General features: G+C 55.6%; 73 protein-coding genes and 1 non-coding gene across 74 annotated transcripts; 40 read left to right on the top strand and 34 right to left on the bottom strand.

Moving 5' to 3' along the window:
* Positions 1-9743: 9743 nt before the first annotated feature.
* RAM1 (protein farnesyltransferase) lies at positions 9744-11384 on the bottom strand (the record flags this gene model as incomplete). The annotated part of the gene is made up of 5 exons (XM_083191441.1): positions 9744-9996; positions 10051-10347; positions 10421-10538; positions 10599-10726; positions 10807-11384. 5 exons carry the CDS (start codon positions 11382-11384, stop codon positions 9744-9746), a joined length of 1374 nt encoding a protein of 457 aa, XP_083052655.1.
* A 6518-nt stretch (positions 11385-17902) lies between these two features.
* On the top strand, positions 17903-20328 carry ACO1O0_001962 (Zn(II)2Cys6 transcription factor domain-containing protein; the record flags this gene model as incomplete). Its single annotated transcript, XM_083191440.1, has 2 exons — positions 17903-20171; positions 20228-20328. 2 exons carry the CDS (start codon positions 17903-17905, stop codon positions 20326-20328), a joined length of 2370 nt encoding a protein of 789 aa, XP_083052654.1.
* Positions 20329-24267: 3939 nt separating this feature from the next.
* Positions 24268-26438, top strand: ACO1O0_001961 (uncharacterized protein; the record flags this gene model as incomplete). The annotated part of the gene is made up of 2 exons (XM_083191439.1): positions 24268-25173; positions 25242-26438. 2 exons carry the CDS (start codon positions 24268-24270, stop codon positions 26436-26438), a joined length of 2103 nt encoding a protein of 700 aa, XP_083052653.1.
* Positions 26439-26697: 259 nt separating this feature from the next.
* ACO1O0_001960 (uncharacterized protein) lies at positions 26698-28023 on the bottom strand (the record flags this gene model as incomplete). Its single annotated transcript, XM_083191438.1, has 1 exon — positions 26698-28023. The coding sequence occupies one exon, from the start codon at positions 28021-28023 to the stop codon at positions 26698-26700; it is 1326 nt and encodes a 441-aa protein (XP_083052652.1).
* Positions 28024-30101: 2078 nt separating this feature from the next.
* SCT1 (bifunctional glycerol-3-phosphate/glycerone-phosphate O-acyltransferase SCT1) lies at positions 30102-32504 on the top strand (the record flags this gene model as incomplete). The annotated part of the gene is made up of 2 exons (XM_083191437.1): positions 30102-30332; positions 30387-32504. The coding sequence occupies 2 exons, from the start codon at positions 30102-30104 to the stop codon at positions 32502-32504; spliced, it is 2349 nt and encodes a 782-aa protein (XP_083052651.1).
* An 825-nt stretch (positions 32505-33329) lies between these two features.
* ACO1O0_001958 (Sucrase/ferredoxin-like-domain-containing protein) lies at positions 33330-34523 on the top strand (the record flags this gene model as incomplete). The annotated part of the gene is made up of 2 exons (XM_083191436.1): positions 33330-33722; positions 33807-34523. The coding sequence occupies 2 exons, from the start codon at positions 33330-33332 to the stop codon at positions 34521-34523; spliced, it is 1110 nt and encodes a 369-aa protein (XP_083052650.1).
* Positions 34524-39728: 5205 nt separating this feature from the next.
* On the top strand, positions 39729-40223 carry ACO1O0_001957 (uncharacterized protein; the record flags this gene model as incomplete). Its single annotated transcript, XM_083191435.1, has 3 exons — positions 39729-39828; positions 39914-40114; positions 40186-40223. The coding sequence occupies 3 exons, from the start codon at positions 39729-39731 to the stop codon at positions 40221-40223; spliced, it is 339 nt and encodes a 112-aa protein (XP_083052649.1).
* A 1879-nt stretch (positions 40224-42102) lies between these two features.
* On the top strand, positions 42103-43864 carry ACO1O0_001956 (HET domain-containing protein; the record flags this gene model as incomplete). Its single annotated transcript, XM_083191434.1, has 4 exons — positions 42103-42145; positions 42217-42719; positions 42802-43378; positions 43437-43864. The coding sequence occupies 4 exons, from the start codon at positions 42103-42105 to the stop codon at positions 43862-43864; spliced, it is 1551 nt and encodes a 516-aa protein (XP_083052648.1).
* A 2678-nt stretch (positions 43865-46542) lies between these two features.
* On the bottom strand, positions 46543-47575 carry ACO1O0_001955 (uncharacterized protein; the record flags this gene model as incomplete). Its single annotated transcript, XM_083191433.1, has 5 exons — positions 46543-46617; positions 46675-47029; positions 47088-47167; positions 47219-47261; positions 47319-47575. The coding sequence occupies 5 exons, from the start codon at positions 47573-47575 to the stop codon at positions 46543-46545; spliced, it is 810 nt and encodes a 269-aa protein (XP_083052647.1).
* Positions 47576-48762: 1187 nt separating this feature from the next.
* ACO1O0_001954 (uncharacterized protein) lies at positions 48763-51148 on the top strand (the record flags this gene model as incomplete). The annotated part of the gene is made up of 7 exons (XM_083191432.1): positions 48763-48823; positions 48889-49259; positions 49311-49849; positions 49901-49928; positions 50126-50206; positions 50261-50402; positions 50469-51148. The coding sequence occupies 7 exons, from the start codon at positions 48763-48765 to the stop codon at positions 51146-51148; spliced, it is 1902 nt and encodes a 633-aa protein (XP_083052646.1).
* Positions 51149-54412: 3264 nt separating this feature from the next.
* ACO1O0_001953 (uncharacterized protein) lies at positions 54413-56381 on the top strand (the record flags this gene model as incomplete). Its single annotated transcript, XM_083191431.1, has 2 exons — positions 54413-55014; positions 55073-56381. The coding sequence occupies 2 exons, from the start codon at positions 54413-54415 to the stop codon at positions 56379-56381; spliced, it is 1911 nt and encodes a 636-aa protein (XP_083052645.1).
* A 536-nt stretch (positions 56382-56917) lies between these two features.
* COX15 (cytochrome oxidase assembly protein-domain-containing protein) lies at positions 56918-58398 on the bottom strand (the record flags this gene model as incomplete). Its single annotated transcript, XM_083191430.1, has 2 exons — positions 56918-57989; positions 58052-58398. 2 exons carry the CDS (start codon positions 58396-58398, stop codon positions 56918-56920), a joined length of 1419 nt encoding a protein of 472 aa, XP_083052644.1.
* Positions 58399-58723: 325 nt separating this feature from the next.
* ACO1O0_001951 (Utp14 protein-domain-containing protein) lies at positions 58724-61506 on the top strand (the record flags this gene model as incomplete). The annotated part of the gene is made up of 3 exons (XM_083191429.1): positions 58724-59167; positions 59219-61261; positions 61324-61506. 3 exons carry the CDS (start codon positions 58724-58726, stop codon positions 61504-61506), a joined length of 2670 nt encoding a protein of 889 aa, XP_083052643.1.
* Positions 61507-62494: 988 nt separating this feature from the next.
* VCX1 (Sodium/calcium exchanger protein-domain-containing protein) lies at positions 62495-64064 on the bottom strand (the record flags this gene model as incomplete). The annotated part of the gene is made up of 5 exons (XM_083191428.1): positions 62495-62658; positions 62719-63232; positions 63288-63518; positions 63577-63788; positions 63842-64064. 5 exons carry the CDS (start codon positions 64062-64064, stop codon positions 62495-62497), a joined length of 1344 nt encoding a protein of 447 aa, XP_083052642.1.
* Positions 64065-66295: 2231 nt separating this feature from the next.
* On the bottom strand, positions 66296-68363 carry ACF2_1 (endo-1,3(4)-beta-glucanase; the record flags this gene model as incomplete). Its single annotated transcript, XM_083191427.1, has 6 exons — positions 66296-66315; positions 66499-66923; positions 66974-67062; positions 67115-67413; positions 67466-67610; positions 67662-68363. The coding sequence occupies 6 exons, from the start codon at positions 68361-68363 to the stop codon at positions 66296-66298; spliced, it is 1680 nt and encodes a 559-aa protein (XP_083052641.1).
* A 1929-nt stretch (positions 68364-70292) lies between these two features.
* On the bottom strand, positions 70293-71115 carry ACO1O0_001948 (uncharacterized protein; the record flags this gene model as incomplete). Its single annotated transcript, XM_083191426.1, has 2 exons — positions 70293-70933; positions 70998-71115. The coding sequence occupies 2 exons, from the start codon at positions 71113-71115 to the stop codon at positions 70293-70295; spliced, it is 759 nt and encodes a 252-aa protein (XP_083052640.1).
* Positions 71116-71543: 428 nt separating this feature from the next.
* Positions 71544-71624, bottom strand: ACO1O0_001947. The gene has a single exon. It is a non-coding gene; the product is annotated as a tRNA-Ser (tRNA).
* A 674-nt stretch (positions 71625-72298) lies between these two features.
* Positions 72299-73199, bottom strand: ACO1O0_001946 (DnaJ domain-containing protein; the record flags this gene model as incomplete). The annotated part of the gene is made up of 2 exons (XM_083191425.1): positions 72299-73005; positions 73064-73199. The coding sequence occupies 2 exons, from the start codon at positions 73197-73199 to the stop codon at positions 72299-72301; spliced, it is 843 nt and encodes a 280-aa protein (XP_083052639.1).
* A 292-nt stretch (positions 73200-73491) lies between these two features.
* ACO1O0_001945 (cytidine deaminase-like protein) lies at positions 73492-74001 on the top strand (the record flags this gene model as incomplete). Its single annotated transcript, XM_083191424.1, has 1 exon — positions 73492-74001. One exon carries the CDS (start codon positions 73492-73494, stop codon positions 73999-74001), a length of 510 nt encoding a protein of 169 aa, XP_083052638.1.
* Positions 74002-74524: 523 nt separating this feature from the next.
* On the top strand, positions 74525-77641 carry ACO1O0_001944 (uncharacterized protein; the record flags this gene model as incomplete). Its single annotated transcript, XM_083191423.1, has 4 exons — positions 74525-74943; positions 74993-75600; positions 75657-75808; positions 75986-77641. 4 exons carry the CDS (start codon positions 74525-74527, stop codon positions 77639-77641), a joined length of 2835 nt encoding a protein of 944 aa, XP_083052637.1.
* Positions 77642-78063: 422 nt separating this feature from the next.
* Positions 78064-80040, bottom strand: ACO1O0_001943 (arylsulfotransferase family protein; the record flags this gene model as incomplete). Its single annotated transcript, XM_083191422.1, has 3 exons — positions 78064-78549; positions 78619-79251; positions 79312-80040. The coding sequence occupies 3 exons, from the start codon at positions 80038-80040 to the stop codon at positions 78064-78066; spliced, it is 1848 nt and encodes a 615-aa protein (XP_083052636.1).
* An 847-nt stretch (positions 80041-80887) lies between these two features.
* ACO1O0_001942 (HET domain-containing protein) lies at positions 80888-82972 on the top strand (the record flags this gene model as incomplete). The annotated part of the gene is made up of 1 exon (XM_083191421.1): positions 80888-82972. One exon carries the CDS (start codon positions 80888-80890, stop codon positions 82970-82972), a length of 2085 nt encoding a protein of 694 aa, XP_083052635.1.
* Positions 82973-83395: 423 nt separating this feature from the next.
* On the bottom strand, positions 83396-86628 carry ACO1O0_001941 (ribonuclease H-like domain-containing protein; the record flags this gene model as incomplete). Its single annotated transcript, XM_083191420.1, has 2 exons — positions 83396-86220; positions 86307-86628. 2 exons carry the CDS (start codon positions 86626-86628, stop codon positions 83396-83398), a joined length of 3147 nt encoding a protein of 1048 aa, XP_083052634.1.
* Positions 86629-89389: 2761 nt separating this feature from the next.
* Positions 89390-90790, bottom strand: ACO1O0_001940 (Alpha/beta hydrolase family-domain-containing protein; the record flags this gene model as incomplete). Its single annotated transcript, XM_083191419.1, has 3 exons — positions 89390-90342; positions 90401-90539; positions 90599-90790. 3 exons carry the CDS (start codon positions 90788-90790, stop codon positions 89390-89392), a joined length of 1284 nt encoding a protein of 427 aa, XP_083052633.1.
* A 474-nt stretch (positions 90791-91264) lies between these two features.
* On the top strand, positions 91265-92338 carry ACO1O0_001939 (uncharacterized protein; the record flags this gene model as incomplete). Its single annotated transcript, XM_083191418.1, has 1 exon — positions 91265-92338. The coding sequence occupies one exon, from the start codon at positions 91265-91267 to the stop codon at positions 92336-92338; it is 1074 nt and encodes a 357-aa protein (XP_083052632.1).
* Positions 92339-92499: 161 nt separating this feature from the next.
* ACO1O0_001938 (major facilitator superfamily domain-containing protein) lies at positions 92500-94451 on the bottom strand (the record flags this gene model as incomplete). Its single annotated transcript, XM_083191417.1, has 5 exons — positions 92500-93179; positions 93235-93747; positions 93804-93855; positions 93913-94098; positions 94179-94451. The coding sequence occupies 5 exons, from the start codon at positions 94449-94451 to the stop codon at positions 92500-92502; spliced, it is 1704 nt and encodes a 567-aa protein (XP_083052631.1).
* A 1234-nt stretch (positions 94452-95685) lies between these two features.
* On the bottom strand, positions 95686-99499 carry ACO1O0_001937 (putative Gryzun trafficking through golgi-domain-containing protein; the record flags this gene model as incomplete). The annotated part of the gene is made up of 3 exons (XM_083191416.1): positions 95686-97559; positions 97616-99170; positions 99236-99499. The coding sequence occupies 3 exons, from the start codon at positions 99497-99499 to the stop codon at positions 95686-95688; spliced, it is 3693 nt and encodes a 1230-aa protein (XP_083052630.1).
* A 3868-nt stretch (positions 99500-103367) lies between these two features.
* MRPL27 (mitochondrial 54S ribosomal protein mL41) lies at positions 103368-103740 on the top strand (the record flags this gene model as incomplete). Its single annotated transcript, XM_083191415.1, has 2 exons — positions 103368-103559; positions 103618-103740. 2 exons carry the CDS (start codon positions 103368-103370, stop codon positions 103738-103740), a joined length of 315 nt encoding a protein of 104 aa, XP_083052629.1.
* Positions 103741-104076: 336 nt separating this feature from the next.
* ACO1O0_001935 (alpha/beta hydrolase) lies at positions 104077-106765 on the bottom strand (the record flags this gene model as incomplete). The annotated part of the gene is made up of 3 exons (XM_083191414.1): positions 104077-105549; positions 105603-106628; positions 106694-106765. The coding sequence occupies 3 exons, from the start codon at positions 106763-106765 to the stop codon at positions 104077-104079; spliced, it is 2571 nt and encodes an 856-aa protein (XP_083052628.1).
* A 448-nt stretch (positions 106766-107213) lies between these two features.
* On the top strand, positions 107214-107904 carry TSR2 (Pre-rRNA-processing protein TSR2-domain-containing protein; the record flags this gene model as incomplete). Its single annotated transcript, XM_083191413.1, has 2 exons — positions 107214-107250; positions 107306-107904. 2 exons carry the CDS (start codon positions 107214-107216, stop codon positions 107902-107904), a joined length of 636 nt encoding a protein of 211 aa, XP_083052627.1.
* A 614-nt stretch (positions 107905-108518) lies between these two features.
* ACO1O0_001933 (BSD domain-containing protein) lies at positions 108519-109879 on the bottom strand (the record flags this gene model as incomplete). The annotated part of the gene is made up of 3 exons (XM_083191412.1): positions 108519-108808; positions 108859-109585; positions 109637-109879. 3 exons carry the CDS (start codon positions 109877-109879, stop codon positions 108519-108521), a joined length of 1260 nt encoding a protein of 419 aa, XP_083052626.1.
* Positions 109880-110925: 1046 nt separating this feature from the next.
* On the top strand, positions 110926-112650 carry ACO1O0_001932 (uncharacterized protein; the record flags this gene model as incomplete). Its single annotated transcript, XM_083191411.1, has 1 exon — positions 110926-112650. The coding sequence occupies one exon, from the start codon at positions 110926-110928 to the stop codon at positions 112648-112650; it is 1725 nt and encodes a 574-aa protein (XP_083052625.1).
* A 570-nt stretch (positions 112651-113220) lies between these two features.
* ACO1O0_001931 (fungal specific transcription factor domain-containing protein) lies at positions 113221-114507 on the bottom strand (the record flags this gene model as incomplete). Its single annotated transcript, XM_083191410.1, has 1 exon — positions 113221-114507. The coding sequence occupies one exon, from the start codon at positions 114505-114507 to the stop codon at positions 113221-113223; it is 1287 nt and encodes a 428-aa protein (XP_083052624.1).
* A 1895-nt stretch (positions 114508-116402) lies between these two features.
* On the top strand, positions 116403-118379 carry ACO1O0_001930 (general substrate transporter; the record flags this gene model as incomplete). Its single annotated transcript, XM_083191409.1, has 6 exons — positions 116403-116422; positions 116471-116544; positions 116601-116924; positions 117209-117301; positions 117369-118075; positions 118131-118379. 6 exons carry the CDS (start codon positions 116403-116405, stop codon positions 118377-118379), a joined length of 1467 nt encoding a protein of 488 aa, XP_083052623.1.
* Positions 118380-119493: 1114 nt separating this feature from the next.
* On the top strand, positions 119494-119774 carry ACO1O0_001929 (glucose-repressible protein Grg1; the record flags this gene model as incomplete). The annotated part of the gene is made up of 2 exons (XM_083191408.1): positions 119494-119615; positions 119681-119774. 2 exons carry the CDS (start codon positions 119494-119496, stop codon positions 119772-119774), a joined length of 216 nt encoding a protein of 71 aa, XP_083052622.1.
* Positions 119775-121517: 1743 nt separating this feature from the next.
* YAP1 (bZIP transcription factor) lies at positions 121518-123369 on the top strand (the record flags this gene model as incomplete). Its single annotated transcript, XM_083191407.1, has 2 exons — positions 121518-121973; positions 122041-123369. 2 exons carry the CDS (start codon positions 121518-121520, stop codon positions 123367-123369), a joined length of 1785 nt encoding a protein of 594 aa, XP_083052621.1.
* Positions 123370-124652: 1283 nt separating this feature from the next.
* PKC1_1 (kinase-like domain-containing protein) lies at positions 124653-126782 on the bottom strand (the record flags this gene model as incomplete). Its single annotated transcript, XM_083191406.1, has 7 exons — positions 124653-125142; positions 125195-125646; positions 125765-125863; positions 125917-126121; positions 126184-126295; positions 126360-126482; positions 126740-126782. The coding sequence occupies 7 exons, from the start codon at positions 126780-126782 to the stop codon at positions 124653-124655; spliced, it is 1524 nt and encodes a 507-aa protein (XP_083052620.1).
* A 4034-nt stretch (positions 126783-130816) lies between these two features.
* On the top strand, positions 130817-131236 carry ACO1O0_001926 (uncharacterized protein; the record flags this gene model as incomplete). The annotated part of the gene is made up of 1 exon (XM_083191405.1): positions 130817-131236. The coding sequence occupies one exon, from the start codon at positions 130817-130819 to the stop codon at positions 131234-131236; it is 420 nt and encodes a 139-aa protein (XP_083052619.1).
* An 817-nt stretch (positions 131237-132053) lies between these two features.
* LXR4 (SDR family NAD(P)-dependent oxidoreductase) lies at positions 132054-133030 on the top strand (the record flags this gene model as incomplete). The annotated part of the gene is made up of 2 exons (XM_083191404.1): positions 132054-132105; positions 132174-133030. The coding sequence occupies 2 exons, from the start codon at positions 132054-132056 to the stop codon at positions 133028-133030; spliced, it is 909 nt and encodes a 302-aa protein (XP_083052618.1).
* Positions 133031-133529: 499 nt separating this feature from the next.
* On the top strand, positions 133530-134440 carry ACO1O0_001924 (DUF3632 domain-containing protein; the record flags this gene model as incomplete). Its single annotated transcript, XM_083191403.1, has 2 exons — positions 133530-133932; positions 133986-134440. 2 exons carry the CDS (start codon positions 133530-133532, stop codon positions 134438-134440), a joined length of 858 nt encoding a protein of 285 aa, XP_083052617.1.
* A 202-nt stretch (positions 134441-134642) lies between these two features.
* Positions 134643-135295, bottom strand: ACO1O0_001923 (uncharacterized protein; the record flags this gene model as incomplete). Its single annotated transcript, XM_083191402.1, has 2 exons — positions 134643-135214; positions 135277-135295. 2 exons carry the CDS (start codon positions 135293-135295, stop codon positions 134643-134645), a joined length of 591 nt encoding a protein of 196 aa, XP_083052616.1.
* A 1031-nt stretch (positions 135296-136326) lies between these two features.
* FMP52 (uncharacterized protein) lies at positions 136327-137052 on the top strand (the record flags this gene model as incomplete). Its single annotated transcript, XM_083191401.1, has 1 exon — positions 136327-137052. The coding sequence occupies one exon, from the start codon at positions 136327-136329 to the stop codon at positions 137050-137052; it is 726 nt and encodes a 241-aa protein (XP_083052615.1).
* A 1024-nt stretch (positions 137053-138076) lies between these two features.
* On the top strand, positions 138077-138698 carry FMN1 (riboflavin kinase; the record flags this gene model as incomplete). Its single annotated transcript, XM_083191400.1, has 2 exons — positions 138077-138187; positions 138249-138698. The coding sequence occupies 2 exons, from the start codon at positions 138077-138079 to the stop codon at positions 138696-138698; spliced, it is 561 nt and encodes a 186-aa protein (XP_083052614.1).
* A 345-nt stretch (positions 138699-139043) lies between these two features.
* ERT1 (Zn(II)2Cys6 transcription factor domain-containing protein) lies at positions 139044-141262 on the bottom strand (the record flags this gene model as incomplete). Its single annotated transcript, XM_083191399.1, has 3 exons — positions 139044-139094; positions 139157-140874; positions 141043-141262. The coding sequence occupies 3 exons, from the start codon at positions 141260-141262 to the stop codon at positions 139044-139046; spliced, it is 1989 nt and encodes a 662-aa protein (XP_083052613.1).
* Positions 141263-143648: 2386 nt separating this feature from the next.
* On the bottom strand, positions 143649-145777 carry ACO1O0_001919 (major facilitator superfamily domain-containing protein; the record flags this gene model as incomplete). The annotated part of the gene is made up of 5 exons (XM_083191398.1): positions 143649-143809; positions 143894-143979; positions 144223-144751; positions 144811-145313; positions 145362-145777. 5 exons carry the CDS (start codon positions 145775-145777, stop codon positions 143649-143651), a joined length of 1695 nt encoding a protein of 564 aa, XP_083052612.1.
* Positions 145778-146827: 1050 nt separating this feature from the next.
* Positions 146828-148823, bottom strand: ACO1O0_001918 (glycoside hydrolase superfamily; the record flags this gene model as incomplete). The annotated part of the gene is made up of 3 exons (XM_083191397.1): positions 146828-148373; positions 148442-148591; positions 148627-148823. The coding sequence occupies 3 exons, from the start codon at positions 148821-148823 to the stop codon at positions 146828-146830; spliced, it is 1893 nt and encodes a 630-aa protein (XP_083052611.1).
* A 686-nt stretch (positions 148824-149509) lies between these two features.
* On the top strand, positions 149510-150779 carry ACO1O0_001917 (thiamine diphosphate-binding protein; the record flags this gene model as incomplete). The annotated part of the gene is made up of 2 exons (XM_083191396.1): positions 149510-150680; positions 150742-150779. The coding sequence occupies 2 exons, from the start codon at positions 149510-149512 to the stop codon at positions 150777-150779; spliced, it is 1209 nt and encodes a 402-aa protein (XP_083052610.1).
* Positions 150780-151209: 430 nt separating this feature from the next.
* Positions 151210-152396, top strand: CAP1 (F-actin-capping protein subunit alpha; the record flags this gene model as incomplete). Its single annotated transcript, XM_083191395.1, has 7 exons — positions 151210-151263; positions 151338-151356; positions 151420-151535; positions 151595-151684; positions 151745-151797; positions 151853-151990; positions 152048-152396. The coding sequence occupies 7 exons, from the start codon at positions 151210-151212 to the stop codon at positions 152394-152396; spliced, it is 819 nt and encodes a 272-aa protein (XP_083052609.1).
* Positions 152397-153867: 1471 nt separating this feature from the next.
* Positions 153868-154417, top strand: ACO1O0_001915 (cytochrome b5-like heme/steroid binding domain-containing protein; the record flags this gene model as incomplete). The annotated part of the gene is made up of 3 exons (XM_083191394.1): positions 153868-153977; positions 154063-154189; positions 154253-154417. The coding sequence occupies 3 exons, from the start codon at positions 153868-153870 to the stop codon at positions 154415-154417; spliced, it is 402 nt and encodes a 133-aa protein (XP_083052608.1).
* An 815-nt stretch (positions 154418-155232) lies between these two features.
* tfa2 (transcription factor TFIIE subunit TFA2) lies at positions 155233-156135 on the top strand (the record flags this gene model as incomplete). Its single annotated transcript, XM_083191393.1, has 1 exon — positions 155233-156135. One exon carries the CDS (start codon positions 155233-155235, stop codon positions 156133-156135), a length of 903 nt encoding a protein of 300 aa, XP_083052607.1.
* Positions 156136-156597: 462 nt separating this feature from the next.
* Positions 156598-157373, bottom strand: ACO1O0_001913 (thioredoxin-like protein; the record flags this gene model as incomplete). The annotated part of the gene is made up of 2 exons (XM_083191392.1): positions 156598-157091; positions 157184-157373. The coding sequence occupies 2 exons, from the start codon at positions 157371-157373 to the stop codon at positions 156598-156600; spliced, it is 684 nt and encodes a 227-aa protein (XP_083052606.1).
* A 1540-nt stretch (positions 157374-158913) lies between these two features.
* Positions 158914-160106, bottom strand: ACO1O0_001912 (C2H2-type zinc finger protein; the record flags this gene model as incomplete). The annotated part of the gene is made up of 3 exons (XM_083191391.1): positions 158914-159639; positions 159695-159834; positions 159890-160106. 3 exons carry the CDS (start codon positions 160104-160106, stop codon positions 158914-158916), a joined length of 1083 nt encoding a protein of 360 aa, XP_083052605.1.
* Positions 160107-167912: 7806 nt separating this feature from the next.
* ACO1O0_001911 (LSB5 family protein) lies at positions 167913-169501 on the bottom strand (the record flags this gene model as incomplete). The annotated part of the gene is given in 5 exon segments (XM_083191390.1): positions 167913-168181; positions 168236-168425; positions 168443-168898; positions 168949-169344; positions 169490-169501. 5 exon segments carry the CDS (start codon positions 169499-169501, stop codon positions 167913-167915), a joined length of 1323 nt encoding a protein of 440 aa, XP_083052604.1.
* A 1022-nt stretch (positions 169502-170523) lies between these two features.
* OPI3 (bifunctional phosphatidyl-N-methylethanolamine N-methyltransferase/phosphatidyl-N-dimethylethanolamine N-methyltransferase) lies at positions 170524-171350 on the bottom strand (the record flags this gene model as incomplete). The annotated part of the gene is made up of 2 exons (XM_083191389.1): positions 170524-171038; positions 171290-171350. The coding sequence occupies 2 exons, from the start codon at positions 171348-171350 to the stop codon at positions 170524-170526; spliced, it is 576 nt and encodes a 191-aa protein (XP_083052603.1).
* Positions 171351-171924: 574 nt separating this feature from the next.
* Positions 171925-173514, bottom strand: ACO1O0_001909 (RXT2-like protein; the record flags this gene model as incomplete). Its single annotated transcript, XM_083191388.1, has 4 exons — positions 171925-172826; positions 173039-173201; positions 173262-173383; positions 173442-173514. 4 exons carry the CDS (start codon positions 173512-173514, stop codon positions 171925-171927), a joined length of 1260 nt encoding a protein of 419 aa, XP_083052602.1.
* A 594-nt stretch (positions 173515-174108) lies between these two features.
* On the bottom strand, positions 174109-176716 carry ACO1O0_001908 (glycoside hydrolase superfamily; the record flags this gene model as incomplete). Its single annotated transcript, XM_083191387.1, has 6 exons — positions 174109-175116; positions 175171-175512; positions 175567-175875; positions 175923-175995; positions 176081-176324; positions 176380-176716. 6 exons carry the CDS (start codon positions 176714-176716, stop codon positions 174109-174111), a joined length of 2313 nt encoding a protein of 770 aa, XP_083052601.1.
* A 1054-nt stretch (positions 176717-177770) lies between these two features.
* On the top strand, positions 177771-180176 carry ACO1O0_001907 (glycosyl hydrolases family 31-domain-containing protein; the record flags this gene model as incomplete). Its single annotated transcript, XM_083191386.1, has 2 exons — positions 177771-177944; positions 178005-180176. 2 exons carry the CDS (start codon positions 177771-177773, stop codon positions 180174-180176), a joined length of 2346 nt encoding a protein of 781 aa, XP_083052600.1.
* Positions 180177-180468: 292 nt separating this feature from the next.
* Positions 180469-183831, bottom strand: ACO1O0_001906 (glycoside hydrolase superfamily; the record flags this gene model as incomplete). Its single annotated transcript, XM_083191385.1, has 6 exons — positions 180469-180483; positions 180534-180620; positions 180676-181904; positions 181970-183253; positions 183405-183523; positions 183773-183831. The coding sequence occupies 6 exons, from the start codon at positions 183829-183831 to the stop codon at positions 180469-180471; spliced, it is 2793 nt and encodes a 930-aa protein (XP_083052599.1).
* A 1173-nt stretch (positions 183832-185004) lies between these two features.
* NAG2 (N-acetylglucosamine-6-phosphate deacetylase) lies at positions 185005-186551 on the top strand (the record flags this gene model as incomplete). The annotated part of the gene is made up of 3 exons (XM_083191384.1): positions 185005-185385; positions 185460-186142; positions 186296-186551. 3 exons carry the CDS (start codon positions 185005-185007, stop codon positions 186549-186551), a joined length of 1320 nt encoding a protein of 439 aa, XP_083052598.1.
* A 1844-nt stretch (positions 186552-188395) lies between these two features.
* On the top strand, positions 188396-190137 carry ACO1O0_001904 (NDT80/PhoG-like DNA-binding family protein; the record flags this gene model as incomplete). Its single annotated transcript, XM_083191383.1, has 4 exons — positions 188396-188541; positions 188602-189535; positions 189691-189962; positions 190020-190137. 4 exons carry the CDS (start codon positions 188396-188398, stop codon positions 190135-190137), a joined length of 1470 nt encoding a protein of 489 aa, XP_083052597.1.
* Positions 190138-191603: 1466 nt separating this feature from the next.
* Positions 191604-192805, bottom strand: NAG1_1 (glucosamine-6-phosphate deaminase; the record flags this gene model as incomplete). Its single annotated transcript, XM_083191382.1, has 3 exons — positions 191604-191921; positions 191980-192558; positions 192626-192805. 3 exons carry the CDS (start codon positions 192803-192805, stop codon positions 191604-191606), a joined length of 1077 nt encoding a protein of 358 aa, XP_083052596.1.
* A 2615-nt stretch (positions 192806-195420) lies between these two features.
* NAG5 (hexokinase family protein) lies at positions 195421-197160 on the top strand (the record flags this gene model as incomplete). Its single annotated transcript, XM_083191381.1, has 3 exons — positions 195421-196016; positions 196083-196655; positions 196710-197160. 3 exons carry the CDS (start codon positions 195421-195423, stop codon positions 197158-197160), a joined length of 1620 nt encoding a protein of 539 aa, XP_083052595.1.
* A 795-nt stretch (positions 197161-197955) lies between these two features.
* ESC4 (BRCT domain-containing protein) lies at positions 197956-200689 on the top strand (the record flags this gene model as incomplete). The annotated part of the gene is made up of 4 exons (XM_083191380.1): positions 197956-198042; positions 198098-198531; positions 198582-199995; positions 200057-200689. The coding sequence occupies 4 exons, from the start codon at positions 197956-197958 to the stop codon at positions 200687-200689; spliced, it is 2568 nt and encodes an 855-aa protein (XP_083052594.1).
* Positions 200690-200862: 173 nt separating this feature from the next.
* Positions 200863-201435, bottom strand: ACO1O0_001900 (ESCRT-II subunit protein VPS25; the record flags this gene model as incomplete). The annotated part of the gene is made up of 1 exon (XM_083191379.1): positions 200863-201435. One exon carries the CDS (start codon positions 201433-201435, stop codon positions 200863-200865), a length of 573 nt encoding a protein of 190 aa, XP_083052593.1.
* A 1046-nt stretch (positions 201436-202481) lies between these two features.
* NIT6 (nitrite reductase niiA) lies at positions 202482-205661 on the top strand (the record flags this gene model as incomplete). Its single annotated transcript, XM_083191378.1, has 3 exons — positions 202482-202485; positions 202565-204530; positions 204590-205661. 3 exons carry the CDS (start codon positions 202482-202484, stop codon positions 205659-205661), a joined length of 3042 nt encoding a protein of 1013 aa, XP_083052592.1.
* A 2126-nt stretch (positions 205662-207787) lies between these two features.
* Positions 207788-209602, top strand: ACO1O0_001898 (fungal specific transcription factor domain-containing protein; the record flags this gene model as incomplete). Its single annotated transcript, XM_083191377.1, has 3 exons — positions 207788-207792; positions 207827-208331; positions 208403-209602. The coding sequence occupies 3 exons, from the start codon at positions 207788-207790 to the stop codon at positions 209600-209602; spliced, it is 1710 nt and encodes a 569-aa protein (XP_083052591.1).
* A 1205-nt stretch (positions 209603-210807) lies between these two features.
* CPH2 (basic helix-loop-helix domain-containing protein) lies at positions 210808-213740 on the bottom strand (the record flags this gene model as incomplete). Its single annotated transcript, XM_083191376.1, has 2 exons — positions 210808-212889; positions 212940-213740. 2 exons carry the CDS (start codon positions 213738-213740, stop codon positions 210808-210810), a joined length of 2883 nt encoding a protein of 960 aa, XP_083052590.1.
* A 1572-nt stretch (positions 213741-215312) lies between these two features.
* On the bottom strand, positions 215313-216848 carry ACO1O0_001896 (uncharacterized protein; the record flags this gene model as incomplete). Its single annotated transcript, XM_083191375.1, has 1 exon — positions 215313-216848. The coding sequence occupies one exon, from the start codon at positions 216846-216848 to the stop codon at positions 215313-215315; it is 1536 nt and encodes a 511-aa protein (XP_083052589.1).
* Positions 216849-218655: 1807 nt separating this feature from the next.
* On the top strand, positions 218656-222206 carry srs2 (P-loop containing nucleoside triphosphate hydrolase protein; the record flags this gene model as incomplete). Its single annotated transcript, XM_083191374.1, has 2 exons — positions 218656-221575; positions 221920-222206. 2 exons carry the CDS (start codon positions 218656-218658, stop codon positions 222204-222206), a joined length of 3207 nt encoding a protein of 1068 aa, XP_083052588.1.
* Positions 222207-223550: 1344 nt separating this feature from the next.
* On the top strand, positions 223551-225869 carry ACO1O0_001894 (Neutral/alkaline nonlysosomal ceramidase; the record flags this gene model as incomplete). Its single annotated transcript, XM_083191373.1, has 3 exons — positions 223551-224132; positions 224184-224714; positions 224766-225869. 3 exons carry the CDS (start codon positions 223551-223553, stop codon positions 225867-225869), a joined length of 2217 nt encoding a protein of 738 aa, XP_083052587.1.
* Positions 225870-232845: 6976 nt separating this feature from the next.
* On the top strand, positions 232846-233913 carry ACO1O0_001893 (mitochondrial 37S ribosomal protein uS7m; the record flags this gene model as incomplete). Its single annotated transcript, XM_083191372.1, has 2 exons — positions 232846-233391; positions 233458-233913. The coding sequence occupies 2 exons, from the start codon at positions 232846-232848 to the stop codon at positions 233911-233913; spliced, it is 1002 nt and encodes a 333-aa protein (XP_083052586.1).
* Positions 233914-235193: 1280 nt separating this feature from the next.
* Positions 235194-237381, top strand: ACO1O0_001892 (universal stress protein; the record flags this gene model as incomplete). The annotated part of the gene is made up of 3 exons (XM_083191371.1): positions 235194-236250; positions 236311-237151; positions 237210-237381. 3 exons carry the CDS (start codon positions 235194-235196, stop codon positions 237379-237381), a joined length of 2070 nt encoding a protein of 689 aa, XP_083052585.1.
* A 1196-nt stretch (positions 237382-238577) lies between these two features.
* ACO1O0_001891 (uncharacterized protein) lies at positions 238578-240855 on the top strand (the record flags this gene model as incomplete). The annotated part of the gene is made up of 4 exons (XM_083191370.1): positions 238578-238907; positions 238966-239512; positions 239580-240027; positions 240087-240855. 4 exons carry the CDS (start codon positions 238578-238580, stop codon positions 240853-240855), a joined length of 2094 nt encoding a protein of 697 aa, XP_083052584.1.
* Positions 240856-241651: 796 nt separating this feature from the next.
* Positions 241652-243949, bottom strand: PAB1 (polyadenylate-binding protein; the record flags this gene model as incomplete). The annotated part of the gene is made up of 2 exons (XM_083191369.1): positions 241652-241769; positions 241830-243949. The coding sequence occupies 2 exons, from the start codon at positions 243947-243949 to the stop codon at positions 241652-241654; spliced, it is 2238 nt and encodes a 745-aa protein (XP_083052583.1).
* Between the last annotated feature and the right edge of the window lie 799 nt (positions 243950-244748).

Genomic DNA, 244748 nt, shown 5'->3' with positions numbered 1-244748 from the left:
AGGGTCTTAGTCCAAAGATGGAGTGGAGGCTCGGGTATGAGAAGCGAGGTAGTAGCAGCAGACAGAGTTACGTCTACCAGGGCCTTGGTTGCAGACGAGACGAGCCATCAGCAGCGAGACATGTGTGCTTTATTGCAGACCAGGCTTGGTCCTAGCGCGGGGCCGGGGGTGTGCGGTAAGTTGAGAACGAGGGTACGGATACGCAGGTCAACGCGAGCCAAAGCAGACAAATTTAAAAGGGAGGCGCGCGAATGCAAAGCCATGCGGCTCTTGGGAAAAGAGGAATGACCCATTTTGATGTGTTGGCCTACCTGGATGCCAGTTGATCAAAGCCGCCGGGACTAGGCCACCTCCACCACAACAAAAACAAGATGCAGACGCAGCAGCGAGGGCGATCTCTGATAAGTTCTCAAGCTGCCGGCTCAAGGGCGCAACGGTGGGACAGACGGTGGGACGGGGTCGACGCCTGCAGGCCGTTTGCCTCTTGCGTCGACGGAATCTGTCGTTGACGTTATTAAAGAAGGATGTCGATTTGCCTTGGCGGGAACGACGAGCGGCGAGGGTAACTTTCATGTACCAAAGCCTAGAGAGGTCTCGCTGAAAGGAACCTGTGGGCACGTACCAGAGTGGCCGGGACCAGTCGAGTACTCCGTACTTATCCGGACGTATGCACAATGGCGCCAGGTGGTGGCAAACAAGACGGAGAGACGGTGTGTGTTCGTATGCTGTTGTATTCGTAGTGCTGCAATCTCTCTTTCAGGATGACCTTCACTTCGAGATCTTTGTCTTGGCGGCCGCTAATGCACAGAAGAGGTTGAGGAAATGTCAGAGAACGGTGGAGTTATGTCGAGGCCGAGATAGGCCAGGATGGGAACAACAAGTATACTCGCAGTCTCGGTACAGGACCTGGGGAGGCTACGGATACAACAACAACAAGTGACAAGAGTGGAAGCAAAGAAGCGTTGAGATTGGTGAGACCGGGCACGGGAGACGTGTATGGAGACAGACCTAGCGACGATTGAGCTGCAGGACCAAGACGAGGGACGACTGGCTTGCGTGCGTCCGCACAGACGAGGTGCCTGTCATGCTAGGGGCCTAGGGCAGGCCCCTCGAAATGGAAAGTGGAATCTCTGCTACGCAAACCGGGGGTTCTGTGGTGGAGGATGACAGCGACTCGCAAGGGCGCCAAAGGTAGCGGCCGTTTTGCGGAGAGGACCGAGACTCCGAGTGCTCGTGTTAGTACTATCGTCGACGACGGAGATCCAAAACGGCACGACCAGGGGTGGAGGTTGCCAAGATTCAAGGTCTGAAGGGCCCATACGAGAGTAGGTACTCGTAGACAGCCAGACAGCACGGGTACAGGATACCTAGGCAGCCAAGCCAACCGCCGCGGCCATGGCAACAGGCCAGTAGGAGGTGAAGGATTGGTTCTGACGACGGAGTTGAGAGACCTCAACAAGCCGGCCGGGCCACAAACCACAGACCGCAAACACGTCCAACAAGTCTGCGGAGTCAAAACATCCAGAGGCAGGCCGGCCTGAGGCGGTGGCGTTGGTGGGAGCTCGTCGGAGGCTAAAAGTGCAGCTAGCGTGGTGGTCTTGGACTGCCAGTCACTGGAGCGTCGAGTGGGCTCCTAGCAGACGGGCAGATGGGGCGAGGGGCGAGATGCGAGGAATTGTCCAATGTGCAGTGGTTGGGAAAGGGTCGGTGAGGACGGACCGGGGTTGTTGGAGAGGTGCATGAACACGCTAGGTGGTGTAGACGCCAACCACTGGATCCCTGGATACAAGCATCCAAAGGCCAAACGTATCGCGTTCGATTGGGCTGGCCCGGGCTGGGGTAGAAGAGAGTCGCCCGTTGAGATGGGGGAGGCAAGGTGGGTGACAGAGCCGAGAGAATGGAGGAGTGGTGCTGTACCTTACGGTGAAAGAGGCCATATTGATTGGGCGACCCAGTGAGGGGTGGGGTCTGGGAAGGCGCGAGGCAGCTCAGGAGCACTTTCCATCCTCCAGTTAACACCGCACATCATGCACTGATGCGTTGGCAACGCTGATATTAATAAAATCCCGCCGGGGCCAGGCAGGAGCCAGGACAAGGCAGGACCATCCAGGACCACCCAAGGCCAAATCGGAGCAATTTACCAATCCGCCAATGCCGCCGTCGACATCCATGGATACTAACTAGCACCTCCTCATACTACACGATACGGCCGGCTTCTCTGGCCATCGGGACCAACTGACCGAGGTCGCCATAACCACCAAGTCGCTCCCGCGGACCTCACAGGCCGAGATGGAAATTCCAACCTCTTCTAAGCACGGAATGCCCTTCTCAACGACGAATCGACGATTCGCAAACACCTCATCGAGCGCCTCGACCAAGCCCCCTCGTGCCCCTGACGTATTTACCTAAGCACCAGGTAGCTCCAAGCTGACAGGCTCTGGAGGGTTCAGAGCTCCAGACCGACGCCGCACTACGATTCGACAATTGGAAGCCTTCCAGAATCCAACAACTTTTTAGAGGACCACCAGTCATGGTGACGTGACACCGCCGCCAACAGCGCCCACGCCCATGACACATGTGGCCATGGGAGAGCTTGTCGGCTCTTCGTCTCACTCCCACACCCATCCACACGCCATCTGCCGCTCGCATCTGGGAGGCCCCCACCGGCGGCGCCTGCGTGCCAGATGCCCGGTTCCATGGTGCCCATCCCCATCTCCAACTTCCCTAAAAGGACACCAGTTCAGTGCGTCGCCAGTTCTAATCGCAAGGAGGCTAGGGATTACGCCCGGAGCCTGGCATCTCCGGGACTTCACTAACAATCCCGGGCGCTACTTACCTGCAAAGCAGTCGCTCTTTTGGGGGGGACAACAATCCAATACCATGTATATTGACTGCGGGCGGCTAGGGAGCCCTTGCCCGGGCAGATGGACAGCGTATCGCCGCCAACCTCCTGGTACACTGACAAACCATGTATCCGTATCCGTACAATCCGGGGTAGCTAGACGCCCGGCTGACGCAGGAGACGACGACGATGTCCTCGCCAAGGATGGTTAAGGTAGGCCATTCTTTCTTCGACTCGGCCTGTCCTTGTCCGGCGAGAGCGCCGGCTTGATAGATAGGTCTTGTGGACATCCATAACTCCAAGGCATAACCCGGTCTAGTCACTCTAGTGCTATTGCTGCCGTTGTCACACATACATAGCACCGGATACTACCTCACCAAACGACCAACGTGATGTGAGGGGTCGTGGAGGGGTTCATCGATCAACGTGCAGAGTGGCAGGACAAGGGTTGATGACAAGGGTTCGCCTTCTCCACAACCGCTGGTGATCTTTGCTCCTAGTTCCTAACCTCTTGAGTGCCTTGCAGATACTGAGCCCCTGGAGCCAGCCCCGAGACCGAGTGCTAGGGAAGCCGTATAAGGCCAGCGCACCCAGCATCAAGAGCTACACGACATTTCAAATGTCGAGTAGACTTCAATATTTGATCTCAACGGTAGCAAATAATTAGAAGCAGCTTGATGATAGATGTAGCGACGGCTTTTACTTGTTCGAATGGTCTCTATTTTATACGGCCGCTATAGACTAGACTATTATCGAACTGGTATATACTATCTTCCGACTCGGTATATTAGTACTAATTAGATAGGTTAACTAAGGTATCCTTAAAGCTAGGGATAAGCCTTCTATTTCTTAGCGGGTAATATATATAGACTCTAGGATTATAGAATCAAAGGATATGTATTTTTAAATTATTAGCCCTATACAAATAAGGGCTACCTTAGTAAAATTAAGCGGATTAAAAGGAAACGAGCTACTTATTTAGACTAAGAGAATGGAGGTTATTCTTGCGGGAAATACTAGACTTTTAAGAAAGAGTAATAATATTGGTTTCATCTCGATAATAGTGCCTTACGGTTAACGAGTCTTTTCTAATCCTTTAAATTTAATTATTTTATCTATATTTAAAACTCCTTTAAATAAAGGATTAATTCTAGGGAGAGTAACCTAATATTCGAACTTTATAGTATAGAGATAATATAACGGGTAAATGCTAGAGTATATAATCCCTAACCTATAGTATTTTAGACTTATTTATATACCTAGTACTAATATATCTTTTCTATAAAGTAAGCGCGTAGCCTTATATAGCTTACTTAGTAAGCTTTAATATAATAAGGTATTTAAGGCTATAATAATTAGTAAGCTATTTATTTTAGGTATTAGAATTAAGGATCTTAGGGTCAGATATATTTTAGAAAATTAAAATTAATATAAACCTAAAATAAGGCGAAATAAAACCTAGGAAAGTATCTAAGCTAAAATCGACTAAGATAATAATAGCTTTAAATAAATTAGAAATTAACTAAATGATAAATATAATTAAAAAATAACTTACCTCAATATAAAATAAAATAAGATAATATAATAATATAATAATAAAAGAAGGAATTAAAGTATAGGTAACTATAGTATTTTTACTATAGTTATAACGGGTTACTAATATAAGGTTACTAATTATTAGACCTAATTAGGATATTTAATTTTTTTTTGCCTATAAACTAGGGTAGTACTACCTAATAGGAGATTTGCCCCTAGAGTAGATATAACTAATTTTAAATTTTAATATAATCAGCCTATCATCCGCTGTAGTAGGCTCCCCTTTTAAGTATTAAGTAGTGGTTCGGTTTATATATTCCCGAGTTCTATAGCGAAGATATATTTACCTATTAAATATTTCGTAAGAGTCGCGGCAAGGATCTCTGGAAGGAACGGTAGCTTGGGGGTCATTTAGGCCCTTTCCAATGTATCCTCTACTGTCCAGACCGGACGTGCCACGAAAGACTTCAGGTCTGTAGCGTTTTGTCGAAAGCCATCAACATCCTCCATAAGCACCACCGACTTGTCAAGTATATCTACGGTCTGCTTGGTCAGTCGACTAGGTTTCGTTGGGCGGAGCCATACGGTGCTGAGGTCGTCATACAGGCTTGTTCTGTAGGACTAATGACTTGGGAGTCCGCGATGATCCGAGTGAAGGTGGTGGAGTGCATTTTCGAGAGTATACGCCTTGCTCATTCGACAGCTTTTGCATTTTGCTTATTATTTTGTCAAGTATCAATAATTACTCTCTTCATGAGCTTACATCGCGTGCCGCTGACTAGGAAGCTGGAAGCAAAGATTCCACTGCTAATGTAGTCGTCGCAGCTTCGGACTGGCATCCTGGCACCTTGCGATCCCCAGATGCGTCCAGAGCGGATTTGGCGTGACGGAGGGTGCCACAGTGCCGCACATGCCGGTGCCATCAAATTCTTGGGAAGCCCCTGTGTACGGATATATAAGGGCCCTGTGTCGATGCTGTGGCAGAGAAGAAATCCAATTGTGAAATATTTTTGCCATCCAATACATCAAACCAAACAGCATACCTATCCGACTCACATAAGGAACCAACACGCAACCCATCTGCCAAACCCACCATATCTCCAACATCCGTCCACCCCAAACCCCACAAACACTTTTGACACTACACACACCTTGAGACAAACCCACTTCGAATCCCTCCAAAATCCCAAGACCCAAGACTCAAGACCAAATGACCTCGAGAAGCCGTGTGCCATGTCCTCGTCCCAGTAACCTTCCTGCAAAATGTTGGCACAGACCACACTGCAAGGGACACCAACACCAACTGACTGACCTTTGTGTCAAAATAAACAGACCACTGTCCCCCACATCTTGATCAATGCCAGGGATGCTGCAATAATTAAAAGAACAGGAGAACTGTCTCCGGTCCAAGTCGAAGTGCAATGCCAAGGATACGATGATCAACCTGGAAGGTACCAGAGAAGACAGAGAAATCAAAAATTGTGCCGTGGCCTTGCCCAACCAGCCAGGACCTCGAGGGGTTAGTATGCCTCACGCAGGTTCTCGAGGTCAGCCAGCCCCGCCCCGAATTCTTGGACTCGGTACTAGCAGGACGGCTGAACCGGATCTGGAGTGACCGCGGGATTCAAGTACAAGATGGAGAAGAAGAAGAAGGGGGGGGGAAGAACAGAGCCCGACGAAATCGATCAACGTTTTTATGCTCGATGAGCACATGGCTCCTTCCCGGGCAACACTGAGGCAGCGAAGCATCCGGAAGTGTGAGGATGTCGTAGGCGACAATCGAGGAAGGTGCCTGGCTCAACATCGCGTTCGATTCCAGCGACAGGACAGCAACCCGCGCCAAAGAATGGTGAGCACCTGCATGTCAGCCAAGGGAACCAGTTTGCCAGGAAGGGAGCACTAATGCAAACTCAGGTGCACGACTGGGAGAGAAGGAGTGTCTAGGACTCTAGCCTACCTCCCAGAGCAGAGGTTTGTACAGCCGAGAGGTGGGCGATGGATAGCCTGGGGTGGACTTTTGGGGCCGAGAAACGACCTGAAAGAAAGACCATGATGATTTTTTTTCATCTCGGTTGGCAATGAATTCACATCGGGGCGTTGATTGAAGAGATGGACCGGCAGAATTCGGGAGGCAGCACAGGGAGCCGACGGTGGTTGAAGTGGACGAGGCCGATTCGTACAGACATAGGGAAAGGAGCTGAGAACTCAACCGCTATTGGAAGCCATACTCCAGGAACTCATGAGCCATTGCATATTGCCATCGTACATTTTTGCAACCAACACGGTGAACCAAGGCTCAAATGGAGCTCAGCGTCGATGCTTGGTTCGTCATAACTGGTCTGTGGGGGAGTACATCTTTACTGCGTGCATGACCAACCAACTTGAAGTCTGGGAAGTGATGTGGTGACATGATGGGTATTCTTTAGCTGTCATTGCCAGTCGCGTAGCCGCCGAGGTGAGTCACAACCCCATCCTTGGCTGATTCATTCAGATTTCTCAAGGCTGCAATACAAACCTCATTTGCAAAAGCTGCCCTTCATGATAACAGAAGAGATAATCATGAGGCTACGCACTAAGGGCGTCTCGAGACAGTACGTCCACGAGGAGATCCGAGTCCTGAGCCATCAGGCCGGCCGTCGTCAAGGTGTAAGGAAAGCCCAGTAACCTGGTGGAGAGGATAAAGGCCAAACGAGTTCTTTAAGGCGATCTGGGGCGAGCTGGACGGCATGTTGAAGCCAGAGCTATATACCGGACGCAGCAGCCAGATCGTGGACAAGTACTGCGGCCCTGGCGGACCCGTTGAGAGGGCTCTTTCGCCGTACGCCGACTACATCAAGGGCTCCACCACTGCCCAACTCAACGTCTAGACCCTAGGGTACATAGAGGAGGCCGTGAAATACTAGTATTTTGTTGCAGAATACTAGGTAGTCTATAAATGCCATGACGCGCCTCAGTGCCTAGCGGCAGTCAACATACTGATAATCATGTCTCCGCTGGTGAAAATAAGTCTTTATTAGCACGAACTTGAAACTATACCTACTATCACATAGTCGTCTTTTCTTTATCTAAAAACGCAATCCGAGGCTCCCTAATCATATAGGTTCTGAGCTTTACTTTAGTTATGAGGTATATTTAGATATAACTTTAATATAAGAAATCACTAAGCCTCTTAAGGGTAAGAAGAAAATATAAAATAAAATAACTTATAGGTTTACCCTTATATTTTAGCATAGTACTATCTATTATAACGATCTAAATATTATAGTATATTTAGTAAAAACCCCTGGATTTTAATTTAAGACCGCTAATTATAATATTAGGGTTCCGATTATAGGGTAATAGGAAGGGTTTATATCGTTTTATATTCGATAAAGTAAGATAAGGTATTATAGTTATTTATTATATAACTAGCAATAAGGTAGCTAAAATTAGGGAATTAGTATAATAATTTATATAGTTGTTAACTTATAACCTACGTAGATATACTAAGATAATTATTAGCGTAGTCTAGCGATCTTATACCTAATTGCCTAACGATAATCATATTTATAAAGCGATTATAAGTGTAATCGCTTTATCTCTTAAATAATTATATAGTGATTAGGAGAAAAAGTAGGATATACTAACCTAGCATATAAAGGCCGTATAAAGGGTTCTAATACCTAGCAGTTACTCTAAAAGCTTTAAGTTACTATGATAATAATCCGGTTAAATACCTCGAAGAAATTTATATTAGTAGCTTCGGTATATCAAACTTCTAGAGATAGATTAATAGATCTCATCTACGGTGATGCGGCCGCGTCTCGGCCCGGAAGGATGGCGTGAGATCCAGACGGTCAATTGTGCCGTGATGCTAGAAGATGTGCGCACCCTCTTCGGGCCCGTCGTCTGCTACAGAACGCCCCCAAACGGCGCTTCCTCCAATGTTGATCCGGCCTCGGTAATGGCCCCGTTCCCCCAGCCCCCAACTGTGCCGACGACAATCTCCGTTGTGCAGCCTGCTGCATACGCTTGAGCAATAATCATTCAAAACAGACACGCCTCGGAAGGACGCGACGGCGCGCATCAACAAATGATGAAACGCCGCCATGATGCGCTGCCAGTTCACCCGCAGGCGGTCGCCTCTACCGCGGCCGCCCTGATACAGCGTTAGAGCGCTCAGCTATTAGCCCGAATATAAACAAACCCTAGAATGCGACGACGACGACGTCTATGCTTGTATGGGTAGGTACATTGTTCACAAAGGGTGCCATCTTCATGCAGCTGCCGTCTATGAGCATGCGTTCCATTTGTTGAGCGCCGTGAACAGGGCCCATTTGCCACGGGCACCCGTTCGCGCTTGCGTACTCGTACAGATACGGGGTCCGATATTGTTATTGTTGGTGTTGGGGTTGGAGAGTGTCTCGGATCTGGCAGGAAACCAAAAGTACGGCGACATGAGACACTGAGACCCGCAGCACTTCGAGACATGACCGGGCCGTTGCCGCATGGCAATGTTGCTGGATTACGAATGCCCTCGCAGTCTACCACCTCCAAGCCTCGCACACACAACACAAAGGCCAGGCAGGCGAGAACCAATCCCGATTATGAGGGGTGGTTGGGGGGACCAGCCCACTCTGGCTTGGCCCGAGATGATGTGCAGTCGCTAAACATATGCAGTGGTCGGGTCCAAGTACCCCGTACCTCCATTATCAGCAAGTCGATGATGCCACGCCAGGAATCCTAGTGGCGAGAAACCAAACCACGAGGGGGAAGCTCTATGTGCCCTTCACGCGCAATGAGCTGGCCATACGACTTCTCATGTACGTTGACGACATGGCTACTCCAGACAGCCAACGGGCATGGAGGAACATCGTTACCCTCCCACTTTTGCATTGGTGCGAACCGTCCCACGCGTCTTCTTGGCTAGACTAGACGTCGTTTTTTCACTATCCATTGTTGTTGCTTCATTAATGAACCCCCGCTTCTTGTTTTGTTGCTGCTTGCATGCGTGTGTGTTGTCCCACAAGCGATTGACTCAGGCCGATGCAAAGGCACACCCCCTTGGTAACCCCAAGATATCTTCTCGGCCCCAGTATCTGGTTGCTGGTAATATGTTCCCCCAATATATTACCAGTCGCCTTTCGCCTTGTGCTCGGCCGACCCCGATTCATTTTTTGGGGAGGGGGCGGGGGGAGGAGATGGAGTTCTTACATCGGGCGGACTTGGAAGGCCGAGGGGCCAATCGGCTCCGGAACAGCGGTCAATTAACGAACCATGGCAAACATCAATTCGTGATTCGAACTATTGGTAGGCGGTGCTGTAGGATTTCAGTATTTACGAACTACTTATTCCAAACGATATAGGCGCTGGACCTTTCCAACGCTTAGAAACCCGCCTTTGACGCAAAGTGGTCTAAGATGCCCTGTGCTTTATGCTGAGGAATAGCGTATACCGGATGGGTTGTGCAAACCCGGTCGTCCTCGTCAAAAATCTGCTCTCCTCTCATGTACGGCGTGACAAGCCATTGGTCAGCACTCAGTACGCCTGTGTCAGGGCGACCAGCGATGAGCGTCCACTTGTGCTGGACCGAGCTCAGTCCCGAGAGAACATAGCATGTATGGTATGCATCAGAGTACCTATCTCACCGTCAGTCAAAGTTGAAAGTAGTGGTTGACAACAGTGTCTCATACTTGCTAGGCTTATCTCTCAGGCCACCGCGTCTCGAGAGGTCCTGACAACAACACATGATGTACCGGATCAGTCCATCTCGGCTGAAAAGACTTTCTTCTTTCGCCGCCGTGGCCGCAGAAGCGGCCGTGAACCCCTCCTGCGGGCCGCTCAGGCCGGCATCGATTAGGGGCCAGCAACCTCCGACCCAGTGGCTGTAGCACCCATCGACGAGTTTGTTTGTGCGGCCAGAAAACCCGCCTTCGGGTGCATACTGGCGAGCAGATAGCCACGAGATGAGTCGTGGTAAGTCCAGATGCCTTGATCGCCGCGGGCGTGTCAGTCATACGACGTACTTCATGTCACCGGTCCTGAGGCAGCAGTATAACGTACCGTGGGATGCTACGATGTGGGGAATCGATGATGGAGAGACATCCCAGAGCGCAGAAGGCATATGCACCGTGGGCCTCGAATCCTGACTTTGCAGATACACCCCCTTCGTATGTTTGGCCTTTAGGGAGGGTGAGCGATCGGATCAAACCCAGGACGGGGGATCATGACAGTGACTCACATCGGCTTATCCACTCCGATAGGCCACTGAACAGGTCAGTGTGTCCCCCAACACGTGCTGGCGAGTCGGGGGGCAGCTCGAGAGGGATATTGAGCAGCGAGATAATGACAGCTGCACAGTACGCCCCCCTGAGAAATGAGATGATTAGATTTAGAGGTTGTGTCATGGCATGGACGGCAGCAGGAGCGTCCCGGGGCGGGGGGCATACCTGACATCCTCCTCTCCCCCTACGGCCATCTGGAACCCGCCGTCAGGCTGCTTGAGCGAGCCAAGCCACTTCCACATGCTCCTCCTGTCCACCAACTCGTAGGCAGCGTCCCCGCCGACCAACGCCAGCGACAGGACGGTTGCATACGTAGTGGCAAGATGCGATGTCTGGCCGAAGCCACCCGCAAAACCGCCCGTCTCATTCTGCATGGGGCGGACCGTTTCGACGAGCCTGGTGCGATAGGGGGCCACATCTTCACCGAAAAGGCTCAGAGCGTTGAGGCACCAGTAGAAGATCCACGGACGGCTGGGGTCGGCGGCCTTAAAAGCGCCGGGTAGCTTGCCCAGCTGGGTATGCAGAAACCTGATATGCCGTGCCCTGTCCAGGCGCGGGATGCCATTGGGGTTACGCTGGCCCAGGTTCTCCTGGCCGGTCAAGAACGGGAGGCACTCGTCGACAGTCTCATCCTGCAGAACCGAAGTTTCCGTCTGCAAAGCATCACGAATGGATGGCTTGGAGGTGAAGAGTGCGGGAATCGACATCTGAGCTGGGCCTTCGTCCACGACAGTAGCGGCCATGTTGCTGCTAGTTCTGGTCGCGCGGGTGGTGGTGCCTGCGGTGGTGACGGTGGTACGGGCAGTGCGGCGTGGGAAGACGACCCTGCGATGTGATCGATTCTGACGCGCGGGGACTTTCATCACGCGACTGCTGGAAGACCCATTCCTTTAGTAGCGCGCCAAGGTGACCAGATGCCTCTCATTGCCTTGATATTGTTCTGTGAGGCATTGATGACATGGGGGACCGGCCACACGCTATCGGACAATGGATTGGTGCCAAGTCGAAAAGCATTATGCTTTCCTCACCGGTGTTTCCTCGGATATCAAGAATCACCACAAATGACCAGGAAGGAACCTGCACCTTCCCAAGCCCACAACACTCGTCCTTCATGATAAGTGGAAGGTAGGTACCTACCTAACCCAAGGTGATACCTAAACGTAGAATCCGACAGCTCCTAATTGATAGCGACTTTAGTCTATCTATTCACATGCAATGAGCACTCCGAGCACCTTCCGACAAAGGAACCGATCCTGCTGAAACATACCACTTCAACGCTGACTGAGTAACCTACCCTACGTTGCTCCTCAGTCCGTCTGATCTCAAACACCCGAGCTAGGTGGAAATCATCTTGCCCTAACCCATATTCTGACCTGAAGCAGCTGAGGGTATTATGAAATATTCTGGGCAAGGCGCATGGTATTCGTCGCACGCCCTGTCGCCTTGAATGGAAGCGGTTCCCGACTGCGGTGTCTCCCTTACTAGCACCGAAAGCATTAGAAACCATCTCGAACCAGCCAAGAGTAACCATCTGCTCAGAGAAACTCTCCATCGCGCAGCATAGAAGAACCAAGGAGCCAGTTTTTCACCAGAGTCGATCAAGATGACTGTCAGACGGCGTCAGTCAGCGTAATGCGGATTCGAAGTCACAACGCAGCTGCTTCCCGACTACGGCACCAACATGGAGCCAGGATGGGCAATCCCGACTAAATGAGCTGTGGTAGCGGCCTTTCCTGGTCTTGGAAGTATTGAAGAGATATGATTTTCGAGTGCTGGTGTCCACGAGGGTGTCGAAATTCCAGTCTCGTTACTGCCCGCACCCAACGACTAGAATTCTGCGGCGGCTATCTCGAAGAGAATCACAGCTGGAAGCGAGGGCAAGGATGGACCCGTGCTACCTTCACTGGGCTGCTGGTAATGGCTGGCACGATGTCGAGTCATTGCTACCTCATGAGCGCCCCAGACCCGATACCCGAGCTGACTAGTTCTGGGGCTTCGCTCGTATTCCGCGCGGCAGAGTCCTGTGTGTATTGTCTGACCTGTGTTGGATCATGGAGCTAGCATTCAGCCCAAAAACCTTTTGGGCAGGACACCGTCCCGTGTTGCGTTCTATGAGAAGGGTCGGGTATGAAGAGGCGATCTAGCTTCTCCTCGGGGAGGACGCTGCAGAACAGCACAATGTGATATGTCGATCGGACTCGGGCATTTGGCGAGTAGGATCAAGCATATAAGAGGACCTGAATTTGATGAGAGATTCTGTGGAACCAGAATTCGGGCAAGTTACTGAAACCTGAACTCGGGATGCTGGTGATCAATCATAGTATTAGAGACCAAATATTGACTAGTCAAATCCACGACTTTGAAAAGTCCTGGATGAGGTCATTTATTTCTCTCGAGTTTAACGGTGTTGATTCAGCTCTACATGGAAGTTTCCGCCTGGTCAATATTGCTCGGGGAAATTTTAGCAATGCAGATAGTTGAACTAGTCACGATGAAATTGGCAAAACACTCCGTCCAGGCTACAGATATCTATCTTCCTATGTAGATACCTATATCCATTAATGTGTTTATTGTATCATCATTATGCTGGGTGTTTGAGTGAGCTGCTAAGCATATGGCCCTATTGAGAAGGTTAGCTGAGTGACTTGTTTCATACGTAGGTGGTACTCTCGCACCTCAGGTATCAGGACCAACATTATTGTATGGTCCCATAGAAAAACGTTTTGGTTTTGTATATATGTGAATAACTCAATATATTCTCGAGGAGGGCAAGGTAGAGAGCGCCTAGCCGCAGATCTCTGATAGACTAGACGCGAGCAGTCCTCCTCATTGTATTTCGCCATTATCATTAACGATGGGAAAACCAGCGGGGCCCATGGCATCGTGAGCTGGCAACTGCAAGAATGCATGTAACCCTCCTTGGTTTGCCAAGGCACCCAGTCTTTCTCGCATGACACAAGTTTCACCGCATCTTCCGTAAGTAAAACGCACGGCAAAAAATTGCTGCGGCAGCGTGCCGTCTGTTTCCGGCATCTTTCTCGCAACCAACTGCTGTTCTTGACAATCTAGATAGTCTTGACTCCTTTTTTTTTTTTCTTCGCCACGTTTTATCCCGGTGGCGGCGGGACTGTGGGTGTGCTTACACCCGCCTCATGCTTCAACTGTCGACGTCTGTTAGACAGGGCACTGTCGTGGGGTCATCTGTCATTCTGAGATAGTTGTCTAGGGAAGGCTAGGGTGGGCTGGTGACGGAGATCGATGTGTGAGACATGCAGCAAAGCGAGATGTGACATGGACTTGCAACTCAAAATCTGCGCCACTCACGGACTGATCAGAGGATGATCACCTAACAGGCTGGAAAAGAACCACGTTGCGTAGGTCGAGTTCATATGTTCTACAAGGAAGATCAGCCATCTGAGAATACTAATATATGGCCATTATCGTAGCTGTCGAAGCAAGGTCTAAGCAAGGTCGAAGCAATGGCAGATAGGCTGCTTGAGGAATCCCTCGTGGGCTCATATATGGGATGGCCACCTCTTACGGGCTTAGATGCGGCATGCTTTATAGTCGAACGTGGGAGTGTACCCAGAGTCAAAGAGGTGGCGAACTGTGTATCCAGACAACTGAGCAAACAGACTTCAGAAAGGTAAATGGCCCCGTTTGCGTATCCTGCGCTATGGGTTTGAACGATGAGACTTATGCACTGTTTGTTGTTCTTGACCATGCCCCTGGGTAACTGTTGCACAAGCACTTGGAGGCAACCATTATTACCAAGAGATGATTACTCCGTAATATCGGCTGTTCCGAAATATTAGCATGACCTGGTCGCTCCTATGGCTGAAGATGGAAATCCCCTGTGTTCTGGGGTCCTGTAACCAATGATACTGTGGCACTCGTAAACCCAGGATCCCGAGGGCAAAGGATGCTATCTCCGAGACATGGCTGGCACTTTTGAGTAAGCCGACATATACTGACATTTGACAGTGACGGATGGTGACATTGCGGGGATATGATGGGGAGTAAAAAGGCGGCAAATCCTTCATCTGCATTGGACTGTGTGATGCGAAGTATGCTGTCATACCGCTTCTGAGGCACTCGATAAGGACAGGCGCCGGTGATGTTTTGTCAGCCTCGAGGGAAAGTGCCGGTTCCTCCGATTAGGTGGCTGCGCTTTGATCACGCCTGCCTTTTAAGTACCTAAAGCTGGCGACTGAGGATGAGGCTATGAGCCTCGCTCGCTGTGTAGATCTAGTAACTAGTCTGCCTGCCGCGGAGGTCTATCTGATGCCAGGTGTCTATCGACACACGACATAAGAAGAGCGGCCCAGGTCCGTTCACAGCCCGATTCAAGTCGCGCAATGCCCGCTGTGTAGCCTCTAGGAGTCACGGGCCGCGGGCGACTGGGCTCTTCTTGGCTGGCAAGAGTTTAGCGATTTGTTCGGCTGGTACAACAGGCCGTGAAGCTCAAGTTGTCTTTGTCCCCGCAATCAGAACCCTATTGAGGCCTGATCTAATATAGGCTCTCAAACTCTCAAAAGTGCCAGGAGCAGGAGGGGGTACCTCAACCTTGGTGTCGTGGCCCGATATCTATCGCGCGCCAGCTATGAAACTGCAGCGTTCCGCCAGGCGTCCACTTGGACATCTGCGGGGGAATGGATGGGCGATACGATATGGCTCTTGAGAGGCTGCTCGTCGTCGCCACATCATTCTAACCCGCATAATCGGTCTGATTGCGCGCGCGAAGGTGCCGATGACAGGGCATAGGGCAGCCAACCACTTTACGCGCCACGCAGGCCGTGATCAGGGAGTTGTGCCGGTCATCGATACGGGCTGAGTGGGCATTGGCGCCGGGAGAGGCGTTGCGACACGGGTCTGGGAAGGGCGCAACGGGAATGAAATGTGGGATTGGGACCTGGCTGATGCTGGCTGATGCTGGCTGTGGCTGCAGGTTTGTGAATTGGTTGTTTGACGTGGCCATCGACGGGACGTCACTCCAGTCTGCACGTCTGCACGAGCTCCATTAATGGACGTTGGCAAGGTTGGACTGCAGACGGAGATGCGGGGCACGAGCCCTTTTGACACCGTGACACTGTGACACCGCGACACTGTGCGCAGCTCTTCAGCTCCCTGCGAGGAAGCTCGACGCTGTTCTGAACTTCTGAGGTTGTGGAGTGGCTGAGACGGACACAGGTGAGGCGGTGCTCCCGTCAGCAGGAATCCAACGTTACCTGGGGATGGCATGAGATGGGCGTGAGCACTTACCAAATGGGAGTATTACAGTCAGTGTGCAGCCACATGGGCAACTCTACCCGACACCGATTCGGATACAAATACACACAGCACCCGTATTATTATCTGCATTCCAGATCCTACCTATCCAAAACCATGAATGGCTGTGCGGCAGGCCGCCTGGTGGCTTCGTCCGAGAGCCAATGGCGGCCAAGCCACGGGATCTTCGTGCAACGACATTGGAAATGCGGTGGTTGGACAAGACTACGAGTCTGCGACCAGGGCACGCGGGGACAAGAATTGAGGGATCACAAGTCCTCAACAGTGAGGAAGTAGTTGAGGCGAGCTCATAAGGAGTTGGAATGGGCCCAGACAAGGCACGTTTCTCCGTTGCGGCCGAGGCTTGGCTGGTCCTCTGCCACCTCGTGGCCCGGCCGTTGAAGCCGTCCTGCCCCCCGGCAGGTGCACTTTAACATTGCTTCTCCTGTCGGCACGACATCAAACCTGAGTCAAAATACTGGTGCGAACTACGAGTACGAAGTACCACAGTACTAGATTCCGTCGTCACAGTCGCCTCTGGGCCATGGTTTATTAGTTTACGTAGTACTACGGAGTGAGTAGTACTGCTAAGTACGGGGGGGCCGCGGCACAAGAATATTTCGTTGGGCGGGCGCTTGGTTCCTCTTGTTGAACTGAGGGGGTTGGGTTGGATTGAACTCGGGGAGCTTTGGCAGGATCAATTGGGAGAGACCAGTGTTGACGAGCAGAGTGTGGTCTTGATCCAATATTGAGTGACGATTGATGTGAAACCGAGGGAGATATGTGCATCCTTTGCAAATTCGCCTTCCGGGCGGTGCGGTGTCCCCTCGTAATAACATGCTAGGTATGTGTACATTGTTAGAGCGACGCGGACGCCGGACGGCCCCATCCATCTCCTACCCGCTGCATTGCCGCCGAAGCTAAAAGTGCCCTGGCGTTACGCACGTACGTGCGTACGGGCAGTACTCCGTACGCGCATGCTAGGTAGGATATATGTACAAGGCCCAATGCTCGCACTCCGTACTATGTACATTCATATCATAGGACCAGGCGGCGGCGAGGATACGGCAAAGACCGCGATCTATGGCTGGGGCGGTGGGGGTTCGTGTTCATGTGAGGTGGTGTTTCAAAAGGCTGGGACTGTGTTCGGGGTTCCTGGCGAAGCTGACAGAGACCGATACTGGGACTCGATAGTGTCCATGTGGAAAATCGACGCCGTCTATCCGTACCGACTGGTACAATGTGCGAATAGTAGGCGCGTCATCCAGGTATTGACGAACCGAGTCGTGTGTCCCGAGTTTGCCCCTGATCAGATCTTGGGCCGACGTGGACGGACAGGCTGGACTCGCTGGAGGGAAGAGGACGGGAGGGGGACCTTGGGGGGGGACCCTTATCCAAAGTGCGTCGTGCGTATCGACTATCGTCGGCTGGGCTAGGAGAGACGGGGACTCGCACTGTGGGGACCCGGCCACTAGCACACCAGCGGCACCGCTCCACGAGTCCACAAGCGTGCATATCCGTGGCTGCCATTGGCTGTGATTCCCGGCTGGGGCTGGGTGCACCGCTCACCGCTTGTTCCCTCGCCGGCCCCCTCTCCAGACGGTCAACAGGGCCCCAACATCTCTCTTCTCCGGCTCTCCAGCCCTCTGAATCCTCTCTCCTGCTCCCTACACTTCCCCCGAACGGGAGCTTAGGAAAAAGGCGGTGTCTCCCAGTCGCCTCATACAATACTCCAGTACCTCGCATTCCATATCCCAGGAGATCCCCCTTTCTCCTGCCCAGCATGACCCTCGATTTCAATCTTAGCGCCGGGGGCAGCTATCTCAACCTCTCCTACGACCACCAGCACCACCATCAGCAGCAGCATCCTAATCAGGACCCGAGCCCGAACCATAACCAGCTGGCCCAGCATCACCATCACCAGCAGGCGGACCTAACTCAGCCCTACCCTTACTCAACCGCCTCCAACCCTCCTCCCATCCATCCGACCACCATGACCAACACTCGCAACTGGGCCGTTGGCATGGACATGGCCACCGCGGGCAACCCCCAGAGCTCATCGGCCACAGGCTCTCCCGAGGTTCCTCAGGCGAGCTCGCCTCTTTCACACTCCTCCAGTCCGCACAGCCAACCGTCGTCACTCCAGCCGTCGCCGTTCCAATCCACCGTCAACCCGTTGACCGACTGGGCCCTCCACCAGCAGCAACAGCAGCAACAGGCGGCCTTAGCAGCTCAGCAGCAGCAGCATCGGCACCACCAGCACCAGGAACAGCACCATATGCCCGCCGCAGACATGAGCCATTTCATTCAGGACCCTCTCATGAGTTTCAACGCATTCTCGAATCTCCCCGCCACATCCCTCGAGTACTTCCCCCCGACAACGACTCAGACTGCTTTGCAGGCGAATCTGCTGGAATCTGCCTTCACCACTATGCCCACGCTGGAGGAAACGACCCGAGCAATGCAATGGGGAGGGAACACTGGCATGGATAACTGGCACGACTTCCAGAGCACCTTGCAGATGGACGGCTTGCCACGCCTAGGAAGTGTGGGGAGCAACTCGCCCACCAACACCTACCTGGAGGTCCTGTCCCTTCCCTCTTCCTCCGGCGATGGATGGACTATGGTCGACTGGAATCACCCGAACCTGGAACAATTCCAGCAGACTCAAGCCCAGGGCGCGGCCATCTTCAACCCTTCTCAGACGCTGCACTTGAGGACCAACTCGGACTCATCAGAGGGGACCAATTCTATGGATATTGGTAGCTTTGAGGAGATACAGCCTTTTCCCTACTCCCCATTCTCGCCTGAGTCGCCTGGCAACAACGCCGACAACACCCACCGCAACTGCTACTCGGTCGACGGACAGCACCACCATGCCCACGGCAGTGTCAGCCCTGCCTCCGCCGTTGGTCCCATGCCCATCAAGACCGAGCCTGTTTCAACCCGTCACAGCCCTGGAAGTGGTGCCGGTTCAACCTCGCCCCCCTCAACCACCCCCTCCCGCAGAAACTCTGGGCCCCGCAAGAGCCCCATCACCAAGTCCACAACCAAATCAGTCGTCCGTCGCATCTCCAATGGAAAGAAGGATGGATCCATCGAGAAGAAGGTCGGACGGAGAAAGGGACCTCTTTTGCCAGAGCAGCGAAAGCAAGCCAGCGAGATAAGAAAGCTGCGAGCTTGCCTGCGATGCAAATTCCTGAAGAAGACTTGCGATAAGGGAGAGCCTTGTGCAGGATGTCAGCCATCGCATGCCCGTCTGTGGCAGGTTCCTTGCACTCGAATCGATATTAAGGATATCGGCTATTTCATGAAGGACTGGAAGGCCGATTATGACAGGCACATGAACTCGGGCGTGTCCGTCTACAACGTCAAGGGCTTTGCCCAGAAGGAGACGCTCATGTGGATCACCCACGGCTACGGCTTTGCTCTGCCCATCATGGTCCGTCAAGTCTACGTGGCCGACGAGAGTTGCTTCAATGTGGACTGGGTCGAGTCTTACCTGACCGACCAGGAACCCATTGACTTTGAGACACGCACTGAGAAGCTCGACGTGGGCGCTGAGGGTGTCAACCTCCAGGCTCTTGAGGAGTACTTGAACAGCCACATCGAGGGGCCGTTTGAAGACTTCATCGATGACCACTTTGAGGGCACTCCCTTCATCACCGAGATCCTCAAGACAGCCCACCGCTTCTATATGAAGCAGCGCATGCCTGTGATCAAGAAGGCTCTCAAGCTGGTTCTTGCCTACAACCTGACCATGCACATCACTCTGGTCGAGAACCAGGGCTCCGAGGTTGACCTGGATGGTCAGATTGATGACGAGGACTCCAAGTATTATGGCAAGACGGTCGCACCTGTCATGATCAACTTCCAGATCAAGTGTGCCCTCGCCGACATGTGGCGCGAGCTCCAGAAGGACATCCTCGAGGAGCTCTCGTCTCTGTACTCTGGCGTATATAGCGGTGAGAAGATGAAGAACTGGCCAACCATCTTCATGCTTGCCTCGATTCTGCTGGCAGTGTGGGAGGAGATGCAGTTTGACTGCCACTACCGCGTTCCCGACCCCGCGGCGGTGAACAAGTTCTGCACCGATATGGAGACCACCCCTGTCGGAGTCATTGTGGGTCTCTTCCATGCCATCTCGCAGAAGCTCCCGGCCTTCACCGACTGGGACACCCGTAAGCACGGCCATCTGCTTCATAACAATGAGGCCGTGTGCGAGGCTATGACTGAAGTGCGGCAACATGTCCTCAAGCATGGTAAGTTCCACTAGTCCGCCACTGACCTCGTTATCCCGATTCTAACATTGCTACAGAATCATACCTCCGCAGCCGCAAAGAGGCTTCGTTTGACCGCTACGACTTTGACTCGTTGTCGAACAAGTTCGTGTCGAAGCTTGTCATTCGCGCCAACTAACGGAGCGCGTGCTTGTATTATGTTTGACGGTGTCACGTTGTTGTCCATGATACCTTGCCCTCCCCCCCTTGGGGCAGGCATCCTTTCCTTTGTCTGAGCGTTATCCTTACCATCACCTCCCCCCCACCCCGAGCGACGGCGTTGTGAAGATTGATACTTCGAACATCATACCAACGGCGATTCTTGGACCTACACCATTTATCCGGCGGCATTCCATCTTCACTTCTTCCACCCCCCCCCGGGCTGGTCACCGCTTCACGTCACGACACGGAGAAAAGAGACGGTTCATGATCCACGCTTACGACTTCTTCTACGAATGTATGACTGCAAGAAGAGATTAATTTTATATTTTTTTTTTTGGATTTTAGGGTTCTGGTTATCTCGGATGCGAGGAGACGCAGATCTTCACGCCTTGATGGGAAACATGTTATGAAACGCCTTATGGAAACGACGGATTGGCGTGAGCCATTCGAGTTAGACGAAAATGCGCATGGGAATGGCGTTTTTTGGGCTACAAGCTGTGAGCGTATGTTGAGAGGGGATCCCTTGCAGGATAGCCTTTTTAGGTATTTGTTGAATGCCACGATGATACAAGCCCAACCATATCTGTGCCTCCGATTACCTATTGATATTGTTCCCTTTTTTTGTGGCTTGCCTCGGAACGTATCCCATGGGACCGGGATGTTTATGGCAGTTCTATGTGTATCGTCATGATTGCCTTTGGTTCTGAATTCGATGTTGGACACTAGGTAGTATATACTTGTTATTGGAGGTTGCTTTGGAGGATTATCAATAGGATGTGGGAATCTAAGGTTCCTCTAAGCTGGAATCTTGGGACTCGCTCAAATTCGGGACGCTATCGCTCTGGAGACGCCAATACACGTCATGTAACGCTTTCTAGCAGGGCACCTATACGCCGAGGGGTCTTCAAACATATGAGATGTTCATGGGATTCTCCTGGGCTGTGCACACCGCTTCGAGCCGGGGTAGCGGCGCTCGTCTTTGTGTACCAGACCTAGAATAGTTCACTATTACCAAGTGGCTGGTTCTGGACTGCTCAGCTTGCAGGTTGGCCGGTGCAGGAGTCTCGACGCCTCCTTGCGGCGTGCAGGAGGCGCGGGGGATTTGATGACGGCCGCGTTGGAAGGCTAATGTTGGCATAATGCAGTCGTTTTAAATTGGGTGGCTACAAGGTGACATGGAATGAACTGACCCTGGACTCCATCCTCGGATCGAGCGATCAAGTCGGCTAGGTTGGGTATATGGATGGATGACTGAGCAGGCTTTGGGAGAAATGACACCCTACCGGTAGGTATGACGTCCGTCGGTCCAGGGTGCTGCGACTTCGGTGACCCCGCACCCGGCGCTACTGATACGGGGGGCAACGGGGAGCCTGGGACCCGCGACATCAGTAGTATGGGGATAAGGGCAAATAGACAAACACCATGGGCAGAACACACGGAAAGTACAGAATGCCAGGCACGAGAAAAACAACAGTATCGCATCGATCTCTGAGACAGTCCTGTTCCTGAACCAAACCCTCGTGCTGGGGAAAGATCATCCGAAGATGATGGCCAAGACGGTGCACGTTGGGCTGATTATCCGCCACCTAACTCGATGCCGGCCAATCGACGTGATGCTGAGCCACGGCTCCGCTTGGTAGACGACTCGTGTTGCGCCACCCTCGCCTGGCATCGCGTTGAGAGCTTTGGAACCCTCCGGCTGGTTCCCTGTCATTCTGCTGAGTAAAGCCGCCCCTTCCGGAGTGAGTTTTCGTTTCGCTCCGGAAGTCGCGAGCTGCCTAGGTACCTATTCGCCCCCGAACAGTGAAGGGCGAACGGCGAGTGCATCCGTTCACGTCTTGACATCAGGCAGGGGCCCACTGTTAAGCGATAAGACTAAATGTCTTAGGTACATTTAATGTGGACTGATTTCTGCGTACAGACAAGGTACCTTCGACAAGGTGGCCCCCTTCCCCGTTCTGGAGCCTTCTGGGGCCCTCACTGTGATTGGCTGCCCGCCGTGATTCATCGATGCTCAGCACTTGGCAGGCGCAACCGATCACTGCGCCTCCCTTCCTCAGGCGACCACACCTCCGCTTTCCTGCTTGCTCACCTGCCCATCCCTCCTCCTCCTACATAAACGTCGCTCTCCCATCTCTCTCACCTACTCCTCTTTTCTTTTTCATACATATCTCCCCCGCTACGACATCCCATCGCCGGATCCCTCCCACAGTTTCCCAGTACATACACATACCACAGCGAACATCCCAAAGCGAAGTCCGTCATCATGCAGATCTTCGTCAAGACTCGTAAGCCAACCTCACCCATCTTGTCACTATCGCCACTCGAGACTGACTGTGTTTTTCAGTTACCGGAAAGACGATCACCCTCGAGGTCGAGTCTTCTGACACCATCGACAATGTGAAGTCGAAGATCCAGGACAAGGAGGGCATTCCTCCCGACCAGCAGCGCCTGATCTTTGCGGGCAAGCAGCTTGAGGATGGCCGTACCCTGTCCGACTACAACATCCAGAAGGAGTCTACCCTCCATCTTGTTCTCCGACTCCGTGGTGGCATGCAGATCTGTAAGTCTTATGCTCCCAGCTAGCTCAGCATTCGACAGTCACTGACTATATGCGATAACAGTCGTCAAGACCTTGACGGGCAAGACTATTACCCTCGAGGTTGAGTCATCCGATACCATTGACAACGTGAAGTCGAAGATCCAGGACAAGGAGGGCATCCCTCCCGACCAGCAGCGCCTTATCTTTGCCGGAAAGCAGCTTGAGGACGGTCGCACCCTGTCCGACTACAACATTCAGAAGGAGTCGACCCTCCACCTCGTCCTCCGCCTTCGTGGTGGTATGCAGATTTTCGTCAAGACTCTGACCGGCAAGACCATTACGCTGGAAGTGGAGTCGTCTGACACTATCGACAATGTCAAGTCGAAGATTCAAGATAAGGAGGGCATCCCTCCGGACCAGCAGCGACTCATCTTTGCCGGCAAGCAACTTGAGGATGGCCGTACACTCTCTGACTACAACATTCAGAAAGAGAGCACACTGCATCTTGTGCTCCGTCTGCGTGGTGGTATGCAGATCTTCGTGAAGACCCTGACTGGCAAGACAATTACGCTGGAGGTGGAGTCGAGCGACACGATTGACAACGTCAAGTCGAAGATTCAGGATAAGGAGGGCATCCCTCCGGACCAGCAGCGACTCATCTTTGCCGGCAAGCAGCTCGAGGACGGCCGAACGCTCTCGGACTACAACATCCAGAAGGAGAGCACCTTGCATCTTGTCCTCCGTCTGCGTGGTGGCCAGTAAATGGCACAATGGTGTTTACTCACGGCTTTATGACGCTGGGATAACTGGCTGGATGGCGTTCTGGTACTAGGTCTTGGTTCCCTACATTGGACCCCTAGGAATGATTTCGATATCTTCTTAGCTTAGTTTTTGCACCTCCATGGGAGGCGCCACAATTTAAAGACTCTTTTGCAGTCTATACTGATTTGCAACTATTTGAAAGTATGATTGAGTGATTCGCGTCTCATATATGGACCGTAAAATGCGTAAGTACTCTGTAGATCTTCGGGTCAACTCCTGGTTGACGTGGCTGCTGAAGGTGGGGGTGACGTGACGTGTGCTCTTCACGTGGTGGGCGTTTGCGGCGGCCTTGATGTGGATTGCATTTGCCCTTGAACCACAACCAAGGCAAAACTCCAGCGCCTTCCTACCGGGAGCCCGTGGAATCGCCATGCCTCTGCCAAAACTGTCGACCGGACATCGTTTTGTAGATTTTCCTTTGCCCCCTTAATACCTAACTGTTAGGCAGCTGTTCTTTGCCTCTATCCAGCTCCGAGATCGCCTTGACGAACGCCCAGTCCAGAGCGAGGGCAGGGCTCTTGAGGTTTGCGACACCTAGCCAGGACCCATACTATGCCTTCTTACTTTTATCACCTAAAATTTGAACTTTACCCGACACCTTCGCCAGCGACGGACGAAGCCGGCGCGACCGACCGCAGCAAGGATATTTGGCTGCCATCCGGCCCAGCGGACGTCTTTGACGACCTGCCGTTGCACCCCCGGCTAGAGCGACAGACATCCTTTGCAAACACAAGGAGTGAAAATCGCGGGCAAACAGACACAGGACAACGCAAACGGGTACCGAACCCCCGTGAGACTACCGTACCCGACCCCAACGTAATCGACTGCGGAGCGCCGCGAGCACCGATCAAAGAAGACGGACGGACGGTTGAGCAGATATCGGAGAGGCAGTGGCTGGAGCGAACCAAAAGCTACCCGCCTCCGCCCGCCAGTGCGGCTCTGAGACCACAGACGGCCGTTCAAGACTGGCGGTTCGGCCGTGTGAGCATCGAGACGGTAGACCTGAGTATGGCCAGCGAGACCAGCAAGGGCGGCCCGGCCGCAGCACCATGTCTTGGGCCGACGACGTTGGGCGGTGCCGGGGCTCCGAACAAGGCCGAGTGCTCGCCGCTCAGGACCAAGAATACAGAGGTGGGATGGGGCGTTGTTCACTTCTACCGCGAGGGAGAGGAGACGCCATCGCTGAGCGCACGGGAGGAAGACGGGGAAGAGCCTGACCGGAGCGCGGAGACGTCGGCAGACTATACCACGCTGTGTATACCTGCTGTGCCGGCATACATGTCTCCCGGCGACTTCCTGGGCTTTGTGGGCGAGCGGTGGAGAGACGACATTAGTCACTGCCGGCTGGTGATGACGTCCAAGCTGAACAAATATCTGGCACTGCTCAAGTTTCGAGATGGCGACCGGGCCAAGAAGTGGAGGGGGGAGTTTGATGGGAAAGTGTTCAACACGATGGAGGTGAGTGGCCTATTCTTGCCTAGGGGGTTATTCAGTTTGACCATCTACTCACGCATTGTTGCCTCCAGCCTCAAGTTTGCCACGCCGTGTTTGTGAGAAAGATCACGTTCGAAACACCAACACAACCGAGCGTCGACATTACTGCTGCGAGCTCCTCGTCGACTGTCTCCAACAGCTTGAAACCCTTCCCTCCGCCGACACCCAACCTCGTCGAACTACCTACATGCCCTGTCTGCTTGGAACGGATGGACGAGACCAACGGCCTGATGACGATACCCTGCTCTCACGTCTTCCACTGCACGTGTCTGCAGAACTGGAAAGGCGCTGGCTGCCCTGTCTGCCGATTCACCAACACTTCAGAACAGGACAGCTACGACCCTGCGAACCCATACACGCAGCCCTTTGGTTCACCGGTGTCGAACCTCTGCAGCATCTGCGACTGCTCAGACGACCTCTGGATCTGCCTGATATGTGGCCATGTGGGGTGCGGCCGCTACAAGGGTGCCCACGCCAAAGACCACTGGAAGGAGACGGCCCACAGCTTCGCGCTGGAGCTGGAGACGCAGCACGTCTGGGACTATGCGGGCGACATGTGGGTGCATCGCCTCATACGCGACAAGGGAGACGGAAAGGTCGTCGAGCTGCCGAACCGGAGCGACCACCACAACAGGCAGCAGCCCGACGAGGACGTTGTGCCGCGGGCAAAGCTCGAGAGCATCGGTCTGGAGTACACGCACCTCATCACCAGCCAACTCGAGTCTCAGCGCGCCTACTACGAGGAGATGCTCAGCAAGGCGGTGGACAAGGCCTCGAAGGCGTCCGTGGCGGCCGAGTCGGCGGCGAGCCAGGCGTCGACGGCGGTGGAGCGGCTCAACGTGCTGGACGAGCAGTACCGGACGCTCACGAGGGACACGATCCCGCAGCTGGAGCGGGACCTGGAGCGCGAGCGCAGCAAGGCGTCCAAGAGCCAGGACCTAGCGCGCAGCCTGGGGAAGTCGGTGCAGGAGGAGAAGCGGATCAACGAGGGGCTGATGAAGCGCATCGAGCACCTCAATGGGGAGCACGAGGCGGTGCGCAAACAGCTGGAGGAGCTGGGAGTGGAGAATGCCGAGCTCAAGGAGATGAACCGCGACCTGTCCATGTTCATCTCCGGGCAGGAGAAGCTCAAGGAGCTGGAGAGCGAGGGAAAGCTGGAGGAGGGCGAGGTGGAGGGCGGGACGGCGAGTGTGCCGGAGAAGAAGGGGAAGCGGAGGGCAAAGAGGTGATTGCCACTAGCCATCGGTGGTGTTGATGGTATCATTGGTGTGTGGCATTTCAGCGCGTTGGAACAGCGGCGATATCGGGAGGCTCACGAATGTTAATTTAGAGATGAAAGGAATGAGAGCGTTTCATTATTCAAAGCACAATGGCTGGTATTGCTAACTGGAAACTCTTAAGACATCAGACATCACATCAGCCATGCTGCCCACCTATACCAGGTCCACACTAAAGCCTGATACCGGCACGGACTGCTGCGACGGACAGTCACGTCCCCTTTGGTATAGTCGACTCATCGGTCGGGAACGGCTCACACTCGAACCCGCTGGCGTTGTGCACGTTGGCGCACCACCAGTCGGTCAGGGGCTTGCCCGTGCCGCCCTCGGTGACGGAGAAGTCCTCGACGGTGACATTGGTGCAGCCTCCGCCCCCAGCAGCGCAGCGCAGGGAGGCAGCGAGAGTGACCTTGTTGGCCGTGGTGCCCGACACGCGGCGGAAGGCAATGTCGGAGAAGGAGAACTGCGACGAGTCGCAGTCCTTGCCCATGTCGCCCTCGTAGTGCTCGCACTGCCAGATCCAGAAGGGCGCGGTGCGCGCGCCGTGCAGCTCAATGTCCTCGATGACGATGTTCCGGGCGTGGCCCAGCCCGCCGCCTCCGCCGTTGGGGGGGTACCCGTTCTGGTGGCCCGGCCAGGTCTTGAGGTAGATGGCGTAGCGCGTGTTGAGCATGGTGACGTTGCGGGCGTAGAAGCCGTCGACGTACTCGGTGCGGCCGTTGTACTGCCCCAGCGACCCGATGGCGAAGCCCTGGCCGCCGCGGAAGATGCTGTCGTAGACGGAGATGTTGCTCGAGTTGCCCTTGAGGGCGATGCTGTCGTCGCCGCTCGTCAGGTCCCAGCGCCGGAAGGTGATGTTGTCCGAGTAGATGGTGTCGACTCCGTCCGTGTTGAGCGTGCTCCACTTGCTGGCCGAGGTGTTGTTGACGTAGATGTCCTCGAACAGCACGTTGCGCGACCACGTCGTGGCCATGGTCCACATCTGGCTCTGCACGAAGGAGAGCCGACGCACCACCGAGTTGGTCAGCCGGCGCCAGTTGATCATCATGGGCCGGCGAGGGAGGTTGCCCTGGCCCCTGGCCCAGTCGTACCAGACCTGGCCGTTGCCGTCGAGGACGCCGTCGCCGTGCCCGTCCCAGGTGACGCCGTCGCCGCCAAAGTACCACACGGTGCTCTGGTTCTGGAAGCCCACGGGCATGGACACGGACAGCCAGTAGTCGATGTCGGTGCTCCAGAGCAGCCGCCCGAACAGGTGCAGCTGCACGTCGTCGAGGTCCGTCGTCGTGATGTTGGAGTTCATGTGGTACTCGCTGCCGGGGAGCACCACGATGCTGTTGGTCCGGCAGTCTCCGTTGAGGGCCTCCGCGATGGCCGGGGCGTCGTCGCCGCCGTCCCTGTCGGGCACCACGAAGCAGAGCTCGCGGTCCTGGGACCTGGCCAGCCTCTCCCAGTCACGCCTGGAGGACGTCGCGCCCAGCTCCCCCAGGGCCGAGGAGACCAGGGGGAGGAGAGCAACGAGAGCTGTGGACAGAAGCATTTTCATATCCCGACTCCCGAAGTTTGGGTTTGAGGAGGAGGCGAGAAGGGTGGGAGACGGGAAGCTACGGCGACGACGCATCGTCTTGTATCACTACTTATATAGTGCTTGCATACGTGCGTTAACGTCTACGGATACACATACACACACATCCATACTTGTACATGTCTCTAACCCCGCGTTCCACTGGAACGTGGGTGATGCAGGTCGGCCCTTTTGTTCGACATGTCCCGACCATACACAGGCTACATGCGAGCGGCCCAAGCCGTATAGCAAATGAATCAGATGACGAGGGGAGCGATGCGATGGACGCCGGCATCCGCCCGAGGAATGCAACCCATCATGCGTGCTCTGACCATTCCCCCCCGCATGGCGCCGGGAGATGATGAGCGAGGGCGGTTGCCATGTTGGGCGTACTTATGGATGTTGGTCGGTCTCGTGTTGCCGGTTGCAGGTCGCCTTCTGGGTGCCCAAGGCTGGTTGTTGGGCGGTGGCTGAAGTTACGCGGAGCTGGGCACTGGGTCTTGGGTGTACCCGGCATTCACCTTTTGACGGCAGTGACGGTATTAACCCCACAGCGGGGGAAGTCTGGAGGTTGGTCTCACCTGGGACACTAGAAGAGGGTGGTATGGGGGGTAAGGGCCATGTGATGGTGGATGGATCGATGTGTGGATGGTCGATCACTGGGGTTGCGAGCATGGAAATTGGGCGATCGAGAGGGCGACTCATAGCCAAGGCCGTCACACAATTTGGGATTGGAGGGTATTGGTGATGGCTGAGGGAGATATATGACGTGTTGGTTTTGATAGTCTGGCGAGGCGAACAAGTTTTTTCTTCGCACATAGTATCAAGACACTGAAACGTCATGTCGCAGCCAGTAAAGGAGGGGCTTTGGGGTAGTGGTAAAGGGAGAGTGCTACTTGTCGGCTGTAGGTCGAGTGCAGGGCGCCGGGCGCCGACCACCGTCCTTGCAATGTTGGGGAGGGACCTCAAAGCGACACTCTGATACTCCGAACCTCTTGAGACGCAGCCACAGAGTCAGCGGAGGTCAGCAAGTCCACTCCGGCGACGGTCCAGCCGCTCCGGGCCCGGGGGGTGGACAAGTGGGGCATCGGGGCTCTCCAGGCTCCGGATCGCAGCCGATCAGCCGACCAGCCGAGTCGGTGGAGCCTGGATCAGCCCGGATGCGGATGAACCAGTCACCAAAAGTGGCAGTCTGGCAGAGCGCACGCAGCGTTTGAAGCAGTAGTCACAAGCCAGGTTCATTACTACTACGGAGTACATGTGTGGTGCACGCGCACGTGGATGCATCGGCGGCACGCGGGAGCCGGCCAACAAGTGCCTAGGCCCTAGGTTACGGAGTAGGTGCAAGCATGGGCCATGCCGTCTCGGCTCTTCTGTTCCCTTCGTCCGTGCGAGCACTGGCTGTCCGTACGCGGTGGTTGCGACGATAATCAAGGCACGATGCATATGTTCGTATTGAAATCGGAGTCGCCGCAATACAGTGGAAATGGCCGAGCTGGAGGATCCACCTGCGCGCCCAAAGCAGCAGCCCCTGGATCCTGGAAGGATCTGCGACTCGACAATTGTTGAATTAATATTCGTAAAATATTATCCGTATCCGTACGGAGTGCACTGTATTCGTATCTATTAATGGTGGGTCAGCCTAGGTGCTCCAGAACCCGGTCTGGGCCGGCGCTTGGGGGCTGCTGTGGGTGCTGGGGGCTGCTGATTAGGGGCTGCTGGGGGTGCTGGGGGGCGCTGCTTGGGGGTCTGGAGCTCTGACACTCTGGAGCTCTGGGGAGCCTCCTCTGGAGAAACACCAAGATTTAGTAACATTTGACAGCTCTCGCCTCCCTCAAAATCCACTCCTCCCAGCTTCTCCCACCTTCCCACCTCCATAATAGTCCATCCTCCCTCCACCCGCCGACGCCTCCCCCCCCTCCATCGCCATCTCGCCCTGCACGGGCTTGAAGCCATCAGGAAACCTTCGATCAATTCCCGCCCACCACCTTCTCGCCCCCTCCCCTCTGCGCGAAAACCTCCATCTCCACCCCATCTCGTCAAAAACCCCCGCCATGGCCTCCCAGGCCGCCGGAGGCACCGACGAGGATGCCCAGCGTCGCGAACCTCGCAAGTCTTCCCCCAAGAAGGAGCTCTACCCCATGGTCAACTGGAAGTACGATCTCTTCCTCTACGTCATTGGCAACCTCGTCGATGCCTTCTTCCGCGAGGTTGTCCCGAGGGGCTCCTGGAGGGTCCCTCAGTCCGGGCCCGTCCTCTTTGTCGCTGCGCCCCACGCCAACCAGGTGAGTAGCCTTCCTTCAAGCTGCCATGGGATGGTCCCTCTGACGCCCACGTAGTTTGTCGACGCCCTCCTCCTCCAGCGAACCCTCAAGCACGAAGCCAACCGCCGAGTCTCGCTCCTCATCGCCCAAAAGTCGGTCCACGGCTTCATCGGCTGGGGCTCCCGCCAGGTCGGCTCCGTCCCTGTCGGCCGTGCCCAGGACTCGGCCAAGCCCGCCACCGGCGTCGTCTACCTCCCCGACCCCATCAACGACCCGACCCTGATCCGCGGCGTCGGCACAAAGTTTGGCGAGGGCGAGGGCGAGATCCAGGGCATGGTCTTCCTGCCCCCCGGCAAGAAGACCGCGGGTGCCAGCGTCGATATTGCCCAGATCCTTGGGCCCGAGGAGATCCGCGTCAAGCGGCCCTTCAAGGGCAGGCTGGCCATACAGCAGCTGACGGGCCGCGACGACATTGACGAGAATGGCAACTTTACCAACAAAGAGCTCAAGGGGTGCGCGCCCGGGTTCAAGGGCACCAAATTCAAGCTTGCTCCTCACACCGACCAGACCAAGGTCTACGAGGCCGTCTTTGCGCGCCTGCGCAACGGCGGGTGCGTCGGCATCTTCCCCGAGGGCGGCAGCCACGACCGCACCGAGCTGCTGCCGCTCAAGGCCGGTGTCGCCATCATGGCCCTGGGCACCCTCGCCGAGTCGCCCGACTGCGGCCTCAAGATTGTCCCCGTGGGCATGAACTACTTCCATCCCCACAAGTTCCGGTCGCGCGCCGTCATAGAGTTCGGCGCCCCCTTCGAGATCCCCCGCTACGTGGTGGACCAGTACCGCAACAACCAGCGCAGGGAGGCCATCGGCCACGTGCTCGATACGGTCTACCAGGCACTCAACTCGGTCACCGTCTCGGCCCCCGACTACGACACCCTCATGATGATCCAGGCCGCGCGCCGCCTCTACAACCCCACCGGCAAGAAGCTCCCGCTGCCCGTCGTCGTCGAGCTCAACCGCCGACTGTGCAAGGGCTACGAGCGGTACAAGGACGACCCGCGCATCTCGTCCCTGTCCCACGGCGTCAAGGAGTACAACAAGCAGCTGCGCTACCTCAACCTCAAGGACCACCAGGTCCAGTACGCCCGCATGTCCATCTTCAAGGTCATGTTCCTCACCATCTATCGGTTCATCAAGCTTCTCCTCCTGTTCGTGGCTACGGTCCCCGGTCTCCTCCTCTTCGCGCCCGTCTTTGTCGCGACAAAGATCATCAGCAGGCAGAAGGCCAAGACGGCCCTCGCCGGGTCGACGGTCAAGATTCGCGGACGCGACGTCATGGCCACGTGGAAGATCCTCGTGGCCCTCGGGTTCGCGCCGACGCTGTACCACTTCTACTCCACCCTCATCGTCCTCAAGGTGTGGCACGATCGCTGCTGGGGCTACGTCCCCGGCTGGGTCCCGCTGTGGCTCGTGTACTGCGCCGTGTGGCCCGCCATGGTCGCCATCACGTTTGCGGCCCTGCGCTTCGGCGAGGTGGGCATGGACATCTTCAAGTCGCTGCGCCCGCTGGTGCTGTGCCTGTCGCCCACCTCGGGGTACAACATCCACCGGCTGCGGGTGCAGCGCGCGGAGCTGAGCTCGGAGGTGACGGACCTGATTAACACTCTCGGACCCGAAATGTTCCCAGACTTTGACAAGACGCGCCTGGTGCCGGAGCCGTTCAAGGTGGAGGCCGGAGCGGCACACCCCGCGGGCCACCGCCGGCAGGACAGCGACCAGTCGAGCGTCGGGATCGATGTGGAGACGCCGCCGGCGCTGTCGCGGCGCGCCACGACGCAGTCGAGCCGGCAGCTGCCGCGGCACGACTCGTTCAGCAACATTGGGCACGTGGGCATCTTCTCGACGCGGCCGCCGTCGCGGTCGCGCAGCCGGTCACGGTCGAGCAGCAGCGGCGGGGGGTTCGGGTCGGCCGGGTTCCCGATCAGCGGGTTCACGACGCTGGACTCGGCGGCGGGCTTCGACGAGGCGAGCCGCAAGATCCGGGCGGCGATGAAGGACCGGCGGAGGAAGTCGGACAGGGTCAAGATGGAGATGGGGGCGGACGAGGACAGCGAGGAGGATTACGAGGACGACGGGGGCGAGGACAGCGAGGAGGAGGGCTACGACGAGGCGCGACGGAAGAAGAACATGTAATTTGGGGGACGGGGGACGGGGGACGGGGGACGTACGAGCACGAAGAATACGACGGGGCTGATGAGATGTCTGTCTTGATGAATTTTGTGGTATTTCATGGTTGTTATTATTTGTAGCATGGCAACTATTTAGTATATGTGTTGTTTTTCAGGGATATATACCAGGTCACTGCTCGTACCGGATGGGCTGTTTGGAAGAGACGGCAGGGTTCCTGTACGAGTACTTGCTTTTCGGGAGGGAGTGGTGACGTGTCTCCATGTCATTGATTCAGTCTCTGCCTCTCACAATCTTGCCTGACGAATTTAAACACCCGTGTGATCTGGATGCAACGGCACAAGAGGGCCGGGTGCCAAGACTGGGGAAGGGGGGTTCTGGCAGTTGGGGGATCTGATATGATCTGATATGATCTGATGTGATCTGATAGGATCTGATAAGCCCAAAAAGGCCGAACGGGGGGCTCGGAGTCGGAGATAGGCGGGGCGAATTGACCGGCCCAGATTGCGTCAACGTACGCAACATCAGCAGTCTGTGTGTTGGGGCTGCGCAGGGGGACTGGTATAAATTGCGTGATCAAATGAGGGCTGGGCTCTGCTTCTCTGTTTTTACATGTATTAGAGTCTTATCCAAGAGAGCGAGAGCCTGTTTGACCGGCTTTGCATCGTCGAGGCACGGCAGTCTGTACTCCCGAGTCAGGACCTAGAAGTCGGTTGCTGTTATCAATCAGCCCACTCCCCGCCGCCACCCACCATCGGCGCAATCGGCTCTAACGGCCCCCGACTCTTTTTTCCCGTCCCTCTAGTCTCTCCTCCTCTTCCCTCCTCCACCATGACAGTGGCAGACCCGCCGGCGACACTACAGCTGCCGCGAAAACCCCTCAAGCAGCAGATGGCAACGTCCTTCAAGTCCTTTGGCGCATGGGTGCTCGGCGGCGGCAGCAGCCTCGGCGCGGGGGCCGGCCCGGCGCCCATAGGCGACCTGTTCGCCAAGACGGACCCCGCGACCGACGGCGACGACTGCCTGCACGACTGCGACAGCTGCTCCCTCAAGTATCCGCGCGGCTTCAAGGTTGACGAGAGCGACGTCCTGTACGGCCAGGTCAAGGCCTGGAGCACCCACCTGATTGTCGGCACGGGCAAGGCCGACTGGGTGCGCGATGTGAGCGACGAGAAGGGCAGCGTCATGGAGGCTGTCGACAAGGCCGAGTCGCCGTCCAACGGGGTGAGTGCCTCCATATGAAGACAGACAGTACCCTTTGTGTGTGTGTGTGTGTGTGTGTACCTTGAGGCCGCTGACAGACCGCAGAGGATGATGCTCTCGGCCTCCAACATGCCCACCCCCCACGACACCAGCGACTACAGCGAGCCCACCACCGTCCTCCTCCTCCCGGCCTTCACCCTCATCGACAACGTCCGCCCCTCCAACGCCGCCTCCCTCGTCCGCGACATTGTCAACCACGCCCCCACCACCACCTCGCCCCTCCAACAGCCCGCCGGCCTGCCCGCCCAGGTCGGCGACCTCTCCACGCGCCGCTGCCCCCACAGCGCCGTCATCCTCATGTGCAGCCAGCGCACGCGCGACGCCCGCTGCGGCCAGAGCGCGCCCCTGCTGCGCCGCGAGCTGGAGCGCCACCTGCGCCCGCTGGGCCTGTACCGCGACCTGCACGACGAGCGGCCGGGCGGCGTGGGCATCTACTTCATCAGCCACGTCGGCGGGCACAAGTACTCGGCCAACGTGATGGTGTACCGGCGGCCGAATGCCTTTGGGCAGGACGACGTGGCGGCGGCGACGGCGACGGCGGCTGGCGGCGATGGCGAGGGGGAGAAGAAGGAGAAGGAGGGCAAGGCCGAGGCCGATGCTGAGGCCGATGAGGGTGCGGGTCAGTGCATCTGGCTGGCGAGGGTGCGGCCGGAGGACTGCGAGAACCTGGTGCGGTATACGGTGCTCAAGGGGAAGGTGGTCAAGCCGGAGACGCAGCTGCGCGGGGGGTTCGATAGGTCCAAGGGACTGATGAGCTGGTAAAGAGGGCTCTGTCTTGGCTCTCTCTCGTCCGTCGCCGCCATATACCATCCATCATGAGCAGCCTCGGACGGGGGAGATATCCAGGGACGGGAGGGAGGTGGTGGTTGTGCTACAGGCCGGCTGCGACGTCAGGGGCTGAAGTTGGGGGTGATTTTTTATTCTTTCTTTTGGCATGCTACCATCATAGAAGTACGTATGTATGTCGGGGGCGTTTGAAGGGAACATGGGGTCTACTATTTAGAGCGCAAGCGAGGATAGAAGAGAACTTATTATGCGTTCAAACACACGACTCTTGCAAGGCTCGTACAATATACGGGCATGTACGGACAGGGTTTCGCGAGATTGGATGTGACGGCGGAATGGATGGGATTCTGCCAAGGAACATGGCCAAGACGAACGGGGACATGGGGAAGAATGCAAGCAGGCCACCTGGTCAACAATCGAGTCATCTGCTATTGTTACGACCGGGAGTGGCTAGCTGGTCGGCATGGGCTCGACATTGAGCTTGCTCTCTTGGGCATCCCCTCTGCCGCTCTGGTGTGTTGTTTGTTGATGTGAGACTGGAGATTATGAGTACGAGTACGAGTAGTAGTAGTAATAATAGGAGTAATAATAGGAGTAATAATAGGGGTAAGAATAAGCCAGAGGCCCAACGCGGAACGAGACCGAGTCAGTCGGCGGGTATCTGATACTCGTAGCTCTCCGCCACCGAGTACCGACCCTGGTGCCGTCGTCGACGCGCGCGACGTGGGATGGCCAATCGATCTCAGCAGAGATATCTCTTCTTATCTCGTCCATTCCCGATGGTGTGTGAAAAACCAGCGACGAGGATGAGACATTGACAAGCCGCCAAGAGACGGCCCGCAGGCTACGCACTGCATCAGTGTTGTTCGTACTTTGCCCAATGCCGCCATCGATCCCTCATTGAACGTGACGGCGGGAGAGGCTGAGAGAGAGGGACTATTGCACGATATATGCAAGCTCCGGGGGCCCCTCGGGCGCCTCGGCGGCAGCCAACATGGCACTCGGGGGTCGAGATATGCACCATATGGGCGGAAGACGGAGTCTTATACGCTGGCCTGGGGGGGTTGGGTGGGCTCCGACTGCCGGGACCCATGATCTGGGAACCCAACGCGGATCAGCCCTCTGCGCCCATCACCAGGGAATCATCAGGCTCATCCAGCGGTGATCAGGGTTCCAGCACGAGGCAGCAGCCCATCCTGCGCATCGGCAGAGCGTGCCAAAGAGAAAAAAAACCCAATCCTAGGCGGCTGAAAGAGTGGAGTGGCACTCGCCTTCGCCAGCAGGGAAGCAGAAACAAGAAGGTCCGCGACGGCGGAGGCCGGACTTGCAAGTTGTTGTAGGTAGGGATCGGCGGGCTCGTTCATGCCTCTTGACGATAAGACCGTCTGTTAGCCTCTGCTGCCTTGGATGTGGCCTCGTCCGAGCCTCCGAGGCCATGATCGGCGGCACCCGTGGGGCGATTAGAGAGCCTTTGCGTGGTTACGCGCCCGCGACGTGGTCTCCCTTGGCGACTCGTGGCCAGCCTCTAGAAGAAGCTTTTCGGTGTTCACTGCTTGCCAAGTACTAAACCACTGAAGCAGGGGGAGGAGCCGGAGCTTTAAAACGGTGGCTTGGAGGAGTCGACCATGGCGTCCTGGCTGATGGAGGAGGTGAACTTGCAGAATATCCCGGCCAGGAGACAGAACGGGACATGGGACGTGGCTGAAGAACCACGCCAGTAAGCAAGCCTACTACAAGTCGCCGGCATTCGAAACGAGCTGTCACAAAATTGCTTGATCCTTTCCATGGTAATAACACGCGTACAGAATACACCGTGACCGTGTGGTGGCGTTCTCGAGGCGTTCCAGCACAGCGTCTTCTCTTTCCGGGTTGGCCGTCCTACGGGCAGCGCTGCGTGCCTTTTTTGAGACGCGAGTGTCGAGAGCTCTGAGAGACAGGGGACATTGTAGATAATGCTAGTACGAGTACGAGAATGTGGGTATTAGAGATGATCGGCAGCGAGGGGGTGCCGGATAAGCAATGTCCGTCATGGCTCAACCGCGCACAGCAACCCAGAAGGAGTTGGGGAGGGCGATGCAGGCTGTACCGTAGCTGTGTGTACACGGATATTAGGTCGAAAGACTAGGAGATATACTAAATTAGCAACGGAAGCTGGCGGGCAATAAGCGGATGAACTGTCTTGTCTGGTTCCGTTATGATGCAAGAGGGGAGGCCAGCATGGATCATTTCCCCCGAGATGGCAAGATCTGGAATGGAGGACATCTGGACAGAGGCGAAGAAGCAAAGAGGCAAAGAGGCAAAGATGCAAAGAGGAAGATGCTCGGCACGCCACAATTCCCATCATGACGAGCCGCACGCGCAGTCGAATGCCGTGGACTGGAGGGCTTGGCAGAGATAGACGAACCTGGAACCTTGAGACGTCGACACGACAAGCTTTTGGGGGCGTTCGTCAAATGTGGCAGTTGGGAACTTGGCAAGCCACTGCCAAGTGCCAACATGCCGTGACCCACTTCTTGGTGCTTGGGCCCACTGCACGGCCACTGGGCCGGTTTTTTTCTGGAATCGCTGTTTGATGCAAGTCGATGAAGATCGATGCAACGGATCCTAAACGGTGGCCACCAAAAGACCGCCATTGTCGACGCGACGACGACCAAACGAACCGCCAAGATTCTAGCAGAGCACGCAGACGCACATCGCCATCACCCGCAGACTGCATCCAACTCCCGAACCGCATCCTGTCTGAGACAGTCTGTCTATTCCTGGTGTAATTCTTGGTTCATCAGTGGGCAGTGGTCAGTAGGGCGCTTCACACCTCACTCTTCTACCTTCTGTAAAGGAGCTGCCCAGGCGCTAGATTAGGCACGATCCGAGCCATCTTCCGTCCCGGACGTCGAACGGCTGCGAATGCTACCCGCCGCCTATCGTGTATTTACTATAATATGATATCTGGCTGCGAGCTGGCTGCGCCTACGGCGGCATTGCATCGATCGATCACAGCTGCACTCTCTCCCGGCCGAGTTCGTTTCGCGACCACCTCCTGGTCCGTGATTCACTGTTGAATCTATGGCGATGACTTCATCGTGTGCGAACCTGACACAGCAGCCAAGCTAGACTGGCAAAACATCAGCAGTGAGGGCCAACGGAGGCCTCGATTGACAAATCCTGGCTCCTCTTCGCCCAGGAAGACCAGAAAATCCTCCAGACTGGCTGTTCCTGCAACGCTGGTGCGCCGTCGCCACTCTCTCCGTAGCCCGTCGGAGGCCTTCAGACAAGCATGCTGGATGGAGGACGTAACAGACGTCGTCACGCCAGCTGTTTCGCCCGTGGGCCAACCGCACAACCGTCGTGGATACGGAGCAGGTACGTACCTTTCTGGCCCTGGACTCTGGAGGAGGCTCCTGGCCGCCAAGTTTCGGATCCCCTGCCAAGCCGGCTGTTGAGTGACGCCACGGCAAGGCCACCCCTGGCTGAAGCCCCCCACCCCTGGGAGCCCCTGGCACCTTTTGGGCCCCCAGGCACAGCAGCGAGTCGCCAGGAACTGCTGCAGAAGATGCAGAGATGCAGAGACGCAGAGATGCAGATGGATCATGGATGTCACTTCACCTCTACGGGTCCCCCCCCAGCCAGTCGCATCACACTGATCGGCCGTGGGCCCTGAACAATTTTCTTCTTCTTCCCTGATGCCTTGGTGCTTTAGGCCCTCTGGCTGCTGGGGCTAGAGGCGCACAGCAGCATGTACTGCTGCACACCACAGCGGGACGTGGGGATTTTACCTTCGACTCTTGTTTCAGAGTTTATACTCGATGGGAGGTGCTGGCTGGTGGTCTGCGTCCGTGCGGACGCGACCTCGACTGGCATGCTGGTCTTATCGCTCCCTCCCAGTGTCACTGCCCCCGGTGTCACTGCTCCCGGTATTATTGCTGTGTATCCGTATATACATGTACATGCTAGCACTCTTGATGCTGAGAGACGTAGCCCGTACCTTGTGCCTTGAGCGCCCCATTCGTGGGCTGATCCTTCGAGCCTACCTCTGTGGCTGGGATATCGGTCTACGGAGCAAGTGGGCATCACCAACGCCCATCATTCCCCGACTGGCCGGATCAGCCGTAATTGCCTCCGAAGGATCAGGGTCCTCCATGCCTGCGAGTACTCGTCCTGCGTGTCCTGTAAGCACGTTGGCACGCAAGGACCTGGCGCGAGAATGGCGAGACGGATGCCGCCCGGGATCCAGTACATTCATTCGCAGCAGTACGGATAGTACTCGTACTATCCTAAGTTGTTGGGCCAGGGTTGGCTCCTGTTCGGCTGTTCCTACTAGCTGCGAGGGTCTCCAAACCCACTGCTACCCTCCACCAGGGGCCAGTCGCTTTTGGTCGCAGCGGCGACGGCTGTGCGTGCTGAACCCACTCCCCCCAGGATGGATAGTCTGGATAATCGTCCGCCCTTAGCACGCCTCTCCCGCCTCTCAGTGACGCCAGACAGCCGGTGATCAAAGTCCATCATGGCGATCCCGATTTACAGTATCCCTCCGTATCCGGACCACTGCATGGCCGCCGTTCTGGCTGCCCAGAATCGACGCTCTTGCTGCTGGCCTCTTGCGTGGTGCGGTAGCAACGATATGCTGATAGCATATACGTAGTTTCCACATCATCTTTGGCCTCGGACATGCGTCCCATCTTTTTTTTTCCCCCAGCACCGCGTCCCTCAGCCTCTGCAGCCATCCCACGCATACCTCACGCTTCCTGCTCAGTCAAGGTCTTGGCCGATCTATCTCTGTGCCCAAAGTACCCTGCCAGCCCAAGCCGCCTAGCCCTACACACTCCCACACCTCCCACTACCCTCCTCACCTTGCCCTCACCTCGCCGGGTCCCGTTCAGCCCGAGTGGACGGTGAATCACTCCATCCCATTCCCTGCACGTACCCAGTACCCAGTACCCGGTACCCACGTCCCGTTGTTTAAGGCGGCCCCAGCTTGTAGTACGCTCGCATATATTTCATCCATCCCTCGCCCTCCTTCCTCTCTCACCTCTTCAACTTATACCCCAACCGTTCCTTTCATCTTCCACTGTTGTTGTCCGTGCCGGCCACGCAACATCTCTCGCTCAACGCGGATCAAGTAAAGAAAAAGAGAAAAAGAAAAATTTCAAAACCACAAAACATAAAAACCCACCAGCCGTCGCAATGAAGGTCACCGGTGCTCTCGTTGCTCTCGCCGCCGTGGCTCCCATGGCCTCTGCCATCCCCTTCCGCATGGCTGATTTCCTTGCCCCCATGGCCCGTGGTATGTCAACCCTCTTCTCTCTCCATATATATATCACCTTGCTTCCTGAGCACCATTGAAGACCGAGAGCTAAGATTCCACACAGCCCCGGCCCCCGCCGCCGAGCCGGCCCCTGCTCCTATTCCTCCTCCTCCTGCTCCCATCGAGCACCCCGTCTTCCCGCAGATGCCCACCAACCTGACTGCTCGCTCCGTCAACGACACTGAGCCCACCTTCAGCAAGCGCGCCTTCATCCCCCAGGGCTCAGAGGACCACGCCAAGCGCTCTTTCCACAACGGCATCGAGGGTATGTGTCTTCACCAACCTGGCCGGTGGAAGCTTTGTCCACCAAGACTGACTTAAACGCAATATATCTAGGCCTCAACCGCCGCACCAACCTCACCTTCAAGGCCTAAGTTCCGTTCCCCCGGCCCAATTCCAATCCGAGGGAATCCAGACCCACGAAAACCCCAAGGCGCCACCGCCCACCCGTTGTTCGCCTTACCCCTTTTTCTTTGCGAGGTGGGCGCGCGCCTCGAAGGCCTCCTCCCACTCTCTATCTACCAAAGGCAAACAGGAGCTGGATTTCTCGACAGGGCAGGAACGGCAAGATCTAGTAGAGGGTGTGTGTTTTTGTGTCTCCGAGAGCCAGGGGTAAAAAAAAACAGACGGGGAATACATGTTACGGGGTTCTCCTTTGTCTACGCCTGGTTGTTGCGCGCTCCTTTCAACTACCTGCGCTGCGTGCCGTTGAAATTGATGGAGGGGTGAAAGGGGAGGATGTGCTGGTGTGGAATGGCTGCTTTGAATATCGGGGGAAGAAGACCCCGTGTGTGAAGAGAGCCGTTTGAATGATACCGAGGGGGGGGGGTTCTATCCTCGATTAACCCCCGCCGCCCACTTTGCCTGCCTGCTTTCTTGCTTGTTTTCTAGGTTGTGTTTTGCCATTTTACTCTGCTTCTTTGCCCCTTTGAAACAATAATAGAGATAGAGATAGATTGCGACAAAGCCTGCTGCGTCCGCGTCTGTCCCATGTGGAGTAGTGATATTTGTACCCCTTTTCTGACATATTTCGAGTTCTTGCCTAAAGGAAGACGTGAAATTGACTATATCATATTGCCTTTGCGCCGGTGTATCATGGTGACATATCGCGATGGTGTGGTAGTGGCGGGTTTCTGAGTGACATGCAAGCCCGTCCTCAGCAATGGGCAGCGCCATCATGGCGAGAAACTTCCCTCTCTGGAAGACCTCGGGATCCGCCCCTGAAAGATCCCCCGAAGATGGACTGGGCAAAACGAATTGCTCCTCGTCGCTTCTTCTTCTTCTTCTTCTTCTCTTCCGAGCTGTGCATCGGCGCGGCGGAGATTATCATCTGCTGGGTATGTGCTTGGCAGCGCGGAGTCCCGATGACCTTCTGGTTTCAAGCTCATCTGCCGGCAGTGCATCCATGGGCGTTTAATCCCTCCTGCCTCTTTTAATGAATGCTGGTTGGTACGGATAGCGGATAATAAGAATACGGAGGGCTACTTACAGCGTGTAGTAGTATTGCATGTGCTCTGCAGTTAATCCCCCGGCCGAGATTGCCAGCCACGCCCTACCAGGCACGGCACTTCTCTGAGTGGTGGCCCAGGGCTCAATTTGGATCCTTTTGAGGCGCTCCAAGTGCCGGATTGATCAATTGGGTGGATGGTTGGTTGATCGATGGATTTACCCAGAGAACAGGCACATTAATTTCCCCCGATCACAGTACACAGACAACACCAGTGGCTATGAGTACATAGACGGCACAGTCACCATAAAATGGGCGACATATGAGAATATTGAGATACTAATAGTCCCCCCCTTCCCCCCCCCCCCCCCAAAGGGGAGAACGCTTGGTGTGAGGCTGTCTTTCATACATATACTGGGAGTTATCAGGGGTGAATATACTTACACAGTCTACTGGGTATGGGTGGCAAGGTCGGCCACAGCGGCGCATCTCTAAGGGTCATTGAAGCGTAGAAAAAGGTGTCACATTATGCCTGTTATATTAAATTCATCTATTAGGAATACGAGAGGAAGTCCTCTTCTGAGGGACGGTGTTATATCATGGTGAGAGCGTTGATGGTGATGACCAACATCACTGATGTGTGTATCCATATGCGTACATGTTCTCCGTACATGTCAGCCCAACACCATCCCTGTTCCATAACTCGTGATTCGCGAAGCGGCTAGGTTTGCCGCACCAGGGAAGCACCTGCTGCTTCCACTGGCACATCAACTGCACGGACGAGAGAAAGCGCGCAATGACAAAGAATGGTGACCACGCGATCCGAGTTCGCCAAGCGACATGGGGCGAGTGTAGATGAATTACAACTTCACGACAACTCGATGTCTCATCATGGAGCCACCCGAACTCGACCAACTCAGAGTCGCCAACGGGGGCAGCAATCCAGCATGTGCCCGGGACACCCGAATATGAAGCCCTTTCATACACATGGGGATCAGCCCACAGCCGCAGGGCCATCATCGTCGAGGATCCAGCCCTGAACACTCGAACCAAGCTGCTCGTCACCAAGAGCCTGGCCATTGCCTTGCACCATCTACGCTACCGAGACAGGGCCAGGGCACTCTGGGTCGACGCCATCTGCATCAACCAACAGGACATGGCAGAGAGGAACGCACAGGTGCAGCGCATGCCGCATGTATACCGCCTCGCCCACCGCGTCGTGGTCTGGCTCGGCCCGGGTTCTCGCCAGAGCAGACTGGCCATGTCCACCCTGGGCTATCTCGGGGGCCATGTCCAAGTCACGAGGCAGAACCACCTCGTCAGGATGCCCGGGGCCGCCGAGTGGGACTGGTACGGCCCCATGAGCGACCTCCCCTACGACGACGAGACGTGGCGCTCGATCCTCCGCCCTGCTGGGGCTCATGTCCGAGGGCCTGCGCCGGCGCATCCAGGCCGACTACTCGCTGCCCGTGGGGGCGGTCTACCGGCGCATAGCCCTGGCGCAGATCGAGCACTTTGGCCGCCTCGACGCCCTGCGCGGGTGCATCGACACGGGGATGGAGCGCATCACCGCCGCGCCGTCCTGGGTGCCCGATCTCATCCTGCCGCCGCCGAGCTCCGAGAGTATTCGGCAGCAGTTCTCGGCGGGAATGTCCCGGACTGTGGCCCGGTACGCTGACCCTGGCATCCTAGAGGTCGCTGGTGTACGGGCTGGCCCCGTCACTGCCGTCCAGGGGGAAGCATCGCAGAGACTGGGCGATGGGCTGGAGCTCGTGAGGGGGTGGGGGCCTGGCGACCTCCAGCGCCCCTATCCGGGGGGTGGATCGTTGCTCGACGCCCTTGCCATGACGATCTGCGGGATGAAGGTCGTGGAGCGGCTCCCCTGGCTGCCCAGGCTCCCCACGCTGGAAGAATGGAAGACGTACTGCCAAGAGGTCGTGGTGGATGGCGAGGAGCCACCAGGAGAAATGGGCCGAGTCAATGGACTGTATATATCCGCCGTCGAAAGCGTGCTGTACAAAAGGAGGTTTTACTCCACAGCAGAAGGGCACATAGGTTTGGGGCCTGAGGGAATGGAATCCGGTGAGTCGACTGTACCTGGTCTTGAAATAGTCAAAAACGAGCCTTGTTCCGCTAACAGGCACAAACTGGAGGAGACATTGTCGTGGTGCTGTTGGGTACAGCGCCCCCATGGTATTGCGCGAATCCCCCAACGGAACCTATATCGTTATCGGAGAAGGCATGGTATACGGCTTTCATGACGCGACATGCATACTTGGATCCCTCCCCAAACCCTGGATTGCGCAAGTATTCCTCGACTCGACCGGAGTCACGAGTCTATATCGCTTCTTCAACCCGGAAGCGGGCCAGTTGACCGACGAGGACCCTCGCTTGGAACCGCTGCAAGGTTGGGAGCGTCTTGATGCAGACCGGACGGCAGACGACCCGGAAATATTCCAAAAGTTCAGGAATCTCTCTACCGGAGAGGTCATCAACTACGACCCAAGGATGTCGCTGGATGCATTAAAGTCGAGGGGTCTTGTCACGAGCACATTTTGTTTGTCATGAATAGCGCTAGGGTCCCGTAGTAACCACATGTATGGGCTAAGAGCCGTTCTCCCCCCCCTTTTCTTTGGAAAGTACATCGCAATCCCCAGAATACTTTTTCGAGCTATCATCGGTACCTGTATTGCGCCCCGCTTGGGTGGATATATATGGGTTGAGTCGATGTTGGATCTTGCTGACGCAAACCGTGACAAGGCCAGACCTAGCAATAGTAGCCTTGGAGGTGTGCGACAGAGTCACCATCGGTATCATCAAATGGTGTAATTCTATCCGTACTCCGTACTAAAAAGAGTCATTGAGCGGGCCCATAAAACACTTTACACCGTCATCTTTGCCTCCGCCGGCGCCAACGGGCCGGCCGGCCCCACTCTACTCTAGCCGACTAGCACTCGACTCCTTCAACGTCACCAGCTTCCAGCTTTTAGGCACCCGCCATTCCTTCCATGAAATCTGAACGTCCATACTCCTCCTTAGCCACATAATGGCTGGTTTCCATGACGGCATATCCTTACCGATCTGCCAATCGGCCTCCTCCCCTAACGGAAAGGTGGCGGGAATGTGTGGCAAGCCACTCGGCCTTCCGGACTGTTAAGCTCCACATGTACTAGCACTCGAAGTCGCGTAGGATCTGACGATTCCTGTGGGCTCGTGCGAGCGCAGAGCTGGCAAGAAAAAGAGACGATCTAACATACTCTGACACTGCTACGTAGATGCCAGCTGCAGGCCCGTCAGCTCTCAGGGCTGGGTTCTTTTTGCCCCCGCCGCGGTCGATCACTAGTACCTTTATTGAACCGTTTCAATACCGTCAAAGTCAATACGGCAACCCCTTTAGTCATGGATATTGGGGGTCATGGTAGACTGCTCTTTCCGGGACATTTTCTGGGCCATCTTATCGGCTGGCGGTTTACGAGGTGAATGCAGGCCAGTAGACTCTGCGGGTGGTTGAGAGCGCCACATCGTTCGTTGGGGCAATGAGAACAACATGTCAGACGAAAGAGGGGTCATCAGCAAAGGCATAGCTGAGACCTCATTGAGAGGCAGATCAAAGCAGTGGCATCCCTAGTTGGGTGTCATTGTTTGCTATCTATCCTAAATCGTGCTATCCGCTTCTCATACATCAATTCTCAAATACACCACTCCCAGATCCCAGTACAAGTGCGCCTGCTGCAGAATTCCACAAACTTGCTCCCAATAAATCTATGAACCCATTCAATCGTCCCATATGTCCCATGTTGTTGAGATTTGTTTTTCGTAAACCCATATTCCATGATATCAAATGCACACGCCGAAACCCCGTGAAACAGCATCTCCTTTAGATACTGTACATCGGTTCCTGATATGGCAGACAGCGCCATGTGTACATGGCGATAGATGCTCGATGCCTGATGGCTCCGCCGCCGTCACACGCCGTAGGCGTGCGCGCAGCTCCTTCGACAACTCCCCGGGCTGGAACTTGGAGCGCTTTCTTAGCCAGACCACAGCCGGGGCAACCACCGCATCCGGGAACGGCGAGCGCGCCGCAAGGTTGGTTCGTCAGTCCCCATCCGTCAGATGGCTGCTGCTGTTGCTTGATGACGAGGTGACGGACATGTGGGTCCGCACCTTGTGCACCAGGAACCAGATGCCGAACGAGACGAGCGCCAGGAGGAGGAAGATGACGATGACGATGATGGCGATGGTGTCGTTCTTCTTCACCATGGTTGCTGTTGGGCGCCGGTGCTGGCTATGGCGGCTCGGGTGGGGGGCGTGTAGGCAGAGTAGAGGTGCTGGGCCGGCTGACGTTTGAGAGGCTCGGGACGGACGCCGGCGAGGATCCAGAAGATAATGTCCTAGATTGGAATTGTACCCGGGAAGGGGAGGGGGGTCTAAAGTCACACATTAGCTTGACATTCCGGTGGCCAAGATGGACTCGGACATACCAGTGCCTGACGAATTGAGCAGACCAAGGGTGGAGCTCCAGCAGTGTGAGTGACGAGCGAAACCAAAATGTCCACCGCTTGCACAAATAGCGAGTTTGGTGTAGTTAAGGATACAGGCAACTGGCGACAGCAAAGTCTCAAATATCCAGGAGCAGGAATTGAGTTTGGGCCAGGTGGAAGAGGGAGCTGGGGATGCGCCGACAATGGTGACTGCAGCTCTGGGCTGCAGTTATAAGACTGGTTGCCCCGCCACCCGTTTTCCACGTCAATAAAATGGCAAGGCTGGGCCCGCGTGGATTGTGGGTGGGTCCCCGTCTTAGCTGGAGTTTAGCCCGCTGCAAAACCAGAAAACCGCCTCGCAGGGGTATATCGGCGCCTGTGATTGGTCCACAACAGCTTCAAACCGAGCTTGCGCAGGATGAGCTCCGATGCAGCTGACGAGAGCTCGGTAGCTCTAAAAGATTTTGAACTCGACTCCACCGGCAAATCCGATACGACCCCCGACTCTCGAGGTCAGCCAATTCTCAACCCCCCATTTTTCCTACCGAAAGATTCTTATCATACAGCAACCGTGGGGGATATACACGTGGGATGCCCGCGCTTGCTTGCAGTGGTGAATGATGAAGCGGCGGGGAATTCTGCCAGGCATATCCGTAAGCCATTCCTTCGCGCCTGGTCCAAACCTCCGAACACCAAATTTCCCCGAAACGCGAAAAAGTCAAAATTTCATACGCTTCTCCCGACCATTTGGTTCGTCGAAGCTCAATCGTTATTATCGGCCAAGGACCTGTTCTCCTCCCGGATGATTCTCACGTGTTGCTCGTAGAAGCGCAACATCTGCTGCTGTTAGCTCTCTGTTCCTCCCTCCCCGAGATGATGACCGGGAGACCCTACCTTTTGTGGGCATTTCTTATAGATGACTGAGGTGTCGTGCTTCGTCTTCTGTCCGTTCTTCCAGTTAAGGTAGACCACAAGCTTCCCGCTCCCCTCCTCCTCGCACGCGTCGATGTACTCGATATCGTCTTCCCACGAGCCCGACGGCGGGCTCCACTTCTTCGCCGTCGCCGGAGGTGTCGCCGAATCGGGGTGGCTACCAGTCGTACGTGATCGTTTCGTCCCGGCACTCTGAGCTCCCGCCGACTGCCGAGCGCGCTTCTTCCCCCGCGCGGCCTTCTCTGTTTCCTCGAAGATTGCTTCGCGGCCTCCCACCTTTTTAAAGTACTCCTGGAGGATCTCGACGGCTGAGTCTCTGCGGAAGAGTGGTCAGTGGGTGAGCTTGGGTAGAGCAGGCCAAGGTCTGCGCTCACGATAGGTTCTCCTCCGGCTCCCATGTCAGGTCTTTCTTGCTGTCGTACCCCTCCCATTTTACTTGGAATTTCAGGTTGCCCTTTTGCGAAGGTCAGCATGCCAACCCTCCAGGATATGGGGGTGCGCTAACATTCTCGTCCACCATGTGCTTCTTGATCGCCTCCACGACGAACCTGTCCCGCGTTAACCCAGCGTCGAGCGTATGCCATCCGCGATCCTTGGGAGCTCACATGTCCTCCTCCTCCTCGTCCTCCTCATCCTCGTCCTCGTCCTCATCCTCCTCATCGTCTTCGGCGTCGATCTTGTTATCCGCAGCGTCGCCGTTTGGGGCGTCCATCTCATCTTCGTCGTCGCTCGGCGAGGGGGGCCCGATGCGGAGGGGCATGGGGAAGTCGCCCGAGTCGGACTGCTCGTCGTCACTCAGAGCTACCACATTCTTAGCCTTCTGTTTTGGCCTGTCGCGAGGACGTGCGACGGTGCGCGCCATTGCGACCGCGGGGTATTCAATGACGGTGGGTGAAGATTTGGGTAGGTGGTGCAATGGAGGGGCGCGGTGCTGGCAGTGTGGTGGTCGATCGCGAGGACGGCGCAAGGTGCACGGTGCGGGTGCAAGGGAAGAGACGTACCAGGAGGCATTTTGTGTGGAAATTAATAGGGCGATGTGAACAGCTGCTGGTGATTGATGCGACACAGGCTGCGATTTTTTTGCGGCTGCTAGTCGAGGTTTGCGCGCGTGCTGAGCGGCCGGTGACGCCTCGCGAACTTCGCGTCTGAACGGAAAGTGACGAGGCTGGGTGGCGGGCTTCCCGTCGCGCCGCTCTCACGTGACCCCCCATATCCATCACCTACCTCACCACAACTCGGGTGATCTTTCCCCATCTTTCCATCTCGATAACACACAGTGAATTTTCCATCACATATGGGTCAAGCGAACGACGAGGCACTGTGGGGCCTCTATTGATGGAAGCCACTTGTGATCATGCAACCAGAATGACGACACCCACAGCCCATCGAGGAACTACTACGGAGAGCCTAAGCTCTAATGCACTCATTGACGTGGTCAAGGGATTGCACAAATGGACAAAGCATTCAACAGCTCAATCTTTCTCTATCAAAGTACAAATATAAGCCTCGAGACCAATAGCGGAGCTCAGCGTCACCCGTGCCTGGCGGCTTTGGGTTGCTAGTACTCCGTACTACTACTCCGTACTACAAGCTTTAAGTCTCCGTCGCCTCCACGTTCCAACCCCGCAATCTATAGGTACTGCCCCACAACTTCATCCCGACATCTGACACCCCCTCGCGCCCGCCACTGTATTAGCCGGATCAGCAGACCTCCATCTTGTGTGCACACCAAAATATCCGCGGATCGGGTACCAGCATGATGCCAATTACCCCGACCACCGGGCCATGTGCCGTTATTCTGGGGCTCGATCTACTCACTCCCTTGTTATGTCTCTTGTCTTGTTCGCGCCTGCTTCGACTTACTTATGGTGAGAGATGACGTAGAGAGCCCTACCCTCTTGCCCAGGTAGAAGTAACCTCAAGACTTTGCTTTTCGAGACGACGCTGGGGAATAGAACGTGTGAAAGCTAACGCATACCCCGCGAACGTTGCTCAAGCTACGGATACTCTTGGTTATTAAACCCATTTTTCAAAACCACGATATAGAATATGCTAGGCTTACATCTATTTTTCATGTCCTCATTTTTGTCTATGGGCATATCCTCCCAAGGTCTGGACAAGACGCGTGCTTTCCCCGATGACTTAAAACAACACTTTTGCTGACTCCTCGAGCAGACCTCGTCCCCTTCAAATACGAGCGTCTTCCGCTCGGCTCCATCAAGGCCTCCGGATGGCTCCAAGATCAACTTCGCTTGTCTGGCGATGGCCTGGCGGGCCACATGTTTGACTTCTACCGCTATGTCGCCAATTCCACCTGGATGGGCGGTCAGGACGAGTACAGCGACCTAATAGAGTCGGCCACTTACTGGTTCAACTACATCGTTCCTCTCGCATGGACCCTAGATGATGATCGTTTGAAGGAACAGGCGAGGAAGTTTCTCGACCACCAGATTGAGAATCAACACGAGGATGGCTGGCTTGGACCTGGCAAAACAAGGAACGAGCGTGTCATATGGCCCCGCAGCTACCTCCTGCTAGGGATGATGGTGAGCTGTCTATTGCTCCGTGATTGCAAATGGTATAGCTAATGCCCATAGCAATACGCCGAGGCTGATGCATCGCAGACGGAGCGAATTGTTGACTCGATGCACAAATACGTGGACCTAACTCATTCCATGCTCAAGAACAACTTCACTGGCCTGATTCCCAACCCGAATGAGGATGACACTTTTGATAAATACCTATTTGGCGTGGCTCGTGCACATGAGTATATAATGTCTCTCGAGTGGCTTTACGAACATCATCCTCGTGAAAACCGAGATACTATCAAGGAGGTGATTGACCTTATGTTCGAGGGAGCCGTTGTTGGTGGACGCGACTGGAATGAGTATTTTACTGAGGAAAAGTTTCCTAAGGATGGCTTGCCCAGCTATGCTGGGCCCGATGAGGGCTTCTCTCACGGAGTCAACACGGCTGAAGGACTTCGTTATCCTACCGTCTTGTACAGATCGACGAAACAGCAGAGTCTCATCGGAAAGACCCACCAGGCAGTTGAGTTGCTCAGGACATACCATACATCTCTCTCGGGAAGTGTCATTGGCGACGAATATCTCGGCGGACTGCACCCGTACCGAGGGTGAGTTTACAGACTTGAAACCTGGAGGGCTGCTTCTCTGACGGCCTGCAGCTCCGAACTCTGCATGACTGTGGAGTATGTTCTCACATGCTTGGCTCTACCACTTCCATGGGACCAACATCTTCGCAGACCTTACCGAGCGCGCGGCTTTCAACGCCCTCCCCGGCGCTGTGACTGCGGACTGTGAGTTGAGTCCGATCCTCCAGACCGGAGTATAAGAATTAACCACGCCTAGGGTGGGGACACAGCTACATTACCCAGACCAACCAGCCTTAGGCTAAGATGATCGACACGAGTGACAACCCATGGTACAATGTTGGAAACTATGGTCTCGTCTACGGACTGGAGCCGAATTATGTATGTGTGAACTGCGGTTATTACACCTGGAATTTGACTAACTCGTATCTTTAGCCTTGCTGCACTGTCAACCACCCGCAAGGCTATCCCAAGTTCGTCGCCCATGCCTATAGCAGGAATGGAGACGACGGTCTCGTACATGCGCTGCTGAGTCCTGTCGCTGTCCAAACCAAGGTCAAAGACGGTGACGTGCGTGGTATGTGATACATCCGTGTGGATATGACCGAAGCATTCAAGACTTTGAAGTATTAACTGACGACAGTGAGCTGTGATACCAACTACCCTTTCTCTGACCAGCTCAACTATAACATCGAGTCTGATACAGACTTCAACTTCTTCATCCGAGTCCCCGAGTGGGTCGTTGTAGACAAGGCTACCTTCAAGATTGGCGATGACAAGGCCAAGCCACTCTCCCCCAACAATGACAACCTCCAACAAGTCGAGATTGAGCAGGGAACTACCAAGCTCACCGTGATTTTTCCTATGGAGATCAAGACGGTCACCCGGGGCGCATCCGTGGCATTCTATCGCGGCCCGCTCCTCTACACGGCCGATATCAAGCACAACGAGATCAGGTACTCTCCTCTACATTATGGGACTCTAGAGCCTCTGTCCGCAGACCAGATCCACCGTGATTCCTACGACGCCATCTTCGAGCCTGTCTCGGAGTGGCGATTCGCTGTCGACCCATCGACCGTAAAGGTCAACCGGGGGGATGAAACTGCCGAGCTTCGCAACCCCGTCTTCGTAAACGACGGACCGCCGACCAGCCTCGAGGTGGAAGCCTACACCATTGACTGGCCTGTGAAGAACGGCACGGCTGCTAGCCCGCCGACCAGTCCCACGGTGGACCCGTCGCGGAAGAGGACCATCAAGCTCATTCCGTACGGCGCTGCAAAGCTACATATTGCAGAGTTCCCCGTTGCAAAGCTGGTGGCCTAGACCCGGAGACTTGCCAGGCGGGCTGTGTGACATGTGATGCTCGGTACTTTGTACTTGTTGCAATGGATGTCGGCTATACCAGTAGTAGACACCCAGCATCAGCTATTATGTCCCACACGACCGAGTACCACTGGCATGCTTGCCGGGCAAGATGAGGCTGTCAGCGTCTCGGGTCGTCCGCCGAGATGCCTCGCCGTGCCATCGATCGGTGCGAGCGCAACACCGTGCAGCAGCTCGGGTAACGGCTCTGCCAAGGTGATGCCGGCCATGTGCACAGGCAAGTGGTCGAGGATGACCCCTGGGGCCTACGGCACGGCAGGGTCAATCAAGCAACAAGTGGGTAGGTAGTAATAGCAGCAGCGACGGACGGAAAGGGTATCATATGCCGTCGTTGTTATTGTTTTTTTTTCCGTATCATGGTTGGTCGTAAATAAAACCACGCGTCTTCTAGCCGGGATGGTACGTGTATCCGCACATCCTCCAGATACATGTTACCTGCTGTGTGTGTAGTAGTAGACGCCGTGGGCTGAGACTGACTGGAGGCATATTCTGCGAGGGATCTGGGAGTGTGCCAAAGGCAGCCAATGAGGGCGGCGAATTGGGCGATGGAATAGCTGCAAATGGATAGGGGTTTTTATTGGCATGGGAGTTGGGGGTGGGCGGGCGTCAGCGGCTCCGTGTTGGCCGCTGTCTCCCGGACGCATCGTTGATGATCCAGGGAAATGAGCAGTGTTTGGTATGAGAATAGAAACATCTGGCCAAGACTCAATTCTGACGGACACGTGAGGGGGAGAGCGGGCAGCAGATGAAGCATATTCTATAAGTACTCGTAGTGTTATACTATGTACGTATCCGTAGTACGGATGGGATCTGGAGAAATAGGGGGCTTGTCCTCGGAAGTCTGGAAGGCTGGAAGCAGCGGGGATGATGCATGTTGCGGCCTGCCCAGTTGGTCGTAGGCGATCGGGCGGATGGTTCCCTGAGTCCCCTGGTGGTCGGTGCCATCCATGTAAGCAGCATTCACGACTCAATGTGCGTACGAAGTACTCCGTACTCCGTACTAGGTATGTAATACTCGTAATTGCTCGGTAGGGCAGAGGGCAGACTTGCCAGGCTTGTGAGCACAGATCCGGGGGCTGTGGCTGTGGAGGTGCCGGCTTCAAACATGCGAGCCTTGCCAGAGTCAACTCGGTTTCATTCCAGGCCGACCGGTGTACGAGTACGAGATCAGTGTACGGGTACAACTGGGTACAGAGTGCGAGTATTGTGTAGGTACATAGTAGTAACTCTACTACGAATACGGAGTACGCATCGAAGGAACTGCCATGGTTCGATCCCCGGTGTGCAATTGGTTGCCAATGGGCGGAGGATCTCCCGGGAACTGCGCCGATCCATGGTGGTATTAGTTGCAATTTGCAAAAGGGTCGAAACTTTCAAAGGGCCCATGTGCAATGTGCGATAAAAGGGAGGCGCCACGGGTTCAACGCCAGCGTCGAGTGACTCTATCATCTACTAATACGAGTATGTATGTACGTGCTAGGGTTATTTCCTCCGTCTGCACGCCGCGACACCCCAATGCACCTGTTTCTTGTTTTTGCCCCTTTCTGCACAATCCAGCATGCAGGCTGGCCCACAGGCTACTTGCGATTATGGACCATTGGGCCAGACCATCGGCATCACGAGATGACGAGCGTTGAGACCAGGCAGGGTCGGGGGAGGGGCGGCCCCCAAGGCCTGTGTTGGGGCCTGTGGTGATCTCCCGCGGTGGTCCCTGGATCACCTGGATGATGACTCGATGGGAGCCATGGCCAAATGGGAGGAGAGGGCTGGGAGGTCGGGCGGGAGCGGGATTGGGGGCATGAGATGATGAGACCAAGTAACAAGCAAAGGGTCCTAGGAATAACCCAGGTCACCAACAAGATCGCTGAGATCACTGGGATCACTGAGATCGCTGAGATCGCTGAGATTGGCGACCATGCTCAGCCTCCAACGGAATGCTCGCCCGATCCACCAGGTCGCGTCTGCGCCTGAAGCTGCATCCGATTGACCGAGACGAGATTGACGACGGCCCACGGCCGTTTCGAGTCTCGTACGGAGTACCTACTCTCGTGCGAATGCCGTACAGACACTCGCGTCGACAACCTCAGAGGCTCAGACGCAATGAAACCACGGGAGATTGACACAGACGCCATCCGACAAGCACGTTGGCCATACTAGTACTACTAGTACTATGTAGTTAGTATGTACGTACTCTCGTACATGTCAAGCACGCGCCGAGCATGCAGACACGACCATGTGAGTCGATAGGAGTGAGATAGTGCGAAGTATTAGACTGCAGGTGCATCCTCGCCAGTCGACGGCCGATGCGCGTCCCTGCAGCTTGGGGGGGTCTAGCAGAGTTGCAATGAGCAACTGAGACGATCCATGGATGTCCATGGCTTGATGGATGGGCGGACCAGCACGAGCCGTCCACGCGCGGGTGCTGCTCAGGTTCCCCCGCCCGGTAATAACCCACTATAATCACAGCCTGGGGCCCTTGGGCCAGGGCAGAGGCCCCAGCGGGCAGTGGAGTGGAGTCCATGTTTGCTGCAGCGGCCAGAGCTCCAGCGGCCAGAGCTCCATCCCTCCACCCACTCCCAGCGCACCAGCTCCAGGCTCTCCAGGCCTGTGCCTGTAGCCCCAGGGGCTGGCAGGCTGCTTTTGGGGCCCTGGGGCGGGGGGACGGGAGTTTTGGGCGCCGCTGACTGGCCCATGGGCGTCCATCCCGTCTCCTCGTACTGGCTGGCCGACCGGGGTCCCACCCCTGAGTTTGGACCTGAGCTCGGGGGGGGCCCTTTCAGGGACGAGACTTCCAGCACCTGTACGGGCTGAAAAAAATCACGGCTCCTCCTCCTCAACTCTCCCAACTTCTTCCCCATTGTCCTTCTTCTTACATAGTAGTTGCTCAGTCGCAAGCCTGCAGAGGGTCCTTCGACTTGGCTTCCAATCTTTCATCCAATGTCTGACCTCTCCGCCTGAAGACCACCGGTCCCCCCCCTATTGTGCTCTGGGCAGCCCTGTCCTGGCCTCTACACGCTCGTTTTGCAAACCACCCCCCCCTTGGTTGAACCTCCCAGTTTCTCTTCCCAACTCTCCTTATGCGCTCTCGCTCCTAAGGGGATTCGTTGCTCCTCCGCCTTTCCCAATAATCGACTTTAATACACCAGCACGGTCCCCCCACAAAATACAAAAACCCCCCCAAAAAACCCCTTCTCCTTCAAGGCCATGGACGATTCCAGCCAGCATGGAGACGACAAGACGCCCAAGTACAGCGCCCCAAAGGACAAGAACTGCCCATACTGTGGTCAGGCCTTCACCTCTTCCTCCCTAGGCCGTCATCTCGACCTGTACATAAAGGAGAGGAACCCCAAACGACCGGACGGCATTCACGATGTCGACGCTATCAGAAAGATGCGAGGGAGCATTACTCGCCGACAGCCCCGCGGGTCGCTAGGTGCCCCCCGGAGAGGCGTCTCTACCCCGGTCGACACTTCCAAGGGCTCCTCCAGGAAAAGCAGTATGGCTCTCGACAGGGACGTCTTCGGGTCGTCGGGCATACCCAAGGACGGGCAGTACGCTGTGGACTCGACCCTGAGCAAGTTCCCGTACCCTGCACCTCGATGGGAGGTGACGGGCGTAATAAACGACATTGATGCGGAGGGGACCCCCGAACCGGGCAAGCGGCCAGCCTTGTCGAGATCTGTGAGTAGGCAGGTGGCCCAGAAGGCTCAGTTCGATGTGAAGCACAAGTTGGCCGACGCCATGGATACCGCCCGAGCTGCTGAGCTTGCCCTGCGCGAGCTCATCAGCTCCTGGCGTGCTGCCAAGTAGGCCTGCCCCTGCAGTATAATATCAATTTCTACCCTTACTGACAGAAAACAACAGGCAACAAATCGACGCCACCTCTCTACCCTTCGACTTCGATCCTCTCTCCCTCGACTTTCCTGCCCTGACTTTACAATGCCTGGAGCCTCCCCCGACACTCTTCTCCTCCACACAGCATCCCACGTCCACCTCGTGGTCAGTCCAGTCACCGGGGCATCGCGAATACGAAGCGTTACGATCATACTTTGACGAGCACTTCAAGTCGTGGAGGATTACCTGCCTCTCAGCCACCACCGATGCCCTCGACGAGCTCACATACCTGCCTACCAACGGCCCCTCAAGGGACAGACGTGAGCAGATCCGCAAGGCCGAAAAGTCGGCCGAGAACCTGGAGCAGCAGGTCAACGAGCACCTGGAGTCAGCGTACGCCGTGTGGGAGAGCCTCCCGCCGGCACGGCAGAACGAGGTCTGGATCCTGGAGATGGCGCGGAGTGTGGGCAGGAAGCACAAGGAGAGCGAGAAGATGGAGCGGGTGCAGCGCAACCTGCGGCAGGAGAACGCGAGCCTCAAGTCCCAGATCGAGCAGCTCAACCGGTTACAGCAACCAAGGGAATACAAGATGCTGGCGCCGCAGGTCTTCCCCATAGACAAGGATGCCCTGGCGCACGCCTACGAGCAGGGCGTCAAGGGTGCGTCTCTGCTCGGTTTCAGCCTGGACGATCGGGAGCTCGACCTAAGTACCCTGGTGACGCGGTCGATTGAGCGTTGGAAGACGGTGGTGACATCTGCTCGTGGGAGCAACGGGATGAGTGCCCAGAGACCTCTAGGGGAGCAGTCCAGCCATCACGGCAGCGAAGACAGCCTCAATGGGCAAAGACAGGGTCGGAGCCAGTCCAACACTCCGCAGCAGCAGGCGCAGCCTCACCAGCCGCCAAAACGCCAGTCCACAGCCAGCACCAGTGGCGCCGTGAGCGAGGTGACGACATCGGGGAACAACACCGCTCCGCCCTCCGTCGAGGAAACGAGTGATCAGGACGCCGACGCCGAGATGGAGGATGACGACAGTTTTGCCATGATGGACCACCACCCGTCGCCCCAAAAGCAACAGCCTGTGCCAGCGCCGATGCAGCAGCAAGCCCCCCTCGAGGTACCTCGGACCAGAGGGCCCCCCATGCAACCGCAGCGGGGGATCCCCGACCAGCGGTTTATGATGCAGAACGGCACGGGCAGCCCTGTTGGCAGAACGGCCATGAACATGACCCGGTCGATGCCCAACATGAATATGGCTATGCAGAGCAACGGAATGCACGCCGGGGATATGGGCATGGCCATGCAGGGGATGCGTGGCGACCCAATGTACATGGAGTAATATTACGACAGCAAAAACAGGACCCATTTGCTCTTACCGACCAAAAAGGGGCTCATAGTCGCTTTTTCTAGAAAGCGGTTACAGATTTAGAAAACAGGAGCCTTTGCCTTTTCTCCCCCCTTGTCTGTCTTTTTCGTTTCTTCCTTTTTAGCGGCTGCTATTTAGGCATCATCCCTTGGGGGGGCCATACATGTATCTAACGAGCGGCTCAAGATACTGAGCTATCATAACTATCTGCTCATGATGTCTTAATATGAATACCATTCACTGGACTTGTGCAATGTGAGCGAGGGAGAGGATTGCCTTTAATGCTTGGATCTGGGGAAGTTCTTTATTCTTGCTTGACCCGCCACGGGGATAACAGGCTTCTTTGCCCGGCAAAGCGCCAGTGCATGTCTGAGTTGAGACGGCCACATCCCGGTATCTAAATAATATCTTACAACACAGCCCGCCAGATGATTCTTTCTCCCTCTAAAGTTACACAGATATAGCACATGGGTAGTACAGGTATTGGCTCTCCACACAACCTTTCAGCCTCACAGCTGCAGCTGCTTGAGCTTCTTCTGGATGAGTCGGACGGTCGGCTGGGGCACGTGCAGTCGGTGGGCAAGGACGAGTGCGCCCGTCAGGACAGCCAGGCTGCCGGCCTGGTGGGTCGCGGCGAGGTGGATGGGGACCATGTAGATGAGCGTGGAGATGCCAAGGGCGGCCTGGAGGGAGACGAGATGGACAAGACCCGTGGAGCCCTTGCGGGCGTTGCGGGGCAGGACCGCGGCGATGCGTCCGGAGCGGGCGTAGGCGAACAGGGCGAGGACGGCGCAGAATGTGCTGACGGCGAGGATGCGGTGGTCCATCTGGACGGTGCTGGGGTTCTCGAGCATGTTGCGCCACCAGAGGTCGGAGCCGTCCTCCTTGCGGGAGTAAAACTTGTCCCAGAGCTCAGACTTGGGGGGTGTGAGGCCCATGCCCATCTTGGGGAATTCGTTGTAGATGAGACCGGCGTCCAGGCCGGCCACCAGGCCGCCGGACATGGCAGTGATGAAGACCAGGCCGACGAGGCCAAAGGCTGAGCGGCGGAAGGTGTTCAGGGTCGGGTTTTGGATGGCCTTGATGGCACTCATGGCGGCCTTGGGGTCGACCAGCAGGCGATGCGCCCTCAGGATGGACAGGGCGGATAGGAGCATCCAGGAGTAGCAGATGAAGGCGGTGCCGAGGTGGGCCGTCAACCGGTACTGGGAGACGCGGGGGTGAGAACCAGGAGCAAACAGATCATCCTTGAGACCGGACTTAACCATCCACCAGCCGATGAATCCCTGGAAGCCAATCAAGGCCGAGATTCCGAACAGGTTGAGGGCCATCTTGGGGCTGACCTTGCGACGGGCGACGAAGTAGAGTGCGGGTAGGACAAAAGACATGCCGACGAAGCGGCCCCAGACGCGGTGGGTCCATTCCATGAAGTAGATCTTTTTGAACTCGTCGAGGGTCATGTGCGGGTTGAGGAGCTTGAATTCGGGCGAGGCACGGTACTTTTCGAATTCCGAGTCCCAGTCTTCTTGCGACATGGGGGGGAGGGATCCCGTCACAGGCCGCCATTCGGTGATACTCAGTCTAGGGACATGGTCAGAGGATGCGTATGAATGGCTTAGAGTAAGGTAAAGAAATAGGCATACCCCGACTCTGTCAGGCGTGTCAAGCCTCCGAACACGACAATGCCAAAGACGCTGGCGGCGCTGCCCAGCAGCCAGTATGCGACGCCCTTGGAGCTCGTCTTAGGGAACGCCTTCTTCGCTACTACAGTCTCGGGCCGTGTCGGGGGTCGCGAGGACATCTCCTGGGCCAGTTTTCCCAGAGGGGATGTGGATTTTGTCGTCTCGGCGGCGTAGCCTCTGGATCGTACGACATTGAGAATGGACGAGGGAGAGCTACGGGGAGCTTGTCGGAGGCATTGGTTGCAGACAAAGAACCGAGACGAGGCCTGGAAGGCCATACGCCTGATCCCGGGGACGAAGGATGCCATCGCTGCGCAGAATTGGAGCGATTGGGTGAGCCAGACGGAGCAGAGACTGGCCTGCAAAAGACCTGGTGGAAGTCGAGGCGCCGCGGAGTCCGAGGTACCTCATCCTCATTAGAGGAATAAGAGCATTAAGAGGGCCCTGATAGGTGCGTGATGGCTCCAGGGGCCCCCACCCCAAGTCCCCGCCTATCTTGCGCCTCACCGCCAAAATTTTTGGGCACGGCAGAAAACTCGAGAAGTTGAGACACACAAATCCAGTGGAGCCCACCACGCAACTTCTGGTTTTCGAGCAACGACACGACGCCATCGCCAGCGCGCCGCACACAAAATGCCCGGACGACAAGCCCACGGGCGTTCTTTGACGGCGCAGCCCAAAGCCAAGAAGAGCGGCAAGAGCTCCAAGGCCAGGTCCCAGAAGAACGCTCTCAACGCCTTCGGCATTGCCCAGGAAAAGTTCCCCACCAAGGAGAAAAGGACGCCGCGTTTCAGAGAGCTAGATGCCGACCTTGAGCGGAAGCACGGCAGGGAAGATGGCGACGACGATGACGAAGATGAGGAGGACGAACAGCCGCGCCGCAAAAGGGCCAGACGACCCGCCAATGACGACGACGCCGAGTACGGCAGCGACAGCGAGGGAAATGAATGGCGTCTAGGTGGTCTGGCGGAGGACGATGAGGACTCGGAGATTGAGAGTGACGATGCCTTTGGCGACAGCGATGAGGAAAAGTTCACTAGCTACAGTTTCCGTGGGTCCAAGTCCAAACAAAACAAGGTTCGATCCCCCACGGCCCATTTCCCAAGCCAACTGTCTAACAAGGTATAGGATGGCGACTCCGAAGACGATGAAAACGACGACGAGGGTGAGACTCTGGGCGAGGATGCCATCGATCTGGCGACGGCTCTCGACCAATGGGAAGAAGATTCGGAGGATGATGCCGAAGGAGGTTCCAATTCCGGGTCAGACGACTCCGGTTCTGATGGTTCTGACGAGTCTGAGGAGGATGATGAGGATGACGACAGCGATGACGAAGAGGGGGGGGACGAGGTAGACCCGGCACAGCTCGAGACTCTACGCGGGCTAGTCTCGGGCTTTGGCGGCGACGACAAAGACAGCAAAGACAAGGCACCGACGAAACAGAAAATCGCTCTCGGAGACCTTGGTCTCAGCGGACTAGACGACCCCTTCATGAAGAACTCTCTGAAGCTCATGAACAAGGAGCAAAAGGAGAAGCGACCGGGAGCCTCAAAGATGCTGGACGTGCCCCTCTCGAGGAGGGAGCAGGGCCGAGTGGACCGCAGCGCCGCCTACGAAAAGACCAATGAGACCCTCGATCGCTGGAAGGAGACGGTCAAGGAAAACCGCAAGGCAGAGCACCTGGTGTTTCCGCTACCACAAAACGCGGCGAACGCCGGACTCGACACCACCGAGATTCAGCCGCTGAGGGCCACCAATGCTTCCAACGAGCTGGAGTCTACTATCCTATCCATCATGGACCAGAGCGGTCTGTCTATGGAGAAGCCCAAAAAGGAGAAGGAGAAGGTGTACGACGAGGATGGTAACGAGATGACTCGCAAGGAGATTGCCAACAAGAGGCGCTTAGAACGGGAACTCCATGCCAGAGAGGCGAAGCGCGCCGCGCGAGTCAAGAAGATCAAGAGCAAGGCATACCACCGGGTACACCGCAAGGAAAAGGAGCGCGACGAGATGGCTATCCAGCAGGCTAGGGCCGAGGCCGGTGAGATCGACTCCGAGGAGGAGCGCCTCGCCCAGGATCGCCGGAGAGCGCTCGAGCGTGTCGGCCAACGCCACAAGGAGAGCAAATGGGCCAAGATGGGTGCCAGGCACAAGCGCGCCGTCTGGGACGATGACTTCCGGGCCGGGTTGACCGAGATGGCTCGCAAAGACGAGGAGTTGCGTCGCAGGAAAGAAGGCAAGCTGGAGGATTCGGACGACGAGACCTCCAGCTCGGGTAGCGACTCGGAGGATGACGAGGCTATGATCAGCCGGCACTTGGCTGAGCTTGAGGAAGAGGACGACGCACCACAGAAGGGACTCATGGGCATGAAATTTATGCAGAAGGCAGAGGCAGCGAAGAGGCAGGAGCTTGAAGAGCTAAAGAGGCAACTGCGTGGGGAGCTCAATGGGGAGGATGGCGAGGAAGGGAACAGCGATGACGAGGTTGGCCAAATTGGGCGGAGGCAATACGGTGGTGCCGCTACTTCGATGGCGCCCCTCGCTCTGGATACCTCCAAGAGGACGTCGAAGCGCCGCGATGCGGATGACGAAATCCTCATTCCCTCCAACGGCAGCCTGGCCAAGGTGTCCGGCCCATCCAACGCTTTCGGGGAAGCTTGGTCCGGCCCTGTGGAAGCGGCGCAAGCAACTGAAGGCGCTTGGTCCACCGTCGCCGCCCCGCGCAGAAAGAAGGGTTCGTCCAGCACAAAGATGGAGGTCCTAGACACTAGCACCAGCATTCCCATCGTCCCTCGATCCATCAAGTCCAAGTCTCAAAAGCCTTCATCGACAGCGCCAGCAGGGCACGCAGAGGGCGAATCCGACTCCGAGGTCGACCAGCACCTCCCACTCGCCATCCGCGACCAGCAGCTCCTGGACAAGGCGTTTGCAGGCGACGATGTCGTGGCTGAGTTCGAGCTGGAGAAGGAAGAAGTGGCAGAGGCAGACGACGACAAGACCATCGATAATACGTTGCCAGGCTGGGGATCCTGGGTTGGTGAGGGTGTCAGCAACCGCGAGAAGAAGCGGCACCAAGGTCGCTTTATTACCAAGGTTGAGGGTATCAAGAAGAAGGACCGCAAGGATGCCAAGCTAAACAAGGTCATCATCAACGAGAAGCGCATCAAGAAGGTATGACTCCTTTCACTTGTCTCCCCATCACGCCAACAAGACGCTAACCAAATCCATAACAGAACGATATGTATCTCGCCTCCCAGCTCCCTCACCCCTTCGAGTCGAGAGAGCAGTACGAGCGGTCGCTTCGCCTGCCCGTCGGCCCCGAGTGGCAGACCAAGCAGACCTTCCAGGACAGCACCAAGCCTCGCGTGCTGATGAAGCAGGGTATCATCACACCGATCTCGAAGCCTACAAGATAGACGGCGGCATGTTGCGAAATGTAGCGATTTCATCTTTTGATAACCCCGTCGATCCAATACCATCTATGTACCAACTGTGCAAGCCGTGTCAGGTCAGGTGACTGTCCTGTCCTGCACCCAGGCCTCCCCAGGACAAAGGGCTATCAACGAAATAAATCTTTCTCCCCCCAGGGACATGTGGAGGAAATGACATACGGAGTATAACGTAACGGTTAAGACTGCCATTTATTTCCCAAACTGTACACCGCATACTCTGAATCCCACCATATTTACGAAGTATAAGTGCATACCTGGCGAATTACTCAACATATTCAGCACCTTATGAATATACGCGATATTTGAAACTAATATCCCGCCATACTTTTTGCAATTCCCATGAATATATATTTTTGCTAAGGAGCAGAAATCCACATAGTCCTAGAGAACCAAATTCGAACATAAAGAGTGACCTCGATCGATAGGGGCCGGGCGTTTTTAGGTTGGCGCCCACTCTGGGATGCCAGATATGCTCAACATACCAAACTTGATTATATTGAACACTCGCGGGAATAATCCCCTTCTGAACCGATCTATTTATTCGCTTGGGCTATTTCCTTCTTCAGTGCGCTATAGCCCGTCCTGGCGACCAAGCCGCGATGTCCCTAAGAGCAATACAAGATTCAACACGCGTTTCCCCCCATGCCCATAGCACTGGAGGAATTCTCAAAACAGTAAGGTCGAGAACAGTTAACTTCGTTCTCCTAATAATACAAGGAAATTTCGTGTCCCGCTGTACACGGTAGTGACTGAAGTTGGAATGATCTAGGAAATGATGCGGTAGTTTCCGCAGTAGGTACCTGCACCAAGTAATAGTAGCCGCCTGTGCTTGAATAACCTGGTGGATGATTGTGCTCAATTCGATTCCTCGAAGCCCCGGAAACGCATTCCGAGACGAAAAGATATTGTTCTCTCAAAGAAAAATAAACACGAAGAGAAGGTTTGGAGCCGTTTATGGCAAACTCTTATCGAAAGCGTCGCTAGGAACGGCGTAAAAGGCGACGGCGATGATGATGTAGAGACCAAGAAGCATGGCGCCCTCAAGGTAATTCGACTTCCCGTCTTGGACAATGTAGGTCACGACGAGAACCGAGACTGCAAAGGCAACCGTCTCAACTAGATGAAATGTTAGTAGTTTTTCAGGCATAGAGCTCCGCGGATAGGCGATAGACTTACAAATCTCAAAGTGAAGAGACATCGGCTGCCCAATGATCCAGCCAAAGATGACGAGGAAAGGCGTCACGAGAAGCGCGATCTGGATGCTGGAGCCAATGGCAACGCCCATGGCCAGATCCATCTTGTTGCGCACAGCCACTACGACCGCCGTGACGTGCTCCGCAGCGTTTCCGACAATCGGGATCAGAATCAGACCGATGAAGGCCTTGCTGATACCACCGCTTTCCACAATGTCGTCGATGCTTCCGACAAGGTAGTCGGCGCAAATGGCAACCAGGACGGTCGTAACGACAAGAACGGCGCCTGCGGCAATGGGTCCCATGCAAGGCTCTTCCGACCCATGCTCCTCGGCAGATGACTGCACTTCGGCGTCGAACAGGTTGCTGTGGGTGCGGAGCTGGAAAACAAGGTACATGACGTAGAGTATAAGGAGGATGATTGCTGTGCCTCGCGAGAGGAAAAGGATGCTCTCCGTCTTCTCCTTGGCACCGCTCGCGTCCAAAACGGCATAAAGCTACAGGAAAATATTAGCCAAATGGCAACTGAGATTCAGTACCCATAATGCTTACCGCAGCAGGGATAACCAGCGAGGCCGAAGATAAAGTCATCAGCGAGCAGGTTGACTGCGCGACGGCAGAGGAGAAGGTCTGCTCTGCACCGTTGCCACTCTCCCCACGGTGACGAAGTCCACCAAAGAAGAAGCACATTCCCATGACGAGCAAGAGGTTGGACAAGATGGAGCCGAGCATGGACGACTGGACCACCTCAATCTGACCATCCTTGAGAGCTACGATGCTGACCTGGGACCAAATTAGTTTCGATCTTGATGCTCCCGGCGAAAGGACGCTCGAGACGTACAATCAGCTCAACGGCGTTTCCAAACGTCGCGTTCAGGAGTCCGCCCATGGTCTCGCCCAGCTTGATAGATATTTCTTCGGTCGCGAACGAAAGGACGGCAGCGAGAGGAATGATTGCGAAAAAGTTGATGGTGAAGACGGCGGTAGCGCCCCAGCCCATGGCGCCGGCAATGATGCCAATGGGCACCATAGGTAGCAAAAAGTTGACATAGTCTAGTGGGCAGAGTCAGCACTGGGGCGCAATAGGGAGCTGGCGAAGACCGTACTGCTCAGGATGGTGACCTTGGTGATATGCCAGCTGTAGACAATGCTTCGTACGGCAAACCTGTCGTGATTCAGGCCGGGGGTGTGATTCGAGTCGAGGAAGAAGGCGTAGGCCGGGTGGCTGCCATTCTGCTGGGCTAGGTTGTGGTCTGATCCGGACGGCCCAGCGCCGCCATTGACCAGAGGCGTGCGCTCGTCGACATGGTTGGACGGCTTGTTACTCATTGTCCGTCGTAGCTCTCGAGAGAATGGAAGATTGGCTACATTGCGGTGGCACACGTGGTCAGCATCCGGCGTGAGGATATTAATAACGAGCAAAGCAGGCCGGGCAAGACATGCGGAAAGGTGGTGGGGGCACTCGGGATCTGGTGGGAGGTGGGCGCAGGCTGGGATGGGTTGATGGCCAGGCTGAGAGACTGCTCCCAGCTGACGGCAGGGCAACCAATGGAGAGAGGAGCGCTCACAATTGTCACTAGTCGTCTTGAAGTGCAAGCATCGGCCGCGACAAGATGGCTCCCGAAATAATAACAACTGAGCCAAAGGGCATGAATGATGGCCGAACAGCAGCGATGATGGAACAGGAGGGAGGTTAACGGCGGCAATTTCTGGAAAGGGTACGGGTATGGGCGAGTACAAACTAGGCCTCAACAAGGGAAGGGCGGGATAATAGAGCGGATACTATGACGCCAAGGGCCGGGTGGTGAGGCAGTGCACACACAAACAACGCTGCGACTCCTGCGAGGGGTGCTTGGCCAGCTTGGGTCCTCCCTGATGGGCCTGTGGCGCACTGGCGTTCCTTGTTCCCATCGGATGTTCAGGGGTGTATGTGGATATGCACCTGGACTTCCGGTGCACTAGCGCACCGAATGTGGGAGGATCCAGAGAGGACGGGAGGATGAAATGGAATGGAATGCCGTCCAAGCTAGGAAGTATTACTCACAAAATCCCCAGACCATGTTAGAATATCAGGACGAAGAATAGTACTAATCGTATCGCCAGAACGCGGCCGAGGTACAAGCACAAGCGCTTGGTGTGATCTCTGCATCCGAATCGGGTCAGTTACAGCTGCTCACAAGAGACATGCTTGCATTGGCTTGGTTGCTGGGCTCCGGTGTCGACGGTTTGGATGTGGGGGTAGTTCCGCAGGGCGCAGGACCACGACCCAACGATCAGCAACTACTAGTAGTACGTACACGATCGTAGCAGTACTAATACTGGAAGGATTGTCTCCTGGTTGCGTCGCTGACATGTTGATTCATTGACTTCTTGCCTGTTGGTGGCCATCGTCCATCGGTGACATTAGAAACTTGGCATCGCCAAGCAATCAACGTGGCTTGAGGGTCGAGTGGCCTTGGGGTGAGACAACTTGGAGACATTGGGAGGCCTCAAAGTGGCAGTGCGCGCGGGAGGTGCGGAGGAACCTACCTGGCGCCGGGCGTTGATTGACGACCCTGATGATGATGCTGTTGACAAACCGATGGGGCGAGTGCAGGCCGAGGATATAGGTATACGCGAGTAAGATTGTGCGAACAGCTGAGCTGGCAATGCTGGCACAACACACCGAAATCTTCGAGGCTTAAGTTGTCCTGCAGCACATTTGGGGGTATTAACTGATGAGGGATGTTGCCAAATTGCAGTTTATCAGCTCAGCTTCTACGAGTAATAGCTGGCAGCACGAGAGCTCCAGTAGCAGCACGTGGCGAGGCCAGCGACCTCAGGGCCAAGGTCTATTACTACGGGTATGTACCTATCCGTAGGTAGGCTTGCATATAGCCGACGTCATGGACCCATGCCAACCACTTACTACCGGTATGGAAGGCACTCTCCAAGGCACTCACGGAAAAGCGGTCTGTCGACTTGGAACTTTACCCCAACGTATCGCCGACCACCCTTTTCGTTTTAGATACAACGCAGCATGCATCCCATCCATGCAAGCTCCCATGATGCCAGCCTATTGCACCCCTCTGCGCAACCTACTGCAGCATTTTCTAGGCTGTTGACCGTCACCGTCCACCGAGTCCCCAAAGCCCAACAGGCTTGTGTTGCGCGGACTGCGGATCGCCGCGGAAAACCTTATTAGCCAACCCTCTACAGAGTTTCAAGCCATTGTTCCAGCTCTTCTATACAAGGTACTACACAGTGTGCGCTTTACAGAGGGCTTCGTGTCCCGGTGGCTTGGTAACGCAAATAATCATGGAGCATCCGCTTACAGCCAACTTGCGATACTACCCCTATCCAGATCCTTTGCAGACAACAAATTCTGTAGTAAAGAGCTCCCATTCTTTCCAGAAAGATGAACTATTCCGCCTATACGGATACCATGATTATTCCATTAACCCCGAACACCCACCCCAAGCCGATCAAGGACTAAAACTAACTTTGATGCCAACATATCCGTAGCAAGGGAATCCCCGAATAAACGAATCAGCAACATGGTTGACCCAGGACCTACAATTCTACTCACTTGGGGGGCACACTTGGAAGGGTAATTTTAGATCACCCTACAAGTGGACCTCGGGTCAGAATTCCATATAATAGGTATACCGAGGCATCATCCCAGAAGCAACCCAGATATTTGATGCGGTCAAATTCCCCCCAAAGCTAAACAGTTCGGTGTTAGAAACTTGCATAATTCGACATGAGAGCGCGTGACACTTACCAGCCGCGTACGCCATGGACCATGTCAGCGATGCTCCCCCATCAAGCCATTGCGAGTCAAAATCCCTGGACGAGAAGAACTCCCAGGCCTTGCATGGCTCAACTGTCGCATAGCTGGCATAGATGATTCCCTTCCACCCGTTCTGGATGTGGTCGATACGGCCGTTACCAAAGAACGCCTCCCACTCCTCCCTTACAAATGCTGGCACTCGCACGAATGGGGTTGGTGCGAGGATGGGGATCATGTGGATGCCCTGGATTGCTTCTATATCTGGCGAGAAGAAGGTTGTATGGTCGACCTTGTTCTCGAAAAGAATCCCTGCCACCTTGTTACCGATGAATTGTGCCGGTTGCACCTTGTTCTCGTTCTGGTAGAGATAGTAGAGCTGGAAACTCCGTGCCATGATGGAGAGCTGCAAGTTTCCTCTGCGAAGCGGTCAGAATCATCTACCGCGAACAAAATGACATATCCTTACCTCGCCTCCAGATCCCTATCTCGGACAACCTTGCCCCACATCTTGAGAGCATAAGCATGCATCATGTCTTCAGAGCTCGACTCCTGGTTCTATGCAAACAGTAAGCGGCATTCAGGGGGCTAGACGTGCAGAGTAGATTACCTTCCCATCCATAGCTGCATAGAGCCCATGAGCCCAGCTATGTCCGTGGTACCAGTCGAAGTTTCGCCACATTGGGAAATACTTATCCCTTGGACTCGGGTTGGCGACGTCCCGAACCAGAGTATTAACGTATTCTTTGTTCTGATCAAGCCACTCGGGGTCAAGATGCCCGATTATCGCCGCTGCTAGGATGTGGTAACCGTAGTGGAAGTGGTGATCATTGTACAGAGTGTTGCCAAAGTCCGCTCCCGTGTTTCCCGTCGCATACGTCGCTGAGGATACGACGCCTCCCCAGGCGCCTGTTCAAGGTGAGAAATGGTCCGTACGGCATACACTCGGTGGAAGACTCACTTTCGTAGTAGAGGGGGAACTTTTGCTTGTTGGCGCCAAAAATTCCAAAGGCTGCTTTGAGCTGCCCAAGGCCGGTGTGCGCCAACGCCTTATCCTCGAGCATGTCGTTGATGACATACAAGATCAAGGCAAACTTTGTAAGAGCCTAAATTGTTAAGTATGTGGAAATTTGCCTCTGATAATATGAACGACTCACCTTTCCGCCGAAATACATCGAATCTAAATCACACTGGGCAATCATATTCTGGGACACCTCCTTGGCTGCCGCAGCCCGAATGAGGCCCTTGGAGTGATCTGAAAGTTTCTTGGTACTACCTTTATCGGGATGCCAAGGAGAGAAGTCCATATCTATGGGCATATTCGTCTCAATCATGGTCCAGTGGTCTCCCTTCACCAGGTTTGCCATGCCCTTAGTCGGTGATTGCAGCTGTACTTGCTGGATCCGTCTCGTAGTGTCGTAGTCAAACGATTGGACGTGGTGAGGGAGGGCATACATATAGAGGTTTCCTGAACTGTGCCCTTGTTTCTGGAAATCAAAGCGGTACAGCCCCTCTTTCCCATCGGCGGATCCAGATAGGTCCAGAGTAACTGGATATATGCCCGCTCCGTCATCAAGGATGGCTTCGGAACCAGGGGTCATAGGATCTTTGGCAATCTGCAAGACACCAGTGAAGGGCCCCTGGGCTACCGCAGTGCCATTGTTGATGACGCGGATGTCCAGCTCGTATCCTTGGGTTCTCCAGGCATAGAGACGCCAGGTCGATCCATCCTCTAGTGTAAAAGTAAACTTGGAAAGGTTTTGTTTTATATCCCTGGCGGCCTTGGTGACGGACCTGAAAAAGACACCAGATTGGATGAGAGGTGTGGTCCCGTTGTACTCTGCTGTGATATACGGCATGCCTTGAACAAGAGGAAAAGAAATCGCCGGCGGTGACTGATTGTCCCTATTGAGGTGAACCCTAGCGGAGAAAGCAGTCATGCCGTCAATCGAGACAGTGGTGTGATTCCCGAGCTCCGTCGCCGAAAAAATCATGGATTCAATGCCGACCGGGTTAATATAGTAGGATGATGCACCAGAGTATTTCTCCTGTCCAAACACTCGCTGCCTGGCTTCAATGTGGGAGCAAGCCATCCCCCAGCTATGAGTAGGCCCCTTGCCCCCTACCCACCGCACAGAATAGGGGAATGTGTAGGTCGGCGCACACTGATCATCTAGGAAGAAATTGGCGTAGAACTTGTTAGTTTGCAGCGGAGGCCCAGATACAATGCCTTTCCGAGGAACTGGATGGTCTTGTTGGACCTTCATCATCGAAGGCGGATGCCTCGTACCGATAGCAACAGAAAATATGTCGTAGGGACCCATAGTTACGATCGGATATGACGAATTCAAACTCTGGCTTGCGGATAGCCCGTAGGTTGTAGGTGTGTCAGTCGCCGGTATGTCCGTTGCCCAAGTTTGAGGTCTTGAGACGCACAACGGTGTGCTGGAGCTAGAAAAGGAGACTTGAGTGTGTTGGTGCTGCGTGCTTCTGGTCTTAGCGGGCACTGTTGGGCCACTAGATTCTTTGCTGACGGTGACCTCTCCACTTGAAAAGGTGGAAAGTTGACAGGCTCTTGAGGCGAGCGGCGAGAATTTCAGTGCTGGCGAGGTCTGGTTCTCGGCGATGAGTCGATGTTCGGCGTGGAGAAAAGCTTCTTGAGAGTTCCCTTCCGGGCTGGAGGTAAATACGGGGCTTCCCGTGCTGAAATAAGACCCAAAGACAACTAGTAAAGTCAAGGTCAGCAACAAAAGACGCCATATTCCTCGTTGACAAGCCATAGTGTCGCTGTGATGAAGCATTAGACGATCAAGTCTGGCCTGCCCCGGTTACGAGCCCTTGAGGAAGCGAGTGGAAAGATAGCCCAAGAGCTAGTGTCCTGCTTGACGTATGGGGGAGTCCATTTTTACATGGCGATGTATGTTTGGTGGGCATGATTCAATGTCCTTAGTGCGCGTGTGGACACCGGTCATGATGGAGGAGTGCGATGTTTCAGAGAGGGCCTATACCTTCTATGACTGGGTGACAGCGCGCTGTCGTCGGTGACGAAACTCGATAGAAAGCAGATGAGGTACGGGTTGAAGCTGCTATGGAAAATCCAGGTAGACAGACAGGATCGGTAGAAGCCGAACGTTGTCCAAGGATAACTGTTGAGGAGTGTGGGGGGTCGCGGGTTCCAATTCTGCTGATGATCTGGGGTATGTCGAACCACGGTAAAGACTGAGTACAAGCAGAATCAAGTGTTCAATACCACCTAGCCTTCTTGATTTGCGCTATTTGAGGTCCGATGTGGTAGAACAGAGCTCTTGTTACGCTTTTGGGGTGGGTGGTGGTGGGCAGGTGTCGTTCTGAGCGGGGTCTAATTGGGTGGATCGTAGGATGAAGCAAGAACCTGCGTTACGTAGCTCAGTGCTACTCATAGGCACTCTGGACACTTAGGCCAGAGAGGACAGGATTGGAGCCGAAGGTAAATCCAAATCTGCGCGGCTAACACGTGGACATAAAGGTTGAATGTGAATTGGGGAGGGGTGAAGTGGTGAAGTGAGCCCACCAGGAAAGGCGGCCACGCGTCGCTCCTAGGGTTGACGTAGGGCGACGACAGCGGAGTCTATGTCCAACATCCAAACCATCCACCAGTTCCAGCACATGACGCCTCGTGCTTGACAATCAAATTGATCCTTTCAGAACGGAACAACCCAGGAGATTCCCGAGTATCATAGTTGTGAATCACTGTATCTTATCCCCGCCACGCAACGGCCTACCTGTCACTCCTAATATCTCCAATTCCTTTACATGTCCGAGGAACGCAACTTTCTCACCCTCTTCGGTGGTTCCATGGGCTTCTCCGCGTTTCGCGATGCCGCTGCTCTCTCGACCGCTGCTTTAATACGTCTCCTCTTCCGTTCAGTCTCTTCCTCCGATCGCTCTGCCTCCTTCCGACACCTCCGGACATCCTTATCCCGCAGGACCCAAGGCGGGTCAAGGACGTCGCGGCGGAACCTGGCCCTCTTTTCCCAAAGAGTGACCTCCTGTGCTGTGCTCTTCAGACAGACCATCTTCTCGATCTTGATTTGCACCTCGTTTCGGAACGTCGTGAGCTTCCCCTTGACGTCGACTACCGCGCCGACATCAATCTCTTCGTAGGGTAGACTCTGTTGCTTATGCACGGGCTGTTTGTCGCTGACATCCTTCGCCGGTTGGTCGTGCGATTGGCCGGTGGCCTTGACCCTCGCCGCTAGGTCCTTGCTAGCTCCGGCTGCATTTTGGGGTTCGGGCGGAGGCGTATAGGTTGTTATGGTCTTGATGCAGACACCGCTGCTATCATCGATGGTAAAGACGCGTCGTCCCGCGAAATCGTCGATTGCAACGACTATCCCAACGATACGCGTCCATCTAATGGGTAGGTTCTTGTAGAAAAAGAAATCCTGACCTGGTCACAGGTTAGCACAGTTCGTTTCCCTTAACCGTCTTTGCAGGGATCATGCCTTCAAAACCTGAATGCTGTTGCAGGTGTTGAATATCAGCTGCACGGAGCAAGCACCAGACGTTGTAGGTTGGCGAAAGGTGGAAGCAACATCGCGGATAGGTGGTGGGACGCGATGCGCCACTCATGGCATTGTTGTAACGGCGATGAATCGCCTAGATTGACGTCTACGGCGCCTAGACGACATGCTCTTGCGAAGAGACTCAGGGGCTGGCTCGATGGGCGAGGAGCTGCATCTTCACGTTTGCAACGGATTCACGACCGTGAACGTGAGGTTCTCAAGGTGTGAGAGGGCGCGATCCACAGCAATGTCGGTTGGTGACCATGCCGCCCCGCCATCCTTGACCTCCAGTTGGGTCAACCTACATACGGATACCTTAGGTACGAATACGTAACCTCGGCCTAACGAGGGCTACCAGCCACCCCTATGAACTTAGACTTCAGTGTTCGTATGCATGCATAATGCATTATCAAAAATTGATACTCGTACGAGTATCCGTAGAGAGGGGGGCAAAAAGAAAGAAAAAAGAGCGTGAAAAAATCAAAAAGAATATCTCGACGTTGGCCTGATTCGAACAGACGCTCCCGAAGGAATAAGATTTCTAGTCTTACGCGATAACCACTCCGCCACAACGCCTGGAGATGTTAATTTGGGTGGCACATTTAGTACGTGAGGTCTTCTCAAAACAACCATGACGCCGAGTTGTGCATAGCGGGCCTAAAACTATTACCTAGTATGATTATTCTCCGTACGAAAGCGTCTATCGGAATCAAGCTAAAGTCAATATATTCTGGAGGTAAACGCAAGCAAGCAGATTCATGCTGGGCACCATCCCACTCTGTCAATAACATCGTACTACAAAATCGCACAGTTGTCAAGAACAGCAACTAGCAATAGTTTCTAGCATATCAATTTTTCTAAATTGAATAAAGTATTACTCGTCCTTGCGTACTAATCAAGGTCCTGTTTTTGTTTTCATTCACTTAGCGCAGAGAGAGGAAGATCTGCGTAGTAGGCTTACTGGTTCAGGAGCAAGCAGCTACCCTATGTTCCACGTAACACCTGTTATGCCTGACACTCTTTTCCCGAGTTCTAGGATTAAATTTCAGCTTTGATAGATAGGACGCACAATGGAGGCGGATATTCGACAACGATTCCGGTTTGGAATTGTGTGTTGGTCATTTTGTGGTCTGGCATTAAAATGATGTGTTATGGTTATGTCGTAGGCAATAGGTCAACGCCGATAGTATAACGTGAAAATCCGAAGATGTCATGATTGGGATACATTGACAGAGTGCCCCCAGGGCTCCTCAGTCCTCTGCCAATTTCCGTTTCCTGCCCTTCTTGCCCTTGCTCGGCGCAGCATATTTCTCTGCAAGTTTGTCTAGAAAGTTGTCAGAGGCCTTTTCCCTGTCCTGCTGTCTCTTCTGGATCAATGCTGCCAGGCCATCCTCGGAATCCTCTTTATCTTTCCTTCCCTTGTCGCCAAAGAGCTTCCCATGAATGCCCATCTCTTTGGCATAGCTCTCAGCCTCCTTGGCCTCCGCCTCCTTCAGCGCGCGGGCTTTCCTCGCTTTGGCCAGCCGCTGTCTCTTCGTCTGGGTGGAGTACTGTCGAAAATTGGGCACCTCTCCGTTGGCAACCGCCTCATCAATAATCTTACGGAACCTCTCCTCGTCCTCAACCATGTCGCTGAGGATCACATGCTCGTACACGTCGTCCATGTTGCCCTCGTAGAGCTCAAAATATTGGAGAAGATCATCCTTCTCCTCATCGGATCCCTTGTACTGCTGGGCAAATGTCTCGATTGCGTCGGCATTTATCGCATCCTTGAACTGCTCGCGATAGTAATCGCTCCAGTTGAAGCCGTCCGAATCGACGATAGACTCGGACGTGGAGCCTGTCTCATCGTAGCGCTTGCGTCGAGCGGGGTCGGAGAGCACGGCGTATGCGAAGGCGACCTCTTGGAAAGTCTCGTGGGCCTTCTTTTTCTTTTTGGGATCATCTGGTGCCTTGTCTTGAAGAGAAGAAGGTCAGTGGGGGGACATGGGCGGGAGGTCATCTGATGGACTCACCAGGGTGATGCTTGAGGGCAGCCTTGCGATATGCTCGCTTGATCTCGTCAGCTGTGGCGGAGCGCTCGAGATCTAGAACATCGTAAGGGTCGATGGTAGGCGGCTCTGCATCCACGACCTCTTCGAAATCAGACATGGTTACGTTTTGATGGTCGCTGGTGATGATGATGTTGGATGAACAGCATGTGATGCATGGGTGGAGGAACCGCGTCGAGAGACGCGTCGTGCTGGACCAGGGATTAAAGGGCGAGCGGGACTGTGTGGGGCAACTTGCGTTGGCGCCTTTGGCGGGTCAAATTGGACCTGATGGAGGGGTTCAACCCGCGATATCTGAGATTCTCAGTCCTCCAAACCTCTTTTCCTTCATACGACAATTGTGGTTGCTTCCCCCGTGTGCTTTTCCACGGGCATCTGATATAGACGCCAAGATGAGTGTGGGCTCGGAGGACATTCAGACACAGACCATGCGCCATGCGCTGAGCCTTGCTCGCAAGTCGCCTCCGAAACCGACCAACTTCAGGGTCGGGGCTGTTCTGGTCCAGCTCGCCGACAATTCTATATCGGCGGAGGGCTACACTCTGGAGCTCCCCGGGAACACACACGCTGAAGAGTGCTGCCTGCTCAAGCTGGCAGAACAGCATGAGACCTCTGAGGAGGAGCTCGCCCAGATCATGGATGTGCCGCATGCGCTGTACACTACCATGGAGCCCTGCTTCAAGCGTCTAAGCGGCAAACTGCCCTGCGTCGAGCGCGTCCTCCGCCAAAAATCTTGGATCAAGACTGTCTACGTGGGCGTACAGGAGCCAGAGACTTTCGTTGGCCAGAATCCAGGGCGTAGGTTGCTCGAGGACGCCGGTATCGAGGTCGTTCACGTCAAGGGCCTGGAGGATGAGATACTCAGCGTTGCAACTGCAGGTCATACAGGTCAGACATCTTGATGACCTCACAGGCTGCTTCACACAAGGTGGCGGATGACGGCCAACTGGTGATCAAGTCGCCGTTGCATCCACAATGCGGGGTGACCATCGCTCCTCCAACCTTAATTAACAAATCCTCTGCGCGAGCAGCCTCTCTGGGAACTTGGCACTATATTCATTCCTCTGCCTCAAACACCTGACCATCATCCATCATTTTATCTTATACTGCATTCTTCGGAAGCTTCAAAGAACCTTCCCCGTTTGCGTGACCCCCGGAGCCCTTAAGTCAGGAGCGACCATGTACTCTTCCTGGCAACTCCTGATCACTTGGGACACTCTTTGTGTGTCTGGGGCCTTACACACCTCTCCACAGTTTAAAAGAGCTGACACTCTTCAACTGGTGAAACTTTTGCTGATCTTATGAAGCACTCACCCGCAAGTCTAAGTCCTTTGTAATTTGGGGAGGTGAAAGTTTCATGAAGCGCCACCCCGATATCCGGAACTCTCGCTATATTCACCCATATCTATCAAGGACGCTGCCAGGATGTTTGAAGAAACCATCGTCACTTTCGAAGCTGGGGACGGATTCAGTCTTGTCGGCATCGACCTTGTTATCGATGAAGAGGACTTTGCTGGGCTTCACATCGCCGTCGATAACCTCGCTAAAGACTTTTCCAGTGTCACTAAACAAGATGGCAACGTCAAGGTCAGTTCCTTAAAAAAGACAGCCTCAAAGAACTGCATCTTCGTCGGAAGCTTGGCGAAGTCCTCTACCATTCGCCGTCTTAAGGAGGAGGGGAAGCTTGTCACGACTGAAATCGATGGCAAATGGGAATCCTGGATGACGGCATGTGTTAAAAATCCCTTTGGGGACTATGAAAACGCACTTGTCATCGCTGGAAGTGACAAACGAGGCGCTATTTTTGGCACCTACTCACTATCCCAGCAGATTGGAGTCTCGCCGTAAGTCCCATGGACTGTTACGATCCTGTACAGTGCTAACATGTCCTAGGTGGCATTGGTGGGCAGATGTCCCTCCCAAGGTCCACACAGAGATTTATGCTCTCCCTGTGACAACGGTGAACGGGGAGCCAAGTGTGAAATATCGTGGGATTTTTATCAATGATGAAGCTCCCGGCATGGACAGCTGGTTTCACGAGAAATACGGCCCGAAATTCGACGTCAGAATCTATACCCGTGTCCTCGAGCTTCTCCTGCGCCTCAAAGCGAATTTCATGTGGCCAGCCATGTGGAGAGGATATCCCTACCCCGGGCGCTCGTTCTTTGTCGATGATCCGGACAACCAAAAGACAGCGGATGAGTACGGCATTGTTGTTGGAACATCACATCATGAACCAATGCAGAGGGCGATGAATGAGTGGTCTACGAATGAGCCAGAAGGAACATGGAATTGGGTGACCAACAAACAAAAGATCAGAGACTACTTCGAATTTGGAGCCAAAAGAGCTGTGCCGTATGAGTCGTACCTCACCATGGGCATGAGGGGCGAAGGTGACGGCCCTATTAGTGGTGATGATCCCATTGCCACATTGACCGATATTATCCAGAATCAGCGTGATATAATCAAAGACAAATACGGCCATGAAGACGGGGAGATGCGTAAGTGATTTTACCTTCCATCAATGACTATAACTAACGGGTTTCGGTTTGACCAGAGCTCATGGCCCTGTATAAAGAAGTCCAAGTACATTACGAGAACGGGCTGAAGATCCCGGACGACGTGACGCTTCTGTTCGCAGACGACAACTTTGGGACCCTCCGACGACTACCTACAAAGGAAGAGAGGGCCAGGAAGGGAGGTGCTGGCGTATGTTCTTGGGCTTCTATCGATATTCGTTGGTTACGCGCTAATCAGTCTAAGTTCTACTATCACTTCCAATATACCGGTGCCCCAAGAAGCTACAGATGGATGAACAGCAATACCTTGGTAATTTGAAAAACACTATTTATAGGTTGACGAGCTCCATTCTGACACATTGTTTAGGGCAAGGCCTGGCATCAACTCCAGCTGGGACACCGTCTCGGCGCTCGTCAGATCTGGATCTTTAACGTGGGAGACCTTAAGCCCCAAGAACTCCCCATGAGCTTCGCATTTGACCTGGCGTGGGATGTTAAATCGATTGCCGCCGACGGGTTTGTTGACTATTTCCATAAGTTGGCCACGCGCGAGTTTGGAGACACATACGCCCCGAGAATCGCCAAATTGTGGTATGGCTTTGAGCGCCTCGTTGCTTTGCGCAAGCATGAACATATTGAGCCGGAGACATTCTCTATTCTCAAGTACCATGAGGCCGAAAAAATTGTCTCACGGTGGGAAAAACTCACCGAGGAAGCTGAGAGTATATACTCCGAAATCTCAAAGCTGCAGAAGCCTTCCTTCTTCCAGCTTGTGCTTCATCCCATCAAAGCATCCTACATTTACAACCTTCTTCGGGTGACCCAAAGCAAGAACCGCCTATACGCACGGCAGCGACGTAACACAGCCAATGCTCTACTACAGGAGTGCATCCGATTGTTCGATGCCGATCTGGCCTTGACGCAGGAGTATCACAGTCTCCTCGATGGAAAATGGAACCACATGCTTCGACAGCCACATTACGGCTACACCAAACAAGGGCTAGGGCCCTCGAGGGATATGATTGAAGGCCTCTGCTGGGTCAGCAAAAATACCGACTCCAACCCTAGCGTCGGCCACATGGGGATCGCAGTAGAGGGTAACGAAGGAGTCAATCCTGGCATCATCAATGAAGACTCGGATAGAACGCATCCTTCGCGCAAGTGGCTTGAGCCTGGAGTAACCCTCCAGCCTATGAGCCCTTATGGGCCTCAGGAGCGCTATTTTGAGATATTTCATCGAGGAACAGTAGGGTTCACGTGGGAGGCGAAGCCTCAATACGACTGGATTAAACTGTCTCAATACAAGGGTACGCTGAACCCCGATGACGGAGATGTCAAGGTCCGGGTCACTATCGAGTGGAAGAACGTGCCGAAAAGCTTTGACGAAAAGACCCACATTGAGGTCCTTGGCAGTGTCGATGGCTATGAGAAGGTGCACTTGGTGGTTCAGAACCGACGGGCGTCGGATGGATTCAGTGGTTTCGTTGAAACTGATGGCTACATTTCAATACACCCTGGCACTTGGGCCAACTCTCCCTACATTCGTCTACCTGCCCTGGGTCGCCAGGATGCTGGGTCAGTCACGCTTCCTAACGACTTGGACGTGGGCAACCCTGATGGACTGCCGTTCCTGCGCTACGACATATACACGTTCGGGGACCGCAAGGATGTCAACCTGGAGCTGCATTTCAACATGACACTCGAGACCGACCCTGACAAGCGCATAGAATATGATATCCGGTGGGACAATGGGGAGACATGGAAGTATCGCTTAACGGAAGATCCCAGCGACGGGGGCGACCCTGCCGGATGGTCCACTGCTGTTCAAGATTGTGTCTGGAAGAGGAGACACAGCCTCTGTCAGGTCGACTCTGGTAGCCATACCGTCGAGGTCCGGTTCAGGAGCCTCAATATTGCCTTGGAGAAGCTTGTCCTCGACCTGGGTGGGATAGAGATGAAATATCTAGGGCCCCCTGAAAGTGACCATGTCAACTATGCGCGGGCTGGGCAGACCGGTACATAGCTTCTGAATGAGGGCCTGAGGATGCTTAGCTTTGGATTGACCTACAAATTTAGCGAGTATGCTCGTCTAAGCTCCCGAGGATTTGGAGCAAAGTTAATACTACATGTACTTGGGTGAACAGTGGATCTCTCCTGTTCAGAAAAGGGGTTGTCACTTGTAACACTGTGGCCCAACTTGTCTACAAATAATGCCTGAAAAAGAACAGGGACAAGAAAAAGAAAAGAAATTGTTATAAATTACCGTCCAAATTTTATGGAAGGCACACCATTGCTCCATACTGCTGCCCTATGGTTGGACCACTGCCAATAAAATGCAATCCCACCAACTCCGTAGTGGCCATCGCCATGAGAATTTCCCTCGGGTACCAAACCCTCCAACCCTGCATATATACTGGGGCTTTAACAAAATTATGCTAACAAACCTTAGACTCGCCCCTCCGTGTCTAAGGCCTTATACGGGGACTTTCCCTGCGACAGCAGATGGCCCCTTCGGCGGCGCCAGTAGACAAAGGCTGAGACTGCGCTGGCCAGAACGACGACCCCCCCGCCAAAGACAAGGTGGTTACTCTCTGGGGAATCATGGCCATCTGTGCCGGACTGGTCTTCCGTTGGAGGCCCTTGTTGGCTATTCTTGGCCGGATCTTGGTCCTCGCTGCCGCCGCTCACTTCATCCTCCAGGATCTTAAACTCGAAATTTGATATGTCCAGAACGCCCGCCGGCTGCGAGGTCTGCATGTCCAAGATGTGTGTCGCACCAAGTGCCTCACCAGCCTTGTCTATGGCGACGGCTGCAACGTAGCGGGTTTGGTGGGCTACACCCAGGAAAGCTGTCGTCTCAAAGCCGCTGCGATCGAAATAACCGATGGGGTCCTGAGGCCTGTGGAAGTCACTCGGCTCGTCGGAGGAATACTAGAGGAGGTTAGCTGCTTGTGGAAAGGTAGAGGAAGAGGAAGAAGAAGAAGAGAACAAGAGACGCACGATGGCCCAGTAGGCAATGTCAGTCGCCCCGTTCCAGGAAAGATAGAGCGTAGCCCTCTCAACGGTACCGTGGGGCGCATCCGCAGCGACACTGGGGGGCCAGGTTGGGCGGCCAACCCAGGTGCCCTTGGCGATGCGGTAGGCATTCATGCCATTGTTGTGGGACTTGTCAAGATCGATGCGGCTGCGCTGGAAGTCGAGGGCGACGGCACCGTCGGGTGTAAACTCGACGTAGCCGGGGATGTAGCCGAAGCCGAGTAGGGCGTTTCCGTTGGGGAGCATCTGCATGCCTCCCTGGGCAGCCGTGTTGACGTTGCGCGGATGGTAGAACTCGTGGGTGACGCGGGCGGTTTTAGCGCGGGTGTCAATCTCGAGATCGAGGCCACGGGTGACGCATTCGGTGTCGCAGGGGCCGGTGAGGCGGTCGTGGTTGTCGAACATGGTCAAGTGTTGGTTATCGCTGTGGAAGCGGACCTGATGCTGCCAGGCAAAGTTGAGGGCTGTGCCGTTGCTGAGGTCCTCAAACTCGTTTCGTGGTCCACCCATGACCCAGAGGGGACTCCCATCATTTCCATCAACTAGGATGATGGAGGACATATGTCGAGACGACACTAGGTAGTTTCCAGCGCTGGTCTGTTTTGTCAAGGGTTAGCTCTCCCTCTTACAATCAGATAGGGAAGCAAATGGGCTAACCTTTTCGACCGAGTTGATGTGCGCAAAGTCAAAAGACTTGCCATAGAACTCTCTGTAGCTGTCTGTGATGTCAAAGTGGTCTGAGGCATACCACTCAAAGATGAGTTCGTTGGTCTCGAGGTCCACCTCCTGGAAGCCACTGTCCATAATGGAGCCGTGCTCGTTGCCACCGAGAGACGTGGTATCCCAAGATTTCTCCTGATATACTGTAAAGATCACGGTGCCCCCCTCTGTGAGAGCTGCCTCGTGCATATCGGCGCCACTGGCGCCCACCGAGGTCACATTATACCGGAGATGGTACTGCTCGTCGAGGATCAGCACGTCGCCGAGAGCATAGCCAGCCCCGGGAAGACCGTCCCAGAAGACGATATAGCGGCTTCCGTTGATAAACTGAGGCTCTGCAGCAAAGCCTCCTCTGTACTGTTGGCCTGCGTAGACGAGACTGAGGTCGGATGCGTCCAGGATCATGGGCCCCCCGAGGAGATCCTCATATTCGCCGTACCGGGTGCCGATGAAGATGTGTGAAGAGTTATCGGTGAGACTGCGGTCCCAGGTGGCGATGTTGAAGACGGGACCGAGAATGTCGGATGACCGAAAGGTCTGGCGAGGCCTGTGGTGATGGGCCACGACGAGCTGGTCATAATGCTCAACATCGTTGGCGAAGATCATGTCGCCCGAGACGAGATGGCCCGGTCCAGCCAGAGACCAAGCCAGGACAGCCATTGACATTGACCAGGGTGTCATTGTGGGAAATTATCGCCTTCTGCGTCTTCTGTACCTGGAAGAAGAAGCTTCTCAGATCGTCTGCCCGGGAGAGAGGAGAGTAGGGAGCGATGGAACGAGGTGGAACGAGAGACATGGTCTACAAGCCTCGAGCACGGCGTCAGGTACTCATGAGGTGGATCAAGACCAAAAAGGGACAGACATATTACAACCTCCGTATGTCTGTACAGAATATTCCAACCTTCCATGACAGGAAGGGGCCGAAAGGCCATCACCGAGGCGCCGAAGCATGGAGCGAGGGCCCGACTGCCGTAGGAGCCACAGTCAGCTTACATGGCAGGGCAAGACGCCGACGACCCGCTGAACTCGTTGAAGAGATGAAGAGATCAACTTGTATCCCCGCATCGCGCCTTGGCATCCGGGGACTGCTGATGCAATTGGAAGTCCCGGATCCTGATGTGGTCTATAGTGGCCCCTGCGTCCCGAGTAGGAAGCCGGGGGCGCCGGCTCCAGGGACTTTTCAGTTCTCGCCGATAGGCATCAGGAACTGCCGGACTGGACCAAAATTACGGATGTGGGGGGGTCTGGAGATGATGCTGAATTGCATGCTGCAGTCTTGCATACTCTGGATGAACCCTCAGGCTGTCACGATAACAGATTTCGTGGAGATCGTGTTTTTGAAACATGCCGCTTCAGAGTCGCAACTTCCCCTGGCGAAAAGGACCCACCACACATTGAGCATCTAAGAAGGTGCGAACCAGCGCAACCCCTGACTGATCCTGACTGACCCTTACTGACCCCTCACCAAACCGAAACTCTCCATTTTCGTGTCAAGAAGGTCAGATACCAGACCATGGGTTCTGCACTTTATACACACCTCGACCAGAGCAAGGGGGAAATCCGCCTCCTGCGCGTCGCTCCATACCATGGCCAGGATGTCTTGGCCGTCTGCGAGTGCACCATGTTCACCGGGTCCCTCTCCACACAGCTTCCTCCCAAGTACAACGCCTTCTCCTACGAATGGGGCTCCACAGAGCATATGTCCTACGACTACTCCCTTGAGGATGTTGTCATTGTCAACGGCCACCGTGTCTCGGTCACTAAGAATCTAGTAGCCCTGCTGACCCGCTACCGCAACATTGCCGCGGCTGCTCCCGATTGGCAGGCCATGCAATTCCCTATATGGATCGACGCCCTGTGTATTGATCAGGCCAACGTCGAGGAGAGGAATTCCCAGGTCGCCCTGATGGGAGCCATCTATCGCGAGGCTCAGGCCACCTTGTCGTGGCTCGGCGAGGGCGATGACGACAGCGACTATGCCATGGGCCTCATCGCCGACATTGGCAGCAAAATCCTCAATATCCCCAAGGACGACGACGACATGGCTTGGGTCAAACCCGAGAGCCAGCCCGAACTGTGGCAGCGCTCTGGCTATCTAAATCGCTTCTGGTCCAGCGCTGGCGCCCTGATGAAGCGGACGTACTGGCAGAGAGCATGGATTGTGCAGGAGGTCCTGCTCCAGCCAAACGTCATCATCTTCTGCGGCAAACTGGTCTGCCACTATTTTCAACTCGAGGCCATCCAACGCTGGCTGCGCCGTATCCAGGGGAGGCCAACACCCCCGGGAGTCGACGTCGACCTGTGGCAGCTTCTCTCCACCAAGGTGGGATGGTATTCGATGGGCTGGAACAACCTGCACAAACGCATCCGTGTGAAGCCCCTGGAGGACACAGGAGACGGCGCGGTGGATGGCGACGGCCAGAGCCACTTGGCTTGGAAGACGTGGATTACCAACACCCTCTTCAAGCAGGCAACTGATCCTAGGGACAAGCTATACAGTGTCTTGGGCCTCGTCGGCATCGACTCCCTACGTCCAGACTACTCTTCCTCTGCTGAGAAGGTCTTTTATGATTTTGCCACGACAAACATCCGGGTTGAACGCAGCTTGGATATTCTAAGCCACGCTGGTCACTGGGAGCTCCCCCAATCTACGGGCGAGAACCACCATCCACCTGCTGCCAACCTATTTGTCCCATCTTGGGTGCCGAACTGGGACCAAATATCTAAGACGTATGACTTTTCTTGGTTCTTCAACGCACCAGATAGAGCGGACGAGGACTGGCAATCTATTCATGCCACTGATGACGACAAAGTCCCCTGGTCAGTCCAAGGGAACACACTCATCACACCTGGCGTGCTCTTTGACGTCATTGAGGAGACAAGGGTCTGTGATGTTGACGATGGTAGCTGGTCATCTTTTTGCCTCGATTACGTTGATTTGTACTCAGGCCAGTTACACCCAGCGGGCATCCCACCCTTGCAGGCTCTCGCCCATCTGGTCATGCGAGGTCGTGATTTCAGCGGGCGACCTTTGGAGTCACTTCCGGATACAGAAACGCTCCTAAAAAGTATTCTTCCTGGCTTTTGCATGACTCTATATTCAGGAGACAGCAAGGATCCTGCTGAAGATCTAAGAGCAGCCCAGGAAATCTTTGGGATATCCACCCCTGGGGGCGTTATCGAGAACTTTTTAGGCGCAGCTCAGCTTCAGGCATACGTAAGGGATGACGGGAAACCCCAAGTTACAACAACTGATACTGCTGATAAAAAGGACAAAGAGACTGCAGCTACATCCGCTGGTCAGTGGACCAGCTTTGTACCCGATGGTATGAACTTTAGAGATGAAGCTTCCAGAGGCATGGGCCAGCATGTGGCCTTCGTGACGGCTAAGCATTACATCGGCTGGGCCCGCAAGGGATTGCAGAGAGGCGATCATGTTGTCATTCTTCCGAAATGCCGGATGCCAGTTCTCATGCGCAAGGTGGATTCGCGTTATATCCATCTGGGGCCATGTCATGTCCCGGGACTGATGGACGGTGAGGCCATCACGTGTGTGAGGCAGGGCACAGCCCGACTTGAGACTTTTAACATCGTATAGTCCTAAGTGTCGTAGCAACGTTCGACTAAGTAGGACTCCTTCTTCTCTGCATGTGATTTTTGCATGGTAAGTTGTGTGTTCAAAGTCCAACATAGCCATGCGAGCTTGGTAGGCTCATCTTAGGTGTGGGGCGTTGCTGTGAGATATTGAGGAGGACATTAATGAGGAAATTGATCCTGACCCAAATAGACCCTGTATTGGGCATCTGGATTGCTATGATAGCGTGCTAATAATGCTGTGACACAAAACAAATGCCGACTCTCCAACGTTGATGCTTTTCCATAGACTCGTAGGCAAACCCTCATATCCCCTTAGTACCATATATTCAGACCACCTGCTCTTCACCCACTAATATGATTCTCCCATGATGCGAATCTACCTCTGCATCCGTACCTCGCACGGCTTCGCGGCAAGAGCACCAGGCTAAATGTAGTACATTGAGTCCGCCAGATCTGGGTGGACTTTGCGACCCTGGGCTGGGCTGCTGGAAGTGGTCTGGATGGTGGTGATGGTCTCCGCATCGCTGACATCGAACATCTCTGGGCGGTGGACTCTGGCCCGTTCACAAACAATGTCTGCATAGTACGCCGGTGGGCAGATGCTGACGGCCTTGGTGGCCCGCCCAAACAGGTAGCATAGCTCGTGGGTCAGCTTCTCCAGCTCGTCCGCAGCCGCCTGCTTGTATTCAGCCCGGAAGATCTCATCCATGAGGACAGTATAGTGAGCAGGGCGAGCCGTCCCCTTGAGTGCGTGGTGCGCTGTTAGATAAAAGTCCCAGTACCGGGCCTGAGTCACGCCCCGATCGACCACGGTGCCAGCCTCAATGTTGCCCGCTGAACCCTCGGCTCGACCTTCCTGGGCTGGGTAGAACCTGGTCTGGTGACGCTTCACCGATATCACGATGGTGAATCTGGGTTGAGCCTTTGGTCCGTATTTCTGACGGCAAGCTTCCTTAATATATGTGAGCTCTTGCTCAAGGACCTGGGAAAATTGGCCCTCGGAGACACCGTCTCGGAATATGATGATATTAGCCGGCAGATTGCTGTTGTTGCGCTTGCGCCAAATGTCAAGGTGATGCTTGAACTTCTCGACGAGCGTGTCGTCGAGCATCTCCTGCTTTGAAGTCTGCTCCCACGTCGTCGATGGCCACTGGGCGAGATCCGCGCCAGTGCTCGCAACCATGCCAACTAGACTGGGAGGCCCGCTGCCCTTAGTCTCGGGCATGTTGGTTGGGTGGGTGACGTCGTATCCAATCACCATGGTCTTTCCCGCCTTGAGAAGTTTGATATCCTGGGTGAGGATTTGGTTGATGCCCCCCGCCTTGAGATTGAGCTTCAGCACAATGTTGGCGGCGTAGGAGGATCCGCCCTTCGTCATTTTGGTCCCGACCATGCAGCTGGTGTGGATGCCATACTCGCAGTCGCCAAGAACCTTGACTCTACCGTAGAGGCTCGAATCCGCCCTGGCCGAAAAGATCACCAGTAAGAACTTGATCTGGTTCTTCTTGGCCCATTTGAAGATGTTTTCGAGTCGGGAGCCCTCTGCGTCCTGCCTGGAGATGACCGGGGGGTTGCATGGGATGCGCGTTGACGCGACGAGTCCGGACTCCTTCATGAATTTTTCGAACACTTGGAGTTCATCGTCGGTCACCATCTGATAATCCCTACCAAGACTGATCTGGACAACAGACCAGTTACCAATATTGGCGCCGCGAACAACCTTGCAGGCTCTGTAGTTCCAGCTTCCCTTGCTGACAGGAACGGGGCTGGGCTTGTTGTTCTTGAGAAAGGACACGCCAGGAGCTATAAGTTTGCGTCCTTCCACCGTGAGAAGCTTCAGGTCGACAGAGATGCCAAAGCTGGTAAGCAGCGTACTCTCGAGCATGAGAGCTCTCCGTGCGTCCGTCTCAAGCAGGCCAGCGTTGATGTCTGGTTCCTTGCAAGCGTGGTCAAGCATTTTGGTGGTCTCGTCCTGCAACAACTTTGCCTTGACGGCCTGTCCCGGTTGGATTTCCACGGATTCTGCGGGATAGAAACTAGGTCTTGCTGTAGTACCCAGATTGAGGACGGGGTAGCCCCCGACCCTTATGCCATACTTCCGTTCGTAGTGGTCGGCCACGGAGATGTATTGGCCTCTGTCTCCCTCTTTAAGATAGAACTTGATATTTCTAGGGGACGCAAAGAAGATGTCCTTGTCAACTTGCGCGGGGTTTGAGCCGGCCTTGGTGATGTTGAAGGGCGTCACAAGGTCATGTATGGCCTTAGACCTCTTGACAATGGTTCCGTTGGCGATTTTGATCTTGACCCAGACGCGCGCCTTTCTCAGCAACTTGGAAACGCTCAAGATGTGGCTCTTGAGTCTGCCGTCCCTGGGATTTTGGGGGCTGGGAACTCGCTGTATTCCGAGCGACTCAAAGAGCACACTCACATTTCCTGACTGTCTGAACACGCCACAGGTGACGTTGGCGTTCAGAAGCAGCTGTCCAGTGGCAGGACGAGTGGATTGGAAGAAACCCCGAAGAGCCGCCAGGGGCCGCGGGTTAAAGCGCTGGTTCAATGGCGCCTCGGCGGCTAGCCCAGCCGCATAGGGAAAGAATCGTGAAGACCCTAACCCGGTAATCCGATTGATCTGAGACCGTGGGCCATGTCCAAGGATGACATTGAGAGCATCAACAGACTCAGGAAAGCGTGGAAAAACGTGGTCGTCTGCTAGGAGGCGTTGGTCGGTTAGATAGTTCAGCATCTCATCCACGCGAGCCTCAAATGGCCCGTGGATGGTGACATCAAAGACGTCGGCCACGGCTGGATTCGACTCAAACGGGACCTCAACAGTGAAGGGGTTCTCCTCCAGGACAAGCTTCTCTCGAGTGACGAGTTGACTCTTGAACTCAGTGGCAATCAGTACCTTGTCGCCGAAGTAACGAAGCACCTGCTCCATGACAAAGTACAGCTTGCGGCCCTTGACAGGTTTTGGCTGGCCGCCATCCTTTTTCGATCTTTCGCTGATAGTGACAGTGTACTTCCAGAGAACCTCTGCCTTCACTTTAAGTGCAAAGAAGTTTGCCCAGAGCAGGACAGGATCGCCCTTGGTCCCAAAGGCAGGTCGCACCGGGAAGTATTCACTCGAGGCGACCGCTGATTTCGAACCCCCCGTCGCGCCTAGGCTGAGCTTCCCAACCTGCTTGGAGAGATCCCCGGTGTCAGAGGCATGTAGTTGCTTTAGAACGCTGTCCTCAAGTTGGCGAAGTTCTTGGTCAAGCTGCGGCCTGCCGTGCGCACTGGGCAGAGGTGTCAGTGTCTCAGGAGAACTCGCAGAACTACCATTATCCACTTACCTTTGGTATATGGGACGAGGCCCCTCATCACGCCCACGGCCACCACCCCCACGGAAGCTTCCTCTCCCTCGGTCCTGGTCGCCTCGATAACCGCCGCCACGGCCACCGCCTCGATCGCCCCATCCACGGAAGCCTCCTTGATCGCCCCCTCCACGGAAGCCTCCTCGATCGCCCCCTCCACGGAAGCCTCCTCGATCACCTCCTCCACGGAAGCCTCCTCGATCACCTCCTCCACGGAATCCTCCTCGATCGCCTCGTCCACGGAAGCCTCCACGATCACCTCCTCCACGATCGCCGCCTCCGCGACCACCTCGACCGCCATCACCTCGGCCGCCGTCATCACCTCCGCGACCCCCTCGGCCACCACGTCCTCTGCTATCAGACATTTTCAGTTGTGACGGTGAACACGAGTTAGGCCGCCCTTTTCTGGCTACAAGAAGTGCCAAGTGACGTTGTAGTGAGACTGGAGTGACAAAGGAGAGATAGCTACTCGAGAACTGGCCTCGATGTAGACGGGAGATGTGGGAGTTGCAAAGTCGGTGTTTTTGAATGGCGAGAGAGATGATAAGTTGGCCCGTGAATGTGAATGAGAGAGTGACAAGCCCGGGCGTTGTCAACGGTCTCGAACGGTTCCTAACGGTACAAGTTTAGCAATTGTGCCGCTGACGTTGAGTCTGTGTAAGACGCGCCGAATAGGTGTGTCGGTAAACTGATGTATAGGTTGCCAGGTGTGGTCTCTGTTTTAAAGAAAGGAAGCTCGCTCCTATTTGTTTGCAGCCGATTTGTGATCAGGAGCAAGTGAATGTTGGATGGGCAACGATCAGAGGCCAGGCAGGTTCAAGCGGGTGTTTTTCCACATGCCCAAGCCGGGTGCAAATGTTTGTCACGATACATGGGAGGGTGATGGGGCGAGGAGCCTCCTGCTGGACCGGCGAGAGCGGTGCACTGGTGATGCAGTGACAGCTGGCCAAGTAGCTGTGTCCTAAGTAGTGCCTAGTAGGCAAGCAGCAATCGGCTTCCTGCAGCGTAGCTGAGGTATATGGCAAGGATGGGTTTGTGTTTGATAGCTTTGCCAGTTGAAGGTACGAGTACGTATTGGTAGCAAAGTATCCGTAGATCTGGGAAGGTGCAGCAGGGAGGGTTGCACCGATGCAGCGCACCACAAACAGAGGAAGGGATCCCGATTTGAATGAGTCTTGGCCTGCCCCAGCCTCCAGGTGACCAGGAGACAGGCTCGACACACAATAAAATGCCAATGGGTCAGTGAACGGCTCACCGCTTGCCCTTGCCACTCATCAAGCGGGAGCAGTCCACGAGATTGGACGCGTGGGCAGCGTGGCAGGGTGGGATGGACCTGTAATCTGGAATCTGGATGGTTGGAAATTGGAATCAAGCGGCTCCCCGCCAACCGTCAACTCGGTAACCTGTTGCAACGCTTGCACCCAAGTCCCACCCCCAGGTTCCCGAGTTGTAGTGTTGCACCACTAGGTGATAGGACCCAGATTTCGTATTATTTTAGCCGACCCTTGCTATAAGACCCCCGATATTACGGATACCGATAATATAAATACGGTACATCAACTTGTTTGATGTAATTTATCACCCAGATCTCTGTCCAGCATGGTGCAACACCAGCTTGTTGTTGTTGTTGTTGTTGTTGTTGTTCGCATCTTCCTGCCAAAAGTTGCCGGCTCTGTCTTTCAGCATGCTTTGGCATGACAGCCCGTCCTGATGGGCGTGTACGATAAGTGTGCGCACGTCTTTCACGCTGCTACAGCGCATTGTCTACTCACCGCAAAGCGCGGCCGCTAGCTCCAGCTTCTGGGCTTGGAGGCCGCTAGTGGTAAATAAGAGGGAATATTAAAAAAGAAAGCACCCACTGTTTGTCCATGTTCGTGGTAGGCAGGCGCATCGCCATGTCCTCCAGCGTGCAAGCGCACGGATACAAGTTTCCGTGTTACTATGTACGAGTACATATTATTCATACGGAAGATGGGACGCAAACAGTTTGACGATGAATGCAGGTTTGATACCTACCTAGGTAGGCAACGGGCTTTTTATCCGTTATCGACTTCAATTTCTACGCAGTTTTACATCGTGCCTCACTGCCTGGTGCCTTCCCATGTCATATTATGATACGGGAGGCGTCACCTGTCAGGAAATCGGCAAGAATCTCGAGGTCACCAGGGGAGGGCAGGAGCAGCATGCCATGATTAACAAGGTACACCCCAGACTGTTCTCAGAATGTTCCCAAAATCCTCTCAAAACCCTCCTAGATGCTTTGAGATGATGAGCATCTCTGCGCTCATTCATCGCATCATGCCATATAAGACCACCGTGACTGACTTTGACGACCATTAGCCAGACGGCACTCCTAGGTATCAACATTCATAATACTCGGTTGTCAGCCCCTACATGCCATCATGCTTAACGTGATCTGACCTCTAAATCCAGGAAGCCTCAGCTCAACGCCCGAGAATCGAGACCGTCGCTATCATGTGCAACGGGACTAGACATATCTATCTCTGCTCTTGCACCAACCTCTACTGCTCGCGCCGTTCCTCCAATCCCAAGCGACAATGCCACATTGCCCGCGTCGAGCTTGACTTCACCTCCTGGGACTACTGCGACTAGTGGTTCGTCAACGGCCCCTCAGAGCTCGTCCTCGACCGCTTCGCCCAGCCCCAGTGCATTCATCTGCGCTACAATGACGTTGTACACCGGGAACCAATCTGTAATCAATGCAAAAAGGAATCCGATCCGCAACGTACCCCGAGTGGCAACGATAGCGGCAATCCAAAAAAGAGGCATCAGGGAGACCAAGGTGCTGACAAGAACCACGGGGCTCAGAAGCCGGCGCCATTGTTGCCACAGCCAGCCGAGAAGGTCCAATCCTCTAAAGGTAGCAAAAACACCGGTTCTGCCGACTAGTCGCTCACGCGGTGAGCAAAATAGTGCGACAGCATGAGGGCTCAAGACTTACATATGGCCTGCGTCAGGAGACTGTACACCTCCTGCTCTGTGTTTTGAATCCTGGGGCCAGATCTATTTAGGTTTTAGGTTAAAAACTCTAGACAACGTCTCTATATCTTTGCCTTCTCCTTGCCGCCAGACCTGTCGGGACGCCCCGCGTACTTCTTATACTCCTCCGAGATGGTCGACTTCTCCGCCTGCGGTTTTCTCGTCCACTCCTCATACTCCCTCTCCTCCACCCACCACCTGTCAAGCTCGGTCTTGATCCAATGGGCCGCCTCCCGTGCGCAGAAGTGGGGGGACTCAAGAGGAATCAGGTGCCCGTTCTCCGCGCCCTCGACACCCTTGACACGCCCCGCCTTGGCGCCACCGCTGCCACCCACGCCGGCGCCCGTCATCTCCAGCTTCTGTTCAATCAGCTCCGCCGGGGAGAGGTTGCTCTTGAGGCCGAAGACGTAGAGAGTCGGCGGGCGTAGGTTCGGCAGCCGGGCCAGGGTGGACATGGGCTCCGGGCGGTAGAACGGCCAGGTGACGTTGAGGGGCTCACCGGAGGGCGTGTCGTGCATGATGAGGGGGTCAATATCCGGGGCAGCAGCGCGGTTGACGAGTTCCACGCCCTTGGAATCGAAGGCGGCCCAGCTGGGGCGGAGGTAGGTGAAGACCTCCTGGTGCTTGGTGGTGGCAAGGGTAACCTCGCCGTCGGGCTGGTCCTCGTCGGTGGGACGGATACCGTACTCGGTCCACAGCTTGAGGACCCGGTCGTCCCAGGCGCGGTAGAAGGGGCTGCGGTCGAAGGACTTGATGGCGTCGGCGCGGGAGGGCCAGGTGTCACGGCGGTAGACGCTCAGGGCCGCGGGGCTGAGGGAGATGGCGCCCGGGGTGGAGGAGAACTTGGAGATGACGGGGTCGAGGAGTACGAGGGAGGAGAAGAGGCGTGGAGAGGAGAGCGAGAGGTTGACAAGGGCAGCGCCACCGAAGGAGTGGCCGATGCCGACGAGGGGGCGGGGTGGGCGCAGGAGGTTGATCATGTGGCCGATGTCCCGGGTGTAGTCAAGCCAGCTGGCTGTGAGATGATGTCAATAACGAGTCAGGGTAGGCAGAGGTGGTAGAGTGAAACGAACGATCGTTGCCCAGCTTGGAGCGGTTGAGACTGCCGCTCTGGCCCTGCCATGCGCAGTCGGCAATGTAGATGGTGCGGATGCGAAAGCCGAAATTCTTGGCCTCGCGGTAGAGGTCCTCCCAAAGGGGCTCATAGAGTTCCTAGAAAGCATTTGTCAGGAATACATGTCGTCTGAATAATGTAGATAGGAGTGGGTTACCTTGGGGAAGCCATTGGCGTGGGCGCCGATGATGGTGATGTCGCCCTTTTGCGGGTTAGGGTTGTCCTTGGGGGTGTACTGCTTGACGTGCAGGCAGAACTCCTCGTCCTGGGAAAGAGAGGTGGCCCGGGCAAACTCGCGGATATGAGCGGCGGGGAGGACGTGCTCCTTGACGTGGAAGACGGGCGACATGGTGGTGGTGAGAGAGTGGGTGGGAGGTTGGGTGATTGGGTGAGTGAGTTGGTGAGCCCTCGTGAGCGAGTGGGCGAGTGAGCGAGTGAACCAAACCAGCGCAATTGAAGCCTATAACGCTGGCATTTCTCGAAGGCGGGAAGGGAGCAGAGATTCGCTTTGCAAAACACTCTGCGCGTAGGAACAGGCAACCAAGGACAGACGTTGGAGGTTGAGGCGAGGAGATGTCTCCAGACGAAAACGCGGAGGCGGCCCCGGATTGTTACAGCTGTCCCGTCCCACTATCCCCAGCTCACTGAACACTGAGCCCAGTCCAGTTAGTAGTCCAGTGCCCCACCAGCCGTCGTGCCTCGGCAGATTCACGACGCACCTCAGCCTCTCCCAGCCGACAACCGATTGCTACACACCACCACAGCACAACAACTCCACACTCCACCTCATCCATCCCGCTGATCCCGGCCCGGTGATGGCTTCATGGCCCCCAAGGTGATCCTCTTTGCGGGCGCCCCGCCGCCCTCCGCCGTCGACGCCACCTCCTGCACTATCCACCACTTTGAAAAGCCCTTTCGACAGTTCACGGGCGTGCCAGAGCCTCCCAACCGCAAACACCACTCACACCATGCCTCTTTCGCTGCTCCTCATGCCACATGGCGCTCCCTGTCTCTTGTCAGGCAGCCTCTCCACACGGGCTTCTCCCAGGACCACCAGTTCCACGCCACGCCCCTCGAACCCGACACGGGCTTCTTCACCACGGCCGACGTGACCAGCAGGGGCGATCTCACGCGGTCCTTCGAGGACGTCGAGGATCTGCTGACGCAGTTCTGCGAGCAGTCGCTTGCCGTGCACAACCCAGCCCCATCGTCCCAGCTGGACGCCGACAGCACTGCCTTCGACGAGAGCACCACGTCCATCAACGACAGTACCTCCTTCATGACCACCTCCTCCAACAACAGGGGCTCCGCAGCCCCCCCACAGCCCATCATCCCCCCCTGCCACCACCTCTCCGACCTCGAGGACATCCCCCCCGCGCGCCAGGTCCTGAGCCTCGCCCCGCAGACCGTCACCGTCAACCTCATCGTCGGCATCATCTCCATCGCGCAGCCGCGCAGCGTCACCACGCGCTGGGGCCGGACCCTGTCCCTCGTCGAGGTGCTCGTCGGCGACGAGACCAGGTCCGGCTTCGGCGTCACCTTCTGGCTGTCGAGCGGCAGCGTCCCCGGGAGCCAGCTGGGCCAGCTGCGGCGGCAGGACGTGGTGCTGCTGCGAAACGTAGCCCTGCACGTCTTCCGGGACGGGGTGTACGGGCAGAGCCTGCGCGGGGGGCTGACGCAGATCAGCCTGCTCTGGAGGAGGGACGGCGGCGGGCACTACTCGACGCGGGCCTTGGCTGGTGGTAGTAAGGGTCGGGGCGCGCCGGCGGCGCATCCCCAGCTGGAAAAGACGAGGCGCGTCAAGGACTGGGTTCTCAATTTTGTGGGCGGCGACAGGCGTTCGACGAGGAGGGCGCCCCGGAAGTCCTGGGGCCAGCCTCCGGATGACACGCAATGAAATGACGAACAAGTTCTTGAAGAGCTGAGTCCTTTCTATTCTAGTCCCGTTATTACTCCTACTGTTACAACAAGCGGATATACACTATCCGACATGCCGCTCTTGGTCTATAAAAAGCGCGCGAAACGTCATAAATACAGTCAACACCAGCTCGATCCGTTTTAGACGGCCACAGCAGGGACAGCATCCTTCTTTTCCTCACCGTCCGGGCCCTTCTTGACCGACTTCCACTGAAAAGAGGCGGCGCAGACAAAGGCGCACGCGGCACACGCGACAGAAATGTAGTACGTGTGGCGCAGTCCGGTCATGTACGCCTTGAGGACGGAGTCGAGGGCATCCAGTCGGCCCATCTGCTCGAGGACGTGCTTGATCTCGGAGGCGCCGCTGTTGATGAAGATGTTGGGGTCAATGCCGAGGTCGTCGGCCTTGATCTGGTCAATCAGACCGTTCTGGAACAGGGTCTGGGCGACGGCGACGAAGATGGCGCCTCCAAAGGCCTGGAAGAACTGGACGCAGGCCGTGCCGACGGGGACCCAGTCCTGGGGCAGGACGGTCTGAACAACAAGGATGCCGCACTGGAAACCAGAGCCGATTCCGAGACCCGCCAGGACCTGGTACCCGAACCACTCGCGCATGGGCGTGTGGAGGTCGAAGGTGGTGATCATTCCCGTCCCAACGGTGTATAGGATCATGCAAGGGATGATGATGACACTGTAATAGCCAATGGCTGAGATGAGCCCACCGGAGACCACCGAGATCAGCACAGTCGAGAGCAGGAGAGGCAGAATCTTGATGCCGGCCTGGACTGCACTGACACCTTGGATGGCCTGGAAGTAGAGGGCTAGCGGGTCTTGTCAGCAAAGGGGCGTCCCCTGTCTGGGTCCTGGACCACTCACAGAGATAGTAGATGAGAGCGAAGAAGCCGGCGCCAAAGAAGAAGGCGAAGAGCATAGCGGGCAGTACGTTGCGGTTCTTGAAGAGGCGAGGCGGCAGCGTACCCTTGTCACCCTGCCACAGCTGGATGGCGATGAAGATGATGATCATGGCACCGAAGCCGCAGATCAGGCCGATGACCTTGGCGCTGTTCCAGGGGTAGTCGGCGCCTCCCCACTGGAGAGCGAGGAGCAGGCAGACGATGGCGGGGATGAAGATGGCCGTGCCGTAGAGGTCGAGCTGGAGGATCCGCGACATGATGGACTGGTTGACGGTGTCGGCCGAGTTACGGTTGACCTGGACGAACAAGAAGACGAGGACCATGGCGAGACCGCCGATGGGCAGGTTGATGTAAAAGCACCAGCGCCAGGTGACCTTTTCGGTGAAGGCTCCGCCGAGGAGGGGACCGGCGACGGAGGCGATGCCCCACATACCACCGATGAGACCAAAGGCGAGAGGACGTCGCTTCAGGGGCACTAGAGTACGATTAGCAGATGCGTCGAGGCCGGTTGTCTAGTGTGGCTGGACTTACTCGAGAGAGACAGGATGACGATGGAGCCGGAGAAGAGACCTGCCGTGCCAATCTGGGTCGGTTAGCACCTGAGCTACAGTCTAGTGGATGGGCAAAAAGAGCAACTTACTCCTGCAACCGCGCGCCCGACGATGAAGGCAGTAGAGGTGGGGGCTACAGCCGAGACCAGGCTGCCAATCTCGAAGATGAAGACGGCGGCCAGGTAGGCCAGCTTGACGTTGAAGAGCTTGTAGATGGTGCCGTACATGGGCTGGAGAGCGGTGGTGGTGAGGAGGTAGGAGGAGCCATACCAGCCCTAGAGCAGTCAGCTTGCTGGATACTAGTACGAGCAGTAGATACCTTGGGAGGTACCTAGTACCAAGGAGGAGAACCCACAATGTCCTTGACGGACTTGTACTGGGCGGTGATGGCACCGAGGGCGGGGGCAATGATGGTCTGGTCTAGGGCGACGAGGAAGACGGCCATGCACAGTGAGGCGATGATGACAGTGAGTTTGAGGCCCGTGGGGTAGACGATGGTGTCGTTGCTGGTCTCCTCCGTGCCACGAGGGACAACCTCCTGGTCTGACTTCTCCTCCATGACGCTGTTGTCGCGCGGTGTAGCGACCTCTGTGGCGGACCTCTCGTGGGAATGGGTTGAGCCGGCCATGATAGCTGCGGTGCCAGGTTGTGAGGGCTGTGAGTGTTGTGAAGAGAATTCGAGGCCCGTCTCCAATGTGCCACTCCAGATGGTCTAGTGCGCCCTGTGTGGGTGGTGCTTTCCTTTTTTTATATACAACTTTCTGCTGTGGCTCACATGCAGCGGCTGAACACTGCTGGGGATCTGCTGAGAGACCGAGATCTGGCTGAGATCAGGGCGAAATGAGCTGGAACTGCCAGGACCAATTCACGATGCCCAAGTGGCGTCGAGACGGATTTAAGTACTGTTGACCAATACTCGTACGTATCTGTCGTATATACGGCACGGAGAGAATAGCAACGACACCCTATTCCCAAACAGGCGGCTCTGCACTCTGCAGAGGCTGCACATGGGGATCACCCCCGTCATTCCGGTACTCTGGACGGGCCACGGCGCAAGGGCGTCACCGAGCATGCGCACCGGAATCGTTGGTGCCAGTGTGTCGCTTGCTGGGACGTCTCGCACTTCTCGCACATCTCGCACTTGGGTGTTTGCCGACCTCCGAGCTGAGAGCTGCCCTGCGGTGGCGCCCCATTCATGTCCGGCCAGTGATCACCAGTGATCACCCATGCCCCATGTCGTTGCTGACGGGGCCGGTGACTCAGATGGGCCACGCGGACCGGCACAAGATGTATTCATGGGACATTTCGGCCTCCAACCCGTGTGCTTGGATCCGGTCTATGCACACTCGTAGGTGTTATGCCACTGCACGAGTAGTAGCCGAGTCTCGCTGTAAGTGAAATGTGGAGCCTTTCCTGATCGGGCAACTTGGCACCCCAGCCCCGGGAGATTTCAGATTACCTCCTCGGATCTCGCACTTCCTCAGCCTCCTGTTAGACCGATCCCGACCCTCATCAGTCGCAAATCTAAACATCCCTTCTCAGCAAGGCATCAACACAAGGCGACCCCCTCCAGCGCCGGGCCCCTATCTCCGGCCATCGTACCCTGGGTAGTCCACGAATTCTCGGAACTACGCCTAAATCCCGACAGCATGCATACGTACGCCTCCTACGTGTTGTTCTTGTCGTATTCTCGTATACAGAATTGCTTCACATGAGCCAGAGAGCAGACTTGGCTTAGAGGCAGTGTCACTGCCTCTATTTCTATTCGTCACATGTCATCAAACTCTACACTACGTAACCACCACCAGTCATAGTTGTCCACCATTTCGTCAAATCAACAAGCCAGCAAGACAGAGCTCTGGCTATTCCGTGCTCTCCTCGCTCTCGGTGTCTGCCACTTCCACTCCCTCTGAAGGCGGCACCCATACTAGCAACCCGTCCTTATCAACCTTCATCCCCTCTGTCGGTATCACCCTGAGCACCTTCTGGAAATACTTGTCCCGCACCACCAGGCCCGGCCGCACGTACTCGCCCCTCACTAGCGGTAGCAGCCTGTAGGTCGTCGTCCGCCTCGACATGGGGAGTAGGTGCACCGTCGTCTGCTTGGACCCGGAAAAGGCAAACTCGTCACTCGGTTCCATCGTCAGCCCAAATGTCAGGAAGTGGCTCGACGGGTTCTCGAGCGTGACATCAAAGTGCATGAGGCCCTCCGGCTGCTCTGGCGTCCCGGGAGTATCTAACACCGACGCTAGCGCCCGCGGCTCCGTGCTCAGCACGAGGTAGTGCCCGGCCAACATCGTAGTTGTATTGACAGGCTGCTCCTGCTTTCCTCCGACACGTTGCCACTTGATATCCACGGCAAGGTCCACCGACACGGGATGCCGGTCGTCCAGACTCAGCTTCTGAGCCGCTAAGATGAACCGGGCTTCGTGCATCGTCTTGGGCGAAACAACCATACCCTCATCAGGGATATCAGTCTGCTTCGTCACGTTACAGCGCGCATGACGGGCACCCGATAGCACCTTGACCCCCATGCCGACCACCTTGATGTCTTCCAGCGCAAAGGAGGCGTAGTGGCATATGAGGCACCAATTCTGCGCTAGCCCACGGGCCGGCCCGGTCTCTCTTTCTTCATCGTCTGCGCTTAGTACGTTGTCATAGTCGAAGACGCTTGGCCAAGGGTCGGGGTGTAGCCGGGGAACAAGATCATAATTGGCCTCGAACGCGTTGACCACGTTGATGTGCACAGGTAGCACCTGCAAGATCGGAGTTGCCTTGTCTGATTCAAGGTGGTACGAGGCTCGTAGGTCCAGGTTGTATGTTGTCGGCGCGTCTGCCGGGTCTATTCGCAGTGTGATGTCCAGCGTTGAGGAGCTATCGAGGCTTCCGAGAGGAAACGATGTGATCTTCGACTCCTCCTTGGCGCTATCCGCTTTCCGCTCGTCGCCTCCTGCTAGAACCGTCACTGATGGAACTGTCTCGCCAAACAGATGCACATCTAGCTTGATAGTCGCCGACTCATCCTCTGCATTGTGCAACTGAACCTGTAGCTCGATTGGTTCGTTCGCGTAGTATTGTTCCAATGGATCAACCACTTTAATGTCCATCTTTGGTGGCCGCGGTTCAACATGAAGCACATGTGCATCAGATCGAGCATGCCTAGGCTTGCTGGATCCCCCCGTAAACCATCCAATCGCTTGATCTTTTGAATCCAGCTTCATCTTGTACTCCATGTCGAATGCATCTGACTGGTAACATAGCTTGACCGAAGACGCAGAAACCTCTCCTGCTTCTCGTAGAGGAATGGCCATCTCAATTACACGTGTCCGCCCCGGGTGTAGAGTAAGATCGCATTGCCCCTGAAGCATGGAGGGCACGTCATCGTCCGATCCATCCTCTGAGATCTCCTCAAGCGTAATATTTGATATCGAGATCCTACCGTCCTCAGTGTCTGACGAAGAGTGCTCAAGCACAATAGGCTTCAAACTTCCATCAAACCCAATCCGGAGTTGGCTGAAAGTTACAGGTGCAGCATCAGAAAATGCCTTGGACGCGAGTGACAGCTGGGCTGTGCAAATATCGCCGGCTCTGCTCTCCTTGGTGCGAAACACGAATGCCGCATCAACAAAAGACAGGAGCTCATCATCCGACAGACTGATAGAGGGCTTTGACGAGAGCGACATATCATTGAGAGATTTGGCAAGGTCGTAGTGCCATTGTGGTCGCCGCGTGAACTCTGCACGTTGGTTGTTAGCTGAATCAGAACCGAATATATGTGGCTGGAATCCTTACTCTTGTTCATGAGCTCCCAGTCAATGGCTACCACGAAATCCCCACGGCCCTCTTCTACCGCAGCTCGTCTCATCAGCCAACACAGGTCCTCGGACACATCCACCCATCCTTCAGACCGGAAAGACATGTCTTCCCACAACGGCCGAAGAATCGACAGGACGTCCTGCCATGACTCCACACTCGCCATCTCTTTAGCGCAGTCTAGCGACAGCTCTGCAGCAGTTCGCAGCTGTTTTCGGGATTGAAATTGAGTCCTTGCCGCTATGAGGCAGTCGATGATTAGTTGGGCGTGGTTCACCCCGCCCCCGTTCAAAGGGTATTCTTCCCAAGGTTCTGGGCAGAGGTACGTATCGTAGCCGTACGCTTTGCTCACCACCTTAGACGCGGGGGAGGCGTCTGGCGGTATGCGGTCCTCTTCGGGTATATTGTGTGCCAGTCTCCGCCGGGCCGACAGATGGCGTGCAGCTATCCTATACCAGTACCCTTTGTGATGAAGCAGCTCCCAGGGCTGTAGTCGATCACCCAGGACAGCCTTCTCAGGCGGCAAGTAGAGGGCCATTGTCGATGGTGTCAGCCCTTGTAGCTCGACCTTGTCCATCAGATCGGCCATGACCATGGCCCAGCGCGCTTCCCAAGCTTGCCACCCGTAGTTTCCTGTACCGCGGCCGCGACGGTCCACAAATTCGGCAATCCGGTCACGGTGAGCCTGCCATCTCCTGACCGCCAGGGTAGTTTGGCCCATCCAGAAATGCAGGCGCAAGAGGCGGATGGCAATCACATCGGCCAGTAGCCGAGCCTCATTCCACCGAGGACTCCAGCTGGGGATGACATCAAGAACATCCTGGCCGAGAAGAATTTCATATGCCTGCTCATATGACTTCATCGCGGCATCGTATTCTTGGCGAAACTCCCCTAGAACCGCAGACTTAAAGTCGTATCGAAAACTCCAGTCGGGAAGGGAAAGTGTGTGCGAAGTACCCGAGGTTGGCGGCACCGTTGGCGAGGGGGCAATACCGCGCGAGCGCTTCTTCCTTGCATGTCTTCCCAGGTCTCTGTAATATTCCACAGCGGTACCGTATAGCGCCGCTAAGATATTGTCAACCACACCTCTGAGGTCGGCGGGTGTCTCCTGCGGAGGGATGTAGAACAGCGACTTTGGATCGAGGCCGGACCCCTTGCGAATATTCTCCAGCCGGTCCTGTAGGCCTGTAGACAATGTAGCTGGGGTGCTGTCGTCGTCGCTTAACAGTGCCACTGCCAGCTTGGATTTGTAACCAGACTTAGCTAGGGCAGCCTTAAGATCGGCGATATCATTCTTGAGGCGGTTATCTTGAAGAGTCGTCGTCGTGGGATCTGTGGAGATGGTGTGGAAGCTCAGGAAGATGCTAGGAACCAGGTCCTGGTGCTTGTTGATCCATTGCGCATCGATCAGGCCGTCGGGGTATATCGAGGATGCGGGGCTGAGCGGGGAGAAGGGAGAATGAAGCACCGGTGGTGTGTCGAGCGTCTCGTCTGTCTTGGGGAGACGCGCGCGTCGCGGCGGGAGGAGGAAAGACTGCGCGAAGTGTCAGAGATGTTGGACAAGTGGTAGCAGCTCCGCCACGTTGGGGTTTACCATACCCTGCCAATCGTCTTGATTCGGAACCTGTAAGGTTCGTCCCTTTGCACGCCAACCCAAGACTTCCCATTGTCGTCGACTTCTTGGAAATACTCCTCGAGGATTTTTGCCTCCTTAGTCTGCAGCGTCGGCAGCTCCGAGCGGAGCAAGATGGCTTGGTCTTTCAACTCGTCGTCTAGGGGAAGGTGGGGAGCGGCATCGTTGAGGCCGGAGACGACCAGTAGGGGGACGTTATGGTCCAGGCTGCCCGCAGGATACCCGTCCATCGTGAAGGATTCGAGTGGTCGGAGGCATGAGCTTCTGAGGCGGGGTCTGGTGTTGTCGGTAGCCTTTGGGATGCCCCTCGTTAATGGATTGGAGGGCAGCGATGGACGAGGTCTGCGGTTCCGGTGGTTCGGCGCTCAGTAGCGGGGCCTAGATTAAGCTTAGAAAAACAGCTGAAAGGATGAGCGGAGCATCAATGAATGGATTTTGAGAGGGTTTATGTGCCTTCTTCCTCATGCGCCAGACGCGAGGCCATGGTGGCATGGTGCAAGAGGCTCTGGTAGTGGTAACCTGGTCGGCGTGGGAAGCTCCACGGTGGGACCCAGGTACAGAAGCGCCGCCCCGCTCCAGCCAATCGCGCGACGCGGGTGAGCAAGGTAGGTGCGCTCCAGCGAAAGTCATGTGTTTTCTAGGTGCCTACCCAATGCAGTGGGCAGGACCTTCCTCTAAAACCACCAGTGATTTCACTGGAATAAGTATACTGGCCGTATTGACTTCGCACACCACCATTTTTGAGGTCTCTCGTGAGGGAGATATTGCCTACTAAATGTATTCACGCCCACATGGATGATGGAAGTCGTCAACCTTAGACTCTTAGCCACCCGCTACGAATACCCCTCGCACTATTAACCATGGAGAACCTCCGGACCGTAAACCATCCACCAGCCCCACCGGCCTCCCTCCGGGTCGGTCTCCGGGGCCGACTCCGGGACAGACGACCAAGGAATCCTTGGCAGCATATTGGGATCCTTTGATATGGCTATTGGCGTCCTCAAGGGCGAACCTCATATTTATAGGAACGACCTAGAGCCTTTCCTTTACGTTTTCAATGGACAATTATAACGAACCGCGCGGCGGATCCTCTAAAGACGAGCAGGCTTCGACAATGGAGCAATGACGACTTCAACGGACTAGACGTACACAAATCTCTCGATACGAACCACTCTGGCTTTCAGATTATTTTGAAGGAGTTTACGCCTCTGGAATTCCCAACCTGACTTCTTTTCCGGCACATGTTGCTCCATGAAGTTGTGACCCTATGGTCAGCAGGAGAAGGTAAGGTAGGACTCTGCACACTGCCATGCGTAGTACAGCCTGGTTTGCCCAGGGTATCGGACATGAGGGTGGTCCTCTCGGGTGCCGGATTGGCCCAAATCCACAAACAAAATGAGGGACAATCTATGGATACTGCATGCACTGTAACCCCCATTTTATCCAGTGGCTGACAGCCTGGTTTGCCTTCAGATTCTCCTCTCGCGGGGTAATCGAATCCTGTGCATTGACTACCTAGGTATCCAGCAGTTTCTGGCACGCTGATACTACTCATAGAAGTAACTTGAATTTAGGGTTATCAGGTTAATAACTCTCTGACGCTTACTTATCGAACCTTGACTTCCTTGACTTGTATTAGTACCTAGATGATAAACTATCCCAGTTGATGGGAATGGAGACATGGGGTTACTGAATTCATAGCGCTGAAATTACATCCAAGGCACTCATTCACTCGTTTCTGCTGAGAAGTTATGACAGTTGAATCAAACAGGGGTTTGAGTGGACTGTGCCATTGTGATGGGACGGACATTCATGGATGCCACAGACCATTAAGCCTGTCAGATCGGCTTCCTATTCCTCCGACTAATATCTTAAATTCCCAACGTGCCTATGATAGTACTCGTAGAGTATTGAGGTGATGGCATCTTTGTCTTCACTACTGCTCTCGTCTCCTCATATATGGTCAACCCTCAAATTGCACCGACAAAAGTCCAAGCGAGGAGCCATGTCAGAAACAACCAACCCGAGGCCGAGGGTCACCATGCCCGACTTCACGACATCTACAAACCTCGGCCCGTTGACAACAAAGGCGTCCTTTCCAGAGGAGTGTTTCTCGGATCTTTATGATATGCATACCATAGGGTTAGGTTTACCCTGGACATACAACACCGCCGGGTGCGCCGTCAGTTCCTGCTGTCCTTCGAGCCAACCGTATACAGATGACTGGGGGTGGATGACGAGCTACTACTCGCCGGGTGTGTGCCCTTCCGGGTATAGGGGATGCGATCCGCCGGGAGAGCCCACGCAACTGAGCACCAAGCCTGGGGAAACAATCGCATTCTGTTGCCCAAACAGTGAGTTGCCATCGGGGAGACTGCGTTTAGCCACTGTTGCTAACCAACGAAAAAAGACTTTGGGTGTCCAGCGACTGATGACGACTTCTATGGCGTTTGCGGTAGTCTCCTGTCGACCCCGACGCCCATCACCGTGTTGAAGAACATGTTTGATCAAGAGGTCGTGTCTACAAGAACCTTTTCGCTTGCGCCTGACATGGGCGCATCGTGGCAAATTGCAATCCCTATCCAGATTCGCTGGGGGGGCGCAGACGATTCTACGCAGCCACCCCCAACAGCATCGTCAACGGATGACACCGACCCAACGGCTTCATCGGCTACGAATGGGGTGGACAACCCCGGAGAATCTTCGCCAGAAGGGAATGGCAGTGATGGGAGAGGGTCCTCATCACTTTCAACAGGGGGTATTGTTGGCATCGCCGTAGGATTGTTTGCATTTGGACTTCTATGTGCTGGCCTTGGGTTCTTCCTGTTTCGGCGCCATAGGAAGCAGCAACCACCAGCGGGAAGCCATGTGCAGCCAAACCTTCCTCATCCGCACCAATCCATGGCGGCAGGCCCCGGCTATTGGAAGGGCCCTGGATATAATACGGGACCTCCAGAGATGGCAGCTACGGGGTGGAGTGGTGTCAATCAGGGGCATAATAGCTGGAACAACCCTCCAGGCGAGCTTGACCAGCGAAATTACTCGGCCCCTCCTTTGACTGAATTGGAAGGGGGGCGCAATCGCGGGGCCGAGCTTGGAGACCAAAACTATCGCTAGGTATAGTAAATTATAGTATCGGTATTAAACCGGGGGTCAAGGTTTAGGGAATGAACGAGTGTTGCGGTGAGGGTGACCACATGATTCTTGACTTAAAGTACTCCCTACTATGTGGTAGGTGCCCATGGAACGTCTCCAAGGATAATAGCTTTCTGGAAGAATTTCAACAACGCCGGGCCTATTAAATCTGTGTGGGTTGAACTATGTGGATGAATTCAAAGCCGACTTTGAAAGTTGATGTAGAGTACCCGCGATCGCTTCTCAGGGGCGATTTACAGTTTGGAGATACTCAACCCTATCATTTCTTGCTCTCTTTGCGCATCAAGAGGCATTGCTGGATATTAGGGCGACCATTGTGCAGAACCAGAGGTCGCCATTCACAGTTTCGGTAGCATAGCTATAGATCTCTAGTCTCTGGGATGTAACCTGTTCGGAATACGACAGAGAATATGCCAAAGCCTTGAACGAGGATCAATAACTTGCCTCATGTACCTAGTTAAGGTCGTCATGGCGAGATTAAACGGGGCGACGGAGATCAAGTGCAACACAGACGTTTCCATACTGAAGCTCACAGTTCAATAGCGAATAGCTGATCCATGTCCATGAAGAATAGTGTCCTTGTAAGATAATATTTTGCTGAATGTATGTTTAATTGCAGAATTAGGTAAGTATGTATCCGTACGTAGTTGTTAAGAGATGGTCAGCGGGTTTAGGCGGGCACTCAAGGCTCTACGGATAGGAAGGGCCCCTGTTAGGTGGGCAAGTGGGGCATCGCAGCGCTTCCGCACTTACGGAAGGCCTTCTCTTCACCGAGGTTTTCCCGATAGAACCAAAATCTCAGTATTGCGAACCGGAATTGATGCGCGACGACAAACACGAACTTCTTCCCACGATCGAAAGCACCGAAATCCCCCATCCTTCCGGCGGCGCATCAGCGACAGATACCCTATACGGACATGCGCTGACCCCCACGAGCCCACCATGAGACCAACGCAAGCCCTGTCGGTCGGTAAATACCGCCACCTCAAGCTCACAACCAAGGATGTCGGCCGCGGCTTCTACAAGGGCAACCGGACGGGGTCGATGGGTCGCCACACCAAGTACGGAGGATACATCATCGAGTGGGAAAAAGTCCGCACGTTTGCAGTGCCGGAAAACCTCAAGGACTTCAAGGTACGGTGCCTCTGACCAAGGGCGACGAACCCACGGCTGACGTATTGGGGTGGAACAGCTCACGCCATTTGTGAGCCGGGAGGTCAAGGCCCAGCCGGGAGACTACAAGGGCCTCCAGAAGGGTCCCCAGGACCCGTACTTCTACGTTGAGCAGTGGAAGCGATACAACGGCGTCGATTAGAGAGCGCGTCCGACGACACGACCAACCGAACCCCTCTTATCAACACCACAAAAACGAAAGCGACCGTCCGAATACGATTATTGACACCGAGATGGACGGGTTATATCATGGCTGCTGCTTGCCAAAAATTGCGAGCATTCCAATAACGATGTACTATTGTGTATCATATGTTTCTGTACTAAACAAATAGAAAGTTCTGGCTTTGGGTATATAAGCGCGCTCTGTTCCCCTTGCTCCCACCTAAAAACAAATGGTTCTCACTCTAAAAGATGTTTTCCCAACTTCCTGTCGCTCTCCTTCCCTTATCTAATAAATTCTGAGCGACCATGCGAGCTCTCACGCGCTCCCATTCTGTCTGGTCGGCTCATTCACCTTAGGTATGCTACCCTCATCAGCAGTTACAAACGAGTCCAATCCGGGCCGTTGGGCTTGCGCTGCAGCAGTGTCCTTATCTTTAGCCGGTGTTTCGGTACTTCTCAGTGAGAGAATGTCGCTTATGGAGTCGCTTGGGCTCATGGGCCGCGAGGACGGAGCAGGACTCATGGCCGAGTTCAAGGTCATCATGCTTGCGGTATCCGCTTCCTTCTTCAAACTGAACGGCATAGCAATGCCCTCGATGAACACGCGCTTGCCCGTGGTGCCGGTCTCCGGGACATTGAGCAGTGGAGACGACGGCCTCCCCTTCTTGTCTCGCCTGGCAAGCAGCTCAGCCATGGGCGTATTCTCGTCTACATCACCACCGGTCTGATTTTCATCGACAACAAGCCTTCGGCTGGAGTGACTGCGGGCTCCTTCGTTAGGAGTGGCTATCGGAGTTTGATACTCAATTTCCGAGAACGGTCTAGCGCCCTCGCCCTCGTTTGGCGTGACAGCGATGGTCCCGGGCGCCTCGTCAGCTCTACTTGCCTGGCGCTCGCGCTCCATGGTAGCTTCGTCGTGCTTGGAGCCCCAAAGGGACCATAGGGCTAGCCCCAGGCTCTTGACACGCTTCTTCTCCTTAATGTCGTCATCAAGCCGCCGGCGTCCTACCAGCGCACTTGGAGGTGGGTGCTCCCCGGGAAACTCTTGAAACCCAGTGACCATGTCGTTGATTATCTTCTTGTGAACCTTGGCTTTGCTCGTGGCGTACCTCTTATCCCATTGTTGCTTGGCAGTGAGCCACTTCTTGACCCGACCAGCTTTGATGACACCGACTTCCTCTGGCTTCAAGCTGCATCCTGGGAGCTCCTCTGCCTTGGCCAGCGGGTATGTCACTCCATGGCGGTCGACTCTTTGGCGAATCATGTGGTTCCGGAATGGAGGCAGGGGGTCTCCCGCCTTTCCAACTTCTCCAGGTTTGTTTTCTTCCTGTTTGGCCTTCCCCTTCCCTTCTACGGCCTTTGCTTCCCCATCCGTTGCTGACCCAGAGCTGGATATAACTGATATATCTTCGTCATCCATGATCTCAATTCCCGTCTGCTGTGCTCTTGCAAGGCACCATGCTCCGAATTGCGCAATCGACCTATACATATATTTTGCAGGGCGCGTAAAGCTTAGGGTTGGGGCCACATGGCAGAGGTCCTCCCACACCTGGAGTTGAACGTCGGTCGGCTTGTAGCTGGCAAGGAGAGCACGCCCTCTCTCATCCATCTTGCTAGGCGGGGGTGCATATTTCGCAGGGTTTGCGCACTTGTGCGCCAGGTAGATTTGCTCGTCGCGTAAAATCTCGCCGCCGCCGACCATGACAAGGAGTGGCGGGAGTCCTCCGAGGGTGGGCTGCATGATGGGGCTTACCAGCGGGTGGTCGAGTAGTTCGTTCGTCGCGTACATCTGGATTGGTTAGTTTCGGAAAATAACAAAAGTTGACTTGTTGTGCCACTTACTTGTATCTGGTCCTTGATCCTCACCAACTCCCCATCGATAGTGACGGACAGGAACTTTTCAGGATCCGTGACGATTCCGCCGCTTGCCGTCTGAGTGGCCTCAGTTTTCCTATTTCCATTGATCGGGGCCACGGGGCTTTGCTGCTTCTCCTCCAGCTTTCCGGTAGGAGGAGACTTGGCAATTCGCCCTTCTTTCCTCTTTTGCACCTCTCTGTTCAGCATCTCGACGTCATCTTCATTCGGCGGAGGCCATGCCCGCGATGGCTTATGGTGAAAGCCGTATTGAGGGATGTAGTCCATGGGAGCTGGGTCTCCGACGCTCGGAAACGAATGGGTCAGGTCGACCCATGGGCTGATGAGGATCCCACCCGCAGGTAGGGGAATCCCCTGATCTCGAAGAATGCAGAGTAACGACAGAACCATGCCTCCGCCCGCAGAGTCGCCGGCCAAGACGATCTGGCTGGGGTCCTGCTTGGTGAGAAGATACAGATAGGCCGCGACACAGTCTTGCAACCCGCAGGGAAATGGAAACTGCGGCGCCAGCCGGTATTTAGGAGCAAATACCCTCGCCTTGAGCTTGCGGGCATGCCTCTGCATCTGGTAGCGGTGCTCATCCACGCTGCCAAAGTAGTACGCTCCGCCGTGGATGTACATCATCACCCGCTTCCCAGCGTCGTCGCTTTTCTTCCGTTCGTGGGCGTCGGACCGCATTTCAATCCATTCGGCTTCCAACGGAGCCTTGGGTTTCCTCCACTGCCACCATTCGAACCCGCCAACGCGTCGGATTCCATCCTGCCCAAGCTGGTCCTGAAGATGCACGGCTGCCCTCTTCAGGTGCTCCTCCGGAATTGTCACATCCTCAACCTTGATCCATTGCGGGTGCGGAACCCACTGCGCGGTGAAGGCCTGGAGCTCCTCGACTGTGTGGTGCGAGGCGAAGGTAAGAAAAGACCGAATGAGATGTAGGCCCTCGTCGTAAGACAAATGAGCCGTTGGGCGTTCCTTGAGCGGCCCCCGATTGAGGTACTGGGGAATGATGTGAGCCAAGTGCGACAGCAAGACACAGCGCAGGCGAAGCACAGTGCACTTACATGAGAGAAGAGGGTCGAGACGACGGTTGGTGTCACCGCCAGCGACACGGATGTGGTGTTGAGCCTATTCATGGCGGCGTGTTGCTTCCATGAGTATTGACAAAGACCTAGGGAATAAACAATGGATAAAAAGGAAGAGAGAGTTCGATGGCGCCGATGGTTGAGGCAAGCCTCATGATGTCATTCTTTGACCCTTAATTCGGGCAATATGGGATATTAGTACTAGACTCTCCGTACGGAGTACTCGCAGCAGTTCAGCCAGTGATGAGATCATGAGAGGCGACCATCCTTCCTAATATTGCAGACCGCTGGTGGCCCGTGCGCGCTGCGACGTCGTGCCCAGTGTCCACAAACCCACCCAATGATTCAGATCCACCGGTGAGCGCAAGCAATACCGTGGTGGGGCTATGGGGTCCCTCAGCAACCGCCTTCACAAAACACCAAAATTTTTGTGCAGGCCCCTTGGCCATGATCCCGATGCCCCTCCAACACCCCACCATCACCCAATCCAACTTCCACAATGGCGACCCCGGCGCCGACTCAGCTTCCTTCCGCAGGTACGGTGTATTGTATATGGATGCAGTTGTTTCATTTTGCTGACAGAATTCCCAGGAGAGCGCCAATCCCACTTTGAGCAGGCCGTCGCCTACGCCCTCCACCTCTGGCCCGCCCTCACCCTCTCCGTCCAGAACGGCTGGGGAGGGCCCGACTCAGCCGACAAGCGCGACTGGTTCGCCGGTGCCGTCGTCGACCTTTTCCCCGAGTTCACCGACTCGGCCTCCGATCCCGCCGCCGCCAAGAAGAAGGTCGAGGAACCCGATCTCGAGGATGTCGAGACCGTGCTTCTGCAGGTCATGGTTGACGAGTTCGACATCAACGTCGACGACGACTCAGGTGTCGAGGTCGCCGGGCAGATTATCCGGGCTCGCACCCAGTGCGCTACCGGGCAGCTGGATGAGTACAACTCACTAAAGGAGCGGTTCATGAACCGCAAGGGAATGAAGGTCGAGCAAATGTTCAAGAGGATCGAGGACAGCAACCAGGATACCGACTGGGAGACCGACGACTCTGAAGACGATGACGAGGACGACGAATCTGGTGGGGCCGATGTGAATATGGACGAGGCACCGCCTCTAGTGAAGGTGCCTAAGGAGAAGGCGGAGCCGGAGGTGGATGAAGATGGATTCACAAAGGTCACGAGAAAGAGGTAGAGTTCGTTCCAAGACTTTGGAAAAGGTCTCGGGGGTAAAAAGCCGTTCTGCCAAGGTCTGGAGTGTGATCCTCCGTCTTGCATGATGATGCTGAGGAGTTGAACCCAACCAAACCAACACCACCAAAAGAACCACATAAGGCACGATGCGACACGTACTATGTAATCTAGTACAGTGAGTTCTGGTCTTTCTATACGGCCTCTATTAGTATAGGTCCCAACCCGGCGTATCCTACATACGGCGCGCGCCGCGCACCCCAGCACGGGTGGAAGAATAATGATACAATGTCAATCAAACAATTCAATGGCCTCCAGTATGGCCGCAATAAGACAATGACCTATTTATAAGTACCGACGTAAAAAAGCCACCTCCTGATCCTGCTCAAATTCATTGAGTGGCAATTCTCATAACTACAAAAGTTAAACGAGCCATTCGGACTTTGTGCATGAGCTACTCTAAGTCAGTCCTAGGTTATCACCGGAAATAATGTTTCTTTGTTCTTTTTTTTTTATAAAAAAAAAAGAGGATATTATTATGCCTTCCCGTTGTCTCTTCTGGCCCTTGATATGTATAAGAAGAGAAACGCTATGTGTATACTGCTTCTTTCTAGCCGTTTACTCCCAGTCATCATCGCTATCATCCGCTGTCTTGGAATCTTTGGGACTGTTGGGTGCTTGGCTTGTCTTCCCAGACGCTGCGCCGACAACGTCATAACTGGCCTCACTATCGGCTTGGGACTCGTCGTTGGATTTGGGGGAATGGGGGGGTTTAAGGGTGTTCTGGGCTGGTGGCTGGATGGTGGAGGAGGATCTAACCGACGCTGGCTTCTTGGCGGAGTGGGCCGCTGTTGTCTCCTCATCGTCCGAATCGTCGCCCCATCCAACATCATCCTCTTCTGCGGCAGCTAAATGAATGTTAGTCAGTAAAAGATCATATGATCTAGATGGGACCTACCCTTGAGAAGATCACGTCGCCTGGCCTCAGCCGTCTCAATGCCATGCCTCAGATAGTAGTATCTTTTCCAAAAATCGGCGTAGGGGATCTGGTCCGGCACGAGCTTCTCCATGGTCACCCGCAGATCGGGATACTTGTTCAGGTCATCGCTTATGTCTGCCGTCTTCTTCTCCACATCAAAGACCTTGGACCACTCGTCATACTCTGCAATAGATGGGTCCTTGGTGAAGCCCTCGGTCGACGTGTGGATCACATGGAGCTGAGCATCGAACCTCGATGTGTGTATGACGCGCTTCCCCTTGGCGTCCTTGGATTCGAAGAGAACCGCATTTCCTTCGGTGGAGTCTTCAGGCGGTGCAACACTAATTGCATCTCGAAGGAAGTCCCGAACGTTGCCGCCGAACCGGAGGAGGGCTTCATCGGCCGCATCTTCGGCAGCCTGGAGATCTCTCAGGCGTTTAGCAGCCTCTGCACGGAGTCGCGAGAGCATACTTTCGGACGTGGCTTCGTCCGTGGCGCGTTCCTTATCCTTGGATTCGCTGGCCTCTGCTTCGGCGGGCTCGACTTTGGAGACCTCCAGCACATCGTGTAGGGTCAGACCGCGGGTCTGGTTGATGACGGATTCACGCAGACCGTGGAGGCCCTTTGTCGCATCTTCCCTAACTTCTTTAAACTCCTTAGAGGCCTGGACAAAATCTTTGGAGGCCTGTGTGTATACGGATTCGCCCTGCGACAGTTAGGCTCTTGACAAGCGCAATATGGATCGCGACGTATGTACCTGCTTGACCACGTTGCCCCAGAGGCCACCGAGTCGGGCACCCCATGGACTGGCAGAAAAAGCCTTGTAAGCGTCCCTGAATTCGGCGTTTAAAGAGGGCTGGGGCTGTTCCGGCTTGGACTCGTCCTTTGGGGCCTCCTTGGACTCGTCCTTGGCGTCATCCTTGGTGCCGTCCTTGACCGTAGGCTCGTCCTCCTTCTTGGCGTAAGCGTCTTGCTGCATATGGTCGTATGCAAGATCCATATCGGCGACGAGGCTCGAGCTCTGGTTCGAATTGTTCGTGAACAGACAGGTTGCCGACCCGTCGGCTTAGGAGACACGGCAGCGCTGCGCAAGGCTGTTGGGAAAACGGGACGTCGGGTGACAAGGCTGGCGGATCCGGCCGGTGTCATCAGTCTCCTGAGAGGGTCGCGGGGTCCATGTGGAGCCGAGGTGGAGATATCGATAGGGACGGAGGATGCACACGTGACCTGCTTGTAATGACATCAGCAAAGTGGAAGGAGATCGTCACGTCTCTCCCAAATCACTCCGTTTGTCGTTGTCTTTGACCCAAGTGGCCAGTTCGTGTCACGACGTCTAACAAACGTATGAATACATAACCCCAGCTCGTTGGGAGAGACTGGTAAATGTACCGATGATTCTCCCCCTTGTTTCGTGGGACACCGCCCCAGTACTGTTCAATCACTATGCGAACCGGCCAACAGATTGAGCAGGCATCGTGGACCTGGTCATCTGAGAAGCGTCAAAATGTCAGGCCTACACTAATTGTGTTCCCCATGTCCAGATCAATCAGGCCAGACTCATCATTGGTGAGTTTGCCTGCTACTATTGCAAGGTTGAGCACGGACAGCGGAATTCGTGTTCTTTCTCCGCAACCAAGTGCGCCTAATTCAAAGCTGAACTGCCGGCTATCGAATGGGAATGATCCATCTGCAAAGCGTGTTTCGAGAGTACTCGTAGGCTTCTGCTATTCTTCCACTGTTCGGCACAGCCGTTTCTCCACAACAGCTGCAGATCACCATCAGTAATCGCCCTCCATTCAACCCCCGAGAGCTCTCCACGCTTTCGACCAGCAAGAGACTCAGGTAAGCCTTTTTATGTCATGGCTGAGCAGCACTTGCAACAATTCCCCAATCTAGCTTGGGGGGCTGCAGCGGGATTCCAGAGGATACCCACGACCCATGATGACGATCGACACTAATAAGGCAGCATTGCCTCAAGCTTACAACTAGTCTCATCTCAGGCCTACTCCCTTCTCCACGTCACTGACCTTTGTTTTGATAAACTCAATGGTCAAGAAATTTATAATGGTCCCAATTGTATCGTCTTATCATGTTGCACGCTCAGTGGCTTTTCTCTCAGCTCTAGCAGTGCTCAGGGTCAAAGGCCAAGAAGAGAAGATGATAAAAAGCACGCTCTACTACCCGGGCAGCACCTTCTTCTCTACCAGCTATATTTCCTATCACGCTACCCTCAACATTAATGAGGGTCATGGAGACCTCTGGCCAACCACATGGGCAGATGACGACGTCCTTTACACCGCCAACGGTGACGGCCGTGGTTTCTCGCCCAACCCCGAAGACTGGCGTGACACCGTCGTCAACAAGATATTTGGGACTCCCGAGGTTGGTATAACGGGGGAGAGGCTCGCGGCGGGAGACGACTTAGGCCATATATGGGGTGACCCTGATATGTACAATCGCAAGCCCACTGGCATTGTCGCCGTTGACGGCGACGGTGATGGCAATGATGAGCTGTACTTGGTGATCCAGGAACTCAACAAGGTCAATGAAAGAAACAAGGCTTTCAATGATGCCCCCACGGCAAGTATCCTCCGCTCCGCGGATTACGGTGTCACATGGACAGCCACCGAGAGGCCCATGTTCTCCGATTTCATCTTCACCACCGTCTGGTTCCTCGACTACGGCAAAAGCAACCAACATGCATCTATCCTCGGCGAGAAGGGTGCCGACTACGTCTACGCTTACGGTCTGGACAACAACTGGCGCGACTCGGTCAGCGACACGGTCCCCGACCCCCAAGATCTGTGGCTCGCCCGTGCACCCATCCCCTCCATCCAGGACATTGCTACTTGGGAGTGGTTCAGCGGCTCCCCAAACGACCCAGCATGGAGCTCCGATATCAAAAACCGCAAGGCTGTGCTGCACGATGAGCGCAGGGTCTACGCCGGTGGCTTCACCGCGGACGGGTTCTCAGTGCTGTCGCAGGGCAGCGTCGTGTACAACATGCCCCTCGACCGGTACATCTACAGTAGCTGGACAGACTACACCTTTGACCTGTACGAAGCGCCGCAACCCTGGGGCCCGTGGGAGCTCTTTGAGTGGAAGGACTTTGGCGTGACACCGTGGTGGGGGGACGACTACCCGCACCCCAAGAATGGTGGCTACGCAACGGTGATCCCTTCCAAGTGGATATCCGAGGATGGCCTCAAGATGTGGATGCAGTCCAACTGGTTTGTAGGAACAGTGAACGATGGCGACGCGAATAACTACTGCCTCTCGCTGCGAGAGATATGGGTCAACAAGTACACAGCCGGCCAGGCCTCCGATGTCACCCCTGTGGATGCCGAGGGCGCGGTACCGCTCTGTAAGTCGGCGCACTATGGTCATCTTGAGTATCTCTCAGATGGGAAGAACACTAGTGAAGATAGCTGGGATGGGTCGCAGAAGGATGTCGACCGCTGGGGGTATATCTGGCCCCAGGAGCAGAAGATGAACCACGTCACTTACACGACGGGCGACACCTTTGAGGACGGGGGCTGGTTTTCCGCGAATCTCACTGTCCAGGTCCGCCAGAAGTTCGAGTGGAAGGAGGTCATGGGGCTCAAGGTAACGCCCGAGTATCCCTGCGACAAGACAGCGGTGCCGAACAAGGTGTACGACTTTTGGTTTGACGAGGTTGCTGCCGATGGTGTCCAGATCATCGGCCTGCCTGGCGGTACTAGCACTTTCACCTCGATTAGCGAGCTCAAGATCGGTTACGACAAGGAATAAGTGCTAGGCCTTTCAAAGATCTCGCGTGTATTCAGTCGAATCCGGGACAAGTAGAGCAGCACATGTCCTTTGAGGGGACACCTCCCCAGAACCATGTGCCGTTATTATATCATCATACCCGAGATCTCCCAACTTTTGTATGTACTTACACGCCATGTTTTTGATGCTGTTGTCGATAGACCCGAAAAACTTTACCAGAGTACAGCAGACCCAGGACGATGTATCAGCCGCCGCCCCCCCCCCCCCCCCTTTTCTCCTCATTTTCTTTTTCTTTCCATTTTATTCATCCCACTACCATCACCACTATCTCTATTGCACGGTGGAAATTGTGACCCGTATGCTCTCCGCCATTACGCGCAGGGACGGACTGTAGCGGCACTCGTCGCTAAACGAGTCCCGAGCCAGCCTCATTACGTCCCAAGTCTCCCTCGATGCGATGGGAGCAAGCAGCGGGTCTGAGGCTCCCATGTACGCACCCAATGTGATGGAGAAGATGCTGCAGAAGCTCTGGTCAGCAAAAATACAACACGGCAGAAGGCTAAGACGGTATCGTGGCAAAGAGAGGGGGGGTTACCTCGCATATATAGTCCACTTGTTGGGCAGGCAGGCATCGAGCGAGCCCGTGGCACACTTGATGAACTCGCGGTACGAGCGGAAGTAGTCGTTGCAGGCGCTGACCCCCGTGTCGTCGAGCTGCTGCGACTCCATGACCTGCACCACCGACGGCCAGTAGAAGGACACCATGCCGGCCCAGTACTGCGTCCGCAGGAAGGGCGTCTGCATGCACGCGCCGCGCTGGAGATTGCTGCTCCCAGAGGCCCCGGACTCGCGCGGGAAGCGCAGCTGCTCGGGGAGGTACGAGCACCACTGCTCCAGCTGGGCCTCGAGCTCCCTGGCCACCAGGGGCGCGTACCGGTACTGCCCGCTGTGCTCGGCCACGGTGATGGCTGTGGTGTTGCGCCGGAGCATCCGTCGCATGGCGACCTCGGCTAGCAGGTACGTTATCACGTCGTCGGTCTGAGAGCGCGCGCTGGTGGTGGTACTTCCGGGAGTGTGCGTGTGCGTAGGTACCGCGGCCTCGTCGCTGCTACTGCTATCAAAAGTCCATATGTCGGTCCCTGTAGGCAGAGGAATCTCCTCCTCAGTCTCCCAGGCGTTAGTGTCGACGAGGCGCAGGGGCACGACGAGCTCAGCCTCTATCAGCAGGGCGATGCGGTAGACGCGGATCCAGTGCTCGCGGGCGGCCTGGTCATGGCGGAGGGCGCCGCTCAGGTGGAGGTTCTGGGCCTTCTTGATGGCCAGGACGACGAGGTCGTGGGCCAGCGTGGGGCGCAGGAGCAGGTAGTAGTGGATGGTCATTGAGACGAGGCACTGGACGCTCCGCAGAGTCTGCTCGAGCACGACCATGTGGAACATCTCCATGGCGCGGTTGAGGTAGGGCGCGTCGGGCCTCTCGCGGAGCGCCCGGCTGTGGGAGGTCTCTTGGGCGATGGCACCGCTGGCCAGGACGGTGAGGACCAGGAAGGCGTCGGTACAAGGCGTGAAGGACCTGACCACCGATGCAGCACAGTCAGAGAAGCGGTCCTCGAGGATGGGGTACCAGGGGTGGATGCGTGCTGAGAAGCTCTGCAAAGCCGAGACGACGTCGGTGTGCTTGAGGACGACAACGGGGGTTGACGGGGGTGCGGCCAGGGGCTCTGACTGCTCCAGGCGGATTATCAGGTTGCCGTAATCCTCACCCAGGCCTGCCATGTGGTTGAAGGCGGCCGTCTGGAGCTTCATGTAGGGGAAGTCCTTGGCAGCCACCGTCACTCCCGTGTGGCTCCTGGCGTGGCCTCCTGTGCGCCCTGGAGACATGGGCGCGGCGACGCTTGAGGCGCTCCCAGGGGCCGTCGACGGGCTGGTCGCTGTGGCTCTCCACTGAGGAGGCGATGTTGATATTGTTGATGTTGTGCCTGCTGCCGTGACGACGTTCTCGATGCGATCCAGCTGCGATCGGATGTGGGAAAGCTCTTCTTCAACGCTGGTTTCCCCGTCAGCAACTATATGATGGGGATGATAGGTATGATGGGGCTCGGCAAGCTTGCCAGACCTGGGCCAGCCCGCGTGGGATCATTGTGCATACCTTGCAACGGTTCGCTTGTTCTCCTGCGATAAACGACATCCCGATCAGCGTCTATTTCTGGTGCAGGGGTTCCCCAGATATCCCAAACAGTCCCATGGCTCCCATCCCATCCGCACCTCGTGCCGAATACGGGAGTACGAGTACAAATCAGATCAAACCAAATCAACTCCCACAACGCACCTCTGGATACAAGCACAGGCAGCCGCGGGCATCGCATGTGCCACAGGTCGGCTTGCGGCCATCGCATCTCGTTCTCCGGGAGCGGCAGGCCTCGCACGCCAGCACACGGAGCTTCCTGGGCTGACGTCGAGCAGCAGAAGACTCAGAAGCCATATCCACAAACAGGGGCACGGATGGGAAGTGCCATGTCCGGCCACACAGGGCGTCTCGGGGGGTTCGGCAGGTTTCGCAATCGGGTTTCTCGGGGAGCCCGTGCCGATTGCTCGTACTGAACACGGATGCCAGTGGCGTCGAGCAAGACGAAGGGGACTGGGTCAAACCGGTTGTTGTGGGCTGCTGTTACCACCTCCTCGGGAGGGATTGGGGGGATTGCGGAGAGAATATGAGGGATCCGCGTGTGGCACAGTCAACTGGCATGATCCCCCGCTCTGACCGTAATCATCTCCCCTGAGTCCCGTTCCTCGAGTCCCTTCTGCAGGCTTTGATTACTCCGAGTAATAAACTCCCCGGCATCCTGGACCATCCTGCAGCTCGCATGCGCCCCACCGCCAGTAGATGATCATCTTTTACCCAAATAGGAAATACGCATAACACCATCGCAGGAGCCCACCCATGGGTCCTACTACAGATATAGACAACTGACGCTAGATGCTGTCCAGTCCCAACGCTAATGTTTACTTTGAGGCAAGACAGGATGAAACGGGACTTCATGGGTTTCCCCGGAATGTTCCAGCCTTGGCCTCCCTCTGCCACGCCCAGCAATGGTGAGGACCATGAAGGATGCGGGTCATTGGTCCCGTTACGAGGATCAGCCAGGGGCTAGTCGCAAGGCTAACTCATGATCTGCCTCGGCTGGGATGATTTCTTGCTCCCCATGTTCCATTGGGAGGCACTGAAATCACCCTTTCCGAACTTGGAACATTGCTCCAACGCCTGGTAGGTTGGCCACCAGCCAACTACATGGCAGATTCGCAACTACCGGAGACTCGACAACGTACCGTAGGGCAGACTCTACACGTATTAGGCAGCCCTTGCCCAATTTTGGTCACCCCAGGCCCGAATGTGGCAATTCCCCCACGTATTACACCCACGCTCCATGACTCCACGAGTCCATTGTCAGACGGTCAGCCGTCAGTCACAGCGCCAAACGGCCACTTACTCACGGGTGGCCTCCCCGAGACAACGGTCCATAAGAATTGATGTAACTGACCTTGCCATTAATAGCATGGAAACAGAACTGTCATCGGGCGTTGTAAACCGGAACCGTGGGAGCAGCAGAAGAAGATGTAAAAAGGCGGTGGTTTCATGTCTTTCCCGGGATTCATTGACTCATTTTCGACCAGTATCAGCTGGAATTAACATTCCCCAACTCGCATCCGGATTTGTACCAATTCTTCTCTGAAGGCTGTCTGGACAAATTTGAATTGAGACCCTCGCGTGCCACAAGATGACCTCCCCGTCCGGAGAGTAGGTGCACTATGACCCTTGCCAAACCGGCCTTGCTGATACATCTAGCATCAACTACGATGTAGTCGACCCCTCGAATAAGTGGAAGATTCTCCGAGTCCAATGGCGCTACGGTCTCTGGGGTGAGCACCATATCCCTGGTATCAACCCCTGGCTCCTAGACGACTAACACTTCCAGCTATTTGGACGTCCATCGGCTCCATGATGCTGGGCTTCGATTATGTGATTGGCGCTCAGCTAGCCACCCTTTCCGAGTTCCAAAAGACCTTCGGTGTCCAGCAGACAGACGGCACTTGGATCATCCCTGCCATGTACCTTGCAGCATGGAACTCCATCGGGCTGGGCTGTGACGTTGTGGCATCGTGGCTAGCAGCTCCCTGGCTGGAGAAGTACGGTCGGAAGCCCCTTATCCTGTTTTCGGCCCTTGCGTCTGTCGTTGGTGTTGCCCTGCAGCAGCTGGCCCCCGACTGGCGGGTGCATCTGGCTGGTCGTGGTGTCAATGGTTCGTGCCCTGCCGACATCCAACTTCATAAGCTAATCGATGTGGTTCAGGTATCGCCGTTGGTATACTGTTCACTATCTCGCCATTGTGGATAGGAGAAACGTGTCGCCCTGAGCTTCGCGGGTTCTTCCTTTGCTTCTGTGAGTCTTCTGCCCTATAATTCCCCCGAGATACCAGACTTACCTCTTTCCCCATCCCCCAGTCAACACCAGCATTATTTGGGGGCAGATGCTCGTGTAAGGAACCATCTTCCTTGTCCAAAATGTAATTCGGAACTCTAACAGTTGAACCCAGCGTCGTTGTCTCTCGGGCCAGCAGCGGTCTTGACAACAAATGGCAGTGGTGGACCCCCGTCATTGGCATGTACATCTTTCCAGGTACGTCCATACATATGTTCCCCATGCTCTCCCTGTTCCATCCGAGCACCCTGACGATGACTACCAGCCCTTCTCCTCGTCATCTGGCCCTTCTTCCCGGAGTCCCCTTACTGGCTCGTCCGCGAGCAGAGGTACGACGACGCGCACAAGTCTCTCCGGACCATGTACGGCCTCGCAGACCAACGCTTGTTCGACATCGAGATCAAGCGCCTCCGGAAGGACGTCCGCGACGACAGGCCCCCAAGGGCTCTACTCGGCATCATCCCCTCGCCCGCCGCTGAGCTGCAGTGCTTCGACAAGGCGAACCGCAAGCGCACCCTAACGGCTATCTGCGCCGCCAGCGCTCAGCAGGTAATCGGGGCCTCGTTTGTAATCGGTAACGCCACCTACTTCCTCGCCCTCATCGGCATCGACAAGTACTTCAACGCCTCGGTTGCGCTGTACGTCGTCATGCTGGTCGCGTCGGCCGCCGCCTTCCCGCTCAGCGAGATTGTCGGCCGCCGCACCCTCATCGTGCCCTCGCAGTTCGCCCTCTGTTTTTTCTTGCTCCTCATCGGCGTCATGGGATGTGTCCCCAACCATACGGGGGCCGGCTGGGGTATCCTCACCCTCATCTACCTCTGGGCCGTCATCTACCAGGTAAGCATTGGCGCCACGGGCTTTGTGCTGGCAAGCGAGGTGGCCACCCTACGGCTCCGTGCCGTCACACAGGCTCTAGTCACGATGAGTAATGGTGTCTGGGGTCTGGTTATGCAGTTTACAATCCCGTACATGGTGAGTCGTGGCGACCAACAAAGTTCTTGTCATCATACTGAATACGGATCATCAGATCAACCCGGATGCTGGAAATCTAGGTGGCAAGATTGGCTTCATCTTTTTTGGACTGGGTCTCATCGTGTCCATCCTGGGTTGGTGGCTGTACCCTGAGACCAAGGGTGTTCGCTTCGAGAAGCTCGATGAGCTATACGCCAAGGGGGTCGCCCCGCGACATTTTAAGAAGGAGGTGAGCTCCGAAGATGCGGAGAACGACCTTTTTCCAAAGAAGACCGCAGTCACCGAGGCTGTAACGGAAGAATAAATTGCTATGTTGGGGTGAAATTATCATTACAGCGTTTGATAGAATACATAGACTGTATTACTTATAGATGGAGTATAAAGACCTTAGGCCAACCATCCAACCGCACTTGTGGTCATTAATAGTTTCTCGACGTTCAAAGATTTCCAGGAACCACTGCGCCAGTGGAACGGTAGCCTTCAAAAGTTTGGCCGGCTCAATCGGTGCCTGTACCAACGGCAGTTGGTCCGAGGTTTTCATACGACTCGCGCGTTTCGGGGATCGCCCGGTTGACGTTGCTAAAATCGAGCCGTTGCGAGTCAATCATAACCTTTCACCTAGTTGCGAACCGTCCGCGGTTACATTCCAGCGGAAGGCCAGCGGTGGTGTTGCTCCGCACTAAGGTGAGAGGTCGGACAGAGGGGTTGGGCCAGATCTAGCCACATGACCAACTTCGGCTACTCAGCTTTGTGAGTCGGGCGTAACTTCCAATTGGAACCGTCGTGGCAGGACGAATAATTTCGGCAAGTGCAAGGCCATGTCTTTCTTGACTTACATCACCGATGAAGACATGTTGGAGACGAAGTCGCAGCCCGGCAAGCCGCCCCCCACCTTCCCCATCCACTGGCGGGGCATTTTGGTGACGTATGAAGGGCATTGTGCGCAAAATACGTAGGGGTCCCTGATCCCGTCCCTGATCTGGCAGGGCGCTCCTGACGTCACCCACGTTCCTTTTCCAAGCTCGGCCTGGTAAGGCTCACGATGGTCATACAGTTCAACCGATCTGGATCGATCGTGATGACGCCAGCGAATCGGCCATTTCTCTGTCCGGGTATCCGGCCTAAGGCCCAGTCCGTCCAAGTTGGCAAGTTTGGTTCCTTGACGGCACAAGGCATGACGCTTTTAGTGTCCACCGATGAGAAAGAATGCGGAAGCATCCTGGGTCCGCGGTGATCGCGACGGGACAAACTTGGAGCCACCTCTCTAGGGGAGACGACTATATAAGCTCGCTGTCTCTCCCAGGTCTCCGATGATTTCTTCTGTATTCCTCCTCATCAACAATCCATCCAGCCAATCTACAACCCTTCAACACAACAACACTCACCACCAACCACCACCACCACCAAACTCAATCACAATGGAGTCCGCTAAGCAGGCCGTCAACTACGTCGCCGAGACCGTCCAGGGCGCCGTCTCTGGAGCCAGCAAGGAGGCCAACAAGGAGGTCGCCAAGGACAGCAACGCCAACGTCACCACTCGGTAGGTCTCTCCTGTCACATCAACATTCTAGCCGAGCGAACCAAAGCAACTAACTTCTATTGCAGTGCTACTGCTGCCAAGGATGCCCTTGGTGACAAGCTCGACCAATCCAGCCACGACGGAAAGGCTGAGGCTCACAAGCAGTACGCCAAGGCTTAAATGCACTCCATATAATGTGTAATATTTGTATAGCGAGGACAGGCGCTTATGGGAATGGAGATATGAGCTCATGATGGGAAAGCACCCGTGTATCAGTTTGGGATATACCCAGATTTTTGGACAGATGCAATATAATACTTGACCCAATCGATGGTACCTTTTGTGAACAGATCCGATGTCGAATGTGCCTGTTCAAAGAGTGGGCCTTCTGCTTCCGGCATTGTAACAATCCTCCGAGATGGTCCAGTCTATATAGGCGGCGTCCGAGCCGTGCGAGTACCATTACATTGTAAAAACAAGAGACCCGGGGGTGATTCGGAGCACGGTTCCGGGCCATGTGCCGCGCTATACCTGGACAGGTTGGGAGGTAGTACCTGAAAAGATTTGATAAGGAGCTGGGTACGAAATATCAATGTGTGAAACAAGCTTCGCATCGCGGAACAGTTACAGATTGGCTAAATGCATCAACGCCGCGGGATTCGAATAATAGGAGCAGAGCCGACGGGCCAGAGCCGAGGTGTGGCGCAGCTGGCTGTTAGCCGCTGGATGCGAGAGAGAGTCCAAGATACCAAACTGGCCGGGGACGAACAAACAGGCGAGGATCAAATTAATACTCCATAGTGAGTCATCTATTATGTAGCTGGCAGAAAATGGACGCGCATGCAAGGGGACCGCTGCAGTGCAGGGGCGGACGACCGACCAGTGCCGTCAGGGCCGGGCAGAGTGCGTTATCTGTTCAAAAGGCGAGATCCACGATACTTAGATAGCTAGCTAGCAACAGCGGTGTCTGTGGATTGGCGAGAGGAGCCCCGAAAAGGCGGGAGCCGAAGGGCGTGGCATGACAATTAATGCGTGGCCGGGCCGTGTTGCGTGCTGGAAGTTTCCCAAGGACCCGGTGATGCCGATATCATGTGCGTCCGCTGGCCAATGGCACAAAGGCCTCTTTGCCTGCGATTCTCCGTGTTTCCAGACTCTCAACGAACGGGTTTTGGCTCCAGCGGTGCATCGTTGCCGTTGGTACCATTGGCAGGCTCCCCCAGGACCCCCGCCAAGCGGCGAGAATGACCCCCCAATCGACTGTGATTTCTCGACGGGTGGAGGCCCCGCACCCAGCATTTGCAAGGCTTCCCATTTTTAGGTGGTTCGATCTGTCGCCTCGCGCCAGTTGCTGACAGCTGACAAATTCACCTCTCATACCATTCCACCTGTCTGCGCAGTCCACGCCAAACAATCTTCCAACCAGCCACCTCCTTGGTGAACCTCATTGTGAATCTGCTTGCCCTGCGACTAGCCTTACGACCAGACACGGAATCTGCTAGAACACTTGGCTCCGACATCGACGGCCTTTTCTGCTGCCCATCTCTCTACCCCACCTCGATCCAGCCAGCGATCAGCCAGCGATCCATCCAGAGGTTCACGGAAAGACGCTGACCAAGAACCCCGGGAACCTCGCCTGGCCAACCACCAGCCAGCACCGGTGCCTCCTCTATCGCCAGCCCGCTGCGAATGAAGCACGGCGACATCTACATCCTCAAATACTCGGAGTCCTCATCCCTTGCGCCACCTCCCTCGCCCGCGCCCGCAGCCACTTCGGCGCAGGGTCTGACGTCTGACCCTGTCTGTGACTTATCTCCGAGCCTCCGTCATCGACCCAACCTGCCTGGGATCTGACGCCAAACCTGTTGTATTCATAATCAACACCCTCGTCTTCTGCTGTATCATCACCCGGACCCCTAACCTGCGATGGCTTCTGCTGGCAGCGGTGGGACATTGCCACCCAACTTCCTCTTGACCCCGCAGCAACAGAGCCTGCTCTTCGCCGCCCTCAACTCCAACAGACCCCAGGCCTCCGGCTCCTCTTCCGATCGTCCCAGCCTCGCTCTCTCCCCTAACTCATTTGAGACCTCTCCCATGCAGGACAGCGGTGCCTCCGGCTTCCAGGAGAGCCCCTATCTAGACAACTACAACTACGATGACGTGGGCGATTCAAGTTTCGACTTCTCCCTCATCGACGACCAGTCCAAGATGATCGGCGATCTTCCTGAGACAGTCAAGTCAGAGTCTTCAGAAGCCGATGGCATCGAGAAAAGGAGTCACCCAGATGACGATGATGAAGGCAATGATTCGAAGCGCCGGGAGAGCACCGACAAGGTGCCCAAGAAACCTGGGCGAAAGCCCCTCACATCTGAGCCCAGTTCTGTACGTCGATATCCCCCCTTGCTTGCACACCCCTTCTCGTGTGCTTGGCTAATGCTGCGAAATTCAGAAGCGCAAGGCGCAGAACCGAGCCGCTCAGCGGGCTTTCAGAGAGCGAAAGGAGCAGCATCTGAAGAACTTGGAAACCAAGGTCGAGGAGCTCACAAAGGCATCGGAGGCCGCCAACCACGAGAACACCAAGCTGCGTGCCCAGGTCGACCAGATGACCTCTGAGCTCAACCAGTACAAACAGAAGCTCTCTGTGATAGCCAACCCGAACCCCGTTCTTCGGGAGAAGGTACCATTCGGAAATCCCGCCGTCAAGAGCCTCAACGATGTCAATTTCCACTTCAACTTCCCCAAGTTTGGCTCCCTACCCGGACCTCCGCAGAGCCAAACCCAGAGATCTGCCTCTCAGCCGATAAGCCCTCATCAGCAGACCCCCAGTCCAACCACAAGCCAAACAAATGGCAAGAAATCGCCACCCAGCTTCCAGCAAACTACCCAGGATGCTCCGTTGAAGGATGACTTTGCCACACTTGCAGGCATGTTCACACCTTCCATGACGAGCTCCACGGCCAATGGATCCAGAGGTAGCCTTGAATCAGGCAACTACAGCTCACCATCGGCATCGTCACATTCCAATACAGGCCCCAGCTCGTCCTGTGGAACGTCGCCTGAGCCTTTCACACAGTCGCCCATGGGTTCAAAACCTATCGATACCATGACGACCATTGGTGAGGAGCAGCCTACACAGTCGTCAGAGCCGTTCGCGCAGTTCGCCAACATCGACTTTGGCACCAACTCCAATTTCGATTGGCTTGCTCAGCAGCATGGAGGCAGCTTTGATCCTCAGCTCTTTGGTGAATACCGTGAACCCCAGGAGAATGTGCTATCCAACCCATCCTTCGACGAGTTCTTCAACGATGCCCTCGACGCCGATTTCTTCACTCCGTACAACGTCGCCCCGAGTCCCAATTTCAGCAAGACGACAACGGAGCACCACAAGAAGAATCTCATCGAGGAGATCGATGCTCAGAAGAATGATTTCGACGACGCGCTGGCACCAAAGAAGGAGAGTATGAACTGCAACAAGATATGGTACGTGATACAATCATGGTCAGCTAGTAAACACAAAATGCTTACCATTGACAATAGGGAGAGGCTACAAGAATGCCCCAAGGCCCAAAACGGCGAGTTCGACCTGGATGGTCTCTGTTCAGAACTCACCAAGAAGGCCAAGTGCTCCGGCACTGGGCCCATGGTGGGCGAGCAGGACTTCGACACCATCCTAAAGAAGTACATGGGCAAGGATGTGTCCTCAGACTGCGTCGCCTCCTCACTCGGCATCGAGATCAACCGCGACGCCAAGTCAAACAACAGCAAGGGCATGTTCTAGAGAAATCTATAACCTGCTCTCTTTTGATTTACTTAGCAACATTCATCCGGGGCACTTGATCAAACGGCGTCAGGCTGTACTTGTACTTTGAGAATTGGGATGGGGGGGGAGCCGGCAACACAGGCGCCAAAAAAACATAACCAAACGGAAACTCGGCGTTGTCAATTCCGCAGCATGGCGGTGGGTGTATCGGGGGGGGTAAAGCAGCCCCTTACAGCCACTCATTATTCTGCAACACAAACAAAACAAACCATGGCTCCGAAGCCAAATCTACGGAGATAGCTCATGCCATGGGTCGTCTTTTTGTGCTTTTCTCTTTATTTCTTTTACTTGCTCTTCTTTTGAACTTGCTTTGGGCAAGGATTTACAGTATATGGAGCGATGCGGAACGAGTGTGACGAACAAGGTGACCGGTGATCAGGACGAGGCGAGAGATCCAGGGGTGATGATGACAGTTGCGAGGAGGGTTCGAGCGTGGTTATGAGGAAGGGTGCAAGCGGGCAGGTGTTGTGGACGAGTTGAACGGAGTCCCTTGTAATTGAATTCACTTCCGAATCGAATCCCCATTCTCTCAAGCTGGATATACCAATTAACTGTTTTTAACTCTACCTGGCTACATACTTGGGCTCCCAAACTACCAAAGCCGTCTTGCCAGGCAGATACAGCGGGAATCCCGATAAGGAGAGCATATATCTCCGTAACTGCCATCTCCAATGCTCGCTCCTTTAGCTCTGCCATCATGCAAAAAAAAAAAAAAATTGAAAGCCCCAACATAACACACCAGGCCAATGTAGTAAACGCATATATCCTCTTAACTAGAATACATTTGCAAGAGGGGATACAATATATATAAGTGTGTGCTTCCCGGCGCTTGCCGGTCGTGCGAAACACGGTGAAGAGAGACACCGGGCGGGAAACATGGAGGGAAATAGACCCATTAAAACAGACGCACAAGCAGCTGGGTATCCCAGCCTCATCCTGGCACAGGCTTGTCGGCACCGTGAGGGCCTTCATATCCGTCTAGCAGAAACGATAGACAGAGGCCCTTCTCGCTCCGCGTATCCACGCATATACGCCCTGTGGAGCACGCTCGGCAGCCCAACTGCCGGCTGGATGGTTCGTCTGAAAGACAACAATGTTGAGCGGTAGGGCGGGCAGCTTGCCCGAGCCAAATCAGTCAGCCCGCTTTGTCGCCTGTTGTTCGAAAAAAGATGCATGTCTTCGTAAATCCTTCATATGGGTATCGATCCAAGACCTCAAACGACGCACTGCTCTGCCCACTCTTAGCCGATGACAACTCTAGCGCCCTCCTTGCCGAGAACACCCCTCTCCTTGGGGCGAGGGCTGTGATTCCGTCCCTTCTTGCCCTTCAAGAACCCAAACATGCCGCCAGACCCTTCACCCTTATCGTCAGCTGCCGTGTTGGCGTCGGTTGGCAGGGTGGCATCCTGTCGAGCCAGTTCGGACCAGCTACCACCGCCGTCCAGCGTCACCTGCACACCTCCTGTGGGGCTGGTAACGCGATTAGTTGACCTTGTCGACTTCCGTGTGTAGTCGGTCTGATAAGCCGTTGGTAGCGGGGGTGCAGGGCGGTTGGGTCGGATAGGTTTGCCGTCCACTCCTGACCTATGTTCGACAGGCGAGTATGCTTCTTGCTGGGCGGCAGTAAGAGCATGTGTGGGGTGGGAGTCCGTCGTCATCAGCGTTTGATGGCCCGAGTCATGTGTCTTCTCGTGCTGAAGCTCCTCTCCTAGTCCTTCGCCTTCCGTGATCCTGCAACTGTTAGCCATTGTCGACCCCACTATATTATAGAGAGCAAACCTACTTCTTATACGCGGCCAAGGTGTAATCAAACGGACGGAATTCGTTCTCAATGGTCTTGTAAAGCCCATCCTCCCGTATTTCTTTTTCCGTGGCATCATCTTTTAGCTTCTCCCTAGGCTTCTGACGCCTTGCGCGTGCCTCCAGCGGAGCCTCCTCCAACAGCAGTTCCTCCAGGTCGTACGTCGCGTCGAAATTGGTCTTCTCGGAGGAGGGAACGAAGACAGGCTCGATCTGTTTTCGCTCGAGCAGTTCAAAGTTGAAGATCCTGAAAAAGTCGTTGTAGATGAAGCTTTCCCAAGTAGACCCCATGCGCTTCTGAGGGTTCGGATCCAGGGCTGCGCCGATAGCGTACAGACAGCCCAGGGACACCGGCGGTTGTGTGATTGGATACTTCGGGTTCGCGGCTCGGACCTGTTGGCTCAACGAGCTCTCGGAGTTTCCTTCAAAGGGTCGCTGGAGTGAGTTAGTTTAATGCTTGCACGAAAACCACCGCGCCCAAATCCGATGGACAAACCTTGTTGTAAATACACTCGTAGAATAAGACACCTAACGACCACCAGTCTGCACACACGTCGTAACCTTTGCCGGCATAAACCTCGGGAGCAAGGTAGGCCAGGGTTCCCGATTTACTCGAGAGGACCTTGCCGGGGATTATATCAGACGCAACGTTCTGGTCCATGTTAGTGCCACTAATGGAGAGTTGAGGTCATCTGTCACACTTACAAAATCTGTTAAATGGACATGGCCATCAGCGTCAAGGAGCACATTGTCGGGCTTTACATCTCGGTGGATGATGTTCTGGCCGTGTATATACCGCAGGGCACATCCTAGCTCAGCCACCCAGAACCGGACCGCCTCTTCGGTAAACGTTTTTCTCGAGATGTGAAATCGCAAGTCGCCGCCTGTCATCAGATCCACCACGAGGTACCTGCACTGGATTGTGAGCATTCGGTGCAATCGTCAGGGTCGCGGGAAGGGACGCGGCCATACATGTATTCGATATCCTGAAAGCTGTAACGCAGATTGCAGATAAATGGATGGTTGACATGCTCGAGCATGCGGCGCTCGCGAATGATGTTCCGTACGCTCTCGGATCTTACAACTGTACGAGTTGCCGTGTCAGTCAGTCTCTTCCGCCGGATCAATGCCTAAGCAGAGCCGCTCACCTTCATCCTTGCGGATGTACTTGAGGGCAAAGGACAAGCCGGTGTCCTTGCGCTCGACAATGCGCACTTTGCCGAAGGCGCCTCGGCCAACGACCCGCAGCAGGCGGAAGTGATTGAGGTTCACTGAGAAAAGAGGTCAGCTTCCTGCGGTGTATACTCCATGTCACGCGTATACGCTCTCGCTCGGATGAGCCGCCGGCGAAAGACCCGTGCGGGGAAGGACGCGACATGTTACGGCGAGCCCAGGGCGCCATGTGCCAGACACGTGGGAATACGAGCCATCATCAATCGCAAGGCCCGCCCCATCGTCTCGAGTCGACACGCGATGGCGTCCATAGCATGATCGACAGGGGTTGGTTGAAAGGGGCGAGGCGACTTACCATCACCGTTGAAGTCGATAGGCTTCCCCTGGCCGTTCCCCATGATGTGGATTGAGGGTTGACGGGCGACGCAGAATTATCGTGAACGAGGACAGCGACAGCAGAGCACCATGCTGGGGGGCAGGCGGCGGTTTTTCTGCGTTCTGGAGCTCGAGGCGGTAGGTGGAGTCGCTAAAGTGCCGAAATCTGCTCCTGGGCCGTCTAGTCTCCGTCTCCGAGGTGCGATTGCGGGTTTCCAGATTGCAGATTGTAAGCTCAGGTCTGGTGTCGGGGGGACGACGGCGGTGCAGTGAAATGCGAAGAAGATGGGATGGATGCTGAAATGGAGTGAACAGGAGGCTCGGCAAGGGGCGTTTGTACGGATACGGATACGGTCGGATGTCGAATCGGGGGTTTGGCGGTCGAAAGCTCGCAGGGCTGGATGGGGGTTTTTAATGAATGGGCCAAGCAAGGCTCCCAGGGTGGCTCGTTGGTTGACCTTGGAGTCGGAGAGGCCAGGCAGATGGCCAGAGGTGGGGGACCGGCCGAGAGTAATTGGAGGTCGAGGCCTGGAGAACGGCGTGAAGAAGGAGAAGAGGGAAAGGCCGCGGGTAGATGAGGAGAGATGGAGAAGACGGGGGTTTGCTCCTTGGTACTATGTAAACGGCGAAACGCAGAGGCATGCAAACATGCAGGCCGTGACAGTGAGAGGATTGATAGGTACGAAGTACTCGGTAGTCCCTACCTTAGCAGCACTAACGGGCAAATGGGGGTCACTGGTCAGTGCAGTGGAGTGGGCAAGTGGAATCAGTGGATTGGGGGTGTGGGGTCCAGGGCGGAGGCCCGGTAGGATGGAAGGGTCAGCGCCAGACTGTCTAGGCCTTCAAGTCTGGCTGGGCGGTCGCGGGAGCTCCAGAAGCTCAGCGACACCTCAAGCGTACTGCGAGTGGTGCTCGTATTACCCGGTAGTACGGGGTACCCGCCTGGTACAAATAGTCCTATCCCGACTCTGCACTACGGAGTAGACGACACCTCAATGCTGGGTATGGCCCCGTTAGTAGTGCAAGTCTATTCGCACGGGTGGCTTACTATTAGCTGGTGGCGGTGGACTGGTGATCTGACCAGTTCGTGAGCAATGGGGCGATCGCCGCTCCAAACCCTGACACGGTCAAATGAAAAAAAGGAGATGACCAATGGACACAGTACAGGGCACGCCTCACGAGTCCCCAAAGCCAGACACGGAGAAAATAGTCATGTAAGGGTATGTACGGAGTATCCGTACTGTACTCGGACTTGGACAATAGGGGCAAGGGGTCGCAGGGGCACAGAGCCTAACAGCTACGCCAGGAGGCCAGGCCACGATAGGACCAGGCAAAGAAGCAGCAAGGTGACGGAGGGGGCTGCAGACGGCCGACATGCGTCGGGAATCCGTTCTGCGTGCGTGCTTCAGAGTCAGATTGGGACAGCGGCGAGCAATCTGCACCGCCTCATTGCATCAAGACACTGCAAGAATGGGCTCCATGCGTCGTGTCTCTCCTGGTCAAGACATCTGACGCCAACGCCGACTAATACAGCGTACATCAGTGATATTGACGATAGCGTCAACGCTCAACAGCGGCGTCGACGGCGGTATCCGTACGAGTAGCGCCTCGGACGAAGAATCCCTTGGTTCCTTGGCCTGTGCCGCCTGCCGCCTACCGCCACCACAGCCAGCAACCAGCCGCGTTTCGGTCAGCGGCCTCGATTAGGTAGTGCACGAGTACAGACGGATAGGTAATTACGATAATAAGGCAGCCGGCATCGCACGATGCGCCACGCTCAGGTGTCCAGCCATATTACCGACCACGTAACAGATAGATATGTCTTGCACATACATATCAGTGATTCAGGAGCATTTAATCGGATCCTGGCGTGGTCGCCATTTTTGGTTCTGGACCCTGGGTGTCGGGCCCCTCCCACGTGAGATCAGAGATGTCGATTTCTTGTTGGTTCGACAATTTGGCACAAGTCTCGTCAGTGGTCACATACATGAGTTCCTTGCATGCTGACGCTTCCCAATTCCCACGTGTAGACAGCGAACCAGGCGTTGGGAACCGGCACCACTAGTTATTAGACTGCAGACGGGATTCAGGGCGCCAGCAATCCATGGCACTGAACACACACGCACGCACACACAGGACAGGGCTGCTGAGAGGCGGTCACGCGGTTCGCTAGAGGCTGCTCAGGTGGCGTAGGCGACCAACTAGCGGCCGCTGGGCCCCATGATGGGCAGGCATGGAGGCAGGGGCCACTGGAGGTCCTGTCCGACTTCAAATACTGCTTCTTCTTGCTTCTTGCTTCTTGCTGCTTCAACTCGCCGTCAGTTTGCGCCCGGGTCGCACGCACTCGTTATTATTCGCATCTGATCTGCATCTGCATCTAGCCGTCTGCGCCGCTTCCGCCTCGCGGCTTGACACTGGACCACCTCCCTGACAGGCAAACAACAATCAAACATTGCATTGCAGCCGAAGGAGTGACAGCTCACTTTGCAGATCAAACCCTGGATCATTCGCCAGGAACTCGGGAGCTTCTCAGCTTACTCGGTTTCGGACGCCATGAGGCCCATGACAGCTAGTAATGCATCAACACAGCGCCAATCCCGTTGAGACCGGATACCATGCTCCGACCGCCGGCCGCCCGGCGCAGAGTCCAGTCGACCTTAATAATATTATTATTACGAGGTGGTGCGGCCACGAGAACGGGTATTCCGTACAGTGCTCTTGGCAGCCAGAGGGTTTTTGTTTTTTTCTCTGCTTTTCTTTTTAGAATACGGACCTCTGATTCTACACTCTAGCCTGGTTGAGATGCGGATCAGTCCCTGGTGACGACTTTCCGCTGGCGTGGTTGTGTCGCACGCACCGAATCGTTCTGGAAGCGCCATCCAGGCTCCTGGTGCTGTACTTCGTACATAACCTACATGTATTTGTGGTGATTCGAGATTGCAGGTCGTCGTCTATTTGATTACCTATGCGGCATCCAACGCTGGATGCAGGATCTCTGAATTTGGCCTTCTCATTTCCGCGTCTTGTTCTTTGGCATCTGCTTACTCCATTGCCTTTGCCAGACTGGCCTGGCGGTGCCCAGACGAGAAAGATACTCCAGTGCTGGTTCCTAGAACATGTACCGATCGGCAGGCTGGATCACCCACCGCCTATGACGGTTAGCGACTCGGATCCTACTTTGTTCTGTCGCCACGTCTGTGCAACTTGAAACACATGTGGAACAGGCCCCTTGTTGGCTGAAAGCTGGGATCACATTAGCATCTCGTACTTTCCCGATCCCAAGATGCCACCTGTGAATCCGACTCGGCTTGGCACCACCTGCGAGCCAACCGGGGAACGATCATGGGGGGCCGCCAGAAGACGTCGTACTCGTACGCAATGTTCACTTAAATCCCCGTGTGCAACCGAATGATATGTTACATCACGAGCGCCTTCTTACGAGCGACCCCGACTTTCCTCTTAGGGCGCAGTCGGACGGAGCCCGCCAACCTGGGAATCGTCTCAACGTCTACCCGGGAGCAGCCGAGCAAAAACTAGACGAAGTGGTTCACCGTGAACATCAATTTTGGCCAGGTAATATCTAATTCAAAATGCATGAGTATGTAATGTCCGTTTCAATTAATTTGTTTAATGCCGCTTCTTCAACTTCGTGAGGCTTGATGTTGTGTACTTCTCAGGTCAACGTTGACATTTCAAAGTATTTGTCTAGCAGCTTAACACGGACCCTTTCTGTAATACTCGTACACTCCCACGACTTCATCAGCCAGGTTCAGCCTCCAAGTCTTAGAAATCACAATTACTACTAGAATCCATTTTCCCCATCACTGATCCTGTCTCAGTCTTTCCTCGAAGACCCATCATAATACCTTTATTGGCACGCTATATGACGTCAGGAACCACAAGTCGTGATCGCTTGTAGAGGATGACCAACTGATGACCTCAGTCTCTCGCGAACGGGGTTGAAATGGACCTAGAACAATAAAATGGAATAAGGAAACCTGCTCTGTCTCAAAACATTTCTAATACCACCCAAGCCATCTGAAATCCAAATACTACCATGCCAACCCGCACACTCTTCACCGGGGTAGCCTCCCAGACCATCCGCTCAGCCTCACATCTACGGCCCTACCACGCCACGACCGCCCTGCGCTTCCCGTACAAAGATTCACAGGACCGCGAGACACTGCGGCCGCGCTCGACGCAGAACACCAAATCCGCCAGTGACGACGACGTCGCTGCCAACGTGGACGCCGCCTTCAACCCCCGCAAGACGAGCCCCGAAGCGGAGAAAAAGGCTGCCGCCGCAGGGAACCGCTCGGTAAACCCCCTCGAGGCGAGTGGTGCCAACCAGGGAATCAGCAAGCCCCACGGTGACGAGAAGACGTCAAAGGGGAACGGGCCGGGAAAGGAGGTGAACAAAGGGGGGCCGAGTGCTGGCGGCAGTGCGCCCAAGAACAAACCGCTGGGAGGGACATGATTGCTGAAAGACTTCACTTCTCTCTTTCTACTTGAAAGCGATCTGAAGACAGAAATTCCCACTGGTATACAAATAGTATTGGAAACCACGGTCGAGTGTGTGTGGCCCCTGGATATGGGAGGGGAATATTTACACGCTGTCACTACAGGAGGAACATTGTCTGCGTCAAGAAGCCACCGAGAAAGGGATAGACAGTGGATTCATGGGGATGATTTGTGGTCTAGGACGGCATTCTAATACAAGCGTGTCAAGAACAATTCTCAAAAATGAAAGTACATCTCTTGCTCATACGACGATATAGTGATGGTTGTTCCTGGGAAGTATTGTATCGTTAACTCTGGCGATATTAAATTCACAGGATAAACTCCACCCCTAATCAACGAATGTGACATACATATTGTTTATAGATAACAGCAAGCGCGCGAGGATTGCTGATCGGAGATTCGGTATCGGGCCCGGCCATGCTGGAGACACTTCGGGTGTCTCGCCGGGGCCGGTCTGGGGCCCCCGATTTTTACCCCGCTCCGATGCTCGGGAGTCGGTCGTCCCAATTTCCATCGGAGCCTGGAAAAGTGCCTATGATACGTATTACTGCCCAGGGAGAGGAGGGGCAGACGCAACAAGCGCTCCAGTCACCAGCTGCACTAAGCAGCCATGGCGAGGGCGATGAGAGGCCATGCAGCTGCCCCTCCAAAGGAACCCCACGATGTTGCTGGCCCGAGGGGGGGCAATAAAGGCCCAACTTGTCTGAAAAAAAGGACTCCCGTCATACTTACATCCTCCAGGATTCATCTCACTTTGAAACACTCGAAAAATAATGGCTCGCCCGTACGACTCCAAGCTGGGCATCGTGACCGGCGCCTCGCGAGGTATGCCACGCCATCACCCCATCTTTCACCCCGCGAGCTAGCATGAGCCTCGACTGACGGGACCGCAGGCATCGGCGCTGCCGTCGCTAGGCGCCTTGGCGCAAAGGGGTGCAATCTCGTGCTGGCCTACACTTCCGACTCGTCCAGGGAGCCCACGGAGCAGCTGGCCGCGGAAATGACGGCTGCCCACAAGATTCACTGCAGTCTCGTCCAGGCCGACCTCTCCAAGCCGGCAGACGCGGCGGCCAAAATCGTCGACGCCGCACGCAGCTTCTTCGCGTCCTACAGCGGCGCCGATGCCCAGTTCCAGGTCGACATCCTCATCAACAATGCCGGCGTCTCGTCCAACCAGTTCATGAACGACCCCAAGCGGGGCGCCATCGACGCCGCCGAGTTCAACCGTGTCTACGACGTCAACGTGCTGGCACCGCTGCTGCTCACGCAGGCGGTGGCGCCCTTCCTACCGACAGACCGGTCCGGGCGCATCGTCAGCACGTCGAGCGTGTCGTCGTCGATCGGGTACCACGGGCAGGCCGTGTACGCGGGCAGCAAGGCGGCGCTGGAGGCCATGACGCGGACGTGGAGCCGCGAGCTGGCGTCGCGGGCGACGGTCAACTGCGTCAACCCGGGTCCCGCCTGGGGCGACATGTACGCCAGCGCGGGCGAGACCTTCTGGCGCATCAACCAGCCCTACGTCGACGCGGCGCCCCTGGCCGAGTACCACGGCGAGGAGGCGGTGCTGGCCATGGCGGGCGACGATGCGCAGCGCTTCGACAACATCGTCCGGGGCTCCATGGGCGGGCGCCGGCCGGGCTTCACCAGCGAGATTGCGGGCACCATCGACATGCTGTGCTCCGAGGAGAGCGGGTGGACGACGGGCAGCGTCATCTGCGCCAACGGGGGCATGAAGATGTCGATTGCATGATGAATCATGGCAGGCTGCCCTTACGTAGCAGTAGTACGTCAGGTCGATGAAAATTGAAGAGTGCCTGCGCATCTTGTTACCTGTAGAAAGACCATGGCCCCCCATCTGCCCTGATGATTGGCCCTCGTTCCCCCCCGCGCCCGAATCTCCAACAGCCGGACTCCGCCGTCTGACGCACATCTCGCAGGTGCCGGCCGCGAGCTCCTTAGCTCTTGCCGCTTCAAGCGGCCCACGCGGCCACACAGCCAAGATAGCAGCACTGCCTCTGCCTTGGAAAGGTGGGACAGCCCGCCACGGGCTGAGATCTGTCCAGGCCTCGCCAGCCAGACGGTATCTCCATATCTTGCGGCGACTCCCTCCTCCCTCTCCCAGCCGCCGAGTTTCCCCCCTTCCCCGCCACCATCACCATTATAGTGCTCGTAGTGGCTATATTGCCTCTCGACGTCACATCTCGATACCCCGCGACAGGCGCCCTCCCCCCCTCAACAAAGCAGAAGCCATGGCCTCCCAGCCCGTCGACGTCAAATCCCTCCTCAACCGGCACCAGGAGCCCAACGCGATCGAGGCCCAGCTCATCGACATCCTCGACCCGGCCCTCAATGCCGCGTCCGCCCCCACCGCCCAGACGGCCGAGTCCGTTGCCCGCTCCGTCGACGACCTCTACGCCTCGGGCTACGCCTCAGAAGACAAGGCTGAGTCGCTCTTCTGGACCCTGTGGACCCTGTACATCGAGGTCGCCAAGCGCGTCCCGGCCGACGACGACGCGCGCCAGCAGTTCCTCGTCCATGCTATCGACAAGCTGAGAGCTCGGGACCGGGGCACCGTCAAGGTGTGGGGGAGCGACACTCCCGTATGGGGGGATCTGTCCATGCTGGCGCCGTGCATGAGAGAAGCTTGGAACTGTAAGTTTTCGGAAACCAATACATATATATAGCTGAAACAACTCGCTGACAAGTCGGGCGCTTTCAAGTCACCCCCAAGTTCGACGGCAGCGAGCAGGACAAGGCCGCCGTCCAGTCCTGGATCAATCTCAACTCCTTCGCCGCGCGCCTCCTCGGCGCCTCCGTCACGACGTGGACCAACTTTGCCCTCTGGGCCCTGCGGGAGGGCCTTGAGGACGAGCCCCAGAACGATGCCGCCCGGGACGGCTACCTCGCCGTTGCGCACGAGTGGATCGCCCATGCTGGCAAGGTGCTGTACGAGAAGGGGCGGACGTCTGAGGAACTGGGCGATGCTGACCGGAGGGTCCTGAAGCCGGGAAAGCTTTTTGAGGGAGAGCCCGGGTTTAGCATCCAGAGGTGGCAGTTTTGGCGGCAGAGGCTGGAGACGCTGGGCAAGGACGCGGGCAGTGAGGAACTCAAGGCCAAGGTTCACAAGACGGTCGACACGATGAAATCCCTGGAGGGCTGAAACCGAAGGGATGATGTGAAATGATGTGAAATGACCACGTGGAAATGTTTTACTTTACAGCGTTGCTCATAATGTGCTTCCTAGATAGTCATTGCAAATGCTCAAATGCTTCAATGCCTCATGCACGCCTTTCTTGCCTCTGAACTCCCCGACGCCACGCATCCTCGCTCATAATAATGTACACCCTCCTCTCTGTAATCAATCAAGCGTAGAGCATGTCGGGGTCCTCGTCCTCCTCGTCGTCCACGATAGCTATCTCCTTCTTCTTGCCCATCTCCTCGCGGCACATGGGACACGTGCCCTTGCTCCGCAGCCACGGCCCCACGCACTCGAGGTCGAACTGGTGCCTCCCCTTGCAGGGCAGCTCGACGACGAGGCACCACTCGTCCTCGAGATAGGGGACCTTGCATATGGCGCAGTCGTCGTCCTTGTGCAGCTTCTTGCGGTTGACGCGGTCGAGGGTATCGACAAACTCCTGGCTGACGCCGCGGAGGTGGGTGGGCGGGTCGTTGATGTCGGCCTCGAGCGACGAGATGAGCTGCTCGAGGAAGTCGCGGTTGTCGGCCGTGGGCGCCGTGGTGTGCAGAGTCAGGAGCTGGTCCTGCAGCATGCGGTAGAGGGCGGCCGAGTCGACGGGCGTGGGCGTGGCGTGCGGGTTCTGGTGCGGCGTCTGGGTGCCCGAGGGCTCGCTGATCTGGTTGAGGAGGGAGAAGAAGGAGGCCATGTCGACGCGGCGCGTGCGCCGAGGCTCGGAGAACTGGACATTGTGCTCGACTGAGGCATCGGGTGAGCTGGGGTCTCCGCGCGAGGGACTGGAATAGGCACGACAAACGAACCTTCGTACTGGGTGGCCATGGTGGGCAGCTGGGGAACGAGGAACCAGGGAAACGAGGGGATGGGAGGCACAAAGAGGGGGGGGCACCGATGGCAAAATAAGGGTAGTTGGGATGCTTGGAAGATCCGACGGGGTGATAGGTAAGGGGGGGTTTGAAGTCTTTGGAGCAACGCGGTCGTGGATAGGCGGAGGCGTCGTCGCAAGCAGTTGGAAGCCTCCCGCAATCTTGGAGGGGCTCGGGGCTTCGTCAAGCCTTCAATCAGCGTTGGTGGGGCTTCGGCGGTCGGCCCCATATTTTCTGCAGGCACTTGGGGTTGTAGCATGGCAGACATTGAACCGCAAATGGCCACAGCTACATAGTACCTATCAAGACCACCTGAACAGAGTAAAATCAATGCTTTACCACTGACCAAAGGCATTGGAGGGTAAGGTAGCTCTTATGATAGCCCTAGAAGCTAGAGGTACCGTTTGGAGTCAAAAGCATCAAAGGAAGCGCCCGTAAGTAAGGCAAATAGTCAAAGGCGGCCTCGAAATCAAACATAACAGGTAGTGCTCGTACTCGGAATTAGAGGCAGCGTTCGTTATGGACGGCAGCGCCTATACTTCGTAGTCACGGTCTTATGAACAATCAAAGTTGGGTTGGTCATTTGCCATCCCGACCACTCCGTTCCCATGTACCACCGTATTGGCAGAGGCCTGTGAGAGCATCCTAGAGCCTCTAGGGTGATGCTGTTCTGGGCGGATTTTGTTGGTGGAGATGGTGGAGTTCGAGACCACAGGGTCCGCTGGAGCTCCCTTCGCGATGAGCTCATCCACCGGCAATTTCCACTGCCAGCTCCCTCGAGGAACGTGATGTGGTGACAGACTGCCAGACACCGACTGTACCTACTTCTCTTGCGCCACATCTCGATCTCTCCACTTCCCCCCATCATCTTTAATCGCCCTACCTTACCAAAGCTCGCCAACTACCCGTTTCAGATCAATATCGTCTCGTCTTCTTCTCGCGCTCCATCCCAGGAAACTCTCAGATTGCACCCATTCGCTATCCACCATGTCGGCCCCCACGTCCGTCGCCACCTTCGGCTCGACCGGCCTGACCGGCTCCTACATCCTCTCAATGCTCCTCGCATCCGAGTCCGCCTGGAAGCCCGTCCACACCATCTCGCGCCGCGCCCCCAAGGCCACCGGCGCCGCCCTAAATGCCATCATCGAGTCCGACACGGCCAAGTGGGCGCCCGCCCTCGCCACCCTCACCCCGCCGGCCTCTGTCGTCATCAGCTCCGTCGGCACCACGCGCGCCGCCGCGGGTGGCATCCAGGAGCAGTGGAAGATCGACCACGACCTCAACATTGAGATTGCCAAGGCGGCCAAGGAGGCTGGCGCCAAGACCTTTGTCTTCATGTCCTCCGCGGGCACCCGCGGGCCCGGCCACACGTACATGCCCTACTGCCAGATGAAGAATGGCGTCGAGGATGCGATCAAGGTCCTCGACTTTGACACGGCCGTCATCGTGAAGCCGGGCACCATTCTCGGCGAGCGCGAGCAGACGCGCACGGTCGAGGGCTGGCTCCAGATGTTCAACCGCGGCCTGGGCAAGATCTCTCCGCACCTCAAGAATATGCTGGGTCAGGAGGTCGATGTCATCGCCAGGGCCACCGTCAAGGCCGCCCAGATGGCGGCGGAGGGCAAGGCGCCCAGCAAGTTCTGGGTCATCGACTCGAACGAGATCATCAAGCTGGGCCAGCCTGAGGCAAAGCCAGAGGGCCAGAAGGAGTAGAGAGGAAAGGAGGGTTGACTCTCGCGCGTTGGTTCGAAAGGCAGATGTCTGGGCTGGCACGGCATCCACTTTTTTATCCCCTTTGCGTTTTGTTTCTTCCTTGCATATACCCCAGACTGCGCGGGATGGTACTAGTATTGGTATGTCTTGCTCCTTTGAAGCCACAAGGCTCAAGCCAAGGCCGGGCTTGTACGAAGTAGGATAGGCCGGTACCATCACCCGCACTTCTTACGGATAGGCTGCCGATGCCGCCTATATGGATGACGTTTCTCGTACTTAGGCAGCCGTTGATCCAGTTGCATTTTCGGATGGTTGGACGAGGAGGTTGCTTCGAGGCATCTATTAATGCCCTTTCCCTTTGAGAAAGGATGCCCAGTCAAGAATCAGTTCGAAGTTGTGGGGATGTTTTATTTAATGAGTGTAGGATTATAATTGAGAATGCCTATAGCCATTGTGTAGGACTACTACGTTGGCATGGATGCTGACCACCTTCTTGTGCGCACAACCATTTTCACGACCCATGGATTCACCGATGATGTTCTTATTATCATGGGCGCATCCGCAGACACGAAATATACGGAAATATACACATGCTGCATTTAGGTACCGTGAGTAGTTTGCAAATGTCCAATGCCACAGTGGGCGGCGACCCTTCGGCCTTCGCACCAGATCGGCGTCCGCTGCTGATGCTGATCCCCACCCCCACCATTAACGATCCGCGACTCAACGACGCTGTCCCTCACTCAACTATCAGATAAATCGTCCTTCTCCTTCAACTCACAACCACGCCTTCATTCGCAGCAGCTTGCCTATCGTTTCACCGACGCTTTATTCCTACTGTGTGCATATTTATAGTCTAGCGCCACAGTGCTCCATTTCGCACTCTTCGAATCACCCAGCTAGCCCGAGACGTCTATTAAAAAGCACGCAAGACCGCCAACGTTCACACACACACACACACACGCACGCACCCCTCTCCGCTTTGCAAACCAGGATCTCTTGGACAGACAGAAAACTCAGAATCATGTCAGCCGGCCGCCCCAGCGTCGTCGGCGACGACGCAGGCCCTGTGCCCCCCTTCCCTCTCAGGATGGAGGGCAAAGTCATCTCTGGCTTCGGCCGCGGCTCCAAGGAGGTGAGTCACCCCCCTCCCATGAACCGCCTCTCCTCTCACACCGGCACGTAAACCACAACAGCTCGGCATCCCCACGGCCAACCTACCAGTTGATGAGTCCGCCACGCCCTGGATCGCCTCGGCCAAGTCGGGCGTCTACTTTGGCTACGCATCGCTGCTCCTCGGCGACTCCTCGCCCAACTTCCGCGTCTTCCCCATGGTCATGTCCATCGGGTACAACCCCTTCTACAAGAACACGGTGCGCAGCGCCGAGGTGCACGTGCTGCACCGCTTCGACGCCGACTTCTACGGCTCGCACATGCGCCTGCTGCTGCTGGGCTTCGTCCGCGAGGAGCTGGACTACACGAGCCTGGAGGCCCTCGTCGCCGACATCAACTTTGACTGCGAGGTCGCGCGCAACAGCCTCGCCCGGCCCGGCTGGGCGCCGCGGAGGGGTCTCGTGGAGGGCGGCGGCGCTGTAGCGGCCGTGGATGGCACGCTGGACGTGGACTGGCTGGTCCAGCCCCTGTAGAGGAGTAACGATAGACAGGGAGGGAGAGATACAATCATATAGATATATACCCTTGGATGGGGAAATGAACTAGAATGATCACCCTTATTCACGTGTCTCTCTGAGACGGGCGAGGGATGCTGCGTGGGCAATTTTCCACCTGATTGTGGGTATCTTGATATCTTCTCGCTTAGAACCTTCTGAGCTTAACGCGAAGCTCCTATACATGGAATAAAAAAAACCATCCTACTACTGTGACCCTCATCGAGAGGGGACCCATTTTCTTATGTATGATCAAAGCTAGATCCAAAACCAAAAATGCCGCCCATGCAAATCCAAGGTTCCAATATGCTTCTTTTCACAATCTCAAACCGCTAGCTGATGCGGTTCCTGGTTGGGGTAGTACCGAGGTAAGAACTATAGCAAAGAATTAGCACTAATACACAGCCACTAACGAGGGTAGTGCCAAGTCCACTTACATTGATTATAATCATCATAGGAATGTCAAACACGTCGCGTTTGATGGTCCAGCAGTACGTGCAACTCACCTTGCCATCCTGCTCGATCATTGAGATGCCGTGCTCACCGTCAATCGTGGTGACTCGGTTGCTCAGCATCCCCGTGCGGGGGTCTTTCTGGGCCGACGGGGCCTTGAGGTTCTCCAGGTCTCGCTGTGTGCGGTACTTGACCAGCCGACAACTCCTCTGCACCTTGCCCCGGGAGTCTTCAAAGGCCAGCTGCGAATAGTCCTTGTAGAACTCGACAATGCTGTCATCGTCCATGAGCTCTCCCAAAAATACGGGCTGAGGCCGCCCCGCATTGCCTTCGATGGTCGCGTCCTTCAAACGCGGCGTCGTCGCCTCGGACCGAGGGAGGCCGTCTCCCTCCTGCGCGGCGCCGTTCGATTGACGGATATGCACGTGCTTATTGGGTTCCTTGCCCAGCAGCACGTCTTTTGTCCACCCCGTCAGAGCTGTGAACTCCTTATTGACGGCTGCAACCTCTCCCGAGCGCCGACACACAATGGTCGGGGCGCAGCACTGTTGCAGGAAATCATTGAACTCGACCAATGTCCGCTGGAAGCATTTTTCCATGAAAACGAGATCCTCGCGGGTCAAGTCTTTCGTGGACGCAATGAATGATGGCCGGATTTCTCCCAGCGCTTGCGCAATGCGTAATAACTTGTTGAGAGGTAGTCGTTTCCGCAGGACGGAGACCATGTTGTGGAATCCCTTGGTGTAAGGATATGGCTCCTTGACACTCTCGTATATCGATGCTGAATCTCGCTGTCGTTTTCCGAGTATAGTTTGGTTAACCTTGAGCTGTTTCGACTTGATCCGAGGGGCTGTTGAGACCACAGGGATATTGCTGCCAAAGTTACCGGGCGAGCCATCGGCCATGGCAGGGTTTTGGGGGCTAGCCGTTGCCTCTGTACTCGGGCTTGCCATGCTAGTCGGGCCTGCAGCAATGGCGTAGGCGTGAGGTAGGCCGTGCTGGAGGTTTCCTTGATTGTACATGCTCTGATTCTGCTCCATCCCAGAAAAGTCGTTGGACATGATACTGTTGCTATCGTAGGTCGAGTTGGTGCCGTTGCCAAACACGGCGGCGTAATCATTCGTAGGCGTCTGTGACATTGAGTTCTCCCGTGGAGGCGTCTCTGCCCCGAGGCCCATCTTATTCAAGATGCCAAACTCCCAGCCAGCATACTGGCTGCCGAAGTTGAGCCCCTCCAGGTCAAAGTTGTACAATGCCGGGTTGCTGGGGTCGAACAAGGCATTGAAATCCATGGGATTTGCCGACAGCATGCTGTCCATCTGCTGGCCATTGCCATTGGCGGCGCCGTTCTGGGGAAAAGACGACGCGGCTGTGCGCTGGGCGCCAAAGTTGAGCCCCTCGCTGCCCATTCCGACCGTCTGGCCCCCGCCCTGGTACATGGGGAAGGTAGCTGTTGACCCGGTGCCCCCGGAAAAGAAATTGCTATTCGAGGTAGACATGGTGTGGTCCGAGTGGCCCGAGTTGGGGCGCTGAGAGGATCGAGTGGCAGAGGGGGGCCCATTGGGGTTGAAGTTTGGCCCAAGAACAGGCCGAAGGGCTTCCGGTGGAGCATCATGGAGGTACTTGGCCTTTTTCCGCACGCCATCCTGGCAGGCATCGCCAAGACCACGTTTGATACAACGTTGGCATGGACGCTCATCGCCTATGTGTTGTTAGTAAAACAGTCATAAAAAGCAAATATGCTTCTTCGTTGAAGGTAGGCACGGTGAGGCTTGGCCGGGGAAGGGGGGGGGGGGGCCCAGGGCGGAATCACCCGATCGTCCAGCCTAGTCTGTCGCGTGGGAAGCGAGATCTGTCAGATGTCACTTACCACAAGTGAGATGGGCTCTCTGGCAAGCGTAGCAGGCTCGTCTCGCCTTCTTGCGCCGGGGTCTTGAAGGATCCTTGGGATCGTACTTCTTCTTGACCTCACCGTTCCCGTCGGCGTGGCCCATGCCAGACATTTTGTCGTTGTCCTTGGAAAAAGTCTCCGATCCGTCCTCGTTCTCAGACAAGACGGCGTCCGAGTGCTCGTCCATTTCGTCCGGCATACTGTCTTGGTGTTATATAGGTACGGGCTAAGCCGGACCTAACAGCGCTAACTTGCGTCTTCGTGGGCTTGCCCCTACGGCCCCTCTCGTCTCCTTGCTACACGACCGCCACGGCAAAGCAGGTTGGCTCTGTCCCCAGGATCGTCGCGACTGACGGCTTCACTCCATCCAACAAGGCCTGCGAAACCACACCACGCGCGCGCCTCCGTGGCACCACAGAGCAAGGCTCCAGCAGAACTGGAAATGAAGGTTCGGCGCAGGCCCTCGCAGATGGCCCTAGAGTTCCTGGCCTGGCACCCCTGCTGACCTCTTGCACGACTTCTCCCACCGGGCCTGAAGAGAGCTCAGAACTGGTCAGGCGCGTGCGCGAGGTCCAATCGGTGACGGTGACACCGTATATCAGCCCAAGAGGGAGGGTCACTGTTGGTGGCCGTGGTAGAGATTAGATCTGTTGCCAAAACAGGCGTGTCGCCGGGGTTCGAGGTCGGCTCGTATTTGCTGGCTGGCGTCCTGGGCGACGGGGCTTGGTATGGAGGGACAAAGAGGCGGGCGCTGTGCGACGGCGGAGGAGTCAATAGAATTGACAGCTGGTCCGTGGGGTCGTACACACGAGATTGTGTCGTCAATCTGTGAGGCGGGTCGGCAGTCGGAGGAGCCCAACGAGGCCAGTGGTTCGTGTGCGACGTCGAGGCCTTGGGGCTTATGGCAAATGGTGCAGCTACCCGTGTTGCGTATGGTGTGGAAGAGAAGATCCAGGACAGAATTGGGTCGTGGGCTGGCCTGCCTCTACTATTATTACCTGCGTCGCCAGCGAGCAATGGCAAGGCGATGACAGACCAGACACCAGACCAAGCAGGGTCAGGGCACACACGAGGCGGGACTAAAGGACGAATACGGCGTCGGAGTTGTGGCTTGCGGGCGCTTGGTAGAACCTGGGCGGGCTCCGCGGGGGGCGTCGCGCAGAGGCGAGGTATGTGATCCGGGGGTTCGATCGTCGCGTCCCTTGGGAGAAGCGGGCGGTCGAGGTTGTTGGGCGAATGGATCCCGCGGAGCGAAGGTGTTGGACAGTGGCGGGAGGAATTGAAGAGCGGCGTTCTGATGTCGACTGCCTGGGAGGGTGGAAGCTGGGGCCGTCATCAAGGTGCTACTGCGCCGCTGCAACGCCTGCAAGTGCAACGCCTGCAACGCCTGGAGAAGACGCTGAGGAGTGACTGGAGTGGCTACTCGTAGTGAGGACAGGCACTGCAGAGCGCAGACCTCGACTGCGGGGTTTTCACCCGGTTTTGGGGACAATCACGTCGTGTCCCATTGGCCCGAGGCTGACGCCAAGGTACCCACTACCTCCAATTCCTGGGAAGATGTTTGCAAAAAGAGGTCGCCTGTACGGCCCCCATTGGGCGCCCCGCGTGGAACTGCGAAAGACCTGAAAGCAGCTGTGGGTTCTGCAGCTGGCGGTGCGGCGGTGCGGCGGTGCCTGGATGTCTCGGTCTGGATCGACGAGGGTGGAAATGTGGCGGGGCAAGTCTGTGTCTTTATTGCTTCAAGGTGATCCTGGTCTTGAAGTACATATCTACAAAGCTGACGGCATAGATTCATACGGGGATGGACAACGGATGATGGGCGATACATGGTAGGATTTTTCGATTATGGAGCCCAGCCATCAAATGCCGGCAGGCCCATCGGAACCCCAATGCGAATTCTGGATCGGGGACGAGTTCAACAGCCAACTGGTTCTCAGTACAGTAGCTTGCCTTGGCTGCCTAGGCTGATCTTGATGGGCCTCTCTGGCCGTCCATAGCCGAGAAGCCGACGGCCGGGGCGCACCAATTGGTATGCGAATCCTTGTTCCTGGGGTTTCACATCCAGACTTTGCTGCTGGGCATCACATGGAAAATATGGCCTCGAGTGTCTGTAGATGTTATATCAGACTTTGATGCCGTTTCCTAGTATTGAGTATTATTGTTTGGCTCTTCGTAACTCTCTCGCGTCTCTGGCCATGTAACTCCTGACCCATGTACCGGGTAAGACGTATCCACGGAGGAATGGATGATGCATTGATCACTGCAGGCCGCTGCGGCTGGTGCGTCGCCGCATCTGCATCCCGACTTCAGCATCATCTCAAATGTTTCTCACCGCCCACCACGCTGCCCGCCATTCGATCATCATTTCCACCGCTGTGCTTCCCATACAACGCCTCCAGGGCCGGACCTCCTTCCGTCCGACCATCTCAGCCCAATGATTTGTATGGGTTATAATTATAGCTCCTGACCGCGTCTTGCAAAGGTTCGTTTCTTGAGGCTGTCCTACCGCCCCCCTCCCAGAGAGCTGTGCCTGGACCGCCTGCGTGGCGCTCTCCCATGACCAATCCACCAACGCCTCTACCCCTCTAGCTCTTCGCGTACTGGCTCTTTCTTCGAATCCTCTTGCCGTACCGGAAGAAGATGTACGGGAACGGCATCATGGCCACGGTGAGGAACGCCAGCAGTGACGAGGCCCACTGGAAGCCCAGCTTCTCGTACATCTGGTTCCCGAATAGGGGGAATGCGGCTTCACACGCAATGTGTCAGCCCTGACAAAAATCCAAGCATTTCTTTCTCTCGCCAAGATGGCGGTGCTATATTTCTCACGTACCTGCGAATGAGCAGCGCGCAAAGGCGTTGGCGGCCAGAGCACTGGCGGCATAATGCGGGTACGCGTCCACCTTTCGAAACATGGCCCTCGTCAGCCTCGTGTGCCATCATCATGCAATGCAGTCACGGAACATCATCACGAGGTGCCGGGGGAACTTACAAGAAAGGTAAAGATGCCCATGAATACCAAGAGGTTCCTAGAAGCCCATTGTCAGCCTCCGTCTCATCCTGCGCCATGACGGCCAGCATGCAGTGTAAACGCGGGACAGCGGGACACCAGGCGGGGGGAGGGGGGAAGAGAAGGGAGTCACGAGAGGATCTCGTACTCACCCGAGTCCAAAAATGGTCGACCCAATGACGGGCGCGATCCAGTGCACCGACGGGTACGAGGTCCAGCCAAACATGAAAATGCCAACCGGCACCAGCACGGAGCCCGCAATGGCCGGCAGCAGGCGGAACTCGGGCTCGCTGGCGCCCTCGACGCCTGTCTCCTCCTCGAGCCGCTGCGTGAGGCGCGCGCGTATGCGGTACCAGATGGGGTCTGTGAGCACGGCGCCGAGGAGGCCCACGGCCATGCCCAGGAACGTCAGCCCGACCTGCCATAGGTTGAAGCCGTGGCTGGTCCTGAAGACGAGCGGGAACGCCCCGAAGAACAGGTACAGGATCCCCAGCAAGATGGCCGAGAATATGCACAGGTTCAGGCACATGGGCTCGAAGATGAGCAGCTGGAAGGGCCGCAGCAGGGAGCGCCCGATGGCCCTGGCAACCGACTTTTGGACCTTCTCGCTGGGGGCCACCCACCGTTCGTCTCCTGTCTCCTTGCGCAGCTTCCTTGCTTTGTTGCGGAGGAGGATTGGATCTGGGCATCCCCGGGTTAGTCGCTATGAGTTGCTATTTGAAGACGCGGGGGGATCTCACGGTATGTCTCGGGAACCAGAAAAACGATGGCCACGAGCAGGGCAACGTTCCAGATGAGGAGCACATAGTACGTCCACCGCCAGTTGACATTGTAGTTGATGAAGCCACCGAAGAAAGGACCCATACAGGGACCCAGGAACGGCGCTGCGGCAAAGACGGCCATCGGAGCCTGCAGCTCGTTGCGGGTAAACAGATCGCTCACGGTCCCGCCCGACACGGCCAGGAACGTGCTGCCGGAGAAGCCGCATAGGAACCGGAAGACAATAATGGTGGCCACGTTTTTTGCCACGGCCTGCGGGATGGACCAGATGACATAGAGCGTCCAGGCCGCGAGGTAGATGGGCCGCCGCCCGTAGAACTCGCTCAGTGGGCTGAAGAACATGGGGCCACAGGCGATGCCCAGGACGAACATGGACAGCCCCAGGACCGACACGATTCGAGAGTTGCCAAACTCGCGCTCCATCTGCTCGTACGTGGACGTGTAGATGGAGCTGGCGCAGGTACTATTACATGTGAGTACACGGAGCAGGGCACTTGGTTCCCTTACTTACAGGCAGAAGCCGACCATGGCCACAATCATGGTAATGATCCATTTGCGCGCCTTGCTGAAGCTCCGGGGGCACAGAGGATCGCTGTCACCGCCATCCCAGCCAACCTCGAAAGGGTCCTTCTCGGCCTGGCCCGTCTGCTCGCGGATGGCGGCGGCCTCGATATCGTCAAGCTCATCCGTCTCATCGGCGACGCCGTAGCCGTTCTGCGACCGGGTCCGCGCTAGGCTCCGCGACCCCGAGCTCGCCGACGACGCCCGTCTTTGTGGGTCGTTTGCTGGAGTCCGGACCGGCTCATGTTGTGTGGTCGTCTCAGCGACGCTGTTGGTGGTGCTGTTGGCGATGCTATTGACGGTGCTGTCGACGATGCTGCCGGGAGACGAGCCAGTCTCGTTTCCAAGCTCAAGCTCCTTGTCCATGACTACGAGTACTCGCTCTGGTCCAAGCCGTCGATGGAAATGGCTGAAGAATACAATCAATGGGTCCCTTGACGGGAATCAACAGGCGGGACGGGATATCTCAAAGTTTAACATCCCTAGAACATTCGATTCTGATGAAAAGCAGCTCCGGGAGAAGAAGCGACATCACCAAGAATTAGGAGTGGAAATAATAGTGAAGATAAGTACGATGAGGGAAGATGATCGATTTGCCGTCAAGTCACCATGACAAAGCCTTCACCGATATGCCCCCCCAAGTTTGCAACCAATTGACACGAATTACTCATCGACAGGCCCTTGCATCGTCTCGGGTGTAAAAAAAAAATTGGTGGGACCCTTACGGATGTTGAACACGCGAAGCCGACCTCGGATTTAAGATTTGGCACGAACTCGCGATGGATCACGACCATGGGGGGACTGGCCAGTGGGAGGAGAGCGCTATGCGCTGTCGCCAACTGCTGACAATTGGGGTGCTTGGAAATGCTCAGCTTACATAGTGCCATGCACTCCGTACTAGTACTTGGTAATATTAATATTGCGACGGGAAGCGTTGCCGGCCAAGTTTTCATGATGCCTGCGTATGCGGTGCCTGGTGCCGGTTTCCATTTCTTCCTTCGCATCCGTGATACGCCATACCTATAGTAGAAAGAGACCCATGCTGGCCCACTCCCGGGCATCAGGAGCCGGGAACGACGCCGTGTTATTGCTGCAGTGTAATATTGTACACCTTAGGTAGCCTATATGGCTTGCCATCACCGGGCCTTGTCAGTTAATGGGGGCTTACCAAGCTACGGCATCTACATACAAACAGTGGCGACGTTGTAATGTCTGTGGTCTTGATGTCATGATGTAGATAGCTTCTTCTATCTGTGTACTTCGTATATACATCTGGTATCTGTAACTCCATGAGCATAATAAATCATCTATCCCGGACAAATGCCAACTACACCAACACGCCATGCAATGCAACCCAGCAAAAGACCCCGAAGTCCCGAACCTCCCGAGCCTCCTAAACCTCACAGACCTCCCATGCTAGTAGTTCTCCGACAGCCCGCTATCCCCAAAGTCCGGGATGTCGCCCTCACAGTTGAAATCGCGCTCGTACGCCTTCTCCGGCAGCAGCCCGGCCTTGAGACCGGCCTCGTAACTCCATAGCGGCGCGTTCTCCGTCTTCCACGACCAGTACCACCAGCCCCAGCCCTTCTCGAAGCTGTGCATCTGCGCCTCGGCGAACATGCGCAGGAACTTCTTGTACTCATCGCTGAAGTCGCCCGGGTCCCCGTTGGCCTCGGAGCACGAGCACGACGAGTCCTTGGCCGGGCACTTGGGCTCGTCCACCGACCCGTGCGTGCCGTCCCATCTCGCCCCCTTGACGCCACCATTGACCAGCGCCTGGCAGTCTGTGTCGGCCTGCGACCACTCGGCGAACAGCGTCGGCCCGTAGCCACTCTTGCGGTCCATGCTGAGCTCCGTCTGCTTCGACCACCCGTCGCAGGCAAACTCGACCTTCTTCTTGTGCGTGAAGGCAATCAGATCGTCGTTGAAGATGACGTACTGGTGCACGTCCAGCGCCATGTCGTCGTACCCCGGCATCAGGCCCTGCCATTTCTCAAGGCCCATGAAGCCGTCGCCAAACACCCCTATGGCCTTGACCCCGTTGTCCCGGATGATCTTGTACGCCTTCTCGGTCCACTCGATGACCTCGCTCGGTTCTAGATCCGTCATCCGGGGTTCGTTGGCAAAGCCGTAGTGCGTGATAATGCTCTTGTACCGGTCCTGGGCGAAGAACTTGGACAGCCTGTCGTGGATTTTATGGGAGCGATCCGCGTTCACCTGCCCATCCGGTGTGCCATTGAGCCACCCAATCTTTCCCTTTTTGCCGCTGTGATTCCAGCCGTTCTGGCTCCCCGGCAGACCATGGAGGTCAAGATTGATTCGTAGGCCGTACTTCCGCGCCCACTCGATCCCCCGAAGCAGATACCGCCAAGAGGTCCGGAAGACGTACGGGTCCCCCTCGTAGATCTCGACTGCCCAGTACGAAAACGGTATTCGAACGTGGTCGAGGCCCGCATTGGCAATATCTTTGAACGTGTCTTCGGTGACAAACGATGCGTAGTGTTTCTCGAGTGTCTCGGTCGCTGAAGGTCCAAGTTCCTGACAGAGGTTCCACTCGTCGACGATGCCCTTGTCGGCCGGATAGTCGAATAGCGAAGGCACAATGAAGGGCTCTAGCGATAGCCATCCCCCAAGGTTGACTCCTCGCGCTGGCTTCGTACCATATGAGCCCCAAGGCTCGTTAAGCGGCGGTACCTTATCATTGGCCCTGGAAGAGTCGTCCCATTCCGTCGCAAGCCCCATCACTGGTAGGTCGCCCACCATCTCATCCGTGAATGTTGTGTTGAAGCCGTCCGTGGTTTCCCATGACCAGGGATCAAGAAAGGTGTTCCTCCACTTGTCCGGGATTTCACTTCGGTCTTTTTCATCAAGATTTGATGAACCCGAATCGTCACCCCCAGACTCTTTCTTTTTCTTGCTCACCACCACGGCCACGACAATGATGATGAGGAGAATAACAGCGCTAACACCGAGAAGTATCCCTAATAGATATAGGTTAGTAGAAGGTCTGGGCAGATGGGGGTTGAGTACCCACAGAGCTTTTTCTTGCTCTTCTTTGGTGGCCGGTGATAGTAGTCCTCCTTCTCGTAACTTTGATCGCTCCAACGCCATTCATTGCCGCGCCCTCCTCTCAGGCCGCCCTTGGCCCGCCCTTCTTCCATCACAGCCCCGCTCACCACCCTTCGTTTCTTCTTGTCCTTTGCCTTGGGGCGCACTCGTTCTTGGTCTTCATCTCGATCTCGATCTCGATCTCGGTCTTGGTGTCGTGGTTGTGCTCGTGGTCGTTCCCGTTCCCGTTCCCGTTCCCGCCCTCGCTCTTTTGCGCGCTCGCGCCGTGGCTCCTGGTCGACTTCGTGATAGTTGGCGCCCTTGGCTTTCTTGGTCCTCTCCTCTCTGCGCTTGCGACGGGCATTTTCCCTTTCTAGACGAGCCAATGCGTCGACCGAAAGCGCATGTGATCCCCTATTCTCATCCGATGATGTCCCAGGCCGCGGGCCATGCGACCGATGCTTTCTGTGCTGGTGTCTCCCCGCAGACTCCCCATGGCGTTCACGATGACGGTTCGCTGGGCGCGATGATGAATGCCGGCGCGCCATTGCAATTGCTGGGTCGTGCTGCGGCCGCCTCGTTGGAATGCAGAGTACTCGTAATGTCTTGGAGCATCGCGAGAGTCGATGACTGGGGGGCTGATTCAAATGCACGTGTTCGACATTGTCCAGTGCTCGAACCCTGCCAGTGCTGCCAACCAGGCTGCATTATGCCACTAAACAGCCCCCCGTCATCAATGGCTGTGCTTCCAGGTTGGTTTAGGGGCCGGCTTGGCACTAGGCGGATGTTGGCGGGGCAACTGCTGACTGGGTATCTTATCGCAAAGCCGACGTCCGGGGCTGGGCAATCGGTTCAAGAACCCCGCGGAGGGCCGCAGCAAGCCGAACTAACTTCCCCAAGCCCGCCTCCAGCTCCTCCTCTTTCAAGGGCAAACCGCCCTCTCGGATTCTGGGGAAAAGATGCCACCTCCCTCCTCCTATCTTTTCTATCATCCTCCTCACACCTCGTTTCACCCCCCCTAATCGATATTTAAGCGGCGTTGATGACACAATGAGGACTCATACTGCCCGTCAATTGAGGAGAGCGCTCACGGGCCCATGCTCCGTCGCTACCCGCATCGCCGCTCCTGCCACCGCCAGGTGCTACTCCTCGCACCCTCCCAACGCACGGCTGAATCTTCCTATCGATTATTCCGCCACGCCTCTCCTGGCTCAGACCTCGCAGGCAGCTCTCAGCAGCACCGAGCTGCCGCCAGAGATTCGCAATGGCCCTACCCAGAAGATGAATCTCTTCCAGGCCGTCGGTGACGCAATGAACATCGCCCTGGCTGAGGATGAGTCTGTCCTGGTATTTGGAGAGGATGTCGCCTTTGGTGGCGTCTTCCGGTGCACCATGAAGCTGGCTGAGACCCATGGCGGCGAGAGAGTATTCAACACGCCGTTGAACGAGGGTGCTATTGTCGGTTTCGGCATTGGCCTGGCCGCCGCGGGCATGCGCCCTGTTGCCGAGATTCAGTTCGCCGACTACGTTTTCCCAGCCTTTGACCAGATTGTCAACGAGGCTGCAAAGTACCGCTTCCGAGACGGATCGTGTGACCGGAACGCTGGTGGCTTGACGGTCCGAATGCCTTGCGGTGGTGTCGGCCACGGAGCGTTGTACCACTCGCAATCCCCCGAGGCCCTGTTCACTCATGTCCCCGGCCTCCGGGTAGTTGTCCCCCGCTCGCCGGCCCAGGCTAAGGGCCTCCTCCTGGCGTCGATCCGGTGCAACGACCCAGTCATCTTCATGGAGCCCAAGATCCTCTACCGCGCGGCTGTTGAGCAGGTCCCCGTGGGTGCTTACGAGCTGCCCTTGTCTAAGGCTGAGGTGGTCAAGGAAGGCAAGGATGTCACCGTCATCTCTTACGGCCAGCCCATGTACAACTGCGAGGCGGCCATCAAGCGCGCCGAGGAGGACCTGGGTATTTCGGCGGAGCTCATTGACCTGCGGACTGTGTACCCCTGGGATAAGGAGACGGTCTTCAACAGCGTGCGCAAGACTGGACGGGTCATCATTGTCCACGAGTCCATGGTCAACGCTGGTGTCGGCGCCGAGGTTGCCGCCGCCATCCAGGAGGATCCGCAGACCTTCCTCCACCTGGAGGCACCCGTCTCTCGCGTGGCTAGCTGGAGCATCAACAACCCCCTTGTCTTTGAGAAGTTCTCGCTCCCAGACGTCACACGTAAGTTTCCCCCCACCCCAAGGACTTCCGTTTTTTGCATGTGTCAACTGACAACACGTAGGGATTTACGACAGCATACGAGGCGTATTGGACTACTAGACGCATTGATGGAAGAGTAGCTGGAGTTGGAGCTTCGTAGTAGATACATTGTCGGGCTAGGTCACCCATCTTGCTTCATAGACTCATAGGGCGTTCTGCATATTAAATTCAATTTCATTTCGCGCTCCAACAATTATGACGCTCGTTCGAGTTGCTGCAATCTGGAACTCAGCGCTAAGCGGGTTCATTCGGGAACCACCGAATTAGGTGGGACCCGCAAGTACCGCGCTATCGCGATAGATGCCTCCGCAACGGCGCAACCTGTGCCCCTCCTCGATGCGCGTCAGTTGCCCCGCCCCTTTGTCGGCGTCCTCTCCACACCACACCGACGCCATCCATCGGCTTGCGCCTCCAACAACGAGAGCCTCACCTCTGCCAGCTTCCGCCAGCTCCCCTCTCTCGACAATCGGCTGACGGCCCTTCATAAAACATGTCCCACCTCGAGGCTGTGTCCGCCTTCGTGGAAGGAGCTCCTCCCGGAGAGGTAAGCCGACTGTTCTGAAGCTCTCTCTCCCAGAGCTTCCCTCCTGGTGGCCTTCGCAAGCTAACCATACGCAGCTCAGCGATGTTATAGCTGGTACAGCACGCCCCGCTTCTGCCGTCTACGAAAAGCACGATTGAGCTGACGTCCCATGCCCAGACATCAAGTCCCTTACCGTTTCCGAGCCGGGCCTTGTCGACCAGCTTGCGCCCGCCTTCGAGAAGTACAACGAGGAGCAATTCGCCACGGTGAAGCTCCCTGGAAGCAGCCAGCCCGTAAGATATGTCTAGGATTTTGCTGCGACGACCTGAGACTAAAAGATTTCGGTGTCAAGGTCGTTATTAGCTCCCACAACGCATTGGGAGACGGTCGGTACTACGATGTCGAGAGCTCCTCCAGCTTTGCGTTCGATCACACCACACAGGTACGCATGGGGAGCATCCGGCAACTACCAAAGGGGTAGGAATATTGACAGCGTGAGCAGACAGCCAGTGCCGTGCAAAGCCACGTCATCGAGGGCCCGCAGGCGGATCTTGTGTAGGCAGACGTATGCGAAAATATGCGCAAAACAGCCTAGCTGACTGCCCAACAGGAAGTCAACGCTCAAGAACTTGGGGAGCTACGTGAAAGAGCACTACCCTAACGCAGCATTCAGCGCCTACCCCATTGAGTCAGACTCCAAGATCGCCGCCGTCATTGTGGCCAACAAGTACAGCCCGCACAACTTCTGGTATGTTGTATCGTGGGAAAATCTAAGAACGAATCCCGGGTTTTGACAATGTCCCAGGAATGGACGCTGGAGATCCCTCTACATCTTCGATCCCGCTTCCGGAGACCTCGAGGGCTCCATCAAGGTCGACGTCCACTACTACGAGGACGGTAATGTGCGGCTCCTGACCAACAAGCCGGTGACGGCATCGGTTCCCTCTGGCAGTGGGGCCGGCATCGTCAAGGAGATCTCTTCCGCAGAGAGGAAGTACCAGGAGGAGCTAAACAAGGGATTTGTGAGCCTCAGCGAGGGGGCTTTCAAGGGGTTGAGAAGGCAGCTTCCGGTGACGCGACAGAAGATCGAGTGGGACAAGGTCACTGGGTACCGGCTGGGCCAGGACATTGGCGGAGGGAGCTCCAAGAGGTAGATGGACGGGTGACATCGGTTCTTCTGAATTTGGGAGCAGCATGCGAGTAGACAGAGCGAGTACACTACCAGACGCACAATGATCACATGTAGAAGCGGCATCATGTGAGCGGTAAATTCTGCCCGACTTACGGTTACAAGTTATCGGTCCACCTCGGGGTTAGACCCCGCACCTAGGGAAGAGTTGTAGGGCTTAGACTTTAGAGTGTCCCGAATCCCGATCTCCAGTGCCGTTGTCGTTGGCGGCTCTGGCTTGCCCGGCTTTTATGAGCTCTGGATAATCCCTAGAACCTCCCGGATCCCGACACCGGGTACTAGTAAGGCGGAGGGATAAACTGGGCCTCGGTGTCGGGGGTAGAAGAGTTAGTTGGCTTCATGGATAATAATTTCCCCCGGGGTTCCGTTGGGAACATGATTAAGTGAACACAGCCATACAAGCCAATCAGGAGGCTCTTTCACTAATTTCGATGTCGATGATTGGCTTCAAGGGGGCTAGATGGTCCCTGAACGACCTGGTGGCGCTAACACACGGGACACTGGCGACAGTTGCAATGGCGCCAAAATTGCACCAGCACAGTGCCACAAGACTTGTCAGCGAATCCTAGGACGGGAAGAAAGCCCCGAACTTGCTAGCCATGATACGGGAGAGAGACAGAAGAGGGGGTTGCTGCGTGTCGTGCCAGCATGTTCGGTGGTTTTTTTTTTAGACCTTCGGCGAAGAGATAGTTTTGCACAGGGTTTTCTAACCAGGTAAGTCAATTTTAGACGGACGCTGGGTCCTGGGACCGTTTGGCGGCCATATTTTCAGCGACGCAAATGCAATATAATAGCAATTAGTTGTTTAAAACAAATGCAGCAGTATAGTAAGCAAAGCCTACGGATAGTGACCTACCGTAATCGAAGTTGATGGAGGAAATTGTTGAGGAAATCTAGAGGCCAATCAACTCGACGCACATCTCAAATTCTCTTGGACACGTTGCAAAGAGGTACTGTGAAACTGATACTACCACTGATAGGGACAGAGATGTTCGGTTAACATGGATGCTCCCCTTTTCGGTGAGACTATATGAAGATGTATTGCGTGTACATACTACTGAGCTATGTAATAGTAGTAGTAGTAGTAGTGTTACTACTACGTATTAGCACTCATAATATCCGTACTACTAGTAGTACCTAGTAGCAGGATGGCCTGATGAGATTGACACCGGATAGTTCGTCGGCCGATTGCTAAATGTGGCCATATGAGGTTAGACTGCGGTGCCGTGTCGAAAGATTCGTCGCGTGGGCGGGGAGTTGACCATCAGATTCCCGGTCTTGATTGATTGCGACAGGCGGACTTTTCCACAGACCAGACCGCTCCCGCGCCTCTCTCCCCTTTCACCTTGTTCAACAACCCCAAGCCTATTAATTGCGAACTTCTCTCCACACGACTTCATTTCCCATCCGCCGCGACACCCTCAAACACCGCCAAAATGCCCGAGTACACCTACCAGGACGTTGCCGAGCACAACACCAAGAAGGATCTCTTCATCGTGGTCCACGATAAGGTCTACGATGCCACCAAGTTTGTGGACGAGCACCCGTACGGACACCACCACCTCGCCTCCGCCCTGGACACCATGGGCGCGAGGGATACCGAAATCGACTGGCTGACTCTGTTTGTGTAGCGGTGGTGAGGAGGTGATGCTCGACGTTGCTGGCCAGGATGCCACCGAGGCCTTCGAGGACGTTGGCCACAGCGACGAGGCGCGCGAGTCTCTGGAAAAGCTGCTCGTCGGCCCCCTCAAGCGCCAGGTGAGTGCCGCAAGGCCCCTCAACAACGACTATTATCTCTGGCTAACCGTCCTCCCTGTCTAGGCTGGCGACCCTAAGCCCAAGGCTATGACTTCCAACTCCTCGTCCGGCTCCGGCGCCGAGCAGAGCAGTGGCGGCATCGGCGTCTACGCCGTTGTCCTCATCGGAGGCCTTGCCGCCTACTTCGCCTACAACTACATGCAGGCCCAACAAGCTCAGCAGGCTTAAGATGTGAAAAAAGAAGGGGGGGGGTTGGGGGGGGGGGGGACGTTTTTGCGGCATGTAAGGACTGCAGAACGCCGTTGGGGCACTGAGGCGATGCATCTGAAGATATAATCTGCTTAGCGTCCCAGATGCATTCCACTGTTTATAGACCCGCCCGCGTGGTATTCCAGCGACACAAAGCGGAGGAGCATATGGTTGGGGGGTGGCTAGACTTTGGCCACCTTGAGATTTCTGGGATAGATACTCTTTTTTTAATCGAGAAAGATGTGGACGTTGATGTACTAGGCAGATATTACAGTACAGCCTGAAAAATACACGCCCCATATCAGAAGCTACCTTGGGTGTCGAAAGGGATAATAGGCGAGCGGCCCATTGTCCTTGAAGTCAATAAAGCTTCAAGCGGAGAGGACACAATTCACCAACCCAAATGCACTGTTGTAGTGGTCCGTACCCAACACATTATTGGCTCGCACGCCTTCGAAACTCAACAAGTGTGTCCCACAGTCCTTCGCGCTCTACACAGAGTTAATCCTCTATATCTAGTCTCTTTTTCAATACTTAAAACATCCCGAGCATCCTTTCGCTTAGAGACTTCCAAGTTGGGTGCGTTGACGAACGAAGGCAGGTACTTCGCATGGAGGTGAGCCGGTAATCGACAAAGGAGCGGACAGCCACAGTATTTGCGCCACAGCACAATCCTCAGCCTCGCCTGGTTTGAACTTCGCCGCACCTCGACATTACGGCAACATCATCCTCCTCCCCCAACCACACGCTGTCCCTCGCCTATAGCGGAACCCGCGCACTCGGCCGCGACCATCATGTCGTCGTTCCTCGAGAAGCAGTCCAACGCCTTCAAGGGGTCGCTCGCCTCGGCCGCGTCCAAGATCTCCAACCCCTCGAGCACCAAGGCTGCCTCGACGCTCCCGGCGCGATCGCCATCCCCCGCCGCCACCTCCGAGACGACCACGCCGACGGCTAAGCGGAAACGCGATGTCAACCCTAGTGAGGTGTGGTCGCAGCCGCAGCTCACAGGCTATGGCGCCGAGGTCAAGACGCAGATGACCTTTGCGGTTGACTACCTCAAGAAAAAGGGCGAGCCCAAGACGGCGGAAGAAATCATCGACCACCTGAGTCTGCACAGGTTCACCGAAGAACACAAGGGAGAGCTGGTGCAGGGCCTGAGGCGCCACCCCAGGGTCGACTGGAAGCCCGACGCCAGCCTCACGGAGCAGACGTGGAAGACGGGCAAGTACGTCTACCGGCCCATCATCCTTAACGTCAAGGACAAGACGTCATTGCTCGCCCATCTGCAGCGCAAGACGGACGCTTCGGGTGTGTCTGTCAAGGATCTCAAGGACGGCTGGCCCGACTGCGAGGACGCCCTGACGGAGCTGGAGAGGGCCCACAAAGTGCTGGTGGTCCGCACCAAGAAGGACAACTTCCCGCGCTTCGTTTGGGCCAACGACCCGTCGCTTCACCACAACGTCTCGCAAGAGTTCAAGAACATGTGGGCGCGAGTTCCCCTGCCCAGCATCGACGACATGCACCGCAAGCTGGTTAGCGTCGGCCAGAAGCCTACGAGCGAGGACCCGCGCAAGGCCGTGCAGAGCGGACCAGCCAAGCCGAAGCAGCAGAAGAAACGGGCAGGGAAGCGCGTTGGCAAGGCGACCAATGTGCACATGGCGCATCTCATGCAGGACTACAGCAACCTGAGGAGATGAGAGGGCACCAAAGGAAAAAGAACAGAATGTAGGTATTATAGAGGTCTTGTACTTTTGGATGATGAGCGAGCAGGCGTTCCCGGGACGGGCATGGGATTTTACAGCACAACAACGCATAAAATGGGTTTGGCACAATGGTATAAGGATGCCATTTGTTACAGGCGTTGGGGCTTACTTTGGGTTGACTGGTTTTTTATCGAGAGCCTGTAGTCCTAGTTCTCTACTAGGAAGATACCTACACCACCAATACGCACAAGAATGCAAAGCGGCAACGCAGTAATCATGTTAACCACCGCCGTCCGGCTCCTATTACCTCGGAGCCTGTCTAATTGCCTCTCTAATTGTAACCGTGCTCCATGCAATGAGTCATTAGACATTGTGAATCGCTCTTCCAGAAACCCAGCAACGCGCCATATCCCACCAGTACCACCAGCCACTGCTCACCGCCAGCTTGCCTCCCCTTCAGCTCCCGCCGTTACTCAGTATCATCTCGAACAGGTCCTCAAACACGCTCTGCTCCTGATACCCCCCCACGCGGTACCGCCCCTGCATCGTCACGCACGGCACAGCCCGCACGTCCCTCTCGACGCTCGCCGAGCGCACCTCGTCATCGACGCTCCCGCCGGCCACGTCGCTCTCGAGGGTGCGGCGCACGTCGGCCTCGGCCAGGCCCGCGGCCTCGCCCCCGACGCTCACAAGCCACTCCTCGTCCGTCAGGTCTCGGCCCTGCTCAAAGTGGCCCCCGAACAGCTGCTCCACCACCTGGCCCTGCGCCGCCGAGTCTCGCTGCTGCAGCGCCAGGGCGATGAGCTTGTGCGAGCTGCGTGAGGGGCCCGTCGCCCCTGTGAAGCTGAAGGTGATGCCGTACTTGTCCCCGATGGCCCGGATCTTGTCCTGCAGCGCCTGAAAATTGTTGTGCTTGGTCTCCTGCTCATATAGGGCTCCCTTGTCGCAGCCTGTCCCCCCGGTGTCAGTCACCACCACGGCTACCACCTGGAGAGAGAAGGGGGGGGAGGGGGGGAGGAGAGGCAATTAAACTACTACTTACCCAAGTCCAGCATGGGATAGAGGTAGAATGGCCGCCATAGCACCTCAAACTCGACCTCTGGGCGCTTGTTCTGGAACTGCTTCATGGCGGCGTCTAGGCTGCGCTTCTGGACGTAGCACCAGGGACAGAGCGTGTCGACATGGACCTCGATCTTGATCAGGATCTTCTCGGACGATGGTGACGTGGACATGTCGGCTTTGGTTATCAGTCGGTTGCTCTCAACACCAAAGGCGTCTCGATCTCGAGTGTGAAGTTGTGTCCTTCCAATGTGTCTCTGGGGGGGGTCATCAAACCTCCTCGTGGCATCACCACCGTCGTCCTCCCACGCTGAGCTCCCCCACGGCCATGGGAGGCTCCGAGTTGGTAGCCTATATATAATGCCACTTGAACCGAGCGCATCCACTCTCCGGGACCCCAATAATTTCGCACATCTCCGAACCCCCCCCCCCGATTTCAGTAATGCATTCGTAACGGAAGACCCGTTGGATGCGCAAGTGAGCTAGCCCCCCGCATTGCGCGGCCGGGAACCGACACTCCTCTGGCTGGAGGAAAGCAGGCCAGGAGAAAACATCATGAAGCAATTTCTTGATATGTGATATTTGGAATCCCGTATTAGGCATCATGTCACCGTGCTACGCCTGGGCGCGATTACATATCAAATAATGCCACAGGGTCCCCCCTCTCCAACCTTAAAACCCCCATGTCCTGTTTCGCATGGGACTGCCCACCGCCGGCCGCATCCCACTCGCGAGCGGGCAATGACTCGTCCGCCTCTCTTGTCTGGAGTTGCGTGTACTAATCCAAAAACACAAAAGTGCAGCTGATCGGGTTGCAGCAAAAAGTCTCTCATACTTCAGCTCCAGGGTCCACGGAAGTGGGTCGGTCGTTGAGACTGTTGGCGGTTTCGTATGGCGTTTCTGATCCTTAAGCGACTCCCGACCAAGACCTGGGACTCTGGGAGCCGCTATGCACCGAGTCATCGAGACTAGTCCTGCGAAAAACATCGGGATTCAAGACACCACGAGATGGCTGCCTTTTGTGGAGACATGAGATCACTCAACACGGTCGGTCTATCCCGCAAGAAACTCAAGCATGGATGATGCTAGTTATCGTTAGATGGCATGCGGCGTTCACTAATCCTCAGGCGAGCCAAGTTTTTGGCCCCAGATCACACCGAGTCTATTGATTTGATTGCTCCTGTTCCAAGTCTACAACGTAAAAAGTAGCGATTTTTACACCAATTAACAGGCTCCACGCATGCCATCCGTATTTTTTTTGTAAATATCCCTTCGCCATAATAGCGATTCACCCGCGGCCATGGAGGGTCAAGCCCCCTTGGCCTTTTCCAAATCGATTCCGTTCCTTGCGTGCCATGCTATTGCTATGCCGAGGAGTGTGCGTGTGTTTGTGCCTTATACATGTAGTCATCATGAAAGTGTTCCTAACCGCCAGTCTATGAGAGTATCCGCAAAACATATATTCGAAAGAGACTTAAAAGGAAAGAGGAAGAGAAAAAAAAAAAAAAGGGATGTGAGATGCCGCATTGCTGCTTGCAGAGCACGCTGGGAGCTCTATTCCATGCCACGAAACGGAGGACATTGAGGAAGGACGGCAAGCGATGCGACGTCGGGCCGAAACAAGAGCCAGGCGTTGAATTCAGGGTATCAAAGAGTCTCCATGCCCCACGCAACGTACTGATCGCTTTCAAACGGTGAAGGCAAGAGGTCTTCCTAACCCATGTGTACCAGCCCGGGTTCGGCGCTCTGAGGTCGTCGCATTTGCGGGGCTGCGCCGTAGTACATCTGGTTCATGGCCGTGTTCGGGGGGTAGTCGGCGGGATCAGGATACACATAGCTATTCGCATTCTGGGCCGAGGGGGAAGAAATATGAGAGGGAGACTGCCATCCCATGTTGGTCATGTGAGGGCTACCGCTTGCGCTGGCCGGACCCGACTGATGCTGGTCGAGGCTCGGCTCCAAGGTTGACGGCGGCCCATAGCCGGTGGGGTGAGATGTTGGCCGCATGGCATTATTGAAGCTAGCTGAAGACGCTGATACCGGGCTACCGACCCGCAAATGGACGGGAAGGGAGCCGTTCTGCATATACTGGACGTCACTACCGTGGCGAGGCATCGCACCGGCCCCCGAAAGGTCAACACCGGGGGACATCGACATTGTTCGCTGCGCAGGAGATGGCGTAGACATGGGGGAGCCATGGCTAGACAGATGGTCGCCCTCCGAACGGGCCTGTGAAGCGGCCTTGTTCCTCGAGGCAGCGAGGGCAGCGGCCGTGGCTGCTGCTGCCTCCTCGATGGTGCCACTGTGGTGGTTCTGGTGCCGGTTGAGGGTGGTCCGTCGGGTGAAAGTTTTTTGACAATCCGCATAGGGACACTTGTAAGGCCGCTGGCCAAGGTGCGTCCGGCGGTGCCGAGCAAGAGAGCTGCTGTCGCTGAAACGCTGCCATGAGTTAGCGGTCTAGATCACAAGGCCCACTAGCATCACTCTAGCTCACCTTGGCACAAATCTCGCAGTGATGCGGCTTCTCACCGGTGTGCACCCGCTGGTGCACAGTGAGGGCAGATCTTTGAATGAACATCTTCCCGCAGTTGGGGAAGTCGCAGACGTGAGGTCTAACACCGCTGTGGATACGTTCTGCCGCTCCTTGTCAGTGCGTCTGATTCACTTGGTCGTCATCAGGCATACTTACCATGACGAGCGAGGTCGCTTCGTCGAGCGAAGTGCTTCCCACAGGTGCTGCAAGGATAGCTCTTAGAGCTGCTGGAGGACTGTGGTTGTTGCATCTGCTGGTGAGGTGCCTGAGGCATTTGCTGCGTCGACATGCTGGCCATGCCGGCCATGTTTGTCATGCCAGGCATCTCAGGGAAGGATGGCAGCTGCATCGAGCTCTGCATAGGGTTAGACATGGTCATCGGTGCCTGCATGGTATTCGGCGAAGGGTATGGCCGGCCCATGTGCGGCGCCGAATACTGAGAGTGTTCAGATCCGTGAGGCGAGACTGATCGTTCCATCTGTTCAGTCTTGATGAAGGAGAATTGTTGTGGCTGGTGATGGAAAAAGTGTCCGGGGAGATGGTGCTGTGCAGTCTTGTTGTTCAGCATGCTCCCAATGTTCATAACCTCAACAGTCGCCAAAGATCCCATCACATGAACCAGAGAGGGGCGCGGAATTAGTAGCCGTTGGATCTGGGGCAGTTGGGGACAGGAGTCCAAGTGAAATCACGAGAGCTGCAACGGTAAATTAGCATGATCTCATCTCCTACAGTGCGCAGTAATAGAGATTGGAGCTCTTCAGAGCCACCCCCCTGAGAATTGACGGCCATGGACTGGCACAACCCAGTTATGGATGGCCGTACCGCGCAACGTCACGCCACCTTTTTTTTTATGTGTGGCTCTGAATCCAGCTCCGACCAGAAAGGTTCAAACGTACCATCCAACCAAAAGTGATGTATTATTCGTATGAAAGGAGGCGGGGAACGATTAAGAAGCCAACGTTGACTCGTCTGGTGGAGACTTTCGAACTGATGTAGAATCGGTCGGGGAGCGAAGGGCAGACAGAAGCTCGTGATCCGAGGAAGCCAACACAAGATGCCTACCGAGTGTGAAACAGCGTAGCTCGAGCCGTGACAAGAATGGCGTCTGCACGCAGTTTCTAAAACGCGTTCGCTTTGGCTTTGGGCCGGACAAGGCGCCAGAGGGCGTGTTGAATCGTTCCAGGGGAGGATAGCCCACAGGTGAGTATTACTAGTTGGATTCGTTCAAGCTGACGGGGCCACGTCGATGGAGCGGGATTCGAGTTCAGTGTGAGGATTGGAGTGTTGGGATCGACAGTCCAGCTGCAACAGCCAACTATTCGCAGGTCGGTAGGTAGTTGATGTTGATGAAGTAGGGGATTGATCTCGATAATGAAGTCGCAGGACGCTGCAGAATCTTTTCGAGGTAGAGGTCAGCCGCGACGTGAAGGACCACGGACAGATGGAAAGTATTAGGTTGCCGACAGGGCTAATGCAAGGACCAAACGGAAGACAGAACAAAAGAACTAAAGAACCAAAGACTCGGGGTGACGGTGTGAAATGGCGAGAGTTTGGGCCAAGACGCGGTCCTGGATGGACGTAGGGGCCAACTTCTTTTTTTATGTCGGGTCCGCAATTGCCAATCCAACACGGCAGATCAAAGGGGAAAAAAGTATGCCCTGGCCCCTGGGAGGAGGGAGCCAGGGTGGGGTGAGGCACCGCTGGCGCAGCGTAGACAGGGGGGGTTTTCCCAACTAAGACTGAACGCGACACCAAATGGGGAGCGACTCACCAGCAATCGCACGCGGCCGTCCGAGAGGATGACTTGAACGGGTATGTAGGTATGTGCGCGCCGTGTGGCGAAGGGTCGGCCTCAACGGCTTAGTGGTCGTTCAACGATCGTCGAGGTGTTTTGTTCCAGCTGCACCGCTGCAGGATCTGGTATGACGGAACGGATTGACAGGTGCAGGTCCAGGGCGTTAAGGCCAAGGCGGGCGGCAGGCGGGCGGTGGGCAGGTGGCAGGCGGACAAGTGGGCTGAGGCTTGAAGGGAACTAGGTGGAGGGTTCTGATCGCAAACGGGTCTGGGACGGGGCCGAAGTTATAACATCCACCGCCAGGTCACGCCTGGCTGCTCAGATGGGGTGCAAAGTGCGGGAGGGAAAGATTTAGCAGCAAACGAGATGGCTTCTGGCTGTTGGTCGACCGCGATGCTTGGCTAGGGGCGAGTAGGGGCGAGTAGGGGCGAGTAGGTACGGAGTACCTCGTACAAGACAGTGCGAGAGACTTGATGCCAGCCCAGAGCTTCAGCACCAGAGCGGCCAGTGCTCTGGGCCCTCCCTTGCTCCCCCGCCTCAACAGTCAATACCTACCCAGGCCACCCAGGTTCAGAAGCGCGCAAACTCTCCGATTGTCTCTATTGTTCAATACCGATTTAGAGCCTTATGAGAAGTGTAGATGCAGGGGTGTGTGGTTGTAGCTAACCTGCAGATAATGAGGCCATGGAATGCGTTGCTGCCAGTGTTCCGCTGCCAAAAACCGTACGTGTTAATACGAGTAAACTACCTGTAGGTACCTGGTATACTAGTGGTACTATTTCAAATTGATCCGGCGCTCAACCAAACGCGTCTCTTCTCTGCCCGTTTGCTTTTTAGAACCTCATCAGCAGATGCACTACAGGTAGTATTATAATTTGCCCAGCCGCGCATCCGCTGCAGTCGCCCGATGGAAAGGCAAACAGCTGCCTGGCTGGCTGCCTTTGAAAAGTCGGAATCTGGGTGAGAGCTCTCAAGTAGGCACGCACTGTATTAGCACTCACTGTACAATGCATGGCGGCGACCCCTTCCCTCACCCAATGGACAGGTATTTTACCAGCAGCCTGGTTCATTAGCCACCAATCCAATTCATTACGATGCATGTCAAGAGAGCCCAATGATTCAATACCGAAGGGCCTCCTCGCAGTGCGGGCGCCAGAACCAAAGAAGAGGGGCGCTATTAAAATGGATGATTTTGGAATTCGGGGTGATTGCTGCTCTCCCTTGGACGGTGTGGCATCGTACTCTCTGATAGCACGGCGGTCAAGAGGGTTCAAAATGAAGTCAGGCCAAGACGAGACGACGGGCACAAGCGGACCCCGAAACCTCAGTGACAAATGTCTGCGGGTTGAGACTTGCATGAGGGATCCTGGTCATGCTGACGTAGGTACCGTTTCGCCCCTGCTTCCTTGACGTTGGACGCTTGTTGGCGACGGGGCGATCAGGTTGCTTCCATTTCTTCTAGAGCAATTCCACGATCCCTGTCATCCAGCTAGCGCCTTCTGGCAGTCGGCCACCGAAGCCGGTATTACTTCGTACTTCCTACAGATACGTGGTTGAAGACTCCGAATGCTGATTAATTAATATTCGACTGCCCGCTTTGATGGCTTCCATCCCGGGAACACACCTCCTGTCTGTAGTGGTGACCGTTCACCTGCCAAAAATAGTTCTGGAGACCCAAGGTAAGTAAGTCGGTATTGAGATCGCCTCGGCACTGGTTGTTCGCGGTGATATCCATAAGTTGCAATGGGACCAGATCCCCGTCCGAATGTAGAATCATGTGTCACGTCGCAGCATGGAGGATACACTGGGCGCATTGTTACTAGGGAGGGAAGTAGGGTAAGTCCACCAGAATTCCAGCAGCCTCGAATAGCAACCACCAAGCCATCTTGGGCACTCATGTGTGTGGATTTGGATGTGTTTGCTCCTTGATGCCCCAAGCTTGGATTGTCAGGTTGATGCCCCCAGCTTTCTATTCTCACTTGGTCAACGATCTCGAGAGCATGGGCCACGAGCTTTGGGCAATACACACTTCGAGCACTGTGCAGGGTACCTCTCTGGGGCACCGAGGGAAAGGTGTTCCTGAGACGCCCATCTGGAGTGTCAACCCCTTTTCTTTGGGCCTGTTGACCGACTATTATTACTCGTACAAAGCGCTTTGCATCTGCAGCTTGCTTTGGCGAGTCGTCCAAGGGATGGTCCAGCACACTTCTCAGGCCAGTGAGGCGGCCGTGACACATGGACTCGCGTCCAAGGCCAGGGGCCTAGCTGGTTAGTGGACCAGAAGATTCGACAGGGGGTGAGCAGGTGGCTCACTAGCCCCACCAGACATGCTTCCAGAAGGCTTCTGGAATGAAACCCTGCAGGAGCCTGCCAGCCTGGTGGCCCACTGGGCTCCTGGTCCCGCCGTCCGCCGAAGCCACAAGCGCCCGAAACCCCTGTTTACCCTCGTTCTCTTTGCTTCTCTTCGCCCAGTTATTCCAGCTGTGATGCCCACCCTTGCCGCCCGCATCCCACCCCCAGAGGTAAGCAAGCATTGTTCTGCAGACCTTCGAGAAGCATTCAAGAAGCCAGCGGAAGGCTCGTCGCCCCGGCAGTGCGTCAATAACATGCTCAATAGCATGTGGTGCGGCTGCTGCAGGGCCGCAGGGGACACTCGGCGGCTCGGCCAGCACCAGCTATCGAGATGCGGCCGATCGTGGGCCGCCCGTTCCTGGACCGCGACGTTAATGCCTGCCGACGGCTGGAACCCGGCAGCCAAGTGCCTCGGACGGCTTGCCTGAGACGACGAACTACTCATACTACTCCCGCCTAATGCTTTTCGAGCAGGTCTCTCGAGCAATAGTCGTCAGCAACTACAGACGGATTCCTTTACTTTGGTCTTGGCGGGGCCTGCAACGGCCCCGGCGAGCCTCGAGTTGCGGAACAAAACCGTCGTCAACCCACTTGCCCAGCGCCAAAACACTCGGTATTCCAGAATGTAGGGACAAACAGTCCAAGAAAGGCATGTTGGCTGGAGGTACGACGCCACTGGCTGAATTGGCGCCCTCTATGAGAGTCGCATGCGAGGAACGGCGTGATCAGAGCTCGCGCCGCAGGGTGCCTCCTCAATAGAAGCGGCCATCTATTGTCCATGGATGGGTCCTAACTACCGAAGTATTACCATCGCTATCTTCAGTCTGGCAGTCTGACAACCCTGTCCCAGTTGCGGCTTGCCGCCGAGACAAATGTTTGTTGGCTAGTAGAGACGGGCGTTGGGAGAATACTCTTCAGCGCCAAGCCATGCTAGATTGCAAAGAGCGAAGCTGACGGCTGTTCTAGTGTAAATCGACAGATGGGTTGGAACTGACGAAGCTACGTAGTAGCCCCCTAGGACTTTGATAAGTTCGGCGTTTAGTGATCCTTGAGCAACCGTATGATGGGCATGCCTTGCGGCGATTCGTCTGCCTTTAGAGTAGTACAGCGAGTCACTAGGGGCTAAGTCGGCCGAATCCTTCGTCGGAGTTATTTCGCAAAGCTCTATTGAGTATTCGTATGCCTGGGAGTAATACAGATCAACAAGGCTGACTCGCGGAGCACTTCTTGCAGCGGGTAATTGCCCCGTTGCGAGTGGTCTCAGATCCCCATGCTCCCACGAACAGGGCCGCAAGTCCTCTCCCCATCAGCGGCTGTCGGTTCACTAGTTGTTGCTATCGCGGGTCGACCACTCGACTCTGTGCATGGACCAGACAGGGCCATGAGCGTATCGATAAAGTAGGTACTGGCATGGTCGGACCCAACGTAGCGGCTTCAGTTGGCAGATCGCAGAGAACAATGGCATCAGAGAGGCCCTGGCTCTCGGCTGTTGCTATTGTCGATCTGCCCAGCGGCAGCTCCCCAACCCAGTGTCCCAGTCTCCATCTCGTTAAACCCCCCCTGCAAAGGGCTGCATGATGATGGTTGGAGTGCACGTTTTGCATTACTAGCTCCCTTCTTGACTCCGAACGATGCCATCAATGCACTTATCGCCATGTGACCATTCCCTATGATGCTTTCGCCAGCCATTGGCTAGCCTGGCAATGGCATCCGTCTCCCAACCACAAAGGACCAACACCAGCGGCAATCAGTTGGTTGGTCATCGTCCCTATTGACGCTCGAATTGAGACAAGCGCATTCTGATTCAGAACCTTCGACGACGGCGGTGGCTGGCAGCTGGCCCCAACAAGGGGAGAAACGACAAAAGAAGTCCCAGCGACTGTCGCGACAAGGTGCTCGTCCAGCGAGGCTGACAGCCTTCGGGGACGCCGTGCCACACCAGTGACGCCAATGCACCATGCAACATCCATGTTGCAGCGCCATGCATGATTGCATCCACCTCTGTGGACTATGGAAGCCTTCTCGAAGCATTCCACTTCGGTCGTCACGACTCGTTGCCATCATCATTTGTGCGCCGCCAAGGTGCTTCCTGATGGTGCACAGATCATGAGTTCCGACTCCTGCCAGCACGGATGTCTGACTAGGGAGTAAATCTGGGGTTCCCAAGGCACTCTTGGTGTTTGACCGTCCGTGTATCTGACTCAACCTCTCGCTGCCAGCTCACCCACCGTCCATGCCTCAACCACATCATCGTCGGCTGACGATGCTAATGCTCCTCGAGCGTGCCCCTGAAGGGGCTCAGATGTATCCATAGCTACCTATGTACTCATGCTTGGGGAAGACATTCAAATACAATATGGCAAGTGTCGTCTTGAGCCACCGACTTGGTGGACTCTTGATCTCTGAAGCTACGTCTTTGAGCTCCCTGTCAGCCGGGTTTCAGTTGCAGGCCACCTCTGCAGAGTTTCTCATCCGAGTTGCAACCTTCTCACAGACACGGGTCTAGGCTTCTGCAAAGATTGTGCTTAGGTTCCCTGAGTGCCTCGACTTCATCCGCCGTGTCTTCAGCGGTCCAACAGCTCAACTGCCAACGGCCGGGGCAAAAGGCCCCAAGCGCCCCCAAGATGCCCAGACCGAGTTGTCCTCGAAAATCAAACGAGCCGTCGAGGAAAAAGAAAGGTTGTGTGTCGTCGTGATTAGACACCCACCCGCTTACTTGTATTTTTTGTCAGAGAGTTCAAACCGCGTTGCCAGCGCCCGACTTTTGTGCTGGGCACTCAGCGCACACCCAGCATCGTCAGCATCATATTACTCTCGGTCAACCAGCGGCTCTCACCGAGAACCCCCACATTTCATAGTCTTTGCCCAGGCGAAGCCAGCTGAGTATGAGGGGCCCTCGGTTGACGGATGAAGAATCGGCTGAGACGAGACGTTCAGCATGGGCTAATAACTAATCGCACACTTGCGGTGTACGCGTACTAGGCCTATCCGTACCGCACATGTCTTAGAAGAGCCCTGAGGCCGAGGCCTTCGTTCCTTTTCTACGTAGTAAAGTCTATCAGTTCCTTCCGTCGCTTTGCTCATTGCTGAAACACTCCCTCCCGTTTCTTGCCTAGACCTCCCATACGAGTAATATGTCGTGCTTATGAGGTTGCCCGTAGAGTTGCACAAACGGACGATTCCGCCTAGGCAGCCTCTTTCCAAGACATCACCTCTCCCTTTCCTTTTCCCCCAAGACCATGCCGACAGCGGAGGATGTGAGACAACCGACTCATGGCCTTGCATGAACAACCGTCTTGAATCTTGATCCCTGATGTGAGACCGTGATCAATATGAGTTTTATAGCCCGCCCCCCCTCACCCCTCCCCCTCCTCTCGAGGCTATGCCCTGGCTGACATCCACTACAAATCATCATGGCATGCTGCAGGGGCATCCTCGTGCTGCCTGGGAATCCTTCCGAGAGGATGAGATGATACCAAGCCGGTCCGGGGCGGGACTGCCGGCCAGTTCTCAAACCAGAGCGGCCGACACCTGAGATCATCCAGCAGTGATCAATTGCTTGGCTACTAAACAACACTGGGGACCATGGCACAATCATGGCCCGTGAGCAAAGTTGCTAACGGTGACGCACATTATTCAGGTCAAACTGTGCGGGGGACGGCAGTGTTCAAGCACGTACTCGTACCCCGTTGTATGATCACTCCTACGAGTACCTTGGCACTCGGCCCAACAAGACGAGTTCCCGCCCCTAGCAATATTTCGCATTTGACTTCCAAGTTCCAGATAGATAATAGAAGTAACAGGCTTATGATTGGTTTACATGCTAGTATTGACTCGGGTCGTCAGGCGAGGAGGCGTGTGCAATAGACACACAATACCGCTGAGTTTAGAGTCTCGACAAACTCGAGCTAAGATATCTCTCACCGAACAGTATACGAATACAAAAATCCTGTAGCTTTCATACTCAGCTCAAGTCGTTGAGCTTAATCTTATAAAATTGCAAAAATAAAGCCCCCCCCAAGTCCCCCACGATCACCACCTAGGCTCTTCCCTTTCAAAAGCGGGAGTGTCCACTACATTCTTATCGCCGAACGGATCATTCTCGTCGTCATCTGGCTCAGACTCTGGCTCGTTCGCAACTGGTCTCGGGGGCTTGGGCGGCGGAGGTGCGTTTGGCTTCGTAGCTGCAGGTGGCCGGGGAGGAGGGGCGGCCTTCAAGCTCAGCCCAGCCAGATCGGGGGGCTGAGGGGAGGTTGGGGACGAGGGACCTGAGGAGGTCTCTTTGCCTTTCATTGTAGCCACTGTGATTTCTTGGGTTAGCAGTTTGAGCGACCCTGCATGGCACCGCCACATACTTCGATACATGTGAGCTTGCTCGGCAAGCTCATCGTCGGAATCACTGTCGGCGTCAATAGAGCGATCTAGCTGCTCGAACGACATGAGAGCGTGAACGAGAACATCGTTCGCGTTGAGCAAGCTCCCCAAAAATTGCTCATCTTCAACATTGTGAATCTGGTCGGGGTTAGGCGCGGCGTGGAGGTAGTACTGTTCGGTGAACGTACATATCGCAAAACTCGTCTTCGTAGCTGCTTGCAACTCTCGAACTTCTCAACGGCATCTTTGTTGTCTGAAATTTGCTCAGTTTCGCGGTTGATCGTCTGTAGTGTGTTCAGGAGATTCGTGGAAGTGATTGAGGCGTCTGCAATCACAGCCTTCATCTGACCCTTCTCGGCCTCAAGGTTGAATGGCTTCCGCTTTGACTTGCTCTTATCCTTCTTCTTGTCCTTGGACGACCCAAAGAATGAAGAACCTGTTCCAGACTTCTGGGCTGCAATGGAGTGAGATGTGCTGTGCGCTCGGGGAGATGAGCCCGTGGCACTGGAAGAGCCCGCAGTAGCTTGTTGTTCGGCAGCTTTCCGAGCCTCCTCCTCCTCATCATCGCCAAATGGATTCTCCTCTGTCTCTCGGATGACCTTGGATCTCTCCTGAGTCGCAGCTACTTTCTTCTTGGGAAGTTCCTACGATGGTTAGCCGTGTTCCTAATCAGCCAGCATCGGTCCAATCTTACTTTGTGTAACTGGGCAATCTTGTTCAGCCCAGGCGTTCCCGAATAGTTCGACCACTGGCGAAAGAGCTCTCTGCACTTCTTTTTAACATCGGGGTCTGAAAGATTAGAAGTTCCACAGACACGAAGCCGCTCCAGGAGGGGTTCGTCGGCGAAAGTGCGTTGGAACCTTGGGCCGGCGTTCTGGATAAGCCCGTCGAGGAGGACCAAGGCACGGATCTGGCGGTGGACAGTGCCGTATTTGAGTTTCTTCCGGATCGCACGCGCGGCTTCCGTGGGACCAGTGCTCTGGAGCTTGATCACCTCAACTAACTCGGGGATCCCACTGAAGTCATCCTCCTCGTATCTCTCCCCAGTGAGATTCTCGATGGTGACGGTGACCGCCGAGTAGGGCTTCTTCTGTGGTGAGGTCAGCAGCTGCAGGGAAGGATATGAGAGCTAGTTTGGAGGGGTTGGGAGAGGCGCTTCGTGAAATGGACTGCGACGGCGAAGCCCAAGACCTGCTCGGCGGCAAGCCGCTGGCCTTGGGCCATAGGGGACATACTTGCTGAAACATGATGGAGCTCTAGTTTCAAAGCCTCACTGGTATCTCACAGGTTTCTTTCTGCGCCCAATACACCTGTCGTGAAGCTATCGCGGCGCCCCGGCTGTGAGTTTGGCAGGGCAACGGGCAGTCAAACCCCGCGTGACGTCGTTGCTGGTCAGGCGCCAGGGAGCTCCTTTGTACGGCCTTCCTGATCATTGGACAGCCACAGCTGCGGCAGAGATGTCAGAGGATGCAGCTCAGAAGTGAGCGGGCCAGAATTCGCAGGCTTTAAGGATTTCTATCTTAGTAGTTCATTTTAACATTGGACCCGAAGCTTCCTGATGATCAACCGAGTGCCTGACCTGGTGGGGGGCAGGCGCGGGGCTGTGGCATGTCGGCGTAGAAGGTAGTGGAGCTTCCGGTCGGGTCGGTTCACCACCTAGGCAGTCATGGAAACTCATGGCAGGCACATGCTTGCTGACGTCGTTGCCCCTGCCTCAATTAGACATATCCCTGATTATCCTTTTAAGGCCTGGTGGTAAATTCTTCCAAGCCTTGCTCATAGTATTTGGACCTCGTTTGGGCCCATTTGCATACTAGGTACTCCGTGGGTAGGTATGCAAACGGCCCAAATCCACCACCTGGCCATGGCGTCATGGCGTTGTACCGTGGCTAGATACCTACTAACCGTACCTTACAGTTTTACAGTGTCACCAAGTGAACGGATACGCATGTGTAAATTTGAATCATTATCTGCCCTCCATACAAATGTACCTATGTTATGCCATTCTATGTGTAGTTCTCCCATCATCGCTCAATACCCAATGCCATCGATCGTCAGTTGACGTACCGCACCTTTTCGCTTCGTGCCTGTTGAAACGGCCTTGACTTCGCCAAACTCCGCGCCAAATGTCGATATAAATTTGACTCCGACGTACTTGGTTGAACACAAATGCCCAATAGAGATATTTTCCGTTCCGCGTCTACGACTCTCAAGGCGGGCTGCCTTTCCAGGGAGGGTCGATCGGTGTCGGAATCTTGTTCTGTGTCGTTTACTTCTGCTTCTTGCCTGACTTGGTGGCGGCACGCTCGCGCTCGCGCTTGGCGTAGATCTCAGCGGTGAAGGGGTCCTCAAGGCGCAGCGCCACCAGATACACAATGAGCACCCAGCCCGTCAGGAGGATACCGGCAGGCTTTCCGAAGAGCAGGGCGGTGCCGAGGAAGCTCATGGTCGAGCCCCAGTACATGGGGGCGCCAACCACGTTGAACGGGAAGCCCGTCACCATCTCGTCGAGCAGAATGCCGAAGTAGTCACCCAGGAACGTGCCCGTGATGCCCAGCCTCAGCGTCGAGCTGATGACAAAGATGTTACCGATGGCGATGAGCGTGTAGGCCGCGGCCTGCGGGTACACAGTGAGGAGGAGCGGGTGCGTGGGCTGTTCGGCGATGGCCGTCTTGTACAGGTAATCGCGGACCAGGCCGAGCGAGAAGATGGTCGCGGCCAGGCCATAGCACGCCGCTACGGATCGGCCGCCAAAGAGCTTCGTCAGGACCTTGTTGTGGTATTCTACATGAGTTCGAACGATCGGGTCAGTGTCCGGCTGTGCGCGCTTTGGGGGATAGCAGCAAAATTGTGCAAACCTTGACGGGCAACAATGCTAAGGCGAGGTTAGAAATGTCTCACGATTGTTCACATCAACTTCTCACTCACTTCCAGAAGGTAGGATTAAATGCAATAGCGGCAGCCGACACTGTCCAGCGACCCATCGTGATTAGCGGGAATGGCGTCACAAGCTTTGGGGAGCTTTGGGCAAGTACCTAGCAAGCTCTGCTTGTCGAAATCGACATAGTTGGCGAAATCGCGAATAATATCCGCCATGATGACTGATTTATGTTCAGATATATATGGTATCTTTCCTTTCAATGCGATGCAAGGCGCGGTGTGGTTGTCGGCAAACTAAGTTGAACTCGTCGCTCGCGGTGAGTACTGGTGGGAAAGTTGGAGGGTTTGGCAACGAACAGCTCTCGGGGATCAGGATAGTCGCGTGCGGGCGGGGCCCTGAAATGAAGTCACCTGAAAGTGGGAGTATTACTCAGTGGACCACAACTGCGTCTGCAGCGTCACCCCAGGAACGCACACTTCTCCAGCTTTGTTTGCCAAAGGTCTCGATTCGACTCTCTCAATTGATTCCATGATGTCTAACCAAAACAAAGCCGAAGCTATGCGTCCACCCAATCCCGCTGGTCTCTATCGACAAGCGCGGGTTTCCGAAACTCCAAACACCCTCCATACGTACAAGGTCGATCAGGTCAAATGAGTAAACAACTGCTTTTGTGAAAGACAAATGCCAGTCCCCATGTATTTACGCCTATCTTCTCCAGTCATTATCGTCGTCAGGAAATCCAAGGGGTATCTTCAGAAGCAACTCGGTCTCTTGCCTGGCAAGGGAGGCTCATCGGCGTCCTCTTGTCTTCTTCGACGTGGTTGTCGTATCTTCCTCCTCGTCGTCCTGTCCCTTCTTAAGGTCCTCCGTTAGACCCCATTCCTCCTTGTCGTACCAATCCTCTCCATCTGACAGGTCCCGGTTCACGCCGCAATGAGCCTCGGCCTTCGACCAGTGCAAAACGGCCGTGCGAAGCCGGTGAGCTTTGGCCAAGCCGTTGTACAATTTTGACACTCCCCGGCTTACCTCTTCCTGTTTTTGAACAAACATGGCGAGGAGCCTCCGGACATCTTCCGCTTCACCCTCGGGAACACCCAGATCGCGCTCTCCCCCAAGACCAGGAGGCGCCAGGAACATTGGGTGTACGAATGGTTGCTCAGTGTTTTCTGATATGATCGACGGGGCATTATTCCCAGTTTCGTCCGACTGAGAGAGACCGTTGCCCGACGCGACAGGTAGTCGCGGTCTTGCCTCTCCGGCCCCCTTCGTATCGGACTGCGTGGCCACATTACCATTCGTCACGGCTTGGTCGTTGCCCATTTTTCCTTGGTCTCGAGGAACGTTTTCGATTTTATTCTTCCCCCCGAAAATTTTCATGTCGGAGTCCCCGGGCCGTGCATCCGCGTCGATTTCTGAAGAGTTGTTTTTATTCTCGTGGCTCGGGCCTGCGTCCGCCATCGATACGTCCCCGTCTTCGTTGTGGTCTTCGGTCGTACCTTGCGATCCGTCATGGTAGGGTTTCCAGGCTTTGTTAGCCCCATTAGCGAGTGACGCTGGCTCGCCATCGCCGTCGGCTGGAGCTTTGGTGAGACTCATAAGATGTCGCGCCACATGGTCATCGGTGTAAAGCTCTGCATCATTGGTTCCAAGCATGGTCTCGCAAGGCACCCAGGTCTGATCTCCGCAAAGAGCTGTCCAGAGGTGACGAACTCGCCACAGAGCCCGATTCTCTCTCTGCATCATACTTCTACTCTGCTCGACTAAGTTGGTCAAATTCGGAGACGTGAAAGGCTTGGAGAGTGTCGGATGGCTTGGCAAATCGGTCGAGGCGGTCAGAGGAGCAAGCATATCTGATCATGTCAGCTAGCATTCAATCGCCACAGGCGCCCAAGGCTTAACCTACGCTCGAGGCGCACATTGGCGTAGGGGTTCAGCTCTGCGGCTGAGGCCATCGCTTCCTCAATACGTTCTTCATCATCTTCGCTATCGACCTCGTAACCGTCTTCATCAACTAGTGGCGGGTTTCGGTAAAGGATCGCTCTTCGAACGCCGGCATAGTCAACAGTCTGTGCAATTATGGTCAATTCGATCCCTGAGTCCATTTCGAAGACGGAGGACTATCTTACATCCTTGTAGGCACTTGGGCCCTCCGTCGGTAGCATCTGTCCCTTGTGCGCAAATCGAGCCCGTTTCTTAAGCTTGTGGCCGCGGTTGCTGTAGGTTTCAATTTCGGAGTCGGAATCAGAATCTGGGGGTCGCACAGGGTTAGCAACAGGAGGATGGAGGGAGGCCCGACGGTGGCTAACCATATGCTCTTCGCTTGAACGCCTTCTTCATGCCGGCTATTGTTTCGGCAAAGAGAACTTGTTGCGTCGCCATGTTTGGCCCGCTGTCTCGTGATCGTGGACAGAAGGTCCAGCTCGTGGTGGGAGAGCGGTGGCTCGTCGCAGACACGGAGAGGGGCCTAAGGGAGTCGACAATTGGGGATTGCCTTGAAAAAGGGCATAGGGAGCCGAATAAAGTGCAGGCGGTAGCGCATACAACGTCGGGATGCTCTAGCACAGGGTTCGCTTGCGGGAAGGAAATTTACCAACAGAGAGGTAGGCCGAGAAGAGGGCACCTAAGAACGCGCGAGCAGGAGCGGCAGAACCGCCCAAGCCAGCAACGAGGCTGCCCGCCTCTCTGTGGGCCATGACAGCACTGGCTGGGCCTGCACCAATCAGATGCCGAACTCCGGCGCCCGTTTTCGCCGATGCCGCCTGATTAAATGACTAAGCAGGAGGGCCCACAAATTTCCCATTTCCTCCTGAGGATTCACCACAACCTGGAAATCTGACCCTTCTTGGTGTCACTCGGTGTACTCTGTATTTATTACTCTAGGAGTACAAACGTACAATGGGTACTTCGTAGTCTAATTGTATTTCTCTTCTCCGCTTTTTGACCTTTTAGAGGCACGTTCTAGTATATCTATCCTCACTGAACGGCGACGGTTACGTTTCCTACAAAATTCTCGCTCGAAGTGCCAACAAATACCACGAACTCACCAGGCTCAACCACGTACTTCATCTTGCGGTCCCAAAGCCCCCAATCCGCAACCTTGAGATCAATTTCGACCGTCTCGGTCTCGCCTGCCTTGACCATGACCTTCTTGAAGCCCTTGAGGGAGTAACGAGCAACCTCCACGCTGCTGACGAGGTCCTTGACGTAAAGCTGGACAACCTCGGCGCCATCTCGCTTCGAGGTGTTGCTCACATCGACAGAGATGGTAACGGTGTCCTTGCGCGAAAGCTTCTTAGAAGATGCCGAGATGGAAGAGAACTCAAACGTGCTGTACGACTGTCCGTAACCGAACTCGTACAACGCTGTGGGGTCCGCAAGCACATAGTTGTTTCCGAAGACGAGCGTCCCGTTGGCATACTCACGTCCGGGGTTCGGGTAGGCCCGAGCCGAGCTGAGGTGGTTGTAGTAAATGGGGAGGGTGCCAACGTCATGGGGGAAGCTGACAGACAGCCTGCCAGATGGGTTGACATCGCCGTACAGGATACTAGCCAGAGCGTGGCCGCCCATCTCGGACTGGTAGAACTGCTGCACGAGACCGGCAGCCTCTTCGGAAATCCACGGCTCGGTGATGGGTTTTCCTGAGCTGTAGACGACGACAGTCGGCTTTCCGGTGTCGATAATGGCCTTGACCAGGCGAGGCATGGCGCCAACAAGGCTCAGGTCGTGGACATCAATGTGTTCACCGGTAGTGGCGTTGAGTCCGCCCCAGAGTTCATCCTGGTCGCGGGACCAAGTTCCCACAACAACAACTGCCACATCAGCGCTCTCAGCAGCGGCAATCGCCTCCTCGAAGCCCGACTCATCATTTGACCAGCGTTCGCAGCCTTGAGCATAGGTGATCTTGCCCTCACTAAGCGCCTCGATACCATCCAGGGGCGTGACGCCACGGCTCATGGCGGTGTGGATGACATAGTCTCCGTACTAATGCAAAAATCAGTACCTGGAACAAGGGGACCAATGCGGCCGATGACTTACGTTGACATAACCATGAGCCATGGGGCCGATGACGGCGACATTGGCATCCTTCTTCAGGGGAAGAACGTTGTCATGGTTCTCCAGCACCACAATGCTCTCAGCATCAAGGTCCTGGGCGATCTTCTTGTGCTCCTTGGTGTTGAGATACTTGAAGATCTCATCGTCTGGAACTCCAGAATAAGGCTTCTCAAACAGGCCTTGGGCAAACTTGGCGCGGAGAACTCGTGACACGGCAGTGTCCAGAGTCTTCATGCTAAGCTTCTTGGACTTGATCAAGTCGGGGATGGTCTCGAAGCTGTAATGGCCGCCACCCATCTCAACATCATTACCAGCCGGTAGTGTCTACACTTTCATTTTAGAAACGCACGCACCGAAGGCCAAGGAAGGGAAACTCACCTTCAGGGTAATGCACTCATTGTCTCCTTCGGGGCAGAGGTGGAACTCATCAGCCACACGAGCCGTCCCACCAGCATCAGAGATGACATAGAAATCATATCCCCACTCCTCACGCAGGATCTCAGTCAGGAGGTGGTGGTCGGCAACGGTGGGAATGCCATCGTACGAGTTATACGACGACATAATGGACCAAGCACCGCTGTCCAAAATAGCGCGCTTCAGAGGAGGAAGGTAAATGCTCCGCAACTCGCGTTCACCTCCGTGGACAGGGGCGGTGTTGATGCCTTGCTCGGGAGAGGCGAAGGCAGCCTAATGAATTAGCGGCGCCAGAGCATGGAGATTGGGCAATTGCGTACAAAGTGCTTGACTTGGGCTGACACGCCCTTGTCCTGAAGCCCCTTGGCGAAGTGGTAGCCGAATTCTCCAGCCCTGGATTTGGTATCAGCAATTGCCCCGGTTATGGTGTGTGTGTGTGTGTGTGTGTGTGTGTGTGTGTGTGTGTGTCTGGGCTCACAGGTATGGATCCTCGCCGAACGTCTCCTCGACTCGACCGAATCGGAGTTCCCGTGCAAGATCGACCACGGGCGCAAAGAGCTGGTTGACACCAAGGGCCAGCGCCTCGACAGCAATAGCGTTTGCCATCTTCTCCACCAGCTCGGGGTTGAATGAGCAACCCATGGCGATGGGCGAGTTGAAGATTGTCGCATTAAGGGCGAGGAATCCGTGGAGGCCTTCGCTCTGGATGTAGGTCGGGATACCTTGAAGGAGTTAGCAGAAGTCATTCCATCGGTGCCACCTTGACCAATGACTAACCTAGCTCTGTCTGGTTCATCTGGTAGTCTTGAGCAATGCGCGCGCCCTTGTTGACGTACTCGGGCTTGGTGTACAAGCCCGTCCAGACGGCGTGGCCACGGTCCGTCATGCTCCATTCCAAGCCGGACTTATTGAAGGTCCCATCCGTCAAGTCGAGGTAGCTGCGAACGTCGCCCTGGATGAGCTGGGACGTCTTCTCCTCAACACTCATGCGCTTGAGCAGGTCAGCGACTCTATGGTCCAGCTTGGCCTTTGGGTCCTTGTAGACCGGCCTCCGATCGGCAGCCTGGGACAGGCCTGCCAGCACCGTGGTGCCGAGAGCAAGAGAGAACTTCATGATGGCAGCTCACAGAAGCTCGTGGGCTGGTCAATTGGAATCGCGAAGGTTCGACTGCTAGAGGAGGGACAACATCTGTGGGCGAGGGCTTCCTCATGATATAAGTAAGGGGCACCGAGAAACGGATCCCCTGTGCGCCACAACGAAAACCCAGACAGATGGACATGCAGCCATCAATTCCAGACCGAGCTTTGCCGGCCATGCATTGCCCATCGCAATTCCGGGGCCAAGGTGGACGAAAGATGCACCGGCCGTTTCCCGGGGCAAAGTTGAGGAGGACGCTACGAATAGAGAGGGTCGAGCTGGGGAAAATGCGGAGAAGCCGACTAGGACTTGGGGAAACAGACCATCTAGGATCTGATTAGGCTCCATCTTGCAGGAACTGGGGCCGGGTACCTGTCCATGCATCCCCAGTGGCCAGCTACTTTTACAAGAGGTTGAGACAACGGATGGCCGTGCCGCATTCCCACGACCCATTACGTTGGCACGCGGATTGGCAACGAGTCTAACCAAGAAGCGTCAAGTCGATAAGACTATCTGGCCGATATAGGGGGCCGCTCTTGGGTAAATCCAATTATCCAAGGGCAGCATATAATTCCGTGCGCCATCCAATGCCAATTCGTCTTTATCCCCTCGACTTCATCCGGCCGGGTAAAATCCCCCCACCAATTGACTCTCTCACGGCGCCAGCTCCTCCGCTTTCCCAGAACCGTTCGAGTGGCGGCCCTTCCCCCAACGCCTTGGTACCCAGTGGCTTGCATGACGCTGACGCCGCCAAACGTGGGGTTTGGGCAATGAGGGGAAGCTCTCAAGCTCTCATGATCAACCGTCAGGGTCTACCATCGAGCCCGGCTAATATCATATATCCCCGTGGTGATGAGGGGTCACCAAGCTCTTGTCATGAAACAGTGCCTCTGTCGACGGGTTTCTGTATCTCCAACAACATCGTCACTAACGGTCCCTTAGAAATAACCTGTGGTCTTCCTACGTTCAACCACTATATTCTCTCTAGACAAGCCTCGACACCAATAGGCTCCATCAGCCTTCCCCCGCCATGGTTCAACTTCGAGATGGTATGTGGCTGCCCGCCGAGGGCGTCCACACCGAGTATGCTGAAGACATCCATGAGATTACTCCCCTTGGCGACAAGCAGGGGTTGAGCCTCCTCTGCCCGATGAAACAACTCCGTGGTCGTGGCGACCCTCTTAATCTGCCCACCGTCACTCTGGTGTGTTGGTCCATGTTAATCACTCCATGCCATATGACTTGAGCTGACCACATCGGATAGGATGTCAAAGCCGAGATTGATGGTGTCATTTCTCTCGAGTCGACACACTGGGCTGGTTCACAAAACAACGGCCCTTACTTCGACCTCTTCCCCGGCGGCAAGCCATCCGTCCAGGCCAAGATCACCAAGAGCGACAAGGGTACGACCCTGAGCTCTGGCTCGCTATCTGCCACCATCGAACCCGGGCCTCACAAGTTTGGCATCAGCTTCCACAGCACCGATGGCTCCAAGCAACTCACAAACCTGGGCCGTCGCAGCCTGGGGTTCGCCTACAGTCCTTCCCCGAGCACGCCCATGCAGCTTGCCGACATGCGAGACTTCAAGCACTACATGTTCTTCCAGACTAACCTGTCGGTCGGCGAGTCGGTACACGGCTTGGGAGAGCGATTCACCGCCTGGAACAAGGTCGGCCAGCGCGTGTCGCTCTGGAACGCCGATGGCGGCACTTCGAGTGACCAGGCCTACAAGAACGTCTCCTTCTGGATGAGCAACCGAGGATACGGCATCTTTGTTGACAACCCGGGCCGAGTGGACTACGAGATTGGAAGCGAGAGGGCCACCCGTGTTCAGACGACCGTCGAGGGCCAGAGAATCAAGTGGTACATTATCTATGGCCCCTCGCCCAAGGAGGTGCTCAACAGGTACACCATCTTGACCGGCAAGCCTGGCAAGGTTCCCGGATGGAGCTTTGGCCTGTGGCTCACAACTAGCTTCACAACCAACTACGACGAGGCCACCGTCACGTCATTCCTCGAGGGCATGAAGGCCCGGGGCTCGCCTGTCGACGTCTTCCACTTTGATTGCTACTGGATGAAGGCTTTCACCTGGACCGACTTTGTCTTTGACTCGGAACGCTTCCCGGACCCCAAGGGCCAGATTGCCCGCCTCAAGGAGCAAGGCCTCTGCAAGAAGGTCTGCGTCTGGATCAACCCGTACATTGCCCAGCACGGCGCTGTATTCAAGCACGCTGCCGAGAAGGGCTACCTCCTGAAGCGTAAGAACGGCGACATCTTCCAGTGGGATCTGTGGCAGGCCGGCATCGGTATTCTCGACGTCACAAACCCGGAGGCTAGGAAGTGGTACACCGAGTGCCTCAACGGCCTCTTCGACATGGGCGTCGACGCCATCAAGACGGACTTTGGCGAGCGCATTCCCTCGATCGACGTCCAGTGGCATGACAAGACCGTCGATCCCCACAAGATGCACAACTACTACGCCTTCCAGTACAACCAGCTCGTCTACGAGGCCCTGCAGAAGCGCTACGGAGACAACGAGGCCGTGCTCTTTGCGCGAGCCGCAACCGCCGGCACGCAGCGCTTCCCGCTCGTATGGGGTGGCGATTGCGAGTCGACCCCCGAGGCCCTGGCCGAGTCCATCCGCGGTGGTCTCTCCATGGGCGTGAGCGGCTTCTCCTTCTGGAGCTGCGACATCGGAGGCTTCGAGGGCTCCCCTCCCCCTTGGGTGTACAAGCGCTGGGTGGCCATGGGTCTCCTCTGCAGCCACAGCCGCCTGCACGGGAGCGGCTCGTACCGCGTCCCCTGGGTGGTGGACAACAACGACCAGACCGAGGAGGGCTGCTCCCGCACGCTGGCCAAGTGGACCAACCTCAAGACGCGCCTCATGCCGTACTTCTACGCCCAGGCCATGGAGTCCATCGAGCAGGGCATCCCACTGTCCCTGCGCTCACTCGCCCTTGAGTTCCCCGACGACCCCACGGCCTGGTACATCGACCGCCAGTTCATGATGGGCTCCCAGCTCCTCGCGGCGCCCGTCTTCGAGGAGTCCGGCGAGGTCGAGTTCTACCTGCCCAAGGGCAAGTGGACTTCCTACTTCACCAACGAGGTCAAGACGGGCCCAGGGTGGTTCAAGGAGAAGCACGGCTTCGGGACTCTGGCGCTGTACGTGCGCGAGAACACCATCCTCGTCCTCGGCAGCAGGGAGAAGTCCAGCGCTGTGTACGACTACAGCGAGAACGCCGAGGTGGCTCTGTACCAGGTTTCGGCGGGCGCGAAGACAACGGTGGTGGACTACGACGGCAAGGTCGTCGGGGAGCTGGAGGTTGGATCTGATGGCAAGCTTAAGGATACCTCGTTCCTTAAGGGCCAGGTCAAGGTCAGCGAGGCTGGTCGCAGCCTCGAGGGCGAGCCTGCTGTCTCGATCAAGTCACTCTAAGTTATGCGCTGGGCGTGGATGCACACATAAAACGACCATAATGACCAATAAATTGCAACGGGGCTATAGAATTATCACACATAGAGATAGAGCCATGCTGCATGGTATCAGAGCCCCTAAAGTAGGCCATAAATCCAAAGAATATCCAAGACAAACCGTCTAATCCAAACGGCATCCGAGTTTAACCCCCCCATCGTACAACTCAAAGTTTCGAACCTGGGAGCCGTGACATAATAAGACAAACCCCGATGAACGCTAACAAATACATTCAAGAGTCGCTGCGCATCTTGGATCAAAGTTCTGGGAACTATCTCCGTGTCAATGTCTGTCTAGGAGAAAAGAGGGATGCGAACTCACAGTGTCAGGAGAATTCGTAATCTCTTCGAAAGCTTGTAGAATGTCGAAACCCATGGCCAACAGGGGCTCATACGTATCGTCAACGGCCTGTTGGTAACAGTTAACACACTGTAGAACATCTCTATACCTCTGAAGTACTTACCCAACTAAATAGGACCTTGGATGCCTTGTGGCTCTTGTTCTGGCGAACTCCCATCAAAGCCAGGCCCTGTAGCACGAGGGTAGACAGCGGGCTAGGAGGAAGGACGGGTGCAAGAATCCCACCGATGTCTTCCGTATGGGACATGAGAGGAGGGATGTGTGTGGCAAGGGAGCTGTTCTGTCTGCAGATGATGATTGTCCCCAGCAGACTACCCGAGTTATCCTTGGCCCGCACGATTCCGCAGGCCTTTGTCTCAGCCAGTGCCGCCTTATAAAGCTCGAGGACTTCGGGGTTGGAGTTGGAGCGGACGTGGCTGAGGACACCATCTGCGTTGTCCAATCCGTGAATCAAGTCGAAGCTGATATTAGCTCTTTGAATGCTTTGGGAGAGGCCTTCAGGGGCGGACCAATTCGCAAGATCGGGTATCACCATGTTGGTCAACCGTCGGGGAAATTGGATATCAAAGCCGCTATTTCCAAGCCACTCCTTTGTCGGGCTCACCCCAATGTCGATGGGAACTCCCAGAAACACGCCGGGAAACGTTATGCCGACTTGGATCTTTTGGAGTCCCTTCCTCTGTTTCAGGTTCTTGAGCGCCCGACGGAGCAGCGACCGCCCGACAGAGACATTGCGCTTTGTCGGGTCAACAAACAGAGCCCCGATGATTCCAACACCAGATGTGTAGTAAGTAGCGGCAAATCCATACAATGCCTGCGTGCTGCTGTTCCGGACAACGTAGTGAGCCTCCTTCATGTTGGAGTTGAACAGCTCAAAAGTAGCTGCACTGCTGGTCTGTAAGAACTGTAGGTCGGGAGCACTGGCGCGATGAACGGCCTGGAGAAGGTCTTCCAGTCCTGCGCCATCCCGGTCGCGGTCATACTCTTCAACCAGCCAATGTTGTCTAGCCTTGAGCACCTTCTTGCTCTTTCGGAGGGTTCCTGGCAGGCTTCCTGATGGGGTAATCTCGCCAACTAATGTCCGCACTAGAGCGTGCATGGCGGTTTCAGTGAAGTCGAAGGTGCACAGATAAGTACCTATGGACTTGTCCATGGCAAAGTCGTAGGGCGAGCTCACGGCAATCACAATGAGCTGCTTCTTCTGTCCTCTGCTTCGAAGCATGGAGCACATCATGTCAACATGTTTTGTAAATCCCGCCTGGTATAAATTCCGGTTCGCATCGGCAGTCACGATGATAATGCATGAGGCCCTGTTGATGAGGTTCTCGTGCACTAAGAGCTTGTCAGAAATTGTCTTTGCAGTCTGGTGGCTAAATACGAAACTGGAGAGTTCTCACCTGGCCTCACCCCATTGGCCGTGTAACTTGTATGCAGGAGCTTCCCGTTTCGCGACCGTGCCAGTTCCTTGCCGAACTCTCTGAAGACACCTTCACCGCTCATTATTACACTCCTGTCGCGAGTTTTGTGAACCCAGTGGTCGTGATTCGTCGGGGTCATCGAATGGCCGTTTATCTTTGAGTTGAGCAGGCTCTTGGTAAGTGACGAGGCAGGCAAAGGCTTCACAAGAGGTGTGAGAAGAAGAAGCTCCTCGGAGGGATGCATGCTTGTGGAGAGAGGCAAAAGCTTCTCCTTATCGCGCATGACCGTGATAGAATCGTCGTAAGCCTTGCGCGATAGAGCCAGGTGAGATGGATGTAGTTTGGAAAGAAGGGAAATACCGCCAGGCTGCAGAGCTTTGGACCAAGATGTGCACCTAGATTTGAGTTGGAGGACTCGTCGGACCGAAGTAAGGAGTCTCTCTTGTGTGATGATTCCGTTCTCAACTCCGAGTTTGAGTCCCTTCAAGCCCTCGAGCTGGATATCGTATGCACGACAGAGAAGGATGAGATCACAGCCAGCCTCCATGGCCATGACAACCCCATTCTGTACTCCGAGCTCGTGGCTAAGTGCCTCCATCTCGAGACACTCGGAAATGGCTACTCCCTTGAACCCAAGCTCGTTGCGGAGCAAATCATCAACGACTTGGTCCGATAAGCAGGCATGACTGACATTCATCGACGGATTCGAGATGCCACAACCACCAACAAACATGGCGTCTAATTTCCCAGAAGCAATAGCATTCCGAAAGGGGACCAGAGCGCTAAGGCTAAGCTCTTCAAGTGTCTGAGTAATGATGGGTACGTCAAGGTTGGATCCAAGGAAATCCAAGTTCCCGTAAGACGGGAAATGCTTTCCGCAGGAAGCCAGACCCGCATCATGTATACCTCTGAGGGCGGAAAGGCAATACTGAGAAACCTCTTGGGGGTCATCTGACGTAGCCCGCACACCGAGTGGTTGGTAACGGGCATTGTTCAGGACGTCCAGGACAGGACCAAGCATTAGGTTGACGCCACATGCTGCGATCTCGGTTGCCGTAGCTTTAGTCACTTCATATGCCAGGTCGGAACGGCCCGTAGCTGCTACCCCCATAGCGCTAGGGAACTGACAGACATAGTCCTCGTCGAAGAGACTGTTGACGCCACCGTTCTCCTGGTCTAAGGCAATCAGAAGGGGATACGGGTGCCCCGCATTCTTAGCAATCGTCTGGAGCTCCTGGACAAGTCTTGCTGTCTGTTGAGCAGCTGATGAGAAAAACGAGTTAGCAAAGCCCTACTCCGATCCACGTGAAGCGCTCTGAAGAAGCTACACGTGGGGGCCGATTATCGGTACGTGTCATCCATGTTGTGGAAGATACGGAAATGAGTATAGTTCACCAGGGAAGGATTGGCACACATTTGAGATTCTTTGCTGTGAGAATAATAGAGCCGAGATGATGGTCCTCAATGAGACTCTTGATCTGGGGCGTCACCTCGGTCCCATCCCATCCCATGATCAGGGACTGGCCGATCGCCCTGCATAATGACGGTAATTGTTAGTTTATTCATGATTTCATGCCTTGAAGCTTCCATGCGTTCATGCTACTCTATAATTAGAGCTGTAGAGATTCGGCCGAGCAGACAAGAATCGTCCGTGGTGGACATGATTGTCGCCGCTTAGCCGACATCCCGACGGGCAATAATGGTCCCTAGGGGTATGAGAGACAGAGATAGGCGGGGAAAATTCCCGAACCCAATAGGCAAGAAGAAATATGCTCTACGTACCAGTCCGTGTTCTGCCATAGTGGGTCTAAATCAATATTGTTCGAGTTGTTGCTGGCCATGGTGGCAGTTTGGGCGACGTCTACAGCGTCGGTGTCAGGGGGACCGGCAAGTTTCACGCTATCATAGGCCCAATCGTTGGTCTTGTGAGCTCAGCGAGCGCTCTCGAGCTGCTGCCGGGACGTACGGCTGGAGAGGTGCTGGCGATCGGGGTAACGATGAGGTGCTGCTGGTGGCTTTAGCTGCGATCTGGCAACGACCACGACAACCAGCAGCTGCGGGTGGATGTTGCTCTGGGGGCGGCTGGTCAAGAGGGGCTGCGCACCTGCCTTGCACTCCGCTGTGCTGAGGTGCTGACTATCGAGAAGGTGGGCTAATCTTCGGGTAATAGCATTGCAAGGTCTCTGATTGGCCTCTGCCCTGAATCCCCCTTGTCCGGGCAAGTGGGTAAGACGGATGGAGGAAGGCATGTGGGGCGCTGGGGGCCATCCTCCAGCACCAGGTACGTACCCTGAAACACCGTGCCAGTGGGGCCTGCTGTGGCCGCTTCAAGATTCAACGTTACATGTGAAGATCGTTGCGGCTGTCTCATGATGCTCCGTGTCCGTCCACTCGGTCCGCCGCACGGACGGCACGATGCGGCTCTAGCGATTCGGTAATAAGTGGATTTCCTGTTTTTTCTTCCCGGGTTCAACGGTGATTGAGCGCGAGTCGAAGGCAACTGGGTCTGAGCAGGCAGGATTAGACACCAAGACATGAGATATGGTTACAACTTGTTACAACTTACAGGCTTTGCGATGGAGCCGCGATCCGGAGGGCGCCTCAGGAATGACCCGGGGCTGCGGCCTTGCCCATTCGCCTTATTGGAGTCTCAACCTGGCAATGGCGATTGGCAGGACCCCGATGGTCACCGGTACAATGATGGCATGGTGACAATCAAGAACACCGCTACCGGCCCCCCCTCTCTAGCCCGATAAGGTTATACCGGATGCCACCAGTACCACCACAACGGAAGTCCGACTTGACATATCGTCACCTGCTGTGGCCGGTCGCCCGGAGCAATGCTATTACTAGTATCACGCGCGCTACCGCCCGTCCCCGACGTCGCCCTTGCTTCTGCTATGGAGCACCTCCGAAATCTCGATAGGACAACCAGTCCCATCAACTTTCATCTGGTATCTTGATTGCCATACTCGCCATCTACTCTATTCGATACCACACCTAACCTCCCGGAGATGCCCATCGCCATTTCCCCTACCTGGCCCAAGAATGGCCTCACCAAGTTCACCAACTGCCGTCTGCTGAGAGGCGACGAGCTGGTGAGCGAGGACCTGTGGGTCAGTTCAGTCTCTGGCAAGGTCATTGATAGCCAGTCTTCATTTTATGATGGCCTCATTCTGCCCGATGAGACGATCGACCTCGGTGGGCGCATTGTCGCCCCGGGTATGATTGAGTGCCAGCTCAACGGTGCCTTCGGGTTCAATTACTCGACACTCTTGGAAGATATGTCTCAATATGGAAAGAAGGTCAAGGAAGTTAGCCGTCTACTAGTACAGACGGGTGTCACATCCTATCTTCCTACGATCACAAGTCAGCGACCAGAGCTGTACCAAAAGGTGCGTCTTGTATAAGGGATCGCATCCCGTGAGCCTGGCCGTGGAAGCTGCAAATGAATCTTTTGACTAACAAGTGTGACCTGAAGGCTCTCCCATACCTGAAACCGTCAGGGCAGATGCGTATTGCCAAAGACGGGGCCGAATCATTGGGCGCGCACTGCGAGGGACCATTTCTCAACCCTACAAAAAACGGTGTCCACAATGTCGACGTTCTGATAGAGGCGCAGTCATTTGCGGACCTCGAAGAGTGTTACGGCGCAGAGAACATGAATCCCCAGTCCGAAGACGATGTCATCCCGGTCAAGATGATCACGGCAGCGCCGGAGAGAGGCCAGATGATGAATCTGATCCCAGAAATACGATCAAGAGGCATCATCTACTCTATTGGACACTCGGAGGCAACCTACGAGGATGCGTCCGCAGCTGTGGGCAATGGCGCCACCATGATCACCCATCTGTTCAATGCCATGCGTCCGCTGCATCACCGCAACCCGGGTATCTTCGGCGTCCTCGGGTTCGCGGAGAACCAGTCGAGGCCTTACTTTGGAGTCATCTCGGATGGGATCCATCTTCATCCTACCACCGTCAAGATTGCCTTCAACGCACATCCAGACGGTTTCATACTCGTCACGGACGCCATGCACCTTGTTGGTCTTCCCGACGGAGCGTATCCGTGGACCAACGGCGAGCAAGTGTGCAATATTGTCAAAAAGGGGTCCACACTGAGGCTTGAGAACTCGGAGACTATTGCAGGAAGGTGAGTGTTCAATCACAGACGAGGCGAATGGGTCCCTGCGCCGGACCTGCGTCAGGAGCTACGCCGGAGAGCTATGCCCTCCTGCGGGGCGATCCATCTGGCCCGAGCGCGCAAACTCGTGGTCTAGAACATTGACTGACTTTCCGAATATAGTTCCATCACGCTCCTCGAATGTGTCAACAACTTCCTTCGATGGTCGGGAACAGATATCCCCGCGGCTCTGAAGGCCGTGACTTCAACACCCGCCGCGATGCTCGGACTTCAGGGGATCAAAGGAACACTGGATGCCGGAGCTGATGCTGACCTGGTCATCTTCTCGGAGGGGGAACAGGACGGCTTCAGCCAGCTGGTCTTGGATGAGGTGTGGAAGTTTGGGAAAAGGGTCTCCCAATCAGCTGGGGCTGTGTGACAATCCGCAAGGCTGAGAGAGGCTTAGGCCGGCATGGAAGGATCGTCGTATGCATGTACATACTATCATCATTTGGGATATTAGATGGGAATCTTGACAGGGCAGAACGGGAAGATCAAACGAGTAGAGCGTAGCTAAAAATACATGAAGAGCATGTCATGCATGCCGTACCTTGCTGTCTGAGGTCTCCAGCAGTTGAGGTACGGTGATTCGTGGCAGCTCAACAGCGCAACGTGCGGCGTGAAGGCGTTGCGCTGGGCTGGGGATAGGCATGGTTAAACGATGGTGGGCGTTGATGGACATTTTTGGGCATTTTGGGCATTTTTGGACATTGTTAGACATTGTTAGGGCGCCTTGAGCCATAGAAGTGATGGCGAATTGCCATCTTTGCTGTTGGTAAGCTGATGACTTGGGAGATTGCAAAGTGCACAGTCGTCTCACTGTCAGCGTAGATCTCGTCTAGATGTGTCCGTGATCCTATCTGCATGTAGTTCGTAGGAAGCGGGCACGTCCGTCGTGCCCCTTGCGCTCACTTATCTTCTTGGGCCCCCACAGGAACCCGTCGCTATCTGCCATGTTTCGATGACGGACATGCGAGCGGGGGAAATGGAGGAGCGCGTGGGCCGTCCCATGATAAGGGCGTGGAATGCAACCCCGCGGATTGGGATGCTTGGATTGTAGGATGGCTCAAGCGCTGTCACCCGTGGCCTGATGGGTGTCTGAGCAGCTGCAGCAGCACCGCAACGACCCTGATCAGCACCCCAAACCGGCACCAAATCGGCAGCACTGGGTCCATTCGCAGCAATGGAGGGTGCGGCTACCAAATATTATGACGGGTCGGGCGAGTCGGCCGCCGGGAGGCGTGTGGAGGTGCCCTCGTGCGCGCCAGGTGGCGACGGAGAGATGGAATCTTGCCAAGTTGCTACTGTCACGCCAGGTTTGGTGTTTCTGCTCTGTGGGCGGACCGTCGCGGAAGTGCCGAGGAGGAACACAGCTGAGACCCTAAGAAGGAATCGGAAATAATCCCCAAAAAGATGACTGCCGATAAGTCCACCTGAAGCCTCGCTGGACACGATCCTTCCACAATGGTTCTACCCGACATGTACGGTGCTGCGAGGCGCTGCGAGGCCTGGAAGGCTAAAACAACTTGTGTTCCTTGTGGCTGCCGCTAAATAACCCCCGCCATAGCGGCCAATTGCAGCAGGTGGTGTAGCCTGGGCGTTGATAGGAGCGGCCAGTAAGGCGTGGGAGGCGTGTGAGCCTGGGGGGGGGGCCCAATATTTGAGGTGCCGACCGGGACCCTGATGCGCTGGTGAGGAGGCCTTCCAGGATGTCCCAGCACCTCCAGGAGGCCCCAGAAGCCCCCAGGAGTCCCCGGGAGTCCCCAGGAGTCGCTCCAGTGAAGGGCTGCTGCCCGCAGGGGCTGTCCAACGATCTGTGCATCTTTTATGAGACGACCTCCAGCCTCTGCCCCAAAAACCAAGCTCCAGCCGCCTCAGTTCTCGTCTGCGGGTAACTGTCCATATCATTGCCATCAGAGACTCTGTTTTCCATCTCCAGCCACCCATCCTCAAATCCCCAAGCGTTTCTCTCCCCGGAGTCACCGACGTTTCCTTGCCCCAGGTTAGAGAACCCGCGCGACACATTCTTCTTCCCGACGCCAGACGCCGACGTGGCTTGGTGGCTGGTCTCTCCCGTCACCTTTGGATTTCCGCCAAACCCACTTCACTCCACACTGCAAATCACCGCAAATCGCTTCCCCAGACTTCCACACTGCCGCCCTCTGCCCACCTCAACCGTCCCCCTCAACGTGCACGCCGCTGCCAGGCGGCTTCAACGATGCAATGGCGACCTTCAATAACATGCCGCCCATGTCTGGTGCTCCCGTCGACGGTATGCACCACCATCACGCCATGAACCATCCGCACGGCCACCCCGACCTCTCCTTGCAGCACTTTGACCCAGACATCAACTTCGACGATGCACTCCTGTAAGTTGCGACAGCGCCACGTCGCCTCGCCGCGAGAGATTTCCACTGACTCTTCTCCAGCGACGGAGGCGCCCTGCCCCATCTGCCATTCAACCCCGCCTATGACTTTGACAACTTCACGACGACATTTGAAGACCCCTTTTCCTACTCCACGAGGGCATTCGAGCCACCCCCGCATCAGGATGCCCTCAACGATGAATCGTCGCCACAGGACCTCGACAACAAGCTTCTGGGCTTCTCAGATCCCATAACATCAGTAACCGTCGTAGATGAGCTAGGGAAGATGGGCGATATGCACATGACCGCCGAGCTGTACGGCATGTTCTTCGTCGCCGAAGACGTCTTCGGCGCCGAAAACACGGGACGCCCGCTTGAGCTCACGTGCTATCGCCGCAACCTTTGGCAATGCTCCGGCCACATCATCTTACCACGAGCTATATCACATATAATTGACGAGAACGGACGCCACGTCCCGCTCATGGACCTCTCGGCCACAATCACTGCCATGGAGTCCATCGAGGGCAAGGCCACGGAAATCATCTCAATTCCCTGGAAGAGCTCTAATCCACAGGCTACCGAGGAGTCCAAGGTGGCTGGCCCTCCTCCCAGCCTATCACTAGACATGTCTACTGGGCAGGAGCTCGACGCACACCGGATCACTCTGCCGGTTTCCTGGAAGCGCCTGCAGTTCAAGCATGCCACTGCCAACAACGGGAGGAGGAAGGGGCTGCAGCAGCACTACGTAGTCCAGATCAGCCTGCTGGGCAACACTAAGGCTGGAGAAATGGTCAAGATTGCCGAAATCCGATCTGGCCCTGTCATTGTTCGCGGGCGAAGCCCTCGCAACTTTGACAGCCGCAAGGACGTACCTCTCACCGGAGATAAGAGATTGGAGAGGAGAAACACGGCAAGTTCTGCCGACACGGCCGTGAAGAGTGAGCGAGACGGGTTTCAAACGACCGTTCAAAAACACCCGTCTCTGGGTGCAGTTCCGGTACGTTTATTGCCCCTTCACACACCTACCTAGCGAGGCACGGACTAATTGCGGCCATGTAGCAGGGCAATGAGTGGGCAGCTGCACAGGCGTTCCCGCAACCAAGTCAAAGCCCGCATCCAGCCAAAAGGCTTGCTTTATCACCAGCAACGAAGCCACCCGTGCCTAGTTGGTCCAAGGATTCCAATACGCACTCGAAACAGCCGCTCAACCCGGCCTCGAAAAGCTCCGCGGCAAGGCAGAATTCCACCGCTCCCATAAACCTGTCTCTATCCGAGGACGAGAGGAGTCCCAACCGCTCCGGCACCGAGACATCGAGCCCTCAACATAGCAAGGCTCATGCGGGCGTGGGACAACAGGCCGGCAGCAGTCCTCCCGAGGAAGAGGAGGCTCTCTATGAATACTTTCCTCTGAGCGTCGATGACTGGTACGCCTATCACCCTTGATTTCTCACTCTCTCCCGTCGTATACTGACTGGTCGCAGGATGCCGCCCGTTGATGCTGTGTACCGACCACATGTGGTCCATCACACCATTGTGCCCCCTGAATTGAAGGCACAACAGGTCCACAACAAGGCAAAACGATATTTCGCCGCCGACTGAGAGGCCAGAGCCGTAGGCGACTTATATATAACCGGAGGCTTGACGATGTATGACTTTCTTCCGCTTGGAACGTGGCCATGTACGATACCGGCTTGGTTGGGTAGTAGCGCCCGTTCGTTCTATTTTTGTTATTGGCTCTTGCCTCGCCCTTTCTGTCTTACAAGTTGAGCTAGGTCTGGCAGAGGGGGGATGTAATTTTTTTTGGAAACCCTCGCCTTTGATTATACCCGAGATGTAGCGAGCATAGCGGTTGAAGACGGGAGTAGCCCTTGTCAAGCGCATCGTTATCATATTTTTCTTTCTGCAGCGCGTTCACCCTCGATAGTCGAATCCATTCGAGGGTTTTTTGAACCAGCATCTCTGGACCCGGTGTATGATGGTGCGCGTAGCTGAGTTGATGGGGAACGGTGCTTGGGGTGTTGGTCAGATAACGGGGGAGTCAACGGGAAGACTCAACAGGAGGCGGGTGCCAAGGAGGTTAAATACTTAAGTACCTTAGAAACACGAAGAGGTTACCATGACTTGAAGGCCTCGACCTTTGGATGCAACCAAGTGGACGTGAAGAGCATCACAGATGGGTGGGCACTCTAACACGCGTACCACTTTCTTAAGCAGGGAGGTACCTTCGCTTTGCCAGCTGGTTGACAGGGATGGTCACTACCCTGTGCTCTGGTTGGAGAGTCGCTACCCCGGACAAGCCAGTTGACTAGCCGGGCTGCTCGAAGTGTGCAGTATTTACGGATGGCACGTGTCAGGAGCTCTAAGGAGCGAAGGAATGCCTACTATAACATATTTAGGACAAGGGTTCAGCTCGTAGGCTTGGACATGGTGGTGGCGGATACGGCGAGCTTCACAAATTGGGGGATAGGGTCATTTGGTTGGAGTCCCAACCTTGCTCTCGAGCAACCCTTACAAGATCCATGGCTTCGTGACTACCTACCCAATCAGTAGGGAGTGACGTTGGGCGTTCCATTACACAATGAAGTGAATATGCCATGTATTATTACAGACAAGGCCTAGAGGGATGTTTCTCGCCGAGTACGACGTGACTATCCGTTCGAACACAGACGCAGCTGAACTTACACGGCAGACGGCACAAACGGCACTAATGCTGTAGGGCTTGCGGCATGCAAAAAATGTGAATCAACTGTCGGTGAAATGCCGTGTATGACATCTTTCTGTATACCGGAGGGATCGATGGCGTCTTACAAACACCAAATGAGGAACAACACGCAGGCACACGTGGTAGAATCTTCATTCTTGACGTAACATCGTGTAACATTTCATGTCTTTCAGACGTTGCCTCCCGTTATATGTGTGTGTGAATGAGTACAACAACCCTAGCTAGCACGTCAAAAGCTGGTATCTACATTTTGAAACCCCCATTCCCGAAGCAAAATAAAAAACAACAATCCGAGTTAAATCCCCCGGGACCTAAAGACGGCGCGACCAAGCACATCATGGTCTTACGCACTGATGGTGTAATTTTGTTGCAGCGACTGCTGCTCAGGGTTGGGTGTCAGCCTCTGACTGAGGTTGGGCTCTGGGATCCGCGACGCCATCCGGTCCGGGACGAGATCCGGCGACACGGAGCGCACCGGGTACTCGGTCGCCGGGGTAGCTCGGAGCAGGCGGGAGGTGGTCGGCTGAGGGGCCAGGATGGTGGGAGACGAAACCTCGTCGACCTTTGTCCGGGGCACGATGCCGTTGCCTGTGCGGACCTTGGAGGGGAGGATCTGCTCAAAGCCCTGCTCCAAAGCAACCTTCTCGATGCTCTTGAAGTACTAGAGAGATGTATTAGTAAAAGTCCATGTCCACAGTTGAGAGGGGGGCTGTGCAAACCTTGACAGTCTTGACCTGAAGCTCTAGCGTAGCGTCCTCATCAGCTACAATCATGGGGTGAGGGTGCAACTGGAGGCTGGACAGAGTCCACATGTGGTTGACACCCTGCTCGATACACCTCTGCAGGGCGAGGGCCTTGCGCTGGCCGATGATGATGGAAACGACCTCCCTGGCCTCGAGGACCGTTTGGACACCGACGGTCAGGGCCATCCTGGGGACCTTGTTCACGTCATTGTCAAAGAAGCGAGAGTTGGCTAGGATGGTGTCGTAGGCCAGGGTCTTGACACGGGTGCGGCTTGACAAGCTGGAGCCGGGCTCGTTGAAGGCAATGTGACCGTCCTCTCCGATGCCGGCAAGGAACAGGTCTATGCCGCCAACGCTCTTGATAGCGTCCTCGTAGGCGATACACTCGGCCTCGAGGTTGGGGGCGTTCCCGTTGAGGATGTGGACATTGGAAGGATGGATGTTCACGTGGGAGAAGAAGTTCTTCCACATAAAGGAGTGATAGGATTGGGGATGGTCGCGGGGAATACCCACATACTCATCCATATTGAAGGTGACGACATTTTCAAACGAGATCTACAAGGGGCTCGTCATCAGAGGATCAACCAAAAAGGGTACGGATGGTTGGGACAGTTGAGCATACCTCGCCAGCCTTGAACTTTTCGACGAGGACACGGTAGACACCCAGGGGGCTGGAGCCGGTGGGCAGGCCCAGGACGAATGGGTTGTGGGGAGACGGGTTGAATGCCTTGATGCGATCAACAATGTACTTGGCGACGTAGGCGCTGGTGGCCTCGGCGTCGTCCCGGATGATGAGTCTCATGGTGTGATGGATGAGGACTAGGGTCCAATGTGTGGGATGGGATGCAAGAGAAACGTTCTAGAAGGGCCAGGCTAGAGATGGTAGGCTTGATAGGAAATGCTACTGGGTGCTCAATCTTCACTCGAGAGATCGAGGGGGAGCAAAAGAGGAAGAATAGCAGACGAGACGGGCTTCATAATATGAGGCGGCGCCCGCGGGGACTCCACCATGACCGAGCACGCACGGCGGCGGCGCTTCGAGGTCACTTGGACGACTTTGGTATCCCCGTATGGCCCCATGGCGTCCCACGAGGGCCATGACATCTTGTTTGATCCATCGAGCCGCTGCGGCCGAGATTACGTACTCCGTCTGAGGCAAATGGGCAACGTGCCGGTGCGGCGGCGGCCAAACTCAGATGGGGACGGCGGCGCGGAGTCAAATGGGTGGCAGACTGAATCGGTGATGACACAAGCGGTGGCATCTGGGTGGTGGAGTGATGGATGGCGGTTGATAGGAATCCAGAATCTGCTACCCAGTTGGGATGGGAATGTGAATGGAACGTCACCCGCGCGTGACCCCGCTGTCGCCCGGCCCGATGACCCACCTTTTGCTACCATGGATCACTGACTATACAGTGATCAGTGCTCCCCCATCAATGGCCCTCAGCGCTCCTCAGCGCCTCCCCAGCGCATCAGTCCCCCCTGGAACGTTTGACAGCGACCGCTGATCTGATCTGGCATCTGAGATCCCGAAGGGTTAATTAAGCCAATTTAATGCCCGCCCACCCCATTTAAACGTTGCCTGTTGCATGTAACAAGATAAAACGACCATTGGCGGCGACACCTATTGGCTAGGAGATTTCTTCGCAAGCAGGCCCGAATATCCTTCATGGCCTCCAGCTCCCATGGACTCAATCTCGCGGAGATGCCACATTGGGCAGAGCCCTGGGCATTGGTGAGACGTCGTAGTTGAGACTTGAGAGAATTATCAGACTGTCCCGTGATCTCATCTGCTCCACGGGGCCAAGTCATGTTGAGAATCTGTGCGTCGTAGGCTGCATATCCATGGTGAGGTGAGTGAGAGCGAGCCCGGGTGTCTCCGACTTACACAGCCCAAGACATGGCCTGGTCGCACCGTCAGACGGCTTCAAGATAGCCCTATGACCGACCCCACCAACTCTTTCACCAAGGCGGGAAAGACTTGCTTGATATATACTCTCGAGGACTCTTTGACGAGGCTTCGTGTTGTGTACGAGTGTTTCAAACTTCCTATATCGGTTGTTTGATCATCAGGGTGTGGACCTGTGGTGAAGATACTGCATATCACCTCTCCTGCAATCTCGACTCCTCGATAATCTCATGCAACTGCTAAGTTAGCACCATCAAGCCGACGATGTGTTGGGTTGTTGGCTTGCATGTGTTCAATAATAGTGTATGCTGCTGACCACCCCTTTCACTTTTGTGCCTGCTGCATCCCTAGGTGACAGTGATGAGAAGTGATAGTGGGTGGGTGTGTGGTGTGCGTGTGTTGTAACCTGCACTAACAATTGCTATGGCGCCAAGCTGGGGGCTGTTGGACGCTGGAGATTTGGGGCGTTTTGGCGCTGAGCCGCGCTTCTGCCCAGATCTTAGTACTAGCCCCAAGCTAACTTGGTACGTACCCTGCCCAACTGCCTCCAACTTCTCCAACCGTCTCCCGCCACTAGTCGCAACGTTACAACCACCAACTCCACTCCACATCTCCATCATCATCACCACCGTCCACCGCGTCCACCTCCCGTCGATAGTACAGCGACTCAGCGATGGACACCCTGGCAGGCACTTCCACAGTAGTGGGCTTCTGCCGGACCCTTCGCTGCTTTGCGCCGTGAGCCGCCAGAGCAGCGCCAGCGCTTCTGGGCAACCTGTGCGTGCGCGCTGCCAGGACTCGCCCACCCATTGGCTTAGCACAAAGCTGGTTCCATGCCACGCGTGCTCCCTCTTGCGACGTTGGTCTATGAGGCTGGGCATTCACTCATGCGCTTCGGGGCGACGGCTATTTTTTGGACACCCTGTAACGTGGGCAGCCACCCTGCCTGCCTGTTTTGCCCTCTCAGAACGCCTCTGGTACACGGCCTCGAGTACTCTTTCGCGCTCATATTGCTGTTGTTTTGTTGCTGCCAGCGCAGCCTGGACGGGGCAGGTTCCATTAACCGCCTCGTATCCTGTGCACAGGCCCGGCTTTTTACCACTCGGTCCCCGGTGTCCCGCGTTCTGGGGTCGTTACCTGACGATCCAAGGGCTCCCCTCGTCCCGCTATTGCTGCGTTGATCAAGGCCAGTCTGCGTGTCCTGTTGATTCTCTGTTGCTGTTGCGGCCAGAGTGACGCCGAGACAGCCAAGGTCACCGACCAGCGACTGTTACCATCCACGCCAGGCAGTCGTCTCTTTCTATTTTTTCCCGATTATATTTCCCTTCTCGATGATGTCGTAAGCGCTGCTGCTGCGATCGATCTTTGTTATTTACTCTGGCACCCTGTCCATGCCTTGACGTGCCGTCTTGTGCGCTTCGACTTTCCCATTCCCGCCCACCGCCTTCCTCCCAATTCGTCCTGACGCTTTCCCAAACATCGGCCCCGTGCAGCCACTCGTTTCTGCCATGGCGTCTCTCCGGAAAGTCGTCCTGGCTGCCATAGTCAAGAGTCTCCTGCGAGGCAAGTCCTTGATACAGGCCATCTTGGCCTACTGGGTTAGCCCTCTGATTTACGACGAATCCAAAAATGGCCGCATGGTAACTCAACAACCCCCCAAGAACATCCAGGACTTTCTCAAAGAGGCCGAGGCGGCGCTCGTCGGGCCCATCAGCGGTGATGGACTTATACAACTATCGGCGGCCCTGAAGAAGGAGTTTCTGGAGAGGCTTGAGTCGGACCTGGATTGCATGCTGCCGTCGTACAGCCATCAGCTACCAACGGGCAACGAGTCCGGGCAGTACCTTGCGCTGGATGTGGGCGGTTCGACACTGAGGGTTGCTGTGGTGGAGCTGACCGGGCATGGCGAGAACGGCAAGCAGGAGAGCAAGATCCTCAGCATGCGCAACTTCTCCATCGACAAGACTATCAAGGATCTAGAGGGCACCGCGTTCTTTGACTGGGTGGCTGTAAGGATATCTGAGACCATCTCTGAGGGATTTCAAAAGGAACATAGCCCCGATGAGCCGTTACCAGTGGCTTTGGCATGGAGCTTTCCTATCGAGTACGTCCCCCAACTTCCGCGCCCTGTACGGCGTGGTGATACGTGGCACCAAGGCTAACTGTACAGGCAAACATCGTTAGGTGCTGGCAAGCTCCAAGGTATGGGCAAGGGCTTCCTGGCGAACAAGGGCCTGATCGGCCAAGACCTTGGGGAGATAGTCAAGACGGCGTGCAAGAGGCAGGGCTTCGATGTCCAGGTGGAGGCCATTCTTAACGACTCGAGTGCCTGCCTGCTATCTCAAGCTTACACACACACCTCTACCCGCTTTGGTCTCATCCTGGGAACCGGGTTCAACATCGGGGCTTACCTACCCGTCCCCATCATTGGTCGTCGAAAATTCGGCTCACGGCCGGTCGGATGGTTTGACCGCGCTAGCCATGTCATCGTTAACACTGAGATGAGTATGTTTGGGAAGAACATTCTACCCGTCACGAGGTGGGACCGCCTGCTCCTGGATGCCCTCCCTCGGCCAGACTTCCAGCCCCTCGAGTTCATGGTCAGCGGAATGTACCTTGGCGAGGTGGCAAGGCATGCCCTCATCGAGGGTATCGAGACGACTGGCATCTTCGGAGGTGTTTTGCCATCATCTCTCAACACTCCGTACTCCCTAGGAACCGAAACGCTGTCTATGATTGAAAGGTTAGTTCTTCCGCATGAAACAACTGGCCCGCTCTCGTTGTTGACGTTTCGCAGTGACAACTCAGATGGACTATCGGAGGCTAGGAAGATCTTTGCTGAGCGCCACCCTTCTACACATACGCCAACTACATCGGACCTCTTTTTCTTGCGCTCCCTGGCGTCCTTCATATCTCTGCGCTCTAGCGCTCTGGTGGCCACCTGTGTATACACGTTGAGCCAAGTCCGCCTAGAGAGCGACAAGGCCTACGTATCCAAACTTCCTGAGTCCTCGCCACTTCGGAAGAACGCCGAGTGCGAGCTGAACCTGGAAAAGACCACAGTTGCTTTCAACGGGAGCGTCATCGAGCACTACCCCAACTACCTGGAGAACTGCCAGCGGTACGCTGACGAGCTTGTCGCCGGGAGAGATAGCCCTGGAATGGGCGGTATCGAGCTGGTACCCGCCAAAGAGAGCTCCCTGCTCGGGGCGGCCGTGGCTTCGGCCTGTGTCAAAGCAGATTCGTGATGTCTGGCAGGCACAGACTGCGATTTGGGTACGATGACGCTTGTGATTTTTTCTCCGGGTCCCAACTCAAGCAGGTGCTTGGTTAGGCAAATAGTAGGGAGACAAGGGCGGTACACGTAGAGGCGCAGGCATACTAGCATCTTGTTTCATACATGTTCAGCGGCACATTCATGTTTCCTACGGAGTTTCTTGGGTAATCAAGTCCATATGAATCAGACGGATGAGAATAAAATATTTTGAGCTTGTCGAGTCCCGCGATCGGTATGCAGCCGGAGGACCTAGTAGATGAGATCAAGTGATGTTGATCAAGGACTGTTCCGATGGCTGGGATATATAGAGATAAATGAACCTCGCTTCATCATTGTCGCCGTGTTAAAGTGATGGATGGTGAGCGCGTCTTGAGGTGGGGCACCTGGGAATAGCGGTACGTGCCTCTACTTCCATCGATTAGAAGTCTGCCAAGCGACAAAAATAACTGGACATTGTACAATGTTGATTGGCCACGTTGTCGCACCTTTATTTCTTATTCCGCCCCGCCCAATGGCTTCCATTGGAAGGAGCCCAGTGCTGCCTATATTATAGCCTGTCAGGTGACTGCCTGGCGTGTTCGCGTTTCCTTCATGCCCTGTAGCGCGTTTGGTCTCAACAACCAGCACAGTCGTCTTCATATTGACATATCCGCTCTGCGTGAAACCCAGCGCTAATAGCTTGCATTCGCCCTTGTGCTTCATTGTCTCTAAGGGCTCCATGCTAAGCTTTTCGGTCTAAAAAGGCTTCTATCCACATTGAACAGTCATGGGTGAGGCGGACGCGGGCGTGTTCAGTGAATGCGCCATCGCATTTGTGCCCAGTAGCTCGCTGGCTCCGAGGCAAATAGGAGAGGTCAGATTAGACAAGGCCATCTTCTCTCCGAATCAAGTTGGCTAATCTGCTGCAGCTCTCAAGTATCGTACAGGACAATGGCGCGACCGTATGCGAACCGCGACGCGATGGCTCAATCCCCATTGAGAAGGTCACGCACATCATCTCCAACACCATCGACTTCCCTCAGTTCACAGAGTCCCAAGCCGTCATGATCCCCGTCGTGACGACTCAGTGGATCACATCATCCGTCCACCGGCGGAAACAGGCCAACGTCCGACCGTTCTCTCCCGACCCGCGCATGATCTTTTCCGAGGTGGTGGTGACTTGCGGCGATCTGCCAGTGATGGACAAGGAGAGCATCCTCGGAGCTACCATGGCTCTAGGTGGCCAGGAGTCCAAGGATGCCAATCGATTGACGACTCATATTTGCACCCTGTCCATGGACCACCCAAAGATTAAAGCGTCCCAGGAGAAGGGCTGGAAGGGCAAGATAGTTCTGCCACACTGGTGGGTGCACTGACCCTTGGTCGCAAGGAGTCGAGCTTACATATGGATAGGTTCGATGATTGCTTTAAGCTTGGCAAGCGTATTGATGAAGGTCCATACCTGCTACCCGACCCCGAGATTCTGAAGAAGTCCCCGGACGACAATCTTGAGATCCCCCACAACGACAATCTTGAAGGGGCTACGTCAGTTGATCCCGAGTGGCTCCCCTTGCCCCTAAACTCTGATGTTGTGCGGCCACCGGCAACCGTGTTCCAAGATCGGAAAATCATGCTCTCGGCAGATCTGTGCGTTACCAAGAGACTCCAGACGGCGATCAAGGACATCATTGTCAACGGAGGAGGGAGGCTAGTTGAAGAGGTGGAGGACTGTGACATGTTCGTCTGCCAGTACCGAGACGGCTCGCAGTACGTTCAGGCTGCCCAGTCCTGCAAAGATGTCGGCAACCTGTCATGGCTTTACTTCCTGATCGTGCGCAACGAGTGGACTTCGCCACTTCGACGCCTAATGCACTACCCCATACCTAGGGGTGGTATTGAGGGTTTCAAGGATAAGCGCATCACGGTGTCCAACTACGGTGGAGAGGCTCGCATATACCTGGAGAATCTCATCAAAGCGTGCGGAGCCGAATTCACCAAGACGATGAAGGCGGACAATACGCATCTCATCACGGCAAGGAACACGAGCGAGAAATGCAAGGCCGCGCCGGAATGGGGAATTGCTGTCATCAATCATTTATGGATCGAGGAGAGCTACTCCAAGTGCGAGATGAAGCCGTACAACATCAAGAAGTACAACCACTTCCCCCCGCGAACGAACCTTGGCGAGATTATTGGCCAGACCTTCTTCGACGAGTCCCGCCTACGAGAGCTGTACTATCCAGGAGGGGAGGAAAACATGTCACCAGGGGCTAAGCGAAAGCGGAAGATCCTTGAGGCGGCTGAGGACAATGCGTACAACCACGGGCCAGCGGAAGGCGTTGTCATCGGTCGAACCGGTCAAGAGAAGGGCTTTGACGTCATGAGGGACGATGCCGGTGGTGATAAGAAGAAGCGAGCGAAAGTACCATCAACAGTGGAAACTCCTGTGCGGCCACGGCGCATGGCGCCCGGCAAAGAAAACGACACACCATCGATTGCCTCTACTGGCGGCCGGAGTGCTAAAGCCAAGGCCCGGGATATGCTGCAGAACATTGCGCCTGACATTGCTCTCTACGAGAAAGAAAAGAAACGACAGAGCAAAGCCGGCAGTGCACCCTGGGGAGGGAAGCGGGCAGCGGATCAAGCTGAGAAGGAGAAGCTTGAGAAGCAGAACGCCGCGGGGGATGTGCAGAAGGAAGCTGATGGGAGCGAACGCAAGCGACCGGCTAAGAAACACAGAGCCTCGCTTGTCGATGTTGAGCTACGGATTGTTATCACGGGGTTCAACCGTTGGGTTGGGGACCAGCACAAGGAAGATCAAGACAGGGTAAGTGAGACGAACATTGATCGAGGGATTAGAGTGTTTTGGCTAATATGCTATCTCACAGAGGAAGCTTCGAGATATGGGCATTCAGATTGTCCAGGAAGGCCATCCGTGCGACTACCTCGCCGCGCCACACATTGTCCGCACGGTCAAATTCCTCTGCGCCCTAGCACGAGGGCCAACGGTAATATCTACCACATTCATCGACGAGGTTCTGGACACTGGCAAAGTGCCACCGGTGGACAACTTTATCCTCCAGGATAAAGAAGCCGAGGGGCGTTACGATGTCAAGCTTCAAAGGTCCATCGCGCGCGCCAAGTCAAACCGAGGGAAGCTGCTCTGGGGCGTCCCGATCTACTGTACGGAGAAGATCCGGAACGGCACCGATAGCTACAAGGCCATTGCTGAGGCCAACGGGGCCATCTTCAAGATCTACCGAGCGCGCAGCGGCACCACCATCAAGCCGACAACGGCCGAGGAGGATGGCAACGCTCCTCCGGAGCCGGTATACCTCATCAGCAACGTCAGCCCGGAGGAGAAGCAGATGTGGCCACGGTTCAGGGATATGGCGCAAAAGGGGAACATGGAGCCGCGGGTGGTGGCTCCAGACTGGCTCTTGGATGTCGCCATGGTACAGCAGGTGCGATTTGACGAAAGGTTCCTGGTGGAGAACTTCTTCGCGGATGATTTGAAATGAGGACTACGCGTAGTAGCTTAGTTGGGGAATACCAAGGGTTCCCTGGGGGTTGTCTCGTACATGCTGCCCACTTCCAGCATGTTTGTTGTCGAGTTATGGGAGCGTGTAGCCATGATTTTTATGAAGATAGACACTTCGTTGATGTCGTTCAACTCCGTAGTCTTTGGGTGAATTCAAAAGAATTTGACGCCCTGGGAGTCGTCCTGGCCGAAAATCTGAGCCTTGCCTCTCTTAACAAGGATGTTGAGTGCCTTGAGCAAGATCTCGCTGTCGATGCCGTGTATCTCGGTGGACCTGGTGCCCTCGCCCTCGGCCAGCTCGTACAGGGTCAGCACGCTGCCCTTCTGGCCCGTGTCCTCGACATATGACTCGATGAGGCGCGCCCACTCCTCGGGCTTGCGCCAGTGTATGAAGACGACATCACCACTGCTGCTGCCCCCGCCGCCGCTGCCGGAGACGTACTCGGCGCGCCCCTCCTTGCGCATAAAGTCGAGCAGCTCGCGGATGTCCGGGCCCTGGAGGCGGCGGTCGAGCTTGCGGTTGTGGAAGAGGTCCGAGTCGGCGGCGGAGGAGAGGGACAAGCGGAAGAGGCGGTGGTGGCGGGCGTAGGCGAGGACCAGGGCGGACCACTTGGTGAGCTGGGCGTGGTGGGTGGTGAGGTTGGTCTGGCGCGTGAAGAAGGCCGGGAACGAGTACTCGCGGGGGAAGCGGAAGGTGTCCGGGGGTGTGCTGGCGGAGGCGGCCATCTTTGTCTACCTGGCCTGGGAACCCTTTGAGGTTGTTGGCGAAGTTGGGTGGAGGTGGTGGAGGTAGCGGTGGTAGTAGTAGATCGGCAGGGCAACTTGGAGGGGCTTCTGGACAGTGGAGGTGGTGCTTCTCAGTGCTCGCCCCACTGAGTTACGTAGATACCTAACTTACATCCTCAAGCTCCACCCTCAACGACTGGAACATCCATTCGTAACTCATCCAATTCAATCAAGATGCAAAGTCGAGTTGTGATGAGTTGCGCCCGTTGGGGGCTAGGCGTCGCCAATCGCAAAGCCCCAATCTGTTCTTCGAGACGACTTCTACCCGCCACAGCATGTCATTAGCTTGACGTATCCTGATTTGTTCCTGTGCAATACGTCTCTTATCAGAGCGAGCCCCCTGGAGAGGCTGGAGATAATCACTATCTATCGACATCAACGCCCCACGTCTGGCAATGTCGTCTTCTCCGCGGCGAACACCATCAACGCCGGCGCCGCCATTGATTGGTCCTGGCAGCTGTGTTTTGCCCGTGGAAATGCGCCACACGATGGTGCGGCATCGTTCGAGGAATGATCGGAGATGCATTTCGCAAGATATCCCGACTCTCCTAATCTATGAGATCAAGTATCTGCTATGGATGCGCGGCAAGCCGAACGGGGGCAGAGGTCCCCTAAATCCCAAGGGGTCCCAGACAGCCTGTGCTCTTTGAGGCATCGAAATTCACAAACTCTTGTTGAATCTCTCATGCCCCAAGTCTGAGCATTCGCGATGGCTTCCCCGAGGAAGAGACTGGTGGTCGTTGGCCTGGGAATGGTCGGTATTGCCTTCATGTGAGTGCGAGGGATCCAACCCCAAACCCAACACCGGTTACGGGACTCATCCTAATTCGGCAATACAGCGAGAAAGTATTCAAATACGACGCGAGGACGAGAGAATACGATATTACCGTTCTAGGGGAGGAACCCCATCTGGCATACAACCGGGTTGGTCTGACCAGCTTCTTCAGCCATCGTAAAATCGAGAATCTGTACCTAAATCCTGCCGAATGGGTACGTTGACCATCGAATATTTATGGAGACCCGTCTAACGACTGTTTACAGTATACACAAGTGTCCGAGGGTTCTCTAGGCTACCATGTCAATACAAAGGCCACCAGTATCGACTCGCAAGCCAAGACGGTCAGCTGCGCCAATGGCGATGTGGTTCCCTACGATATACTAGTTCTGGCCACTGGCTCTGATGCGATACTCCCGCGACAGACACCCGGTCATGATGTCACCGGCGTTTTTGTCTACCGGACGATAGACGACTTGATCCGGTTGATAGACTTTGCTGGCACTAAGAAAGGCTCTGTTGGTGCTGTGGTTGGTGGAGGCCTTCTGGGCCTGGAAGCAGCCAAGGCCATGATGGACCTCGAGTGCTACGACAAAGTTAAGCTCATTGAGCGGAACCGCTGGGTATTGAGCCGACAGCTGGACGGGGATGCGGGATCCATGGTCGTTCAGCAAGTCAGAGACCTGGGCCTGGACGTCATGTTAAGCAAGCGGGTAGGCGAGATCAAGATCGATGCGGGGAACAACGTGTCGGGCATTGTATTCGAGGATGGCGAGGAGATGGCGTGCTCTACCGTTTGCTTCGCTATCGGCGTCCGGGCGAGAGACGAGTTGGCCAAGATCTCGGGCATAAATTGCGCTGATAGGGGCGGCGGCATCATTGTTGACGACCATCTCGCCACCAGCGTGTCAGACATTTACGCCATTGGGGAGTGCGCGAGTTGGCAAAGCCAGACATTTGGGCTCATCGCCCCTGGGATTGAGATGGCCGACGTCCTTGCCTTCAACCTCACGCAGGCCAAGCTGCACGCTCCCCGGATCTTCAAGAGACCAGACCTGAGCACCAAACTGAAGCTCCTAGGCGTCGACGTGGCCAGTTTTGGCGACTACTTTGCTGACCGTGATGGCCCTAAATATCTACCCCCAAAGCACATCAAGGCCTCCAAAGCTGTCAATGGAGACAGAAGCCCAAGTGTCGCGTCGGAAACGACGGTAAAGGCGCTCACATACAAAGACCCTTTCCAGAATATCTACAAGAAGTACATCTTTACCACGGATGGCAAATACTTGCTGGGAGGTATGATGATTGGCGATACAGCCGATTACGTCAAACTAGTCCCCATGGTCAAGAGCATGAAAGAGCTTGATATCCCGCCTAGTCAGCTCATTCTCGGTGCGAAGAAGGATGGGGATGGCGGCGACGACTTGGATGACGACACCCAAATCTGCTCCTGCCATAATGTCACCAAGGGAGATATTATCACTGGAGTCAAGGACGGCACCTGCAAGGACCTAGGCGCCATTAAGTCGTGCACGAAAGCCGGTACCGGCTGTGGTGGCTGCATGCCCCTTATCACCACGATCTTCAACAAGACCATGCTCTCCATGGGCAACGAGGTCAAGAACTACCTCTGCTCGCACTTCAACTACTCTCGGGCCGATCTCTACAACATCGTCATGGTTAAGCGCCTCACATCGTTCCAAGAGGTCATGCGGGAGGCGGGAAACGACAAGGAGAGTTCCGGGTGCGAGCTTTGCAAGCCCACCGTGGGAGGCATGTTCTCATCGCTGTGGAACAGGCACGTCATGGACAAGCCGACGCATGGCCTACAGGACACCAACGACCGCTTCCTAGGAAACATTCAGCGCAACGGCACCTACTCGGTCGTGCCTCGCGTGTCCGGCGGAGAAATCACCCCGGACAAGCTTGTTGCCATTGGCGCCGTGGCCAAGAAGTATAACCTCTACACCAAAATCACGGGCGGCCAGCGTATCGACCTGTTTGGCGCCAAGAAGCACGACCTGGTCGACATCTGGGGCCAGCTTGTCGCCGCCGGCATGGAGTCGGGGCACGCCTATGCCAAGTCCCTGAGGACCGTCAAGAGCTGTGTCGGATCGACATGGTGCCGCTTCGGCATCAGCGACAGTGTGGGCATGGCGGTGCGACTGGAGGAGCGGTACAAGAGTATCCGGGCGCCTCATAAGATCAAGGGTGGTGTAAGCGGCTGTGTGCGGGAGTGTGCCGAGGCGCAGAGCAAGGAGTACGTTGATAACCTACCCGCCTATTTATCCCCACATCAAGTCACTGACCATTCTATAGCTTTGGCCTCATTTCCACAGATAAAGGCTTCAACATATTCGTTGCTGGGAACGGAGGTGCGAAGCCTAGGCATGCTGAGCTGCTCGCTAAGGATGTGCCTCCGTCAGAGGTCGTGCCCATCCTGGACCGCTACCTCATGTTCTACATCCGGACGGCCGATAAGCTCCAGCGCACAGCGAGGTGGCTGGAGAACCTCCCCGGAGGCGTGAAGTACCTCCAGGAGGTCATCCTCGAGGACAAGCTGGGCATATGCGCGTCCCTCGAAGCCCAGATGCAGGAGCTCGTCGACAGCTTCTTTGACGAGTGGGCCGAGGCCATCAAAACACCAGCCATCGCCGCCAAGTTCAAGCAGTTCCACAACACAGATGACAATGTCGAGAACATGGAGACGGAGGAGGACCGCGGACAGCACCGGCCCGTCTTCTGGGCCAAGGACTCTGCTACGGAGGACTTCAAGGGCCTGCGCGACCGCTGGAGCAGCCTGGCGTGGCAGCCCGTCATCGAGGCGTCGCACTTTGACGGAGCCGACGAGAGTCCCAACGGCATCTCGGCGACCATCAAGCGCGGCGATACGCAGCTCGCCGTGTGGCGCTTCCGTGGGAAGTTCTACGCCACGCAGCAAATGTGCCCCCACAAGCGCGCGTTTGTCCTCTCCGACGGCCTCCTCGGCCAGGATCCGTGCGGCGACAAGCCCAGCTCGCCGTCTCCATCGTCGTCATCACCCTGGGTATCATGCCCGCACCACAAGCGCAACTTTGATCTCGGCGACGGAGCCTGCAAGACGGACTCGTCCCTCTCGATCGCGACCTTCCCCGTCGAGGCGCGGGCGGACGGGCTGGTGTACCTGAAGCTGCCGCCGGCGGAGGAGCTCGACGCCGCGCTGGGCACCAGGAAGTGGATGGTCAAGAAGGGGGAGAGCGGCGAGTCGCCGTTTGCCGAGCTGGACAGGAAGATCAAGTTTGTGGGGATCCGGGGCAAGAAGCCGTCCGCTCGGCCGCTCGCTGGAGCCAAGATGGCGAGGCCGGTGGAGCTGATGGCGGGAGGAGGATGTGGGAGCGCGCCGGATTGGTAAAGGACTGGGATTCTGGGGGTGGATAGACGCAGTGTTTCCAGCGTTGGGTAAATTGGTTCTGGTGAATAGATGTGCAATAACAGATAGACGTACCCCGTACTACTAGTGGCTCCATTCGTCTACTTGCTTCTCGTCTCTCCTATCCACTCTGCACAGTATCCCCTTGGCGCATGGATGATGGATGTTGAAACTGATCTGGCTGGGATGATATGTAGATCGTGATGATGTGCCGAAAGGCCGAAATGCAGCGGGAGACATGGATGATGGCGCCATGGTGCGGGGGTGGAGACGACTCGACCGTCCATCATCCTAGTCGGCATCATGTTGTCCTTATCTGTAGGATGGATTATAAATTCAGAATACTACTAGCATGATGGATTATAAATTCGGAACACTAGTAATGAAGTACCTGCTCGCCCATTGCCTGGGCCACACGGCCTCAAACCCCCCCCCCCCCCCCCCCCCCACATGCACATGGGCGGCCGCTCCGACCAACGTCGACTATGGCTGCGACACCTGTGAGAATCAGATAATGGGGTTGCCCACGTCGTCATTGTGGCCAAAACGCGGGGATTGGTAAGGCGGGACGATGCGCGCCTATTACTTAGTACCTACTGCATACTACTACTACTACTACTACTAGTAGCACTCCGTATAGCAGTACTACTATGGATACGGGGTACGGATCGGGATGCGGGATGCGGGATACGGATAATACATGAAACAGTTTTAGCCATCCGTTTCGACCAAGATCCCCAAGCGGTGAGGGGCTGTTGATGTTCCAACTTGCGCATATAAGTTCATCCTCTTGCTGGGCGTGTTAAGGGGCGTTCTAGATGCATTCATTGTAACCCTGTAAATTCGACTACCTGCAGCAAAAGGGCAGCCGTTGACTCTTCACCTTCATGTTACATTGGTAATCCAGCAGGCCAAGAAAGATACCTACCAACTCTATTCAGCTGTTAAGAGAGGGCCCACATCGCTGTACTGCCACTAACAGCGGGAGCGTACCTAGGCCCTACCATGACTCAATTCGGCGTGGCTAGTCCCTGTTAAATGCGCTAATGTGTATCAAGGCAAAAAATGGTAAAAAGATTCTGATTGGGGACATGCACCTATGTGTTGTGCAAATTCATTCCCAGAGGACCTGACCACCGAAGGAGGTCGGGAAGTACACGACGCTGCATCTTATTAGATTCGACAGGGTTCTGTGGAAGTCTCCAACCGCAACCTCCGTATCCACCTACTTAGTTACTCCAAAACTCTCTCCAACGTACGACAACGGTACGAATACGAAAGTAGTTTGCAGTGCAAGCACCGATCGGAGTCCGGCCCCTCCGGCGGGCGGTCCATCACTCCAGAAGCAGCACCACAAGTCCACCAAGTCCGCAACACCGCCGCTAGCCTCGGCCGGAATTCAGCAAGACCCCGAACCGGGGATGCTGATGGCACCGCGTTCCTGCCTTGCCAGAGACATTACAACTCTCCCACCTCCGGCCTTCCTTCCCGCATCGCCACTCCTCGACTCCTCCTTCCCTCTCTCCTTTGCCAGACTGGTGACGCGACCATCCCCAGGGCAGGCGTCAGGGAGGCGCGACCATGGCCTCTACTCCAGCTTCCAGTACTTCCCAAAAACCGCCCCGCATTCTCTCATGTGCTCTGTGTCAGCGTCGCAAGATCAGATGCGACAGAATCATTCCCTGCTCCAACTGCGTCAAGGTAAGGAAACCGCCGACCCTGTCTCTGGCCATCCGGGACCCAACGATGATGCGCGATATCTGACTTTCTGTTCGCTGCCCAGGCCAATGTCACCTGCACTCCCAGCAAACCAGCCCCTCCCCGGCAGCGCTCCAAACCCAGGCAGGATCTCCAGGATCGCCTGGCGCGCTGTGAGAACCTGCTGCGCCAGTACGCCGACAGACCCGAACCCGGGCTTGGGGCGAGCCCAAAGGCCCCGGTGGGCTCGGCTGCCTCATCCGTAGCCCCTGTCGGCGGTCAGTTGAAGCCTCATGTATCAGCGCGGACGCCCACCGACGCCCACTCTCCTGCCGGGACGCCGGGGAGGATAGCGTTAGACACGGGTCCAGCTCGTTTCATCGATGGCCAACTGTGGCAATGCCTCAATGATGAGGTGAGTACCCCTATGCCTTCCTCCCAGCAACCAGCACCCGCCGTTTGTTCCCGGAGATGCTCATCCCATGGAACCCGCAGATTCAAGTTATGCGAGAGATTATCGATGCAGAAGAACCCGAGGGGTCTATATTCAACCCAAGCGAGGATTCCCACGAAGCATTCGATTCCAACTTCGCCAGCCACTGCCCCAGTCCCACTAGCGACGAGACGGCGTCCCTCGACGCTGTCCAGACGTTCAAACTGTGGCAGATATTCCTCGAGCGCGTAAACCCCCTGATCAAGATCATCCACGCTCCGACGATCCAACCGTACATTGTCCAGGCTGCCGGCGATATGAGTAGTATACCCCTCTCATACCAAGGTCTGCTGAATTCCATCTTCGGCGTCGCGAGCATGTCACTCTCGGATGACGAACTTCTCCAAACGCTTGGACTCACGCGCGAGCGCGCCACTCAGAAATTCCTTTCCATGATATTTAGACCGCTGGCACGATTCGACTTTCTTAAACGATATGACATGGTGGTTGTCCAGGCCTTAGTACATGCTCTAGTCAGTCGCCCTCACGTTCTTTCGCCAGCGGTCATACCCGCATGCTAACTCCCAGCTAGATAATCCTTAATACCAATAACAACCGCCACGCAGCGTGGGTCATGATGGGAAGCCTCGTTCGAATAGCTATATCCATGGGTTATCACCGTGATGGAGAATTTCTCAACCTACCCCCTTTTGAGACCGAGATGCGCCGCAGGATTTGGTGGCAGATTGTCACGTATGACACCAAGCTCACCATGGCCTGCGGCTTCAAGCATAGCGGTATCCCCACCGACTTCGATACCAAGCCGCCACTCAACCTCAACGACGCCGACCTCTTCCCAGATGCCTCCGGCGAGCTACAGTCACGCGAAGGGCCCACCGAGATGGGCTTCGTCCTCGTAATGCACCGCATCATCCGGCACTTCCTGATTGAGGAGGCTCGCGTCACAGCCGAGTCCAACATCCTCGGCCAGACTCCCGTCTCTGACTCTCCCATGGACCCCCAGTCTCTCGAGCGCAATATCCTTCTTGTCCAAACACTTGAGCATGATCTCATGGAGATAGAGCGTCGATTTATCAGCGCGGCCGCCGGTTACGCCCATGCTGCCGCCTTGGGCATCCGCCCCAACCTCATAGCGCGGCTCCGAGAGTCGCTCATGCCCATGCAGGAGCAGCCCGAGTGGGGAACCGAGATCTTCGGGCCCAGAGACAACCTTTTCAAGGTCATGCTCGGCAACTTCGAGAATATAACCGACGCGCTCGCATGCATGGAGCCCTGGGGCTTTGGTTGGTTCATCAAAATGCACTTCCAGACCGAGGCTTTGGCTAGCCTCTCCAGCCTCCTGTACCAGCGGCCCACAGGGAGTCTTTCGGACCGCTGCTGGGCTGCCTTCGAGAAATGCTACGCCCAACGTCCGGAAATGCTCAATCTCTCACAACGGAGTAATGTTTTTCAGGCGCAGTTCACTCTCAAGGCGTTTGATATGCGGGAGAAGGCCTTTGCCGCTGCCGGGCACATTATAGATGTACCTCCCTTCATCGCCCAGCTCCGCCAGAGTCTGCAGCCTGCCGGTACCTCGACTGCCCCTGCCTCCTCGTCCATGGCGATGGATACCGAGACTCCCATGTCGCATCCGTCGCTAATTTTTAGCCCCGGCGGCCAGTTCCACACCCCAGGGCCCGATGAACCACTCCTGGCGTGGAATTTTTGGGAAGGCATGGCCGAAAATGGGGCTTTTGGGAATGGTCAATCGTTCCCAGGAAGGCCGTTCTAGCCCGGATTGGCTCTTACGATTTATGAAACAGAATGGAGAAGGCGTATGCTTTGATGGAAGGGTTATTTCCATGATAAACTGGTCTCATGGGAAGGGAAAAGGCAGGATAGATGGCACTCGGGGATACGATATCTTGGAAAGTATAGAGGGGCTTAGATACAGGGGATTGGCAATATCTTTGTATTAATATAGACAATGAACCATCCTGAACCCAACCTACAGACCTCCTCTTCCCTTGTAATTGAGGACTCGCCGATGTGGCCCGAGTTGTCTTTGATGTCGGTCACCGAGAACGAAAGCGACCTTGTTTTTCATCTGACAAGACTTGTTTCCCACTGTTCCATACATCAGAGGCTAGCTGAACGCCAGTATCCTGGAACGATAGATGGAAATGCCAGACGTGAAGTCCCAGCGTATGCACGGGTACAAGAGGACTATTCCCGATATTCGTCTAAGCCACCTCCGGCTTTGCCCAGCTTCGTCTTCCAATCCCGTTTCTTACCCCATTACCTCTCACGGCTCGTCCCAGTCCAGTTCAGCCACATGGAGCAAGCACCCTTCTATAAGCACATTTCTCAACATCTTGAGCGGTGAGTGCGCCGCATCCAAGCCAAGCCTCTCCTCTCCTCTCCTCCCCTCTCCTACCACGCCTCCGAACAGATCAGCACCGTCCCTAGATATCGCGTACATGATATGAAAGATGCTAGGCGACGTACCCGCCCATGGCAGGTCATCAGAAATACAAGAATAAGAAGACAGACATAACACTTCTGGAGTCAGGAAATACGTCAGATAATTGATAGATGATGATAGGACTAGATGCACTATCGCTTGCGGGGTGCTATGTCATGCGCGCCACTATGAGCTTTCGGGCACTGATTATATACCTAGATATCCTCTATTCGCCCTTCCAAGGCTCGCGTCCCGCCTCCCCCGAAAACTCCGTGCCCTAAACTCTAGTCCTTGATAAGCTGAGTCGAGGTGAGTTGTTTTTGAAAAATGCAGATTTCTCGTCGCTTCCAAATGCCATGCCATGATATTCTTCCGAATTCCAACCATCCCCCCGTCCAAGATTTTCGTTCCAGCCAAACTCGCTCGCCAGGCGCCTTCAATATAGTACAACAGTGGACAGAGGCAACAAATGATCCCCGGATGTCTGGGCTTGCTACCTCGCTGTGATCGCGTAGATTGATCAATAGGTTTGCTCAAGACTCGGTCTCACTCAAGCTGCCGTAGCCAGTGTCCACTTCCATTCCAACCAGGCTCTTGGTGATACCAAGACATCTATCCACAACCTTGTGGCGGACATTGGGGTTGAGGCCGCAGTTGTCGCCAGCAGATCCACCAATCCACATACGGAGACCGCCAGCCAGCCTCTCCAGGGAACTCGAGAAGGTCTCTGCGGCAGACTTGTGCTCAAAGTACTCTTCGATCAGCTCCATGACCGTCGTAAATCCCAGCAGCGACATTGCCGAGGGATCCCTGGGTATCATGATGGACTCGATCATCTGAAGGTCCTTGAGGCCTGCACCTCTAGTCTCGGATCGCCGAAGGTGGGCAATAGCCGTAGCACAGCGCAGGGCAAGGCAGAGGTCTGGGCTCGAAGCGCAGGAATCAGAGCCAACAATCGAGGTTGTGGCCAACGGAGTCTCGCAGCTGTCAGTTCCAATGGTTTGAAGCGCGAGAGCAATGTTCGAGCCCCGGTGCTGTTCCGAGAGAGCAGCGCGAGCAACGATAGCATGAGCTTGAGCGACAGATCCCACAGGGGCTGTGTGGATTGCCATTTCAATCTTGCTATCCCGAGCCGCCGGCCCCTCTTCGCTCCTGTCCAGGGTCTCCGTGAGGGCTTCATGGAGAACTTGGGTAGACCACCAGGCAGAAACAGCATCCATCGGAGAGCCAATAGAAATGTCGTCGACAACAGAGTCCATGCCATCGATGGGGTCCTCGAGGCCGTATCTGGTGTCCTTGTTGAAAGCAAGATTGTGGGCACGCTGAATCAGCTCAGGATTCAGCACATCGTCGCACGGCTGCTCCACAAGATACGCCAGGTGCTCCGGCAGCTCATCCTCGTGCCGAACCGAAGCCGACCTGCACGCCTCAGACAGTCGTCGACTTAGGCTACGTGCTTCATTCCACTTGGCCCGGGCAAGAGCGGCCGCAATGGCATTGGTGGCTCCCAGCTTGAATCTGCGCTGGGTGAGATCCCACAGGAGCACACGGATGTGAAGTGCCTTCAGCATGAGTCTGGCTGGCGTATTTTGCAGGGTCCCTGATGCGAGGAACGTGATGAGCAGGCGCTTCGAGTTAATCTCAACATCGCCACCTGCCAGCTGGGAGTCGAGGGCAATTGACCACGCCTTAGCGCGGGCGATCTCCTGCTCGTCCGTCGCTCCGCTGAGGATCTGGTACCCGTGGACGCCAATGACGTTCAGGGCGCTCAGTTTGGCAGCCTTGAGAATGAGGGCAGACCCTTCCAAGAAGAGATTGTGCCGGGGAATCCAGACTGACTGGACAGCTGTCTGCCACGCTTGACGACGGACGTGAATAGAAGATGCAAGAGAAGGCGCAGGCTGCAAGGTGGTGCATAGCTGAGGCTTCTTGGGCTTCTTATCCTCCGTGGCAAACAGAGACGGAATGAAGACCCATAGCACCGTGCCCAGAAGCAGCAAAAGCTTGAGGGATGTATGAGCGTGGTATCCCATCACGTTGAAGTCGAGGCTCGTGGTAAGATTCTTGAGTAGATGGATGGGCAGCGCCATAAGACCCCGGCCCTCTGTGCTCTCGTTGCTAGTCTCATCTTCTCGGACAGCCTCCAGGATCATCAGACCCGCCAGCGAGCCGACCATCAGTTTGCCAAAGTACGGAGCAGCATTGCCCCATCGTCCTGGCTGCTGCTGCTGTTGTTGCTGCAGTTGCTGTTGTTGGATCATGGTCTGAGAGCCGCTGTGAAAGGGCTGGGCGGGTACAGGATAGGGCTGGGCTGCTGCCATCTGAGCAGCGAGGATTTTCTGCATGTCCTCGGGGACCTGGATCATGCCAGATGCGTTGCCGGCGCTCCCCTGCCTCGTCCGCGTCTCCATGAAGTCTTGTTGCTGCGGCTCCTGGGCAGCATACTGCATGGGTGTGGGTGGGTGCTGCATAGGAGCAATGGAGCCATTCATAGCACCAGCCATGAATAGCTTCTCGAATGCTGCTATCCTTGCACGCATGGTGTTGTTCTCTTCGTGCAGCCTGTTGTACCGTTTCTCCAGGTGACGAATATACTCGGTGGCTTTGCTCAATACCTGTAACTCGGTTAATATGGGCATCCTGATTCTAGGCAAATATCACGTACAGTAGCTTTGTTGAGCTTGTGGGCGGGTGTTAACCCGTGAAGTTCTTGGCGGTCCTCGGTGGTATCCTCGCCCTTTGCGCTCTTGGACATGATGCGCAAGCTGGGGACAGCATCTCGGAGGGCAGCAATCTTATCGTTGAGGTTGTTCCTGTACCGCTTCTCAATCATGTTGTGCGAGGTCTTCTTGACCGGCTTTCCTTCTTCTTCATCCTCATCCTCGTCGTCGTCGTGGTCCACCGACACTTTGCGTTTCTTCGAATTGGGTTTGGACGGCGACTTGGACTCGGGAGATGATCCGGCCTTGGGATCCCCTGTCGACTCGGGGCTCGACGCACTCTTGGGAGAGTGGTACTGGAGATGTGGGGGCATGGCAATGTTGCGTAGCTTCTCCTCGACGGCAGGCGTCAAGGTGGTGGTCAATGGTTGCCGGGGGGCCTTCATGACCGGCTGGCGCGGTCGAGTCTGCTGCTGGGTGGGCACAATGGGGCCGCCGAAGAAGAATGAGGCATCGTTGTTCGTCGGGGAGAAGTCATCAAAGCCCATTGATGGAGACTGATCGAGCTCGAAGGGCGGCGAGTCCCAGACGGAGGTCGGGTAGCTGGGGGCGGCGGCGGCAGATGAGCTCGTGTCAAAGGTGAAGGGTATCGTCTCTGGGAACTCCCAGCCGGAGGAGTCGAATTGGCCCTCGTCTGAGGTGTTAGAGGGGGCAGACTTGAAATCTCCGGACGCAGAGCAGTCGTCTATGAGTGCCAGGCTCGCATCGTCGAGCCCGAAGAGGTTCGACGTATCGTCGTCGGCCATGGCGAGATGGCGAGATATGTTTCGTAATCCGTGGACAGAGTATCGCCACGGAGGATGTTTGAAGTTGGTGTGCAGAGAGGCCCTTGGGTTCGAGCTCCCGCGCGGAAGGCTGACCAGGAGATAATATCGGTATGGGGTGACAATGACCTGGGCGCGACAAGGCCAGACAGCCCGATGACCTGCACGGGATCGAGGCTAGGAGAGGCAGCGACCGGCAGGTTCCGACAGAGTCAGGCGAGGTCCGTTTAATTCAAGGCGCAATAGACCAATGAGCAACGCCTGTGGCGGCGGTTGGGGCAAATGGCGGGTACTAGGCGCTGTCGCGAAAAGCCGGGTGCCTGGCAGGAAAGTTTGAGTTGTGGTGTGACGAGGGAAAAGAATGGCCGATTGGAGGCGGATGGGGGTCAATAGACTCGTGATGCGGTTTATCGTGGACGGTGGCGGGAAGAAGGAGGCTTGTAGCGCTCCACTGGTCCAGGGGGAGCGTTCCAACAGTCGCCCAGGAATCGTCCAGGAATCGCCCTGAAGGCGCAGGCCGGAATCCAGCTTGCGCTTCCGGAGGGGCAGTCGGTGAGTGGGCGATGCACAATCGTACGATTTCCTCCAGATATCATATCATTGCGCCAATCAGCAGGCATCTTCCCGGTCTTCCGGGGTACGTACCTCTTCCCACCGTTCTCGACTTGTCAATATTTGACAGGCACGTAAGAGGCTCCTTGACGTCGGGAAAAAATGGGATTCTCGAGCAAAGTCGTGAAAAGGCATCGCTTTGAAGAATCAAACGGTTGAAATGTTGATCTATCCAGAGCAGAATACGATAGCTGTGGTCAGTTTGCCATCAACACTGCGCTGCTTCTGATACACATCACCCTTTTCCCCAGCCTTCTCCCAAAACGGCTATAGCTTCCACCGTTCTTTCGGCTCTTTTTGCCACCCCATAATATGCGTACGCGCCATCTAGAATGACTCCGCCACGACCACAGCGCAATGCCTTGAGAGGTCTTTACGAATATTACCTGCTGCAGGACGGAGTATTACTGTTAGTTGAAGTGACTCATCGGATGCTTCTTCTTATTACCTAGTCGGAAGTTCTCGTAGCAGGTAGAAGTTGCTAGCGCAAAACTCCGTCGAGAATCGCACTGCCTACCTTTCCTGTACCACAACTATTACGACTACACCTGCTAATTATGTAGTGGTAATAGTACGCAATGGCAGATCGATCACCCATGGGTGCATGTCAATAAGAGAGGAGCTGATTCTTGTTTATTAATAGAACGGATTTCACACGTCTTGTGCGTGTGTATTCGCCATGGTCTTGCCAGTGACGAGTAATGTCGGCCCTTCACCCCCTAGTCCCGACATGATTCAATCACCCTTCTTTTTTTCAATTCCTGCGGCCGAGGGAGGAATAACAACAAATAAGGAAACCTGAGAATAGAACAGTCATGACGACATGAGGAACACCCTAACTGGGTGGCCCCGCTGGTATCTAAAAAAAAAAATGAGTTATAACGAGGTAAAGGAAAATAGACTTTCCCTAATTGCTGAACAAAACTCCCCACACTATGTTCTCTACCATAACTCGTCCGAACTCTTGACCATTTCCACGGTCGGCGTCTTGGGTGTCATCTTTCTCATACGTTTCCTGTCTTCCTTGGTCACAAGCGACGGCGTGACAGGTACACAGGGCGTAAAGGGCTGGTATGGGGAATAAGGCATCCCTGTCCCGGGAGTCCTCCCCGTCATCGGGGAGAGCGGTGCTTTGCGCTCAAACACAGTCTGCTTGGTCGTCTGCGGGGTAGCTGACGGGGAAGCCAATGCAGGCTCATATGCTCTCAGCGGCAAGGAGCCACCCGTGCGGACGGCCGAGGGGGCGTTGGGCCGTTGGAAAGTGGCGCCAGGCTTGGGTGATAGTGGGAGGGTCGGGAACGTTGCTCCTGGCTTGGGTGACGACGGCAAGCCTACCAGAGGCGCCTGTGAGTGCTCCGAAACTGCCGATTCGGGATCGGCTTCTGTGACGACCTGGGACGGTGCTCTGCTGCCGTTATAGTAGCGCAGTGGCAGCTGAGACCCGAGGCGCTCGTCAATGCTCTGCGTGCTCTCGGGGGAGTGATCCGGGGCTATCTGCGCCGCGCTTCCCCTGTTCTTAGCTACACCGATAGACTCTCGGTCGGTCGGAACCGGAGGCGGTGGTGGAGGAGCATAATGGCGGGGAGCGATAGAGCCCATGGACGACATATCCTGCTGGCGAGGGAAGGTGGCCGACTGAGGTGTCATGATGGGTGACGAGATGCTGACGCCCCTGACCGACTTTTTCTTTGGTGATCTCAGAGCCGACAGCAGCGACGACGTCTTGGACCCCGAGCTCCTATCCTCCTTGGTGCTACTCAGGTTGAGCCCAGCAGGTCTTGGCTTTTCCTTCTTGGAGGTAACCGAAGAAGCCTTCTCCAGACTCATTGGCCGTGAGCCCGGATACACTGGCTGATCGAAAATAACCCCCTTCTGCTTCGCTTCCTCATGCTCCATCACATGCTTGTACATCTCCTCAAGTTGTTGCTGCGCCATGGCCTTGTCCTGGGCGACGACGCGCTGGTCGACGAAGGGGTTGAGCCCGGGGAGGACGACTGACGAGTCTGGCGACGGTTGGGTGTAGGGAGCCGGCTCGATTTCGCCAAACTCAGCTTGCTGCGGTGAGGGATAGGAGAAATTGCGGATAGAGCGGGGGGAGAGCGGTACAAAGCAGTCCTTCGGGGGAATCGACTGGAGCCGGACGACTCCGACGTGATCCTCGAAATCAGCCTCGTCGTTTGCAGCGCGGAGGTGCTCGCGGCGCTTCTTGGCTAGGGACAGGAGAGTTATGGCGACCAGCACCAGGGAGACTGCGTAGGCACCAACGATGCCGCCAATCTGGGCTGGCAGGTAGGACAGATCGCGAAGAGCGTCGGCCGAGATGGATGGCCCGTCTTCCGGCGACGGGGTATCGATACCGAGGGGGTCGAAGTCCCTGCTGGTGAGACGGGAATGTGTAACTTGGGCGTCAACGACAAGAGAGAGGAGCGGACAGGTCACGAGGAGGAGAGAGGAGAGGCGGAGATGCCTCGCCAGCATGGTGGGAGAAGTCCTTTAAGGACGGGGGGAGGTGGCGGAGACGATCGCTGTGTGATGTGACCTCCTAGGGGACAGTGTCGGGACATGGTTTGACTGAGAAGAGTCACGTATGAGTGAAACTCGGGGCCAGCGGCATCATCTGAGTATATAGGTGGGCGGCTGGTGATGTACGGAGTGCGGAGGGAATAGCAGCGTTAGCGCCAGGTGGGAGCGAATTGGCTTTGGGGTCGGTTGGAGGCCGGTGGGAAGCCCCAGGGCAAGCCCGCTCACTGGGTGGTACATGCAGAATACGTGCATGGGCAGAATTGCGTAGCTTGCGATTCTGGTCCAGGTCTGGGCCAGTTCTGGCAATGGCAGACTGGGGAGAGATGGGCATCGCAGAGGTGGTCGGAGCGAGGAGGGCGCCTGCCGTGTGTGGTTGGACGGGCGATCGTGACAGCAGGGGCAGTTAAGCGCCGACGTCAATCAGAGACCTGTTTTGATTGGTGGCCAGACCTGCGCATCACCGACCCCCGCCCTACCTCAGAGTGTCAAGAAGATGCCAAGAAGGGGCCAAGCGTAGTTCATCAGGTCCTGGCCAGGCCAGACTCGTGCTTCCAGGCTTTTTTTCTTCCATTGCCACGTCTTGGGAACTGTCGCTTCCTGGTCCAGGCCGACCTTTTCCTGCTGCCGGCATGCGAAGCGTGGTGAACCACGCTGTTGGAATCGCAGCAACCACATTTGAAGGCGGCCCACGGATCAGAGGATGCACTATGGATGCAGCATCACCAAAGCGGTCACACACAAGCAACCAACTTCGGTCACTCTCATTGATATCATGGTGCCTCTTAGGACCAACCGCCACCAACCACCACACCGCACATCCATTTGTGAATTTGTCTCTCTGCCCTTCGCCATTCACATCGTCACACCCCATGATTGGGAGATGGCAGTCTCCCAGGATTCGCTAGTTGGTATTGGCAACCTTGTCACATGTCGGCTGCTATTACCCTGCGTTCTCCACGGTCCCAGCATATCCCAAAGAGTGCCGTGATCAGACTATCATGTCGCCTTCTCGGATTGACAACATCCTATTGGTAACTTTGCAGTGCCGGGTATCCGAAAGCAGCTTTCTAATGTCGCGCCCTCCACTAGAAAGTGCGTTTGTCCAAAGTCACAGCACCCTCATAACCCACCTCAGAGTGGCGGAGTGAAGTTTTTCGGCTTGTGTCAAATCTCCATTACTAGACCCAGATATAGTATCTACTAATATGTTTTTGATATGGCTGTATTTATAAACATGTAAGAAGTATATAAATATTGTCACAGTAAACACCGCATTTCATGAGGTCCATTTTGAAAAATATTAGTTGATAAAAGCTCAGTCAGTAGGTGTGCGTTCTACTTGAGAGATGATATTCGTATCCGTATCAGAGCAAGACTTACATAACACACACAAATACGAGTACAACAAAATGAAACAACACACAAAAACTAGAGAGCACAACTACAATGTAAAATAAGAGACCAGGCTATTGTTCTCTCTTGTATACCAGGGATGTGTTTGGGATTGTGTGCTTTCATATGGTGACGAACAGTGATTCTTAGTCAGCTGTTATCACCTGACTTCGTGATGACACTGGTGTCGCGAGACGCGACAACCTCCAACGCGGTCGAAAACGACTGAATGTTAGGGTGAACTTTGCTGACATCAACCCCTTCTGGGAAAGGAGCTTACTCGGGGTTTCAAACAGGCTTCCTAAAGCCCGACAATGAACAACCCCGCCGAGAAACAGTACCAACGCGCCGTCGTGAGCGCGTCAACATCATGTCAACACCACGCCCCGAGGCCGCCATCCTCAAGTCTCTCAACAATGCCCAGCGTCGAGCGGTAACCTCGAAATCACCAACCGTAGCCATTCTCGCGGGACCTGGAAGTGGAAAGACCCATACCCTCACATCACGCGTTGTATGGCTCATTCAGCACATGGGCTACCTGCCCTGCAACGTCATTGTTGCGACTTTCACCGTCAAGGCCGCCCGTGAGATGAAGGAGAGAATCAACAAGACCCTTGGACAAGAAATGCAGAAGAAGATTGTTCTGGGGACATTTCACTCCATCGCAAGGCGCTACTTGACGACCTACGGAAAACTCATCGGGTTGGACTCAAAGTTTAACATTGCGGACGATGGCGACTCCAAGGCCATCATCAAGAGAATAATCGAAAGGCACCGGCTGAAGGTTGAACCATCATACGCAAGATCCTGGATCAGCAAGAAGAAGGCCAGGGGGACATCAGTTGCACAGTCCCAGAAAGGACAGAAGAATGACGAACATCTCGACCTGAAGATCTGTTTCAAAGAATACCAGGACCACTTGGAGCGCTCAAATCTCCTCGACTACGACGACCTGCTAGTCCGCTGCGTGGAGCTCCTCCGAAGACACCCCTCATGCGTCTCGAATGTCCAGACGGTTCTGATTGACGAATACCAAGACACCAATGGAATTCAGTATGAGCTGATGAAGCTTTTTGCGCAAGAGAAGGAGCGCATCACGATTGTGGGAGATCCGGACCAGAGTATCTACGGTTGGCGATCTGCCGAAGTCAAGAACCTGTACCGGTTGCTTCGAGACTACCCGGACACGGATGAGATTTCCTTGGAAGAAAACTACCGGTCCTCGCAGGCGATCCTCAATGTCTCTTTGAGAGTTATCCAGGAAGACGAGAAGCGTTACCAAAAGGTCCTCTTGCCGGTTCACGCTAAGGGTGAGCAGCCGGTATTGAGGAAACTTTCGAGCTCTGCCAGGGAAGGAGAATGGATTGTGCAGGAGATCAAGCGAGCTGTCATGATGTTCGGAGGTATGCTGAAATACGAGGACGTGGCCATTCTGCTTCGTTCTGCATCTCTGTCGCGACATGTTGAGTCGGCTCTTGGTAAGGCCGGCGTGGCCTACCGTATGATTGGCGGCCACAAGTTTTACGAACGAAAGGAGATCAAGGTTCTGATCGACTACTTGCGCGTCATTTATCAGCCGGACAACAACGACGCGGTTGCCCGTATAATTAACATTCCCCGACGAGGTATCGGCGAAGCGACGGTCAAATCTCTTCTCGAAGAGGCCGAACAGTCCAATATGACTGTCTGGTCAGTCATCTACAAACATTGCCGAGGTGAACGTCAATCCAAGACGAACATTCGAGCCAAGATGGAGCAGAAGCTAAGTTCTGAGCTTGTGCGAATCATCTCCAGCCTGCGACAGAAGGCTGAAACCATCACATCAAGCAGCCCCTTTACCCTGGTCAACCTGGTTGAGCAACTCATCTCGCATCTCCACTTCAAAAAGCACCTGGAGGAGGAGTATAACATCGATCATGAGCAGCGCTGGGCCAACGTCCAGGAGTTTGTTAATATGGTGGGGGACTTCATGCGCGACTTTGGTCGTTTGGATGAGGATGCCCTCCCTGAGGTGGCCGATGTAGAGCAGGCTAAGAATGACAGCGCGCTTGGGAACTTCCTGGCAAACGTGTCACTAGCGTCAGATGCGCAAAGAGATGATGAGGAGCACGGCAAATCATCACTTGTGACGATATCCACAATCCATGCCGCCAAGGGGCTCGAGTGGCCGGTTGTCTTTGTGCCATCAGTCTACAATGGGATCATTCCTCACACCCGTTCTGAAGACGTAGACGAGGAAAGAAGATTGCTTTACGTGGCCATGACGCGAGCACAAGCGTTTCTATATCTGAGCAGCCCACTTTACGGCTCGCAGGGCATGGGGAGCAAGGTCGAGTTGTCGAGCTTCATCGCGCCTTTTGCCTCGAAGGCTTTTGCTCCAAAGGGACCCTCATTTGGCCGCCATGTACTCGAAACCGCGGGCAAGATTCTTCAGAGAGATGTGCCCACAGAGAAGGCAATTTTTGACAAACTGCCGCCGATGTTTTCCCCCGAAGATGACCAGTATCCGATCAATCCCATAGACCCCAAAAATTTCGACGACGCAGATATGAATCTAGAAGATCACTATGCAAGGGCACCGAAGCGACAACGGACAGGTCCAATGGCGCGAATGGCAGAGAGTAGCCGAGGCGATGACTGGCAGAGAGAGTACGCGACTACCATGGAGCAGTCCGCTGGGTTCACCATGTCGCTGCCCGGCTTTGTGTCTGCCGGAGCACACCAGTATACCATTGCTGCTGCCAATGCCGAGAAGGAAGCATCGAACAAGGCTGCCGCTGCGAAGAGAAGCACAGCACGTCGTCCAGCAGATCAAAAGAGTCTGCTTGGTTTCGTAAATCATGGGAACAAGATCCGAGAGACGGGACCGTTGGACGGCGGTCGTTCCGCCATGACATCGTTTGGACGACACCAGGCTGCCGCCGCACGTTCTGCTGCACGATTATCTTCCGGACTAGGCAGCATTGACCCAAAACTGGCCGATCACAAGGTGCGTACGGGGCGACCGTTGGCACGACCGGTGGTACCGAAGCCTGCGGATGACGGACCGCAAAAACAGTATGCTTGCTTCTCGAGCTCGCCGCCCAGACCGTCATCACCCGACAAGGTACAAGAGGAACACTCGGCCGAGAAAGTGGCTGGTGACCGACCTGCCACGAGCTTCCATGCTACCACCTTTACGTCGGTGCGGTCCCAAGGTGGTATCCGGCGCCCAGTCGGAATGGGACCGCCGCCATCGATGGATCGGTTACGAAAACCATTCAAACCCCTGACAATCAATCGGCCGCGTGGTGCCGGAAAGTAATTCTGCGCGACTTACGGAAATGCACCGGCATAACACATTTAATACATGACGAAGATGTCCGATAGGAGTGTTTTGATGGCATTTACACGGGAATGTGAGTGGGGTTCCCAAAACGGTTTTGTGGGCATCACCGTTAAGCATAACGCCTCATTGACGATAGCGTAAGGCTTAGTTGTAGAGTACTGGGTATATATAGAAAAAGAAACAATCGAGCATTCTGGTCTTAGAGCATCATCAGCAGCTCAAAGACATCAATCACCCAAGCAAAACCACACAAAACCAAGCCTACAAAGGTTCAACAGGCCACCACATCCACACCCACATCTACAGACGGATACTACCCAACTTCCACCATGAACGCCATCACCACCCGCCTCTCCACCCCCATCGCTAGGGCTGCCAGCCGCCGCGCCTTCTCTACTTCGGCGCCGGCTAGGGCCAACACAACTACAGCAACCTCCACACCAGCCTCGTCCGGTTGGTGGAGCAACCTGCAGCCGCAGACGAAGCGGTACGTGGCGTACGGTGTCGCAACGTGCGCGGCGGCCGACAGCTACGTCGTGTACAACTACTTCCCCCATTGGTTTGGCACTTCGAAGGAGAGCAAGCAGGAGTAAATAGAATGCACGGCACACATGCCTCGGCTTAAGTATCTAGTAGCAGGAAGGAGGGGCGATACTCTGGGGTAAAGGGTGGAGATTTGGAGCTGAAGATTCTCATGTACGTAATAGAGGAGGGATGCTAGTAGTATTAGTTACGAGAAGTCGCTCTCGTGGCGGCCGGGCCGAATTATATCGAGCAGGAGTTCCCATAATTCCTGTATTAGGAGTTTGTGTCTCCGTTCGTCGAGCCCATCCACGCTATTTCATCCGCAATGATGCCTCTGTGCCCATATCCGTACGGAGTAGCTCGTACTGGTACAATCCTGGTGCAAATAGACATGGCAAGGGGTGTCATGTGATAGGTGGACGGCCCCCACCCGTCCCCACTGCTCTCCGTTGTCTCCAGCTAGCTTCTCTCCGCCCCAGAAGGATCCGTTCTAGCGGCCTTTGTCCATCACGACGGGCTAGGTGGGGCGGCACTGATGTTCGTGGAAATGAGACAAACGTTGAAGAGATTGTTTTCATCTGATTCCTTCTCATTTCTTTCAGCAGGTGGTCATGAGCAGATGGTTCTATCAACACGGAAGGTGGAAGCCTGGTGACATGACAGGTGATCTCAGGGCAGGAACATAATATTGGCTGGAATTTGGGAAAGAGCACCCCCATTGTCTTCAAGTTGTCTTCAACTCTTCATTCTTACTCCCCCACACTCATCCTCGTCCTCAATACTACTATGTACATAGTATTAGATACTGCCAACTGCCAAGAGGGCCCAGTCAAGCGCCCCAGACGCACCATGACGGATGACCAAACGAGGTTGCAGCGCATCATCGCCGACCATCATCCCATCACATCGACCATGGCCATAGCCATGCCGGCCCATCGCCATGGCCCATAGCAGGGTAGCTGTGCGCGCGGGTGCCACTGCAGCCGACTGGGGAGGGCCCCATTGGCAGCACGGCATCACGGCGTCCAGCCCTAGATTTTGATCGGCGGGGAAGAATCCATTCTGGGAAGCTGCTAACAATGGGCAACTCGGCAGACGGCCTCAACTGTCTTCCTCGACTGCTGAATGCTGCCCATCATCTGCATCGCATCGCTCTCGACCGGGGGCTCACGCGAGTCGAAGCAAGGAACAGCAGGCCCTATCCACTTCCCCCTCTCTCCAGAGTCATGGGATGGGGAGGCTCGGAACCGCGTGCCGTCTTGATACGGTCGCCCGTGGCCATGATTGTTGATTGATATATTGAGCAATCCTCGATCCACTCCCACGCCTGTATACCTGCTACCACACATCGCGACAGCTGCGCTTACATCTTGTGGTGTTTGCTGCTCAATCCCCAACTGTCGCTGCCCATCATGGCTCCAGCGAAGAGGCCCACGTTCGGCCTCGTCTCCACCATCACCTCGCTTGTCTTCTTGTTGCTTGCGGCCGCTGTATCTGCTGGCCCGGCACGACGGGACTTTGAAAGCTTTGCCGGACCTGACTTCAAGAGAGCCACCCAGGGTGACAAGTACCTCATCGGTGTAGGCAAAGCCGACATTACCGGTCCCGCCGTCGAGATTGGCTTCGCCGGCTATGCCGACCTTGACCAGAAGGGGTCTGGTTTGCGCCAGCGCCTCTATAGCCGAGCCTTCGTTATCGGCGATGTCAACAACCCAGAGGACCGCTTCATCTACATCGTTCTTGATGCCTTGTCTGGAGACACGGCTATGCGCTATGGTATTCTAGAGGCTCTCGAGGCGCTCGGTGGCGAATACTCTGTCTATGGCTCTCACAACATCGCCTTGACGGGAACGCATGCCCACTCCGCCCCTGGTGCCTGGTTCAACTACTTGACGCCCCAGGTCACCACTTTTGGCTTCGACAAGCAGAGTTACCAGGCTATTGTGGACGGTGCTGTCCTCTCTATCCAGCGTGCCCAAGAGAGTCTTCAAGAGGTCAGTGGAACTGCAGCTCATGCGTAGGCTCTCTCTGCTAACACACCATAGGGATACCTTGATGTTTCCACTGCCGAAGTTGAGGGTGCCACCATCAACCGCTCTTTGTATAGCTACCTGCACAACCCCATTGAGGAGCAGGAAAAGTACGGCAACAGTGTCGACACCAAGATGACCATGATGCGCTTCCAGCGTGCCTCGGACAATAAGGATATTGGCCTTCTCACCTGGCACGCAATCCACGCCACCTCTATGCTCGGCAACAATACCCATGTTGCCGGTGACAACAAGGGTCTTGCTGCCTGGATGGTCGAGAGCGAACTTGGTGGTACTGGTAACGCGGCTGAGGGCTTCGTGGTTGCCTTCGGTCAGGCCAACCATGCCGATACCTCCCCCAACATCGGGGGAGCTTGGTGCGACGATGGCTCCAACAAGCAGTGTGATTTCAAGAGCAGCACTTGCTCAGATGGCACCGTCGTTGACTGCCATGGTCGTGGGCCAAAGTTTGAGGCTCTTGACCTCGGTATCTCGAGCTGCTACGATATCGCTATTCGGCTGGCCACCGCCGCCAAGGTCGCATATGTGAGTGGGATCTGACCTCCAGAATCACCCCCAGCAACTGACCGGTTCCAGAATTCCTATGGGTCCAAGTCTACCCCGATTGTTGGTAGCACTGTCAAGTCGTATCATTTCTTCCATGATATGAGATTCTGGGAGTTTACACTGCCCGACGGCACTCCCGCCCAGACCTGCCCTGCTGCTCTGGGATACTCCTTTGCTGCCGGAACCTCTGACTGGCCTGGTCTGTTCGACTTTACCCAGGGTGACTCTGGTGAACCCGACGCCAATCCGCTTTGGGCGGCCGTGAAGGGTCTCTTGAAGAACCCTACTGAGGAGCAGAAGAAGTGCCAAGGCGAGAAGCCCGTCCTTCTTGACATTGGCGAGATGGAGACACCGTACGCCTGGGGCCCGAACATTATTGATATTCAGACTCTGCGTGTAGGCCAATTTGTCATGGTCACTAGCCCCAGCGAGGTCGACACGATGGCTGGCCGCCGATGGAGGGAAGCCATCGCCGCAGAAGCAGAAACCTTCCTTGACGAGGAACCCATTGTGGTTGTTGGCAGCCCTGCTAATACCTACGCTCACTACGTCGTTACCCCCGAGGAGTATGACGTCCAGCGCTACGAGGGTGCGTCGACGCTCTACGGTCGTCACACGCTCGATGCGTATATCAACCTCACGGTTAGCAACCTCAACTATGTCGCGCCCGGTGCCACTGGTCGTCCGGACCCCGGCCCATCTGCCCCAGACAACCGCGAAAACTCCCTGGACTTCATCACCGGCGTTGTCAAGGATGGCCATCCCATCAAGTATGACTTCGGCGATGTGCGCACCCAGCCCGAAGCCTCCTATTCCCTGGGCGATATCGTCAAGGTCACCTTCCAGGGTGCCAACCCGCGCAACAATCTCCGTCTCGAGGAGACATATGTGGCTATTGAGAGGAAGGATGGCGACAACTGGACCCGGGTCCGCGACGACTCGGACTGGTTCCTTGTGTACACGTGGCGACGAACAAACGGAATCCTTGGCTACAGCGAGGTTGACGTAACATGGGAGACGGCTGGTAATGCTGGGCCCGGGACGTATAGGGTCAAGTATTACGGAGACTGGAAGGCCATTGGAGGCAAAATCACTGCGTTTGAGGGCACGAGTGGCAGCTTCGAGCTGAGCTAGGACACCAGCTCGATCCGTCGTTAGGAACAGGAGCTCTGAAGCGATAGTGTACGGTAATGGACAGGACTTGGAGCCTTGCCAGCAGTTATTTGTGATACAATAACAAACGTATAATAATAAGCATGCCTTATAATTCGTGTTCATGAAAAGTGAGACTTTCCTCTTCCATCAAACCGTAATACTTGCAATACTTGTCATGAGAACCCCAAGTAGTCCACATGGGGGTATGAAAGGCAGATACTGGCAGTGACACAAGAATAATCACTCGAATTCTGGGGGTTGTTGGGGACTCCCTCTCCGTAGGGCAGGGCGAGGCGAGTCTGTAGTTCCCCCGTCATAGCAGGGCGCACCGCAGCTCGGTTGACGTCGGTGTTTGGTCGCACAACGTAACCTGACCTCGGAACCGTATCAATATCCTGTGCCATGACTGCACATGTCTAAGATGGGAGTTCTTGACCGCTATTCTCGCGTCCTGTCTCTTGTTACTAATATGTGCGTGCTGAAACCCTCCAGCGGAGGTAGCTCCTGAACATGCCATTGGTGAAGGAAAGGGGGCTGAGCGATTAGTCCGGAGTTGACGCACCTCCCATTTGGCTCGGTTGCTGCGAGAAGCGTGCTCGCGAGGTATTTTGGGCTCTTTTCAAAGGCTCCAAAAACACTTGCAGACGGAACAACCCGGACAGCCAGCCTCCTCTCTCCTTTCACCGGAGGGAGGCTGTTGCCAAGCGTTTTGGCTCTTGGAGCGACGACTAACTTTGGCCGTGGCGAGTTGGACACAAACAAGTTCTTGAAGTAATCTGTAGGTAGCATGTCCCATGGCAAGACCTTGCGTGTTCGGAAATCCGTCAACGCGGGAACCCGGAGGAACAGGCTTCATGCCTCCTGGCTACATGGCCCGCCCCCTCGGGCCGCTCCCGCACACACGTACAAGGGATGCCTGCGAAAAGCTTGCAACCCTCTCGTAGCCATTCATTTTTCGTGCCCTTCCGTCGGGGCTGCCCTGAGTGTTTGCCAACCCATGTGCACCACTAGGGGCTGCCGGCCGACGGGAGCCGACATGAGGTGACAGACCCTGTGGCTTCTTTGCTCGCGGCAGCATGCCGTTGCGTGGCACTGCGTTGGATTCTCGATGGAAGTGAAAGGACAGAAGCCGAAGAACGGGGACTTTGTATTGTCACTGTCCTCTAGGGGCCGGAAGTAGGGAGGGGCCGGTTGATCAAAGTCGAACGGGGGAATAAGAACTTGCATGATAACTCCTGAGACTCGAAACAGCATTAGTGGAAGAGAATTGATCTCCGATCTCTCACGGCGGGTCCAGAGGCTCTTGTGGGCTCCTCCATACGTGTTGGGGCTAGAACACCGTTGACAAATAGTAGCAGTCGGCGAATTGCTGGGACTTTTGCACATGGACCAACAGTTTTGTGGCGCGATATAATGATCACCTCTTCCGTAGATAGAGGTTGTCTCGGTGAGTACAACCGTGCTCTACTCGGATAGCTCCCAAGGAGTGGCAGTTGCCGGGGATGAGCTGGTTGAGAGTTCAACATGACCATCTATATGCCTCTTTGCAACAACGGGTTGATGCACCGGGAGTTTCTGGTAACGCGCCTAAAATCTCTGATCTGCTGCAATCGTAAGGTAGGGGATGCAGGCTGCACGCCACAATGTACAGGCAAGGGGACAATCTGGGGCAGGATAGAGCAACCGGCTGCCAACAACTAGTAGAGTTTTCAGGGTGGCAGAAAAGGAGCTTCATCAGTGGATGAGTTAAGGGAAGATCTGCCGGTGGGTGCTGAAGGTCCGATACATTGTGGAGGCCTGCGTCACAGCCTAAACTCATAGTCGCACGACACAAGGTCGCCATATCTTTGTGGACCAAAGTCTTGTGGTTGGTTCTCGAGGCGCGGGCGTGCTCCTACCCGGTTGAAGCTGGAGCCTTCTTGCTCTTATGGGATATTAGTGAAGCTTCCGGAAATGGGCTTGGTGGAAAGAGAGAAGACGAGAGGGACAATAAGACCACCTCAATAGGTACAACCCTATGAGATGTGGCACCAGCTCATCGGTTTCCCGCAGCTGAGCCCAACAGCCACTTGCGGCCTGGGCCGTATGCACTGTTATGCAGAGGATCTATCACCTGGCCATCTGGTTGTTCCGCTGCCTCATCCGTGGGGTGTCGACGTGTTCCAGGAGGCCCCCCAGGGTCCTTTCGCCAGGTTTGGGCAGGGAGTATGGGCGGATTGACGGTGGCGCATGGCTGCATGTTGACCCTCGTGCAGATAAAGCACAGCGAAGCAGTGCACACAAGATCGTCCCGGGTCACGGAGATGCGGGGGGGCTCAAGAGGCGAGACAAGTTGGGACACGATGTATGTGGCCGTAGGTACCGCGTACATAGGTCTTCTTTGGGCGTCTGGGGCCCGACTGGAGATGCTGGGGGATGATGGCCGGGAATTGGGGGATTCTAGTATCTTCCCAGTAGTAAATTGAAGTCATATGGGGTATGGCGGGTCATGTGAAGCAACTGATGTCAGAAGGATGACGGTGATGCAGCGTCGAGGAGCGGGTGAAGTTCAAAAAACAGGTGGTGGGTGGTGGGTCATGGTCATATCGTGGCCATGTTTGTATTTGGGAAAGTGCACCGCAACCGTGGGTGGCAGTTGCCTTACTTGCGCGCCCCAGCGTTCCGAACTGAACGTCTAGGCACCAATCGACGACGTCTTCCATTGCCTTGGACTCCTTCTTTCAACGAACATGTCGAAGCTTGCCGAAGTATCAGTTACATCCTTGCCTAGATGGTGACGTAGAGAGGCACGTGCCTGGCATTGCGTGGCAGCGTGGCAGTCTAGCGGTTCCATGATCCAATGCGCTAAAACGACCCCGGCAGACCGGTTGACCGGCTGACCGGTTTTTGTTGAAGCCCAACAGGCTAATGACAGCCATCTTGGCGGCGTTGAGGTTGCATTGGGGTGGACGCGGGGCCGGGGGCTGTCTTGTTCAAGGCGCAAGGGGTCCCACTGGTTCATACTACGAGTAGCACTATGTACGGATACTCCGTACGGATTGGAGTTTTGGACTCTATCCAGAGAGAAACGTCAAACGGTGGTAGGTAGAGGTATCCGCGCTGATGAACCCCCTAGAGACCTACCCGTGGCCTACTCCGAAATACCTCTGTGGAATTTCTTTTTCCCTCGTGGTGTTCGCCCACGTTTTCCTTGGTCTTGTCTTGTCTGCTGGCTTTGGCCTCTGGGCCGCCGCTCCCTCGCGTCAAACAAGTGTCACTAGGGATGCCATTGACCATTGTTGAGTGATTCACAAGCCCGGACGAGGAGCGGAGGCGGAGGACTGCGTCGCGGCATCGGCGACACGAGGGCTTGACGGGAGAGTCCATGTCGTCTGCCTGTGGTTCCACCGTTCAGCCGTCCACCCGTCTTGCCCGTATCCGTTCACGGGTGCGTCGCCAGTGCTGACCGCAGTACGGATACCACAACACCGCAGCACCGCAGCACCGCAGCACCGCAGCACAACAGCACCGCAACACCGCAGTGCCGCAGTGCCGCACCGGCCGGAAGCTGGCCGCGGCCCCGGCACTGTCTGCTACTCGTGGGCTCCAGGCCCAGAATGGCATAATCATCGCATTAGCCCCACGGGCTAGGGCCGCGGTTCTCACTCCAGCAGTCCAAGGCGAGCACTGACAGGCGGCGACCAGCTGTCGAAGCGGCCAATGCGCAAGACGACGCACATAGCGGTGGTTCGGTCCACGGACCAGCCCATCGCCGTGACTCGGGCAAAGGAAGGAGACGAACAAAGGCGATAGAGCAAGCGAAAAATATCGGGGACCAGGGTTTACTTGGGTACGGAATACGGTCGATTGATATAGGCCGAGGCGACCCTCCGGCACTTACACCACCCAACAGGGACTAGCTGGCCACACTAGCTGGATGCACTAGCTGCCTGCACTAGCTTGCCTGCACTCCGCTGGAGCACTAACAAGCCCAAGTGCTAGCAGCTTGAAGCCTAGCATGGACCGTAGCACGCCTGGCAAGCCCAGCAAACCCACCAAACCCACCAAAGCCAGCACGCTCAGCAACCCGACTCTAACATGCCACATCATTGAACCCCCAAGGCTGGGGAAAAAGCAACGACACGCCCCGGTCGCCTTATCGTCATTTCTCCCTCGTCCATGGACCGTGGACCATGCCATGGCCCATGACCCCATGCGTGGGATCACGTCCTTTCACCTGGTCTGACACGAACACCAAAAAAAAAATCAAACTGAAAAAAAAAACACATGAATTCCATCAGCGTTCCAAACGGTCCTCCCCCGCCCCCTCGCCCACGCCCAGTGCCCACCCCCATCCTCCCGCCCGTTGCCGTTGCCGCCAAACAATCTGTCTGCCCTTGAACCATCATCCATCGCCCCGATCCCGTTTGCCCTTCTAGTTTCCACCCTTATACATACATAGTACTACCCGCATGCCCTTTATGCAATCTTCCGTACGCACCACCTGCTGGGCCCATTGTTCATCCATGGCAACTTGACGCACACAAACAAACATCCGGTCCTCTTTCTCGCCCTCGACATAGGAGATTACTTCGCACATAGCACGGACACGGCCAGCCTTTGCGCATTTCCTCGGCCCATCACAGCCTGTTGTTTGTTCGCACTTTGACAGCAGCCATTCTTCGGCCACCGGCAGCAACTAATCCGCTTCTGCCACATCACACAGCCGCAGCCAGCCAGCTGGAACCCGGTCCACAGCATCATTGCTTCCCGGAGTCTGCTGGCAACATTGATTGCCTTATTGTATCAGGCCACTGCTCTGCCTTTTTTTTGCTCGCCTCGTCTTTGCGCCGCGGCCATCCGCTCCCTCTGTCGTGGCCCGCCCACCTGTCATACCGCGAGACCAGCTAGGATATAAGACGTCGAGGCTGCCACAACACCAACACCACCACGCCTCAATCTTGAACCCCGGTCACAATCAAATCGCCTGTTGGGCTCTCTCCCTCTCTCTGTGTTGATTTTCGTATGCCCATTTTGGGAACCCCAGGGGACAGCGCATCAAGCCCCCCACGTGAGCAGTTTATCGGCGCCATACGAATACTATTAGTATAGCCAGCCACCACTCGGGGACTCGACACCATCATCACCCTCCCAGAGTTATTCCCCCCCTTAGACCATGACTACCATCATGAGTTCCTCGTCAGCTACACACACGGCGGCCACGACTTGGCAGGATCGCCTTGAAGGTGAGATATTGCTTTGTTTCTGATCCCCTTTGCGGCTCAAGTGCGCTAACCCCGGGTTTTAAGACTGCTGCCGTGAGGCTCAACTACAACCACCCGTTTTTCAGATGTACTCGGACCGCCGTGGTAAGCGCCCTTTTTTTTTCTTGTCTCATGTATATATCGCCACTGCCACTCAGGGACCGGGCTGACAATTCAATATCAAGGGGGCCGCACTGCTTGGTCCAGCAAAGTCACCATTGATGGTCACTCGTTGTCGGCACGGTACTGGTATGATGGGAGGTATCTTAACAATGCCAAAGAAGATGTGGCAGAGGTTGCCTACAACTGGTTGATGGGCGGCTCATAGTAGTCCAACAGTCCCGGCGACAACTCCTTCGTTTCTTGTTTTCTGCTTGCTGAGATGGGAGGTCGAAGCACTGCCTGGCGCAGTCCACCCTGTCAAAGTTCTGTGTTTTTTTAACCTTCTTTTATCGGGAATGTCTTCTGCCATCTTCAGCGTTGTCATTCTGTTTGGAGTTCTCAAGGCAACCATGGGGTCACTTCTTTTTTCTGGACACCGGGAGGCGGAAACGGGACACGGTCATTCGGCTTGCGCCGCCAGATTTAGCCATTGATTAGGCTTCTTTTCCTCCTTGTATTCACCGGAGTTGAAACTTTTTCGGTGTTGATTATGGCCGCACGGGCTCTTCTGCCTGGGGTTCTTTGGTTTGCTATACTCGGTGGTTCGGCGTAGCGGCGGACTCTGTAGATGATTGGCTCAGTGCCTGATGTTGCTCACCACGCAGTGAATGATGATTCTGCAAACCTCGCTCGACCACTCGAGGATGTGAGGTGAGGGCTTGCCGTTGCCGATCTTTCTTTTTCCGCCCCGCGTCCAATATGACGCCAACGTGGCCGTTGCTGGAGAGGCGTGGGAATGCCCGCTAAAGTCCGGCATGCCGCTACATGCGGCGGGAAACCCTGAAGGCCTAACGGGCCGTGTGTCGTCACTGTCTTGCCCGGCCAACGACGAGTTCGAAGCCAAGACTTGCTAGCTACCGCCTGGGGTCGCCATGTTCCGGAGGAGTAGGTGATCTCCGTGCCCCATGAGATGCCTCGACCTAGGTCCTAGGCCGGCAAGCTCAAGCTCCGCTCAACGCTAAGTTTCTGGGTGTGTTAACTTGGTAAATTTATAATAAATATTTAATATTACAAAGTAGGTATGTGCAACTTGTAGAGACTGTTGGCTAGACGTAGAAGCTGCAGGTTGAGGCCAAGAGAGCTGAAGACCACAAGCCTTCAGCCCTGGGTGGACGTTGACCGAACACTGGCATTGCGATGTTAAACACTAGCAAGGTGAGAGCTGTTTCATGAGCCACGGAGGGAAGTTTGTTTCTGCATCATCGCAGAGTGAGAGTCGTTGAAGACGTCGTGGGACGTCACACAATCAAGGACGAGCAGCTGCTGTTGTAGAACCCCGTCCGGCGCGTCATCCTTGTGGCGATCACTTGGGAATTAAGAGTTGAGTCCGTTGGGGCCTGGGCCGCTTAGGCCGCATTGAAGAAGTGCCTTCTCCCGGCGTGGCCCGGTTATGTAATCCACCCAAGGATCATCGGTCTTTTATTAATCCGACCACAGAGGGTACCCGGAAATTTCGTCGCGAAGCTGATTGAGGCCGTGAGGACCGTGACGCCAGGTCCAATCGACAAGAACCAGTTCGACAGACGCCGCGAGCGACGTGGAGGATTGCCATGTCTGCGACGTCAAGGGTCTGGGGCACATGCAGGGCGCTTGCCGTTCGGTCAAGGCCTGCCGCCCCTAGGACCGAGCCATTCCTCTGCTCCGTACGACCTAGACGATTCTATTCGGACGACGCCAACAATAGCCAATTGCCCCCAGCGCACGATCAATCGAAGACCTCGAAGCCGGCTACGCAGTCCGCCTCATCTGGCGGCTCCCCAACGGATGCACTGAGCGATGAGGCCCTGGAACAAATCTTTTACGGCGGCCGGACTGCGCCAAAGGAGGGCGACGAGGGCCTGACCAAGGCACAGGAGGAGAGCCTTTACCAGTCGGGAAGGATACCGCCTTCTGGTGAGGCGGAAGCTCTTGTTCCATCTGGTGCGGTGAGCTCGCCAGCTCTCGCGAGGGGATTCCGTCGACGCACAGAACACAAGTTCCCGTTGCCCCAGAAGCCTTTCCCAGCCGACTTCAACCACAAGAAGCGCTATCACCCCGTCGTGGACCTTTTTGTCCGCCTCATTATGAGGGATGGAAAGTTGAGCGCTGCTCAGAGGGTACGTTTCCAATGCCACCGCTTCCTCCAGCTCCTTCCCGCATAGACTGACCTGGTCCATTAACAGCACATGGCCACTCTCATGAACGTCTTGCGGACCTCGCCCGCGCCCATCTACAGCCCCAAGTTCCCGCTTCTGCCGGGCACCCCGCCTGCCTCGCATCTACCCCTCAACCCCATCCTGTACCTGACCATCGCGATCGACTCGGTCGCCCCCCTGCTCAAGATCAAGCACCTGGCAGGTGGCGCCGGTGGTGGACGAGCACTCGAAATCCCCGTCCCGTTGGCGCTGCGGGCGCGTAGGAGATTTGCCTTCCAGTGGATCCTGGAGGCGGTGGCGAAGAAGCCGTCCAAGGGCAGTGGCCGCAAGCAGTTTGGTCAGCGACTCGCCGAGGAGATCATCGCTGTGATCGAGGGGAGATCCGGGGTGTGGGAGAAGCGCAAGACGCTGCACAAGCTGGGCACGGCCGCCCGTGTCAATGTTGGCAGCAACAAGAAGGTCAAGAGGAAGAAGGGCAACTAGAAGCGACGAAGGAGCGAGCCAGGGGCGGCGGCCTTGTGTATCATACGCATATTTTTGAATCTGTAACAATACATGTAAAAGCAGGATAGCGATTAGTTGCCTGTCAAAGCATGCGCTTAGCAAGGCTACCACGCCATCGCCCAGTGACTTGATACTATGGATAGGCGATATCATTCCCAGTTCGCCTGGTCCAACACGGTACGGAAACTGCCGATTGACCATAATGTAAAAGAGCAAACACCAATCGCAACCACCTTGATCGTGGATCTGGCCGGCTACCACCGCTTCAGCCGTGTGGTGACTCAGCCCCTGTGGACGTGCTGCGCGACTTCTGGGCCGCTCAGTACGAGTCTAGCCCGTGGATACGACATTTGTGGACGCTAAGCGTTGACAGCTTCAAAAATTGCCTGACGCTTCCAGTGTACCGGCGTAGTACGTGGTCGAGGGGTGGATCTTGGCGAACCGTGGTCTGCAACCGCATGCGTCGGCCTCGTCAGGAGGTTTGTCGGTTTTGTCGATTTCTCCCCCGCTTTAGAGCCTTTGCTAGCTCGGGATTTAAGGTCAGATTTAAGGTCCAGCTGGGACTGCGAATGGGGTTTGTAGCCGCTCCCTCCATTGGTGCTGTGGGAGCCTGTAGCCTGCACGAACAGAGCTCGCAATCCCGCCCTGTGTACTTCCTACAGGGCGCCCCACTCCCCTCCTTCGGAGTCTGAGCCTCCCTCTCCACCTCCGCCACCATCACACCAGGACCGTCCTCGATCTGGGGGCCTCCCACGACTCCACACAAGCACATGAGCCGGAGTCCAGACCTTGACTGTATTTTCATCCTCTACACCATCCTTACGCATACATAACGCCCTTGAATCGTTACTGCACGAGCGCGCAAGCTGTCTTGTGAGCATAGAACCCAACGCAGGCATACTCCATTTCTGTTGCCCGACTCGGTCCTTGTCTGGAGAAACTTCGAGCATTCAGCTCCGCTTGGCGACACGTACACTGAGGGGCATTCTGTTTGCGCTCCAGGGCCATGTATTGAATCTGTCGAGCCTACCGATACAACAATGCGCCTCTGGTTCCTCCCGGCAATCAGTCGCCATCACCGCAAATTTCCACGCTAGGAGCCCAGCACGTTCCTCTACACTACGAGCAGTACATAACAACTATCCCCATCAACGTCATCGACCCGAACGACGCGCGGCGTTCGATAACACTTGCCCAACATGCATCGACAAAAGAGAGACTCGTCGATGCCCTCGCCGCTCTCCCGCGACAGTCGCCCTATGAGTATAGATGCCATGCTCGACATGGAGCGGAGGGAGGTCTTGGCTCTTCTTGAGAACAAGCACACGGCCAGTGCTGCTCCTGACAAGGAGCGCCGCTCGGCATCTCCCTACGCAACCCCACGATCCCCTGTAAGGAGCATGCTCGATATTGACGAGGAGCCGGCTCCAGCCAAACCTCGCCCAAGTCCTACCCGACAGGGACCTGTCAGGAGCATGCTGGATACCGAGTCGCCGCTGTCTCCCCCACCACCGAAGCCAACTGGGGGGAGCAACACCACACCCAACTCTCCTACATCTTCCATCGAATCTGGGTCCAAGAACAGGAGTACCAGTCAGTCGTCACACCACCGCAGCATGTCCGATGCCGCCTACAAGCCAGGCCCTTTGGGCGGCCGCAACGACCCGACGTCGGAATACCAGTTCTCGGAGATATACGGCGCTCACAGTGGCAACCAGCTGAACCAGTTGCCACTGCGGGCTGCCCAGCTCGGTAAGGGCAATCAGACGAGAGGCGGCGCCCTTGGTGAAGCCCTTCGCAACAGCGATCTTAGTGGCCTACATATCCCTGGTGAAAGAGGGCGCAACTCGTCGCTCAGCGGCCTGAATCGGCTGGGGAACAAGTCCAAGTCCCCCCACAATCGCTTGAGCAACCGATCCAGATCGCCAGCCACTTTCTCGCCCCAGCTTCCGCAGGGCAGGACGTACCTCAACGACGGGCAGGTGCTAGATCTCAGCAACGCCTACCGCCGGCTCTCCGATGCCAACCTTGCTTACTCTACCGGAAGCTTGTCGCAACTGCCCATGCGGAAGGCCTCGGGCGACCCAGGCGAGGGAAGGCTGATCAAGGATTACCTGGGTCCCGATGGCGAACAGCTGGGCTCAAGCGAGGACGAAGAGCCGTACTCGACGGATGACGAAACGCGTGGCCGGAAGAAGGAGCCCAGGGCACTTAACCCCGATGCCAAGGGAGAGGGCGCCCAGGGCAAGTCCCGCTCGCGCTCAGGAGGGGGCCAGAGGAAAACACTCAGCCTGCTTGCAGCGGCAGAGGAAGAGCGTAAGTCGGCCTTTGCGTTCTCTCTGAGATTCATGTCTGTTAGCTAACTATCAGGCGCAGGTACACAAATTGCAGGGAATTATAAGTACGAGTATCGCTCACTCATCCCGGAGCCGGAGATCAAAATCACCAATTCTTCTGGTGACACGGTCAAGCCGAGCAAGAATGCTGTCCATCCTCACACGAGCTATGACCAAAATCCAAACTCAGCAACCCCATCCATGATTGACTCGGATGAGGAGGCGGATTTTGACGATATCAGGAGAGCCCAGAAGCTGTCGTTCTCCATGACCAACATTCTGTCCCAGACGGAAGGACACCGGGCAGTTCGCATCATCTACCGAGGAGAATACAACAAGATCGCTCAGACTGCAGAGGAGGAGAACCGAAGGCTGAGAAAGTACCTCGTAGCGACGGATCTCAGTGACGAGTCGACACATGCGCTGGAATGGGCCATCGGCACTGTTCTCCGGGATGGAGACACGCTGATTGCCATCTACTGTGTGGATGAGGAGACGGGGATCGTGCCCGGAGAGGGAGCCCAAGTGCCGGATGACCCCAAGGCTATGAAGGAGCAGGCGGCCGCGATCAACTCGATGACCAGCTCCAAGTCCGCGCCAGGTGGGCTCCACCTTAAGGGAGAGTCTGTGAACAACACGCCCAGGACGTCGCCAGCACCATCGGCCCGGGGGATGAACAAGGCTGAGGAGGAGCGGCAGCGGGCCGTCCGGGACATCACGGACAGGGTACTCCGACTACTAAGGAAGACGCAGCTGCAGGTGAGGGTCATAGTGGAGGTGCTTCACTGCAAGAACCCCAAGCACCTGATCACCGAAGTCATTGATCTCGTGAGCCCGACGCTAGTCGTCATTGGAAGCCGAGGGCGCAGCGCGCTGAAGGGGTAAGATGCCTGCCGCGGATTCGTGCGAGGGTTTTGTACGCTAACGAATGTGCTACAGGGTTATTCTTGGATCATTTTCCAACTACCTGGTGACCAAGAGCTCTGTGCCCGTCATGGTGGCCAGGAAGCGACTCCGGAAACAGAGCAAGTACAAGAGGACGGCGGTGCGGCAGGTGAACAACCTCAACAACCCGACAGCACGCAGTCTTGCGAACGCCAAGGTCGATTAGGAGCAGGCTCAGCCAAGGCGAAGATGATGTGTGTAATGTCATTTCCAGGGTAGAGGGCAGGCACTACTGCTACCGATTAGGAAGAGCGGGGTCACGAAGACTACGGAGTAGGTACTAGGTGGGTTATGTACACCGGGAGGAGGGGAACCCACGGAGATGGGAAGGCGTTTGCGGGACGGTATGGATACTATCACTCGTAACGCAGACAGGAAGTGATCTAGTCTGCACCGGTTGGGCTGTTTGGGGGACGGATCGGCCTAGGATGAGTAGCAGGACGGGATGTCACCTATGTTTACAGATTCTTATGACCAATGATGAAAGAGAGGGACCAAGCGAGCCGTGGCATCATGATGTATACGACCAATGAACCAATGGGATTAGCAGGTGGTGGACAGGGATTTGAAGTGCTCGCGTTGTTGTTGTTGTGTTGTTGTGTCTTGGGTCCCCTAGAGGGGCAATTCACGGTGCTGATGATGTGCTATCTTATCACCCCGCACTTGAACGGGGGTTGAACACGTCCTCTCCATGATGAAGCACGTCGCGCGCGAGAGCATCGGCTCGAAACAGCCACAACAAGTCAACGACAATAACAAATGCACGGCGGACGCATAGCCGGCAGCCGGTAAGTGGGTGCATGGCCCATGCGATAATAGGCAGGGCCTCTGAAGGCTTGATTCCCTGAACACCTTTCTCAGTCTAGGCGGTCTGGGTCCCTGGGACGTGGCCGCCCTCTGTGTCGTCTAGTCGTGATTGGCTGGTCGCAAGGGCTGATGAGACGTGGAGTTACAAGAGGCCTTCCCAACCTCTCGATTTCATGACAGGGCGACCGTTTGGGGAGACCGCCCAACCCAAGGCCCAACCCCGAGGCACCATTTGGCACTATTCGCCCCTGACATGATCGCACGGTCACTCTGTTCATAATTTTTTGCAATTCCTTGTGCTTATTGTCTAGGCTTAATCTCGGCCAGCGCCGCTGTGAAACTGTGAACCGGAAGTCCGGACCCCAGCTCGCAAGGGCCCAGAAGCGCTGCGACTCACGCCAGCCTCTTTGTCTATGTGGACTGGCCTAACGGCAACGCTGCGGGAGACAAGAGACGAGCAGGTCAGGTGACAGCCGTTAAGCGTCTCTGACTTGGATACTAGACCGTACCAGGGGGGGGGGAGGGATCAAGGTGCCGAGAGCGGGCGTCGCATCCATGACTTCGTTCCTGACCGTCAACAACAACGTCTCGCTCTCTCTCATCAGCGTCACCGTTTCGCCCAGCACATACCTCGCCAGCTTCATTGTCCTCTTTATCCTCCTCGCGCTTTATATTCCGCGCCGCGCCTTGGCTCTGCCGCGCTGGTCCTTTACTGTTCCTCAATTCCTGCGCTCACTTGCGTCGCCCGATAAGGCCCTGCCTGAGCCTCCACAAGACGACGACCACGACGACGACCACGACCTCTACTATTCCTACCGCGGCCACCACAGCGACAGCCCACTCATACTCCAGGACCAATCTCTTGTCCTTGCGCGCCCCGACCTGGTCCAGTATAATCTTCAACGGCCCCCGCGCAGACAACCCACCCCAGCCTCCGCGCCAGCAGCAGCAGAAGCAACAGGCCATGAGCGAGACCATCGACGCCCTCGACGTCTCCCTGAGGGACTTCGAGCACCCCCCCAGCCCGGATCTGTTGCGCCACTCGATGGGCCCCAGCGAGACCGCGACGACAGAGGCCGACGAGGACGAGGACCGCGAGGAGGATCTCCTGGAGTCGGAGACCGCTTCCGTCGGTGGATACTCGCCGCCGGCGTGGCGGAGGCTCGGCAACGGCGATCGCAGCAGCGGGTTCTGGAGAGGGCCCGTTGATGTCCTGGGCGCACTGCCTGTGCCCTTCCACACGTACTCGCGCGAGACATCACCTGCGGATGACGACTATGAGGGTGACGACGACGGGATCCTGCAGAGGGCTATCCGCACGAGGCTGCCCTTGGGGAGCCAGAGTCCTGAAAGGACAAGGCACTCGTCCCCTGAGAAGATGGTGGAGGATGAGACCTTGAGAATTCGGCAGAAGAGCCCGAATGTCGAAGCACCGATTGTTGAAAGGCCGAGTTCTGAACTGGCAACACCGGAGCCGCTGACAGAGAACTGTGAGTAACGCGCAAACCCACACCAAACTACCCTCATCTCCCAATATTTCGACGCTGACAATGCTAGATATCCGGTTTGCCGTCCGCGCCGAAGTCCAACAGCGCACTGAGCCCATTGAGACGGCCATCAACTTTGTCCGCAAACACTATGCCACCGCGACCGCCACCTGGTCCTCCACCATCTGCTCCATCCTCGTTGCTTTACTCAGTATCTCTTTCTTCAAGGCGCTGATCCAACCCGCCGCTCCCCGACCAGCTGGCGATCTTGTCAAGGTTGCTGGCCTGGCGCGCTCTTTTGAGCCTCTCATCTACTACTCGGAGCATGCCATTGTACAGGTACATGACCTCCAGGCCACCAGCATCGCCATCTGGGACCTAGGCGAGAGTGTGAGGACAAGTGATATGAAGGATGCGCCGAGCATTATATCGGACCTGGACGGGTTGAGCGAGACCATGAAGACTCTGGCGGAGGAGATGACGAGATTCCTCTCTCGCGTTGATGGTGACATGGACGCGTAAGTATACACTCTCAACAGTTGTGCTGGCGCCCATTTTTGTTCTGACAAGTCCTCAGCATACTCAACGTGATGGACTGGGCCAGAATGCACCTCGACCGCTTCCAGAAGACCAAGCACTCCTCCGCCCTCTCCCTCGCCTACGACAACGTCCACAACATCCTCTCGCAGGCGCACATCCTCGAGGACTCCACGGGCGCCCTCACCCCGATCGGCGCCGCCGCCAGCTTCCTCTTCGGGCCCTCCAACCCGCAGCGCGAGCAGCGCGTCGTCCAGCGCGTCTTCCACGAGTTCCTCACGGTGCTCGAGGAGGCCATCCAGTCGGAGCTGCAGCACTCCCTCACCCTCTTCGCGCTCTTCGAGGCCGTCGATCGCCACATGATCAACCTGGGCCGCACCGTCGTCCGCGAGACGTCGGCCCAGGAGGAGTTGCACGACGACCTGCTCTCCGGCCTGTGGGCGCGCATCCTGGGCCCGCGCGCCGCCGACCTGCGCAAGTTCGAGCAGAACCTCGTCCTGCTGCAGGACGTCCGCGAGAAGACGGTCCAGAACCGCGGCGTCCTCGAGGACCACAACACCAAGCTCCTCAGCCTCAAGTCGTCCCTCGAGGGCCTGCGCGCCAAGCTCGTCTCCCCGCTCGTCCGCGGCGCCAACGCCACCACCCTGTCCCTCGAGGACCAGATCCGCGGCATCTCCGACGTGAGCGAGTATCTCGGCGGCGTGCGGCGCGTGCAGAAGAGCCGCGTCATGGAGAGCATGTTTGCCAGCACCCCGGGCCGGCGGTACCTGGTCGAGCAGGGGTGGGAGCCCATGGGTGGGAGGAAGTAAAGGGGGAGGGAGCGAGCAAGATGTGGTGTTAGCGTTCACTAGTTCGATGGATTTGTTCGGCTGGCTTTAAGGCTATTTAGGTGGGAGACCTGAGAAGAGGAGTTGACGCGGATTCTGACATTGTTTGATGGCGTTTTGCGAGTGGGATAGGCGCAGCGGTTCATTCATTGCATCCAGAACACAGTTCTGGTGGCTTCAAATAACAGAGGCATGGCCCGGCGTTTCATCAGGTAGGCAGATAGTACATAGCATGGCTAGCTGCAATCAAGCTGAGATGTTAGGGCTTCATCAGGTCTGTCATGTATACCGTGAGAAGACATCACAATACCAGGACGCAACACTCAGCAGATTTAAGGAATGTCATTGTATTAGAGAAGCTCTCCTCGCATGGAAAAACAACTGCTCCAATTGAGCCTGTGAAAACGGTGGCCATCCTGGGGGTATCGACCTACAGGCCACTTCAGAAAACCTACGATCCTCAACGCCTTCCGAGGTGGATTCGGTCCACGGACATTGCTGCAGCCATCCCCAAAGGGTGGCATCCGTAGCCACCTTGCCAATCATAACTTTTCCCCTCCCTTCCTTCCTGAGAAGAAATTCCAAAGAAGTCTATCCGTACATGATGATGCCTCAATAGAATACCTTCAACAAGCTGGCAATGATGCTTGTTGAGTGGTAGCCCTTGCACTTGACGGCGTGAGAGGCATTGGTCGCAACGGGTGATAAATGTTGTCCGTTAAGTGTAACAATGTAACAAAGGAAATGTCCATAGAAAAAGAGGAACTGTCACCTAGGCTTAAGCCTTGGTCTCCTCCTCCTCCTTCTTCGTCTCGGTGCCCTGCGACTTGATGTACTCGTCGTACACAGTGAGAGCCTCATCGACCTTGGCCTTGAGAGCGGCCTCATCCTCGATGCTTTGAAACGTTAGCAGCTATCGCTAGTGGCAGTAGGAGCACACAGGGGATTGAACTTACAGGTTGATCAGCTCGTTGTTATCCATCTCCAGAAGCATGCCAGTGATCTTGCCCGCAAGGTCGGCGTTGACCGCGGCGATCTTGGGGAAGAGCATCTCGCCCAGAATCTGCTTCTGCTGGGCGGGCTGGGCGGCGGCAAGCTGAGCCTGGATCATGGCAGAGGGGGACACGTCGTTGCCACGGCCGCCCTGCTGGCTGGGGGCGCGGGGGGCGTTGGCGTTACCGCGGCCGGCGCCACCCTGCTGGCGGTTGTTAGGGGGGTATCCAGGCATACCGGGTCCCTGCATGCCACCAGAATTAGGAGGAGCATTGCCGGGCATGCCACCGCGGCCACCCTGGGGAACACCGCCACGGCCACCAGCCATAGCCTGAGCCTGCATGGCGGCCATGAACTGAGGAGTACCAGGCTGCCCGTACTGAGGAGGGAACTGGCCGGGCATGCCGTACATGTTGGGGGGCATCTGCTGGGCAACGCCACCACGGCCGCCCTGCTGAGGGTAGCCAGGGAACTGGCCGGGACGTCCGCCCTGCTGGGGCATACCCATTCCAGGCTGAGGGAAGGGCATGCCACGGCCACCCTGCTGAGGCATGAAGCCAGGCTGCTGGCCAGGAGCGTAGAAGACCGGAGGCTGCATGTACTGCTGAGGCATGCCCGCGGCGGCGGCGGCCTGCTGCATGCGCAGCTGGTTGCGAGCCTGGATGCTAGCCTCAAGCTGGCTCTTGCGAACATCCTTGCGCTGAGCAAGAGCAACGTAAAGAGGCTTGCCGTTGATCATGCGCTGGTTCATCTCCGCAACAGCCTTGGTTGCATCGTCTGGGTTGCTAAAGCAAACGAAACCAAAGCCCTTGCTCTTACCGAGCTTCTTGTCCGTGGACTTCTTCTCAGACTTCTTCTCCTTGTCGGCGCTCTCCTCCTCAGGCTCAGCGGCTTCCTCCTTCTTGTTCTCCTTGTCCTTGTCCTCCTTGTCCTCCTCGCCCTCAGTAACCGAGTCCCTCATGACCTTGGCCGAAGTGATGGGGCCAAACTCGGCAAACATCTGGCGCAGCTTCTCGTCATCGACGTCGTCGTCGAGGTTCTTGATGTACAGGTTGACACCCTGGTACTTGCTGGCCTTCTCAAGACGGGCGGCCTCATACGACTTGCGCAGTTCCTCCTCGCGCTCGTGCTTCTTCTGAGCACGACCAACGTAGAGGTCCTGGCCATGGAAATCCTTACCGTTGAGCTCCTCAACGGCCTTGGCAGCAGCCTCGTGGGTGGTGAAGTTGACAAAGCCAAAACCGCGGCTCTTGCCCTCCTGGTCACGGGCGAGAGAAGAGGAGGTGACATCGCCATACTTCTCGAACAGCTCGCGGAACTCATCGTCGGTAACCTCGGTGCTGATGTTCTTGACGTAGACGTTGGTGAAGTTGGCCTTCATCTCTTCAAACTTGCTCTGACGGTCCTTCTTGGGAATGTGGGGACCAACAAAGACCTTCTTCTCGTTCAGAAGCATACCGTTAACATGCTTGATAGCCTGCTGAGCAGCCTCATCGGTCTCGTAGTGAACAAAACCGTAGCCCTTGGAGTTGCCGTTCTCGTCCTGGGCAACCTTGCAGCTCAGGATGTTACCAAAGGCAGCAAAGGTGTCGTGGAGAGCCTTATTGTCGATGGCAACATCGAGGTTCTTGATGAAGACGTTACCCTGGCCAGTCTTGCGGAGAGCGGGGTCACGCTGAGACCACATGATACGGCAAGGGCGGCCCTTGATGACGGTGTAGTTCAGCTCATCGAGAGCCTTCTCGCCATCTGGAGTCGAGTTGTAGTTGACGTAGGCGTAGCCAAGGGAGCGACGAGTAACAGCATCGCGGCAAACACGGATGGAGGCGACAGCTCCGATCTGGGAGAAAAGCTCGAAGAGCATGGCCTCGGTGACAGAGGGGTCGAGCTCACCAACGTAGAGGGAGGCAGAGTTCTGGGGGTGAGGAGCGGCAGAGCCGGGGGTAGGACCGGAGGCATCGTCGGCGGGAGCGACGTTGGTATCGACGGAAGGAGCCTTGACATCGCCGCTGCCGTTGAGGGACGTGTTGTTAAGGTCATTGGCGAGCTGATCAACAGCGCCAGAAGCAGTGTTCGCAGCCATTGTGAGGTTAGGAAGACTCGAAGGGACTACACCAACGAATTGAAGTCAGCCTATGTCTCTATGGGAGTCGAACTGTGGGATCAAACTGGGACAAATGCCAAGGGGAGGGGTGAAACGCACCAGAGATGGTCAAGCGGGTCGTCGTGAACGATGAAGGAAGAGCGGACTGCAGGCGAGAAGCAGCAGACCGGGATTAATGTAGCGAGAAACTTCGAAACCGACAGGAGGCAGGCTCGAAGGGTTTGTTGAGGTGGGTGTTGGCGTTGGTCGGTCAGTCGAGGACTGGGGAGAACAAAGCCAGCGAGGGGGTGGGTGGGATCTTTTTTGGGGTTTTCAAGTTTTTTTGGTGATTTTCTGGGATTGGGCGAACAAGTGAGCAAGCAGAGAGAACAAGTACGGAGACCGTCCCTCTTAACCGACTCGACTTAATTTCGGTTTGGTGAGTTGCGTTGGTGATAAGGTGGGTGTTGTGGGAGAGGAGAGGAAGAGAAATTTCGTTCAAGATGGGCATAATTTTTCTGGGCGGTGGAGCGACCCTTCCGCACCTTTCGCTCACCTCGGGGCGCCAGCAGCGGGTTTGGACGCTCACCTCCCACTGAGCCTGCCACCCCGAACTCTCACCAGTGTGGTTGAGGTGGCCTTCCAAGGTTGCCACACTGTCACACACGCTGGCGCACTGGCGCTGACCGCTTTCAAACTCTGTCCCCTCCACGCTAACACCGCGCCACCGTGCTGACTCGCTGTCCCGTTAACGTCGTACGATCGCTCATTGTCTTTTTCTTTATCGAGAAGGCGCTCG

Source organism: Amphichorda felina, assembly GCF_050947745.1.
Source record: "Amphichorda felina strain 45539 chromosome Unknown scaffold_2, whole genome shotgun sequence".
In the NCBI taxonomy this organism is placed as follows: Eukaryota; Fungi; Ascomycota; class Sordariomycetes; order Hypocreales; family Bionectriaceae; genus Amphichorda; species Amphichorda felina.
This window is presented reverse-complemented; position numbering and strand designations above follow the sequence as displayed.